The sequence below is a fragment of the Podarcis raffonei genome, chromosome 2 (assembly GCF_027172205.1).
Source record: "Podarcis raffonei isolate rPodRaf1 chromosome 2, rPodRaf1.pri, whole genome shotgun sequence".
NCBI lineage: Eukaryota > Metazoa > Chordata > Lepidosauria > Squamata > Lacertidae > Podarcis > Podarcis raffonei.
The window spans coordinates 4,100,111-4,388,468 of NC_070603.1; the positions used below are offsets into that span (position 1 = coordinate 4,100,111).

The following is a 288,358-nucleotide window of genomic DNA, read 5'->3' on the forward strand; positions in this document are numbered from 1 at the left end:
CCCACCAGGCCATCTACTACTGCCAGCACCACCTGCTGGTTAGTTACCCTATATTCGTTGTTGTTCACGGTAGAGGAACAGGAGCCTGAGTGGGGGGCGAAATGGCCACCCTAGCCATATTGCTAGTGTCAGTCCTGATTTGATGAGCTACATTATAAGCCTGTGGTGAGCAATTATGAAAGGACCATTTTGAAGAGCAGACAGAATGAGGTGGGCCTGGGCTTCACCTATGTTTCCCAATATACTGCCTCTGAATTCCTTTCCTGCATCGTACATATTAGTAGAGCAGATTTGCACTTGGGGCCTCCAGTTCCTTATTTCTATTGTAAAATGTTGACAATTAGATTTACTCACAGTCACTTTGAGGAGGATATACATGCCCATGCCCACATCTCCTTTTCTTTCTTTCTTTCTTTCTGAATCTAAAAAGCATATTTATGACAAGGGCAGGGAGGGGAAACTTCAACTTGGTTTTGCAATTGATTACTCAGATGGCATGCCCAGGGGGCTCAAAGTGACCTGGGGTTTCCAGTTGCCAATCTTGGCAATGAGAGGGAACTCACTGGTGCTTTCTGAGCTTGGGAAGAAGCCAGCTGGACCACACTAAAAATAAAAATTTCAGAGAACCTGATTCTTGTTTTGCTTTCTGTTACAGAAACACATTTTTCTTCAACTTGACAGAGGAAGCCAGACAACACCGCTGCCTGCAAGGTCTTCGCAGCTCTGAATTGTTGGCCAGCAAAGGTCATCTGTTGCTGTTGCTGAATGGCACATCTTTTGCATCACAGTTCTTTCCTGGTCCAGGCTCTTTTGTCAGATATGACAGCAGCTGTCAAATAGGTAGTACAATGTCTCATTGTGGAAACGGACCAAAAAAAAAAATATCCACCCAGTGATGATTATATGAATTTGCATAGAAGAGGGGAGGGTCTTTTTCTCCCTCCCTTCTAGGCAAACATTTGTTTTCATCTGGAAGATTCTAAAATGGGATTTAATAGGCTTTTGTTTTCTTTTCAATCTCCTCTACCAGCAATGGAAGCTATCAACATTTCCAAAGTTTTGCACTAGTTGCAAAACTTTGCACAGGGTGACACGAAGAATTGGGTTGAGCAGCCTTCCCCAATTTCTGGCCCTCCAGACATCATTGGACTTGCTCCTATCGGCTCTGGTCCACATGGCCAATGATCAGTGATGATGGGAGTCACAGTCCAACATCATCTGAAGGGCACCTGCTTGATAGGGTTGCCATATTTCCAAAAGTGAAAAATCTGGAAAAGCCATGCAATGGCGTGAGGCTGGGGTGGGGGCCAGGGAATGCAGCAGCAGCAGCAGCAGCAGCAGAGAAAGGGAGGGCGAGTGTCGCAAACAGAGGAAGACCCATGGGGGGGTGGGAGTCAGGAAGCCCAGTGAGATGCAGGTAAAGGAGGGGGGAGAATCAATAAGGTTGAATGTAAAAGTTTAAGTTTTATTTAATTTTGTTTTGTTTGTGAAAATCAATAAAAAAGTATTTCCCCCCCCCCAGTTGGAGGAAGGGAGGGTCTCCCTGAACCAAATATATCATCATTTTTCTGGAAGGAGCCCCCCCAAAGGGGGGAGGAGGGTGGTTGTGGGGGGGGGAGGGATCATTAGATGGAAAATGAGAGGGGATGCGGAAGAGGCCCATAGAGGGGGGGGAGGAAGGGGAGGGACAGAGCGATAGGCTGCTACTGATTTTGTCCTGGGGGGTTGGATTGGGCAGGGATGACAGTGGGGTGCTGAGAGGTGGCTGCCTGTCTCTTGGTCCCCTCCCTCCTACTCTGTCCCTCTGCTACACTCGCACACTTACATACACAGCACACAAGCACACAGGCTGGCACGCACAGCGCGCTCCCTTGGCTGGATCCTGCACAACCAGGGGATCCGCTTGCCTAGGAGCTGAGGGGCGCAGGGAGAATTCACAGAGTTTCCAGCCAGACCAAAGCTCCCTCTCATACCCCCCCTCCTGCCTTGGCTTTCAGTGTGGCTCGGCTTAGCACTTCTTCCAGGTTAGGGAGGGAGGGAAATAGCAAATCCGCCAACAGTTCTCTGAGAGAGCGGGAAAAGGCTGCCAAGATGGAGGTGTCACCGGCTGCTTCTCCTCTTTAAAAAAGGCCACAAAAACCCCCACACTTTCAAGAGGGGTTGCCATACGTTCAGGTTTTCCCGGACATTACAAAGGGAATTGAAAATTCCACCCGGACGCCATTTTTGGATGCCAAATCCCGGTGATGTCTGGGATTTTCCGGATGTATGGCAGCCCTACATTATGGGGAAGGCTGCAGTAGAGACCTGGGTTCAAATCCCACTCAGCTGAGAACTGTGGATTGGTAACTTCCCTCCTCAGTTTATCTACTCATGGGGTTGTCATCAGGATAACATTTTAAGGGGAGCACTTGGAATTAAATTTAGTTCTGCTCTAGTGGTGATCCTACTGCAGTGTAAAATAAAACCCTCAAGAAGAAGCAAGAAAAAATCTGCCTTCTCTCTTCTTGCCCGGGAAATTGAAAGCACATAGTCTTGTTTCTCCCAAGCTTCCCCCACACGCACCCACAACGCCTTCTGCAGGAAGCCCCATCTCTGAGAGTAAGTGGCTGTAACAAGCCCTCCTCTCTCCCCAGGGGCATTTAATCTGAGAAGAGAAGACAGCTTTTGGGTAAATATCATGAATATGCAGATTACATTTATGCTGATTTATCTGGAAATCAGTTCGCAGGCTTCTGGTTATTCTCTCCTTCACTGCAGCGTATTTCCAGCATTTTGATATTTCCTCTGTTGGATGGGCACTCTCCTTTTTCCAGATAACCCACCGTGGAAGCCTTGGCACTCATTTCTATACTGAAGTACGTGCTTGGCTATTTCCACAGGAAATCAAGAACTGATTATAAGTAATTACTAAAACTTATGGTAGGTGTGTGGGTAGGTGTTTAAAGTTCTCAAAGTCTTTGATCTAAACAAAAAAGAGAAGCTTTTTTAAGTGGGTAAATTGTATGCATTATTTTTTTAAAAATCTGTAGATATATAAATAACTCAAAAGTGGGGATCACTCTGCTTACAAAGGGGCAGCTGTGAACTGAAGGAATTGTTTGTCTGCTTGTTTATAACCTGCTTTCCTACCACATGGACCCAGAATGGCTCACAATAAGGCAAATGATTCAGTTTTAAAATACAAGCCACCCCAGAGCAACCCTCTGCCCCACTTTTTTACAGGAGCATCTCAGAACTCCTCTAAGCTTTGCAGTTCATGTAGCTTCACAGCATAGGAAGTTGCTTCATACCAAGGGAGGCCACTTGGTCCACCTGGTTCAGTACCATCTACACTGTCTGGCAGGCAGGGGTCTTTCCCAGCCCTACCTAGAAATGCCGGGGGTTGGACCTGGGAACATCTGCATGCAAAGAAGATACACCACCACTGAGCCACGACCTTTCCATCAATGAGCAAGAATTGTGGAAAGCAAATGGTGAGACAGTCATATCCAAGCATCTCCACTGGCCCCTCTAGTGATGGTCATTCTCTACCCACCATCACTACCTTTAACCACTTTGAACAGGGATGGGGCACCTGTGGTCCTCCAGTTACTCTTGGAATTCAGGCTCCATCAGCCCCAGCTGGCACAGCCCATAGTCAGGCATGATCATTATGGCAGCCCAGCAACATCTGGAGAGCCACAGGTTCACTGTCCCTTGAGTGCTTCCCACAGGACTAACCTCTGAACCATTCAGGTAACGGCTGCACATTTTGGGTTGTGCTAAAGTAGCTGTCCACCCACACTTCAGGCTCCAGCTGTATCAGTGGGAAAGCTCAGATGGCCAGACCTAATTAAATCAAGAGTTTTGTCATCAGTCTGTTACATCATGGTGCCAATCAGCTAATCACACCAATTAATCAATTAATTCTCCCCAGAATTTATATGAAATCAGGTTACTGGCCATGGGAAGTGGGGCAAGCACCTAGCTAAATTTCATGTGCAACTATGAAATGGTCCATTTGCCTTAACTCTGGGGTCTGACTTATGTATGATTTACCCCCAACTCCCAAAAAGGGGAAGGGGGAATATATGGCATTGTGCTTATTTTCCTGTTCTCCACCCCCATCCTGCCATCTTTCCCTTGCTACAATCCTTTTGCAAAGTGCAGGTGCTAATTGCGGCCCTTAATGATGTATAGATCGGCCTCCAGTGTGGTATTTTCAATTACCTGCAATGTCTCCTGACCTTTTGCGGAGGTGTCAAGAGAAATAGGGGTGATTAATCAAGTGGGTTCAGGCTTAGAGATGGGGAGATGGCCTAGGAGGAATGTGTAAGCCTCCCCCCCCCCCCATTTTTAATGTGTGGCTTGCTGGGTGGGGAGAGAACAGCACATTAGTTGGGGATTTCCACATGGCCACAAAATCTGGCCTGATTAAGCTGGTCTTTGCACATGGGTGTAGGTAGTCAGGATTTATTTTAAGAGGGGCAGAACCAAGTTATCTGTGATGCAATTGGTCAGTTAGTTAAGTTTGTTTGTTTGATGCGGGGCAGCCACCCACCCACACCCCGGCTATGCCCATGTCTTTGCAACATGCTAAGAGGCAAGGGTGGCAAAATGTTTTTTTCTAGTCCATGGACATGCTTGTTAAATTATTCCATCTGAACAAAACACAATGTGTTTAGAATTCAATGGGGGAAAGAAAGAGAAAGAAAAAGCACTGTAAGCCTTACCTTTGTCACCGGTTCCTGAAAAATCCCCATGGATTTCCAATAATTGTGCAACCTTGACATATGGGGCTGCTCAAAGGATTTATAGGCCCTGGAGTGATTTGGGGCCTCCATTCCGGTTTCGGACCTGACCAACACCAGATCTACACAGCACACATCTTGGCTCTAGTATATTAACATTTTAAAAGTTTCCTAGGAGGAAATGGTGCTGCTGCTGCTGCTGCTGCTGCTGCTTCCTTCCACTGGGAAGCTGTAACAAGGAAGTCTTCTCTTCAGGGTCAGGTGTTCTTTGAGAGTGGAACAAATTACTCAAACTAATCAATTTGCAAATAATTTTAATGGGCTGGGGGGATGTACAATACTTTGATGACCAACCCTCTCTAATCTTTGGGATTTCTGCTGAGCTCTCTGGCTCCTGAAATTTCACCATATATTTTTCAAGCTTACCTTTTCACCATATGGACTAGGAACTTTATATTAAAAAAAAGGAAAGGAAAAAAGAGGAGGAGAGAGATATTTGAACTCCTGTTTAACTTTTCATAGCATGGAATTGTTGAACATTTTCACCTGGTTAATATCTACTGTCAAGGTACAGGAACAAGGGGGAAGTAAAAAAGAAAAGATTCCTGCATTGCAGAGGGTGGGAACTAGATTACGCTTCCAACTCTACAATCCTATGATTCTACGAAAAGCGGGCAAGCAGAAAATGGCAGCACAAGATACATACAACCCCAGGACACGACTTCCCGAGGCTCCTGCCATAACCACCTCCCCAACAGGGCTGCTCTGAAGCTTTAGCGCTTAATTTCCTATTAACTGCTGATAAATCCAATTAGGCCCTGCCTATAATGAGGGACATCTGCTCTGTTCCTTCGCAGGGAAAGGCAAACAGCCTGCAGACTGCGAAGGGAGAACAGACAGGGCTTGGTGGACCCCAGTGGCTCATTCACTCTTCCCAGCCCGGCCTGGCCTTGCCGCTTGCATCCCTCGGAAGCAGCCTGACGTGACTGTTATTTTCCAGATGAGTCTAATTAAGTTGTTCTTTTCAGTTTGTTAAATTAAAGAGGGGGAGGCGCTGGCTTCCTCCCCGCTCCTCCTGAACACACACATTCTGCCCTTCCTCGTTACATACACACACACACTCCAGCTGCAGCGAATTGGATGCTGTGACACCTCTCTCGCTCTCCCTCCCTCCCCATCCAGAGCGGCGCAAGTAAATAAATAGACAAGGCTGGTAAAAATTAACTGTAGACGAGATGGGAAATGAGGTGGAAAATTGTACCGGTTTGCCGTTTAAAAGCTGCCTGGCATATCTTGGAGAATGAGAGCGACGAGTTATCTTAGCCTGTAGGTAAACGAACACCCATCCAGAATTTACTGAGGGCAGCGAATGTGTAATTGAGTAATTTGGGTCCAAAAGTTGTTAAATTAGGGGAGGGAAGGAAAGAGACCTCGATTCCCAGACACTTTGGAACGGTGCCACCCCCAAGCGGCAGCACAATCACCCCCTTGTTTTGATGCCACCATCGATTCACTGGGTTTGCTGTGTGCCAGGATTTGACCAGTCTGACCAATGTACGTAAAATTGTGACCTCCTGACTTCTGTCAAGTAACCAGAACTGTGATCTGCCAAATTAGCAACCAATATATTTAATTTGTAACCTGCCCTGTGATTTCATGATGAAGTCTAATCTAATTAATCTAATTGCATTTATATCTAATTCATTTGTAACTGAAAATCAATAAAATACAGATTAATAATAATAACAATTGTTGTTATTGCTATCATCATCATCTAGCTACTTGTCTTGCTGCCAGTATCTATTGCCCTGATGGTACTGAAGAAGCACTTCCTACCTGTACCTGCTGATGGAGTTGTGAACTGCTGCAAGATCTTATGATGAAAGGTGATATATAAGTCAAATAAATAAATTAAACACCGGAGGAAAGCAGCACAACTGCTGTGATTGACTGGCAGAAGAAAATCGTGTCTGCTTGGAGAAGCAGAGTTTGCAACTAGAGTAAACTGCTTAGCTCATTTGGCCCCAACACCAATATGGACATTCCTGGAGCTTCTTATCTATTCTTTGTTGTGGAATACGCCAACAAATGAGCACTTGGCAATGTGGACTTCCAAGTGTGCTGCTGTGACCTTGTGCATTATCTTATGAGCATGTAAGATGCTTACAGGATGGCTGGTGCCCAATGCTACTTTGCCCCAAAACAAATAACTCCTTGACACAATGTGTGCGATGATTGCCTTCTAGGGCACCCTGTAATGTTATCAAGAGATTACTAGGTTACTGGGTGCTCAAGCCAGAATTGATAAGTAAATGGCCCTTTGCTACTACTGATATGAGCAGAAGGGTTACATTTGAAAAAGATTATCTGCAACATGGCTGAGTGGGCAGGAAAGTAGAGGAAATAAAGCAGAGATATTTAAGCGAAGATAGGAAGTCAGCTACTGCAACCTCTCTCCTAATGGTACAGGGCCATACATCATACCTCTCTGAGCCATTTGGAGACATTAGTCTGCTGATACCTTCTTTGCAGTGCACCTGCTCTCCGTTTCAGATTTATCTCTTCTGAGTTGAAAGCAGGGAAGGATTCCGCAATGTCCAAATGCCAGGCCTATGCTTTGATTGCTCGAGCTTTCATTGCAAAATGCAGCATATTGAAAACACCTTTATTATTATTATTTGCTCTTGTACCTTGTGACATCACTAATGCTAATAACACAGGTGGTGGCTGTTTTCTTTCATTGCAAAGGGATTTCTGCCTTTTGCATGCATATTGAATACACATAAAAAATTAAATAATATATTTCATCTATCCACACAGGTCAGAGCCTTTTCTGCAGTGGAATCCCCTGCATATAGAGATGTACCATTAACCCTTCAGTGGATGGGCTTCCAGAACCAAGTCTAAACACACTCTTTCACCCTGGCTTTTAGTGATACATTGACACCAGAAGGTTTCAGAATTTGAGGAGTCTTTAGGTAGCCTGCTGTATTTTTATCTGTATTCGCTGCTACATTTCCTGCCTAATGTTTTAAATTATTCTTTTATTTAGAGTTTATATCTGTATTTATATTTTTAGTTGTATTTTATTGATTGGTTTGTAAACTGCCCTGAGATTTGTTTGCATGAAGGGGATGAACTGCAGCTATTTGTTTAAAGCATTAATTGTTCAAAACAGCAATATAGCGGATAGGGAAACAACAGCCTCCTGCTCCAGCTCTCCATCAGCTGAATTAGATTGCACCTGACGAAGTGAATTTCAACTCACAGAAGCTTCTGCCACAATAAAATTGTGCCACAGGACTCCTTGCTGTTTTTGTTGCAGCAGACTAACATGGCTGCCTCTCTGTAATTTTCAACTATTACGGAGGGCGGGGGGAAAGGGGGGGTGTCAAGTAGAGTTAAGAATATTCTAGGGTAGCCGTATTTCAGAAAGTGAAAATCTGGACACAAAAGTTGTTGAGCTTTTTGGCCACTTCCTGCATGTTTCCTGGTATGTCCAGGAAATGGCAACCCTAGAATATACTATTCTATACTATTCTGTAAAGTTGTGTTAAATATTGCTCTGATAAGTTTGCAAAAACAAAAAGGGGTCCTGTGGCACTTTAAGTACTAAATGGATTTATTGTGGCGAACATTTATGCCCCAATAAATCTGTTAGTCTTTATGGTGCCATAAGATTCTGTCTCTGTGTGTATTTGTTTGCTGTGGCAGAGTATTACAATGACCCCAATAGTTTATGTGTCTATTGAGCAGAGGGCCCCCATTGCTCAGGAACTGGGTGACACACAACTATTGTTCTTTCCAAAGCATGAACTTCTTATAACTCCAGACAATGGCAGGCTGTCCTGAATGTTAGGACAGAGCTGAACATGCCTTACTTTGGACTCTATGTGGAGTGAAGAGATGTTCTCTTTTAAAACCTGTCTATTTCAAATTCAGCAGTTATATTCCTATTGCTATAAGGCTCGTCCACAGTGGAGTTTAATGTGGATTGGAAGCTGCTTGTGTTTTATTATTCTTTTATGATTACTTTTTTAGTATCCACATGACAGCTTCCTCATCCAAGTGACAGCCTGCACTTCCCACCCTGGCAAATTCAGATTTTCCCAATCTGATAAGGGAAGAAACATCAACATAAAACCACATGTTTCCCTGCTGTGGACACACTGAAGTGCATTGGGGGGGTGTCTTTTTACATGTGTGGTGGGATTTCACTGGCCATTTCTATCACCACACACCCCGACTTCCATTTTGTTTCTGATGGGAAGTTTTGCTCTCTGGCAAACCGCTCTAAGCTGAAGCATTCCTTCCTCATCCACCCTAGAATGTTTAGTTCACATTGAGTTCATGAAACATCGTACCCTGACCTGTTCTTAATGCATGGTTGACCACATTTACGGAATGTGATAGTTATGTTCTTTTAAGTTTTGCTATATCAATCACTAGTAATAGTTTAATAAGGAGGTTATCAATCACTAGTAATAGTTTAATAAGGAGGTTTTCATGCCTGTCCAGTTCTGTGTTCCCTTTCCCAACCTTTAATCTACTGGTGATTAATGCCTATATGCAACCCTTGCATTGTATTTGTGTTAACCAATCAGCAACAAGCACATATGTGGCAATGCTGTAATATTCAATAAAAGGGACTCCCCGAGACATGCTCGAGAGATGCCTCCCATATGACACTTGTCATTCGTCTGTCGTTTATTTCAACCCAACATGTTTCTATCAGCTCAAAGGAAAAGATGCTGCCTGTCCCTTTTCACCAATTGTGAAGGCCTGTGTGTGGTACTTAAACAAAAAACACCACCCACCTCATTTGCACAGAAGTGCTCTTGCATAAAACAACTGTATTAAAAATTACAGTAAAGATAAAATTTGCTCTCATTGGTACAGGAAGTGGGAAAGGGAAGTAAAGGAAGTGGCAGCCGCAGCCTTTCATGTGAGAGACACCAAATACTTGTCTGACTTGGAGCAATGCACTTTTTAAAAAAGGCTCTTTTGTACAAATTTAGTAAATCAGAAAATTTGCATTCCAAAACTAATAATGCATATTTTAACACTGTGCTGCACAGGTAAACAAATACCTGTGTTCATGTCCATAGCTTCCTGGCTTGAAGCAACACAAATATATTTTAATATTATTTTTTACAATTATTATATTTACTATTATATTATTATGTTCTGCTCTTTTGTGCAAATCTGGTATATTAGATGACTTGTATGTCTTTCATTCACACACATACACACAGGTACACCCAGGCAGATGAACTAATACCCAAACATATGCCCATAATCAACCTTGGGTTTCTAGAACTGATATGAATCAGTTGGAGGGGGCAATAACACAGAGAGCAAGCATATCCCATCAAACACCACCCACTACAGTGGACAGGAAACATTGGAAGCATAAAATTGAAAGTGCTCATGTATGGACAAACACACACAGAAAGAAACAATGATCCATGTGCACAGGAGTGCCCTAGTGTGGACCCAGATATAGTAACCTCATAGGGAACAGTGGCAAGAAACCTGTGGCTCTGCAAAGGTTGGGTACAACTCCCATCATCTCTAACTGTGGATTATGGGAGTTGGCTTGGACTCAACATTACTGGGTCAAATAGTTCGTCTGCTATAAGGCAGCTTCTTATATGTCAATGAATGAATGAATGAATGAAATGGGTCACTTGGTTAATTAATTTGGTTTTTAAAATTGTATTTTAATCAGCTTGTTTTTATTATTGGTTGTTAGCCGCCCTGAGCCCGGTCTTGGCTGGGGAGGGCAGGGTATAAATAAAAATTTTATTATTGTTATTATTATTATTATTATTATTATTATTATTATTATCAGGCGTGATACAATCTAGGATGATTCTAATAGTCGAATGTTGTCTTACTTTAATGCTTTTGCACTTTTGGTGAAATTACTGAGAAATCGTACAGTAACCCCCTTAGAAGAAGGGGGTCATTAGAGACTAGAAGCTAAAAGATCTTTAATTCTGCAACCCCAAGTAGTTTTTTTAAAAGGAGCTAAAAGCAAAAGAGCTACCTGCCTCTTGTAACTATTGAGGGTTCCTGTTGCTCACCCAGTAGATGGGACGGGGCTCCTTTTAGGGTGTACTTATCCCAGCAGTGAAACTAAACTATAAACCCCCAACTCACCCATTTTACTAGCGCCTTCAGAGGTTCCGGGGGGAAGAGTTGTAGACAGGGGTGCCAACTTGAATAAAATATTGGCGGGGGGCGGGCAGGTAAGCCCTGCACCACATAATCGATCACATGATGCTGTGCACGCACGCCATTTGAATGGCAATGTCTGTCAACATATTTTATTGGGGGGCTGAAGACCCCCTGGGCCACTAGAGGTTGGTTCCTCTAACAGAACTATCATGAGGTTCTATCCATGCATGATTTCTCTCTCCCATACTATTTTATATATCTTTGTTAGTCTTAAGTTGTGGGCGAACATATCAGATGACACAGCGATTCTTCCAAAGCAGCTCTTTATTTGTAAGCTGGAACAGAACTAACTGAGGAGCTCAGTCAGCCTGCTTATATAGAGCTCCAGAACAATTGTAACTGTTGCAGCTTTCTAAAACTATCCAATCACAGAATGTCACTTTTCGATCCTTCATTTGCATACACACTATCCAATCACAGAACGTTACTTTCGATCCTTCATTTGCATAACTATCTACAGTATCCCCCTGCTGGCCCAGGGTGGGAACATCAGTACATAACAGTTAGCTTTCAAAATGCAGAGCAAACACTGCATGTTGCTACATGGGGACCATAGGGAAAAGAAGGCATGGCTGTTGCTGCTGGAGATGGTGGATGAAGCATGAGATCTGGAACCAACAGAGAACCATGGCCATTGTAGCAAAATAACAACTCTAAAAAAAACAAAAACGAAGATCATGGCCACTGGTCCCATCACCTCCTGGCAAATAGAAGGGGAAGAAATGGAGGCAGTGAGAGATTTTACTTTCTTGGGCTCCATGATCACTGCAGATGGTGACAGCAGTCACAAAATTAAAAGACGCCTGCTTCTTGGGAGGAAAGCAATGACAAACCTAGACAGCATCTTAAAAAGGAGAGACATCACCTTGCCGACAAAGGTCCATATAGTTAAAGCTATGGTTTTCCCAGTAGCGATGTATGGAAGTGAGAGCTGGACCATAAAGAAGGAAGATCGCCGAAGAATTGATGCTTTTGAATTATGGTGTTGGAGGAGACTCTTGAGAGTCCCATGGACTGCAAGAAGATCAAACCTCTCCATTCTGAAGGAAATTAGCCCTGAGTGCTCACTGGAAGGACAGATTGTGAAGCTGAGGCTCCAATACTTTGGCCACCTCATGAGAAGAGAAGACTCACTGGAAAAGACCCTGATGTTGGGAAAGATGGAGGGCACAAGGGGAAGGGGACAACAGAGGACGAGATGGTTGGATAGTGTTCTCGAAGCTACCAGCATGGGTTTGACCAAACTGCGGGAGGCAGTGGAAGACAGGAGTGCCTGGTGTGCTCTGGTCCATGGGGCCACGAAGAGTTGGACACGACTAAAGACCAGGGTGGGTCCTATATGCAGAACACTCACATTGGGGTTAGGCCAAGAACAATACATGTGTCAGGGGCTCAGGAGCAGAAGCACAGGGGAGAGAGGAAATGGAGAGCGAAGGGGAAGAATCCGAGGGCAGCGTGGGGGAGTATGACAGTGACCCGAGAGATTCCATGAGCTTCTCCAGCGAATCAGAAGATTCCCAGAAGGGGGTGCCGATGGTCAGGGCAAGGGGGGTCCCAGGGGGGACGCACCAGAAACAGGGGGCCAGCGGGGACTCCCAAAGCAGCAGCGGGGGATCAGGACCAGCTTCCCCACCAGAGCGTAGTGGGGGGGAAGAGTCACATGTGTCAGGACCAGCGTCTCCTCCAGCGGGGAGAGAAGATGAGTCAGGGCTGACCACGCCTCCATCGGAGAGTGGGGGAACAGAGGGGAGGTCAGTTCCAGCTAGCCTCCCCGAAGGGGGAAGCAGTGACAACAGCAGTGCAACGGTCAGGAGGAAGGTTGCCGGCTGGGCGCGCGCGCCAAGTTCAAATGTACAGGCGTGCGGGACAGCAGGAAACCCGGATTGGGAACCAGGTCCTAAAGCCCACCGGAGGGAGGGGGAAGACTCAGGGGACTCAGCGTCAGAAGAGTCTAGGAAGGGCGAGACCCCGACAGACAGGCGGAACCAGAGGAGGAGAGAGCAAAGGAAGAGGTGGAGCAAGGCTAGAGTCTTAAACTGGTGTCTGGGGGGAGGAGATTCAGACGGAGCTTCAGCGGTCTAGAGTTTGAGACGTAGAGCTGCACGCTGCGGCTGTGAAAGTGAAACTGAACTTCAATAAAGACTTTCGTACTTAACAACGAAGCGGCGTTGGTCCTTTGTGAGCTGGGACCTCGGGCAGCTCTGACAACATGCATCTTTGCTTACAGAGGTTTTTAGAAACATTTAGACCAGTATTTATATGCTTACTTTTACTAATTTTTGGCTAAGCAGATGCAACAGCTGTATTTGAGATCAGAATTTCTGTACAATATGTTTGTAAAATAATTTTCTAGATTCTAAGTTTAGGAATCTCTGTCTCCAGCCACATGACACAATACATGCAAACAATAAATATCATTGCTATAAAACTGCCTAGTCTTTTAATATAATCTCTTCATTGGCCAAATCCAGATAAAACACTAAGCACTTGTGGTTTGTCTCTCTCCAAACAAACTAAAATGCATATTAGGGGGACATGCTTCCAGAAATGCGTATATTAGCAAAAATGCATATAAAAATCTGTGTCATAGAAAAAATATGCATTAAAATGCTTTTGAATTTGTATGAGGACTTAAATACAATTATGCTTATTAACACAAGAAATATTCTTGGACCAGTGCAAGACGAACCAGAGCAAAAGCATTTGCCAATAATGTTTTCATTAATCAAGAACGAAAGTTGGAGGTTCGAAGAAGATCAGATACCATCATAGTTCCGACCATAAACGATGCTGACTAGCGATCCAGCGGCATTATTAATAATAATAATTTTAAAAACCCACAAGAAATATTAATCAAGTAACAGAAATTCTCAATATTTGACTCTCCTCCTTAATATAACCCTCCCTCCCTCTGATCTAAGTCTCTTCCTTCATACATAAAAATATAAAGCTGCTATCAGGCTCTGCCGTTCACAGCTGCCAATAGGTGCTCCTGCAAAATATAGCCTAACAATGGCCATAGAAATATTGGCCAAGGGGAAACATTTTGAAAATGTTTGCAAGTTTCAAGTCACTGGCCATGTGGCCCCATGAAGACTGAAGAGCAATGTCTTCTAAGAGGTACTAGGGATGCTTCTGCTAGCTAGCTAGCAAAAATAAAATAAAATAAAACCACATATATTTATGTGTGGTCCTCTATGCCTTATTCTACAAGGCATGTGGTCCCCAAAACCGTGTTTAAGGGCAGTATCCCAAAATAGCCTTTTTGGAGGAAATCCAAAAGTGGTTCTAAAAGGAGGTGGGACTTACAGTGAAAGGGGAATGGGGTACCTGTCCCCCCCTTTTTTTAAAATAATAGATTGTTCGTCCTATATTCTTCTCTCCTGAATAGTGCTGCTGAGCATCCCAGCCACCTGCTATCTTAATTTCCCAGCACTATCTATCCAAATACAGTGGTACATCGGGTTAAGAACTTAATTCGTTCTGGAGGTCCATTTTTAACCTGAAACTGCTCTTAACCTGAAGCACCACTTTAGCTAATGGGGCCTCCCGCCGCCGCCACGCAATTTCTGTTCTCATCCTGAAGCAAAGTTCTTAACCCGAGGTACTATTTCTGGGTTGGCGGAGTCTGTAACCTGAGGCACCACTGTACAGTAATCTGGCATATGTAAATAGGTGTGTGCGCCAATCCTTTGCCTAGCAATGCCTCTGTTGCACTTTTTATTCCTTTGACTGCAACTTCATGTTCTGCTGCCATGTGAGCCTTTTTGTGGCAAACCACAACTGAGAGTCTTTAGAAACAAACATATTAATTGTGGCAGATGCCTTTGTGGACTGGAACCTGCTCCATCAGATGTATAGAGTCTTATCTTCTAGTTACCTTCTGTGTGGGGTGTTAAATAATAATCCTGATCTGATCTGAGGAGACTCTTAATTGGATTATTTTATAGCAAGTTAATGCCTGTGGCCTTCAGGACAAATTACAGGCGGGGGGCGGGGGGCAGGTGGGTGTTTCAAGACTTCTCTGTAATTCGCTGAAATCTCTAAACTACTACCCATAGGCTGCTCAAGGCTATTAACAGTTTTGATTGCGTACTTGATAGCTGGTGACAGCTTCACCAATTCGTGTGTGTGTGTGAGAGAGAGTTTAGGTTTAACCTCAGAAGTAAAGTTAGAGTACTTAAACCCATATCTAAGCCTGTGGTGAGGGCAGGCACAGAATACTCTCCAGAGAGCCCTCAAGGACTTACAGCCCTTCTGAAATCTGAAGGGAGGTGGGCTGACTGAATAGCCACCATATTCTATAACAGAAGAGTCCTTCCTCTTCTTATCTACGGAAGCTTTACTTCCGTGGAAGACATTTGTTTCACTGAGGTGTGAGCATAATAATAATAATAATAATAAATTTTATTTATATCCCGCCCTCCCCCGCCGAAGCCGGGCTCAGGGCAGCTAACAACAATAAAACAGTACAACAGTACAACACAACATAACACTCTAAAATCATTCCTTATAAAATTAATTCAAATTAAACCACCGGCAACCATTGGGCCAGAGCTCCGCGAAGATTGCCGAAGGAGGGAGTCAGGCTGTGCCCTGGCCAAAGGCCTGGTGGAACAGCTCTGTCTTGCAGGCCCTGCGGAAAGATGTCAAGTCCCGCAGGGCCCTAGTCCCTTGTGACAGAGCGTTCCACCAGATCGGGGCCATGACCGAAAAAGCCCTGGCTCTGGTTGAGGCCAGCCTAACCTCTCTGTGGCCTGGGATCTTCAGGATGTTTTTATTTGAAGACCGTAAGTTCTTCTGTGGGACATACCAGGAGAGGCGGTCCCGTAGGTGCGAGGGTCCTAGGCCATATAGGGCTTTGAAGGTTAAAACCAGCACCTTAAACCTGATCCTGTACTCCACCGGGAGCCAGTGCAGCTGGTATAGCACCGGATGAATATGATCTCGCAGCGAAGACCCCATAAGGAGTCTCGCCGCGGCATTCTGCACCCGCTGGAGTTTCTGGGTCAGTCTCAAGGGCAGCCCCACGTAGAGCGAGTTACAATAATCCAGTCTGGAGGTGACCGTCGCGTGGATCACAGTGGCTAGGTCAGGGCGAGAGAGGTAAGGAGCATGTCATTTACGCCTTTATATACAGTGCTGCTGTTTTTTATCCTTCCCCTTTCCCCAATTCTTACAATAAATTCAACCTAAAACCTCCACCCAGGAAAAAAACCACACGTGTGTATGGAGGTTGCCTGTCATGTTCTTTGCTGACTGTGTGTTTAATAAAGCAGAACCAAGTTATATAAAATGTGTCTCTAGAGCACAGATTTCAAAGCACTGTTAAAAGAATTCCAAGGTATCAAACATAGAATAAATATCCATAAATGCACACATATCTAAATATATAAACCATGTGTCTGAAATAGTACAGGAGAGCAATCCCGAAGCAGTTTCTGACTCTCCCAATGAACTCAAATATTCCTCTGCAGGAAGGGAGGCAAATAAGCAAAGCTTTCCCATTGTCTTTTTGCATTCAAATTCTTCAAATCCCGTCTTAAGGGCGTATTTGTGTATAATAGGGTGAGCCTGTGACCTGGATTCAGGAACTAAAGTATTAACCAACACAACAGAAAGGCTTCCCAGGTAATGCAAACAGCCCTTTATCAGGTATCCTGACAGATAGGATTTCTGCTGTAGACCACCTCCTATGGTGTATGTATGGTGATTTTGGGGTGGTCTTTGGTGAAGGGGGTTGGCCAATGTCAAAAGTCTTTAAAGGTTTCTGTACACTTTTGTTCAGGGTATCTCGCTCCTCGGAAGGAGGGGAGGGAACTCTGTTGCAACAGAAAAAATAATATATGCCTTGCTTTCCACTAGATCCAGTCGCCATCCATTTTTCTCTGACCAATCATGGACTTAGGGGACTCAGAGTTCCATGGGGAGTTGGACAGCAAAAGCCAAACCCCAATTTTTACATCAGCGCCCTGATTTGTTTTGATAGTTTCTCTGTTAGAGCTTCCCCCATCCTTGTTGGTACCAAAAGTCCATCACGTTAGCATCAAATACTTTCCAATGCATTGATATTAGATCTACTAAAAATTGCTTTGCTGTTTCTGGTGCTTGATTTTATTGTTTTTGTAGCACGGGTTTTATTCTGCTTTCCTCTTGCACACCACTTTGATGGCTTTATGCTGTGAAGCAGTCTATAAATTTAAACAACAGCAACTTGGCCTCCAAAGACATAGGCCAGCCTTTCCAGGTGTTTTGCACTACAACCCTGACCACTGACCATGCAGGCTGGGGTTGATGGGAGTTGTAGTCCAACAACCTCTGAATTGGACCAGGTTGGAGGAGGCTGGCACAGGCAGGCTCTAGTTGAAGGTCCCCTGCTTTTAAAAACAATATATCTTGAGCTTTTGTTAATAGAGCTTGGGGTTCTAATAAAAAAAGCAAGCAAACCCAAACTAGATTTGATGAGGTATATCAACTTTACATTATAAATCAATATTTGAGAGGGATCTGATGCTCAAGAAGCTCATTTGCAATCTCTGTTCAGGCTCTCATGGGTAGCAGGAAAGAAGAGAACCCTCCTTGTGGGAGTATAAGCAGGGCTGGGTGAGATGAACCAATGTATGAGGCAGACACATATATTCATATAGCATATCCCACTCACTTATCTACTGAATTCACATAAAGTCCCAGTAAAAGATTGATTCAACATAAAATAAGATCCAACATTATGTCACTACAATAACATGGGTTACGTTCAACAAATATGAGCAGTCAGAGACTATCACACTTACCCAAAATGAAATCAAAGTGTACTCATTTTCCTGGTAACAAGTTGTGGAGGATATGTGAATAAGCTTATTCACATCATATACGAATACGCATCATCACACGCTTACTGGCTCTCCAAGCCATCACAGCAATAAAGTACTCAATTAAACCAGTACGGAACTGAGCAATTTAAGAGGGGGATTAAGAAAGAATTCCAGAATATAGAGCTCATGCATGGCAGACCTTCAACTACACTAAATGTAGCAGCTATGGCTGCATCAAAAGTTTGTGCAAATGTGTGATTTTGAAGGGGCAACAATATTAATGGAAAACATCCTTCTTGACACAGGTGCAGTTGTTTCCTACATCTGTAACAAGCTGTTGTTTTCCTGATCTGCTGTTAAAGTTTCAGCATCGTTTTTTAAAAAGGACAACTCAGGTGGGATTTTTCTTTGTCACTGTTTAATCTCCACCAGTCAGGGAGAGGGCAGTGATCCTAGCCCTAAGCCCTCCATTTTCCCTAAGCCAAGAGTCACGTGTCTCCTGCCAACTTTACTCAGATTCACAAAGGCAGTTAAGACACCTACCTGGGAGGTGTGAAATGGGCTTTCGTACCTGACAAACACGACTGTGCATCTTCTTTTTCGCAAAGAGCCAGGGTCCACTCCCTCCAAGGACAGCGGAGAGAGCCTTTAAAACCTGCCCTTTGAGTTTTATCCAGGCTGAATCTTCCTGTATACTGCCCAGATGGGGCTCATCCACCTGGGAAGGTAGCCCATCTCAGAGAAGGAAACTGATCCTAAATCTCCTCTGCCTTGTGTTATATCTTAGGGATAACAAAAGGCTCCAGAGTAAACCCTACACAAATCCGGAGTGGAGTCTCCTGCAGCCAGGCTGGTGTTAGATGTATTGCTCTGCTTTCCTTTGGACTACATCAGTAAGGCCGAGAGGTGAGTCTTGCTGTTTGACTCCATACACACCGCCCAGGTGTGCACCCCGGGAAGGTTGACTTCACCCCTGGAGATGAGCTCCATTGTCTCTCGAGACAGCTGGATGCCAAGAACTGCTCAGAGAAGCTGACCATCCTTGCTGCTTTTGAGTAAGTAGACTGTGATCATAGTGTTGTTAATAAGTAAGATAGACACAGTTAGGTTTTGGAGTCATTGGGCTCCTTTGTGTTCAATATTTTTGTTTAACCTGTTTCAAAACTGGGCAAGTGGAGTCTATATGCATTTTAAAGTTACAGCATTTGGGAATCCCCGAGTGCCTAGATCACTTTGAGTGTCACTCTATTGGAGGTCTGAGACCAGAGCTAGGAAAGCTAGGAATTGGCTCTTCTTGCAAGGAGAAGCAGAAGGCTGGAGAATTGGCTTTATGCTCTGTGCAAATTCCAAGGGGTTGGCTGGAGGTGCAAAACATGCTGATCTGAGATCCAGGATCTAACCATTAATTGGACATTCCCAGCTGTCCCCTTTCTTCTGGTGCTGTAAGGGACCCCAAGAGGGGCTGGTGGTAGCACTGTTGGGAACTTGGAGAACTAGAAGAGGTGTAAAGAGACTGTCCAAAGGCTGCCCTTGTAATACAGCACCTACATGTGGTTTTCTCCATTTCTGGAATGGGGAGCAGTTTTCTGTCCGAAGGCCATGTCCCCTGCTGGGCAGCCTTCCACAGAGTGTAAGCCAATGGTGGTAGAGGCAATAGTGGGTGGGGCCAGGTGCAAAAGTGGGTGGATCAATGCATACAATAAAGGAACTGGAGGCCCCTCGACTGTCCTCGGGTCCAGTATTGGACCACTTTGACCGGATATCCCCAGCCGATGTGGACAGACTCCTCCGAGCTGGAAAGCCCACCACCTGTCCTCTCGACCCGTGCCCGTCTTGGCTGATTAGAGCGTGTCCAGACGAGGTGCGGGCCCTCCTGGGGGATATCATCAATTTGTCCCTTGGCACGGGGACATTCCCAGGGGAACTGAAGGAGGCAGTGGTGCGCCCGCTCTTAAAGAAAACATCATTAGATCCTTTAGATCTATCCAATTACCGCCCGGTTTCGAATCTTCCGTTCCTGGGTAAGGTGATTGAGAGAGCGGTTGCTGAACAGCTTGGTGGGTTTCTGGATGAAACATCGGCTCTGGATCCATTCCAGTCTGGCTTCCGCGCTGGTCATGGGACCGAGACAGCTCTGGTTGCCCTAACAGATGATCTTCGTAGACAGCTGGATCGAGGCGGGTCGGGGCTGCTGATTATTCTAGATCTGTCAGCAGCTTTCGACATGGTCGATCATGAACTTCTGGACCACCGCCTTGCCGACGTGGGGATCCAGGGCACAGTCCTTCAATGGCTGCGCTCGTTTCTCTCTGGTCGGGGACAGAGGGTGGCGCTTGGGGGGGAATTGTCATCGCGCCACTCCTTGGTGTGTGGAGTACCTCAGGGTGCGATACTCTCCCCAATGCTTTTCAACATCTTTATGCGCCCCCTCGCCCAGCTTGTCCGGAGTTTTGGGCTGGGTTGCCATCAGTATGCCGATGACACCCAACTCTATCTGTTGATGGATGGCCATCCTGACTTGGCCCCAGACACACTGACCAGATGTCTGGAAGCTGTGGCTGGATGGTTACGTGGGAGCCGGTTGAAGCTAAATCCTTCGAAGACAGAGGTCCTGTGGCTGGGACGGGACGATATGGGATTGGGGGGGCAACTCCCATCTCTTGCGGGGGCGCAGTTAGTGCCAGCACCGTCCGTTAAGAGTTTGGGTGTAATCTTCGACACCTCCCTTTCCATGGAGGCGCAGATTGCAGCTATAACAAAGGCGGCATTTTTCCATCTCTGCCAAGCTAAGCAGTTGGCTCCTTACCTCTCTCGCCCTGACCTAGCCACTGTGATCCACGCGACGGTCACCTCCAGACTGGATTATTGTAACTCGCTCTACGTGGGGCTGCCCTTAAGACTGACCCAGAAACTCCAGCGGGTGCAGAATGCTGCAGCGAGACTCCTTACGGGGTCTTCGCTGCGAGATCACATTCATCCGGTGCTATATCAACTGCACTGGCTCCCGGTGGAGTACAGGATCAGGTTTAAGGTGCTGGTTTTAACCTTTAAAGCCCTATACGGCCTTGGACCCTCGTACCTACGGGACCGCCTCTCCTGGTATGCCCCACAGAGAAACTTACGGTCTTCAAATAAAAATATCTTGAAGGTCCCAGGCCACAGAGAAGTTAGGCTGGCCTCAATCAGAGCCAGGGCTTTTTTGGCTGTGGCTCCGACCTGGTGGAACACTGTCACAAGAGACTAGGGCCCTGCGGGACTTGACATCTTTCCGCAGGGCCTGCAAGACAGAGCTGTTCCGCCAGGCCTTTGGTCAGGGCACAGCCTGACTCCCTCCCTCGGCAATCTTCGCGGAGCTCTGGCCCAATAGTGGCCAGTGGCTTGAATTTAATTAATTTTATAATGAATGATTTTAGAGTGTTGTTTGTGTTGTACTTTTGTATTGTTTTATTGTTGTTAGCCGCCCTGAGCCCGGCTTCGGCTGGGGAGGGCGGGATATAAATAAAATTTATTATTATTATTATTATTATAATATAATAGGCTGTGTTCCAACGACTGACAAACCGGAGGTTTACATACACACACCAGCAATAGGCATCACTGGAGTTCCATTCAGGCCAAATTGCCCAAGCAGTGTGTAGCACAGGGCTTCTGAACAGTGTAGTCTGGGGTTTTCCTAAACCCCCCCTGCTCTATTTTTTCCTCACAACAGCCCTATACGGCCATGTCATGAAAAGATTACTGGCCAGAGACCACCCAGGAAGCTTCATGAGTGAGTATGAATTTACACCTAGGTCTCCTGGGTTTAAGCTTGGAATTCTGTCCACACAGCCAGCACAGCCACATCTGAGAACCAGTCTGAAGGAGGAGGGGAGCAGAGCAGCCACTAGTCAGCACCTACCCTGCACTGAGGGGTTGCTTCCTGGCAATGGGACCTGACAGCCTGGCAAGGGCTGGGCTGGTGCCTGGTTGCTGCATCACTGTCAGCTTGTTTTATTACAAGGCCAGGCAGGGTTGCCGTGCGATGCTGTGATAGCGGTGCTGTGTCCTTAGATCAAGAGCAAGTTGTTTAATAACCCTTTGACCGTTTCATTACAGTAATCAAGAAGAATCAGTAGAGGTGGCAGGATGACTTAGGAGCCCAGGCCTGGCTCATTAACTCTGAACCGAAGCAGATAGCTGCTGGACAGGTTGCAATTGCTTTTCCCTGAGACTGCGGTGTGTGCGGCAAGGCCACTTTATTAGCGGTGGATTCATGAAGTTGGGGTTGTGGTGCCGCTCCCACCACTAGCCTGCCTTTGGCACCCGGCTATGGATCTTTGGGGAAGAGGAGAGAAGAGACAAGGTGAGCATCCCCGTTAGTTCCCCATTCTTCACTGAAGACAGGACTCAATTACTTTTTCTGCAAATGGAGAGATCCTATGGCTCCTGGGAGACTGGAAGCCATACCTTGAATAAAACACAGCCTGTGTACACGCTATGCGTTGAAAGCATGCACACACACCCTTGAAGAATCCAGGGATTTGTAGTTTTTTGAGAGTGCTGGGAATTATAGCTCTGTGAAGGGTAAACTACAGTCACCAGGATTCTTTGGGGGAAATAATATGCTTTGAATATATGGTATTTATGAAGCAAGAGACAGCAGCCTAAGGGGCTTTGCTGACTAGGCTGCATGTAGAAGACATATGCTTGCCAGTGCTTAAGAAGGGCACTGACTTCCAGCCCGTCTCCAAGTACTGTGTCAGTGTTTATCCTAATAAAACCTTTGGCCACTTGGGACCTGACACAATGTCAGCTTGCCCACAGGTTGAGGTCATCAGGGGAGACTGTCCTCCAGGTGTCCCCATCAACTGAGACAAATGGGAAGGACTTATTAGTGATGGCACCCCATTTATGGAAGTCCCTGCATAGGGAAGCTTATGTGGTGTCCAATCTGCTTAATATTTGCTGCTAGGCAACCCTACCATAGCAACATTTTGAAAGACGTTGTAATGGGTAGGGGGGGAGAAAATCCACCCTCTCTGCCGGGGGTAGACCAAACATGTCCAAGAAAAAATTTCCTGGTCAAAGACTATGGAAGCAGGGGCAAGGAGGGCGCCTTCAGACCTTTTGTTGTGAGCTTGCTTTTCCCTTCAATAAAACACTAACACCTGATCAACCTGGTAGTGTGGGAAGCCTTCTTTGGGAACCTGACTATCCGGAACCCTGTGAGCCCCCCTCTGGGCCACAAACTGCGCTCTGGGTTTAGCTAGTTGTGGAAGGAAAGCTCCTCCTCAGGCCTCCCTAGTTTACAACTGGATCCTTTTTTAACAAAACACTTGTTATAAGTGCTCTTATGTTTCTTGGTTTTTAAATAAAATGCTATCAGCTGCATAAAAGAAAAGAAAAGGGCTGCAGAAACATGCAGAAGAGGCAAATGGCACCTTTCACAACATGGAGAAACGGATATATTGGAAACCAAAGAGGCCACTTTTGGTGATAGCATGGTTGAAGGGGCTCTGTACCACTGGCGGAGGAAGGGGAGCGGGGGAGTGCACCGCCCCTGGCACCATCGAGGAGGGAGGTACCATCGTGGCCGCCCCCCGGACATGTACTGGGCACCCCCCCCCCCACTGTGCCAAGCGCCAGACCCCGGGACACACGCCAGCCACGCCTCCGCCTGCTCTTACCCCCGGTGTCGGAGCATGCAGCTTCACCGCTGCTCTGTACACAGCTGAAATGCATATATTGTGCAATATGACGTAATAGAGGAGGGTTAATTGTGATAAATTGTTAAATAGTTGAGCTCCTTTTGCTCTGCACTGGAGTACTTATGCTGCTCATCTTTCTTTTGGGGTGTATATCTTTTGAAGTGATCAATATATCAGTATATCCTAACTAGATGGGGTTCAGAATTCAGCTCAATTCACTTTTAAAGGTAAACTTCCTGAATCTGCCCTTTCTAAAACACTACGTGAACTGAAACATTCTTCAAAATCTGCATTTCTCCAAACCTTCATCCAAGTAAAATGCAAATATGAGTGTAGTGTCTGTAAAAATGCATATATTAGTAAAAAGAACAAATGTTCAAAACTGTGTTATATATGGGGTAAATTCTTTGCAAAAATATGCATATATGGAATAACTGCATTCACACTAAAATACTGGTGAATTTCGGGATGAAAAAGTTCTCCTAACTCGAATACAAACATTTATAGTTATGTTCTTTTTTCCTTTTAAAAAGATTCCCACCAGTTACGGGGGCTGTTGGATTGGGAAGTTTTAGAAAAACTTACAAGTTGAATTTGTAAGAGAACTTTGTCTCGGAATGTATCTACAACGGTTTAAGTTTTAGGGTTCTTTTTTTAAAAGCAGGGATTTCCAAAGAAAGTTTGTGAGATGGTACAAAAATTTAGACTAATTGCCGATTTGTAACTTCAGTTCCACCTTCCCCCCATCTCCCTAAGTCAGTTCTTGCAATAAAAACACTAAGTTCAATTTGGGGCAGAATTTTGAACAATTTCTAGGTCATCTTCAAGTGCATTCTCTTACATATTTTTTATATTATTTAGACTCAAGGCCTTTAATAATTGTTGAGGGAAATAAATGAAACTATTCACATTCTGCATGTGTTTTATACTTCAGAACAGCTGCTTGAAGAAAGAACTCAGGAGAGAGGTTTGGGTCAGGGGGACCATAGCCCTGGGCACATGATTTTTAGGGGGCACAAGCCAGGTGCCCCCCTGCAGGGATCCCCCTCCTGCCCTTCCCCTCAGAGCCCAGCCTGGCCTCACCACCACGTCCCTGACCCCCTTGCCTGGCCAGGGTCGGGGAGGGAGATTTGCCCTCCAAGGGCCGAGAGCGGGGCTGTTCCCTGTATGGGCAGGCAGGGGTGCAGCATTGTACCTCTTCGCTCCAGGTGCCAGGGCTGAGCTGGCACACGGGCACTAGGATCCCTGTGTGAATGCGCCCAGCTGGCATGGCCTGGTGGGTTCTGTTGACCACACACACACCCCGGCGCGCGTATGCATGCTCTGGATCACAAAAAAGGAAGCAACATCGCTGGTTTGGGTGGTCTTAAATTGAGCTGTGAGCTGAGCTGGTTCTTCTTGTAAAAGGGTGAATGTGAACTGGGATTAGTTCCTTCTTGGACATGTTGAGCTGGAACTAGTTCCTTTTCAAGATGAACATTCTAAGCTCTAATCACAACACTATATAGCCAGCTAGATTTGCCTACAAAATGACATCATAGAGCTAATTGAGAGCGAGAGCAATTGACCTCACTTGTTCCCTCTGTCAGAGAGGTAACACAAAACCTGTGTGTATTTGTACTTTGCTGCTGCCATTTTGTATGTGAAAAGTGCACCCCTTTCAGTTCAGATCTAGTTGACACACGGCTAGCAGAGGAGACAGGTTTTTGCTGCTGAGCGGGAAGCATGACCTTGCTCTCCTCATTGCACAACACACATGTTGTGCAAAGAGAGGGACATCCAGACCTTTCCCAATGCTCTCATTACACAAGGGAAAATAGACCAAAGAACCGGAGCCAAACAACTGCCTCTTTCTGTGGTGTTGCATCCATTTTGCTGGCATGGAGCCAAAAGAAATCAGACTGCCAAAAAAAATTAAAGCTGAGAGGAAGAGGAAGGCAGCTGTGTGGGAAGAAGGAGTGGGGGATCTCAGAGAATCTAGTAATTTAGGTGAAGTTCAGAGGAAAAAAGGGGGCTGGATGCAGGGCATCGGAAGGGCTAGCAGGTAGTGTGGAGGTGAGGGCAGGGCATTTTGGTGAGGGCTGTGGGAAATCAGAAGTAGTTAAGTGAGGCTCTAATTCTGGAGCTCCCCCCCCTTTCCTTCCTCCCCCCTCCATTACTTTGATGGGCCCAGCTTCTCGGGGTCTTTAATATTCATATAGCAGGGATGCCAGCTCCAATGTTGTTTGGGGCCTTGTGGTTCTGCCTGCCCTGATCCTAATTGGCTGTGACAAGGACAGGCACATAGATGGTGCCAGCTGCATCTTAAGCAGTGCCAGCCAAGGCAGGAGCCAGTCCCGGGTGAACCGGCACCTCCGCCCCGCTCTTTGCATGCATTGCGCACTCGCGGAGATCTGTCTCACCTTCCTTCTCAGCCCTTGCTGCACCTCTGATGGCCACTCTGGTCCCACCCAGCTATTTCATTCCCAGCCATCTCCCAGAAAAAAAGCAGAACTAGAGGCTGGCTGGATCAGACCAAGTTCTGATCTGGTGCAGCATCATGTATCTAAAGGTGGATCAGCTGGATGCCTCTGGGAAGCTAAGTACCAAAACTAGACAGTGGGGGCTATGAAATGCTTTTTTAAAAAATGCATATTTCCAGGAATGTTAAAGGGATCAGAGCAGGCGTGGAAGATGGGATTTAACCCTTTCCTCACCCTCATGCAGTGCTGAAGAAATCCCTCCTCTAAAGCTAGCATTTGCCTTGGGATGAACTCCCCCTTTCGCTGCTGCCACCATCAGTGCAAATGTGTAAGCACTCCATCCTGCCGCTTCCCATGGAAATCTTACTCAACACTGCCCACCCCTCCACCTTTTAGACGAGAGATGAGTGATGGGAAGGAAACTCAATATGCAGACAAGGTTCAGGCGCTGTCTGTCAGAGAGGAAGCCACTTTCTCTTCCTGGGGGTTTGCAACTGGTCTGGGCAGTGGTGCCAACTACAAGGGGCCCAGGCACCCACATTTTTTTGTCGTTTTGGGTGGTCAGCCCCCAAACCCCACTGCCCCTCTGCCATGCACTGCCACCGCTGCTACCCCCCACTGCTGACCCCCACTACCCACACCACCGAAGCTACCACGTTGCCTTACCATGAAACTGCATCCACAGGCCGCAGAGAGGCCCAGGCCCAGGCCCCTGTCGAGCCTTCTGGAGGCCATGACGGGCCCCAATGGGCCTCCTCCTGCCACAAGGTGATGCCACAAGCCTGCACTGGTCACCCACAAAGTGGGGCAGAACCTCGCGCCCCTGGGTCTTGGGTTAGTCTGGTTAGCAGGAAGCGAGTATAGATTTTTCCGATGATTGATAATAAACTGATATTACGATAGTTTCCTGGGTCCTCTGGTGGTCCTTTTTTATATATAGGAATTATGATGGACTCCTTCCATGATCTAGGTATCTGGCCCGTGGCATTAATTGCATCAAAGATTTTTGCAAGAATTTTGGCCCACCATGCTGGGTGTTGTTTAATAGCTTCCGCCGGGATCAGATCGGGCCCTGGGGCTTTATCAGTTTTCAGTTTAGCAATTAAATCAGCTATTTCCTCCGGGTCAGTATCTGGCCATATGGGCAAGTGACATGAAAGAGTATCAGAATGAATTCTGGGTCTTGGAGTGCCTGCTCAACCCTCCACCTTCCTCCAGTGGGCTGAGCACATCTAGAGCCTTCCTTGTGACCAGGGAGCCCCGACAGCATAGAGCTCCTGATCACAGGGAGATTTCTAAGCACAATCGGCCTGAAGATATCCCCCACCAGACCTTTCTGCTCAAAGTGTAGGACCATTGGGAAGGTGTGCCTGCCCCTCCCTAGTTGAAGTCCTCACACTTCCTTTTTGAACTCCTGCTCTGGCCTGGCATTATCCGTGGAAGTCCAGGTTGCCGTGGTGGCCTGGAGTGCCTTTTACCAGGTGATGCTGGTACGCCAACTGCAACCCAATCTGGAAAGGATGTTATCCATCTACCAATGACATTCAGGCTGGACTACTGTAATGTGTTGTACACAGGGCTGCCTTTTAATGCTGCTCAGAAACTTCAGTGGGTTCAAAAGCGGTGTGGGGGCAGTTGCACTGGTTTCTGGTGCATTTCAAAGTGCTGGTGTCCACCTTTTAAAAGCAGTGGTGGAAAACCTATGGCCCTTCAGATGCTGATGGGCTCCAACTACCATCAGTCTCAGTCAGTGGGGGATGATGGGAGCCTTAGTCCAACAATGTATGGAGGTCCACGGATTCCCTATTCCTGCTTAAATGGTTTGGGGCCAGATTATTTGAAAGGCTACCTTCCTTTATAGGGACGCGGGTAGCGCTGTTGGTAAAACCTCAGTGCCTAGGACCTGCCGATTGTCAGGTTGGCGGTTCGAATCCCCGGGGCGGGGTGCGTTCCCGTTGCTCGGTCCCAGCCCCTGCCAACCTAGCAGTTTGAAAGCACCCCCGGGTGCAAGCAGATAAATAGGGACTGCTTACTAGCGGGAAGGTAAACAGCGTTTCCGTGTGCTGCGCTGGCTCGCCAGATGCAGCTTGTCACGCTGGCCACGTGACCCGGAAGTGTCTCCGGACAGCGCTGGCCCCCGGCCTCTTGAGTGAGATGGGCGCACAACCCCAGAGTCTGTCAAGCCTGGCCCGTACGGGCAGGGGTACCTTCACCTTTACCTTACCTTCCTTTATATCACCCTGCCTGCCATTTGAGGGCAGTTTTGGAGATTCTGTTCAAGTGCCCACTGGTGAGACCTTTGGTAGGTAAAGGAACAGGGCCTCCTCAGGAGTGACCCCATCCCTGTGGAGCTCTATGCCAATTGAAGTAAATGTAGCCCCCATGAAGGTCAGACTCTGTTGTTTATAGCTGCTGCCTCTTAAAACCCTTTCAGCATAATATCAAAAAGCAGCAATATAAAATATTTTTAACTATCCTACCCGGATTTATTCTTCTTGACTGGAAAGCATTCAGAGCGCACTTTTCCATTGTCTCCTGAGGCACATGGATGCCAACAGCATATTGTTTAATCCCTCTTGCTACTTCATGGCAACAGAATGACATTTGGGTTTGTTTGCATATTGTGTTTTTGTTTAAGGAAGCATCCTTGAGGGTAAGGTAAAGGTAAAGGGACCCCTGACCATTAGGTCCAGTCGTGGACGACTCTGGGGTTGCAGCGCTCATCTCGCTTTATTGGCCGAGGGAGGCAGCGTACAGCTTCCAGGTCATGTGGCCAGCATGACTAAGCCACTTCTGGAGAACCAGAGCAGTGCACAGAAACGCCGTTTACCTTCCCGCTGGAGCGGTACCTATTTATCTACTTGCACTTTGACGTGCTTTCGAACTGCTAGGTGGGCAGGAGCAGGGACCGAGCAATGGGAGCTCACCCCGTTGCGGGGATTTGAACTGCCGACCTTCTGATCAGCAAGCCCTAGGCTCTGTGGTTTAACTCACAGTGCCACCCGTGTCCCTTGACCCCAAAAGGCAGGCAAAAAAAAATATTTAATTGAAATAGGTATGATACAAACTTAGAAGGCAACTGCAAGGGATAAGCTGCAGCCTTTGCCAGACCGGGAAAGCTAAATGTTGGGAGCATAAGAAGAGCAGAGAGCAAGAGATGAGTTCGCTATGGTCTTACTATGTTTTTGGACTCCAGCTCCCATCAGTTCCAGCCAACATGGCCATTGTTCAGGGTGATGGGAGTTGTAGTCCAGCGGCAACTGGAGGGCTTCAGATTTCCCACCCCTGAACAGCAGAAGGTTGCCAGAGTGGAGGTTAAAGGCCAGTCGCCATTCCCAGAGGACTATGAGCAGGTTCCTGCCAATTTAAAAGAAATTGAGCTATTTACCGCTGCTCCTATACCTGGGGATCGGACTGCCGGAGAAAAGGAACCGGCTAAGGACTGTTGTTACAAGAAGGTAAAAAAGTATCTTTAACTGACTTTGGCTACTCTCAACTTGAAACATTTACTTTGTTGCATAGTAAAGTTACTTGCAGGACATCATTGATTTGGATCCTTTAGAAAGAGAAAAGAACAATTGAAAAGGACTAGGAGGACTTTTGTTTATTTTCTGGAGAGTGTGGGATCAACTGGAAGGTAAAGAATTGACTTTACGCCCTCTAGAGGACTTATAAATTGTTTCAGCAACAAGTGGAGTTTAAAATTTGAGAATTTTTGTCTGACAGCTCAAGAGTGTGGGAATGACCTTGAGTAAAAGACTTTGTTATGGCAGATGGTAAAGAGAAAATTCACAAGAAAGAGGATTTACAAGAAACAACCTTGAGGTCTGGCAGACAATACAAAGTTGATTTTTCCATGCAAAGAAGGGCTTCTGTATCAGGAGCCCCTGGAACCACAGTTGTCCCAAAAGCAAAAGTGAAAATAATGTCTTCAGAAGAATCCTTTGCTAAGGTATTGGAGAAGATAAATGACTCTTTAGAGGAACTAAAAAAGCAAGGCGCAGAAACTAAAGTACAAGTTGCTGAAACAAATAAGAAAATTGAAGAAATCTCTGGGAAAATTGATTCAAACACAAAAAGTATAACTGACCTTGGGAACAAAGTGAACTCAAATGCAGAAGCAATTGGGAAATTATTGGAAGAATCATCTACAACAAGAAAGATAGCTGAGGAAGCTAAAGAAATTGCAACTGCTGCTGAGGGAAAGTTTCCACCAGTGTTCAAGAAACTAGATGAGTATGAACTGGCACTTTCTATGCAGGACATGCAGCGCAAGGAGAGGAACCTAAGGATCAGACTTGTGCCGGAAAAGGAAGGAGACAACCTGGTGGACTACCTGACAAAAGAATTTTCTGACTTTTGGAAGCAGGAGCTGGACAAAGAAGAATTTAAGATAGAAAGTGCATTTAGACTGGGAGCAAGGCAGAGGAAGAACAGACCCAGAGACTGTTTAATAACTCTAAGATCAAAGGAGGAACGGGACAAAATATTGAACCTGCATTACCAAACAACCCTTCGAATTGAAGATTTTTGTGTTGAGATCTTTAAAGACATTCCCAAAAGTATTTTGGACGCAAGAGGACACTACAAGGACCTGGTGATATTGCTGAAAAGGAACTACATACAATTCAGGTGGGAGTTTCCCCAAGGCTTGTCTTTTAAATACAAGGGGAAGAAAAGAAGAATAAAGACAGTGAGTGATAAAGACAAGTTCTTAGGAGAACACGAAGAAGACCTACAGAAAGAGACGTTTCCAGGGCAAGGGCATCCTTCACTGGATACGGATACGGAACCACCGACAAACGAGGAACAAAAATTGGGAGCTGTAGGAGGAAAGAGTAAATAACCCCATCATGGCTCTGCAACTTCTAACCTGGAATTGTAACGGTTTGAACATTCCCAGAAAAAGGAAAAATATATTTCATGCTTTAAAGAAAGACCAATTGGACTTGATTTGTTTACAAGAGACCCATGTGACAAGAGCACATAGAAAATTATTAATAAATAAAAGATTGGGACAAGAATTTATATCTTCAGACAGAGTAAAAAAGAGAGGAGTAGTGATTTATGCAAAGGAAAAGTTGCAACCGAAACAAATCTTTAAAGATGACCAAGGAAGATATTTGGCAATTGAAATCCAATTTCAAGGAGAAAAGTATCTGATAGTGGGAATCTATGCACCAAATGAAGGGAAAGCTGAATTTTTTAAGAAGTTGCATGAGACTTTGATGGACTATATGGATTATAATCTAATCATGATGGGAGACATGAATGGAGTAGTTTCAACAAATATGGATAAAGCACAAAGACAGGTAGTAACAAAAGATGGAAGACTACCAAAGACTTTTTTTGAAATGACTGACAATATGGACTTGATTGACATTTGGAGAACAAAACACCCATTAGAAAGAGAGGGAACCTTCTTTTCTGAAGCCAAAATGACATGGACACGGATTGACCAAATCTGGGTGACTAGCAGTATGGCGTCGAACATAAAGAAAGTGGAAATCTGCCCAAAAACCTTCTCCGACCATAACGCAGTAAAGATGGTGATGAAGCAAACAACAACTGGCTCCTTCAGATGGAGAATGAATGACACCTTATTTAGAGACGAGGAGATTTGCAAGAAGGCCCAAAAAACTTTGAAAGATTATTTTGAAATCAATTTAAGGACTAAAGTAGAAAAAAGAATAGTATGGGACGCAAGTAAAGCCGTGATGAGAGGGTTTCTGATACAACAAAATACATTAAAGAAAAGAAAACAAAATGAGAGGAAGGAAAAAATTCTGGAAAAGATAAAAGAAGGGGAAAAGAAACTAAGATTGAAGCCAAAATCACAAGAGATTTTAAGAGAAATCAAACTTTATCAAACACAATATATGGAACTGACGAATCAAGAATTAGAGTGGAAAATTAAGCAAATGAGACAAAAGACTTTTGAATCTGCTGACAAATGTGGCAAGTTATTGGCTTGGCAAATAAAGAAGAGACAAAAACTCAACACGGTAACAAATATAGAAGTGGAAGGAAAGAACATAAGTAACCCAGCGGAAATTAGGAACTGTTTTCAGAACTACTTTAGACAACTTTACACACAAGGGCCGCAGAAGGAAATGGATATACAACAATTCCTCGAGGAAAATGGGCTGAAAAAGGTCTCGCAGGAAAGCAAGACGATTTTGAACCAGGAGATATCAGCACAAGAAATAGAAGATGCCATTCAAGGTATGACGCTGGGCAAATCCCCAGGACCGGATGGACTGACTTCCAAATACTACAAAGTTCTGAAGGAAGGGCTGATACAACCTTTGAAGGAAGTCTGTAATGAGATTATGGAGGGGAAAAGGGCACCCGACACGTGGAGAGAGGCCTACATTACACTTATACCAAAGACAGAGACTGAAAAGACCCAACTTAAAAACTACCGACCCATCTCGTTATTGAACGTGGATTACAAAATCTTTGCTGACATTTTAGCAAAGAGACTGAAAAGAGTTTTGATGGAGGAGATTCATGGGGACCAAGCAGGCTTTCTCCCGAAAAGGCATTTGGCGGATAATGTAAGGAATATAATTGACATTTTGGAAAAGTTGGAAGTGAATATAAACACTAAGGCTGTTTTGATATTTGTGGACGCCGAGAAAGCCTTTGACAACATTTCTTGGAGCTTTATGTTGAAGAACCTCCGGGGGATGGGGGTAGGCCAAGGGTTTGAGAATGGTATAGGTGCAATATATTCTGAACAGAAAGCAAAATTAATTGTAAATAATGTGGTTACAGAAGAGTTCAAGATTGAAAAAGGGACACGACAGGGGTGCCCTATCTCCCCACTACTCTTTATATCGGTCCTGGAGGTTTTGCTTAATATGATTAGGAGGGACCAGTTGGTTAAAGGGATTCAGGTCGGAGCTAAACAATACAAACTGAGAGCATTTGCAGATGACCTAGTACTTACATTGCAAGAGCCAGAAGCTAGTACGAAAAGAGTTTTGGAAATAATTCAAGAGTTTGGTCAATTGGCAGGATTCAAATTGAATAAGTTAAAGACAAAGGTATTGGAGAAAAACTTAACACAGGTTGAAAAAGAAAGGTTTCAGAATGAGACAGGGTTGACTGTGGTTAAAAAAGTGAAATATTTGGGTATAAATATGACAGCTAAGAATGTGAATCTATTTAAAGATAATTATGAAAAAACTTGGACAGAAGTGAAAAAAGATTTGGAGATTTGGTCAAACTTAAAGCTTTCCTTGTTAGGTCGAATTGCAGTTATAAAAATGAATGTATTGCCAAGAATGTTGTTTTTGTTTCAAGCATTGCAAATAATGGATAAAATGGACTGTTTCAAGAAGTGGCAAAAAGATATATCTAAATTTGTCTGGCAGGGCAAAAAGCCCAGAATTAAATTCAAGATACTAACGGATTCAAAGGAAAGAGGGGGGTTTGCCCTGCCAGACTTTAAACTGTATTATGAAGCGGCAGCTTTCTGCTGGCTGAAAGAATGGCTGCTTCTTGAAAACACAGACATTTTGGATTTGGAAGGCTTTAATAACATTTTTGGGTGGCATGCATATTTGTGGTATGACAAGGTTAAAGCACATAAAAGTTTCAAAAACCATATTGTCAGAAAAGCATTATTAAATGTCTGGATTAGATATAAAGACTTGCTGGAAAATAAAACTCGAAGGTGGCTATCGCCTATGGAAGCAAAGGCAGTTAAAAAGTCTAACATGGAGTCGAAGTGGCCAAGATACTGGGAAATTCTGGAAAAGGAAGGGGACAAACTGAGATTGCAGAGTTTTGAGAAATTAAAAGGGAAGGTGAGAGATTGGTTACACTACCACCAAATAAATGAAGTGTTTAAAATGGACAGTAAAATTGGCTTCCAGGTGGAAAAATCAAAATTGGAGACAGAATTGTTAGAACCCAGTACTAAGAATTTGTCAAAAATGTATAATCTGCTGCTGAAATGGAATACACAAGATGAAACGGTTAAATCAGCTATGATTAAATGGGCTCAGGACATTGGTCATAATATCTTGTTTGCTGATTGGGAAAAGTTGTGGACCACCGGGATGAAATTTACGGCATGTAATGCCTTAAGAGAAAATATTATGAAAATGATATACAGGTGGTACATAACCCCAGTCAAGCTTGCAAAGATTTACCATTTGCCTGATAATAAATGTTGGAAATGTAAAGAAAAGGAAGGTACATTTTTTCACCTTTGGTGGACGTGCCCGAAGATTAAGGCATTCTGGGAAATGATCTATAATGAACTGAAAAAGGTATTTAAATATACTTTTCCCAAGAAACCAGAGGCCTTTCTCTTGGGTATTGTCGGCCAGGGGGTGTTAAAGACAGATATAACTTTCTTTATGTATGCTACAACAGCAGCTAGAATACTCATTGCAAAGTACTGGAAGACGCAAGATTTACCCACACTGGAAGAATGGCAGATGAAGGTGATAGACTACATGGGCTTGGCAGAAATGACGAGCAGAATCCGAAACCAGGGAAGAGAAGCAGCGCAAGAAGAATGGAAAAAGTTCAAGGACTATTTAAAGAAATATTACAAAATTAATGAAAGTTAGAATGATGTTGGACTGGAAAGTAAATGGTTACTATTAGTAATGGTTAAGACAAGGAGAATAAGGAAGATTAGCTTAAATTACAATTAAAATAAGGGAAGATTTGCTGAGTAATTGATAAGAACTTGGAATACAGAAAAGGGAGGCATGAGGAAGTCAGGGAAGAAAGGTATAAGAAACTAAGATATGAAATGGTACATGTTTTTTGTTTTTGTTTTTTGTTTGTTTATGTATTTGTTATATGTTTGTGTTGTTATAAAATCTGTAATAAAAAATCATTATAAAAAAAAATAAAAATAAAATATGAGCAGGAACTGGCGGTCGTCGGAAGGCAGTGATATTTTCTGCTATGTGATGAATTGACCTCGCTTCCTCCCATCTCAAATCTCACAGTCAGGATTCATGTAATCTTTGCGTGTTTGCAGTCCTCTCCGCACCCCACCCCCAACCCACCGTTGTTGTGCTGTGTTAAACACAAATGGACGGGATTAAGCCCCATAGTTTGTTTTTTTCCTTTCAGACTGCACAGGAAGATCCTGCAAACTCCTGAAGGGCACTCAGGGAGCAGTAGCGAGACTGGCAGGCATCAGCACCACTTAGCCATTGTGCCACTCAGGGCCAACGAGGCAGCTCCTCGCTGGGGCTGGGAGTGAAGCACCCAGCAGACTTCATGTCCACCTGTCCATTGCTGTCCATCAGGGAGGCAAGGCTATGATTGATGCCCTAAGAGAGCTGTCACCACTGGGAGCCTTTCCTGAAGATCTGTGTGAAATTGAGCTAAGCGTAGGAGTCAGATGTCCTGATCTCAGCGCTCTTCCAGTCATCCAGGGGGGAGATGCTTCAGAGGCAATTGGCACCAGTGGCAGAACTAGCTCTAGGTTTGAGGGGTCCCCGACAAAGTGCCCCCAAGTGAACCACCCCCTGAAAGCAGTGTTGCCCCGCCGCAAGCAGGCTTACCTGCTGGCAGCCCGCAATCTGGGTTACAGTGCCCCAAACCAGTACATTGGAGCCATTATGAGTAATCAACATGGTACATGGACACAGTTGGTATTACCTGTGAGCCCCGCAGGGCCCCAGCAGTTGCATAGGGATGCTGGGTGGTGCATGTAAAGAAGCCCAAATCCCTGTTATGAAGATGCGATCTTCCAGCAGCTGTTCTGGGTGCCAGCAGGGTCAGTTCACAGCAGCCATGTCTGCTTCTCTGGTTGGCTAGATTGGGGTTAACCACACTGCCTTTTCCACAGGGTTTGCACCTTCCAATTGTGGCACACAGGTTGTGGCTGGTGGGTGAATGAATGTGTTTTGGCAGGGCTGTGAGGCTTCCTTCACTGACAGAGTTGATCCACACAGCACCGTTAAACCATGTTAAACAGTCCTAGCTCCCTTTCACCAAGGAATCACCAGAACGGTAGTTTGCTAGGGGACTGAGAGTCCTTAGCAGATCCCTATTTCCCTTACAGAGCTACAATTCCCCAGGTGGTTTAACAACCGATCTCTCTTTCCAGGGAACTATGGGAATTTTACAAAGCAGTATAATAGTTTTTTAAATGTATATTGTGGATGTGCTATAATCTTTTAGCCTAGAGGATAAGCATGGAATGAATCGCTCTGTTTGGCTGAAATAAGCCATTTGGGACTACTGTAGAGAAAGCTGAGGATTGCCTCCCTCATTTTATTAATTACTCATTCATTTGCTGCCTTATTTCAACTGAATGAATTATAGAAAGCTATATTGTGAGGGGAAGCATTACGCTTTTCTAATCCATTGTGGCGGGTGTGGCATATAATTATGCAAAACTCAATGCCAAAACTAGACATCCAGAACTTTATACAAGTCAATGAACGTTTTGCATTGACTGGGCATCGTTTCCACGACTCATAATCTATTTATTTGCATGTAATCCATCCTAATAATCATTAGGACCCCCTTCTCTCCACACACCCCTCCCTCATCAAAAGCTTGAATACATTCCGGGTATTCAGACATAGAATCCACCCCAGCAGTCCAGATGCCTGTTCACAACAGAACACATTAAAGTCATTTGCTGTTTTCTGTGAGTAAAGACAGTTTGCTCCCTAGTATGGATCTCTCACTCAAGTTGATGGAAGGTTTATTTTGAATTGCAAGGTCAGGATTCATTATGCACTGAGAATCTGTGTGGACACAAACCGAAAGATTTCAAATTTCGCAGGTGCAAAAACAGAGCAATAATTGGGTTAGGGAGGAAATCCCCCCAACAACTCCCACTTACAGGGATTTGTTGTTATTATTATTAGTAATAATATTATTATTGCTTTTGGGTAGGATTATCACCTCACAAGTCAGCCACCAGCCACATACCTTGAATTCTCCCTGTGCCGTGGGAGAAAGGGCAGGTTTGGCGCCTTCTGCTGGCCAGTGGTGAAGCTGCATGCTCCGCTACTGGGGGCGGAGAGTAGGTGGGGGTGTGGCCCGAGGCCCGCAGGGGTGTGGTGCGCGTTCTGGGGGCGTGACGCACTGCCTGTGGGGGCGTGGTGCCTGGCGCACGGGGGGTGCACAGCGTGTGTCTGGGGGGGGGGCGCCGCGATGGCACCCTACCAGAATAGTGGTGTCAGGGGCGGTCCGCTCCCTCCGCACTCCTGTTCCTCTGCCAGTGCTGCCGGCTCCATAGTTGCCCCTGCCATTCGGACTGGGAAAATATGCCAATTTTGTCTTCTCTCCATTTCTCATTTCTCCAATCTCACATTCAGCGCACCACAGTTCCTTATCTATATCTATCTCTATCTATATCTACACACTCACGTTTCAGATTGAATGAGGGATCACATGTTGAGATTCCTGCATTGAGGGATGACCCTCGAGATCCCTTCCAACTCTATGATACCAGCCTACTAAAAATTCGTGTTTTCTCTTAAAGTACATATTTTTGTATGCTAGAGCTTTCCAGAACTTTTCATATCGGTGACACATGTTTTAGACCTGCATCATTTCGTGACACAGTAATTTGGTTTTACCAGCAAACTAGAGGTTAAACTAACCCCTTTCCAGCCCTGTGAGGAACATCGTGTGACGTGTGGAAAGCTCTGTTGCATGCAATCTCCCCTAATATAATGCATTTTTGTATGTTATTTTCACTAATATATGCATCTATATGCACACTTTGCCCTAGTTGATGTCCCAAAGCTATGTGGAAATGTGGGGAACTAAACAAAGAAACTGGAACAATGCATTTGTCCTTTTTATTGGAGATTGAGCCTGGAGTCTTGACATCAAGGATAGGGGATTCTGGTCTTCCAGGAGTTGCTGGGCTCCATCTCCCGCCGCCCCTCCTCCCTGGCCAGGCTTGCAAGGGCTGATGGGCGCTGGAGTCCAACAGCAGCTAGAGGTGCCACAGCTTCCCCCCATCTGCTCCACATCTGCAAAGCATGCATGTGCTCTTTCCCCACCACCACCATCATGCAGGTCACTGCAGCACCGTTTGTTTTCAGCCTCCATTTGACACACTGATCTGAAGGGTTCTGTATGTACACTTCCACTACCCTATTTTAAAGAAGGATAATTATCTTCCGGGGTGGCGCCATCGGAAAATGGCTGATTCCCTCTAACTTGGAGGGGACTGGCTCCACAGAAACTGGGTCTTTACCGCTACGGCGCAGCGGGGACCCTTTAAAAATCACAGGCGGGTGAAGCCTGTGACCGTGGGACTCGGCGGGCACCTTTTGCGCCCCCCCAATCGGCGAAGGAGTCCAGTTCTGGGCTCCGGAGCGGAGCGGGGAAGTGGCGCTGTGCTGTGAGTTGTCTGCTTCTTCTGTGGAGTGAAGCCGCGAAGCCGTTGCCGGAGAGCGCTGCCTTCTTCCCAAAAATTTGGCACTAAAATCAACGATCCGTGAGTAGGTCAATTTTGGAATTAAAGGAACTGTATAAAAGATTTGGCACCGAATGTGGAGAGGTATAAACAGGAAGTCTGCCTCCCGTTCTTGTAAATGAAGTAAAGCAATGAACTTGTAAGCGGAAACCTCAAAGGACGTTCTTAAGGATTACAATCCGAACATCAAACAAGCGCTTTCCCCCCTTGGATACAGGGGAGGAGGGGGGAAAGGATTTGAACAGTATTTCCCCGTAAAAGAGAGAGCAAGAGCAGCTAAAATCCATTGCTCAAATCCCTGAGACCGGCTTCCAGCAAATAGTAAAAATGCCGTATTGGGAAACGTGCTGCTGCTGAAAGTACTTTCTTTTTTAACAGCTAACTCTGCGCCTGAAGATACAATTAAGATACAATATTACTGAGTGGTTTCTCCTGATTTTAAAGTATCAGGCAATAAATTGAAATAGAAATAGAAACTGTTGTCCTTTTGAGACTGGGGGATGAAAGGGGAAAGTAAGTTACTTTAAAATATTATTGACTGTTGTTGCTATTGTGTCCCCCTAGAGGAACTTTGAAATTGCTGCAACTGCAGCTGGATTAAGGGAATTTTCCACTTCAAAACAAACGCTGAGTGTGTGACTGGCCTTGACAGACTCTGACTCTGACTTTGAGTGTGTGACTGACCTTGACTTTTATCTGGAGGGTTATGGCAGATGGGAAAGACAAGTTAGAGTCCCTACAAGCAACCAGGTCTGGCAGAGTACTTCGTACAGACGGTGGGCTGCAAAGGAGAGCTTCGACATCCGGCCCTGCTGGCTTGCCAATAACAACCCCATCGGCACAATCTAAGCCTAAAGGTATGGCTGCTGACGATGCCCTGGCCCAGGCACTTAGTAAAATAAATGAATCTTTGGATAAAATAAGCAAACAAGTAGCCGAGGCATCAAGTAAAATTGACCCAAACACCACAAGCATTAATCAAAACACTACAAGCATTAATAATTTGGGTCAGAAGGTGAACACTAATACTGAGACTATTCAGAAATTACTACAGGAATCAACTTTAATACGAAAGACAGCTGATGAGGCAAAAGAAATTGCAACCTATACAGCCACCGTTGTAGAAGAGAAGATACCACCGATACACAAACAACCACAAGACCATAGAGCAATATTGTCTATGATTGAGTTGAGGGAGAAACAAGCAAATTTAAGGGTCAGGGCGGTTCCTGAATTGGAGAAAGATAATTTGATTGAATTTCTTACACAGGAATTTGCAGACTTTTGGAATCCAGATTTGGAGAAGGACAGTTTCAAGATAGTGAGTGCTTTTAGACTCAGAAAAGGAGGGAGAAAGAACAGAGCAAGAGACTGTTTGATCACCCTCCGGACAAAAGAGGAGAGAGACAAAATCTTGAGTCTGCACTTCCAGAAGACTTTGGTAATACATCAGTCAAGAGTGGAGATATTTAAGGATATTCCGAAACATCTTTTGGACCTTAGGTCCAATTACAGAGACTTGACTGCACTGCTGAGAAGCAACGGAATCTTTTTTAGGTGGGAATTCCCCCAAGGCCTGTCTTTTAGTTACAAAGGCAAGAAGATAAAAATAAGATCAGAGGACGACAAGGCTAAATTTTGGAGAGACCACGGAGAAGACTTGCAGAAGAAAGCTGAAGGAGAGTTAAAAACACTTGTAAGTGAAACTCTGGATATACCAGATCTACCTCCTGAATTAAAAGACCGCTTGAAGAAGGTGATACCACCAACAGAACAGGAACAGGCACTGGGTGCAGTTGGAGGAGAAGCATAGTAACTACATCATGGCTCTGCAACTACTAAGTTGGAATTGTAACGGTTTGAACTCCCCTCAGAAAAGGAGATCTGTGTTTCACTTATTGAAAAAGGAACAATTGGATTTGATTTGTTTACAAAAAACCCATATAACAAGGCTACACAGGAAACTATTGATTAATAAAAGACTTGGTCAGGAGTTTATTTCATCGGACAAGGTAAAAAAAAGAGGAGTTGTGATTTACGCAAAAGAGAGATTACAACCAAAATTTATATTTAAAGATGACCAAGGAAGATTTGTGGCAGTTGAAATTCAAATACAGGGAGAAAAATTTTTGATAGTAGTTGTTTATGCACCAAATGAGGGGAAGTCTGATTTCTTTAAAAAGTTGCATGTGATCCTGATGGACTATTCGGATTACAATGTAATTTTGCTGGGAGATATGAATGGAGTGGTATCTACACATATGGACAAGGCACAAAGACAGGTAGTCACCAAGGATGGTAGACTACCGAAAACTTTTTTTGAGATGACAGACAACTTGGATTTAGTTGATATTTGGAGAATAAAGAACCCCTTGGCTAAGGAGGGAACCTTCTTTTCTGAAGCCAAAATGACATGGACTAGAATTGACCAAATATGGGTAACTAGAGGAATGGCACCAAAGACTAGAAAAGTGGAAATCTGCCCAAAAACCTGCTCCGACCATAACGCTGTCAAGATGGAGATGAAACTAATATCAACTGGTTCCTTCAGATGGAGGATGAATGACACCTTATTTAGAGATGAAGAAGTATTAAAGAAGGCCCAAAAAACCTTGAGAGACTACTTTGAGATAAATATGAACACCAATGTGGAAAAAAGAGTAATCTGGGACGCCAGCAAGGCAGTTATGAGAGGGTTCTTGATACAACAGAACGCACTAAAAAAGAGAATCCAGAATGAGAAGAAGGAAAATTTTTTGGAGAAAATAAAGGAAGGTGAAAAAAAATTGAGAGTAAAACCCAAGTCGCAGGAGATTTTGAGAGAAATAAAGTTATATCAAGTGCAACTTATGAAAATGATGAACCAAGAGATTGAATGGAAAATTAAACAAATGAGACAAAAGACATTTGAGTCGCCTAATAAATGTGGGAAACTGTTGGCTTGGCAAATGAAAAAAAGACAAAAACTAAATACAATCACAAATTTTGAAGTGGAAGGAAGGAACATACAGAACCCAGCTGAGGTCAGAAACTGTTTCCAGAGGTACTTCAAACAATTATACACACAAGGGCCACAGAGAGAAATCGATGTAGACCGATTTTTGAAGAAAAATGGATTACAAAAAATCTCTCAAGAAAATAAACTAATGTTGAGCTATAAAATAACTGAACAGGAGATAGAAGGTGCCATTCAGAATATGCAATTGGGTAAATCTCCAGGACCGGATGGACTGATTTCTAGATACTACAGATCCTTAAAGGAATGGTTAGTACAACCTTTGAAAGAAGTCTGTAATGAAATAATGGAGGGGGGAAAGGCACCAGAGTCGTGGAAAGAAGCATTTATCACACTTGTACCGAAAATAGAGACTGAAAAGACGCAGCTCAAAAACTACCGTCCCATATCACTGCTTAATGTGGATTACAAAATTTTTGCAGATATTTTGGCTAAAAGACTAAAAAGAGTGTTAGTGGAAGAGATACATAAAGACCAAACAGGTTTTCTCCCAGGAAGACACCTTTCTGACAATGTGAGAAACATAATTAATATTATAGAGAAACTGCAAGTGAATATAAATACTAAGACAGTTTTAATATTTGTGGATGCGGAGAAAGCCTTTGACAACATTTCTTGGACCTTTATGAAAAAGAACTTACAGGGTATGGGGGTAGGCCAAGGTTTTGAAAACGGTATAAGTGCAATATATTCAGAACAAAAGGCTAAATTAATTGTAAATAATGTGGTGACAGAAGAATTTAAAATAGAAAAAGGGACACGACAAGGTTGCCCAATTTCCCCATTGCTTTTTATATCGGTTCTGGAGGTTTTGCTGAACATGATTAGAAGGGACCAGTTGGTTAAAGGTATACAGGTCGGAGCCAAACAGTACAAACTGAGAGCATTTGCAGATGATTTAGTACTGACGTTACAGGAGCCAGAATCTAGTACTAAAAGGGTTTTAGAACTGATTCAAGAATTTGGTCAGGTCGCAGGGTTTAAACTGAACAAGTCAAAAACCAAGGTTTTAGAGAAAAATTTAACACAAATTGAGAGAGAGAGGTTTCAGAACATGACAGGTTTAACAGTGGTTAAGAAAGTTAAATACTTGGGGATCAATATGACAGCAAAAAATGGGAATTTATTTAAAGATAACTATGAAAAATGCTGGAGTGAAGTGAAAAAAGATTTAGAAATATGGTCAAATTTGAAACTTTCATTGCTGGGCCGTATCGCTGCTATAAAAATGAATGTATTGCCTAGAATGTTGTTTTTGTTTCAGGCATTGCAAATTGTGGACAAGATGGACTGTTTCAAGAAGTGGCAGAGAGATATTTCAAGATTTGTCTGGCAGGGCAAGAAGCCTAGAATAAAATTTAAAATATTAACGGATGCAAAGGAAAGAGGTGGATTTGCCCTGCCAGATTTTAAACTTTATTATGAATCAGCAGCTTTCTGCTGGTTGAAAGATTGGCTACTTCTTGAAAACACAGACATTTTGGATTTGGAAGGTTTTAACAATGTATTTGGATGGCATGCATATCTGTGGTATGATAAGGTCAAAGCGCATAAAGCATTTAAAAACCATATTGTTAGGAAAGCATTGTTTAATGTTTGGATAAGATACAAGGATCTATTGGAAAATAAAACCCCAAGGTGGCTGTCACCAATGGAAGCGAAAGCTCAGAAAAAGCTCAATATGGAGGCAAAATGGCCGAAATATTGGGAAATTTTGGAACAAGATGGAGATAGACTAAAACTGCAGAGTTTTGAGAAACTAAAGAACAAAGTGCAAGACTGGCTTCATTATTATCAGATAATGGAGGCATATAATTTGGACAAGAAAATTGGCTTCCAGGTGGAAAAATCAAAATTAGAAACAGAACTGTTAGAACCTAAAACCAAGAATTTGTCAAGAATGTATAACTTGCTGTTGAAATGGAATACTCAGGATGAAACGGTGAAGTCTGTTATGATTAAATGGGCACAAGATGTTGGACACAATATTATGTTTGCTGACTGGGAACAGTTATGGACCACAGGTATGAAGTTTACGGCATGTAATGCCTTAAGAGAGAATATTATGAAAATGATATACAGGTGGCACATGACCCCAGTCAAGCTAGCAAAAATCTACCATTTGCCCGATAATAAATGTTGGAAATGCAAAGAAATTGAAGGTACATTCTTTCACCTTTGGTGGACGTGCCCAAGGATTAAGGCTTTCTGGGAGACGATATATAATGAATTGAAAAAGGTATTTAAATATACCTTCTTGAAGAAACCAGAGGCCTTTCTCCTGGGCATAGTTGACCAATCGGTGTTAAAGAAGGATAGAACTTTTTTTATGTACGCTACAACAGCAGCAAGAATACTTATTGCAAAATATTGGAAGATACAAGATTTACCCACCCTGGAAGAATGGCAGATGAAGGTGATGGATTACATGGAGTTGGCGGAAATGACTGGCAGGATCCGAGATCAGGGAGAAGAGTCAGTGGAAGAAGATTGGAAGAAATTTAAAGACTATTTACAGAGACATTGTAAAATTAACGAATTTTAGAATGATGCTGGATTGAAATTAAGTGGTTTTTAGCTGTAATGGTTTAAAAGAATATGAAAAAATGGTTTTTTATAAGTAAAAATTCAAGGTTATAATGATTTAAGATTAAAGATCTGGGTAGAATAAAGAGGGAAAGAAACTGCTGAGCTAATAAATTGAATTGGAATACAAAAAAGGGAGGTATGAGGAGGTCCGAGAAACAAGTAAATGAAAAATAATGTGATGAAAAGATTGTTTGTTTTTAACAACTTTTATTTTGTATTTCTTTTCTTCTTCTTTTTCTTTTTCTATTTTGTAAGGCAAAAATCTTAATAAAAATTTTATTAAAAAAAATAAAAAAAAGGATAATTATCTAGCAGCATTGACTTCTGCATATAATAAATTCAATGTTCATAAACAGAAATGGAGTACAGTGGTACCTTGGGTTACATATGCTTCAGGTTACAGACGCTTCAGGTTACAGACTCTGCTAACCCAGAAATAGTACCTTGGGTTAAGAACTTTGCTTCAGGATGAGAACAGAAATTGCGTGGCGGTGGCGGGAGGCCCCATTAGCTAAAGTGGTGCTTCAGGTTAAGAACAGTTTCAGGTTAAGAATGGACCTCCAGAACAAATCAAATTCTTAACCCGAGGTACCACTGTACAGCTTCAATTGTCTGACCGGCCTGGGCAATGTCCATACAATTAGATTATCAGAGGAAATACTGTGACAGAATATGTGGAGGGGACATCTTTCTCTACTGTTACTATTTCCCCCTCTCTTAAAGATTCCCCTAAAAAGAATTGTGATAGACTGCCACCCCAGACTGAACCTAGACTAGCTGGTGGGGAGTGGGGGAGGGAACCAATTGGGCTTTGTGGGGGCTGAGATTTTAAGCCCAACTGACAATAAAATTTCCATCCAGCCCTCATCTAGAAATAAGGAACAGAAGGAGCTTTTAATTTACTTTCCTAAATCCCAAAGGACACAAAATTTAACAAAATACCTTTAGATTGCAAGGGTAGCTTAACCTCCTTGTGGTCTAGTACATGGGGGAGATTTTAGCAAGAAATTCCAGAGGAGTGCCCCTTTTAAACCAATAAAGCTCAGTGTCAATATATGTTAAGAAAGTTTATTTGGAAATGGATTTGGACACAGAAGAAAAAAGGGCAAAGAAGGCTTGGCACAAAAAACACACACAGATTTTCAAAGAAAAAACAAAATGTCACTCTAACAGCTAGATTATATCTACAAGAATCATAGAACTGTAGAGTTGGAAGGGACCCAAGGGTCATCTAGTCCAACCCCCTGCAATGCAGGAATCTTAACTAAAGCATCCATGATAGATGGCCATCCAACCTCTGCTTAAGAACCTCCAGTGATGGAGAGTCCACAACCTTCCAAGGGAGAGAGTACCACTGTCAAACAGCTCTTACGGTCAGAAAGTTTTTCCATAAGTTTAGTCTGAATCTCCTTTCTTGTAACTTGAAGCCGTTGGTTCAAGCCCTACCCTCTTCCATGCGACAGCCCTTGAGATATTTGAAGATGGCTATCATATCACCTCTCAGTCTCCTCTTGTCCAGGCTAAACATACCCAGCTCCTTCAACTATTCCTCATAAGGCTTGATTTCTAGACCCTTGATCATCTTCGTTGCTCTTCTCTGCATGCATTCCAGCTTCTCAACATCATGGGCAACATTCTGGACACAGTATTTCAGGCGTGGTCTGACCAAAGCCTACTAGAGTGGGACTATGACTTCCCTTGATCTGGACACTATACTTCTGTTGATGCAGCCTAGAATAGTGTTAACCTTTTTTTTGCTGCTACATCACACTGTTGACTCATGTTAAGCTTGTGGTCCACCAAAACCCCTAGATGCTTTTCACAGCCAGGTGTCCCCCATCTTATATTTGTGCCTAAGTGCAGAACCTTAAGTTTGTCCCTATTGAAAATCAATTTGTTAGCTATGCTCCAATCTGTTAAGGTCATTTTTAATTCTGATTCTGTCTTTTACAGCATTAGTTACCCTTCCAAGTTTGGTGAAATCTGCAAACCCACATTTTACCAGCTTCCTCATGAGAATATCATGGGAGACTTTGTCAAAAGCCTTACTGAAGTCAAGATACACTATGTCCACAGTTTTCCCATGATTCACCAAGTTTGTAATTCCATCAAACGCTTGTTCTTCCTCTTACTTTGTACATAGCCCTTTATTATTATTATTTCTAATGTCTCTTGCAAGCCTAAGCTCATTCTGAGCTTTAGCCAGCCTGACTTTCTCCCTGCAACTGTTGGCTACTCATGTCTACTCCTTCTTTGTGATTTCCCCTTTCTTCCATTTCTTATACATGTCCTTCTTAACTCTCAGCTCATCTGTAAGCTCCTTATGCAAGCATACTGGTTTCTTTAGATGACTCCCACTTTTCTTTCTTGTTGGAAGTGTCTCCATTTGGGCCTTCAATAGTCCTCCTTTTAGAAACTCCCATCCATCTTGGACTCCCTTCTCTTTGAGTATTTCTGACCATGGGATCACACCCAGTATCTCCCTCGGCTTTTAAAAATTGACCAGAGTGCATATCCGGCTATACTCAGCTTTCCCTTTCCTCTGTATTGTGAAACCCAATAGGGCATGATCATTTCCTCCCAAGTTTCCCAGTACTTCTACTTCCTCAATCAGTTCCTCCCTGTTGGTTAGGACCAAGCCCAAGACAGATAATCCCCTTGTTGCTTCTTTCACCTTCTCTCAAAATTCTCTCACTGCAGCCCTTGGGGTTATGTCTAGGACATTCTCCTCACCAGTCTTGTGCTGCATCTTCCTTAAGCACGTTTGTATAGCTGGAATCTGTCCTCTGACCAGCAGTGTTGTGTGGCGCCTGGGCAAGCTCCAGGGGGTGGGTGCATGCTGGGGTGGGGAGTAGAGGGGCACAATGCAGCACCCCAGCAGTCCTGTCCATTCAGTGTGCCGAGGGAGAAACGAGCTCCCTTGGCGACAGCACATCTCTGATGCCTCTGCCCCCTATTGATTTAGTACTCACACTTGGGGCAGTAAAAATATAGATCTTCCAATTATTCCAATGTACTACATGTAAATTGTGCTTTTTAGTGGCATCTGTGCTCTTCAGGAGCAGCAGACAATAGCGATTCCAAATTAATTGATCCAGATTCATTGTGTGCCTGCACTAACCAAATTATCCCAAGGACACCCCTCCCAACCAATGTACACGCATATATGCCGTTTCCAATCAAAAAGCAAATATAGCTCTTGAGAAAACCGGAGAAAGCGAATGGGTGTAGAACTTAACCCAGAGAGCTGTCATTGCAAGACTCCCAGGAGCCCCCAAGCCCACAGGTAGGTTAATGAGAACTGCGTGAGTGAAGAGCCAGACTCAAGTCAGCTACCAAATTGCCTCAGAGACCCAGGGAGGAGCCTATGTTCCATAGCAGCTGCACAAGCCTTGTCACCTCCAGAACTGAGTCTCATTCTTTGGAAGGGTGTGGTTCCCTGAACGTCACAGTCCTGGGCCTAGTTGTTGACCTTAAGAGCAGGTAAAGGAGCTATGCCTAGGCAGTACCACTTCAGACCGTGGCAGGGGTGGACATCTACTATGGTGATGACGCTCTTTCGGCTTTTGCATTAGCAACTGGCGCTGGGTGGAGTAGCTCTCTCTCCCTGGAACACCAAGTGCAAAGCTTGGGGATGTTCCTGAACTGAGTTCAGATTGGGAAATCCCAGTAGCACTGGTGGTCAGGAATGAATTTTATCAACTTTGATAACTGACGGTGGTTCTTTTTAGAGAGGGCAGACTCAACAACAGTGATTTGTGCTCATGTCACCTCCAGACTAGACTACTTATAATGAGCTGTACTTGGGGCTGCCTTTAAAGATGCTCCAGAAACGTCAGCTGGTTCAAAACACAGCCGCTAGAGTACAGATTGGGTTCCAGTAACACCTGCATTATACTGCTCTACTGGCTTCCAGTGTGTTTCTGGGTCCAATTTAAAGTGTGGGCTTCAACCTGAACAATTTGTGTGGGATTCAACTAAGTTTTACCTAGAGCAGGCCTACTGAAATTAATGGACCTGAAATTCATTACTTTCAGTAGGCCTACTTTGAGTAACACTTAGTTGAATATCAACCATTGAGCCTGAATCATCTGAGCTTTGGAGCAGCAGAGTATACATCTTTTCAATAAGTAAATAAGTCTTTAAAGGAAAAACGTGACTGCGTATTTTAGCTTGCCAATACAGTGGTACCTCGGGTTAAGAATTTAATTCGTTCTGGAGGTCCATTCTTAACCTGAGGTACCACTTTAGCTAATGGGGCCTCCTTCTGCCGCCGTACAATTTCTGTTCTCATCCTGCAGTAAAGTTCTTAACCCATGCACTGGCGGAGGAAAAGGGGGGCGGGGAGCGCACCGCCCCTGGAAGCATGATCTCAGTGGGGTTCCATCGCAGCTGCCCACCCCGCCTGCACTGCCCCCCCACCTGCAGGCGGTGCGCCATGCCCCCAGAACGTGCACCATGCCCCTTTGGACGGCGCGCCACACCCCCGGGATGCACACCAGCCCCACCCACACCTGCTCTCTGCCCCCGGTGCCGGAGCATGAAGTTCTGCCACTGAACCCGAGGTACTATTTCTGGGTTAGCGGAGTCTGTAGCCTGAAGCGTCTGTAACCCGAGGTACCACTGTACTTTAATGAGAGGCTGGGAGATGGGAAGAGCCAAGACTTCCACTTTTTGAAACTAAGAGAGGAGAATTAGAAATAAAAGGTGGGGGTGAAACTCTACTGGAGAAGCAAAATAGCGTGCAAAACCCAATTAAAGGTGGACCCAGCTTAATGAATTGACAAGCAAGCGATAACCTCTCAGCTGGCTTCCTCCCCACTGGACTCAAGCAGAAAGTTGTGGGAGGGAGCCCCCCCCCTTCTCCCACTCTGCTCTTGCCTGGCACTGTTTCTCCAGGCTCCTGTGATGAATTATTGAAGCTGCAAAGAACAGGCAGTGACAGGGCAGCGCTAAGCACATACCCGCGTGTCAACCTTTGATCAAGCTGGAGAGTGTACAGATCAATTCTTCAAGACGAAGCACAGTTAAAAGGGATGCAAGGCCATGCCAAGAATGCAGCAAGGGGGGGGGAGCTGCTCTCTGCGGTGCTATCAGAATGGAGGGCAAAGGTGGGAGGGGAGAACCGCCTGCGCTTCTACCTGGAGCCTGAAGATCCAGCCCCTCCCCTATCAATACAGGTGTTTCTGCATTGGAATTGCTATTTTTAAATTTAATGTTTTGGGGGGGGGGGCATATGTCCCAAATGACCAATCAATACAAGGGTTCGGGACAAGGAAATTTTCTTGGGGAATTTCCAGCCACTCACAAAACAACACAAGGACGCTCTTCTCTGTCTCTCCATCTAAGTCAGGTGGGGTGATCATTGGCCTGAACTCAGCAATGGGCAACAGGTAAGAGGAACCACGGGCCTAATGCCTGAGTGCAGCCTTCAGAGAGTGCAGGCCACACCTCTTCTCCCCAGGCCACACCTCTTCTCCCCAGGCCACACCTCTTCTCCCCAGGCCACACCCCTCAGCAGCCCTGCTTTGCACACTCCTTGAGTGCTTTTGCCTGATTTGAATGTGTCCTTATTAGGTGGCACTGAAAGATCAGGTTTGCTGCTTTCCAGTACTTCTTGATGTCCCTTTGCCACTTGAGGCACAGTTTATTCTCTGTGGCATGGGATGTTTTTGGTCTTTGTTTTTTAAATTAAAGATTTATTGGTTTACAAAAGTATGTGCAATGTCTTTTTTTTCAAGTTACATTTTCCATAGGTCAGTTTCATTTGTTGAGACATTAGGTTTACATTAGGAAGAAAAAAGGGGGAAGAGGTGGAGGGGGTGGGGTGGGGTGGCATGGGATGTTCAACTCGGACTTGAATGTCAGCTGAAGCCTCTCCTGGCAACTGTGATTCATGATAAGGTAATATTCCATTTGGACTATTATAATGCATTGTATGTAAAGCAGCCCTTGAAGATGGTTCTGAAGCTGCAGTTAGTTTGAAACACAGCAGTCCAAGATGGCACACTGGGAACATACCTTGGCAGTTTGGAGAGCTCTGCACTGGTTACTGGTTCACTTAAGGACCTCTGTCCGAACACGAAGGTCTTCCACTAAGGCCCTCTTATATTGCCACCCTCCAGAGATCATCATCTTCTTCTCCTTCTCCTTCTCCTTCTCCTTCTCCTTCTCCTTCTCCTTCTCCTTCTCCTTCTCCTTCTCCTTCTCCTTCTCCTTCTCCTTCTTCTTCTTCTTCTTCTTCTGTCCCAATGAATTCTACCATTGAAAGTTTGTCTCTTGCTCTCTCTCTCTTACCTTTTCGGGATCAGGCTAAGATACTTCACAGGTATTTTGATGGTTGGTATTTTCAGAATTAGGAGAATGCTGTATTTTGAACAATGGAAATGTACTTCACACTCTGCTGTTTTGGTTCTTTTATTCATTTTAGTTGTCTAATTTGTTTTTTATTTCAATTGCTTTATTATAATAGTTTTTCTTTTAATATACATTGTAAACCATGTGGGAATCAGTATTATGAAAGGCAGCAACCAGAAATACCTAAATTGTTTTTGCATTCATTAGGGAATCTGCCGTTGCTTCAACATCAATCCATTTTCTTAGCTTTTTCTCCTCCTCCTTTCGGATTCTAGCCAATCAGGAATCACGCAGGAATGACAAGTGGACAAGGCAGATTCAGGTGATTCAACCAAGTGGACCTTCCTGGACACAATGGGAAGAATTCAACACAGCTCTGAGCAGGTTGCTCTGTCAGCTGAAGCATTCCTGCTTGCCTGAGGGAACAATGTGCCCTCTCTTTACCACTCGTGCTGTTCCGGGGGTTGTCTGACACCCCCCCCCAAGCCAATGCGGTGGGCATGTAAGGAGGAGGTGTGGGGAAAGCCTTGCATAAGCTTCTGCTGTTGGGACTACTAAATTGAATCTGGCCCTTCAGTAGAAACAAGTTATTCTAGATCAGTGTTTCACAACTGGTGGCACCTCCCCCCCCCCCCCGGGATATTCTACGGGGTCCACAGGTGAAAATTGCATAAATGGGGGGGGGCACAGCATGAGACTAGGAGGCCACAGAGGGAAGCAAGAAGTGACTCTGCAAGGCGCAGGGTGCAATCCACCCCAACGCTGAGTGGAGTGGCGCTGTCTGAAGTGGTTGAGGGGCGCATGGCCTTTGGCAGCATCAGGCAGCTGGGCCTGACTCTGCAAGGCACGGGGTGAAATCCACCCCAGGACAACTTGCATCAAGTGCCTACTCTGAAGAAAGCCACGCTGAGTTCAGTGGGCCTTACTTCTGGATAAGGGGGAGGGGGCTATAGTGTTTTATCTAGGCAGCCAGGGCTCCTTCAGATGACAATATCTTTTGTACCAGGTCAGTGAGGACCACTTGCTTTTTAAAATTCTCCCTGTGCACCTTTTGGACTGTATCTGTAGGTTTCCTCCTCTGTGTCAAATAACTGGGGTCAAATAAGTGTTGTTTACTTCTTATAATACATAGAAGATGCATCTCCCTCAGGAGGTTCTGGACTCTCCATCCTTAGAGGTTTCTAAGCAGAGCTTGGATGGCCATCAGTCATGCATGCTTTAGCTGAGTTTCCACCATTGCAGGGGGTTGCACTAGGAAGATGGCCCTCGGGGTCCCTTCCAGCTCTTGTGATTCTATGTTTTTCTGCTTCAACAATATTTCATTATGGTCCTATCATTTTATAGAAGTCATGTTTCACCTTTAATGCTATTTTTGACTCAACTTATAATTTAGCTACCAGGACAGTAAAATAGTCCACCGCCCCCCTTCAGATGATTTGAACCCATGTGCTTTTGGGTTTGATTCAGATGTAGCAGACACAGTCCATTGTGGGAGAATATGAATGAATGTGAGCGCAGTCTACTGTGTTTTGCACAGCACCTGACACAGAATTGATGCTAAAGATGCTAGTGAGTAGTGGAAGCAGATGCTGCTACACATCGAGGCAAGAAGAAAATCTCCTTCACTGTGTTGCACAAGCTGGTCTACTCAATACAAAATAAATCTCCAGTTGTGGCCAGTTCTAACATTTTAAAATAGAAAATGAGATTTAGGGCGGGGAGAGGTGGAATCTGCAAAATCCCAGGAGGGAATTAAGTCTTGATCTCCAGCAGGGCTCTGCCAAAGCATCAGATTAAAAGTCATCAGATACAAAACCCTCATAAATTTAGCCAGATCTCTTGTAAATCAAATGCTGTTCTTTGCTCCCACACCTGGCTCTAGGGAGCAAATTTGCCCTCGTCTATCCAAACACATGCCGACCTCCCCTCTATTATTCAACCCTCAGTAGGCCCCCTACATGCCTTGTTCACTCAGAATCACTCCCTCCAGGCTAACCTGCTGGTGCTGCTGATGTTATCCCAGGGGGATTCTCCAGGGGGTTCAAAGGATGGTTCATGGAAGCCCTACCAGGTTCTGCCAAAAGCGATTGAAGTGTTATATAGCCACAGAGGAAAAGCCCTGGGTAAGAGTGATCTGACTTTTACTATATTCCCTGGGCAAAAAGCTGAATTTAGGCAGAACTGCACACTTCCTTTTGAACTTACATGATGTTTATATGCAAAATGCAGAGGACTCAGATTCACCACCTGAAAGTTCATACCCATGACCTCAAAAAGCTATGCGGCAACATTGTGGTACAAATCATAGAGCCACAGAATTGTAGAGCTGGACGGCACCTTGCTGGTCACCTAGTCCAACCCCCTGCAGTGCAGGAATATGCATGGATACAAAGCCCTGGTTTGCATGGAGGCACCTTCCCTATTTCAAAAGGAACCTCCCCTAACACACACAAATCGTCTTATCTGAGTGCTCAGCATCCTTGGCAAGTGATTGCCCTGCAAACAGCATGGATCCAGCCATTTGTGGCACCACCAGAGCACAAAAATGCAGATACATGTGAATCCTCAGGATTTTTACAAGCAGACTACAGAACCCCAATGTCTTATCACGTATGCACACAATGCATGTGTCAGGGAACTGCCATCTGAGACGCAGGAGGTGAAAGGGCTCACGGAGGGTGAGAGAGACCATTCAGCTGAGGAGGGGACCAGCAGGGGGAGAAGTGGAGTTCCAAGGGAAAGTGAGTCGGAGGGAGGGCTCAGAGACACTTCAAGCGAGAACAGTGGGGAGGTTTCAGGACCTCCTGTAGGGACACCCACTCCTCGCCGGAAACTGTCACGCCGAGAGTCCAGAAGACGCGTTTCCGTTAAGGAGCTTTTATGCTGGAAGAAGTTCCGTAAACGCCCACTGTCCGATTCAACGAGCGACTGATGGAGCCATGCTTAAGGAGCTCCGTCGCAGACAGAGGTTTGTGGACTTAGCCAAACTCTGAGGGACTAGGATTTTACGCACAAGCAGCTCACCATCCCATCACAGCAATCGGACAGTCCCTGAAAGCAGCTTGTGCAGAGAGGCATCATGAGCAACCCAGCCGGAGCCGGGGGAGCAGGAGGAGCTGGAGAGGGTCCAAGCCTGGAAGAAAGGTACAGGGTGTTGGAAGTCCAGCTAGCACTGCAAACGGCGAGGCTAGAAGAAAGGAGGGCGCAGGATGCAGAAAAGGCAAAAGGCGCTACACTAGCAAGAAAGATGCCAGGATTGGTGCAGAAGTTTGGGGGGGACCCCAGGAACTACCAAGCCTTTAGGACAGAGATGCAGTATGCTCTCGAACTGCAGTTTAACGACTTCACCGACGAGGCATCGCGAGTGGCGTTTGTGATTGGCCATCTCGAAGGGGGGGCGAGAGACTGGGTTAGACCCCTGATGGCAGGGAATAGTGAAATGCTGAAGGACACGAGGAAGTTTTTTCGCGCCATGGATTTGATGTTTTCCAGCGAGATTGAACAGGGACTGGTGCGCAGACAATTGATGGCTTGCAAACAGGGGAGCCGATCGGTTCGTGAGTACTGGACTGAGTTTACAATGTTGATACATAAATTGGGATGGGACCTATCGGCGGAACCCATTCAAATGCTCTTTGAAGAGGGGCTTTCTTCGGCGGTGAAAGACGAACTTTCCCGGGCGCCCAGGGCGGAGTCTATGGACCAGCTGACCAAATCAGCGCTGACCATTGGAGCGCGCCAGGAGGCAAGAGCCTTGGAGAAGCGGGAGGGGAAAGGAGAGCGTTGGAGGGATTTCCGCATTCCAGAGATTCCAGAGCCAAGTTTCCCGCCAGGAGAGCCGATGGAAGTTGGAACAGCGCGCGCGCGCGCAGTTTCAAATCCCAGTGAAGGGAGGAAGAAGGAGGGAAAGAGCGCCAAGAAATGTTATCTCTGCCAGCAGCCAGGTCACTTTGCCAGAGTCTGCCCGCAAAGAAAGGAATGGCAAGGGATGGCGGGAGCTGTTGGGGGGAAGGAGGAGGGAGTCCAGGAGCCAGTAAAAGCCAACGCCTGGCTGCCACCGTCAGGGCACTGCAGCCAGGCCAAGGAGCAGTAAAAGTGCCCACTCCGGAACCTCCAAGACCAGCCCTAGTAATAGAGGTGTTGCTAGAGCTGGCAAACGGATACCCACTAAAGACAAAGGCGCTGTTGGACTCAGGCAGCTCCTGTAATTTTATGAGTAAGGAGTTTGCAGCTGAACACCAGATACAGACACTCCCTTTAAGCAACCCCCTGCAGGTGACCACGATCGATGGGAGGGAGCTGTTGGGAGGAGAAGTTAGCCTACAGACCGTCCCAATGGTTATGAGGGTGGCCAGGCACACCGAAAGGATAGCGTTCAATGTGGCCACCCTGGGAGGGGCTCCCGTCATTTTGGGAATGAGCTGGCTAGCGTTGCATGACCCGCTAGTGGGCTGGCATCAGAGAGTGGTCTCCTTTGGGTCAGCACATTGCCTGGAACACTGCAGAGAGGGAAAGGTGCCAGAAGGGGCAAAAGCCTTTCTAGCAGGGACGGAAGTGGCGGACAAAGGGAAGGTGCCCAAACAATACGCTGACCTGAGCAAGGTCTTCAGCGAAAGGGAAGCAGATAAACTACCACCGCATAGAGCCTTTGACTGCCAAATTAACCTGGTCCCTGGGGCCCAGCTCCCCGTGGGCAAGCTATACGCCATGTCAGACAGGGAAATGCAGGAGTTAAGGGAGTTTATTGATAAAAACCTGAAGAGGGGCTTCATCAGAGAGTCCAGAGCGGTGGGGGGAGCCCAGTGTTTTTTGTGGACAAAAAAAACACGGATAAACCCAGGCTTGTAGTGGACTACCGGCGGCTAAATGCCGTGTCAGAACCAGTGACTTTCCCCATGCCCAGGATTGATGACATTTTGACCAGGGTGAGGAAGGGAAAGATATTCACGAAACTGGACCTGAGAGGGGCATACAACCTGATACGAATAAAGAAAGGGGATGAATGGAAAACCACCATGTTCACCCCTTTGGGGGCTTTTGAATATCCCGTTATGCCATTTGGATTGCAATCAGGCTCCGCCTGTTTTCAATCGCTCATGAACCATGTCCTGGGACCTTTGCTCTACAAGAATTGCGTGGCCTTCCTTGATGACGTGCTGATATATTCAGAGAATGAGGAGCAGCATGTAAAGGATGTCAGGGAAGTGCTGAGCCAGCTGCAAGCAAACCAGCTGTGGGTGAAATTGGAGAAGTGTCAGTTTCACACCAAGGAGGTGGAATTCCTGGGGTACCGCTTATCAGACAAGGGATTAGCCATGGATCCAGGCAAGGTCCAGGCGGTGCTGGAATGGAAGACACCGAAAACGAAAAAGGATGTGCAAAGGTTCTTAGGGTTTGGGAACTTTTACCGTAAATTCATCAAGAACTTTGCCCACTTAACGGCTCCCATCACGGACTGTCTAAGCAGCAAGAAGAAATTCGTTTGGACGGCGGAGGCGGAGCAAGCATTTGAGGAATTGAAAAGGGCATTCGCTTCGGAAGAACAGCTCCTGCATGTGGATTTACAAAAACCCATGAGAGTGGAAACTGATGCCTCAGACCGGGCGGTGGGGGGGTGCTGCTTCAGCCAGGGAGCAATAAGTCGGAATGGAGACCGTGTGCCTTCTTTTCGCGTAAGCTGAACAAATCCGAGAGGAACTACACCGTATATGACCGAGAACTACTCGCCATTCACGAAGCGTTCCGGAGATGGAGACACTTACTAATTGGCGCACAGCATAAGGTGCAAGTGTGTACGGACCACAAGAATTTGGAGTATTGGAGAACGGCACGAGTGCTCAACCAACGACAAGTGAGATGGGCCCAGGAGTTCTCCAAATTCCATTTTGAAATCTGCTATGTGCCAGGTCCAGAAAACATCAGAGCGGATGCTCTCTCTTGCAAACCTGAATATTTGGAGGGGGAGGGAGCGCCTGAAGAGAGACATATTATCCCAGAGGACCACTGGGTGTGTGGGGCGGCCTGGGTGGGGCAAAGAGAACTGGTAGAGGGAACGGTAAATGATGAATACGCCCAGGATAAGCTCAGAGGTTTAAGGAGAGAGGGAGAAGACCCCGGAGGTTTTGAAGAAAGAAACGGGGCATTGTATTACAAAGGGGCACTATATATACCCGAAGGGGAATTGAGGGGGAGAGTACTCAAACAGCTGCACGACAATCCCACAGCGGGGCATTTTGGGCAACACAAGACCATGTGGTTGGTGACCAGGGAGTTTTGGTGGCCCAAGGTGAGGGAGGATGTACGGGAGTATGTGAGAAGGTGTGACCAATGCCAGAGAGCCAAAGGAGAAAGGCGGGCGCCGGCGGGGTTATTAGAACCGTTACCCACACCAGAACGACCGTGGGAGGCGGTATCGATAGATTTTATGACTGATCTGCCTAAATCCCAGGAGAAAACCGCCATACTAGTCGTAGTAGACCTGTTAACTAAGATGGGTCACTTTGTAGCTTGCTCACATGCAGTCACGGCGGAAGAGACAGCGAAATTGTTTGTAGAACATATTTTTAGGCTGCATGGCGCCCCCTTGAGGGTGGTCTCCAACAGAGGGAAACAGTTCACGTCCAGATTCTGGAGGAAACTTATGAGCTTGTTGCACGTAGAGGTCAACTTTTCGACTGCCAGGCACCCTGAGACCAATGGGCAGGCGGAGAGGGCAAACGGTATCCTCCAACAATACCTGAGGTGTTATGTCAATGACAGAGAGAACGATTGGGTCGAAAAGTTGGCGCTAGCGGAATTTGCTTACAATAATGCAGAGAATGTGTCCACCGGGATGAGCCCCTTTTTGGCTAATTATGGGTACCACCCCAGGGCGTTTCCAGGGGGAGGAGGGGAGAGATGGAGTGTCCCGGCCGCTGAACATTTTGTAGAAGAAATGGAAGCGATCCATCGTCAACTCCAACTCAACTTAGAAAGGGCCAAAGAAGAATATAAGAGGCAGGCAGACAAGAGCAGAAGGGAAGGTGAAACCATTAGGGTGGGGAGTCAGGTCTGGCTATCAACCCAAGGGTTGCCGTTCAAGGGGAGTTGCAAGAAATTGAGACCCAAAAGATTGGGACCATTTGAGGTCATCCAACAGGTCAACCCAGTGGCTTTCAGACTCCAGTTACTGAACCACATGAAACTGCACCCAGTATTCCACAGGTCATTACTGTCACCATATAGGGGGGAAGGTGAAGGGGTATCCACACGGGGGCCAGCCATAGAAGAAAGGGAAAGCAGCAACCATGTGGCGGAAATCATCGACTCCAGGTGGAAGGGTAATCAGGTGGAGTATTTGGTCGCGTGGGAAGGGGAACCGGAGTCGGAAAACACCTGGGTGACGGCAGAGGAGGTCCGTGACGAGATCTTGATCGAAACGTTCCACCAAAGGTTCCCCAGGAAACCTCAGCCAGTAGCGAGGTTCCGGAGGGAGTACTTTGGCACCACCGACGATGAGGAGGAACTGGAAGGATTCAGGGAATCGGAGTTGGAAGGAGGAACAGACTCCGATGAGGAGGAGTACTTGGAAACTGGAAACAGCAAGAGGTGGAGGGAAGTGTTCGAAACTTCGGAAGATGAGGGAGGTTCCTTCAGGGGTTTTGCTCCCTCGCCTCCCGCAGAGGAGGGGAGGGAAGGGGGTGAAGGGGGCCCTGGAGGGGAGGTGGATGTCAGGGAACTGCCATCTGAGACGCAGGAGGTGAAAGGGCTCACGGAGGGTGAGAGAGAGACCATTCAGCTGAGGAGGGGACCAGCAGGGGGAGAAGTGGAGTTCCAAGGGAAAGTGAGTCGGAGGGAGGGCTCAGAGACACTTCAAGCGAGAACAGTGGGGAGGTTTCAGGACCTCCTGTAGGGACACCCACTCCTCGCCGGAAACTGTCACGCCGAGAGTCCAGAAGACGTGTTTCCGTTAAGGAGCTTTTATGCTGGAAGAAGTTCCGTAAACGCCCACTGTCCGATTCAACGAGCGACTGATGGAGCCATGCTTAAGGAGCTCCGTCGCAGACAGAGGTTTGTGGACTTAGCCAAACTCTGAGGGACTAGGATTTTACGCACAAGCAGCTCACCATCCCATCACAGCATGTCTCACAGGAAGCTGCCTTATCAGCCAGCTCTATCTATCAAGCTCAGTATTATCTCTACCAACCAGCAGCAGGTCTCAGGGGTTTCAGGCAGGAGTCTTTCCCAGCCCTGCAGATTGAACTTGGACCTTCTGCATGCAAAGCAGATGCTCTGCCACTGAGCTGAAGCCCTTCCCTCTGCATGGTCATGGCTCATGGTTCTTGCACTTTGTAGTTTCATTGTAGATTGAATATAAAGCTCCAAAGCCCAGGTCTTCATGGTGCTTTCTATGATAACTCTCAAAATCCACCATATGCTTGTAAACTCACATTCAAAGTCATGGAGTGCATCATAAAAACCTCAACTCAACTTCTTCATGGCACCAATATAGTAGAAATATATCTGAGATGTAGATATTCATAGTTTTCACAGGCAGACACCTAATCCATCCTGTGTAGGAACAAGAATGTAAGAAAAGCCCTGCTGGATCCAGTCCAAGCCCATCTAGTCCTGCATCCTGTGTTCACAGTGGCCAACCTGCCTGCTTGACAGAATGATCTGCCTTCTCCTCCTTCCAGGTGCCATTCAAGGGGTTCTCCTGACAACCCCACCAAGCCAATAGGGGGGGGGGACTGCAGTGGCAGAAAACCTTGCATGGCTTTCCACTGGCAGGGCTCGTTAACTGAATATGTAGTATGGATGGATGTGTGGATGGATAGCTAGACAGACAGACAAATTCTCCTCTATCTTCCAGGAATGCTATTCACCTTGCTATAGGTGATGAAGCTGCTGGTTGAAAAACTAAGGTGCTGGAGGTCATCACAGCCTTTGGCAGTCTGGCTGGCTTCTATATCAATAAAGAGAAGACCAAAATGATAATCCAAAATAAAACAGGCAAAGAAAACCTTGAGAAGAGGTCTGGTATCCAAGCAGAAAAGATAGTTAAATACTTGTGAATCTGGTTAGCACCTAGAAATCTGAACTTATTCCAAGATAACTACACCAAGACCAGGGTAGAAATTAAGAAAGACCTCGAGAAATGGAATCGAATGACGTTCTCATTTCTTGGAAGAATATCTGCAATAACCGAAGATGATATTTTTATTTCAAGTCCTAACAGTGATAAACGGCACCAACTGTTTTAAGCAATGGGAAAAGGACACCACTAATTTCATTTGGCAGGGTAAAAAGCCCTGGATCAAATACAAAATTCTAATCACTGCAAAGAACCAGGGGAGTGGATTTGGACTCCCAGACCTGAAAATGTACTACGAGGCAGTCTGCCTTTGTTGGATGAAAGCCTGGGTGGAGCTGAAAAATCCAAACACTCTGGACCTAGAAAGATTCAATCTGGTGTATGGATGGCATGCCTACCTATATTATGACAAAGCTAAGATGCATAAGGGATTTCATAATCATGTGATTAGAAAGAACATCTACAGCACATGGGCAATATATAAAGATTTTCTAGAAAGAAAGATGGTGGATATCCCCCATCAAGGCAGTGGCAGTAAAAAACCCAAGCATGAATAAGACCCTGTGGCACAAAAAAAGGACCTCCTTCAGCAAAGAGAGGGTATTGTGGTATTAAAGAGAAGAGAAGAAGTACAAAATTGGGTATTGGATTGGTTCCAAATACTTTCCATTACACGAGGTCTTTAGGAAAGACAAAGAAAAAGGTTTTTTGGAAGGGGGATTAGAATTTAGGCAAAGGATTTGCATGTGTGTCTCGCTTTCTCTATTGGGAACCACAGTTGTAAATCAGATGCTCACCCACATGAAGGTGTTATCCACCGGCATCCTTTCCATGTGAGTGGCTGGGGAAACCCTGCCAGATGGGTGGTGTATAAATAACAAATTATTATTATTATACCCATCTGAATGCATATTCCAATTCTGTTGCAACGTGTCACATGGCAAATACTATTTTGCGTATGACTCGAGCTGCATCAGGGTCCTAATGCCCAAAGATTGCAGGTCACATTCCTTGGTTGCATAAAGGCTGTTTCATTGCAGACCAATATGCTTTAAGGTTATAGCAACTAATTAGCACACATGCTGCTCCAAGAGGTACAGTGGAACCTCAGGTTGCGAACGTGATCCCTGCGGGAGGCACGCTTGCAACCCGCAGCGCCACATCTGCACACACGTGGGTCGCGATTCTGCGTTTCTGCACATGCACAAAGTGCGATTTAGCGCTTCTGGCACATGCGCGAGCACCGAAACCCAGAAGTAACCCGTTCCAGGACTTCCGGGTTCGGCACGGTGCGCACCCCGAAAGCACATAACCTGAAGCGTCTGTAACCCGAGGTACCACTGTATATCAAATGCACAACGGACAAATGGATTCAAATCGATTTAAACAGTCCCTTTTCTCTTGGTGATTTAAATCACTTTAGATTGCCTGGACTTAAATCCAGCTGCCATGATGCAAAGGACAAGAGGCACCTTTAATAAGCCCTGTCCTCATTTGCATTCAGTTATCTGATTGGTGGCTGAGGGACCACAGAAGTCTTAGGGAATGTGCTAATTGATTGGAGAATTCTGCTTTCTTCCATGTAAAATATAATGGCAGGTTCATCAATCCCTCTCTCCCCACCCTCCCGCCACCACAGAGCCCCCACCTGCGTCACCTTCCCTTGCTAGCCTGTTTCTCTCTCTTTCCCTCTCCAGCTGGGTGTTCAGGTGCTGTGAAATTGCCATAATTACTTGAACTTAGAGATAGTTTTATCGGCACTTCAGGATTTCTTACGTTCAACCCTTTTCTTTTCATTAAAGAACGCTGATGTTGGAAAAGGAAAGAGAATGAAAGCTAGACGGGAGGTGGGGGGGGCAGCACTGGAGTTCAAAAGCACCCAGCACTAACGAGCTCCAGGGAATTGTTGGCTGGGCCCTTAACAGGCTTGGAAGCCAGACACAGAGAGAAGGAACCTTTTGTTCAGGGACAATGAGACTCAGGTGGGAGACGTCTGTGTGGGAGAAAGAAGGACCCAGGTCCCCAAGCCCACGGATGTCTCCATGCTACCCCCTGCTGGCCAAGATCTGTTTGATTCCAGCTGCTACTTCACATCTGGTGTGTGTGTGTGAATGAGCAAACCTCTGTTGAATACACTGAATGTGGGATGCAGGGACTTCCAGAGAGCAGCTCCAAAGCTTAGCCATGCAATCTGTATTCCATGCCACTGCTCCACCCTGGAATATGCAGATAGATATGCAGATAGTTCACAATCATGTCTCTGCCTATAATTCTGGACCTTCGCACACTTTTTCCTTGCGCCACCACTACTTGAACATTAAATAAGAGCACTGATTCCATTGCAGTCAAATGCTAATATGCTACCCACCTATTCAGAGTTCACTCTCCCCTCCCACCCAATCCTATTAAAATGTATTACTGTATTTGACAAAATAATCTGGGCACATGTATGCCAGCAGAATTCTTCCAGCACTTGCCTTATCTCACAACAGTGAGCTGCATCTGCTCAATAGCAACTGCTGGGCTTCAACTTGACCCTGGGCAGAAGCTACCTGCCAGATGGGTTGATGATGTCATTGATGATGCCCAAGCAAGGGCTAGCTTGGGCATCATCAATGACATCATCAACCCTAGCAACCCATCAACATCATCAACCTAGCAAAGCCAGAACTGAGAAGTGACTTGCCTGAGCTCGGAGCAGATTCTCTAAAGCTCTCCAAAATGCAGTCTTAATTGCATGAGGTTATTGCACACACACAATCAACCTCAAAGTTTGGGTATAAGCAGTATTGGGTAGCAACTCTGTAGCAGCTATGCTTCTTGATTATCCTACCTCACTTGAATCCAGTTATGATGGCCACATAAATTTTCTTATGCTTCAGGATATTGACAAGTTGGAACATGTACAGAAGAGGGAAACCAAAATGATAAAGGGTGTGGAAACCAAGCCTTATGAGGTATGGTCGAGGGAGTCGGGTAAGTTTAGCCAGGAGAAGAGAAGAGTGAGAGAGGATAGATTAGCCACCTTCAAATATCTCAAGGGCTCTCACATGGAAGAGGGAACAAGCTTGTTTTCTCCTGCTCCAGAGGGTAGGACCCAAAACAATGGCTTCAAGTTACAAGAAAGGAGATTCTGACTAAACATACGGAAGAACTTTCTGGCAGTAAGAGCTGTTCAGCAGTGGAACAGTCTCCCACGAGAGGTGGTGGACTCTCCTTCCTTGGAGGTTCTTAAGCAGAATTTGAAGGACCATCTGTCATGCACTCTTTAGCTGTGATTCCTGCATTGTAGGGGGTTGGACTAGATGACCCTTGAGATCCCTTCCAGCTCTACAATTCTATGATTTTGTTTCAGCCTCACGGGAAAAAGTATTCTGTGTTTGCACAATTCCCATCATCTCTGACTGTTGTGCTGTTTGAAACTGATGGGAGGTGAATTTCAGCGGTATCTGGAGAACCACTAGTTAGCAGTCCCTGTCCTCTAATCTTGCTAAAACCCATTGTATCATTTCAAATAATGATCTCATAAATGTATGTTATCTGATTTTATGTTCTTGTCACAACACTGCACAGTCACATTTTCATGGAAAAAACAAGCAGCAAAGCAGGCAGCCACGTCAATGATGGAACTGTTTGTGCAGTTTTAAAGCTATGAACTCCATTACACAGTGTAAGCTTGAATGGAACATCTGTGAGAGAGATCGTTTTTGTGAAGTCCCAGGTCTGCAGGACTCCCAAGGCAACGTGACTGAGCGCTGAACCATCCAAAGCCTTCACTGGAGGCAAGTCAGAGCAGCAAAGGAACCAGACTGCAAATCAAGCCAGACAGGACAGAAACATTCAAGACTTTGGCAACCTGTTGCCCTAAACCAGGAAATATACCGGATGGCAAAATTCTTCTGGACATTTTACAACATCTCTGCATATTCCAGTCATTTGCCTAATCAGCAATATAGCTCCAGGTTTGCTTGCTGGTGTCATATAGCCTTTCCATATTGCACTCATTCTATGGGAAAGAACAACTGTCATGACAGTTCCTAATTGCCAACATCCTGTCACACTCCAGGGTGACCAAGGAACCAAACACAGAATAGGACCTATACCAACTAAGGGGTGGGGCTCTGAAGTGTAGAAAAATTGGTGCTTGGTTCTTGCTGCCCAGTTCCCCAAGGGACTGGGCCCATGATCAGTCAGAGATGGAAGGATGGAAGCAGGATCCAGAGAAAGCAAGACAGATCTTTATTTTTCTGTTGCAACAGAGTTCCCTTCTCTCCTTGCAAGGAGGGAGAGACCCCAAACAAAAGTGTCAAGGAACCTTTAAAGCCTTTTGAAATTGTCCAACCCCTTAGCCAGAGACCATCCAAAAAACGTCAAACATACATCACAGAAGGAGGTAGTCTCCCACAGAAATTTGAAAGTGTTGCTTCTCTTCTGTCTGCCAGGATACTCAGATACTGGTCACTGATTGTGTTACCTGGACAGGTTTGCCGTTCTTTTTGATGGTAAATACTTAAGTTCCTGAATCTCTTATTTACAAACTTACACCTATTGTCAGTTTGCTCAGCTTAACAGAAACTTTCCAGACTGGATTTACAGTGTGGGGGGGGGGGAATAAGCCCCCTACATTCAAGACGGTTTTATTAACTGGATTTGCAAGTGAAAAGACAATTGGAAAACCTTCCCCATTTCCTTCTGCCTACTGCAGAAGAATATTTGTGCTCATTTTGGGAGAGTCAAAATGACTTTTTGAGATTGTTCTGTTTGTGTGTCTGTTGTGTGAGGGCACCCTAAGTTTTTACAACAGCAGAGAGGGACAAGCGTCATTCTTGTTTGCTCATAGAGTTCTGTTGGGGGTAATCAGGGGCCTTTTATTTTTTTGTGGTTCAGGGGACCTGCCCCAGTCAGCAGGGGCAAAAAGCAGGTTGACCAAAACCAATCCAGCTGTTGTCTACAGCTGAAGCTCTTTCCTTACTTTCCATACATCCAAATGGCTATCCTTCTCTGTTGGGGATTGGGGAGTTCAAGCCTGTCCTTGAGGGCAAACCCTACCCAACATTGCTGCCATGAACAGGCAGTGGAGATTCAAAACATCTCCTGTGTAGAACTCTGCAGACATTGGCTGCACACAAACCATGCATTTAAAGCACATCACTTTCCTCAAAGAATCCTGGGAACTGTAGTTTACCCTCCAAAGAGCTAGAATGCCCAGCACCCTTAACAAACTATAGTTCCCAGGATGCTTTGCATGAAGCTATGTGCTTTAAAGGCAAAGGACCTTCTCGGTAGTGGCACCCTCCCTGTAGAACACCCTTCAGATGTCAAGGAAATAAACAACTGACTTTTAGAAGACATCTGATGGCAGCCCTGTTTAAGGAAGTTTTTAATGTTTGATGTTTTATCATGTTTTTACTATTCTGCTCCGAAAATTTTTACACATCACTTGCGAAAATAGGCGAACTACCGTAATATCAGTGTATTGGAAAAAGCAAAGATCACCAGTGTTGAAGCAAAGTAAATGATTCTTCAACATCAACTTCGTTGGACTGGTCATGTGCGGATGCCTGATGATTGTCTTCCAAAGCAACTACTCTATTCCAAACTTAAAAATGGAAAGCGTAATGCTGGTGGTCAACAAAAGAGGTTTAAAGACTGTCTCAAGGCAAATCTTAAAAAATGTAGTATAAACACTGACAACTGGGAAACACTGGCCTGCGAGCGCTCCAGTTGGAGAACAACCTTTACCAAAGGTGTCATGGGCTTTGAAGACACTCAAACTCAGGATGCAAGGGAGAAATGTGCTAAGAGGAAGGCACGCTTGGCAAATCCACACCGTGATCAACTCCCGCCCAGAAACCAATGTCCCCACTGTGGAAGGACGTGTGGGTCCAGAATTGGCCTCCACAGTCACTTACAGACTCATTGTTAAAACCATGTTTATGGAAGACAATATTAACAATCTTACTCGGGTACGAGTGATGACCAAAGAGAAGAAGAGGAGTGACAGGGGAAACCTAACACATGGGCAGGGTATTTTATTATTATTATTATTATTATTATTATTATTATTATTATTATTATTATTGTTATTATTATTATTACTGTTGTTGTTGTTGTTGTTGTTGTTGTTGTTGTTGTTGTTATATGCCTGGTGTGTATGCAGATTTTCTCCATGCCTGCCTTTCACAACACACACACGAAGAATAGCATGCTGTATATTGTGCTGGTCCAGAGACCATAGCAGAATTAAGTAACAATAAAGACTTCAAAGAAGTTGCAGGAATTGCAGTTAAAATTCGGACGTGAAAACTATATACATGTCCTTGAAGTAAACAGAGCTTTGCATGCACAGTGTGTGAGAGAGAGGGGGGGCACGTTTATTACTTTCCTTTACACTTAGAGAGCGAGAGCAGCCGCCCTCACCCTTTCCTGATTTATCCAGCAGCAGCAGCCGCGGCCCGGGGGCTGGAGAAAGCGCCGCCCCCTCGCGTCCCCGCCGGCCCCCAGCCCCGGCCAGGCAATCCGGGGTGGGCTGCAACAAACAGGCCCCTCGGGGAGCCGCTCGGGGATTGTGTGAAGGCTGCAATTTGCCGGCAATAAGATTACAAGAAGGTATAACAAAGCTGGCTAATTTAATTAGGCTCCTGATCGCAGAAAGATTAAAGATGTGACAGACTGGCTGAGCGTGGAGAGAGAGAGCGCGCGGGGATGGAGGAGGGAGAAAGAGAGAATTCTGTTCCCAGGCCGACGAGCAAGAGGCGCCGAGAGGCGCGTGACTCCGGGCAAAGCCGGGGAAAAGCAGGAGAGCCGGGCTGGTGCGAACAAGGGGCAGGAGAAGGCTCCCAGCAGCCGGGAAGTGGGAGCAGGCCTCCATTTAAGCCTCCCCACACATCGGGCAGACTTCAGTCCCAGCTCTTGCTCAGAGGAGCCTCCCGGGGGGGGGGGGACGGGACACAGGAAACCATGCACTGGGGGGGGGACCAGTAAGGGGGTGATTAATGCAGTTCCCATGGGCACCAGTGCACCCATCAATATTTGCTTGGGTGCCCATGCAAGGTTGCCAGGAGCCCGCCGGATTTTCCTGTTCACTTTGGATGGCAGCCTCTGCTTGCCTCCATTCTGGGCAGGAGGAGAGAAAAGGCATCCTCACAGGCTGAGGGGCAGCACTGCCAAGCACAGGGCCTATCCTTTTGCTTTATCTACAAAACTAGGTGCTGAGCCTAGGGCTTGCCGATCAGAAGGTCGGCGATTCGAATCCCCGTGACGGGGTGAGCTCCCGTTGCTCGGTCCCTGCTCCTGCCAACCTAGCAGTTCGAAAGCACGTCAAAGTGCAAGTAGATAAATAGGAACCACTCCGGCAGGAAGGTAAACGGCGTTTCTGTGCACTGCTCTGGTTCGCCAGAAGCGGCTTAGTCATGCTGGCCACATGACCCGGAAGCTGTACGCCGGCTCCCTCAGCCAATAAAGCTAGATGAGCGGCGCAACCCCAGAGTCGGCCACGACTGGACTTAATGGTCAGGGGTCCCTTTACCTTTAAAAAGGTAAAGGCACCCCTGACCATAAGGTCCAGTCATGACCAACTCTAGGGTTGCGCGCTCATCTCACTCAAGAGGCTGGGAGCCGGCGCTGTCCGAAGACACTTCCGGATCACGTGGCCAGCGTGACGAAGCTGCATCTGGCGAGCCAGCACACGGAAACGCCGTTACCTTCCTGCTATAAAGCGGTCCCTATTTATCTACTTGCACTTAGGGGTGCTTTCGAACTGCTAGGTTGACAGGAGCTGGGACCAAACGATGGGAGCTCACCCTGCCGCGGGGATTCGAACCGCCGACCTTACGATCAGCAAGTCCTAGGCACTGAGGTTTTACCCACAGCGCCACCCGCGTCCCAGTTCCCTTTACCTTTACCTTTATATTATTTTATCATGATATTGTGGTTCCAAGAGCAGCAACGCTGGCAGTTTTCAAAGGTGTATGCAACAGCTCTGGTCTACCTTGGCCTGGGTTTAAGGAGGTCCCCTGTGGGTGGGTCTCCTTCATGAACCAACCTCAGACTCACAAAGGGTGGCCTACACAGTGGTGTGTGGAGTTTGGCTCAAAAGAAATGGGTTTTTGATGCCATCTAGTGGCTGGAAGGTAGAATACCTGATATTGGTTTCAAAATAAGAGCTGTTCAGTACAGTTCACCTCTCACTTCCTCTGGAGGATCAGGCCCCCCAAAGGATCCCATCTCACTTTGCACAACAGGAGGTGGCAATGAGATGCCTGGCCAGATCCAGAGGAGAGCGAGGTAGGAAGATGCTGGAAAGGGCGCCATGGAAGCTGGACAAAACCTTCAAACATTACATAGTCTTTTCTCTCACACTTCTCTCCCCCCCCCCTTTACTCTTAACTCACACTGCATAAGTAAAGGACACCATGCAGCCTAGAGAATGATGAAGCTGCCCTTTCATTGCACCAGCAAGAGCTGAAAGGGGGATGTTCCTTTCAATGAGAGTTAAGCTTGGCTTCTTGGCATTAGCCACCTGCTCTTTGCTATACTCTCAGTTTGGGTGCCTTCTGGCCCCTAATGGTCTCTTGCTGGGTCTCCCTGCCAGAACCCAGAGAAGCAGGCAACACCACTTGAATGTCCCTTAACACTCACCCACACCCCAAAAAAGACTGTTGATTGTTTGTCAGTGGCAGGTACGTGTTTCTTCAAAAGGAGCTAATGACTAGGAAATAATTGGGACATTCTTAAGTATTCTGAATGGGAGAGGTGGTGACACACCCCTTCTCCAGCCAAGGGGAGGGGGCTGACGTGGAGAGGCTGGAAACAGCTGTTCTGGAAGAGAGTGAGATTTAGCTGAAGGTTGAATGCATCTTGAGAGTACAAGATGCCACTTTCTGGAGGTCTGATGTGACCAGTGTCAGTCAGAGGGGCTCAGGAAGGCTCTTTGGCTTAGGCCTCAAGCTCAAGGGGCAGGGACTCAAACTTGTTACCTTTTCTTTGCATTTGATAAGTTTTGCCATTTGTTTTACACATATTAAATGAAAATGTGATATACTCTCTCTGTACCTGTCAGGGAGAGCCTGGCTCAGGCATAGGCAAACTCTGCCCTCCAGATGTTTTGAGACTACAACTCCCATCATCCCTGACCACTGGTCCTGTTAGCTAGGGATGATGGGAGTTGTAGTCCCAAAACATCTGGAGGGCAGAGTTTGCCTATGCCTGGCCTGGATGTTAGTGAGCTGGTGTGAATCTGCTGCCTGGCAGGAGCATACATGCCACTCGCCTCCACTTATGCCCTTCCTGCAGTTTTTTTTTTGGGGGGGGGGGTTAAGCCAAGTAGTGCAAGCAGACCCATCAAAGCCTCCATTGCTCCCTCCTCCGAAGAAAGCCCAACCTTGGCAGCTCTGCCCCTTCAGCATCTCATCACTGCCAGGGGTGTGGGAGAAATCTGGTTTGGTTCCCGTTTCCTGAAACAATGAGCAAACCAAAATGCTGTTATCCACTGACATTTACAGCTCTATGAATTTTACAATGCAGCCTCCCCCCCACATATACAAGGTGAACACAAAAATGCACATATTAGCAAAAGTAACACGCAACAATACATTATATTAGAGAAAAGTGCTTGCAAAAAATGTGTTAGGAAAAATGTGTGCTAAGATAATGATGAATATTTTCAAAGGCTTTTTTCCATCACAAATGCAGAAATGTGACGAAGAAATTTAGGGTTGTAAAAATGAGACACCGAAATCTGACAATTCGTCTATCCCTAACCACTGCTTAGGGAAGTCCAAATGTGTAACAATATGAATCCAAAGGGACTGTGAAAAGGTCTGGGGCATCTGTTTTTCCAAACACATACTCCAGGTAATAAAAGCCCCTACAGCCCAGTGCTGGCATTAGGACCAATTTTATCAAAATCCTTATTCTACAACAGATGAAGGAACCTAGGAAGCTACCGAGTCAGACTACTGATCTGTCTGCTTCAGTGCAATCAACAATGTGCCCTCTAGATGTTAGTGGACCACAACTCCCATCATCCCTGACCACTGGCTACACTGGTGGGGGCTGATGGGACTTGTAGTCCAACATCTGGAAGGCGCCCAGGGTTTTAGGCAGGAGCCTTTCACAGCAGATGCCAGTGACTGAAGCCAGGACCATTTGCAGGCAACACATGCTATCTAGCACCAAGCCCTGTAGCTCAGTGGATGGCCATACAACACCTTGGTAGCAGGGCCAGGGTGGGAGAGTACCAGAGTTCTGTCTAGTCAAGTTGTACGGGATCACTTTCAACTTCTTACCACTGAGGATGTGGATAGGCTGCTTGGACAAGTGAAACCAGCCGCCTGTCTCCTTGATCCTTGCCCATCTTGGCTCATAAAAGCAAGCGAGGCAGGGCTGGGCAATGGGCTCCATGGGGGTGGGAATGCATCCCCCTTAAAGAAGTTATCTTCAAACCCGGCTGCTATGGCCAGTTATCCTCCAGTCTCAAATGTTCCATTCCTGGGTAAGGTGATGGAGCAGGTGGTTGTGGAGCAACTCCAGACATGCCTGGAGGATGCAGACTATTTGTACCTCTTCCAATTGGGTTTCAGGTCTTGTCATGGGACTGAAACTGCCTTGGTTGTGTGGTCGATGATCTCCGGCGGGCTAGGGATGGAGATGGAATCTGTTTCCGGGTCCTGTTGGATCTCTCAGCAGCTTTTGATACCGTCGACCTCAGTATCCTCCAGAACCATCTAGGAGGGCTGGGAGTTAGGAGCACTAACAGTGGTTTCTGCTCCTTCCTCCTGGGTCTTGCCCAGGAAGTGGTGTTTGGGGATGAGTGTTTGGACCCCTGGACACTCACTAGACACTCTCCTCCATGCTTTTAAACATCAATATAAAACTGCAGGGAGAGATCATCAGGGGGTTGGGGCTGGGTGTTCACCAATATGCGGATGATGTCCAGTGATGCTGGTGACCATCCTGTGTGGGTGTCTGGAGGTGGTTGAGAGGTGGATGGTGGTTAATGGATTGAGGTTGAATCCCAACAGCAGAGAAGTACTGTTTCTGGGAGACAGGGGCGGGCAGGTGTGGGAGATTCCGTGGTCCTGAATGGGGTAACTGTGCCCCTAGAGGACCAGGTGGGCAGCCTTTGGACTCACAGCTGTCCATGGAGGTCAGTTCTGTGTCCAGGGCAGCTGTCTACCATCTGGTACAGCAGCTGAGACCCTACCTGCCTATGTACTGTCTCGCCAAAGTGGTGCATGCACTGCTTATCTCTTGCTTGGACTACTGCAATGCACTCTATGTGGTGCTACCTTTGAAGGTGACTAGGATACTGCAACTAATCCAGAATGCAGCTGCCAGACTAGTGACTGGGAGCAACTGGTGGGACCATATAACACCAGTCCTAAAGGCTCTATGTTGGCTCCCAGTACGTTTCCAAGCACAATTCAAAGTGTTGGTGCTGACCTTTAAAGCCCTAAACAGCTTTGGCCCTGCATACCTGAAGGAGCATCTCCACTCCCGTCGTTCAGCTCCGAGGGCCTTCTTGGCAGTGGCACCCTCCTTTCAGATGTCAAGGAGACAAATTATTATATAACCTTTAGAAGACACCTAAGGGCAGCCCTGTTTAGGGAAGTTTTTAATGTTTGATGTTGTATTGTGTTTTAATTTGTTGGGCGCATATAAATTATTAAATATATAATATAACATAACAGTAGTTATTACTAAGCAGGGCACTTGCACTCATGGGGGACTCCTGTTGAAGGTCAGTGACTGGGCTTTCCTCAGTTACCTGCTTTGTTTAACCTCCATGGACCTGCTAAAGGAGAGGCAACCTCGTCTGGAGGCTCAACATTTATTCCTGAACTGCACAGTTCAAGGAGGCTGCTGCTAACAGAAGGGGAAAGGAGTTCCAAAGATGGTAAAGGAAGGCAATACACTGACAGCACTTAAACATTTCCCAGACATAAAAGGAGGAAGAGAGGGAGCAATTACTTACCACATCTAGTACTGTACAAGAGCAAAGCACAGTTTGAAGGACAGGGCAGGGCAGGGCAGGGCAGGGCAGGGCAGGGGACGTAGGTTCAATAGTTGGGGGAAATTGCTAACTATCAGCATAGCTCAGTAATGGACTCCACCTGGACTATGGAAGGAAATAATTTGTTGGGTGACAGATATCGTGCCCAAGGTGCATGGGTTGTTGGGCTGTTTGAACCACTGGTTCCCCCCTCAATATCATTCCATTAGCCCCCATCCCTCAGCAGCTCACATGTTCACCAGTGTGGCCATTACTTTAGCATGTTCTGCAACGGATGTGGGCAAGCATTTGCCACCCCAAAGGTTGCACTCATCATACCTCACCATTGGCTTATGCTTGTCAAGGCTGATGGGAGCTGTAGTGCAGCAACCTTTGGAGGGTCCCAAATCCTCCATCCCTGTTCTACAAGCTGGCTTTAGAAAAGGGCCACCTGGATTTGGTGGTGCAGTAAAGGATCTTTATGCCAACTGTGCCAGATGTCATTTGACTCCCTCTTCCATCAACCAAACCCATAGGGTCATGCCAACTGGGGCTGATGGGAGCTGGAGCCCAAAAACATTTGGAAGGCATTGTGCTGGCCATTCCCTAGAGCAGACATGTCCATCTCCCAAGAGACTGTGATCTACTCCCAGTATAAAAAAACTGGAGGGAGGAGGAGCATGCATGGATGTGTGGAAGGGGAGGATTGCCCTTGGTTGTTGAGCTTTTTCTAGGAGGGGGGAGGCCTGAGTTGTTGAGCATTTTTAAGGGGGGATACCATAAATTGCTCACAGAAAACTCTGATGCTAACAAATGCATTCAGCGCTAAAGCCAATTAGCAACTCAATAACCGTCATCAAAATAGTGCACAATTAACACGAAGGAAAGATAAAGCGAGGGGGTGGGGGCAGAAACATTATTGCAGCAGTTTTTTCAATGAGGAGATCTAAAAGCATCCCATGATTGACCACAATCTCCAGGGGATCTACCTGTTGATCACGGTCCACCGGTTGGACCCCATGATTTCATCCACACCCTTTCTGTTCTCTCCCAGCCTCAAAAAGCCAGCTTGTCTGTACACCAGGATGAAGTAGCTGCCCAGTGCTTAGGTTTAGTGGATGAACAGGGTTGGGACCAGGAATGAAAGGGGAGTGGGAAGTCAGAACTTCCTATTAAAATTATATTTAAGATGCTTTTGCATTAATCCGTAAGACTCTCAATGCAGAACAATGGGATACACACAAAATATTTGTGCATGCTCACCCCAGTGATCAGACACTTCACACCAGGTTGGGAGTTATCAGGGCTGAAAGCAGAGTATATTTAGAAGGCAGGAGAGGGAGAGAGGATCCAAAAGGTTTGAGAAGCATCATTCTAAACCTGAGATGCCAAATCCTGAAGGGCACTAGTGCCCCCTTGAGGTATAAAAATCATATGACTTTTTGTTGCCAAACTTTTCTTCCTGACTCTTCTGTTTGACCCTAGCAGCAATTCAGACACCGCAAGTGGACAGGCAGCACCTGTTCGCTTAGGATCAAGCAGCAGAAACCCCCTATTCCACCCTCCCGCCTCCCCAAATGTTTGCTCCATCCATGAATTTTCCAATGACTTAACTGTGAATCAACAAATTCAGCTGCACCTGTCTCATGGCCCCATATATGGTAGCCACCAGGGCAATGCTCCAGTTCCCAGCGATGCTCTCAGGTTTCACATTCCAGTCAGGGACATGGCTTCTGGCTTGACTGTTTCCACTAGGCAAGAAGAAGCATGGTACATTTTCTGCTGAAAATAGATCCAATTTAGAGAGAGGAGGAGGGAGTCCAGATTTCATGCAACTCCACTCCCAACATGATAAAATGCTAGAGCTGTTTTCCAGAACATGTCACAACTGTCTTCCCAAATAGCTTTTTGCCACATAGAACCTTATTAACTCAAAGGCCTCAGGGTGCCAGCTTCATGGTGTCTGCATTTGCAGGAAGATTGCACTGTGGTGCACAAAATGCTGTGCCTGGGTGGTTCACAGAATGTGCCAAAGTCAAATTCTGCAGCCCGAATCAATTATGCAAATCACTCTGTTTGTTTACACTTTTCACAGGTTTTATTCTACTTCTATGAATAAAGCATACTTTGTGCCATGACAACTGGAACTCCTGTTCAGCCCCATCCCAGTTTGAGATTCCACTAGACTTTTGACCAGCCATTTTCAATTTTGTCTCCAGTGGCTTGTGGATTAGAAAGCTGCTTAAAAAACACAGAATGCTGAGATTCTCAGGATACTAAATTCTGCATCAGATACCAAATTCCCCATTTGTGCTGTGCAATGACACACAGGGAGACTTGTATGATAGCCTTGTACCTGCCACTAACAGACACAAATCCCTGGGCAGATGTTTCAAATATGTCCAAAACAATGGCTTCTCATCGCCTGCCCTCATCTTATCATTTGAGATCAAATGAGACAAGAGACGGGTAAGGTGGTGTAGACACTGAGTTATGCTTGTATTAGGGACCAAAAAAACATGTTTGATTTCATGTTGCCTTATCTAACCCAACTCCATCATTCCCACTTTGAATCGCTCCTCACAGATACAACCCTGAAAGGTTCTGGGACAGGCAGCTGGAGGTGTATATTCAAAAGCACTTAGCACCCACAATATACATTTATTTTTCATTGCTCTAGCCATCTTGATCAGAGGACTATGCCAACACTTCCTGCACACATATTCTGACAAGTGCATATTAACCCTATTTGCTAACTTCTCTTCCTTGCCCACACAGGACTCAACTTGAGTTCTGAGTGAAGCTGAAATGTAGCTGGTAACACAAATCCTTTGGCGCAAAAATCACTTGGAGTTCATAAAGCTGTAAAGAAGGTAAAATGAACAAGAGACAAAGGCTGCTATCCTAATCCCACTTACCTGGGGGTAAACTGCATTGAATTCAGTGGATTTACTTCTTGGTAGACATGGTCAGGATTGTGCTGCAAGTACCTAGCCCTGCTTTGTTCTCCTTTTCACTCCCCCCACCCCCACCTGACGCTTATCTGAAACTGCAAAGTGCCCATTTTGGGGACACAGGAAGTAGACGACTTCCTATGCTTTAAACACAGTATTGGGGAACCTGTGACTCTCCTGCTGGATCAGGCCAAAGGCCCATCTGGTCCAGCATTCCTGTTGTCACAGTGGCCAACCAGATGCCTAAGGAAGGGCCACAAGCAGCACATGAGCGCAACAGCCCTCCATTCCAAGAGCAGAGGCAGAACATAGCCATTATGGCTAATAGCCATTGATTGCCTTATCCTCCCTCCCTTGTCTAATCCTCATTTAAAGCTCTCCGTTAGTGGCTGCCACTGCTTACTGGGGGAGCGTATTCCACAGTTTGGCTGTGTGAAGAAGTATTTTCTTTTGTCTGTCCTGAACCTTCCAGCATTCAGCTTCACTGGATATCCGTGAGTTCTAGAGTTAAGAGAGAGGGAGAAAAACTTCTCTCTTTCAGGCTATCAGGATAATGGACATCAACAGATGCTATGAAGGGCACCAAAATGTATGTGTGTTGTATGTAAATGTGGGTGTCAGCTAAGCATGCTTTGGAGCCTGTTGATTCCTTAGCGTGCTTTGGCACATGTGATCAACTGTGAGTAAATGAGACTGAGGAAGTGGGCTATCTGCAAGCTTGCATGGTCTCTCATGAAAGCAAATGTTGAGTGCCTCCTCAGTGTGCAGGTGTGAAAGTAAGCCCCGGACACCATAACTGCACATGAGAATGTGTGCACAAATAAACTTTGTCTGTGTTCCATGTGAGCAGGCAACAGGCTTTCGTGAAATGAGTGCAATTGCACCAAGAGTATCAGCAGATTGCATACTACACATGAGCTGACCCCACATTACAAGCCTAGTCATCAAATACTATCTGTAACTTTCTCAGCAACCCTAAATCCTGGCAATATCTCAGAGCAGGACAGGCTCAATTTCTGTAGTACCCTCACTACCCTTGTGTCATTGTTCTCCAGTAATCTTGAATATTAGAAGGAGAAAACAGTCTTCTCTGTCATGCAAGGAATTGGACTTTCACTAAGGCAGATTCAGATGTACAAATAAGAGCTCCCAGACTATCTTCTGGGGCCTCTCTCCCAGCAAGTGATTCAGGAATTCCAGATGAGCATGTGAGTGCATACCTCTGTGGAGAAGGTGCACATGTGGCCAGTTCAGATATTATAATGCAAGCATGGAAAAAGAAGAATGGGAGCATTACTTGTGGGCCCTTTGTTGCTTTATTCTCATAGCATCCAAAGGGCTTGATTCAGCATGGACTCTTAGCCTTTCTGAGCCACCTCAAAGTGCACAAGGATCATAGAAACAGGCAATGCTCTTTTTCCATAACATGCAGCTTTCCCACTTTGCTGTGGCCAAGTTATTAGTCACCTTGCATGCCCCCTCCCCCAGAAAGAAAGTCATAGCACTGACTGTGTACAGAGAAATGCATGTATATACATGTTGTATAGAAATTCAGTTGTCTAGAACATCTAGCCTCCCTCATAAGCGAGACCAGAAGGTGCCTAAAAGGGAACAATCTAAAAAGATTCAGTTTCACAACAGCAGGAAAATGGAAGAAAAGGATAATGGGAGAGGTATATCATTTCAACATAACTGGAGCTGATTAGCCCAACCGAGAAAACCAGGTCACTTCATTGGACGCTGACCCCAAGTCCTGCAGCTTTATGCTAAAGTAGGTAAGCAGGCTACTGAGGGGTAGGGAAAGATAACATATATAGGCAAAACATAACAAAATCTAAGCAATCCAATAATGCTGGGAGTTGCACCACCACCAGCAAAGGGACAGCCATTTGCCTCCAAGTAAACACACACACACAAGCTTTGTGCCACCTGCAGGAGACAGCAGCAAATGCCACTTGTCTAGTCTGGCAGTCAATATGAACAATCAGTATCCACTTCCTTTGCAGACAGGAAGCAGAACAGCTTTGTCTGCATCCCAGCACCTCTGTGGCTTACATCATCAGTGGATTAACGGCTAAACACATTCTGGAATCTGCCACCACCACCAGAGTCCAAGAGGAGAGCCAAGGGCCCCCCTGCCCAAAGGTGACAAAATTATGTGCTCCTCGCCTTGTTTCCTAGCTCAGAGATACAGGTCCTGGTGGAATATCTTCACTGGGAGCCACACAGGCACTCGCAGAACCCAGCTCCATCGCAGGGAGTCCTTGGTAGCTGGGAATCTCTTTCCAAAGAAACAACCTGGCCTTCGGCTCTGGCCATGAAACCCATAAATGCCAGGGCTGGGTCTCAGATCTCCTGCAGGAAGTCGACAGGGAAGAGCCCCACCTTGCGGCCAGTGTAGACTTTCACGTACCCATTCAGCTCCTCACCTTTCTGCACCACAATCTATTGCAGGATGAAGGAGGAAAGGGGAACAGGTAAGAATCAGAGCCAGATTGCTATGTCACATGCTATTATACAGTTGCCACCTCTCCCAGAGAGAGAGTGAAAACAGCCATTGCTCATTTCTGTAAGTCTGAGTACCTTTAAAAGCAGCCATAGAGCAGCATGTAAGGCTTTGCTCTAAGCCAGGGGTGTCAAACTCAAATTCATCGGGGGCCGCATCAGCAGTTTGGTCACCCTCAAAGGGCCGGTTGTATCTGTAGGACTATGTGTCCACTCTTTATTATCATAAATTATTGTAACTGCATTCAATTATTACTGTTTTTTGTAATAATGTAAGTAATAACTAGCTCTGAAAGCAGAAACATAGGCAGAATAATGGCAAGTAGATATTCAAATGTACACGGCTGGCTATTGTGGATTCCCACAGGTTCCTCTCCTTCTCCCTGGGAGCTAAACTCCAGAAACAATAAGTGAACTAGGCAAGAATTTGCTTCCTCTTCTTGCCCTCCCCCCACCCCCAAACCAGTCACCTCAAAATCTCTCCTCTTCACTCTGCCTAACAGTAGGTTCGGCCCCAAACGCATCCTCGCCAGGCCCCTTTTCGCTCTTGTTTTTATTGCAAGGCTTCTGCACCTCGGGGCTTCCGAGGGAAGCAGCAGACACACAGCCTGCCCTTCTTCCTGCCTGCTGCGGAACAGCTCGGCCTCTCGGACCAAAGCAGGAACACGGAAGCCGTCTAAGCCGTGAGCAGCACCTGCTGCAACCCCTGGCAGGCACTCCGAAGCCAATGCGCCGGCTGCTGCTGCTGCTGCCCGCCGTCCTCCTCGCCGCCTGCCAGCTGGGCTGGCGGCTGGGAGGGAGCGGGGGAGGGGCCGGGGCGCGTGTGGGGAGGGGAGGGGGCAGGGCTGCCTGCTGCAGTCACTCTGCTGCCACATGCCCCAGTCCCGGGAGGGAGAGGGAAAAAGAAGGCGCTGCTCCGGCGGAGGGATACAGCGTGCCGTATAAAAAGCGCGCCGCGCAGCCTCACACCTACAGCATTTTTGGTGAAGCCTAACCGGAGCCCGGCTTCTTCTCCCCCTGCCGCTCCCGTGCATTTGCTAGCTTCGGCGGCTGCGCCGGGGACTCGGTCAGGCCCGCGTCCCGGAGCTCAGCTGGCGAGCTTGTGTGGCTGATCTTCGCGTTGGAGGGGGGTGGGCGGGCGGGCTGCAGCTGGATCGCCGGCCCTCTTTGGGCGCAGCTGGCCCGGATCGGTGGTCTCTCTCGCCTGCCTTCCCCCACCCGCATTCACGGCTGCCTGCGCTGCGGGGTCTGGTCGGATGTCCTAAGAGGGGGTGGGGGTGGCGAGGGAGCCCTGGCTTGCGCTTTCGCTCCCGACCCTTGATCCTTCTTGCCCAACCCAAATCTTCACCCTCCAACTCACCCACCCACGCGCCCTCTTCCCAGCTCCGGGGTTCTCACTTCCTCTCCGCAGCAAAAGGAAGGGAGGGGAATAAAAACCCGGGGCTGCCTGTCTTTCAGAGAAGCCGCTTGTCCAGAACTAGAATATAAGTAGATATTCAAATGTACACGGGCCACATGACGAGCTCTGGCGGGCCGGATTCGGCCCGAGGGCCTTGTGTTTGACACCCGTGCTCTAAGCTAATACAATACACAAAGAAACAAACAGGTGTTGTCGTGGGACTTAGAACCACCTGGATAAAGGCTTAAGACCCTGGATCTGGAGCATCCAGCTGGTGTCAAGTTCTGTGCCTGGACTGTTGAGGCCACATCACTCCAGTGCTGGAAATCTTGCACTGGCTGTTCATACATTACCAGACCAGGTTCAAGATTTGTGTGTTCTTGTACAGGTCCAGGATACCTTAAGAAATGCCTGACTCCTTAGCTCCGTCAGATCTCCAGAAAAGTCACTGTTAGTGGGTCCCTATGGCTCGGATGCACAGCTTGTAAATACCAGGGTCCATGTGTTCAGTCTTGTGGACCCAATTTTGTGGATGAGATTAGATAGGCAATAAAGCTTAATAAATACAATACAGGTAACATGAAGTTGAAAACTACCTGTTGAACTTCCAGTGCCTCATGAGGACCTTTTGATTTCAGTAGGCATCTTAAACAACTTCTGATTGTACGGTTGGTTTTAAATTTCATGTTACCTCTATTGCATTTGTTAAGCTTTCTTGTACAGTGTTTAGAGACTATTGTAATTAAGTGGTATATAAATTGACAAAACAAACAATAAAAATCAAAGTCATGTTCAGTTTGGCCCTAGGAGACACTTGGGCTGGATCTACAAAAGCGTTATTAACAATAATGTTATATAACTCACAATGCAGTTTTCCATCGTTGAAGGCTCACTGCTCTACAGCGCCCTCTAGTGTCACATTTTTATAATGCATTTCTAACGTCATAACTGATTAGTGTAGTGTTAAGTGCCTATATAGTGTCTTCTTAGTGCCTAAGAAATTGGATCTCATGGAAGAGAATATTCAACACTGGGAAAGGTGTCACAAGAGACACTTAAGGACTCATTTCAGTCTATTTGTCATGTCTGAATGATTCTAACATAGGTCACGGGGGCGAGGATGTGGAGAGACAGAAACGGGCAGAGAAGAGATTTGTTTTTTCCGTTCAGTGTACAGAGCTGGAAAATGCAAAACTGTTTTGAGCATCTGGTGTGAAATGGCCTAGGAATTCTGGAAACAAAAGTGTGTAAGGGCTGGTAGGGTTACTTCCTGTTTCTGGATCTGGTTTACGGGGCTAATAATGAGAAAGAGAAACAAGGATGGAAGATCCTCTTTCAGATGGAGAGAAGGGTAAGATAAGCTACTGACTGTTAGCAGTGTTTTTGCTATTACCGTATTTTCCGCTCTATTGGACGCACCGGACCAAAGGACACACCGGACCATTTTGTTTTCTTGTTCTCCCCCTCTAAAACAAGGTGCGTTCTGTGCATTCAAGGTGCCTCCAAACCAGGTTGGGGAACAGTGGGAAGGCGGCGCTCCGACTCCCCACTGTCCCCCAAGCTTGTGGGGCTGGTGGTGGGAGAAGTGCTGCTTTCCCCACCGCCAGCCTCCAAACCAGGTCGGGTTTGGAGGCTGCTATCCGCAAGCCTTGGGAGCCTTAGGAGCCCGGCTTGCGGATATCTGCCTGAAGCCTGGGGCACGCTGCGCAGCGCTCCCGGGGCTTTGGGATGCAGGCTGCTATCCGCAAGCCTTGGAAGGCTCCAAAGGCTTGCGGATAGCTTCCTGAAGCCTGCATTCGTTCCATAGGACGCACACACATTTCCCCTTCATTTTTGGAGGGGGAAAGTGCATCCTATAGAGCGAAAAATACGGTAAGTGGCTGCCAGGGCGAAGGTTCTGATACCAGTGGTCAAAAGACCCCAAAAACCTATTCTGTAGCCATGCATGGGTTTTAATATTTGTTTTTGGGTGGATGGGTCATGAAACTTCAGAACGGCCACTACAGGTCAGATGATTGAGCCACTATTTTCCTGCCTGCTCCACAACATTTAATCCAAAATTATGCCACAGTCAGTTAAGAACACTCAAGAATTTCATTTGGTCTGCATTTTTTAAAGGTAACCATCCCTGATTTGCAATTCCCAGATGGATATGCAGATTGGAGCCCAATTATCCTTTGGTTGTCAACACTTCTCTGAATTTTGCAGTAAGGTTCTTGACTCAGGAAATGTACAAAATGAATATAAAAATGCGTATTTGACATTAAATAATGTAAATTCCCATGTATTTGTTCTTGTTTTTAATGTAGAAATGCATAGAATGAACTTATGAATGACCATATGTGAAACTGACTCAGATTGATTCATCCATTCCTACTGTAAGAGTGGCAGGCAGCAGGGAGATAGGGTGTTAATTGTGAAAGGATAAGAGTTGCCTCCAAGTTACTTACCTGATCCTTTTTTAGTGTGATCTGCCCAATCTCTTTGTTGCCCACAAAGGACCGCATCACTTTGTGTACCTGTTCTCCTGCACGTACCCGGATAATAAAGTTTGGTGGGAAGTATCCAATTTTATCACCAATCTCTCCAATCTTCTTGCCCTAGAAGATTGCCGCACATGGGGTTAAGGTGTAAAGAAGTCAAACCACCAGAAAGCCACATTCTTCTGCTTGCCACTAATTAGGACAGTTCAAATGTATTTAAACATTTAAAGCAGCAGTGGTGAAAGGGGCAGGAGGTACAGGGCCCAGCACAAAAGTTCCAGGGTTTGGGAGCCCCTGGCAACATCCATAGTTAAACCAGTTTACGTTTACCATGTGAACATGCCCTGACTAGCACTGAAGTGGTAGATAGAAGCCCATAACTCAGATATCAAGGGAGCCTGCAAGCCAACATCAAGGGGGATAGTTCTGAAACCACAACTGAGACAAGCCCCAAATAATGTTTGTGGCCCCACCACATCTTAAAGTTCTTTTTTCTTTTTTTCTTTTTTACATCCATTCTAAGAGATCAAACACTTTCTCCTCAAATGACCAGATTTGACCCTGAAGTAGAAACACAAGTTCTGTTCTGCTTGTTATGTATCTTCCCTGCCCCCCCCCCCCATGGCACACCTCCTCAAGGCAGTGAGCTCCCTTTTCTTACCCGCCACCATTCTTCATTGGAGTCGTCAACAATGGCAATTTTGTCCCCCGGGCTGAAAGAGAATGAGTCTGGAGTTAAAATATCGCCACAAATGATGGTAAACCATACGTTCCAATTTGCCCACAGAAATTCTGGAGTCTTGGACAGGTTTATCTGTCCCCCACCTAGGTACTTGACTAAGACCGGCCCAAACAAACCTCCCCTTTTATTGCTACCACCACTCAGCAAAGCAAGGAAGTCATCAGTGAGCATTGGTAGTTGTCTAGCACTGCCATATTTATTCTTCTGCACCACACATCACAACAAGACCCAGTAGGTGGCCTTAGTGTGAAGGCATCAGCTGGGATATGTTTTGGGTGGGGCTCTGCTCTCCTCCCTATTTTTGCCCAAATCTGCACATGCGATGCCGTATTTTCATAGCACCCTGTTATGTACTGAGTTGAATAGGATCCAAAATGCAGCAGTCTGATTGGTCCTAAAAGAATAGGATTTAGAATGCAGTAGTCTGATTGGTCCTAGAACAATGCAGCAGTATGATTGGTCCACAGGAGCCACCCAATCCAGCTCCAGGTGGAAGTGAATCCACAATCTGATTGGCCTACAGGAGAATCCCGGAATTAGCCAATCACGTGCAGCCCACTGTGTAAATAATGCATATAAAGCAGATATTGTGGGGGAAATACTATAGGATAAATTGGACGAATTTTTTATTTTTATTTTTTTTGAGTAATAATGATATGCATTTGGAAAGGAAAATTAAGGAATCGGGGGGGGTGGAGGGAAGTCACGGGATTGGGGGAATCCTTAATTTTAGATTTGAAATTGGTTTTACATACAATTGTGGGTGTGTGGGTGTTTGATAATATGGTTTTTGATATGGTTTTTAAAATTTTTGTATAGTTTGTTAAATTTCAACATTTATAAGCCACCAATGCCACCCAAGTCAGTGAACAAACTACAAATATTTTATTTGTTCGTTTGTTTTATTAAATTTCTACTATGTCCTTCCTCCCAAAAGAACCTAGGGTGGCAGAAACATAATAATATTATAATTAACCTTTCAACCTTTTAAAAAATACATTAAAATATAATTCTGCCAGTATAAAAAACATTTCAAGAGCCAAAGCAATTAAACATCAATGCAACGGCAGCATGGCCAAAAATCCCATCAGTTAAAAGACATTGTAGAAGAGGTGCACTTTCAAAGTCTTTTTAAATACTGAAACCGAGGAGGACCAAGGTTACAGCCCTTGAGAGGAACTTTCACAAGGGAAGGAGCCACCACAGGGAAAGCCCTGTGCATAGTAGCTGCCAGTCTGACTGAATTTAAAGGGAGTTTCAGTGAGTGTGGCCTCCAACACCAGTCTTGAAGCACTGGGTTCAAACCCCCACTCAGCCATGAAGCTCACTGTGTGACCTTGGGCCAATCCCTACTTCTCAGGCCTAACCTGTGTCACATGGCTGTTGTGAAGGTAACATGTGGTCTCCTTGGAAGAAAGGCAGGATATAAAGGTAAACAAATATGTCTAGAGGCAGGTCCTTCAAATAACCTGGCTCCTCCAAGCCATTTAAGTTAGGGCTTTTAAAGTCAAACCCAATATTATGAATTGGGTCTGGAATTGCCCAACTGGTACAGAATAAGCATAGCATGTTTTGACCGTCTAGCTTCCATGAGCAAGCAAGCAGTCACATCCTGTGCCAAGTGAAATGGTTTATAGGTGACACTCAATATCTGCGCCAAGTGAAATGGTTTATAGGTGACAGCCAGGAGTAACCTATAAGATCTAGATTCTGTTGGCATCAGGTTGGCTAAGGATATGAGAAATACAACCCTAACATTTCCATGCTGGGACCTCTGCAAGACAGTGAATTCAAGATCAGCTGAGCTTGGTAAACTCTGACCAACACATACAAATTCCAAACCACTTACTGAAAATCCAGGTCATCCTTCTCCAAAGCTTTGAAGCGATAGAGTGCAATGAAGTAGTGAGACTGCTGGAACCCAGGTTGCTGCTTCTTATTCTGTCCAAGGGAAGAAAGGAGCCCATCAAGTGGAGTTTAGGAGATCATCGAGGAAACCCAAGGTCTCTTCAAGGTTCAAAAGGAATGGCCTATATAAACACTTCCCAAAATCCACCCTGGCCACAGAAGCTGGACAGTTGTGCATTGCAAAAAGAGTGATTTTTGCACCACCTAAAACAATGACTCCAATGTGCATAAATGCAAATTTAGAAATAATGACTATAAAGAGCAATACAATACAGTACATCTCATTGTAGTGGGGAAGACCAAAAGTGATTTGTGCGCCTGCTCAGTCTGCTCACCAGGTGCTGCAAATGGTTGATGGGCAACTTCAGTGCTTCTATTCTTTAGTTTTATGGTTCTTTATCTGGAAATGAGACTTGGACAGCCCTCCAACAGAGGACACCTTCCAAGAGAAGACTCTCCACAGGCAGTCATTCAAAATAAAGGAATGTGTCCTGTGAAGTAGGACACAGAGCCACCTCCCCAACTGCCAGATCTTCAGTGGTGCACAAGAACTGCCCCAGAGAGTTCAAGCAGCTCCTTGCAAGCAGGAAGAACAAGCCACGGGCAGCCATGTAAACTGGCCTCCTCACAGTGCTATATACTCTGTCCCTGTCCATTTTTTAAAAGTATTTCCATAGCAGCCTTCAGTTAAAAAGACTCCAGGACAGTTTGCAGTAATAAATAAAAACCACAGGAAAATCAGGAAAAGGCAATGCAGTAACAGCAGATATCAGAAGGTGGGGGAAGATAAAGATTTCTGGCTGTGGAGGAGGAGGCTTGTGGGTTGGTGTGAAAGTGCATCATCTCAGTGCTGCTGGCATCTCACTTCAGGGAGAGCACACATTACACCCCCAGCTCCCAAAGGGGGAAAAGGGGCAGGCAGAGTCAGGTACCTTATCATCAGGGGCATTCTTCTCAGCCTTCTGTGCTTCTGGATTTCCTGGACACAAAAAGAGAAAACCCAGCATTCAGATAGGGGCATAAGTAGGGAGAGAGGGAGATAAAAGAAGAGTGAAACTCAAATTTGTCCACTCCCCAGGCATCACTACACTCTCTCCTGGTTGAGTTTTCAGGGCCTAAAAATGAGGAATCTATTTAGTTAATCTCTCCAAATCACCATTGCTGCTTTTACTATGTTTATTACCCTTACGTACAAGATTGCAGCGGTTCCCAGTTTAGTTCTCTGTGCATTTTATTCACCCCTGCCAGCCTTTTCATGTTCTATCTCTCTCTCTCTCTCCCACCCCCTCTCTCCTAGAGACCAGTACAAGGAAGACAGCAACTCTCACTAGTATTACGGGTGCCAAGGTTGGCGCCTCCATGAGAAGAGGTGAAGCAATTTGCCTCAGGTGGCAGAGCCGCCCCACTCCAGTATGGCCACAGCCAGGAGCAAGGATGCTGCTGCAGTGGCAGGGCCAGTGGCAGCGCAGGCGTGGTGGCAGGCGTGGTCATCAGGGAGACAGCAGCAGGGCGCATTGCGCACAGTGTCAAAACATCCCACACACTCCCCTTGACAGGTGCAGCCGACTGCCATAACTGCAACAGCCATTCAGTCAAAGGAGAAGAAGCAGAACATTAGGTCCTGCTTCTTCTTCTTTACTTTCCTGTTCTTCCTTCAGTGCCGCAAGGCAGCAGCACCAGTCTATCCACTCCTGGGCTAGTAAGGAGAGGGAAATGGTGGCCCTCTATTAGGGGTGGGCCAATGGGTCAATTCTGGTTTCTCTCACTTTGTCATTTTTCCAGTCTTCAGTTTTCCATATTTCTAGGTTAATTGCAATTTATTTATTCTGAAAAGTAATTCATCAGATTTTAGTGTGAATTCCTTCTAACAGACATAATATAATGCATTTTGAATGTTATCTTCTCTAATACAGTGGTACCTCAGGTTACATACACTTCAGGTTACAGACTCCGCTAACCCAGAAATAGTACCTCGGGTTAAGAACTTTGCTTCAGGATCAGAACAGAAATCATGCTCCAGCAGCACAGCGGTAGCGGGAGGCCCCATTAGCTTAAGTGGTACCTCAGGTTAAGAACGGACCTACGGAACGAATTAAGTACGTAACCCAAGGTACCACTATATATGCATTTTTTGCACTTTCCCCAAATATATGATTATTTTTTTAACTCATTACTTGGTTAGAGAACTGCATTGTAAATTTGAAGGACTGTAGATAAGTTTGGCTGTATTTTGGTTCACAAATTATCTTGGAGTTTGCATTTACATGTGAACTGATTTAATTTTTTTGCCCCATCCTTAAGGGACGGAGCGAGGGAAAGAGAGAGAGAGAGAGAGAGAGAGAGAGAGAGAGAGAGAGAGAGAGAGCGCACTGTCCCTGCAGGACACATGTTCCTGTAAACATTGCCTCACGGAAGGCATAGACAGCAGCCACTTTCTCTGGAGCCTCATGCAAACATACACCCACTGGCGGAGGAAGAGGAGTACAGGGGGGAGTGCACCGCCCCCGGCAGCGCGATCCCAGTGGGGTGCCATCGCGGCTGTCCCCCTGCCAGCGCTGAGCACCCCACCTGCTCTCCGCGACTCGACTGCATACACCCACCTACCCACCCATGTGCCCAGTCTTCCAATTCATCAGAACAACAAATAAACAAACTGTCCATTTATAGTCTTGTTTGAAATGTTATGCATTCTACCCCTAAAGATGTCTGCCAGTGTTTTCCTACTCCAAGATTGCCCTTGGCTGACCTGCAAAGAGAATCCAGCTTATCCCAGTGTTTATGGCAGTGTCAGAAAGCCCAGGAAATAAAACCTGGCACAAGTTCCAAAAGGGTTTGGAAGAATGCCACCCTCCATAATAATCACTAGGCAATATTGTCCCAAATACTCAATATGTCACTCCCTTGGAACCTAAGACTTGTTAAAGATGAGTTCACCAACATTTGAATTGAACATATATTAGGTAAACAACAGCAAGGGCTAACTAAAATGATTAAACTTATGCAGGAAGTTAACCCAACTTCTGCACCAAGACGAGCTGGATATCTCCATCTACAAAAATTATGTAAAGCAAACTGGCACACATTTGTTAATTTTGCATCATTCATTCTACAGGTAAAGTGGCACTAAAGGAAGGCACTGAAGTCCAGCTCTTCAGAAATCCCAATAAGACTCCTTCTGGTATGGTGAAGGGGAGGATGCAAAAAGTCCCCAACATATCCATATGGAACTGGGAATGTATACTGTCTGAAATTCTGTAAAGTTCCAGACTTTCTAAAGCTTTAGACTTTCCAGGGCCCAGTAAATGCAGACAATACTAAATTAGATGGCGCAATGGACCAGCTCGATATAAGGCAGCTTCCTATGTTGTTCCTATATCTCAGACCATATATTTTCAAGCTTCTTTTTGCACACATAGAGGCTTGGAAACTTGAGTGTGGGATGCTGCTCTTAAAATCAAATCCAAGATTCTCAATATGCCAAACTATTTAATCTATAATATAATATTATAGATTATGGCTGAATCTAGACACATCAAAAAAGCGTTTCAGGAATCCCCTCTCTACACGCAGCACCCCGCCAGGGGTACTGCATACCAAATTTCCAAACAAATGTGGCATCATCAATAGCATCCCCACCAGATCTCGTTCAGGCACATATACCGTATTTTTCCATGTATAAGACTATGTTTTTTTCCTAAAAATTAATGTCAAAAATTAGGGGGTGTCTTACACAAAGATATATCTCTCCCCCCCATTTTCTTAAATCTGAGTTCCCCAAAATAGGGGACATCTTATACATGAGGGCATCTTATAGACAGAAAAATATGGTATATTATCATTAATCTTTATTACGGCCCAACGACCCATAATATAGATACAGAATAAAATACAGACTCATATAGACAACCCCTCAGAGAAGGGAGACCGAAGCGTTATTTGTTTAGTCATGGGTATGTTGATCTTTGATTCGTATGACTACTGAAAGAAACTTTGCCACGGCCACTGTGATATTGTTGGACGTCGTCCAGAAGATATTTGATATAGTAGGCTTCAGATTGACCCGGCCGCTTTGCCAATAGTGGTTTAATCAATAGTTCCCTTGCTTGATCATATTGTCTGCAATGCAATAAAATATGCCTCGTGCAGTTGAGTATATACGGTACAGTGGTACCTCGGGTTAAGTACTTAATTCGTTCCGGAGGTCCGTTCTTAACCTGAAACTGTTCTTAACCTGAAGTGCCACTTTAGCTAATGGGGCCTCCCGCTGCCGCCATGCAATTTCTGTTCTGATCCTGAAGCAAAGTTCTTAACCCGAGGTACTATTTCTGGGTTAGCGGAGTCTGTAACCTGAAGCGTCTGTAACCTGAAGTACCACTGTATATGGAAGAAGGTGTTTCATTAGACACCTAGGCCCTGGAGTCCTCTATGGCTCTGTATGTCCACATTTGTATGTACTATATGGTACAGTGTGGCTAGGTTTCATTCATGGTGATAAATTTCCACAACCCCTTTTTGTTCATCTGGTCTCTTCTAGAATTGGTCTACCTGAGTTCTAGATCTAACAAATAAGCCTTTGGACTGCAGAGTCTTTGAAGAGAGGGTTTTTCCAAGGTTTGGCACTTACCTGCCTCAGGTTGGCCACCCTCGTTTTTAGGGGCCTCTGTTTCCTCCTCCATCATAGCAGCCAATGGCTAGAAAGCAGGATGGGAAATGTATCAGAAGGCATCAGCTTTGTTGCAGTTGACTGGAATGAATCATCCTCACTCACTAAGGCTACATAAGACTCAGGGTTGGGGCACACAACGGGGAATTCTGGGTTATGTGAAACTAGGCAAGGCCTCAGGAGTTTCTGGCAGATAGACAATGTGCATAGGAGCATGAAGAGGATAAGGAAAGAACCTCAATTTGTGGGTGGTTTATATAGGTCTCCAGAGAAGGATCTGGGGAGACAGGGTTGCCAACTCGCAGCCAACCTCAAGCTGCTATACAGTATCCTTAAGTCTTCCAAGGCTGGGAAAAATGGTTAAGTATCATCTTCCCTGCTAAAGAGCTGAAGAAGCCAGATTTACCTACCCCGTCTATTGTCCAAGAACAGAGCTATACTTTACATTAATTAATGCAGTAGGAATGATGTACCGGTAATTTGTATTTGCACATGCATAATTAAATGTTGACATGCCTGCTGCATTTTGTACTATGTTTTTAATGTAAACGAAATCATGTAATTAAATATTATATTTAAGATTTTTATTGTGTATTATGTGTTCGATGTTAGCATTATAAGGTATTATGTATATTTCATAAATTTACTTGTAAAACATATTACTATTACTATTGGCTGCTACTGGCAACAGCAGTTTATGGGCACAACTCCTCTTCCTCATATTGTAGCTCCCTTACCCATGGTCTCACTTCACAATATTGCACATTTATCTGCCCCACAGAAGCAGCAGCAGCAGATGTGGGCAAGAAAATGTCTACACCGTGGGATCTGATAAACTGTTCCTCAAGGTTATAGTTGGAAAGGGGGAGATGAGCTGCACAGCTGATATTTTTAGCAGACTCCTGGCAGAATGCTTGAGAAAGAGGGTTGCAGCCTTCCAGCGGAGTGGATAAATTAAATGTATAGCAACAAGGAAGGGGAGTGGGGTGAGGAAGAGGTCTGAAATACTGCAAGCCACATTAACCCTTTAATTATTTTATTGTAAAGGCATTAATGCTTTAATTAAGAGCTAATTTAGTCCCGATTCCATCACTCCTATCTGGAGGGCACTTGCCACGGCTCTCCCTGGGAGAGGCTGCTATGGTTCGAGACGATGATATGATACCCTTCTGGGTCATGATTGTTTCCCCACACCATCTCCCTTACGTTCTTTTTGTCATCCTGCCCTTTCTTGCGCTCCTTGTTTGCCATGACAACACCTGTCCGCAGCGTCTCAAACACAGGGTCACTTCGGTTTGCTGTGGAGTGAAAAGCAACAGCAACAAAATTAGGCTGCTGTTTGTGGCAATGGAAGCCCACCTTCGGAAGGGATAGAGGATTGCAGCAGGTTACTTACCACCAGAAAGTTGTTCGGCACCGTATAATGGAGAGCTGTAAGCACGACGGAAACCCGGGGGCTGCAGGGCAAAAGAAGAGTGTGTCGCACAAGTGAAAGGGAGAACCCAGCCTCATCCAAAACTAAGGAAGAAGGGAAACTCTTTCCTAAATACGCTGCCAGTAGACCAGCTTATCCTTGGAGAGGCAGGAACATCAATTTTTGGAAATATTTTCACGGGTTGCAGAAAAAGCCTCTGGAGATTCTTTGGGGACTACTGTGGAAGGGGCAAAACAGTTGGCCCAACCTGGGGCCTCCAGATATTGTTGGACTACATCCCTGAAGTAAATATTATGAACAGCTTGATTCAATGCAGTTTTCTTTTTCTTAACTTTTTAAAATTGCTTTTCAGATATATACCAACAGAAGAACGAAATACAACTCCCACCCTAGAGGAACAAGAATCTATCTCATGGATTAAAAAAATACACTTCTATAATACCGTTAAGATGCTGATGGTTCCACATCAATATAAAATGGTTTTTCTACATTTTCAAAAGCAATTATTGCAATATTCTCTGTCCTTGTAATTGTTTCCCCCCCCCCCCCATCAAACTCAACACTATACCAGATCCATGCTTCTAACGACAGCACGCAGACACAAATTCTTCCTGTTTTAGCTCGATTTACTCAAGCTGCAAGCACTAAACTGCCAAGGAACACAAAAGTATTTTGAGCATACAAATTCTGTTATGCTCCCTATTAAAGCAATCAGAGAAATTTCTCAGTTCTCAGATTAGCATGTCTCTTTGGGGAAGATTTTATCTCCATGCCAAAACATTTCCCACCCTCCACCTTATGGTGGCCAAAGCAACCTCGGAACTTGGCGGCCCAAGCCTAAGGCACATGGCATAATATCATGTTAAGTGGCAGGAAGCTGGAACTTGGGCAATGGGGCCAGGCAGGGAATACTTACAATCTTGCCAAAGCAGCGCTGGAACTCCACATAGTGTTGGCAGCTGTGGTGGATGTGGGTTTTGCAGTTCTTGCAACGCAGGCCGTATTTGTTATTGACTACAATAGAAAAAAAACCAATCTGTTGCAGGCAATTTGGGCTGTAAGAGCCAACCCCCTGCCAACCGTGCCCCCCACCCCTGCAACTCCAGCAGACTAAATCATGAATTGGGAACCTGAGGTCCTCCCAGTGTCACTGGACTATAACTGCCATTGTCCCTGGCCACACTTTGGCCACGTTGCCTGGGGCTGATGGGAGGTGGAGTCCAGCAACATCTGAAGGGCAAAATGTTTTCCCCATCCCTGGAGTAAACTCGAGGTGTCTGCAGCACGCTCATGTCCTCTAACATGGGCCTGTCCAATCACATGTAATGCCAAGATAGAAGGTGCCATTTGAAGACCACTAACTGGATCATTTCCCCCCAACTGGTCTCACTTCAGTATAGAGCCCAGCTTGTGTGTACCCTTTTGGCACTTTGAATCACACTGCGTCAAGAGCTGTCAGGGCAGAAATCTTCAGTTCTGTGTGCAACTGCCCCATGTGGTGAGAACTGCAGCTTGGACCATTTTCTTGCCAGTGAAGTAGCCTCAGGCTGGGCCTGCCCCCCCCCCCGAGCTGGCTATTGGGCTCTTCCAGGCAGGCCGGCCTATAAAAAGGGCTCCTGATTGGTCTGAGACCTTGCCTAAGCAGCAATTCCTTTCTGGCTCTGGTACCCGTGGATCATTTCTTGCAGCTTAGCTTTGACACATTCCCTCCTTATCTGTCTTACACATCTGGGTACATGATATTTTTGGATGGAGGGGGAGAGGCTGCATTTAAAACCAGTGTTTTCTTCAGCACTTGCATTGGTCTCAAGATTGCCAGTGTCTGCTTTCAAAATACTGGAAATTATCAGCAGGTGCAGAGTGGCTTTCCTTTCTAAAGGAAGCCAGCTAGATACCACTTTTGAAAGGACCAGAAAAGTCCAGAAAGGAAGGACATATCAGTGAAACATCAATTGCATTTGTGGGTGGGGGCTGACTTTAAATCCTTTTTCTGGCAACTGGCCAAGAGGCTGATTGGTGTCATATGGGACACCAATTGTGCTGGAAGAAATTATCAATGAGCAAACCCTTTCGCATCTCATGTGAATATCACAAGTCCTCACCTCATAAGAGAGAGCTGCATTATTCATTCCCTTTCCAGTCATAGGTATGCATGTCATGATATGAAGGGAGAAGATGACAGATGGATCATGTTGCAAATTCCCCAACCCCCAGTTCTTTCAAAATTGGGAAGGAGCTATGGCTATTAACTTCATTCCCTCCCTCCCTGTTACATTACAGTTCTCTTGAAGCGGCTCCAGTCACCATGTACTCACTACAGCATAATAGGAAAGAGAGATGTGGGCTTTACCTTCTCAACTTTAAAATGGCCACCTTGGATGATGAAAACTCATCTCTGACTCAGTGACATTTTTTGAGGGGGGAAAATGCTTGTGTATGTATCAACTTTATAATTTGGAAAGTTGTTAATCCATTCACTATGCACTGCTTAAGATAAAGGTAAAGGACCCCTGACAGTTAAGTCCAGTCGTGAACGACTCTGGGGTTGCGGCGCTCATCTCGCTTTACTGGCTGAGGGAGCCAACGTTTGTCCACAGACAGTTTTTCCAGGTCATGTGGCCAGCATGACTAAGCCGCTTCTGGCAAACCAGAGCAGTGCACGGAAAAGCTGTTTACCTTCCCACCGGAGTGGTACCTATTTATTTACTTGCACTGTGACGTGCTTTCGAACTGCTAGGTTGGCAGGAGCTGGGACCGAGCAATGGGAGCTCACCCCGTCACGGGGATTCGAACCGCCAACCTTCCGATCGGCAAGCCCTAGGCTCTGTGGTTTGGACCACAGCGCCACCCGCGTCCCAACTGCTTAAGATAAGGTAGCCAAATTGGACACCATTTTGAATCAAGTCGGTCGACTGAAACTTTCACAATGGCACTATTTTAACACTGCTTTCAAAACTGTACTGGTTTGGGGGTTTCTTAGAATTCCCAAGCAATGTTGGGTATAAGGCTGCTAGTTATATATATGTGGGCCACCATCACATCCAGCATTTAGTCCAGGCTTCCTCAAACTTAGCCCTCCAGATGTTTTTGGCCTACAGCTCCCATTATCTCTAGCTAGCAGGACCAGTGGTCAGGGATGATGGGAATTGTAGTCTCAAAACATCTGGAGGGCTGAGTTTGAGGAAGCCTGATTTAGCCACACAATCCATACCTTCTCCCATCTGTACCTTCTCTTCATCTTCATGACTCACCATCTCCCTGAAGCCTTCCCCATCCCCCTTCACTCCCTCTCCTTTACCCATTATGCTTGCTACCATTTTACAGACAGGACTCGTGTGCCTAGGGTGGCCAGCTTGGACTGACAAGCTGAAGCCTTGAAGTCGCCCGTCAAGAGTTTGCAGTGCTCACCACTAGGACAAGGTGCATTGCATTTCTATTTATAGTAAATCTTTCCAAACTTGCATCTATGCATATTTATCAAATATGCAAATTAGTGTTCTTTTTGTGTGGTGCACAATGTTTGGCAATGCATAACTGCCCATCGTATGTTTGTCTTTAACATGACAGACGGACATTCAGCAGTGAAACTTCCTCCCCCCACAACCACAGAGGTGCGGAGAGAGAAAAAGCCACGCTTGTCAGACTTCTACCTGTTATGCCATTGCCAAAGGCCCAAGCACCCTGCCAAGAGAGGGACGAGGCAACCTTCTGAGCACCACCATTCCCCCTGCAGTTCAACCCCCTCAGGTAGGACTCACGGACAATCATGCGGGCACAGACGTCGCAAAACTTGGGTTTTTTGAAGTAATGATCCTTGAATTTGTGAGGTCTGTCGTTAACTGGTTTCTCTGGCTCAGGTGGTGGTTCAGGCTCCTCCTCCTCTTCATCCTCTTCCTCCTCCTCATAGATGTAGTAGATGGGTCCTCCAGAGGGGCTGACCAGCTCCCCATTGGCCTGTGGTTCCTCTGGGGCAGGCTCCTCATTGGGCTTGCGTTGGAAAAGCTGCTTTAGCCGCTGCAGCTGAAGGTCCAGGATGGGGTGGGAGGGCAGGGTGGGGTGGGGTGGGGGGTGGTGGACAATCAGCACTTGATAGATGCCAACAGGGAACCTTGGCAACCAGCGCCATTGGCATGCACGCTCCAAACTTGTCCATGAGTAGCTCAAAAATGAGGCAAAAATGAGGCGGGGGGAGACCCCTTGGGCCTTTGGCAAACACAGGGGAAGAGAACCCTGGATTGCAGGCAATGCAAACAAATGTCCAGTGAACATATAGAAGCAGCATGGTGGCAGCCATACAACTGCATGGAGACTGGACCACAGAGCTCACCCATTTGCACATAGTGGCTTTTCCTTGCACCACCCACAAACTGATGGTCTGCAGTGGCAGAAAACATCCAGTGGCCACATCTCAGGGGGTGGAAGCCACGTCACAGAAACAATTTGCATTGTAGAACTCTCTCCATGCAATGGCCTTCTAAGCATGACTAGCAACTAATTAAAGATATTTTCTGTTTTAGTGGATTAATCATCTGCTTTTTAGCGATTAACTGGTTAATAATAATTATTCTAAAAGCAGGTATGTAGTTTCAAGTGCTTCACATATACTCATTGCAGCAAACCTTTTCTACAACCTTCTAGGGCAGAGCAGTACCACATTGCATATTTTTTGGGGTGGGGTGAAGCTTAGAGGCAGCAGTCTGCTTTCTAGGTCTGTGGGCAAAAGGTAGATTTCAAGTTGAACAGGGGGTGGGAGTGCTTGTTGACTCAGTCTGATTTTCTAAACAAACAACACAACAAGAGTAACTTCAGAGTAAATATGCACAGGATTACACTATAAGACATGTGCTTTATTTGGGGGGATATGCTTTAAACATAGTTTAAATGACTTGTGTGTATGCAGCCCAAGTTATTGTAGGTGTGCTCTTTTTAACTTGCTAATAATGCAAATTAAATTTTAAGTCCATGTGCCTATGACAAAAAACTCAAAAGGTGTCACTGGGCGAAAGATCTCTGCCCTGCAGAGACAAGATGACCCTCATGGTCCCTTCTGTGATTCTAAACCTGCTCTTGGGTGGGTGGGGGGAATAGATATCAAAAGATTTGCTAACTTACAATTTAACAACAAGGAAAAGAAACAACCATCCAATCTTTTAATTATCATCTTCTGTTGCAAAAACATAGCAGAAGCAAAACAGCCTCAAAAAAGTAAAGGGCCCTACCTTTGCAGCCTTGCTTATTTAAAACGGGCCCATACCAATTAGTCAACTAATTTTTGGGGTCATTAATGTACTGCTTAACACTTGCATTCCTAACTTTAAACAGCCAAACCCATCACTGATGCTTTGTGTGCCTTTCACTTAAGGTGCATTCCCCCCCCCCCCCCAGTATATATTATTTCAGCCATCAAGCTGGTACGGTAAGTGCACTTGCCACCCTTTTGTGGCATATAGAATTTTAACGCAGAATCAAAAACTTACAGGAAGCTGCCTCTGCCTGTTTTATCTTTACTCGTATTAGGAATGTAGGTCCCATCTCCTGAAGTTCCCAGCATTGGTCGTGGAAGCCAGCACAGCACCACATGGATTGGCTGGAACAGTGGCGATGTCATCAACCCACTGCACAATCTCCTCCCACTGACGCTGCTTTTATTTTAAAAGGGAGAGATGACACATGCACATTTAATTGAATAAATGTACATAATAACATTCCAAAATAGTAATGGCAGAAAGTCTGCTGGAAAAATATGGGGAGGGGAGACACAGGCTAAAGAGCCATCGTTCAATTCACTAGCCCAGCAGTTGGCAACTTTTTCCTACAGACCTTACGAATCATAAATTGTCTTGTTGGACAATTTAATAATTTTTTTGTACAAGAATATGCATCTCATATTTTAATAATCACAGCATATAGTAGCTTTTCTACTGCAATGGATGTGTGTGTGTGATATTTTAAAAAACATGTTTTCCTTTACCACTGGCATCATCAAAACCAGCACCAAATTATGAAAATCATGGGCCCTGGACCAACCTCTTGTTAGCCGACTCCAGCCCTGGTCAAAAGAGTCTGAAGCGCCGCCATCCGGTAAAAAACAACAACTCAAGAGGAAGGTCAAGTACAGGCATTTCCAACTGTTCCACAACTTTTCTGTGGAGCTGCTGGACAGATTGTGAGAAGAGTAGTCCTGTGTTAGTCCCTTGCAGCAAAAACAATAAAGGAGTCTTTCGTCCCCTTAAAGACTAACAAAGCATAAACTTTCATGGACACAGGTCAATTTCATCAGACACCTTATGTAAAATTTTAAAGAGAAAATTGTAATCTGAGAGCTGAATGGCAATGAGATGCAAAAGTTAAAGTTAATGATTATTAGAGCTTTAGGACTTCCGGTTGAGCCCGACACCAGAGCGGACGGGGATTCTCTCCGCTGAGAGAATCCCGGGTTTTCCGAAGGAAAAGGGGGTGCTACAGGGCGCAGTAGCCCCCGAAAATACTCTCTGGAGGAGGTCCAGGAGTTCAGGTTCCCGCTGAAGCCGAAACGCTAACCGCCCGGCCGTCAGGTAACTCCTAGCGGAGCGAAGAGAACGGCGAGCAGGGGAGCGGGCTGAAGGGAAGCCATTGCTGCCTTCGGAAAGCGAAGCCCCGAGTCCGCAGGGGGAGTGCTCAATTCTCAAATTATAAGAAATTCGGACCTAATTAAAACAAAAAAGAACTGATTCGGCAGAAGGAAGGATCCGGAATTGAAAGCTAAAACAACGGAGGTCGGTTTTCTCTGAAATCAGTATAGACGCAGGACTGCAAGCGGAGCTGGAAATCGAAAGTGAGTTGCCGCTAGCGGCTCCGTCTCCCTGCCCCTTTGAAACTTTGAAAACGGTTACTTTTTTAAAGTAACTGTTGCAGTGATAGTGAGAATATAAGTGGGGAAAAAAGAGGAGGGAGGTAGAAACCTTAAGCCCTCGAGGAAATTAGTACGGAGTCAGGAGGAGTACGTGATAATTGGAATCTGTGACTGCTTAAATATCTGCGCAACAGAGCTTAAGACTCCATTGTTACTATTTATAGAACAATGCTTCTTGTTTGGAATACAGAGAAGAAGGAATGATTTGAACGCCATTACACAATTTTTGTTAGTTTTTGGTAGTCTCTTGTTGCTGTATCTTCGTTTTGTTATTTTTTGTTGTTGGTAGAAGGAGAATAATTTTGCTTTTGCCTCTCCTCTGGTTTCTTTTTATAAGCTTTGGGGAGAATAAGTAAAAATCGGCCATAGACTGTGGTTTAAAACCCTGTGGGCAAACAGGGAATTACAACATGTTTTTTTCGGAACTGGCTACTTTTGACGGTTGTTCCCTGTATATTAATCTTTGATCCCCAAGCTTAGAATTGGTTAAACTTTTTCTTTTTTATTATTTGAAATTTGGAATTATCTGAACTTGGAAACCAATTAGAATTGGATCAAGACTATTTCGGTTGAGAGACTCTCTCCCTGGACTTTGCTGCTGTTTTGGCAAACTTTAAATTTTTTCTTTTTGCTCTCTCTTTTTTTTTTGGCAAAATTGAGCTTTTCTTTGCTTCTACCTCCAATTTGGGAAGAATTTTCGAAGGGATTTGGATATAATTTTTGGGACAATCTTAAAAAAAAAAAAAAGAAAAAGAAAAGAAAAGAAAAGAAAAATTTGGACTTTTGGATTATAACTGACCAACTCCTTTATATATTTATCGACGCCTTTGTTTGGATTATTGCGGATTGGTTATTTTGATTCTGATTGCCCTTATTTAATTGGAGATAGCCTAATTGGTGGCAGAAGAAGGATTAGCCTAAGTGGTGGCGAGAAGAGAAGGGTCGTACCATCTGACCATTGTACTATCCTACCATCCTACCTCTATTAATAACATTTGGATTTATTGACTTTACCCTTTCTGACTCCCAGGGGGAAATGACTAATTGTTAATTGTTGTGATACTGTTTGATATTGTTTGATGTGATATTGGCTGATAGTAACAAACCGAATATTACCTTATTTGGTGTATAAAATTGAGAGTGGGGGAGGATGAAGAAATCCGGGGAAGGAACCCCAGGGGACAGGAAAGGGTCAAAACAAGAGTCAGATTTTAGAGCAGAAATATTGAAGATGTTTGCAGAAACTAAAGAAAGTGAAAAAAATTTGGAAACTAAATTGGAACAGGTGGATAATAGAATTGGTAAAATGGACAAAAAAATTGATGAAACGGTGAATGAGCTTAAAGGACAAATAAAAGAGGTTACTAAAAGAACGCAGAAACTAGAAGAAGGATGGAAAAGAACAAAATTAGAAATGAAGGATATGAAAAAAGAGGAAGAGAAGATGAGAACAGATATGTCAGAAATGAATAAGACTCAGGAGGAGGTTCTGGACTCGATTGCAATGAATGAATTAAGACAGAGAGAAGGCAACTTGAGGTTGAGAGCAATACCGGAAACACAGGGAGAGAATATCAAGGAGAAACTAATAAAGGAATTGGCACAATGGTTGGAGATGGAGCAGGAAGATTTTGCAAAGACAGTTCAAAGCGCATTCAGATTGAGAGTAAAATCAGTTAAAACACGGAAAGTACCAGGAGATTGTCTAATTACGTTCAAAGACAGAGATATGAGGAATCAGATATTACAAAAAAATAGAGAAAAAAGGCTAAACATCGATGGGAATTACATCATTATTTTTAAAGATATTCCAATAAGATTGTTGAAACGAAGAGAGCCATACAAAGCATTTGTACAAATCCTCAAGAGAAATAAAATTGAATTCAGATGGGAATTTCCTGAAGGAATTTCATTCTTCTACAAAAGTAAGAAACATAGACTGACCAGTCCAGAAGAGACAAGTAAGTTCCAGAGAAAATATAAAGAACTAAGAACAGAAGAAGAAGAAGAAAAAGGAGCTGTAGGAGGAATAGCATTAGGAGGACTGGTCACAAGAGCAGGTGAAGAAAAAGAGGAGAGAAGAAAGAAAACAGACGAGGAAGAGGAAGAAGGAGAAGACGAGGAAGAAGAAGAGGAAGAAGAGGAAGTAGAGGAACAATAAAATTAGAGAGAAAAAAAAGATTATATTTAATTTAAGAAGTAAAAATGGCTTTAAAAATTTGGAATTGGAATATTAATGGAATGAATGACAGGAAAAAAAGGAATAAAATTGAACAGCATTTAAAAAAGGAAAATTTGGACATAATCTGTTTACAAGAAACGCATGTGGCAAAAAAACACAGAAAAGTCTTGATTAATAGAAGATTAGGGAATGAATTCATTTCTTCTGATAAAAGTAAGAAGAGAGGAGTGGTAATTTACGTGAGGAGTAAAATTGATGCCCAGCAAATCTTCAAAGATGAAGAAGGAAGAATTATCGCGGTACAGATCAAATGGCAAGGCGAAAAAATAATAATTGTCGGGATCTACGCACCAAATGGAAATAAGGTAGATTTCTTCAGAAATTTGGAAGAAAAGCTGTTCGAATATGTAGACCAAAAGATAATTGTACTGGGTGACATGAATGGAGTGGTGTCATTGGAAATGGATAGATTAAGAGCAGCAGGAACTAGTAAAGAAGGAAAACTTCCAAAAACATTTTTTTCACTGGTAAAATGCTGCAACTTAATAGACATATGGAGATTGAGACACCCGCTGGAAAAGCAATTTACATTTTATTCGGATCCGAACCAGTCAATGTCAAGAATTGATCAAATTTGGGTTTCAAATGAGTTAACTCCAAGAATCAAGCAAATAGAAATTCAACCAAGAGTAATATCAGATCACAGTCCAATAAAACTAGAATTACAAGGATACGAAGAAAGAACATTCAGATGGAGAATGAATGATTGCCTTCTAGATGATCAAAAAATTGTGGAGAAAGCTCAAAAATCTTTGACGGACTATTTTGTTAATAACTACAACAAAGGCACGAAAATCAATACAGTATGGGACGCTAGTAAGGCGGTTATGAGAGGATTCTTTATCCAGCAGAATTCCATCAAAAACAAAAATAGAGAGAAAGGTAAGAAAGAAATCCTAAGACAAATAATGGACAATGAACAAAAATTGGTCAAAAAACCGAATAATGAGAAAATAAAACAGAACATAAAGGTGTTACAAACACAATTTGCGATGATAATCAACAAAGAGGTGGAATGGAATATAAAAAAAATGAGACAAAGGAATTTCGAATCGGCGAATAAATCAGGAAAATGGCTAGCTTGGCAAATCAAAAAAAGAAAAGAACAAAGCACAGTTAATAAAATCATCGTGGAGGGAGAAGAAATTGACAGCCCAAAAGGCATTAGAAAAGGATTCTTGGACTTTTACAGACATCTATATAAAAGAACAGAAAAAAATAATTTGAGGAAAATAGAGAGGTATTTAAAAGAAAAAATGGTGCAGAAGATCCCGACAGAAAAAAGAGAAAGGCTGAATACCCCAATTGAATTAGATGAAATAAAAGAGGCTATAAAAGAACTTAAGAAAGGGAAAGCTCCAGGCCCGGATGGATTTACAGCAAGATATTATAAAGAGATGAAACACATCCTGTCGTTGCCCCTAAAAGAAGTTATGGATAATATTCTTAAAGAAAAAGAAATCCCGGAAACATGGAAGGAAGCATTTATCACATTTATCCCCAAACAAGATTCTGATCTAACACAAGTAAAAAACTATAGGCCTATTTCGTTACTCAACACAGACTACAAAATATTTGCGAGTATTTTGGCGAAAAGGATGAAAAGAGAATTAAAGGATATTATACATAAGGACCAAGCGGGTTTCTTACCTGGCAGACAGATGCGAGATAATGTTAGGAATATAATCAATATTTTGGAATATCTGACTGCCAGAAATGAGAAACAAGCGATGTTAATATTTGTTGATGCGGAAAAGGCCTTTGACAACATATCTTGGGATTTTATGCTGAAAAGTTTAGAATATATGGAAGTAGGGGCGGAATTTCTCAACGGAATTAAAGCAATATATACGGAGCAGAAAGCTAAATTAATTGTAAATAATGTGATTACTGAGGAAATTGGGATATCTAAAGGCACACGACAAGGGTGTCCACTTTCACCATTGTTATTCATCATGGTACTGGAGTTCTTTCTAAAATCTTTAAGGGAAAATGAGGCAATAAAAGGGGTTGAAGTAGGCCGGAATGAGTATAAAGTGAAAGCCTTTGCCGATGATCTGGTTATAACGGTAGAAGACCCTTTAGAAAGCATGAGAAACATACTTATAGAGATAGAGAGATTTGGTCAAGTGGCAGGATTTATATTGAATAAGAAAAAAACCAAAATAATTGTTAAGAATATGGACTCTGAAAAAATTGAAGAGATACAGCAGCAAGCAGGTATAGAAGTGGTGAAAAAAGTGAAATATTTAGGTATATGGATAACCCCCAAGAATATAGATTTATATCAGAATAATTATATACCAGTGTGGAATGGGATAAAAAAAGATTTGGATACGTGGGGACGAATGAAATTATCATTCTGGGGAAGGATTTCAACGATAAAGATGAGCGTGCTACCAAAACTACTGTTTCTATATCAAACAATTCCGATAATCAAGGGGACTGGGGTCTTTAAAGATTGGCAAAGAACAATTTCAAGATATATCTGGCAGGGAAAGAAGCCAAGAATTCAATTTAAGTTATTAACGGATGCAAAAGAAAGAGGAGGCTTTGCCTTGCCAGACTTGAAATTATATTATGAAGCCTCAGGTCTCTGTTGGTTAAAGGAATGGATAAAATTAGAAAATACAGAACTGTTGGACTTAGAAGGTTTTGACAACAGATTTGGATGGCACGCGTACCTATGGGCTGGAAAGAAGAAAATCCATAGAGGTTTTGGAAATCACATCTTCAGAGGATCATTAATAGAAATATGGGAGCGGTATAAAAACCTACTGGAAGCAAAAACTCCACACTGGCTGTCGCCATTAGAGGTTATGGCTGTTAAAAAAACTAATATGAGAAAGAATTGGATTACATATGGAAATCTGATCATTAAAGAAGGGGGGAAATGGAAAATGAAACCATATGAAGAAGTGAAAGAATTTATGTATGATTGGTTACATTATTTCCAAACAAATGAAATGTTTAAGAAAGACCTTAAAGAATATGGATATATAGAAAAAGATTCTAGATTTCAAATAGAAATAATAAATAATGAACATAAAAACTTATCCAAAATGTATAAAATATTGTTGGAATGGCATACAAAAGATGAAGAAGTAAAATCAGTTATGATAAAATGGGCCAGGGATATTGGACATAATATACAATTTGATGATTGGATAAAACTTTGGAAGGATGGTATTAAATTTACTGCATGCACTGCATTAAAGGAAAATGTTATGAAAATGATATACAGATGGTACATTACACCAGTAAAATTAGCAAAAATGTACAAAACATGTAAGAAATGTTGGAAATGTAAAGAAAAGGACGGTACATTTTTTCATATGTGGTGGGAATGTAAGAAGGTGAAAAGCTTCTGGGAGATGATATATAATGAGTTGAAAAAAATGTTGAAATATACATTTGTTAAAAAACCAGAGGCTTTTCTTTTAGGAATAATAGGGAATGAAATAAATAGAAAGGACTACAAAATTTTCCAGTATGCAGTGACAGCGGCAAGAATACTATTGGCCCAGAATTGGAAACAAGAACAAATACCAACGTTGGAGGAATGGAGAACAAAGCTGATGGACTATGCAGAACTTGATAAGCTGACAGGGAAGATTAGATATCAGCGAGATCAAAGTTTCATCGAGGACTGGAAAAAATTAACAGATTATTGGGAAAGTATAAGTGATAACGAAATAACGTTAGTGGCATTAAAAGAAGCTCTGTAACAGATTAAGAAATATTGCAAAAAAGCAGAATATAAGATGGGGGTAAGCACAAAGGTAATATGAAATTGGGAAATGTGTACTAAAAAATTAGAATTCGAATGATTATCAGAGAAGCTGAAGGAAGTCAAAAAAATTGGCAATGTATTACAATTTGTTAATGTGAAATGATTGTATGGAAAAATTAATAAAATATATTTAAAAAAAAAAAAAGATTATTAGAGCTTTAATATATGTTAGCCACAGCTTTAATCTTTTACAGGGGCAGTTTGGTGAAAATTGCTGGGACACTTGTATTAACACCTACAGTGGGGCAGGAAACTATTTTGCAAGAAACCATTGTAGAGACATAAATACTGGCATTATTCAGCCAATTAACACAATGCTGCAATAAAAACAGAGCTCCTCCAGAGTAGGGCTCGTGGTGGACCACATTCCTTTGCACAGACCAGCACATCCATCTCCTTGATTGGCACCTGGGTGTGTGCCACTACCTCTCAATTCCAGTTTTTACACCACCAGTAACCTCACCCCACAGATGTGATAAAGTTCATTTTGACCCTGAGCAGTGCAGTTTGTGAAAGGCAGAGGCGGCGAGGGGGGCAAGGGGAAGTGTCACTGACCCAGATGTTGCTTCTGCTGCCAGGGAGGGCAGCCAAGTCAGCTCACAGAGGACTCCTGGGGCATCAGTAAACTGGAAAGCATGCAGTCAGCGCTGCTTGAAATGCAACCCCACTCCTATGGTTACAGACGCTAACATGTCCCAGGGGAGGAGAACCAGCCAATACTCATCTCTCGTGCATTCATTCACATACACCTATTTGTGCGCACACAGGGTCTCCTGGGATCTTAGCATTTGGCAGTGGAATCAAATGTGGAAATTCTTGCAGAGCTTGGGTTACTGCCGCCAGTTTCAGCCACCACAGAAAGCTAAACACGATAACTAAACCGACGACTCTTGAGATGTGGCTCAGGATCTTTCAAAACATTGTGTCAGAACACAAATTCTCTGTTGAGAGACTTGACTGTTATCAGCTAAAGAACGGGAAAGTTGCTAGAGGTAGGGGAACAGCCTTGTCTTCTCCTGAAAAGGAATTTGACCTGAATATTCCATGTGAGCGATCAAAAACTCTTAAGGAGTGTGTGTATTAGAGATATGCTCCAAGAGTGAGTTTCCCTCTGCTGTTGCTATCGTGTCTCTATCCCATAGGAATTAAAAAGAAAAGACACATTAGTGGTTCCTTCAAAGAGGGAGGAGATCTGCTCAAAGTTGGTGGTGTGTCTGCCTCAGTTCTAATTGCAAGAATTCAATTATTGCCCCTAGAAGTTGCATATTTCCCTGCCAGCTAATTTTCACACACTACCTGGTGCTGGAGAAGTCCGCTCCAGGGAAGCCATGCAGCCTCCCCCTTCACAGAAAACCCAAAGCATTCCTGCATATTCACCATTGCTGGATAGTGCCAGAACAGATAACGCCAGATGCAGCACAGCACAGTGAGTGGCAAAAAAGACTAAGCTGAGAATCTGGAAGCTTCTTGTTCAGATCTCTGCCATCTCTGAGTCACTAGCAGGGACTGAGGCAAGCCCCCCTTTCAGCCTCAGCCCCCTCATCTGCAACTGCCCTTGTTCTATAGAACAGCTTTCCTGTTGAGATACAACCAACATCCATTACCTGAACTTTCCAGAAACAACTGAAGGTATTTTTGTTCTGATGGGCCTCCGCAGCTGGATAAAGTCTTTGCCATGTGGTTCTACTTGACTGGGTTTTAGTTTTGTTTTAAATGCATCAGATGTGGGTGTTTTTTGTGGGGATCTAACTTTTTTTGCTGTTTTTTAAATGTGCATTGCCTGAAAACTATTGTATAGAAGGTGGTCATATTTAAGGTGATTGATAAATTAACAATTATAAAAAATAATACTGGTCTGCCTTAAAGGGCTACTATGAGAAATACAGAGAATGTACATGAAACGCTTTGAACACTTAAGAAAAGGTGAATCTATGCAAAGTTTTGTGTGCACATGTTAAATGCATGCTAAAGAACAGGAAAGACAGGATTATCAGGGATATTTCTAATTTGAGCACACATTTTTAAGGCCACCTCATTCCACTCCACTTTACCCTTGCAATGCCTCTGATTTTCCATGTGTTCCTGTTCTTGCAATTCAGAACAATCTTATATGCATTTAAAAAATAATAATCTTTGGCATATAAATCACATGACAACTCTATAAAGTAGGCTATGCTTCCCATTTTACAGATATGGAATGGCTGGAAAATAGTGATGTGTCCAACACACCGCATGACAAGAGTATGAGCATGGTGTGATCTGAAGCCAGGACCTACTACAGTGTTGAAGTTAAACGCTTTTATCTACTGTCGTGCACTGCCTGCAGACATGCATAACAGCCGCAAGAGACAACCAGCACTGCCAAGCTGGCTGTCTTGATTACCGTAAATGGGCCTAGCAGCAAGAAAACTAGTAAGCAATCAGAGATGTAATAAACAGTGTTGGATCCTTAGGGCTGCCATACATCACGTGGATTTCAAAGGCGGAATTGGCGTCTGAGGGGAATTTCCGAAAAGTGGCTGCTTTGTCCTGGATCGAGAAATAGCTCAACAATTTGGGGTCTTTTTTAAAAAAAAGGTCAACAACCAGGGTGTCTTGGTTTTTACTTTTTGAAATATGGCAACCCTAAGATTTTGCTTTCCCCACCTTTGGAATGAGGCACCACTCAAAATATGGGCAGCAAAAAGCAGAGGCAACTTTGAATTTGGAGAAAGGCAGAGAGCTGAAAGTTTAGAGCTGTGAGTTTACTGATTGGTGCTTTGAGAATCTGATGCAGGATCAATGCTTTTGCAGATTGCTTTTATTTGCTTACACTAGGCACTGTTTTTATGTGTGTAAACAAAAATGGATATGAGAACGATTTATGTTTCCAGTACCCTCGTCCAAGGGAAACTAGAATATCATGACCTCCCCTGAATGGTGAGTTTAACATTAGTTCTGCAGACGTACATTATTGATTGTTGAATAAATTCCTGCCCCTTAAAAGAAACATATTTAATTCTTTTGAGACCCAAGAAAGACATGCTACTAATTTCAATGATCTCCATGTTTTTCCACAGGCAAGCTTCATTGCTCACAAAGACCCACACATAGCCATAAAGTATTGGTAGTAGTGGTTTGTTTAAAGTAAAAGTGATGCCACAGAGCTGGAATAGCCAACATGGTGCCCTCCAGATGTTGTTAGCTCTTAGCTCCCATCATTCTCACCACTGGCCATGCTGGCTGGGGCTGATGGGAGTTGGAGTTCGGGAAGATTTGAAGGACACCATGTGGCTATCCCTACCGTATAGGAATTTAATCTTTGGCACAGATGTGTTTTACAGGGTTTGTGTACCTCATTTCAGCAGTGTGAAGATGAGAGTATAAATTGGTCATTTGCTAAAAGGATATCAAAGTATGACTCTGGATAAGCCAGCATGGCCTACTGCTTTCTAATAGTGGCTTCATAGAGTAAAACTTCACAGATGTGTCTGTCTATGCTTTTGCACAGCTCCACCAATCTGGGAGCCCCAATCAGGCTGACCCACCGTGGGCCAACATGGGGATCACCTACCCTGCACCTGGTTCTGAATTAGTTCTGCAGCGGGGCTAATATTTCAGGGTAGATGTTGTTGTTTAAAAAAATTCTTATTAAATATACAAATAGAAGGGAAGAAACTGACAGAGAGCTGGAGGGGTGGGGTCTAGGGGATGGTCCTTCACAAATGACCTCTCTTGCAACTCTGCGTAATTGTTTCCTCCACTCAGAGGCATTTATCCTGCAGAGTACTACTTCAGGGATGAGGCCTGACAGCTCTGGATAGCTCTGGACCATCCAACCCAACTTACAGTGATCCGTGGCTGTCTCAACTCAACTTGCTGATGCTCAAATCCCTCTGAATAGGGCTGGTTTGGTTTGGTACTTGGCTGAATCCAGTACACAGCTTGTGTGTGTGTGTGTGTGCATGCGCACATGTGTGTATGTGTCTACAAGGAGCTCTGTTTGCACTTCCATCCTAATGTGTCCAAAGGGAAACTCAAATGGGAAGATGTGCAGGTTACCTAAAGCCAGCACAGCTTCCCCCTATGAGATTCCTTTTAGACACAATACATTTGTTTACTGGCATTTTGTGCAATGCCTAAACTTATCTAGTCTCTGCCAACTCTTCCAAATTTCAGCAAACTGTTCAAAATTCTAGACTTCCACAGAATTACACAGCTTGAATACATTTGTATGCTTCACTGGAACAATACATTCCCTTCAAGGCAGAACTTTGACCTCTGTGCTGCAAAATTCCCAGCATGCCTTGCAGATTTAGACCAGGATCCAAAACAAAAGCACACCAGAAAAGCAATTTTCCCCACCAAAAGGCAGGTTGGGGCTTGAGTTTCTTGAACAGCAACCTTCCATACAGCAGGACAAACCATTATGGATTTCCTAGCTCAAGCAGAACATTGGACTAGATATTGTTCTATCCCATTTGAAATGGTTCTGCTTGTCTTAGAATTGTGATGCTTTTATCTGAAGGGGGCAAACGGCTGACAATATGTGACATCATTGTCACATCTACCAACAGGACGGGTTCAAGATCCTTGTATTAATTTACAAACCCTGGAACAATTTAGGTCCAGGGTCCCATAGGGACCATCCCAACCTGTATATCCATCTCAGTCACTGAACTCATCCATAGCTGGTTGCCCTCCAAATTGGTGAGGCTCATTTGACATTAACACAAAACTGAGGTTTTAGTGCCACCAGCCTAGCCCTGTGGAATGCTCTTCCAATAGAAATTCATCAGGTGTTTTCTGTATTGACCATTAAACATTCCTGAAAATTTCTTTGTCAGCAGGCAATTAAGTTAATAACTTTCTATAATGCTTAGTTGGTGATCTGTGTCCCCCCCCCCTCCATGGATGGTTTTTATTATGTGTAAATAATGGTAAACCACTTTGATATTTTTAGTGAAACTGCAGTCTATAAATTTTTTTACAAACAAACAAATAAACCTGTTTTTCTAATTTTATATTCCATTGTTGTAACCTGACCTAGGGCTTATGGCGAAGGCCCAGCAATAAATTTAAGAAATAAATAAATAAATGGCCTACACGGCCCCCTCCAGATTTATGAAGATGAAGAGGAGTTTGGATTTGATATCCCGCTTTATCACTACCCTAAGGAGTCTCAAAGCAGCTAACATTCTCCTTTCCCTTCCTCCCCCACAACAAACACTCTGTGAGGAGAGTGAGGCTGAGACTTCAGGGAAGTGTGACTGGCCCAAGGTCACCCAGCAGCTGCATGTGGAGGAGCAGGGAAGCGAACTCGGTTCACCAGATTATGAGTCTACTGCTCTTAACCACTACACCAATCTGATTCTGATGCAAGTAGATAAATAGGTACCGTTGCAGCGGGAAGGTAAAAGCTGTCTCCGTGTGCTCTGGTTTCCGTCACGGTGTTCCGTTACGCCAGAAGCGATTTAGTCATGTTGGCACATGACCCGGAAAGCTGTTGGCGGACAAATGCCAGCTCCCTCGGCCTCAAACAGAGAAGAGCGCTGCAACCCCATAGTCGCCTTTGACTGGACTTAACCGTCCAGGGGTCCTTTACTTTTACCTTTTACTAAAAAAAAGGCAGTCAACTTGTTGAAAACATCATGCCAATTGCCCTGGTGTATGAAGAGTGTTTTGTTTTGTTTTTCTGAATGATCACCCAACCTAGACAGGCTGGCTTTTATTTTGTTATATGTTTTAAAATTCTGGTTTGTTAGCAACCCATGGGTTATAGATTGATGGCTTTCTGTTCAAGAAAACATGTTGTTCTTAAATCCATGTTAAATACCCATTCTTTAGTAGCTTTTTTGGATCATGGCAAAAAGATAACTGCTTATATTTAAAGTTGGACAAGCTGGCCCAATGGCAACCATAACCTTCAGGGAAACCATGAGAAGAAAGTGTGCCATACTCTGTGCTCATAGAAATAAGGCAACATCAATGGCTCTTCCCAAGACTTACATCTCAGGTTTCCAGACAGGTATATTGGTGGTTTGTTGGAATGGGATGTCCTCAGCCTAAACTGCAAAGGGCAGGATATTCCCATCTGATTGGTTGCAGCCACTGTGGCCAAAACAGGCCAAAGTCAGAAGGTTCTGGCATCGTAGGACATTCTTAAGGAGGACTTCCAAGAAAGATCCCATGGCTGATTGTGGAGGAATTGGGACACAGAAATGGGAGTCACCCCACCCTTGTCCTCCCAGAGTACAGCCCACAACAGAACTTACCCCTTCAGTCGATTTCCCCCCTTCAGATGTGGGTGATGCAGGTGGCTCAAGAATTTCTTTTTCTGTCATACTGCATGGGGAAGAAAGCAGGTGCAACAATAAAGACGCAAAGACATAACCCAGGCACCTCCACTGTTTGTAGGAGGTGGGAGCCAGAAACCCGTGGGATGGGTGGTGCTCACAGCATCAATTTCAGGTGAGTGTGCATGCGCGCACACACTCATTATTCGCAATGTCCCCAAACTCAAACCACACTTAATCAACAATCCTCCATCAAAGTGGCCCGGGGGAGGGGGATTTCCATAACAGGAAACCACAAATACCTAGGTTAAGCTTCCAATCTGGTGCCCTTCCAATGGTTTGGACAATTTCTCCCAAAGCACCTGGAGGGTAACAAGCTGGTGAAGGCTGACCTGGATGTTTTCCAGCATCAGGCGTCTAGCAAATAGGAGCCTTGGGATGGAAAGGGTGAAATTACACCACAGGCATCTTTGCGGGTGAATGGCAGGTGAAGGTAATACAGGTTCTCAGGTTGGCTGGGCTTGAAGCTAACCAGGAAAAGAACACATGCAGAGTGCCTCCCCCCACACTAGTATTGCCACTTTTTAACTGGTAGGCTAGGGATAGTACAGCATTCTCTACCATCAGTGGGATATGACAGGTGGAATCTGAAGGAGCTTGATGAGACTATGGATTTATCTAGTTGCATTTTTAAAACTATGAAATAAGAGTTGGCAATCAAATGGGGACTAGGGCATTATTACCTACACAGGAATTTCTATTTTCAAAAGTGAAACAAAACATTCCATGTGGTATATTTCTGTAGAATAACTCGCAAGAAAAAGGAACAGTTTGAAAAATCTTGATGCCCTTTTCTGACATTTATGAAATTGAATAATTTGATGCCTTCTCTGCTGAAATGAAATAAGGCTGTAATATTTTAGGAGGTGGTATGTGGACACTGAAGTTTAACGACTGCATAAATAAATGAAATCATGTATTACTGTTTATTATATAAAAGTATGCAATTTAATATTTATTAAGAAAAAATGGGGGGGGGGGAACCCTCACCTTTAAAGTTCTTTCATCACAGCGCAACACATATTCTTTAACCAGAAGCAGAGCTGACTGGGAAGATGCATGCAGTTCTGAGGAACAGCTGAGAGTGATTAAAAAGGGGTTTGGATTTTTGAAAAAGGGTATTTGGAGGAAGGGTGGAATATAAATTTAATATACTTTCTGCTGCTTGACTGATCAGTAGGAAGGTATGTTGTGGTTTATACAAGATTAGGCACTGGGCCAGAAGCAGGCAGTATAAGCACATTCCCCAAGGCCTCTTGGAGATTATGCATAATGGCTAGGGAATATAATAAATTCAACCAAGAAATTCACATTTCCCCAAGATGTGCAGAGCCTCTTATACTGCCTTAGGGCAGGGATGGGGGAACCTGGGGCCTCCAAATGGTGTTGAACATTTAGCTCCCATCAGCTCCAGCAAGAACCATCAATGGTGAGAGATGTTGGAAACTATAGTGTAGCAACACCTGGAGGGCTAAAGGCTTCCCATACTAGGAGTAGGGTATGTAGACCCACAACTACCAATACTCCTGGGGCTCCTGATAAATCCTCTAGTTTTCTTCCTTTTCTTTCTTTACCAACTAAGGCTGGTAAAAGGGTAGGCCATTTCCAATCCCGGGAAATGTGGTTGGGTCAAGATACTGAGAGCATCTTCAAGATGCTGAGAGCTAACTCTTCTCCCACACTTAACAAAAGAACTACAGTTCTCGCGGTTTCTTGAGAGTGAATGATTATTAAACCAGTCAAAATTTATAATAAAATCTCCTCAGAGGGAAACATTAGGGAAACAGTTTCACAATTTTCCACATAGGGATTTATTTGATCTAGTGAGGCAGAAGAGAAATTCACAAAGAGATCACCCCCTTGGCTTCTACTGCTCACTACTTTCCCCAAGAGGTTATGGGGCTAGCTAACCAGAGTTTAACATAGTTAGAACAAAATCAGGATTTCTAGGAGAAATTCATTCAGAAACCAACTTATACTTTAAAAAGACCCCCAGAAATGCATTATTACCTGGTTAATGTTTGAAGAGAGCAGATGGATTGCAGCACTGGAAAAGGTATAAACAAAATACTTCATTTCTATAAACAGGCGCTGGGAAGCCCTGCTTCTTAATCCTGGCTGTATATGGACAGGCTGGGATTACTCAGCGGTGAGGGAAAAACACTCTGAGGTGTTTTTCTTTTATTATTATTACTTTTTCAAATGTTTAAGCCCTGGTGTTGTAAAAGAGGTGCTGGCACTGAGCCCTGACACACATTAAGTGCTGACCAAAAGTACACATACTTCCTCACCTGCCTAAGCTGTCTAAAAACCTGAAAATTTCTGAAGGAGCTCCTCTTCCTCAGCAGAATAACTGAGCCCCATAAATATCAAACTGGGAAGGAATTATTTGTTGATATGGGCCATTTCCCCCACTCAGCAAACCACCTCTCAAACCTTTATGAGAACCAGGAGTGGCCAACGGCAAGCATGGCCCATGCCTGTCATTAATAGCCACGTCACACTATCAGGACATCAGCAGAAAAGCATTTGGGCTGTCCAGTGCGTAGCTGCTCCCAAGTGCCTGTGCCCACAAACGGACTCAAAGGTTCTGCAGCAGTCATAGCACCCCTCTGCCTCGCATTCCTAGAGGTTTCCTCATGGCTGCCTGGCTGTCTGCTTGGAAACTCACGTAAGCTGCACATTTGCTGGGTGGTGCAGACAGGCAGAAGAACACACTGTTGTACAACTCTCAATGTGTAAAGCAGATATAACTCCCCAAGGGCAAAAAGTTATTTGCATTTAAAGCCTACATTTAATCACATCAAGGCAGCTATGAGGGCCACAAATAGTCTTCACCTCCCCCCCTTTAGTATCAATTTTAATTAAGATATTTTTAGAAAACAGCAGAAAAACTTTTTTTTTAAAAAAAGCATAATGTGCTAATCCCGTTTTCTTTCTCAGAATTGCTTTATAGCAGGTGCCTTAATATTCTTTGCTTTAGACTTTTAGTGGGAATCAACCCCCTGTGAAAGCCAGGCGACCGTGCTGCAAAAATGGAAAAGTACTTTAGGAAGTCTTGATCTTTCATTTCTAAAAGCACAAACTTACAACTTGTAGATCCCAACACATACCCTCTTGCCTGTGGATTACCACAAAGCACAATTATTTCCGCAGAAACGGTCATCTCCCCACCCTCTTCCAGAAAAGGCAATTCGGCCATTTTAAACCTTCACAGATTGAAACATGCATATTCCTCTACCTCTGAAAGCAAGTGGCTTAAAGTGGGTAAAATGAACTGCCTTGTTTGCTTTTTGAGGCATGGGTGGCATCTTTCATGGTTCTAAGTTCTGGGACTGAGACGTTTATGCCTCTGTGAGCCAAGAGCAGATGACAGTGGTGGAGGCTGGAGAGAGAACAGGCACACTTACCTTCAGGAATAAAGGACACACACTTCCTGCAGGTTAAATCCTTCCAGAAGTATCAGGCAGTCCCCACAAACGCAGCTCCCCCTTCGTCCTGCCCAACATCTCACTTTAGAGATCCATGGGGATAAAGATTTTCCCCTTCCTGAGTCTTAGCATGTAAAAGTTTGCCGTCCCAGCACCACAAAGAACTTGAGTGACAGGAGAGGGGGAAAGACAGCTGCCATCTATTGGGAGGGCTGACATGGAGAAATTGGACACTGAATAGCAGCTTGAACATGGCTTGTGGGCCAAACTGCCTGAGACAGCAACACAAAAGCTCAGTTGGGAACTGAGGAGGGGAGGGAACTGTTCAGATACTGGCAGATCCATTGGCCTAGGAGCTTTTGAACAGAAATCACTGCCTGGGATACAGCCTCCAACTGACCTCAATGCTGCAAATAGTGCACCTTGACAGAGTATCTCAGGCCATAACATAGCATCACAGACAGATAGCCGGGAACACACAATCCCACTGGGCTTCCTAATTTTTCATAGATGCCTTTCTGTACAAACCTATCTTCCTTATGCAAGAGTGCAGCCTATCAGTAACACGTAATGAACACGTTTGCTTTCTGTTCTCCATTGCCTTTAACACCTGACAGATTCTGCAGCCATCCTAACTTGACCATTTTTTCTCAATTTTGTAAGGCACCTGACATCAGTGTTGATTCAAGAAAAAGGAAAGCAATGTTCAGAGCAGGATTTCCCTCTCACCCCCCCCCCCCCAATCTAGCTCTGTAAAGGGCAAGCCATTCTTATTTCATACCAGCCACAAATATTTACTTGCTTTTCGCCAACCAACCCAATAAAGGAAATCAGAGGATCAACATGCTTCATAACTGATGCGGTTTAACTTCTCAAGCCGCAGGCTAGCTCTAACAGACTGCCCTTTCCCTTGAGTTTCACCCATGAAGTCTGGATAGAGATTACAGAGTACACAGTGCACAGGAAGAACACAGGAAGCTGCTTTAAACCCTGTCAAAGATTTGTCCCTCTAGTCTGGTACTGTCTAATCTGGCTGCAAGCGGCAGTCTCAGGGAGAAGTCTTTCCCAGCACCTGTTAGCCAAGATCCTTTCCTTAAACTGGAAGTGCCAGGGATTAAACCTGGGATCTTCTGCATGCTATGGTGAACAACAAACTGACCACATCTGGCTATGGAGCAGATTAATCATATGCACCTAGAACTTCAGAATTGAATTGTATTTCTATGTAAAGTGCCATATACACTGTATGTCTACGGTCCAAGACTGGATAGGTTTGTCTTTTTAAAAGGCCCTTGCCCAATGAAAAGAACCCACATGTTTTAACTTACATATTTTAGATAATAATTAATTGGGGATGAGGATGATGATGATGATGTGTGTGTGTGTGTGTGTGTGTGTGTGTGTGAAGGCTGAGAAATAGGAGTTTGCTTAGGCATCCCACTGAGATGATGGCAGAGGAAATAGATTCAAATCAATGAACATCTAGATCACAGCTCAGGATCTTAGTCAGTTGGAGAACTGTAAACTGCAGCAGCAATGGGGAGGCAGTGACTGGGAGTTCCAATGGTCAAGGGTTGGGGAAGTGGCACCCCACATAGATCTGTGTCCTTCCACAAGGCTAGAAGAATGAATTGTGAAAAATGAACAGACATGTCATTTCATTACTTTGCATTATTTATATAGGGCTAGATTCAACTGAATAGTTGTACTAGCCCGCTGAAAAGCCCCCACAGCACAGCGGGGCTTTCCCTCTTCCCTCTCCACCCCCCAAAAAACCCTGATGTGAAATGGTTAAGCTAAGGAATATTGCACTGGGAATTGGCATCTTGCAAAGAGCATCACAAATAGAAATAATGTGTGAATAGAACCAGCATGTCTCTGGTTATAAGGGTGGGTGGGGATTCAATTCACCTGGCCAACTAAGTAGCAATAACCCCTGCCAGGAATAAAGATGGATCTGCCCCAGGTCTCTGTGTGCTACATTTTCACATGGATGAAGGTTATGATTCTAACATCCCAGACTTCATGTCTCTTGCTTATGTATTTTGTCTAGTTTTAATTTCTAAACTTAAAAGATGTGGAAGATGAATGTTGCCTCGATGATACAGTCTCCAAATCTGGAAACTCTTACCTCTAAATCCTAGATGTGTGGTTGCTGCTATGGTGAGCCGCAGACGTTCAAAGGTATTCTGGTTTAGCATTCCACCACATGTTCCTGGGCTGAACCTGGACACTGAGAAAATACACTGGGGTCCAAGCTAAGCCTCGATCTCCTCAACCAAAGTCACCAAAGTTTTGGCTCCATATCTTGAGTAGGTTTCCCCCTGCATGATTCCTATTGTAGCACATAAGTAGCAACTTGCTTTTCAACTTCTCTTTTGCTAGCTGCAGAAGAGGAAATCTTTTGAGGCTGTTTTCCCGTTTGCAAAAAAACACACAAGATTTTGGACTTTAGGCTTGCTAAGAGTCTTGAAATGTCTTTTTTTCTGAAAGCCACATAATTCAAAGATCATACTATTGGTTGAAGGTGGAACTAGTTGTTACACTCAATGAAAGGTTGCTACCAAAATCACCCCAGCCTTGTGTTGAGCTCTCCCTGTAAAGTTTAGCCATCCTTAGTCAAGATTTTCCTCCACCCCTATTAGGCAGGCAAAAGTTATAGTTGTACAGATGTCATGGTGGGGTGCTTCTTCAGCAGCAGACTCATGTGCAGTGAACACCTAGCTCCCTTCTCCAAATGGGTGGCATTATTTTTATTTAAAAGGACTGTAGAAAGTTGTCTTCATTTTTAGCAGTATTCTTTGCTAAAAATTGGAAGCAAGCCTAAGCATACAGTCAATTCATATTTGGCCATTAAAATATCTACAACCTAGACAATGTAATGGAATAGTCACATGTGCTTTGACTTAGGGGAACACACCTGAAGTTAAGGGTGGTTTGGAAGCTTGAGATAATGAGGGAAAGGTGAGAATCTCTTATGGTAAATGCTGGATGCATTCGGATGTTAACCTTAAATCAGAGATGAAGTACTAAGTGGACAAGCATTGGGCTCATACACTCTCACTTCCCTCTCTTCCTCCAGCGAGGGAGAACACTGGAAGCACCTGTTTCCATTTTCAGCTAACTGCAATTGGTCACTGTGCCAAACCGGGACTTCATACATTACACTTTTCTTACCTGATGTGTCTTTGTAACAGATGTCATTTTGTACATTTTTTAAAATGAAAAATAAAAGCGCAGTAGCCAGGACCAAAGGGATGAGCTTCACACAGCATTTCACCTGGTTCTTGCGTAGGGATAAAACTGCAGGTGCTTCGCTGCCCTGCTATTCAGGTACCCAAGTGTCAAATACCAGCCATCTGTCCCTTCCTAGATAATTTCCCAACAGCTCTCCACCAGCTCCGGTCCAAGCAACATGCCTGGGTTAACTCTGGTGAAAGACAATGTTGCCGAGCCACGAGGGTCTGACCGCTGTGCCATCCAAAAGAGAAAGAGAGGCAGGGAGGAAGCAGCTTTAAAGTGACAGACGATTTTTTTTTATATTTAAAAACCAAATAATAATATTATTAATAATAAACCCAGATTAAATAAAATGTACAGTGAACATACCCAGCCAACATCTGTATGTGCAATTAAATACGGCTCCGTACCGCGGCACAACGCTGAACGAAAACAATATACACGTGTTCCGGAGAGGGGTTGAGGGGTGGGACATGTTCTTTCACGCAAAAAAAATAAAAATAAAATAATAAAAAACAGAAACCCCCAAAACAAAGCAAAAAAAATCAATGTCTCTCTCTTCATTCTGTCCATATAAATATCTCCAGAAAGATTCCCCCCTCCCCCACCAAAAATAAAAAGGGGAGGAGGTGCATGTGGGATAAAAGGAGGAGGGTGGTGGGGGAGGGCAGAAGAGGGCAGCCAAGGAGGCCTGAGAGGCCAGTCCAGTGTGCTTGTTGCCCCCTCCCCGCCCCCCCTCCGCCTGCCCCTATTGGGAGCTGGCACGCTCCAGCACACGCAGGTCGTAGTTCTTTTTGGCCATACGCAACTTGAAGCAGCTAAGTGAGTTGTTGAGACGCAGGGAGGCATTCTGCGCTGCCAAAGGGCTGGGGAAGACGGCCACAATGGTGTATAAGGCAGCAAGGTCAGAATGCCTGCCGTTCTCTGTAGTTCCATGGTTGTTGTCGCCTCCGCCTCTGGGACGCCCCTGAGTCTCTTTGAGCCACTGGATTTTGGCACCAGACATGGCAAGTTGAGTGAAGAGCTTGTCGGCCTCTGTGCGCGTGATGCCCTCAGGTAGATCAGTCACTTCCAGTATGCGGCCCAACACTGTAGGGGTGGCCATGAGGGAGCAAGGAATAAGAAAGAGAAAGGAACACTTTCAGTACCCTTGGCGGCAACAAAAATTGCGGGCAGAAAAGTGAGCGACAGGACCTAGAAGTCTTGGGTCCGGCTGTCATTTTGGCCAGGTCTTATGGGTTGGAGTCACAGCTCATTTCGTCAGCCATACAAAACTGGGGTTAGACCCTAATCTCAGTTTTGTATGGGCTCTTGAAGTACATGTTTGTCTGTTGAAATGAAACAGTAATAAAACCTGTTGCTGACTCCTCTAGGATAATAATAATAATAATAATAATAATAATAATAATAATAATAATAATAATATATTATTTATACCCCGCCCATCTGGCTGGGTTTCCCCAGCCACTCTGGGCGGCTTCCAGCAGAATATTAAAATACAAAGATCAATCGAATATTAAAAGCTTCCCTAAATGATAAACAAATGAGCATGAGGCAATTGAACAGTTTGTTCCCCTTGTCCAGCAGGGGTACCAACTTGAATAAAATATTGGGGGAGGGGGCAGGCAAACCCTGCCCCACATAATCGATCACAAGATGCAGCAACATATTCCATTTATACCACACACATTCACCACATGCCTGAGGTGTAGTCAAACTGCACTTACCAGATGTATTGCAACCACAGCTTAGATCAAACAAAAGAAAACTGGCAATGATTTTCACAGGTGGCAATACTGTAAGCCAACATTAGAAATCATCTGTACAAAACAGATTGGTGCCAATGTTTCTGGCATTCAAATACGTTGTTGTTGGCATATCTGATATCTCCATGCATACTCCACTTGATTACTACGTACCAGAGTATGTTAATACAACAGATCTGTTCAAAGCCCAGCCCGATATAATAAGCACGCTATCCTGGATTGTCCACAATGCTTCTCAAGTGCACCAGGCCATTCTCAGAATTTTTGAGAGTGGATCTGGAGGGGTGCAGTGGCTGACCAAAGTTCAAACTGCTGCTCAGCCATGAAGCTCAGTAGTTGAATCTAGGGAAGTCACTCCCTTTCAGTCTACCTCTCAACTATTATTGAAATAGTAATAGTTTCAGATCAGTGGTACCTAAACTTGGCTTTTATCACTTTAGTTGTGGGGTCAACCTCCAAAGAATCCTGGGAGCCTCCGCTTGGTGAGGTGCTAGGAATTATCCACAGCGGTTGTGAGAAGAGCTCAGGGAGGCATTCTCTCCAGCACACCAAGGTGCTGGTGGTCTGAATGGCAGGTAAGCAAGCCAGATTGGAAGTGACGTTGCGAGGACAGAGCACTGAGGATGCAGAATCCTGGTCCTCTTCAAACATGGCTTACACCAGCTGGCACCCTGAAGCAGCCACCTTGCTGAAGCAGTAGTAGCCTTTTCTGTCCTTAGTTCTGGGGGTTCCTGGTCCATAAAAAGAACCACAGGCCACAATCACAATCAATTGTTGCTGCTTTGAGTCTTTGACAGACGGCACTGTCAGTTTCCACAGAACCTTATAAAAGCCAGGGCACATGCTCTTCTACATGCTCATCCCCTCACATACTCTTAATACACCCCAGACTCATTTGTCTCCTTTCTGCGTCCCTGCCCCAGTCCATTTCATATCACTAACTAGTTTCAACATTTTCCTAAGCAATTTTTAATTCAGCCTTTTCTCCTCCTGCCCCTGCTCCTACACAAATCCCATACTACATCTCCAAACTCAGGTATATTGGCTGGGAGCAATCAGGGCCTTGTGGTCCACCTTTTCCCTTTCAACAATCCTGGTAGGGATATAATCAAAACTTTGAAGACCCTTGACTGTTTACAGACTAATTGCCAATCAAGCAAGGAAAACATCTGCCTCTTCCCCCATGGGCTCCCCCACATGGTCTGGGAAACATTGCTCTAAGCAGAAAAGAATTTTCCTCTCCAGTCAGTGCCAAGTTTGCTGCCAGTCATTTTCACAGACTCCTGTGCTAGAGGAACTGGGCACTAGAACCAGCGGTTGTGTCTTGGCAGCAGCTCCAAATCTGCACCCCAAATAAATAACTGCATGACAGTTCCAGTTTCCAGTTAGTAGCAGCAGTGCTGGGTCTTGGCAGGCAGGATTCTTTGCTAATATTAAACAGGCAGAGTAGCAAATATAGCAGACCCACCCCAGGCTATTTTCCACTGGGGGGTGGGGGATGCAGGTGGAGAAGTTTCATGCTCTAAAGAGACTCTTAAAGGAACAGCAGGACATCACCGTGTAGTTTGTTTACAGAGGGGCATTTTCAACACTCCTCCTCATTTACTGGCAAGTGGGTTTTACTTGCCGGCTTAGCTCACCCTGTCCAAATCTAATTGGCAAGCTTTAGCTAAGCTCATATTACCTCTACCTCTCCTTCAAATCAGAACCAGTGACGGCGGTGAAGATCCTGTGGAGGCGGTTGGTGGATGGATGGCGGCGAACAGATTGAGGTTGAACCCTGACAAGACGGAAGTATTGTCCTTTGGGGACAGGAGGCGGGTGGGTGTGGGGGCCTCCCTGGTTCTGAACAGGGTAACCCTGCCCCTGAAAAACCAGGTGCATGGCCTGGGAGTCATTTTGGACTCACAGCTGTCCACGGAGGCACAGGTCAATTCTGTGTCCAGGGTAGCTGTCTACCAGCTCCATCTGGTATGCAGGGTGAGACCCTACCTGCCCGCGGAGGTGTCTTACAAGAGCAGTGCATGCTCTGGTTATCTCCCACTTGGGCTACTGCAATGCACTCTACGTGGGGCTACCTCTGTAAGAATTGAATAGCACCTTAAATATATAAACTGATTCCCTTCCTTTAAAGACCTGAGATTTTTTCAATAAATACTGAAGTTGGCTTCTGTATAAAGAGTTTGATGTTCAGGACCAAGCAGCTAGAGGCCTATGTTAAACTAATCCCTAGAAAGTATTTAGGCTGCAATCCTGTACATGCTTTTACCTGGGACTAGATCCCTTTTACTTAAGTGGGCTTCCTTCTGAGTAGGCATGTAGGGGGTTGTGCAATTAGCAGCAAGTGGGGGCTGGCCCTGCCTCATGTTCCCGGGCTGTATCTTCGACTGGGGGGCATGGCTGGCAGAGGTGACAGGTTTGCCTTGGAGTGGAGCATTTTTTATCAGAGCTGTGAAGTTCAGCCACACACCCTCCCCCTTGATTTATTATTTTTGGAGTGTGGGGTCAATGCTGTTGCCCTTGTTCAGACACCATGGGAATTTGTAAGGGAGGGTGAAGTAGCCACATTTGTGGATGGCACTCAGCATGTTCGTCTGCTGAATCCTTCCAGGCTGCTGCAAAGAGCTCTGAAAGGGCCTCTCCAGCTCCCAGCTAGGCAAATGTTTGTGTTTTGTAGGAGTGAGACATGGCAGGACAGGAGAAGCCATTTTCTGGTTCACCTCAGGCAGCAAATGCATTGGGATGGCCCTAGCTGCTCTCTTGGCACCCATGGCCAGCCTTGAAAGAAGTTCTGGCAAAGGTAAGACATGAGTCTTTCTTGCAACTGGAGAAGACTCTCAGTTGGTCTGCTAGAACCCTATCCCTTTAACCAACTAGAGACTAGTGGATGTGAACACCCTGCTAGGAGGAAATAATAAATGCTTGAGTTTCCCCATATTCCTTGGCTGGATGTGGGTTGGACAGATGGGTAATTCCCATTCAACTGCTTTCCCCAGTTTAGCATTTGCTCCATTACTCTGGCACTGAGCATAAAGACAAATCTAGAGATCTGCTGTGGGCAACACTGATGAGGCCAGTGGAGCATGAATTTTGTCACTTGCCTACATCACTTGTTCCGAGGTCCGTGGATGCAGACTTGAGAGCCTGTTTCTTGCTTCGATTGCCATGCTTCATCCCTGTTTGTCCCTGCAATAGAAGAACAATAGAACTGATAGCATGGGACACTTTCACGCTTGATCATGTGCCACCCTTAGTATTTCAATCTGGCCATTTCTGTGAAAGACCCCAGTCTGAACTTTAGTTCTCCCATAACAGTAAATAACTTTTAGTTCAGGCTTAGTTTACACAAGTTATACTGCATATTCATACAATGCACTTAAGTGTGTAAAGCCATTCACATGTGTTATCTTGGCCATCCTTGTAATTCTGTACAATGAGCCTATTATTCCCACATGGCCAAGACCACCTAGGGCATTTATGTGATGAGACCTAAGACTTCTATCTCCTAGCCCACCATGCTGCACCTATATCACATCCACACTATGTTTCTCACAGGACTGACTGATCAAGATCAGGTCTGGGGTTAGCATCTTATGAGGCTTTGTGGATGGAGCTAAACAAAATTCTAAGGATGAGAACCTGGTTGGTTATTCCATCTGCAATCCTAAATAGGGAAGGAGGTGGAGATTTTTACAACAGGAATGGGGGTTGTGTATATGGCGTAAGGGGCTCTGAAAGCAGCTGTCCTAATGCAGCAACACACATACAGGACTACAAATAGCAGAAAGACACCATACATACTCCTGCCTTTCTTCTACATTCCCAACTTTACTATTATCCACCAGTGACTCAACCCATGTCCATTCTCACCTGGTGTGCTGTATAGCTGGACTGGTTGTGCAACAGAGGTGGGGGGCAGATGGAGAGATTGTATTGCAGTGGCTGGCCCAGCAAGGAATAGCGGCCATCACCTGGGAAGAAAGAGAGCCAAAGAGAGGTTGAAGAGGGCAGTTGCACCTAATGTTCAAGAAGAAGCATCTTGAGCAATCATTTGTTTTCTTTGCTGTTGGGGGATCCTCACTTTCCCACACATACAGGAACACAGGGTCGAATCATTTCCAGCTTAACAGCACGACAAAGACATTCCAAAACCTGTAAATTGCCAGTGTTCCTGGTGTGGTAATAGAGGTGGAAGGCTTCCCTCTGGACAAAGATTTGACATGGAAGCGTTTGAATTGCATCCAACTCAAGTCTCCAGAGATTGAAAGGTTGTGGTGGTTATTCTGCAGCATGGACTTTAATAAGGAACTGCTCATTTTATAGCTCCTTAGGTGTCTCCTGTGAAGGTTGGTGTTTATGCCCTGCAGTGAAGCAGGCAGAAATTAGAAATGCAAAGGAACTGTAACTACCCACAAAGCATCTTGCTGGCCATTATGACATCAAACAAGAAGTTCCTTCCTTTGTGAGTCTTGAAAGCGAAGGTTCAAGCACACACTACTAATATTTATTGATGCAAAGGTTGCTGCAGCTTAATCATGGAGTTTTTCTCTATTGTAACTAAAATTATTTAAGTTCTTTAGCTATAACAAAAACTCCCCAGAGTTGTCCTTACCTTGTGCTGGGCCCACAGGCCGGGGGAACTGTGTAAGGACTGGGAGGGGGCTGAGTCCGGTGCAAACGCTGTTGAGACTAGTGACAGGTGAAGGTGTAGGTGACTGTGTGGGGGATGTGATGGGACTGTTCAGCTGGGTGCTGTTGGCCTGGAGGAAAGAAAAAAATAGAAAGCAAGGTGGGGTGGGTGCCATCAACTGCATTCAACCTAACCATTTCCCCCTCTTCCATCAGATCCATCCCCATCCTCTACCTGAGCGCTGGTGTCTGGGTTGTAGATGTCTCCAGGCTTCTGCCCTCGCTGGTCCAAACTGTAGTACTTGCAGTGGTTCCATTGCACCATTGAAGGATTCTGGGGAGGCTGAGGGGCATTGGGCACATTGAGCTGCATAACCACAACACCAGGTCCTGCGGGAGACACCCCTACAGAGGAAGCCAGGAGTGGGGAAACCATCATCATATGCATGCATGATTAGCAATAGTTAAGAAGAGCCTGCAGCAGCCATAAGCACAACTCGTCTCCCTTTACAGAAGAGGCAAATGACTGATCTCAGGATACAGGATGGAGAAACAGAGCCATAAAACAAGATGTCCATTATACCTGGGCCAACTCAACAGATTCTAAGGTCACTGTGGTTGCTCCAAGTGGGAAAGAATTCCTTGAGAAGCAAGGCATGTGGGCATTGGTGACCCTCCCAACTCCAGTTTTTCCAATTCAGCCCCTTTCCCCAGGCTCCACTAGGCTGACTGATCAGTTTCCAGACCAAGATTAAAACTTTATAATCCTACAAGTGCCTGAACTGGAGGCAGGGCTCAAGGGAATTCCCATGTCAAATTTTACTCTGGTGATGAGCTGGCATTCCCACTGCTCCCATGGGCAGCAGTCTAGCTTAGCAGGTGGAGGGCTGGCCACATGGCACACAAAACTCTCTTTCTTCCAACACTTTGCTGCCACTTCCTGCTTCCTAGCCACCTGTCACCTGAGATGGCTCACTCTGCCCAACAGCAGAGCTAGCTCGGAATACAACTAAAAAAAAAATTAAGGACTTCTTCATTTCCAGGTTTGGAATAGACAGCTGGGCACCCAAGCAAAAGATGCTGTTTGTGGTAGCCATTATTCTTATCATAGCTATGAACAAATGTATATGTATACTGTACACTGCTAAGTCATAAGCGGTGGAGGATGAAGGCTCTTAGGAAGCTTCATGTCATTTCACATGAATGCACTTACTACAGAAAAGCTCTAAATAAACGAATAGGAGTTTGGGGTGTTAATTAGGCAGCCCCAATTTTTTTCACAGGCATTTCACTCTTTTCTTGGGCTGCCCTGTTGAACATTTCCATTTGATCTGCCTCGCTCCTTCCCTTGCTTCCCACAATATCAGGGGGAAACGAAAACATTTTACCAGCTGAAAAATTTAGGAAAGGTCTGAACTTTTACCACATTTTCAACTAAAGAAATGAGGTCCAAGATATATTTATGTACATCTTCCTTATATTTTCCAGTGGGTGCAGAGCAGGTGACACCATATCTAAATTTGAGCCCCATGGTCTGTGAAGGATGTTTGACAGAGGCAGGGGGAGCCTGAATAGGACCGGCAGGAGATACATGACAGACCGGCTTTGAAAAATGATGGGCGTTTTTCACAGTGACCACTAGATCAATACTGTACCAAACACTGGAAGTTGGGAGTTTGAAATCAAGTGTTCTCTTGATCTCATGATGCTCGAGTTCAGTCTTTTAACAATCTTTAACCAGATCACTGAGATCTGGTGATGGTTGGTAAACTCACAGCATTCTGGTTTCAGTGTTTTCTGCAACTTTGCACATAGTGTGTGTGTGTGTGTGTGTATGTGGGGATTTTTTTTTGGGGGGGGTCACATTCTGCTAGGCTAATAGAGTAAACCGCCTTACCTGAATACTGCTGCTGCATCTGTGGTGGGCTGCAGGGCGAAGGAGATTGCGGCATCTGATACTGCTCTGCCCCATGAGGCTGCAGGAAACCAACCGAAGGGCTGGGAAGGAAATAGCAAGATCTGATGAAGTAGCAGAAGCAACAGGACGGAGACAACAGCTGTGCTTCCCTTGAGAGACAACCAAGCCCAACTGCACTGAGTAATTTCCCGCATCATTCATCAGTTTAATGCTAATTGCTGTGATTCCTACTCCGATCATCTTTCAATTAAGGGGAATGCTTATTCAGTACTTCAGGGGGTAGGGATGCCACACGCATTCTCATCCTCTTATTCTCGCTCATACACAAGGAAGCTTCCCCACCCCCACTCCCCTTCTCTAGCTAGTTGTTTCTCCATCTTGAATCAAAGAATCAGAGTTGGAAGAGACCCTGAGGATCATGTGGCCCATCCCTGGGACTACTCCAACCCAAAGGGATGCAGGTGGGGCTGTGGTCTGAACAGCTGAGTCTCTTGGGCTTGCTTTCGTGCAGGAAAGCACTGCCTGCACCAGTGCCAATAACCTCCACCATTTGCCAAGACCACATCTCTAACCCCCACAGCAGGGGAGATGGAGCAGAGTTGCATAGAAACCAGCTGGGCTTGCAAAAGAGGGACAGAGGACTCAGCTTTGCTAGCCTGGAGAAGCAGAGCACTCTGTCCCCAATCTGCCAGGCCAACTGGCTTCCACACTCTCCATGTAGGAAGTGGCTTCATTCCACCTTTGGTTGGCATGGAAGCCAAATCAGGTTGATCAAAGCAGAGTGCTCTTTCCCTGCTTCACTGGTTCCATCGCTCGCCTTTATGGAATTCCTGGTCATCAATGGCAACCAGGAGAGTGATTAAATAGTAGACTGATTTTTGTCCTCTCTGAGAGAGGTATACTTATATAAAATTAGAAAGGGCAGCCAGAGAGGCCTGTAGACCATACATGAAAAGGGTATTGGCTCGTGGACAAAATGGATTGTTTCAAGAAGTGGCAGAAAGATATTTCTAGATTTGTCTGGCAGGGCAAGAAGCCCAGAATAAAATTTAAGATATTAACTGATGCAAAGGAAAGAGGCGGATTTGCCCTGCCAGACTTTAAACTTTACTATGAATCAGCAGCATTCTGCTGGCTAAAAGATTGGCTGCTTCTTGAGAACACAGACATTTTGGACTTAGAAGGTTTTAACAACGTTTTTGGTTGGCATGCATATTTGTGGTACGACAAGGTTAAAGCACATAAAGCATTTAAAAACCATATTGTCAGGAAAGCATTGTTTAATGTTTGGATAAGATACAAAGATTTACTGGAAAATAAAACCCCAAGGTGGTTGTCACCAATGGAAGCGAAGGCTCAGAAAAAGCTCAATATGGAGGCCAAATGGCCAAAATATTGGGAAATTTTGGAACAGGAGGGAGATAGACTAAAACTGCAGAGCTTTGAGAAACTAAAAAACAAAGTGCGAGATTGGCTACATTATTATCAGATAATGGAGGCATATAATTTGGACAAGAAAATCGGCTTCCAGGTGGAAAAATCAAAATTAGAAACAGAACTGTTAGAACCCAAAACTAAGATTTTGTCAAAGATGTATAACTTGCTGTTGAAATGGAATACTCAGGATGAAACGGTGAAATCTGCTATGATTAAATGGGCACAAGATGTTGGACATAACATTATGTTTGCTGACTGGGAACAGTTGTGGACCACAGGTATGAAATTCACGGCATGCAATGCCTTAAGAGAGAATATTATGAAAATGATATACAGGTGGTACATGACCCCAGTCAAGCTTGCAAAAATATATCATTTGCCCGACAATAAATGTTGGAAATGTAAAGAAACTGAAGGTACATTCTTTCACCTTTGGTGGACGTGCCCAAGAATTAAGGCTTTCTGGGAAATGATCTACAATGAAATGAAAAAGGTATTTAAATATACTTTTCTGAAGAAACCAGAGGCCTTCCTTCTGGGCATTGTCGGCCAATTGGTGCCAAAGAAGGACAGAACGTTTTTTATGTATGCTACAACAGCAGCAAGAATACTTATTGCAAAGTATTGGAAGACACAAGAACTACCCACTTTGGAAGAATGGCAGATGAAGGTGGTGGATTATATGGGATTGGCAGAAATGAGTGGCAGAATCCGAGACCAGGGAGAAGAGTCGGTGGAAGAAGATTGGAAGAAATTTAAAGATTATCTACAGAAATATTGTAAAATTAATGAGTGTTAGAATGATGTTGGATTGAAATTAAGTGGTTTCCAGCTGTAATGCTTTAAGAGATATGAAAAAAAGGATTATAAATAGGTAATAATATAATGGTAAGGATTTGCTGAACTAACAATTTGGGGTGGAATACAAAAAAGGGAGGTATGAGGAGGTCCGGGAAACAAGTTAAAAGAAAATAAGTAATTGAAAATGTATGTGTGTGGTTTTTTTCTTAAAAAGTTTCTTTATTCTGTATTTTTGTTATTCTGTTTTTTTCTTTTTTTCTTTTATTGTAATATTATAAAAAATCTTAATAAATATCTTATAAAAAAAGAAAAGAAAAGGGTATTGGCTCTTACAACTCCCTTCAATCATCATCTAACTTCGTGCAAGTAGGCAAATCTTTCCTTAAGAATGATTGTCAGCTTGAGAGAACATCACATATTGTTCTTTCAGCAGGGACAAAAATGCCAGTAACTCCTATTTATCATTTCTGTTTCCTAGGGCAGAAACTGGGAAAGCCAAACTGTGACCCCTATTAGCAATTCATTGGGGTTGTCATGGCTTTGAGATGGTGATGGGGAAGCCAGTTATGGATCTGGAGAGCAACCCTGTTGATCTCTTCATAGAATCATAGAGTTGGAAGAGACCACAAGGGCCATCGAGTCCAACCCCCTGCCAAGCAGGAATCTCTTGGAAGAGGTTCTTTCACACTGGACGCCCAACTTCGCAGACTGCTTTTGTTGCTGTACATTTTTATTGTGCTTTTATTGTTGCTTTGTGCTGCATTTTAAACTACTGTGATTATTATAATCTTAACAGAAAGGTGATATACACACCCACACCCACCCACCCACCCACCCACCCCAGACCTATTCTGGTTCCCTTTTATCTATTTTCTTAAATTGCCTACCAACTTTGCCAATGAACCCTCAAGGCAGCGTAAAATAAAAAGCAAACCGTAAACTAGTCAGCTCCTCAGTTTTGGTTAAACAAATCCATAAAACCGATTTCTGCAAACACAATTTCAAAACCAGACTCAAGAAACATACAAAGGGCAGAATGCAATGTAGTGCTAAGGAGATGTCCCATCAGTGCAAGCATTTCTGCTTTCCTGACAAAATGGTGTCACCTTTTCTCCCCATGTGCACTGCTCTGGGGATTCTCCCAGCCCTCCATAATTGGGGGGGGGAGTGCTGGGGGGCATGGGAAAAAGAGATGGGGAAGTCCTACTGCACTGGCAGGAGTCCTTGCTCTGGCTTCCACTAGCAGAACAGGTTAGTTGCATGCGGTCCAAGGAACTAAATAATTCCTCCTTCCTTCCACCAAAAGCCTGGGATGACCAAGATAAGTTTTGGTTCTGAAAACCCATCAAGGAAGGAACCCTGCAGACCTATTGAAAAGGGGAGTTCCAAAGAGAACTATGAAGGCTCTGCTCCTAGTAGTCACACCTGCCAAAGAAGGGACACTATACAGGGCTTTGGCTCAAGCTCTTACCTGGTGCCATTCTGCTGGGCTGGCGGGATAACACTGTAATAAACTGGCATCCCCCCTGCTTGTAGTCCTCCTTGTACAGACTGGTTTGCTGGCATCAGCACAGGCTGCTGAAAGGGCTGTTGGACCACGCCCTGAGACTCATTAGCCACTGGAACCTGCTGGCGGGGGCAGAGGGAGAGTAAAGGGAGAGAACCTATTAAACAGGGGGAAAGACAACAACATACAGTAGTTTAAGGGGCACTGAACGCAGAAAACAACAGTGGAGGAACAATGAGACACTTCCTCCAAGATCTGGTCTTTAGATGAAAAGTAAGTGCCTAGGTCTCCTGCTCTTTGCTTCCAACACTTCGTGAACTCCAGGGCTTTGCTTTCACTTCACTTCACTTCTATTTCACTTCATTTATTTTATTTTACCAGACTTTATCTTAGTCCAGGACAAAAGCCGGAATACAAGGTGCATATGGTAGTAACTGAAAAATGAAAACTAAACATATGTCTCTGACTTGTTGTCCTTGTTGCATAGTAAGATACAAATGAATTCCAGCAATTGTTATATCTTGCCAAGGTACACCTAATACAGGAATGGCAGTGAAAAGTTGATGTAATTTGAACTGCTGAAACACACTCACTAGATAGCTACTTACTTTAAAATAGGCTGTTGTGCTAAAACACTTTTGTACTGCATGGAACACATGATCAAATAAGGCAGGAGTGGTGAGCCTGTGGCCGTCCAGATGTTGTCTCACTCAACTCCCATCAGGGACAGTGGAATCTGGAGCCCAGCAACACCTGGAGGCTGACCTCCGAGAGAAAGCTTCTTTTGCATCTTTTATGTGGTTCAAACAAACAAATGAATTGAACCATCGCTGCATTTAGAATTTCTGGTCATGTAATAAGGATTTTTAGAATTCCCATTCTACTGTAGATTTTAGATAAGCCTTTAGCACTTTTGCAGATAAAAGGCAGAGTTCCTAGGGACATTGATGAAATTTGCACAATTCTTCCCTCACAGCAAGTGGACTCAAAAAAAGGCATTCCAAGTTGAAAAGTGTGTGGTTGTTTTCCAGGTACACCCCAGCTGGGCGCTTCATCCACAACCCAGAAAACTGCACAACTGACGTCAAGGAGCCCTTAGGGCTTTATACATCTCAAGCCCTCTCCCCTGCCCAATAAAATTAGGCAAGGTCAATTGCTGAGGTGTTTGTAATATGGTGGTTTGTAATGTGGGTTAAAAGTACAGACCTTTCAATGTACAGGAATGAGCCCTGTAAGTTTTCCCACATTCGGTGCAACTCCTACCATACTGTTACTACTAATCACCTTGTGGCTTTGAAAAGGCTTCCCAGAACAGGCATGGCACTGGGGCTTCCAGGGGGAAAAGGGTGTGATGGAATACAAAACACTCATTTATGCAGGCCTTTGAAAATGGACTTAGGGAGTTCAACTGTCTCAATTAGGTTTTCACAGTTTACTTTCAACATCAGCAGCAACCTCGGGTTGCTATCTGCCGTTTTTGGATCTGTAAAACAGTTCCGATCTGTTTCTAGGTTGCTGTTGACCTGTTATGATTAACAGAGGCTGTTGCCAAAACAGCAATCCTGCATCAAGTCTCCCCCTATTTAATGTGCAGCAAAACATGCCCATCCCCTGATGTCATTAAGTTACACATTTCTTCATTCCATCTCACATTATGGGCCTACAATGGCAGCGGATGCACAACACAGAGATGAACCCAGAAACATAGCAAGCTGCCTTATGCTGAGTCCGACCATCTATCCACCTGGCTCAACAATGTTGACATTGACTGGCAGCAGCTCTCTGGGCTCTTGACAGTGGCATTTGCAGCCCTTACAGGAGATACTGGGGATTGAACCTGAGACTTACGGTAGGCAGAACCACGGCTCTACAATAAAAGAGGGGGAAATGCAAAAACTAGAGATGGTGCTGCTGTTTTAGTGCAACGACCAGTCCTTCCGTAAGTCACATACCTTGAGTTGCACCTATGCCTTTGAAGAGCATGGGACAGCTTTCTAAACCATCACAGGGATCAAAAGATTGCATGAATTCACTTCTGACTTACCAAATTGCCACTTCCAAGGTCCCTCACCCTCACCATATTTCTTCTTTCTTTTATTGCCACTCACTTGATATGAAGGCAGTGAAGTGTACTGGGTCATCAGGCCTTGCATCTGACTGCCCATATTTCCTCGCTGGTTGCTAAGGAGGCTCTGGCTCTGAGACTGCTGCACACCCATCATGCTTTGCATCTGGCCACCCATGTTGCTGCGCTGGTTGCTGAGGAGGCTCTGGCCCTGTGATTGTTGCATTCCTATCATACCTTGGTACGTCTGCTGCTGGCTGGACATGATTGGCTGTAAACCTGCATCGGAGCAAGAGGCTGAAGGTTAATACTTTATACCAGTGGGATCTGCCTGTCTCCTCCAGCATTACGTGGTCACTAAAGCATGCTCAGTCCTCATTGGCCTGTTTTTTGTTTTTTAAGGAAGGGAGCTGTCCCCTCGATTTCCCCCCTAAATATTTTTCCTACTTCTTCAAACCTGGCAATCGCCTCCTCCTTTGCATCTCAGTGGTCTCACTTTGGTTAAACAGCCATCATATTTAAGCACTTTAGGTGGCCAACAGTATATATGACTGGTGTCCCAGGAGGACCCCTTCATTACCCTTCATATGCATCTCTTGTGTATGCGCACGCATGCAGGTGGTGCTGTGGTCTAAACCACCAAGCTTGCCGCTCAGAAGGTCGGCAATTCAAATCCATGCGACGGGGTGAGCTCCCGTTGCTCTATCCCAGCTTCTGCCCACCTATCAGTTTGAAAGCATACCAGTGCAAGCAGATAAATAGATACTGCTGTGGCGGTAAGGTAAACAGTGTTTCCATGTGCTCTGGCACTTGTCATGGTCCTCCGTGTGCCAGTAGCAGTTTAGACATGCTGGCCACATGGCCTGGAATCTGTCTGTGACAAACCTCATAGTCACATTTGACTGAACTTAACCATCCAGGGGTCATTTACTTCTACATTATTATTATTATTATTATTATTATTATTATTATTATTATTATGCTACCCTTCATTCGAAGATCACAGACGTATGTCATTCACATCTTCCTTGTAGACCAGAGATTCAAATCTCAGAAATCTTTAAATGAACGCTTCCTGACAATCAACTCAAGCGTTAGTTGATTAATTCACCAAGGTTTACAACCCTTCTGTGCACATATGTTTTAGATCAATTATCAGACCCAAACAATCAAATGTATGTAAAATCGAAGGACAGTAATAGCCTCAACTACCTATAACCCAAGGGGACATAGGCCTTACAGCCAGCTACATTCACGCTTGCAAAGATTTTTAATATGCAATGACCTGAGCTCTATAAATAGGCTAACTCCCCTTGGCTCCAAGAAAGGGCAAGCTGGCCTGGATCTCCCTCACAGCACTAGAGCACTGATCTCCCGCCGCTGCCGCCCCCACTTGTTCCTTCTTGGATGCTGCACGTGCCGCCCCCTTACCAGGTTGCTGCGACTGCTGAGGCAGCTGTTGGCTGCGCTGGGGGCTGTAGGCCACCGGGTGAGAGAGAGGTCGGTATTGCTGGCTAGAGTTTGGGTACTGCCCGGGTGGGTAGTAAGAAACCTGAATCTGTCAGGAGGGGAAAAAAGCAGTCAGTAAATAAGACAAAGGACATAACTGTAGCAGATCTCTGGGCTTCTGACTGACAAGCCGCTCAAGAGGACACCAGTTGCAGCAAAAGGCTAGCCTCAAGGGGACATCAGCAGGAGACACACTGTCACAAGCACGTGGAGTTCAGACAGACACACAGGAGGAGCCACAAGGAACCAAGGATCCTTGGAGAACCCTCAAAAGAGAAAGCATACAAGCATTTGCAGAATGACAGCCTCTTGCTACACCCCTCAAAACAACAACAGCAGCAACAACAACAAAAAACCAACCCTCTCACACTTTCCGGGCTTTTCTAACTCAACTGAATACACAGACAGGGAAAAGAAAAACATGGCTTTGACCAACAGAACAAGCAGTCTCTGGAAATTCAATTATTTCATAGTTAGGCAGCATCCAACTTCCATCTTTCATAGTTGGGTAACACCTGTGCAGCTTTGTAGGTGGAGATGGAGTGGAGAGAGTAGGTTCTGCAAGAGCACCACAGGCAATATTTGCAAATGAGGCTGAAAACTCTGCCCAATATTCTGTCCATTTGCATTTCTTACAGCAGAAAGTATTGATCTGATGTTTCCTATTCTAATCCTATTTTCCTCTTCTGATCTGTCCTATTCTAATTAATTCTAGAGGGTTCTGGAGGCTTCTCTGTGTGAAAGAAACAAGCAGAAGGTTCATGATGTTTGGGTTATTACTTCAGAAAAGCTGAGTACAGCTGACTTAAACTGGTTCTGTTATCTCTTCTGTCAAGGTCATGCTGACTATAATAATAGGCCAGAAGGAGCCTGGGTTTCACTTTCACTTTCTATCTCTCTTCCTTCTGGTGTGGTATTCTGTATATAGTGTTAAAAGTTTAGTCTTATTATAACTTACTGTAAGTTTAAGTTAAGTCTGCTACAACTGGATTTCTTATGGACAGTGCCAATCCTGAATGTATTGGATTTGTGACCATTTTGCTCATTTGCCTTCAGTAGCAATAAAGCTCTGCTGGATGAAATACAATTGCCTCTGGTCTATTTTTGGGGAATCCTGCAACGTGTTTCAGTTTTTACTCTGCTAACTATACACTGGAGTTCTGCTCTGGATCATTATTGAGCAGAATTCCATGACATATACCCCGCAAAGTCTAAGCTAGCTAACTTGACCCAATGCTTAGATACCCTTAATGCTCTGCCCAGCTCAGGTCTACTTGAAATGGTTTTCTGTACCCCTTTTAGCAACTTCTCATCATCATCATTTGATGTTTCCTAAGAATCTCTTTCACACATGCACACACTGTCACTTACTTGCTGCGGGGGCTGCATATAGCTCTGGGGCTGCAGAACCTGCTGGGCTGGGGCTGTGTGTCCCGAGGCAGAGTAGGTGGAGGCTGTGATTGGCTGCCCAGGAGAAGCCATGATGAATCCCGTCTGCTGAGGATGCTGAGACATGATTGGCGGCTGGAACATGGATGAGGACGGATCTGGTGCTTCTGTGGAACCCTGGCGGCTGAGGCTGATCTGCCCAAAATGGTTGCTGAGCTCATCAGCCTGTAGCCAGAGGACAAGAGAAGGAAGCACTGAGTAACTGTGACCTCAAGTTGTTCGCATCAGCAGGTACATGGAACCACAACAGCCCTCCCTCTCCTGAATGAAAAAAGGATCAAGCAATCAGCACAGTGCCCAGGAAAAGTGTTCTTAGACAGTGTGAATATCAAGAAAAACAACAATGAAAGTGACCATTTGACTTAAAGGCAGATCCTTCCTACCACTTTACTGCCTCAATGCTTTGTCCCTTCACGATATAGGCCAATGCAAGTGACATAACATTCTGGATAGGTCACTCTACATAGGCAAGTCCCCTTCTCTTTGACTTCTCATACTCGGACACAATCAAGAACTGCAACCTAACATCTTGTGTAAAATAAACAGGCCAAAATTTGCCTAATTCCTGTATCAGTGGGAATGGAGAAGGGGGCTAAGGCAGGGCTGGATTAACCAAAGATGCCAACAAGTAATTTCCCTATACTAAGGTTGCCATATCTCTGGGTTTTCCTGGGCACGTCCTCTTTTTCAGCATTATAATCTCCATCCAGGAGATCATCATTTCTCTCTCTCTCTCTCTCTCTCTCTCTCTCTCTCTCTGTGTGTGTGTGTGTGTGTGTGTGAGAGAGAGAGAGAGAGAGAGAGAGAGAGAGAGAGAGAGTGTTTCCCTCCTCTCCTTTCTTGGTGGGACTCCCGCCAACCTTTGCCCACCTGGCTGCTCCCCATAGTGGAAGGGAAGGAGGATGCCACAGCTCCAAGGGGGAAAGGTGGCAAGTCAGGTGCCGCTAGGGGACTTTCAGCTGCAGGAGGTGGGCAAGGGGCGGCTGAAGTGGACCCAGAAGTGGTTGCATCCATTGAAGCAATGGGATCACACCACACGGGTTGGTGATAGGGGGAAGGTGAGGAAGAGGAGGGGGTGGTGAGAGGCTGGACAAATCTGCAGGATGGCACGCAAGCTGGGAGGCACGTTCTGGGCACTGGGCCAGGCAAGAGCGCAGTGCGGCGAAGTTGCCCGGCTCAGGATGCATTTGGACTGCCAGCTGCTGTGCCAGAGACGTGGGGTCTGGTGAGCAACCCAGAGCTCCCTCTCTGTCGTCCTGCCGCTGCTGCTCAGATGGGACCCAGTGGGGAAGAAAGGTGCGTGTGGGACCCCCAGCAGGAAGGGAGGCTTCTTTGCTTTTATTTTTGGGTGGGTGAGTGCAGAGGAGACCGAAAATGGCACTGCCCACAGGGGAGGCCTAAGCCAACAAGGGCCTCCCGTTGAGGACGCTGCCCTAGCCCTCAGGAATGACTCTGACCTCCAGACGTAGCAATAATCATCCTCATCCTTATTTTTAAAAATAAAAGTTAATTTTAAAAAATCCTCCCCCCTTTTTTTGGTTTGTTTAGTCATTTTTCTTTTCTTCCTTTTCTGTGGGGGAGGGAAGAAAATCCCTTTCTTCTTTTAACTATATCTCCCCTTCTATTTCTACTTTACTTTCACTGACATCTCTTAATCATCCCCCCCCCATTTTTATTTTTAACTTTCATTTTGATTTTTTATCGACATTATTAAACATTTCAATACACCTTTTATCCTTTACTGCACGCACACACACTAGTACTACTATTTTTCTTCCTCCTCCCCCCCTTCCCCTCCCGGCCCACCTACAAATGTGTCCTGGTAAATGTGCCCTCTTTTTTGCTCTTTGAAATATGGCAAGCCTACTAAGATCTCACTTCTGTGTATGAGACGATGGATTCCTTTGAGTGTGCTGCCACAGGTGATGAGTCCCCACTTATTACTATGCTACCATGATGCAGGAATCAGCTGCCAATGGCAATTTCCACCTCAAATACATGTAGGCTTGCCACATGACTGTATAAATGCAATGGATGTGCAATTTCCTCCATGTTATTGCTACTGGAATGGAAACAAGCATTATGTGAAATAAACATACTATTATGCAATAAACCCTAAACAAGTTGTAGTATGGCATCTCTGTTATAAGATCATCATCTAGAACAGGGGCAGGCAATGTGGTGCCCTCCAGATGTTGCTTGAATGCAACGTCCACAATCCCTGACCACTGGGCAATGTAGGCTGGACCCGATGGGGTGTTGCAAACTAATGTCATCTGGGGGGCCAAAGGCTCCCCATTCCTGATCTAGAATATCTCCACTGCTAGACACAGCATGACTCTTCCACTCCACAGACAAAGTAATCATTTTGACCATCTTGTGACAGAACAACTAGGTTCTCTATCTTGCCACAGTTGGCTCATGACACTTTGCCACGGTAAAATACAGATGGCATCCCTCTTGCTGCCCACACCCATCCGGAAGCTAACAGGGTATTAGGTGGCATGGTCTGTCCCAGCTTCTGCTAACCTAGCAGTTCAAAATCATACCAGTTCAAGTAGATAAATAGGTACCGCAATGGTGGGAAAGTAAATGGAGTTTCCATGTGCTCTTACACTTGTCACGGTCCTCCGTGTGCCAGTAGCGGTTTATTCATGCTGGCCACATGACGCTGAAAGCCGTCTGTGGACAAACGCCAGCTCCCTCGGCCTGAAAAGCATGAGCACCACACCCCATAGTTGCCTTTGACTGGACTTAACTGTCCGGGGTCCTTTACCCTTTTACCTTTCAAATAACTAACATAGTCTGGTTCTCTCAGTTTTAAGGCCTGTGTTTTAACTTGGGGATTAGGGTGAACTTAAGTTTCCTTGCATATTTATTTTGATTTTGATTTCAGGGTTTGTTTTTTATTTCTATATGAATTGTTTTTATATATCTTTCATGTGAGCTGCCCAGAAAACTTTGGGTTATGGGGCAGCATACAAATGTTAATTTAAAAACTCACTGGAAAATTCTCCTGTGCAAATTGGGTTGAAATGACCAGGAGTTGTGGAAGCGCTCTTCTGCAGCTCTTGTTCATTTCAACGAGGCTCAATATGTCAGTGTACTGTGACCAGATCTCCTTCCTGCTGTCCTCAATGGTACCTGAAGTCTGCCTGCCTCTCATAGAAAACTGACTGAACTTTGGCAGAGGTGTATAGCTGTCAAATGTCCCTTATTTGGTGGGAAACTCCCTTATCCCAGCACCATGTCCCGCTGCTGTCCCGGATTGATGATGTCCCTTAAATTTCCTGGGTTTCAAAGGACGCAGCTCCTCTCCCTCCCTCCCTGCCGGCCAGGGAGGAGGGAGGCTCCAACTGTGTTGCTTGGCTGCCCGGCCAGGCCCCCTCCGGCCTCCTCTCACCAGCCTCGGCCCCCGGGAGCCCCTCCCCGCTGGGACTGGCAGGAGCCTCGGGCCCTTCCGCCGCCATCCTCCTCGCGGCCGCTGAACTGAGCGTCTCTGCCTGGGGCCTCCCCTCTGCCCGTCGCTGCCGCTCCCGCTACCGCTAGGCCATGCTGTGGCTGCGCCGCCGAAGGACCCGGATGAGATGGGCAGCCTGGCGTGGCCTATGAATTGCTGAGGAGCCTTGAGAGGAGAGTGAGGGCAACCATAGAGAAAGCAGTTCAGAGAGAGGAGGCGGAGGCGCGGGCAGGTGTTCCAAGGGCTAACCATAGAGGGGGAAAGCGGAGGAAGGACCGCAAGCACTTCTCCCATAGATTTGTAGTGGTAGACTAGCATAGATGGTCTGATCTGCAGGTTTACTTCGGGCGCTATTCCCCCCCCCCCCGCTTCCTCCCGCTCCGCCTGATGGAACTGAGAGCTGCAGATGGAGCACGAGAGAAAAGATACAGAACTGCAGCAGCATCTTCGTAGCTTGGACTTCGTTTTGCGTGAAAAGTGGTTGCTACTTGTAGCTATTTAATTGCAGTGTTTCATCAGCTGGTGTCTTGAGCAGCAACCTCTGGAAATGAAGGGCTAAAAACCGGTGCTGCTCTCCCAAATTATCTGGTCCCTTTAACTTCGTATTTCAGCTGGTTGCCTAAAATCCCTTATTTTGGCTGCTGGTCCCTTATTTTCAAATCTGTAAGTTGACAGCTATGCAGAGGTGCATAGAACATAAACCAACCAACCCTTCATTATGTACTTTAAATGCTGAATATTTAAATGGTTAACTCAAGATCAAGAGGCAGAACTGCCGGAGCATCAGTTCCCCAAAGGCAGTCCAGATCATCAATGTGCTGTGGGAAAGAAACAGGAGGGAACAAGGTACACCATAGAAAGACAACTCAAGCGCCACGCAATCTGGATAGCAGACTTCTCTTCCTCCACCTCAACTACCACTCTACTGATTGCAGGCTAATCTGGAAATCTTGCCAAACTCATTTCCCCTACATAATATTCATGCATGCAGGGAAAGTAAGATGGGATGCAGCCTAAGACTCACAGAGCTCAACACCGTTTGCATCAGCTAAATCAGAGGTTTTACAGCTCCCAACTACATTCTTGCTGTGGGGCTCAGGAGCCCAGTTATGTCCCCCCTTGCCTGCAGAGCTGGCAGCCTCTCATGCTTTTCGAGCACCCTCCCTTGTGGAGTATTCCCTCAGTCTCCTCTTCTCTCCCCTCTCCTTGGGAGTCCTTTGGGCAGCTGCTGATGCTGCCCATGGTCTCCGAGCTGCCCCCCCAACCCCAAAGAGAGGTGTCTCCTCACACTGCCCCACAGGGGCCTGGGACTTGTCTGTCCATTCCCAACAGCAAGGGCTGGTGGACTGGCTGGCTGGGCTCCCTCGCCCACTTGCTAGCTTACTCCAAGGCCGCCTCAGCTCCTGGCAACCAGCATACCCTGGCCAGCCACAGAAGCACCAATCGCTAGTCAGGGCTGCAACAAACAGCTGTGCAAGACTTTGGGAGGCAGAGACGAGACAGGGCATCAGAGGAGGGAGGGAAGGAAAGAGGGACAGAGGCCAGTGCTGCCAGCGGCACCCCTGACCACCATTCAAGGCACCCAGGGAGCCACGGCACACTGATTGAAAACCACTGACCTAAATGTTCTAACCCCACATTTGCCAACTGCTTTATCAGTCAGATTTGATGACCTGTATGCAGGAATATCATCAGAAAAAGCACTGTGCAAATTGAGGAATCATATAGCAGTGGGCAAAACCAAGTTTATCCAACTGTAACACATTACAGCCATGCCCTCTGGTGGCTGTTACGGCCACATCTCATACAAAACCAGGAAAATGTCCTTTGGTACACATGCCCTGTTAGTTCAATGTGTTTCACCTTCAGCTGGTCTCTCACAAAAGTAATTTGGGTGGCAAAAATTAATTAGTGAACACTTTCATGTAACTGCATTCCAGACAAGTGGAACAGGCCTGCTGACTGAGGAAGACACTTCATTTCCCCATCCACAATAATATTGCTCTTTGAGCAACAGGAAACTGTAACAGGAGCTTTCTTTTAGGAAAGACACCTGGGAGCCATATAAAAACTGAGCAACAATTGTGCATTTGTTGCATTATAAATAAAAAGCCATGAACACACTTGAGAGATGGAAATTCTGTCCTGTTGAAGCAGAGCCCATCATCATCCTATGTAGTAGTATTTGTGTGTGTGTGTGTGTGTGTGTGATGTTTTTATTATGTACCCAAAGCGAACAAGCAGCTAACAAAATCAGCACTGGAATGCAGCACATTCTTTATTATGCCAAAGAGAGAGAGAAAGAGAGAGAGCGAGAAAGAGAAAGAGAGAGAGAGAGAGAGAGAGAGAGAGGGAAAGAAAGAAAGAAAGAAAGAAAGAAAGAAAGAAAGAAAGAAAGAAAATCTAAGAAGTTGGGTTTTTAATACCATATTGTACTGCTGGGGTGGAGAGACTGGCAGGAGGACTTGGGGGCAGGAGCTTGGAGAGTACTGAACAGGCTGTGGAGAGGGCTGCAGAGCTGGGACTGGCTAAGAGTAGAAAAGGAAAGGAAAGGAAGAAACAGGCATAAGGAAGCAGGGGTGGGGGGAGAGGAAAGGAGAGGGCAAGGGCAGAGGGAGAAAAGGCAGAACAAGGTTAGTCATTATACATAAAGACATAAGAGGTCTGAAAAGATGGCTTTCCATCTGCTTTAGAGAAAAAGAAAAACCAAGAAATAGAAGCTCTGGAAGACTTCAGCCAAGGGGGAAAGGCAATAGGAATAGCAAGATGTCGAATACCAATTTCTGAGAACTCTGACATCAACATGCATTCTAATTCAGGTGCCTAGTGGCCCTTGCAGCCTTAAAAGAAACCTGCCCTGCAACTGGCAGGGCTGTAAAGATTAGGAAACAGGACTCTGCTTTTAGCTGCCTCCTAAGTTTTACAAATCCTGCCAACCTAGCAGTTCGAAAGCACATCAAAGTGCAAATAGATAAATAGGTACCACTCCAGTGGGTAGGTAAACGGCATTTCCGTGCACTGCTCTGGTTTGCCAGAAGTGGCTTAGTCATGCTGGCCACATGACCCAGAAGCTGTATGCCGGCTCCCTCGGCCTATAGAGCGAGATGAGCGTGCAACCCCAGAGTCGGTCACGACTGGACCCAATGGTCAGGGGTCCCTTTACCCTTTACCTTTAAGTTTTACAAAAATAGCATATGATTTAAAAAAGATGAAAATCTTTGTCCTGATCACATAAATAATGTAAAGTAAGTATTTTATCCTTCTAGGTGGCAAATTCTGGAAAATACACAATTCATCAAGGTGGAGCACACTGGACATATTTGCACATCATGGTAAACCACAATTTAGAGTGACATAAATGAGCCTTGTGCACATAGTCTCCACATGCCCTATTCTCCTCCTGAACAGCTGGAAGGAGTATGGACCACTTTTGCTTAACAACAGTTTGTTGTTTCGCCTGAAGTGACAGATTGTGCATAATATAGGTAGCCATGTTGGTCTGATGCAGAGACCAACTAAGTTTGTTCTTGGTATAAGCTATCGTTTGCATGCACACTTCTTCAGATAACTGTGGTTAATTAAATTTTGTTTAGAGCAAAAAAAATTGAACCCATGCTACACTGGAGGAGACAGGAGTGAGCCCAAGGCCTGAATAGGCTTGTTCACATCATACAAAACTATGGATACTGTAACATGCAAACATAGCCATTCACTGGTCTTAAGCCAAAATTGGATAAACCAATTTATCTAAATTGCTAGTTTCGGTTTTCCAGTAATCAGACATCCCCCTTCAGACATTGATTCTGATTATTGTCAAGTATATATTATTTACGGGGATGCAGTAGGACATAAAATCTAACCAACAAATAAGGATGTCTAATTTGACAGTTGCTAGGTATGAGGATGAAATAATATCAACTACCTCAACAACTTTGTAAAATATAGCAGAATATCTTCATTTATCACTACCCCTTATGTTATGGAGGTGTTATTTTTCTGAGCTTTCCCTGTGAATGCATGTTTCTTCTTTTTCTGCGTAACAATGCTGAGGTCTACATACTGTTTCTTGGCCCAGATGATTCTATTTTAAATAGGTCTATTCAAAAGTAAGTTACAATCAATTCAGCCTTACTCCCAAGTAGGAGTGCACAGACTGTAGCCAAAGCAGCAGAAAAAATCCCCCATACAAAATTTCACATCTCTTCATGGCCCTGCTAAGGTGAGTCTAACCAACAATTCTTCTGCTTCAAATTACTACCCTTCCTGTAAAATTACTAAATAAAACTATACCTTATGCTCCATTTGAGCTAAATTAAAAGGTCTGTCACGTCAAGCAGCAAACAAAAAAGAACGATCTGCAAATATTTCAATCCTGCTGCTCTCTGTGGCGACTGAAGGAACTGAGTAGGAAGATGTCCACATTCCTAAGGACTGAGCAGTTTGGTGCAAACCTACCGCTGAAGAGGACAGCCAGAGCCTCGTGTGTCTGTCTCAAATTGTTCTGCTGAGGCAGGGGCAGACCTGTTGTGGAACATGCAGAACTGCAAAGCCCCCACAAACACACATTCCAGGCTTTCCAGATGCAAATCACCTTAACACGCATCTGTGAGCATTTTGTTAGGATGAACCTCTGTCCAGTTTTCTTTGGTTTCTTCCAAAGAAGAGAGGCAAGTACCAGACGTTTTAGGGCATCTCCCCACAAGACGCTCTTTGTTTTTGATTTAAAAAATAATAATTTTAATTAAATATTTTCTTGGTTTACAAAAGTATGCTCATCGTCTCTTTTTTTAGGTTGTAGAGTCTTTTCTACAGATCAGTTACATTTGATGTGAGACATTAGTGTTGTATACAATATAAGGCTGGGGAAGAACTGAGGGGGGGAGACACTCTTTGTGGTTGGGAATAACACATCAGCTGCTTCAAATGATTATATCTCAATGGAATAAGCCAAGATATGAATTGACATTTTGCCCGAGTGTGTAGCCCCTTTGCTCCTTCACAGAACACTTGAATGCAATACGGATGTCTTCACTTAACCAGTGTCCTGCCTCATCTGAACTGGAAAACTATGGTAACCAGCTTTGGAACAAGCCAGGATTCCAAGGCAAGTTCAAATTATAATTTAGGCTTTGTTTTGAAGCTAGGAAACATTGTAGCCCAAATAAATATGGCTGATTAGATCCCTTCAAGCCGAAGACATCCTGAGCTGATTCTCACTGATCACCTCGTCCCTTTTCACAGCAGGAAAAGGCCAACAATGTCAGCCCAATGCAAGAGGTCAGGACAGAGCTTGCCCCTGCTGTATGATGTAACCTTCACACCTAGGCATGTGTGCGTGCATGCACACACATAACGGTTTAAGAAATTCCTAATTTCTAATTAGGAATGTGTCCTAATGATATAATTCTATTCCACACATTGTGTCTGGTATTCTTCTTTTTTTTTCAACTTTCCTTGGAATGAGGAATTTGCAGTGATTGCAAAATTACACATAAATATGGGCAATGGCTGGTGAGATCCAGGAAACCAGAGTGAATTCTAGTGCACAGGGTGGAGGACAGCAAGGATTCATTATCCCTCCCTTTCCCTTCCTCATTGCTAGCAGAACCAGCTTGAATTATTCATCTTGTTATGTACTGAAGTTCTCACCCTGGGCCAGCAGGGGGATACTGTAGATAGTTATGCAAATAAGGGATCGAAAGTGATTGGATAGTTTTAGAAAGTTGTTACAATTATGTGTACTGGAGCTCTATATAAGCAGGCTGACTGAACCCTTCAGTTCAGTTCTGTTCTGGCCTCTGAATAAACAAGAGCTGTTTGAAGAATCACTGTGCCGTCTGATATGTTCACCCACAACTTAAAACGTCTATTTCACTGTTCTTAGAGCAGAAATCAGGGTCTTTTTTTCTTTGCAAGTGCAGAATATAAGCAGTTCTGCCTTACAGTCACCCTTTTTGCAGTTGATGCTACTGCATCCCTGCAATGCCACATTAGGACCTATGCCAGTGGTGGGGAGCAGGTGGTTCTCCAAGTCTGATCAGCCCCAGCCAGCAGGACCAATTGTCAGATATGGTTGGAGCTGCAGTCCAACATATGTATCAAGGGCTACAGTTTCCCCATTCCTGATTTAGGCCTACTGAAACAATGTTGCCCCAAACTGCATGTTGTGGGAAGCCAGGTTTTGCTACCATGACAGAATCAGTTTGATGGGACTGGATGGGAAGGGAGAGATAAAGAAGAACAATTTGTGTAGATAATTAAAACAACAACAACCCTTTTCTAGCAGCAGTAAGAATGCTCAGGCACATTCTTCTGTTTCTGCTTCCTGGCTAAGGAACCACAAGAAAACATTCCCTAGAACCTGGTGACATTGAACAGTGACTCACCTGTGATATGATGTGATTACTCATTGATGGCTGTTGCTGGGGTGTGGGTGGAAGTGGTTGCTGTTGCTGCTGAGCAGCGCATGGCAAGAGTCCTTGGCCAGGCTGAGCAGAGGAGACTTGGCTGCAGGCTTCTGGGGTACTTAGTGACAGACCTTCACAAGGAAACAAAATGCACACAACAGATGTTAACAAAAAATGTGCATTACTTCTGAAAGGAGAGGTGTGAGGGTTCAAGCCTGGCTAGAAGAAACACCGTAAGGACGGAAAATCATTGATGTATACAAAAATGACTCCGCACATGGTCAGGGGCACCTTTGTCATTGGCCTGGCTAGGCATTTCTACAACAGATTCAGTACAGAGCCATGGCTCAGTTGAAGCCTTGGTGCACAACACCCTACTTCTCTTAGCCTATTTCACTTTGGTGCACTGATGTCTGGGTTCTGCTGTTCTTGTGAGCTGCTCTGTGCATTTCTGTTATGAATAAATGCATATAAAATTCCAAGGTAACCAGATTTTCATAAGTTAATATGCTAGGCAAATGGAGCCTGAACTTCCCTGCACTTACAGGCAGACTTTCAAAATATATCCGCCTTCTCTGTAGCAGCTGGACAATCATCACAGCTGCATCTGAGCAATTTCGGGCATTAGCTGGTGTTTACTCCCACAGACCCTCTGTGAGGTAAAGGATTTACTTGTTAGTTCCATCTTCCAGGTGGATACAAAGGGTTCTGGTCATATTTTTACAGACCCAGCCATGAAAATAACTGAATGAACTAATCTCTCCTAGGTCCCAATACAGTGCCCTTTGGACCACCCCCCTGAAGAATATTTGTGGCACAAAAGGAAACTAGAAGTATAAAGAACACTGGTTAATTGCTCTGCTTTGTGGCAAACTTGGAAACGGTAGCTGCGTTAAGTGTCAATCTGTACACGCTTTAACTCCTGGAGAATGCCAAGAACAGTTGATGCAATTGCCATCTGGTTCAGGTCCTCAATAAAGACCTCACTTCTGGGTTTTGTCTCAGGAAGTTGTTATATAGCTAGAAGCTAATTCACATAATAGATTGGGGAAATGTATCCATGTTTTCCTACATGGATACAAATTGCAGGGCATCATGGCTAGCTGGGGATTTCTTGTGGCATGTATGCTCAATACGTGTCTGTTCTGTATTCTGCACATGTACATTGTTTTGTACAATAGAGATATTCTAAAACCATTATGTCTGAAGCAGCCTTAGCCTTCCCATATACATCCCAAGTAGAATCACAAAAGTAGAGTTGGAAGGGACCTCGAGAGTCCAGCCCCCTGCAATGCAGGAATCTCAACCAAAGCATCCCTGGCAGGTGGCCATCCAACATCTGCTTAAAAACTTCCAAGGAAGGAGAGTCCACAGCCTCCCGAGGGAGACTGTTCCATTTTCAAACAGCTCTTACTGTCAGGAAATCCTTCCTGATGGTTAGTCAGAATCTCCTTTCTTATAACTTGAAGCCATTTGTCTGAGTCCTACCTTCTGGAGCAGGAGAAAACAAGCTTGCTCCACCTTCCATGTGGCAGCCCTTCAGATATTTGAAGATGGCTATCATATTTTCTCTCCTCTATTTGGATTCACCACCAAGAAAGACAAACCAATGCTCTTACCTATGAGCAATCTTACGGCAACATACTGCATGTTTTATTCATCTGCTCCTGCTCTTTGTAAATATGTACTGCAGGTGTGCAGGGGAGGGGAAAGTGCAAGAGTAATGACAAGAATAAAATAAAAATGAAGTGACCTGAAAATGGCACTATTCAGATGCGACTTGACCCCCCCCCGTCTGCTTCTCTCCCAAGGCCAGATACCTAGCACTTTGACCTCAAGAGATATCCTTTGTAGTCATCATCATCATCACCATCATCATTTTATCTGTATGCTGCCTTTCCGTAGTTGAAGCCATGCTCAAGGCAGCTTACAATATGAATAGATTTACATAAGCAATAAATAAAACACATCAAAAAGTACACAAGAAAACTAAAACAAATTCCACATAAAACATAAGATATAAATATACAAAAAATTCCTATCAATAACAGCAACAACAAAAACCAACAAAACCACCTAAACAATACCCCTGAATAACCAGATCTTTGTCCAGTTTCACTTATACCAAAATACACTGTCATAGCAAAGGAGGGGCAAGAATTGTGACTGTGAGCAGGCAACAATGGATAGAGGCAGGAGAAATAAATACGGGCATTTCAGTGCCTGTCCCTGAAGTTCAACTGGAAGATACTTGTAAACAGGGTGAGTACATGGATGGTTGGATATGAATCATTCCGAACAGTGAGAGAGGAGACACAACGCTGCTGTGTTCCACACCCACCCCTTTATTGATATTATTCCAATTTCTGAGCCAAAGAAGAATAATTAGTACATCTGTAAAGCCATCATCCACCCTCTGTGCAGAGGAAGATGACTTGGTGATGCTGCGGAGTAACAGAAGGGAGCCTGGAGACTGCAATTCCTTCCATGCCGACTTGACTGGGAAAATAGAACAATATGTTTTTCATATAATTAAGATGTATAAGCAGAGAGCTGTATTTTTTGGCTAACTGCAAGGTTGTCACCTGAGCGCAAAGGTTGGTAGCTGGTGATCAATTCAGCATCCTAAGAATTTCTGCCTGCTTTCTCCCTCTCCTTTAGTCACTGGATTATACAGCTAATAAAAAATAATAATCCGTATTATCTGATGACATCTCAGAAGTCAGAGAGATGGAGCAACATTTACAGTAGCTGGGGAAGTGGGACTGCAGTGTCCATGGCAGGGGGAAGGGAGGCTGTAGTGGAAAAGGCTCAGGGCCCCCTCCATATCCTTCCCTCTTTTTATTCCCTGGACAAAACTCACACACAAAATGAAAGTTAGTTGGAAACTCAGATCTTGACAACTTAACAAATTAACTTAGGAAATTATCCTCCCAGCACAGAATTCTGAGGGAATGGGGTGGGGTGGGTTAAAGTAATCACATGTTATATGGAATGGTGGGAAAACAAAAGTAGAACCAAGTAATTTTGAAGAGTTTGGGAGGGAATAAATTCCACCAATCGAAAAAAACAACAACACTTGGATAATGTCAGTGGTGCAATACAGGAAGTTCAATACAACACAGTTCAACTGATGGTACATTCAGATCTGGGCATGAATGAGAATTCAATAGTGGAGACTTCTGGGTTAGCGCCATCGTCTAATGGCGGGTTCCCTCCGAGCTCCGGAGGGAATCGGCTCAACAGGGGTCGGGTTCTGCGCCATTTGCGCCCCCCCCCGACCCACAAAGGAGCCTTTTTAAAGGCTCTGGAACGGGGGACGGAGAGCGGTGTGGTGCTGTGAGTCGACTGCTTCCCCTGCTGAGTGAAGCCGCATGCCATGGACGGAGAGCGCTAACTTCTTTCTCTGAATATTTGGATTAAAAGCAACAACCCGTGAGTAACACGGAAATTGGACTTAAAAGGGAAATTTTCTTTGGGAATTAGGCACGACCGGGTAAGGTGTTAAGAGGAAGTCCGCCTACCCGTCTTGTAAACATCGTAAAGCAAGGATTTTATTACTAAGGTTGTGAGAATACCTTTCTTCTTTGTGGAGAAAAGCAATTAACTCTACGTTGGGGCAATTTAAGTGATTGTGCTGGAGGATAAGAGCTAACATTGAGAACGGAATTCACCCCTCCCCCAAGACAGCTGTCAAACTAGCTGTCAAAGTTGGGGGGGGAAAGGGAAACTTTGTTTTTGCTGTCTTTGCTGGTTATATTCGCTACAATTTGGTAACAAATTGTTAAAATAAAGAAGAAAAGGCTAACTTGGCTTTTGGGTTGGAACTGGAAGACATTAAGAAACTAGAATCCCTCTAGAGGGGGTTTAGGACATTACAAAAATGGCTGTAAGTGGAAAAATACTGGCTGAACTGGAGAAGACCTCCTCTCTCCTGGGAAAATTGCAGGAACAGACTGATGTTTTGACTATAAACGTTACAATACTGAAGGGAACAGTAAATAAAGTTGCTGAGCCTGGAAGGGACTTGACTCAAGTTCTTGCAGATGAACAGGAAAGCTTTGTAGTTGACCTAAAAATCTTTACAGCCGAACAAGAAAAGAAATTTGAGAAATCTGAGAATGTGATTAAAGAGGAACATGATGATCTGAAGGAAAAAGAAGGAGGAGCTATAATGCCACAGATGGTTGAGGAGAACCAGAGGCCGATTAAGATGGATATAAAAGAAAACAAGATCAGGATGATGGAAATTTGGTTTGAATTGAAGAATGGAAAATGGAGAGATCTCCCTATATGGAGATCTGAAGACATATGGAATACAAACCTGGCTAATGTGGAAATTGGAGCCTTTGGGACATTTGGACTTAAGAGAAGTAAGAAATAAGATCTTGGCTCCATTTTTAAATATGGAGGCCTGGCTGGAAGAAACATGGACTTCATTGGAACAGAGCTCCTTCGAGATTCGGAATTTAAAATAAAGGACTATCAAAAAAACCAGCAGAGAGGAATTGAGAGAGAGTTGAGAGCCTCAGACGTGAGGTCGCCAGGCTGACTGCAGATGGACTGATGGACTTTGGTTGGGGTTCAAAACCGGGAAAGGGGGTGGTGGGGCTTTGGGAATCCAAAGGGTGTATAACTATATTTTGTTTTAATTAATTTGGTCTTGCCACTAACATAAAAATGGGGATTTCGGGGAAGGGAATTGGGGCCGACCTTAGAAAAAGATTTTTAAGAATAAGTGTTGACGTATAAAGATTGAGGCTTTTAAGTTAAAATTGGTTAATTAAATTGATGGGGCGAATTTAGAAAAAGTTTTCTAAGAATAAGTATTGAGTATTAAGTATTAATAAGTATTAAGTAAAACTGGTTAATTAAAATGAATTAGAGAAAATAAGGTAAAGTGTGGGGACAAGAATTTGCTGAGCTAAAAATTGGAATTGGAATACAAGAAGGGGAGGTGTGGGGAAGTCAAGGAAATTGGTTATGGAAAGCAAGAAATGTAAACTTTATGAGTTTTTAATTGTTCTTTTTTTCCTGTTTTTTCTTTTTTGTTTTTTTTCTTTACTTTTTGAAAATCCCAATAAATATATATTTTTTTAAAAAGAGAATTCAATAGTGATATGTTTAGCCACTCCTGTCAAGCCTTAAATCAGCTGATATTTTTCATGAATGACACAAAAACTTTGACGTTAAATACAACATTTTGGACAGGCAACTCTCACCATTTTGTGGCATTTTCTCTTGGGAATTATAGAATCAAAACTGAAATTCATGTATGCAGCTACAGCTGCAGGAATGTTATTTTCCCCCAAATGGAAAGAAGTAGTAGTCCTGAAGAGAGAAGAATGGCTACAGAATGGATTATGCAGAAATGGCGAAACTTACCAGAAGAATAAAAAATCGGGACAACAAACTTTTTATAAGGGAATGGAAATGGTTTATTGATTATTTACAAACAAACTATAAACAGATTAAAACATTGGCAGGATTATTGTTATAACTTGCAGCTTCAAAAACATATATGAGAAGAGATGAATAAAAGAATAAGTCAAGATAATTTGGAATATGCAGGGAATGATGAAAATAAATTTAAGGAACCACAGAAAGAGGAGGAAGGAAGTTGAAGTTTGAAATGTTAGAATTATTGTTGAACTATTGTTGAAACGTAAATAAATGAAAATTATAAATAAAATTATATATAAAAAAGAGAATTCAAGAGTGCTATGTTTAGCCATGTCTGTCAAGCCTTCAATAAGCTAATATGTTTCATGAATGACACAAAAACTTAGAAGGGAAATACAACATTTTGTTGCATTTTTTCAAGACAGAAAAGTCATGAAACTCAATTTTCCAGAAAACCCAGCTGTTAGTCACTAGGAAGAGTGAAACCAGTTTATATCATTGATTCATCTAGCTCTGCTTTATCTGTAATGAGTGGAAATAGTTCTCCAGGGCTTCACACAGGAATCTATCCTGGGTCTACTCTGACTTGTTGGGGATTGAACCTGGGACCTTCTGCATGCAAAGCTGATGGAAACCTTCTACTAGAGTTTTCTTCTTGTTCTTGTATTGCCTCATCCTGACCACTATCCATCAAAACACCAGTCTTCAATATAAATGGTAAATCTTACTCTTTCATTTCCAGCAGGTGCACTCCATCTCCCCTTGCTTAGTTTTCCCCATTATGATGGTGTGGAAATGCTAGTTTCAAAATCACTTTTCCCCCACCCAATTTATAGTATTAAGGGACTAACATCTCATTTCGTCAATAATTTTCTTTTCCAAAGTCCACATAACTTTTCATTTCTCTTGATTTATTGGCCTGTGAGCTGCCTCAAGATGGGAACAATCTATAGTTATTATTGAATTGTGCACTAACTAAAAGAACAGGAGAACCTCAGAATTGAGGGTGCAGACTGAATTCCTCACCAATCCAGGAGAATTATGCAGGGCCACAGTTACCAATACAGCCTTGGCCGTCTTTCTTGTTGAGTGCAACTGCCACTGATAGAAAAAGAACCAGGACTATTCACATGAGTTGCTTATGGAAAGCATAGCTCCTTGACAGACTCATCCAAAACACATGTGTCCAGTTAGCACTCACCAGCACTGAGGAGACTTGTAGCATGGCTCAATGTCATCACTTGAGAGGTACTACAATAGTACTCTCTAAAGCTACTGCCTTTCTGCGCACACACACACACGCACACCCTGTGACTGTCACATACAAAGCAGCTGTGTAAAAAAGGAGTCTACACTGTGACCTGTTTTCAAATGTGAGAATTGTTCTATGTAGAAAAGCATCACTGCAAGGAAAAATTCTGCAACTCATCTGCATATCAACATGTGTGCATCTGTCTCATTGAGTGTACAGAATTTGAAAATCCATTAGTTACAGCATCCCAATACTGATGAATGGCAAAGGAGAGATATACTTGCCATAGTGACAACCTAACCTGACTTGTAGGTGTGTGTGTGTCGTCCCCCCCCCCCCGCACAGAAGTGCTTTCCCTAAAACAAACTGGTTGCAGTGCCATCAAGCCTTGAACGGTGGTACCAGACCTCCCAAATCTCAAAGGCAACAGAAGGCTCCTTGATAGTAAGTGTCCATTTACAGAGGTGACCTAGACATCCTAGACAAGATCAAGCCAAGGGGTACACAACAGCAATTGGTGGGGCATCACAGAGCATCGCTGCTGCTTACTGAGAGCGGGAGGGGGCAAGGAGCGGACAGTGACAGGAGCATCAGATTGGCTCTGCTGCCACACTTGCACCACACTAAGCTCCCAGCACATTGATCCTTCACCTTTTGGTAAGGGGCAGCAATGTTCAGCAATGGAAAGCCAGGCAAACAATGCCGCCCTCCCTGTGGCACCCTGCTGACTGCTGCTGGGGTGCACATTCATTCTACACTCCATTAAAATCAAAGGGCTTTTCCTCTTTCTCATTTTTGTGGATTGGCTTTGCAGCCAATATACAAAACAGAACGGTTTATGGGCAATTCAAGAACTCAGGGTGAAGAGGGATAGAGGCCGCAACAGCAGTGCCAACTCTTTAGAGACAGAAAACTGCTGCTTTGACTGTCACTTTGGTTAAGAGAGAATGCAGCATAGAAATCAATAAAATGAAATTTTAAAAGCACATGTGGGGAACTATGAGGAAATTACTACTAGCAACAAACTTAGATGGGATGGTGATGAATGGCTGGAAGAGGAAAGCAAATGGTCTTGAAGCTTTGAATTTTATCATTCTGGCCCATATCAAAATTATTACATTTCTCTGTCTTCTTAAGTTCTGAAAATAGGAAAGAATGCAAGAGGCAGGGTCAATAAGGTGCAATTATCATTTAATTAAAACTCCAAAGTGTTTTGGCTGCCTTCATAAAAAGGAGAGTCATTTCTGCAGTTAGTTAGATAAAAAATACATCATTATGCAGAGGAACAATCAAGTTAGGAAACATGAGAACTAAAACTAGAATTGCACTTCATTGGCCTTTCCTTTGCAACTTTGCCTATAGGATCTTTTTACATATTGCTTTTCACCAAAGCCACAAAGCAGCTTACAAAACAAAAGCATACAACATTAAAACCATAAATTAACTTTTGAGTCTGTCAGCATGTGGCATTAGTTCTTCCTCCCGTATATATTGCTGACAGACTCAAAAGTTAATTTATGGTCAATCCCTGGGATGGTGGCTAGAAGGGAGGAATCATGAAACAATCATACATGGATCACAAGCAATTTGTTGTCAAATCCAGGTGTAATTCTAACCTGGTTGAAATCAATGGTTTTGTCACTGAGCCCAATGACATGAAGATGACTGAACTCACTAGGTAGGATTAGCATGCACCCAGGGCTTAGAAATCTGCAGAGTCATCTGGGTTTATTTCTGGAATGGGACAATCTTCGCTACCAATCTGTTTCCTCTCGTTTCCTCCCCAGTTTTCACTGCTAGCACATTTGCTACCCCACTCCAAGCTCACCACATACCTCACTGAGCTCTATCCTCCTCTCTCGCAGGATGTTTTTCAGGTCTTCTGTCTATATAGTTGCAGAGTAGCACAGGTGCAGCAAAGAATGAGCTGAAGGCCCCTGTCCATCTCTCCAGTGACAACAAGAAAGCAACCTCCAGTTCTTTATTGGGCGACAACTAGTTTTAATCCTGGATTGCCCAAAATGGACTCACCACAAGCCACAAGGTTTTCTCTCATTCTAACGGAATGGGGGCAGTAAAGAGGGAAGTGATACCTGGCCTGATAGTCCTGCTGGCACTGCTTCCTTTGCCGATGCCACCGATGCTGTCTCCTCGTGTCAAAATGGAAATGCCGCTAAAGCTGCTAGCTTTGGTGACAGGAGGACGTAGATTGCGGGTAGAGCCATCTGAGTCTGTGCTGCTCCAAGGCCTGGGCTCAAGTGACTTCAGATCGCTCTCGGTGCTGCTCTGGCGGCTGCCCGAGGCCCGGCTGAGCCCATCCCGGTTACCCCTGCAGCAGAGATTACAGCGGTTAACGCCACTGAGAGCTAGAAAGGTACAGCATGTCTGGACATTCAAGGCATCAATGTGTTGTTTGTGTTAGAAGAACAGACAAGACAAGCACAAGTAGCTACACTGAGAAGGACCAGCTCAGCGAATACCATCCATCACATGAATTAGCATGGAGGCTGGTGAGTTTTACAGGCAGCTCCTGGCAATGTGGGCTGCCATATGTATAGAATGGTCTGTATCGTAGCTGCTCAAAGCCTACCCAGAAACAGAGATCTAAAAGGCACATTGACCTCCTAAGATACAGATCAGGCAGGGAAAATAATCTGAATGGACTTGGTATCTCTTTCTGATCAGACAGCAGACGAACTGGATCTCTCAAACAGCAGGCCTGGACCAGATTAGCCATTGAGCAAGCAGCCTATGTGGGATCTTCCCTTCCAAGATACATTTATTTGGAAGCTCCCCAATGTAGCACACCTATCCTGCTCCTGGCACACATCATTTTCAAAAATGCCTCAAAACAAAAATGGGACCTGTCTCTCATTATGAGACAAGGAGAAAATAGAAGCCACTGTGAATCCAGTAGAAAGAAGAAAACATCAATGTCTGGCTGTCTGGCATGAGAAGATAAAGGAAATTGTAGAACATTTCAGAAGAACAGGATAGATAATAGAGAAGGAATCTACTTCACTGCAGAGTTACAGAGCGGTATATGTAAGCAGAGCAGAAAGGGATGCCTGTGATCAGAGATGTCTAGTCCTCTGAGAATACAGCTCAACCAGAAGGACCCCCATGCTAAGCACTTCAAAAATAAATGATGTATTTGGCTTTGAGGCTATATATGTTTATTCTGTGACTAAATTTATATCCCTCCCTTCTTTCCTGAAAAGACGGCATGGGCAGCTAACAACATTAAATCAACAAACAAACAAACAAATATTTGAACATCTATGGTATTTGGATGTCCGTACTCCCTTCCAAAGGACTGCACAAATAAAAATGCCTTTAAATTCTGCCTGAACATGGCCAGGAAAGGGGACTGCCTAATCTCCCCAGGAGGGAGTCCCAGAGATGAGGTGCTGCCACGGAGAAAGCCCTGTCTTTGCCAGTCACAACAGAGCCCTTCTCCCTCTAATTTTAAACTGTGTGTTGAGGCAGGGAGGGAGGTGATTCTTCAAGTGTTGGCTCCCAAGTAATTTTGTACTTTGTATATGAGCACCAACATGTTAAATTGATCCCAGAAGCTCACCAGAAGCCAGCACAGTCCTCTCAGGATTGGAATGTTGAGCTCTCCTCCAGGCACGATCATGTGCTCTAACTTGGCCCTATTTGTCCCTAGTTTTGCACCACCTCCGTTCTAGCAATCTACCAGTCCTTTTCATAGCCCAGAGCTCCGCAGAAAATCAAGGGGCTTTCCAGCTCCCATGGACCTAAAGAGGACACAATCATGTTGACGGCTCTCTACATCTCACCATGCCACAAGCAGAGCAAGGGCTTCAACAACAGCAGCAGCAATGCCAGCTGGAAAATTCCCCGGAGCATTCAAGAATATTTCATTTTCCATAGGTCTGCAGGGGCAGACCATGCTCAAATCCCCCCCCAACCCTGCAGGGAACCAGTCGCTTAAACTTCACAAGGGAGTGATCTATCCATAACAAGGTGATAAGACACCCTCTGCTCTCCACTGAATCACTCCCAACCCATTCCATAACCAAAACAACAACAACAACCACCAGACTAAATATATGGCCCACGCTCTGTGTTGGACTACTGATGACTTAAGACAACCCCCTGATTGTCATGGCAGCCATGAAGTCCTAAACTGATTTCCAACAGGACAGCTTCCATATGGACACTGAAGTCCTTCATAACCAGCATACTAGGGTTCTACAAAACCACACCAGAATCTGCATCTGCCAGTTCAGGGAGGCTACTAGGCAGCAGGATGGATGATACACCAACAGCATCCGTATTCTGTATTTTTGGCTAAGTATCAGTCTGCATCTGTATGAGAACTATTTTAATTCTTTTAACATGTGGAATAGTTTTAAATGTTGGTAATGGTTTTTATATATGGAAACAGTGCTTTTTTCCTCAGGGGGTACTCAAGGGTACGCAGTACTGCCCCCCTTGTTGCTAAAAAGTGTAGCACTTACGGGAACAACTTCATGGTGAGTAGCAGCACCTATTTTTCTAGAAAAAAAGAACTGTATGGAATGGAACTGTTTTTAAACTTTTCTTGTTTTGTGGTTGTGATTGTTTTATAATTGTAATATTTCATTACTGTTACACACCTGAGGCCTTATGGTAAAGGGCAGCTAAAAAAATCTAATAATGTAAATGAATATCAGGTACACCAGCCTATATCTGTCTCCCAGCTTGACTGGCTTCCTGCTAACACAGATGGAATCGTGGTTAACTACTGTGACATTCCTCTAGACACATACACACGGTTTTGCCCAGTGCTGTATTGAGTACTTGGGCAGAAGGGCTCAGTCAGATCAGGAAAAGTTGAATGAACAAGTTAACAGGAAGTTTAGTTTATTTGCACACTTAACATGATTCCTATAATGAGTTAGATAGAAAGTTAGTTCAGGCACAGAGACCTGTCCTACATCTTCCACTGTGAAGACAGGTGCAAGAATTCATTCAGTTACTTTAGCACTCTCTTACTCCCTTGTTGTCCAAAAATCCAACCACCTCCCTGGCCAAGTTCCCACTTCTAATTGCATTTGTTGTCATTTAGTGATTTGCTCCTCAAATTCTTTTTTTGCATTCTGTACTGTCGGCTTGCATTTCTCAGTTATTTTCTTGGTCTGGTCTCCTCATTTGGACAAGGCTTTCATTTTCTAAAGTCTTCTTCCTTGATGCTGCTTGTTAAGCAAGCCAGAATCCTCCTGACCCTGGTGGTACTTTTCTTAAATTGGGATATACATTCTAGCTGAATTTCTATTATTTCTGCTTTGAACAATTTTATTATGTTTTTAGATATGTTGTAAGCCACCCACAGCGGCTCGGGAAACCCAGCCAGAGGGGTGGGGTATAATGATGATTAATAAATTATTATTATTAATTCTCAAGCATTCCAAAGAGATCTGACTCTTTACTTTTCCTCTCAACTTCTTTTTTACCAGTCACCTGCTTTTGGGGAAGTTTCCTCTTTTGAAGTAAAATGTAACTGTGTTGGATTTCTTTGGCAATGTTGAACATGACAGTAATTTAGGCACTGTCTCCAATCAATTTAACAATATTTACATCATGGACCAGGTCCTGAATTATTTTATTAATAATAAAATTTAAGTCCAGAGTCACACACACACGCCTGCCTAGTTGGTTTCATCTCCAACCATTGTATGGTACAGTGTTTTAAGATATTTGGAAATTTAGTGGCACGACAGTGCATCAGGGAGAACATATGATGCGAGTATGAGGTTTTGTTTCTTAGATGTAAAAATGGCTAGGTTGGACTCCAGGTGGCTGAAAAGGTATGAGGTGAAGAAATGTCTGTCCCTACAATGGCCAATTGCATACAAGCCACTGTAGACCAGAACTGGAAATGAAGGAGAGGGGAGAAGCTCTAAAAATTTCAACACTAAGCTGTCTGCTGAGCAACATCCCCTGGAGCATGTTCTTAACTGCATCCTTCCACTTGAAGGGGAGCTGCTATGCCTGTATATGAACTCCTCATCTGTGCTGAGCTCTTGCTTTAGTTAGATTTGCACATACATTAAGGGCAGCAAAGTAGGAAGTCTGATCCATGGGGCACAGTCTGAGTGATGCTACATAAGGATAGTTCGACCTCTAGGGATCATTAAGATTTTTAAAATATTGCATTGAATTGCCTCTTGTTCTGTGGCCAGAAAAGTAGGAGCTCTGTTGATACTGATCAAGAAATGTGCCCTGACATTCCTTTACCTAGGAGCATTTTAAATTACTTTCATGTTAAGCTAGCCCCTGATAACATATTGTTGTACTGAAGGGTGAATGGAGAATTAAGTAACTTTCACATCTTTTTAATATCTACCCCACCGAAAAGCCATTTTTATCAGTTTGCAGCATTAGGAGAGGACAAGAGGTAGATCTTGAGCTCTTTTCTGTCTAAGCAGATGCAGTTTAGGGAAAACTCTGATTACCGCCCCCCCCCCCCAAATAAAAGATTGCTCATTCAGACGCTCTGCTAACATAGAATGTCTTGCTGCCTTTATTTAAGGGGTACAGAGGACCCCTGACCGTTAAGTCCAGTACTTGCACTTTTGGCGTGCTTTCAAACGGCTAGGTTGGCAGGAGCAGAGACCGAGCAATGGGAGCTCAAACCGTCACGGGGATTCAAACCACCAACCTTCTGATGGGCAAGCCCTAGGCTCTGTGGTTTAGACCACAGCGCCACCCGCATCCCTGCCTTTATTTACCCACAAGTAATTCAAAGAGAAAATGAATCTCACAACGAGGTTAAAAAAAGGATGGAGAACTTGTGGCTCATGAGTTAGGGATGATGGGAATTGCGGTCTAACAGCATCTGGGAAGACCACAGGTTCCCCATCCTTGGATTAAAGACAGCCAAATGTTCCATGAGACTATGCAAGACTCTATTCTCATAAAGGTTCAATGCATGGTGAAGATGGCTGGATCCAGATTGAAATATTCCCAATTCTTGCATCCAGTCCCCGTGCCTAGCCTCCATAAAACTGCAGTTCTAAGCTCACTTACTTGAAAGTGAGCTAGAATGAAATAAGTGGAACTTACTTCTTAAGTATATGCGCTTGGACACCAGCAATCTTTTGAATACACCAGTGTTTTAGTTTTATCTGTGTTTGCATGTGTGTGGGAGAGGTTGGACACAAAGTGATGTTACAAAAGATGAGACAATTTGAAGGACTCCACAAGCAGCCATGCATGGTGCGAATTTGCTCTGCAAGACAAATGTATGCAAGAAATCACACAGAGGTACCTAAAGATCTGCCGCCTTTTGTGAGAGCTAGAAGAAAAGCCTTCTTTGGAGAGTCTGTTGGTTAACATCAAAGAAAAGCATTGTTATGGAGTTTAAGATCCTCTGTCCCTTAAGAAAGCCTGAAGATGGAAGGAAGCATGCATGCATGAGTTGTACTAACCTGCTGTCGTTCAGGAATCCGTTCTGGCCAGACTACCAGCAGACAGAGCCACACAATTTGAAATGGAAACAAAAAGAACAGCTCTCATAAGATATTTGTCCTGGCAAGCTGAAATCAAGGGGCATCTAGGCACTCAAAAAGAAAGGAGTTCAAGATCCCCTGCTAAAATATTCCTATAATTGCAACTAAGTGCAATAAGAGAGGGAAACCCCATGCAAAGGGGGAGGGGAGCAGGAAGCAAAAGCAAAGGGGTAGAATAAATTATTTTATATCCAATAATTTATAATCCAGTATGTTTTGGATCTATCAGGTCCTTCATCAGAAAAAAAATTTAAACCTTTTTCTGTTACAAAATTGTACAGACGTAAATCATGAAGTATGACGTTGCTGAAAAAATGGGTCACTATGTATATTGTTTTACAGTGATTACAGTAAATCAGTTCAATTAATTCTTCAACCAATCAGCTTGGAAAACACAGAATAATAGGAGTGAGCTAATGAGTAGTGCCAGCTTACACTATATTGTAATATATGTTGCAGGTATTTCTCATCCATGTGTTGTTTCATTTACATATTTAATAAAATCATAGAATCATACCACACAGTGTAAAAATTGTCTCCTTTTTTTTCTATATCCTTGCCATCTTCAATTTTTGCAACAACATTTCTATTTTGGCTTTTTGCCAACATTCATTAATTGCAAGGTTTTCCAAGTTCTGTCTGTTACTGTTCTAGCAACTGTTCATAAATGTGTAATTAATTCCTTACTTCTTGATTGGTTTTTATCTGAAGTATGTAAGTTAAGTAAGGCTAAAAACGAAGTTAATGGGATTGTCTGAGCTGTAATCTGAGGTATCTCTTTAAAAACTTCCTTCCAAAATAGTTCTATTTGTGGACATTTGTGGATATTTCCACCACAGTTTTCTAGTTCTGCTGAATCTTTCAGCAGCTTTTGATACTATTGACCATGGTATCCTTCTGAACCATCTAGAGTAGTTTGGAGCTGGGGGCACTGTTAAGCAGTGGTTCCACCCCTTCCTCCTGGGCTGTGTACAGAAAATGGTTTTGGGGGATGAGTGTTCAGACCCCTGGGCTCTCACTTGTGGGGTGCTTCAGGGCTCTGTCCTCTCCCTCATGCTTTTCAACATCTATATCAGGGACGTCAAACTCCCAAGAGACTGCGATCTACTCCCAGAAAAAAAAAACTAGCAGTGATCTACCCATGGGGGGGGGGCAAAGTTGTTGAGCTTTTTTAAGGGGAGAAAGCAATGGTTCTGCCGGTTTTGGGGGCGGACGAGCAAAAAAATCCCTAACCAGGTAGTAAGCCCAGCAGCTATAGCTCTGTCTTCAGTTTTTGCAATCATGAACAAATGAAGGACAGAGCGAGGGGGCGAAGCCGGATGCTCCCCACCCCACTTTCACCTGGGGATCAACCTGTCAACCACGGTTGACCGGATGGACATCCCTGATCCATATGAAGCTTCTGGGAGAGATCATCAAGGGTTTGGGCTGGGTGTTCACCAGTATGCGGATAATACCCAACTCTACCTCTCTTTTAAATCAGAACCAGTGAAGGCAGCGAATGTCTTGTGTGAGTGTCTAGAGGCAGTTGGAGGATGGATGGCGGCTAATAGACTGAAGTTGAATCTTGACAAGGCAGAAGTACTGTTTTGGGGGACAGGGGGTGGGTGGAGGTAGAGGACTCCCTGGTCCTGAATGGGGTAACTGTGTCCTTGAAAGACCAGATGTGCAGCCTGGGAGTCATTTTGGATTCACAGCTGTCCATGGAGACACAGGTCAATTGTGTCCAGGTTAGCTGTCGACCAACTCCATCTGGTACGGCAGCTGAGACCCTACTTGCCTACAGACTGTCTCACCAGAGTGGTGCATGCTCTGGTTATCTCCCGCTTGGACTACTGCAATGCGCTCTACATGCGCTCTTTGAAGGTGACTCAGAAACAATAACTAATACAGAATGTGGCAGATAGACGGGCGACTGGGAGCAGCCGCCTGGACCATGTAACACCGGTCCTAAAGGATCTTCACTGGATCCCAGTATGTTTCTGAGTACAATTCAAAGTGTTGGTGCTGACCTATAAAGCCCTAAACAGCCGCACCCCAGTCACTCCAGGGGTCTTCTGGCGAAAAGTGAAGTTACAGGGAACCAGGCAGAGAGCCTTCTCGGTAGTGGCGCCTCCCTGTGGAACACTCTCCCATTAGATGTTAAGAAGATAAAGAACTACACAACTTTTAGAAGACATCTGAATGCAGCCCTGTATTGGGAAGTTTTTAATGTTTTAAACATTTTACTATGTTTTCATATGTGCTGTAAGCTGCCCAGAGTGGCTGGGGAAACCTAGCCAGATGGGCAGGATATAAATAATACAGTAGTAGTAGTAGTAGTTGTTGTTGTTGTTGTTAAGTATGTACCTATAACTTGGCATCCTCTTCAGCATAATTTAACACCTCAGTGTTAAATACCATTCATGCACAATTTTGAGTGAAAGTGCCATAGTAGTTGCTGACACTGTTTTATATGGTGTTTTTGTCTATAAATTGTTCCACTTATCCTCAATGTATATCCCAATTTAGTTCCCACCAACTTTTTAGATTTTGCTGAAGGCAAAATTGGTTCTCAATAAGGGTTCTGTATAAAAGGGAAATTAATCTCTTAGTCATTATACTATCTCTTATTACTATCTATTTATATTCTGTTTGCTTGTGGCATCATTTTTATTTGTTTATTTTTAATAAATTATCTTAAACAATATCCTAACATCCATGAAATTTTATTATTTTCTAAACCTATTTGCATCTCTCCTACTGTAAGAGGTTGTCCCTTACTATAATAATCTTTAAAGTAATATAAATGGTTTTCTTTCCATTATATGATCTGTTTTTATTTTGAAATAAAGGATTATGTTGTATCAGAATTATAGGTGGATCCTGGGGATAAAACATTTGACCAAATTTTCCCATATTCAAAATGATGTGAGTGTATAGGGGTTGGTAAACCAACTCATTGATCAAAGTTTATTTTTCATTAATTCTAATGCCCTTATAGGAGCATTATCAATAGCTATATCCCATGTTGACAACTGGATTCTCTTATTGGATGACATCAATTCCACCATAGGACTAAGCTGGCTTGCTTCATAATAATTCAGGGAATTTCAAAATGCAGAAGCTCAGTCTTTTGTTATGCTGTCGCTACTTTCTAGTAAAAGGGGAGACAGCAAAACAAAAGATTAAGCTTCTGCGTTTTGGAATTCCCTGGGGGATCCAAAACGTGTTGGGATATAAACTACTGGACATAAAAATATTGGGTATTTCCCCTACCTCTTTGCTTCCTGCTCCCCACCCCACCCCCACCCCAATAACTAGTCTCCAACTGAAATGTAAGTATGCTCACTGACCTAGGGAGGGAGATCTGTAATTTGATTTATACATGCAGCTCAAGACACACATTTTTACGTAGAACTTATATAGTTAAAAACACCCAATTACTATTAAATAGGAGATACTTTTTTCTCCCTAAAAATAAGGAACAAGCAGTTTACAACCGAAAGGTTAACCATCTTGACAGTTCAGCCCCCTTCATTTTTGCTCTCCCTGCTTGTCCTCACTTCCCTGATGCTATTGATTTTTTTGGTCTGATGGTGTTAGCAGAAGACTGGGGGCCCCTTTGGCTCCCAATGGCCCAGTTACTGTGGAGTTACATTGGAGTTTGCCTGCTTTGGTTGAACATCTGAGGTCTAAGGGTGTAGCAAAACAATAGACTTTATACAAGAGTGGGGGGGAATAGTGGATTATTATTTTTTTAAGCTAGAGCAACTAACTTGTATTTCTGAGGTTTAAATTATCATTGTAAAACAGCTTCGTTTGATTATGTACATTCATTTTGGATCCATGTTGGTCATCCAGCAGAGGGTGCATCCAAATCCCACCCACTTTTGTTAATCATTTAGTTAAGTAATGTTAATTCAGTATGGACCATTCAAAATGAATTTCAACCTCCTTGCCCAACATGGTTGGTATGCCTAACTGCTCAGCATTTAAAAGCACCAAATTCCTTTAAATCCATTAAGTACTGATAGTAAATCAACACAAGATGATTTTAAAATGAATAAACAGAATGTTTAACTTCTGCATACAGCAGCAATGATATCCACAGCCCTGATTGAAGGCAAATGTTGACAGTGCTGGACTGTAGAACCTTTTCTTGGTGACTGGATAGGAAAAGGATAAACTGTTTAAAATCAGATTAGAACTCATGGTAATGCATGAGAGAAACCTAATGAAAAGGACAGCTTCATTAAGTATATATTTCTATGAGCCCGCGAATTGTTTGTGGATACTCAATGCTACAACACTGCTGAAGCTAAATAGGCATGAACCTAGACAACTAGAATAGAAGATCATGTAGGAGTAGGATTTTTTAAAAATGGTATTCATGCTCACCTCTCGTGCAAATATGCGTTCTCTAACCCTTTGATACTCCTCCTCTCGCTCCTCTATGGATTTACTCCTCCGTCCATCTTGCAGTGGGATTCTGATCTAGATTGACAAACAGAATTTACCTTAGTTAAGACCTTAGTATACATTCACCACAGCAGCAAGGAAAAGTATGCAGTGAAGAATTGATTTATGAACACTATAAGCATGTGGGGGGATCACATTGACACAATGCTATGGTGCACAAATTTGCAACCTAAATTGTGCATTCCAGAAGCACATTTCATTTGGCACAACTCTTCCTTTTGAACTAAGAGCATCACTTCCGGTGAGCTGAGTGAGTTAACTTAGAAAATTCTGTGTAAGATGTCACTGCTGTTGAAAAGTACAAATGGGAATTATTTTGCTTCCGAGTATCACAATCAGCCAACATCAATCAATTCCCACTGTTCTGAAACATGCAGTCCACACCACAGGTAGGCACACCTACACAAAAAGGTGATAATGCAAACTGCACTGCTTCCATTGTGACATCTGTCGCCTCCCCATTTACAATAAAAGTTACCCCCTTTGTTAGGAGGAAAGGCCAACGTTAAAATATTATTTACTTCTCCATTCACTATTCGGATAGCATACCTGAACAAAAATAAACCTTGAAAAACAAAAGTTGCTCTTAACTCTTAGCCCCAGCAGTAAAGATTGGTCCTTACCAATGACTTAATCAAGTGAAGTTTTGGTTAATTCAGTTAAACCAGCTAAAGCCTGTAGACCTATTCATTTGTTGGGTTTCTGTTAAGGGTACTTTACATGGATAAAGGCCTGCACAAGGCCAATTGTTGAGGATGAATTTGAAACAACACTGGAAAACTCCCAGTTTCAATTCTGTGTGCTGACCATCACACCTTGTTGATTTGTTATGTGTCTTCCCTCATACTTGCCTATGGTTTTACCATGGTGATGACTTTAAAATGTGGCAAAACAGCAAGGCAGCTATCAGGCTCTCTTGCATGTCTGTAGAAAAACTCAGTGGCAGAGTATGTGCTTTGTATGCAAAAGGTCCCAGTGTCAGTCTTGTCATCTCTAGTTAAAAGGACCAAGTAACAAGTGGTAAGGAAGAGTGCTGCTGCCAGTCAGAGCAGAACAAATCAGATTAAATGGATCATACTGGACTAGATGGTGTAAGGTATTTTCCTATACTGTACAATGAAAATTTTACTTACTACATCGTTTTTCTACAGTGCCCTTCCTCAGCAAATCAGCAACAGGCTACCCACATCAAATCCAACTTCTTCTAAGTCCCCAAGGACTTAGAAAGCAGTTTTTTACACAGCTCTGTAAGCTGTTGAATTTCCCATAGTTCCCGTATGGTGCACTGATCTGTATTCAACGATAGGACACCTCAGCAAATTTGTTTTCCCCCTTTGTTTGAGGGCTCTATAGAGAGAACTGGACACCTAGTGCAGAACAACTGCTATGTTTGTGCACATAAGCCCCAAGAGAGCCCTTGGCATTCACATCACACAAAGACTTAAGGAGTGTGAGATGCACCTCTCTCACCTGATTATCATCTCGATCAATGCTGGCGTCATCTCGTTTGAGGATAAACCTCTGCGGAAACTCAGAGCTCTTCTCATCTTTGATGTGGTCAGAGAACCTTTGTTCAGGGCTGTAATGAAGAGCCAAAGGAGCTTTCATGAGGAAGGGTGGAGAAAAACTAAGGTGACTGAATGCTGCATCAGCACAGCTGGCAACACTTCCCTTTTTTTAAGGGAAATTCCCTTATTCCGAATAGGATTCCTTGCAAGAAAAGGGAAACGTTGACAGCTATGGGTATCAGAGGAATGCATTCATCATCCCTATCAACCAGGACAGGAAATGAAAGGACTAAAAAAGGCATACAGTTGCAATCGAAATTATTCAACACCCATTGCAAATTGGGTTCATTATCAAAATTTACAGACTTTCATCTGTTTGCAATGAGCAAAACAAACAAAAGCAATTGAAATACTTCAAAACAACGCATGCTTCAAGTGGTTTCCCCAAATTCAGCTGAAATTACGACTTATACAGGCTTCTCCAGTCTCACTAATCACAAGAGCACAAATACACCAGGTGTTGTCTCAAGCATACCTGATGCAATTAATCAAGGGCTTCATTAGTTGCACCAGGTGTGCTTGAGCTGGAACACATGAAATACCTGGACTGGCTAGGGCTTTGCTGAGTATCAAATTTAGCTGCGTGTTAGAAATTATGCCTAAGTCAAGAGAATGGTCCAAAAAGGTAAGAGAAGAGATCATTGCCCTTCACAAGCAAGGAGCAGGATACAAAAAAATAGCAAAGGAAAGTGCAGTAGAGACTAAGCTGCAACCAGGAAGCCGCCAATTCAAATCTCACATCTGCCAGGAACTCAACAGGAAACCTTGAGCAAGTGATTTTTTTCACATACTAATCCTAACGGAGGAAATATGGAAATAATAATACTATCCTGACATACACAAATGCTATAAACATTACTGAGAGCATACGGGAAGAGCTCTGAACACCCAAAAGAGATATATAAATTATAAATATTAATTTTACTAATTTTATCTCCCTCCCTCCCATCCACTAACTGGCTTAAACCCATTCTTGCCTTACATTCTTGTGTTACTGGTCTTGTTGATAATGACGGCTTTCCCAGTTTGGTCTACGTTGTGGTCCATGCCAAAATAGGCAGCAACCCGGTGTAGAAGCATTCTGTGGTATGAGGTCATTTGGGGAAACTTCTTGAATTGATTGCTGACAGCAGCCAAGTTCAAATGGGGATGGAGAGGGGGGGAAGAAGAGAAGAGAAAATAAGACACACTCTTAAATTTAAGCAAGCATTATCTTAAACTAGAGCCTAGGGCAAGGTGACCTAATCTCACTGAAATGAAAGCAAGGGAACATGAAAGCCCACAGACTCTCGGGTTATCTGCAACTGAGCATGACTTGTAATTTTTAAAAAAGAGTACTTCACTGCTGGCACTGCTATGTAAGGGGCACAGTAAAAAAACAGAAGCACCTAAGGAACCTCTTTATTGGAGTACTGTCTTCCGCAACAAAGCCAGGGGCTGAATTCAACATAGTGCGAAGTGGGGCGCTCAATTGGACTTTTCCACATTTCCGTTAACTTGTTCTGGGTCCTCCCCCATCCTATAAAGCAGATTTAGGAGATGCAGGGAGGGACCCAGGAGTCGGGGAGGAATGGCCAAGCGTGTGGGCGGACCCCACTCTGCACACCCAACAATCCAGTTGAATCCCACCCGACACATGTTTTCATTGGAACATTTAATTATTGCAATTCAGAACCTAAGATTCAACCACTAGGAGACCCTAGAACTGTGCAAGTTCACTGTGACCAGAGTATAACAATAAGAATTTAACAGATCACAAACTGGTTTTTTCATAGACTGCTAACTGGCACTCCTAAATCTTTTTCTGGACAATCTTGAACATCTGCAACAGGAGTGGGCAGACCTCAGACTTGTGGGATCTATTTTGTTTTCTACTAGAACCCTGGGATCTACCAACCAGAGCCAAATGCAAAGCAATGACTAGGTCAAGCAGACATATGCTAAGAGTTAAGAAACAGGATGCCACTGAACACAGGCTCAGTCTAGGAGTTTGTAATCAGTTCCCTAATCTAGCTGACAAGAGCTTTCGCTCAAAAATCCACACCAAAAATCAGTCCATCCTCCTATCCAAGAATTCTTTTTCAGCAACCTAATGTAGGTGGGGGAACTTTTCATTGTTGCTACAGGTAACTCACATCCTATGCTTATTTTATGCACATGATTGCAGCTTTGTGCAGGAAAAATAAAGAGATAAATGGGGAGAGAAGGAAACCCACTCTCCATTTATTTATTTATTCCCCGTGCAAAGCTTCCCTGGCTTTCGAAAGGCATTGAGGTCTGGCAGCGTCAGAGCGAGGTGCCGGGCTTTGGGACGGAACCCTTCTGCCTCTTTCCCAAAGCCTGGCAAGCACTTACCAGGCTTTGGGAAGGTGGCAAGGGGGCTCTGGGACTCCTTAAGTTAGAAGAATCCATAGGCTCAAATGGAGCCAATTAACCCTGTTAGGACCCAATTAAGATCCCATGTAGGAAATCTATGAACTATCCTGGGAGCCAACAGTGCAACCCCTTTCATGAAAGGTTTAGCCAAAATGTGAGCAGATAGAGGATAGCCCCCTAAATTGGACAGAATGCTGCTAAGAGCAGAAAACTACTTCTTAAGGCACTAAGTCCTTTATCCAGATCTGACTGTAAGAAACCAAGGAAGTCTGAAACCTCCATTGACAGAGGATTAACTCCCATATCTGGACCCTACAAAAGAAAAACTGTCCACATAGTAGAATACACTACTATGACGCCCAAAACTAGAAAAGTAAGCAGGACCTTGCCAGAAAAAGGCAGGTCCAGCAGCCGGAGCTGAACAGCTTCCAATCTGTCAGACATAACAGCTCTGGTCAAATATGAAATAAAGGGCCTTGTTTCAGAAGGTCCCTCTGTAGAGTGAGGCACCATGGGTCCTGGACCACCCTGTTTACCAGGATCAGAAACCAGGGCCTCCTGTTGAATACGCAACCACCAATATGACCTACACTTTCAGAAGAGGAATCCTCTGCAAGGTGCACTGGAGCAAGAAGAAAGAAGGGAAGGCATATAACAGATCATGTGGCCATGTCGTCTGGAAGGTCCCAAAGCTCTTGGGGCAAGGAAACCTTGAGACAAACTATGGGAGATGAACACTGTTCCAGGTTGCGAGGAGAACCACTATTAGTACTCCCAGCACCTTGTCCAGTTCTAGAAATGGACAGATGCCACTGACATTCTGTCTCTTTCAGGGATGTGCGACTCAGCCAATTCAATTCCTGAATTCAATGCTCCTGCTAGATGTCCTGTACTTAGGGAGGGGAAAGTATGTTTGTTTCTGCAATCAGGTCATGGGATCACATATGCTTTGGCCAAAGAATTGCCTGTGTGCACTTTTAAGTGAGCCCCTTGAATTTCCATGATGAAGACCTGCAACCTTAGCCGAATGGCTCTGAGCTCCAGCACACTGATGCTGAACTGGGCCTCCTGACCGGACACACTGAGCCTCTTGGGACCCTAATGTGTCCCCCATCCAAATAGGCTTGCATTGGATGTCATAATCACTACTTGGGTCACTTCCAGACTGTCCCTTTCCAAAAGAAGATTGAGATGAAGCCTCCAAAGTAGTTTCTGTTTGATTTGCTGAGGAACCTGAACAGAAAGGGTTTTCTTCTGGAGGAAATGATCCTGGAAGGGAAGGAAGAGTTGCTTGGAGTGATCTGGAGTGAAACCTGGCCCAGAGAAAAAGGTCAAATGCCAAGATCATCATGCCCTGCAGGCTCATAGGAACCATCAGGGGGGATTTGTGGCAAGAGAACACCTGAGATAACAGGGAAGTTAGGGATGAGCTCCCCATCTGAGAAAGACATCCTGAAAGACTGCATGTCGAGTATCATCCTGAGGCGAGTGGTGGACAGGGAGGCAATCAGCAGCTTTCTTCCCTGTTTACAACCAGAGCCAGTCTAGCCAGAAGACAGTAAGATCCATGGCCTGATGACAGAGATCCTGAGAGGGAGCCCTCACCAAGGTATCGTCAGATTAAGGTGGATACGGATTCCCTTTGCTCTTAAGAATGTCACAAGAGCCACCAGTACCTTGGTACCTACCTGCAGGAAGAGGTGGTGAGCCTTCCTGATTGCTATATAAAGATAAGCCTAAGAGAGGTCAAGGGAGGTCATCCAATCTCTCTTCTTGAGAGCAGAGACAATGGCTAGGGTTCCATTCAAAGTTTTTTCTTCTTCTTCCAGGAGCCATTTGTTTAACCCCTTGAGGTCCAGAATGGCTCTGGACTCACCGTTCCTTTTTGGGCACTAGAAAGAAAACTGAATAAACCCCTGACATGTTCTGTGAGTGACCCACTGGTTCAATTGGCCCTATTCTCAGCAAATGGCCTATCACCAGGAGGAAGAAAAGAGGATTAAGATGTCTCGTGGACAAGAAACAAACTCAAGAGCATAACCCACTTGTTCATGGTCACCTCCCTCCACTGGTAAACAAAGGCTGGCAGTCTTGTACCCACTGGGGAAGCAGATGGACTGGAGGCCAAGCCAGGCAGAAAATCCCCCCCCCCTTTTGGGAGGCCCTTGGGGGTACAGAGGAAGACTCCTGATCTGGAGGAGGAGGGGCAAGCAGCACCCCTATCCTGCCTACCACCTGTTCCAAATGGAAGAGAAGAGTCAAGACTTGGAGAATTGCTGGGTAGTATGAAAAAAGTGAGTCTGGGGCCACTTTTTCTCAGATTTCTTGGTGGAACGTAGGGCCTTCTTCTTATCCCTTGCCTCTACCAGGTGAGGTTCCAGAGATTGCCCAAAGAGTCTGGAACCCCCCCCCCCAAAAGGTAATGAGATCACACAGGATTATGACACAGTGTCAACACCCCACTGTCAGAACCAGATAGTCCTATAGGCTACTGTGGAAGTAGCTAAGGACCATGCATTAATTGCAGAGCGTCCATGGAAGTGACTGCAGCCAATGCTGAAGCATAGGCCATCTTTTTCAAGGTAGCCTTAATAAACTTGGGAATGTCTGCATGTGATTCCATCTCCACAGTTCACATAAACACTGAGAAGGTAGCAGAAGCCTAAAAGGTGATGGCATCAGCCTTGACGCATGCCTCAGGGCTATTTCCACCCATTTCTCACATATATACCTGGGACCCCTTCTCCTTTTGAAGGGAGTTCCAAGGAGGAAGCCATGGCTGCCATAGCGGATCAAGAACTAGACCTTTGAGGCGATTCATAAACTTATCTGGAAGCATACAATATAATGTTTCTTTCCCGATTTGCAAGGAAACTCAGCTCTATTTGGGGTTCCTCATTCCACATCCCAAGGTTCCTCAAAAGCCTTAGGAATGGAAACAGAGGCAGGCTTAGCCATTGCAGCAGAAGAGTTTTGGTTGTTTCCAATGGCTCTGTAGGGGATTCGGGGGGGGGGGCATCTCTTCCTCTGGCAATTGAGCACCCAACAAGCCTTTTAATGAAGGCATAAAAACCTCAGCAGAGAACACCCTAGGTTGGCTCTTAACCTCAAACACTTCCTTTTCTGAGAGCTCCCTATTTCATGTCTGGGTTGGACTGGGAGGCCCCCAATTCAGCCAGTTCCCCAGAGGCCCAGTGGCAGCCTGAGACCTGGAGGGATTAGGAGTGGGAGTGACCTCCTGTTGAACTTCCACCTGAGTGGGAGGAACAGACATCTTAGCCCGTTTTGGTGATAAGGGAAGTCCATCCAGAAATGGCTCCTGGGAGCGGAGTTAGGGGGAGGTGGGGGAGCATCCAGCTTTGTCTGGTGAATAGCCCCTTTTTCACCTATGCCTGCATGTATACTGCTTGTGCTTGCGTTTACTCTTATGGCGGTGAAGCAAGCTGGTCCATGTGTAAAAAAAACCCTGAGGTGATAAACCCCATCGTCCATGAAGGCAATCTTGGGATGATTATGACGATGATGGTGGTGGAAGGCCTCAGAAACAGGAAGTTTACATACTCACTCTCACCTGTTTTTGCGAAGAACCTGGAGAATCACCAAAGCTAACCTGCCTGGGATCTCCAAATGTATAGGCCTCCTCCGTTGTGCCATCACAAGGAGAGAGGCTGCCCTGCTGAGGCGAAGTCATCCTGCATGCAGATGCAGTGCAAAAGGAGGAACAAATGAGACTGAGCACACGGCAGCCGCTGCTCAAACTCCCAGTTAGCACTGGGACCTGAAGGTGCAGCGATAATTCAGCCAGTCAAGGCAGGGAGAGAGCACAGTGATTGTGAAAGCCACTAGACCAGGTGCAGCGATCACGTCTCTAAGTGCTGTTGGGGCCTCCTGGATAAATGCTGAATTGTGGAAACAAAATGGTGTTCCCACCCTTTTTTCAGAAAACCCAGGCTCCTGGCGCTGTCACCTGTGGACTCCTTCTGTGCCTGCCCAGCAATTTAGGCGGAATCTAGCTGCCCCCTGCACTCTTTCCTTCCCCAGATAACTGGGGGCAGGCGGAGGAACATGAATAGAATGAAGGAAAATGGAAAAGGGGGGGGGGTCAACAGGAAAACACAATGAAAAAAACTCACTCAGAAATGTGATCTACTGTAGCAAACAGGATGCAGGAGAGGACTAAGCAAAGGGAAAATCCACACAAAACAAGCACTCAAGCAAGAGTTTATTTCTCACCCAGAGATATACACAAAGACCCACAGTGTCAGTCTGGAGAGGAAGGATGACTCCTCCCCTCTAGAGAGGATGCTGCAAGTTGAAGACCCTATCTGTCTCCAGAAGGGGGAGTCATCCCTATCAGGAATGTAGCCCCCATCCATCTGGTAAATGTGAGATATGTTTACCGCTGGAATCCTGATTTATCAGCTGAGCAGGTAAGAATCCAAGCCACACCAAGTGCATTTTTCACCAAGTGGTGCCATTTAATGTCACATGTAGATAACTGCAAGTAGGGCAACCACCATCAATGTATATCTATAAACTGTGATTACATCAAGTGTTTATTTTATTAAAAAAATAAGCATGATCAAAACTAATTTCTTTTAAAACATATGGATATAAAATAGTAATATAAATGAAAGAATTAGCCAGTTAAAGATTAGCATCATGGGAGAATGGGACTGCCATTTTTTTTGTCACCTGTGCCTCCTTCCTTGCGCTGCTTTCTTCCAATCTAACTATCAAGAATATGTTCACCTGTCTTCATCCACTCAACTGTCTACTAAGGGTATATTAAGTGTAGCCAAGAATAGGGCAGATTTTTTAAAAGGTAAAGGTAGTGGCAATGGCCTGGAGTTTTAGGAATGTGGCTTGAAACTTGTGCTCCGCCATAACAGCTCCATGTGCAGATAGAACCTCCTTCAGGAGACATTTGCCTCATCTTCTGATCGGCTAAACTGAACATTCCAAGATTTTGTCTTCACTGCCCTAAAACTCCCTCAACATATATTTCAACTGCCAAATCCTGCATCTCTCTGCTATATCTTATTTTAGTTACTATAGATACATTTCCCTGGATACTGAGAGGTCATATGACCATTTCATAACAATATAAACCATCAGCCCCAGGACTAATGAGAAAGTAGGACTTCCAAAACATGAGCTAGAGATTTTGTTTGGAATGTGGTGTGTTCCACCCACGACAAATGAGTTGCTAACATGTACTCAACATTACGAACTATCATTCAGAAAAACACTACTGCAAAATGATTCCTTCACCTTAAAATTTATTTTGGTTTTCCTAGCAATGTTAGTTATAGGATATTCAAGGCCTTTGGGTCACCTAGGCTCCAAAGTTCAACAGCATTACAGATGTTGGCCTCCTGCACATGATATGCAATTGGAACCCCATAACATAAAGGCACTGGAAACTGCCAAATTGGCTTAGAGCACTGGTGACCATCTTTTCCAATAATTGTCTACTTAGACAAGCAGCAACTCTCCAAAGTTTCAGGCAGGCAGAAGTCTACCTCAGTATCCCTTCCCTTTCCAAGATCCTTTTTCGTGGAGAAGCTTGGGACTGAACCTGAGATCTTCTGCTCTTCCAGTGAGCTATAGGCCCCAGTCCCATGAGTAACCTGATGCTCATGCACTGAATAATATCTAAGTGTATGGGTTCAACATATATTTGCCTATATTTCTGATCCAAGGCTTCAAATGTTTCTGCAAATATGAAGTGGGTGTTATTAAGCATGATGCTGATCTCCCACTGTGTATAGCAGCATAGAAATAAGCGGCAGGATAGGGAAGCCTTGTCCACTTCTGGGTGCCACAATTTAAGATGGATGTTGAAAAGCTGGAACATGTACAGAGGAGGGCAACCAAGATGATCAAGTGTCTGGAAACCAAGCCTTATGAGAAGCACTTGAAGGAGCTGGGTATGTTTTGCCTGGGAAAGAGGAGACTCAGGGGAGCTAGGATAGCCATCTTCAAATATAATAAGGGCTGCCATATGGAAGATGGAGCAAGTTTCTTTTCTCCTGCTCTGCAGAGCAGGGCACAAACCAATGGATTCAAGTTACAAGAAAGGAGATTCCGACTAAACATCAGGAAGAACTTTCTGTCATTAAGAGCTGTTTGACAGTGGAACGGTCTCTGCCAGGAGGTGATGGACTTTCCTTCCTTGGAGGTTTGTAAGCAGAGGTTGGATGGCCATTTGTCATGCTTTGCTAAGATTCCTGTATTGCAGGGGGTTGGAGTAGATGGCCCTTGGGCTCCCTTCCAACTCTACAACTCTATGCAACCCTACACCAGCAATCCTGCATTTCTTCCTCACTGAACATGAGCAAGCTTGTTATAGGTAGAGAAGCATGACTCAGAGATGTCTCTATTTGTGACTGAAGCTCATGTTCATCTGGGAAAAGCTCACTGGCAAAAAATGTGCTTTTGGTAGACATGGAGAGTGTTTCAAACCCTGGAATTCCCATTTAGAGAATACTAGAGAAGGACTTCTAACTGAAGGCAGAACAAGATGATACAGATAACACCTGAGTCCTGGTTCAGGCATTCATAGAATGCATGAAGACATATGCATCCATGTACTGGCCTCACCCCCAATGTTCCAACCCACTCAATGCCTCAATGTGCTTACAAGCCCCATTCATACCCTCCCATTCACTGAAGAAAAGTGAAGAATACAACAGGTTGAGCACATGCACCCACAACACACTTTATCATCGTCATCATCATGTCTATGGTTGTTAAAGTTGCAGCCCAGCACTTCCTCCTTCTCTCATCTCCAGAAATGTTCTGTGAATTTCAATGCATGACATTATGAGACACATCTCACAAGTGAGAGAGAGCAAGGAAACTCCATGTGATATCACCATTCAATCAAACTTAATAACAGTAACTGGGAAAGAGGTGAAGAAAGGGAAACATAGGGTAGCTGCACATTCTTCATATTGTACAGTTCTAATCCAATGCCCCAGAGCAGGGGTGACTAACCTGTGGCACATTAGCTGCTGTGGGGCTACAATTCCCACCACCCATGGCCACTGTCCAAAATGACTGAGGCGCTGTAGTTTAGCAACATCTCAAGGAACACAGATTAGCCACCCCCGCCTTAGAGCAGAGATAGCCAACAAGGTATGCTTCAGAAATTGTTGCAATATGATTCCCATCAGCCTCAGACAGTATAGGATGGGAGGGATGATAGGATTTCAATCAGGGAAGGTGTGAGTTGGAGTCCACAATGTCTGGAGGGTGCCACATTGATTACCCCTGCTCTGGGGGTAGTCACAGTCATTTAAGGAAGAATGCACAGGGCTAGACAGACTCTATATAAAGGCAGCCTTCATGTGTCAGATAAATACTGTATACATTTCTAAGGATTGTTTGAAATCAGCAGCTTAATTAGTGAACATTCTCAAACAAATCAGTCTTTAGGTCACTCTGTCTTACAGACCAGTACATTACTTACTTGTTATCGTTAATAAATTCCAGAATCTCCTGTTCCAATTTTAGCAGCATCATTCTGTCCCTTGAAGGATGGGAGAGAGAGCAGGGAGAAAAGGAGAGGAAAAATCATTCAGAGCACAAATGGCTATACAATTGTCTCTGAAAAATCTGAAGATTAATATCCTCCTCCACTCCAATATTAATCAAAAAGTTCAATGTAATTCAGCATTGAAGATATCCCTACCCAACCTGCATTGGCAGATGCAGAACAGATGTAGCAAGTTAAAAGTAGACCAATCCTGTTCAGGTGGATTCACTTTGGTGCAGTGATTACGCTTCTAGAAGCACAATATCCCATGGGCTCTCATTGTGCTTGTATTAGTGAACAGAAACAGTACATCAGAACATAGGCAATGACTGGCATTCCGTTTTGACATTGTTTATTAGTGAGATGGCAGGAGGCACTTTACAGAGAAGTATTTGGAAGCTATTTATAGGTGGTTTTTAGAGCTGTTAAGATTCCTTCCTGACTAACTCATTCCACATTTTTTTCTCTTTCTGTTCTTATGCACAGTATATGAATGCATCTGTTTTGTTAGTCTGCAATGCTAGAATTATTCTAATCTTGCTAGGATACTCCAAGAGGTCCAGTGAATACTGCATAGTTATTGAAGCAAAGTGGATATTGGATGGGAGACCACTATAGTCTCCATATAACAACAGGGCTAAGTATTAAATATTTGTTTAAGAATAATTCCACAGGGGTTTGAGCCAGTGTGGTGTAATGGTTAAGAGTGTTGGACTAGCACTGGGAGAGCAGGATTCACATCCTAACTTAGCCATGAAGCTCACTGAGCCAGTCTCCATCTCTTAGCCTAACCTACTTCACAAGGTTGTTGTGAGGATGAAATGCGGAGGAGAACAATGGACACCACTTTGAGATCCTCAGCAGATAAAGGTGATGTAATAAATAAGTAGTAATAGGAAGAAGAAGAATACGACGGAGACTAGACCAGGGATGAGGAACCTGTGGCCTTCTAGTTGGACTCCAACACACCTCAGCCCTTGCAACAGTATAGCCAATAGTCAGGGGTGACAGGAGTTGAAGTTCAGAGATGTCGGGGCAAGGGGACTAAGGTTCCCCATCTCCAGCCCAGAGAGCCCACTGGATACTTTCTCACTCTCTGAGCTTGGACCCTCTTTCATCTCTTACTCATGGCTAGAACAAGTGGTCAGGCAGGTCAGAGCACTGAGAGAAAAATAATTTTAAAGGAAATCCCAGGGAAGGCATCCTTAGTGGACCCTAATGAGGTGCTGTCTAAGAATGTCACATGCTGAGACAGGGTCTGGACCCCAAAACCACTGAACAGCCCACTTATTCCAAGGCCTCACCATGGCCACTTTATGCTCAAGATGCTGGAAAGTAAGATACTAACATCCTATCACATGTGCCTTTGTGGCTAGCAAGGCTGGACAGAGTGCATTCTAGAGGATTCTCAATTAGTGCTCTTAAACTTTCCACATCTCATGAGTTAAAGAGCCCATTGATAGGTGCTTGCCTACTTCCACTATGCAGCTGCCGCCACCACCACCACCATAGATTCCAACAGTTGCTGATACTTTCTGTTTCCTCTCCCATCCTTTCTCCTTAACCATGCAAGCTTGCAGGAACACCTCCTTATTCCCACTTGCAAATCTGCCACATAACTACAGAGGAACCTACCTTGGGTTTTTCTTCAGTGTACTCACTAAAAATTCATGCAAATCTATTCCAGTGGAGTCTGTGTATTCCTGGCTGGAATCTATAACAAAGACAACAGCAACATACTCAAGAAATGCCATGCTCACAGGGAGAATATCCATGGAGTCAAAACAAGCCAGAATATAAAAGGGGTTCTGACAGTGTTGGAAGGACCAAGTTAACGGCTGCCTCTGCCATCACCACAGCCATGGCTTCCTTTGGAGTCAACGGTGGAAAGACCATTTGCAGGACATAACGCTAGCACTTTGAAAGAGCAACAGGCCATATTTGAGGGCAAAGTTACCACCCCAGAACCTTCAAATATATTGATTTCTTGCCCACCCTTTAGCTGCTTGTTCTACCACCAACTGCCTAAACAATCATATGCTAAATTATTGTACCTGACAAGATTACTGGCTTTGCACAAATCTCGGAAGGAGAACTTCTTAATTTTACAACAAGCACTGCTTTGTGGAACAGAATGTGGACCAGAAAGGAAAAGGTAATTAATTAAAGGCTTGTCTGAGCAGTTAAAGTATGTAATGACTGTTTTCTCAAGATTTCATTAGTGGTCTACCTGTGTCCATGTCAGCAAAAAATTTCAGAGTGCTAAGGAGACCAAGGACATTTGATCTTTGCAAATTCTAATATGAATTGATGTGGACTGAGTCAACCATTGCCTGTAACGCATGTATGTACAGTGGTACCTTGGGTTAAGAACTGAACTCGTTCCAGAGGTCCGTTCTTAACCTGAAACTGTTCTTAACCTGAGACACCACTTTAGCTAATGGGGCCTCCCGCTGCTGCCGCACCGCTGCAACTCTATTTCTGTTCTCATCCTGAAGCAAAGTTCTTAACCTGAGGTACTATTTCTGGGTTAGTAGAGTCTGTAACCTGAAGCATCTGTAACCTGAAGCGTCTGTAACCCAAGGTACCACTGTATAAAGATGTGTACTTTCAAAGATATGTTTAAAATAATTGTTGAAATATACACTTAAATGCAATTTTCTGCAGTTTTTTTATTGTAGATTAACATGAAAATGGAATGGAATGGAATAAACTTACAGGTGGACACATGCAAATGTGAATCAGTGGGGATGGGAAAACTTTGGCTCTCCAGGTATTCCTAGACTTCTGCTATCATCATCCCTCTCTATTTGCCCTGCAGGCTGAGGCTGATAGGAATGGGAGTCCAAGAACAGCTGGAGTGCCACAGGTTCCTCATCTTTGTGATATAGACTGGAAATCCATTCCTGGAAAGTTGTGGCAGATGCCCTTATTAGACAGACAGACAGAGGTTGACATATAATGTTGTAATACTCCTTTCCCCTTGTCACGTGGTCAGCTTGAATGCACAAACTGAAAAGAAAGTCCCAGGCCTCTGGTAAATAGGGAAACAGAAACTACTGCTCATCTTTGCCCGCAGAAACCAAGTTCATTCCATAACTGAGACTGCCTTACCTCTAGATAGCATTTTCTTGGGTGCCTTCTCCTTATTTTTCTCTTTTTCTTCTTTTTCAGGGCCATCTTTTGCAGACTTGTCATCTTCCTTGTCAGAGGGACAGCTGACGTGCAACTGTATGATATCCTAGCAACAGGACAAAATCCACACTTTGAAGGCCTCAGAGCTGATGTTTCGCAACCAACAAAAGCTGGAAATATGGTATAATGACCAATTTGATTCCAGTAAGAAATTTTACTTCTGGGTTGAATGGCTAAGAATATAAGAAGAGCTTGCTGGATTAGGCCAGTGGCCCTTCTAGTCCAGCATCCTGTTCTCACAGTGGCTGAATATTTGCCTGTGGGAAATCAGCAAGCAGGATCTGAGTACAAGAGCACTCTCCCTTCTTGTGGTTTCCAGCAACCAGCTAGTCACCCTGGGTCATTTTTGCCTCCCTGTGCAACATGTGGCTACATGCTTGCTCGTGTGATTTATGTGGAGTTATGATTTTTATGCTAGGAACCTGTTCTTAATTTAAAAGGTTGACTACAGTGGATAAGATGTCCTTTTAGTCCATCTGCATCCCCTCTCCTCTCCAAACATGACATTACCCCCCAAAATAGAATGCATTAGATTGTAGGTAACTGATGAGTAATTGTATATTCAGGAAGTGGGGGATTTTCGGCAGGTCAGTAAGGAACCCTGTGGATTTTTGCCTACCTGCCTACAATGTGGCATGGCTCACTTAACTAATCTGTACTAATCTTGCAAGCCCTTGTGGCAGGTATATTTTTGTTGCTCATTTATTGCATTTATACCCCACTTTTTTCTCCAAGGAACACAGACAGGGCGGTGTAAATGGCTCTCCCCCTCCCCATTTAATCCCCTGTGAGGTAGGTTGGGCTGAGAGGCAGCAACTGGCCCAAGCTTAACCAGTGAGCTTCATGGCTGGGGGTGGGGTTGGAACACTGGTCTCCCAATCACTAGTCTGAGATTCTAACCACAGCTGTCTCTGGCACCTTGTTTGCTCCTGTTCTTAGATTGCAGCACACTATATACAATCTAGGTGTGGCTCTGCCATATAAGTGCATGCTATGGGTGCGGTTTGCTGCTATCTTATGGCTTTGAGGTTAAAATCCCCTACAGCGATCTGATCATAGGTATAGTTTGGTATCACTAGAAGATGAAAAGCTTCTTTAATACACCCTGAAAACCTTCTCTGAAATTGACTTTTTACGGTTTTAATCTGATGGCTCGAATATGCTATGTTTCAATATAGGAAGGTATAGGAGCTCATATAGGAAGGTATGCTTTTTAGACGTGGGAGACAGTAAATCAGAACAGAGGTTTGCTATGAAAGCACACACACTAGCATACAGTAAGCCTGGAACTTATGCTGGGTTTGCGTTCCGGGGACTGCGCCTAAAGTCAAAATTGAGTGTAGTCAAAAGCCATTGGGGGGATTGCCAAAGTCATTTTCCCCAGAACCCTGCTCCCTTTTTATTTTTATTTATTTATTATTTGTCATGCACATAAAGCTGAATGTGCACAAGTTAAACATGCACAAGTTGTGGGCTTACTGCATCCAGATAACAAATATACAATTTAACCAGGACTGTCATTTTTCTTTTAAAGGCTTCAAACTTTCCTACAGGTAAGCTTTCAACCTTGATCAGAACTATTAAGAAAAATCATCACTGAAAGCAGTGTCTCCCGTGGCTGGAAAAGTGATGTGACTACAACTAGGCTTACCTGGGTATCCAATGTCCCATCCACAAAGGGGCTAGAAGACTCTTCACATACAGCCAGGCTCCTGACTAGCTTCAGCTTTGAATTTGACTGCAAAAGGAGGGGGGAGTCTGTAGTAAGACACAGGCAGCTAGAATTCCCTTTCAATATATGAATGAGCTGCTGTTCAACTAATGCTAATTAAGTTAGCTCTATACTAATGAGAAATGCAATTATGTTTTGTCCAGTAGTAACACATGGCAAAGCAGTCAAGCATAAGATACCAAGTGCATAGTGATTTTCTCTCCCTTAACATGCTTGATAGAGATTCAAGTCTGGCACCTGTGGAGGTACTTAGCCTCTGCTAACACAGTGACGTGAAGGTCATATACATTGATAGGGCTTCTCTGCAGCTAACCAACCCATTAAATAATCTGCAGACTGTTAAACCACTGATGGTAAGTGACAAAAAGGAATGACTAACTTCTTCCTGCCTTAATTGAAAGCCTGTCATTAAACTGCTGCCTTCTTGACAAACGTAGTTATTCTGGGTGATCTACTATAGTAGCATTTAAAGAAAATGCTTAAAATAAATGTCTGCCTCAGACTGTTTGGTGAATGGACCTGCAAGTAAGAGAGTGTGAATGTAGCAACACAAAAGTATTTTACTTGAACAGAAGCAGTCATGGTGAAATATGGTCTAGGAACCATAGTTAAGATATTATCTCCAATATAATAAAGGAAAGTTAAAGGTGCATATGACAAGGGCATAAGAGAATCAAATGGAAGAAAAAGAACAGTGCCATAGCAGTTTAATCTCAAAAGATTTGGGGCAGATACAAATTACAAATACTATAAACACAAATTCTGAAATAATACTAGGTCTTAAAGGTAAAGGGACCCCTGACCATTAGGTCCAGTCATGGCCGACTCTGGGGTTGCGGCGCACATCTCGCTTTATTGGCCGAGGGAGCCAGTGTACAGCTTCCGGGTCATGTGGCCAGCATGACTAAGCCGCTTCTGGTGAACCAGAGCAGCGCACGGAAACGCCGTTTACCTTCCCGCTGGAGCGGTACCTATTTATCTACTTGCACTTTGACGTGCTTTCGAACTGCTAGGTTGGCAGGAGCAGGGACCGAGCAACGGGAGCTCACCCCGTCGCGGGGATTCGAACCGCCGACCTTCTGATCGGCAAGTCCTAGGCTCTGTGGTTTAACCCACAGCGCAACCCGCGTCCCTCCATACTAGGTCTTAGTAAAGCAATAAACCACCACCTGGGCTTTGCTGGTTTTGGTCTGCATTTGTGAGCAAATAATAATAATAATAATAATAATAATAATAATAATAATAATAATTAATAATTTTTTATTTATACCCCGCCCTCCTCAGCCAAGGCCGGGCTCAGAGCGGCTTACAAGCAATAATAAAAACAAGATGAATGATTACAACTTAAAAACAAAAATAAAAAACAACATTAAAATAATGGAACATTAAAATATTAAAATGTAGCCTCATCGCAGGAGGAGAAGGAAAAGAAAAAAGAAAGAGAGGGAGGGAGGGAATCAAATTGGCTCCAAGCCAAAGGCCAGGCGGAACAACTCTGTCTTACAGGCCCTGCGGAAAGAAATCAGATCCTGCAGGGCCCTGGTCTCATGAGGCAGAGCGTTCCACCAGGCTGGAGCCAGTGTTGAAAAGGCCCTGGCTCTGGTTGAGGCCAATCTAACTTCCTTAGGGCCTGGGACCACAAGCGTGTTGTTCCATAGAAAATAAAGGATTCTAGTACCTCCCTTCTCCTTAACATTTTACCTCTCAATGTCCAGGGAAATGTTTTGTACAGAGGGAAAATTAAGCATGTGAACTCTCACCTGTAGTGTAGAAGTTGTACAAGTCAAAACACAGGTTTATCACCTCAATGAGATGACCAGGTCTAGACACTTAAAGCCAGACCAGAGGCAAGAGTTTTCCATAGAACTGCAGAGCTCAGATGGACCCCAAGGGTCATCTAGCCCAACCCCCTGAAATGCGGGAATTTCAACTAAAGCGTCCATGACTGATGGCCACCCAACCTCTGCTTTAAAACCTCTAATGAAGGAGAGTCCACCACCTTCCAAGGGAGACCATTGCACAGCCTAACTCCTCTTACTGTTAGAAAGTTCTCCCTGGTGTTTAATTGGAATCTCCTTTCTTGTAACTTGAAAACACTGCCCTGAGTCCTACCCTCCTGAGCAGGAGAAAACAAGCTTATGCCATCTTCCATGTGACAGCCCTTTATATATTTGAAGGCGGCTATCATATCTCTGTCTCCTCTTTTCTAGGCTAAATATTGTGCATGGCTTCCACAAGATACACAGGTTTCACTGAGTTTCCAAGAGAAGGCAGTTTCATAGCTGTGAGGCAGTCAATGAGCGCAGTGCCTGTAGCCCCTTGCCCCCTGCAGCATGTATTGTCATTCATGCTTAGCTGATATTAAAAATCACAATGAAACCTAGGAGTAAAGGGCAACCTCTTTGCCATGCTGAGGCCTCAACTGGTTAACCATTAAGCACAAGCAATGAACAGTGAAAAGCAAGAAGATTTGGGATAAAGGAGCAAGAAGAGTCATATCTGGAGCACTGATAGGAATGAGAGATTCTGGGACTCAATGCCGTGGATCAGACCGCCTATCAAAAGGTGGAGGTAACCAAACTGGCTATACTTTGATTCTTTTATACAAGGGGAGGCCATTATGTTCCATCAGCCATTAAGGTATTTAATGCAAAACTTGTATCTCAACTCCTCTACGCCTGGTTCAATGGCTCATTCTCCAGGTTCAAAGGCTTCCAGGCAAAGTTTCTCCGGTCCCTCCTACAAGTTCCAAATTGTGTTCCAAATGCAATACTATTTTTAGAAACAGGTGAATGTCCTTTATCAACTAAAGCATGGTGGGCTGCCCTGAGATACTGGCTCAAGATCTCAGTCGTTGGCCTAGGGAAGGGGTAACTTCCATGCCTAAACAACGAGGAGTTTACCAGCTCATGGATGAATATTATGGTTAGAAAAGCCACTTTGATTGGTATGCCACCTTCTCTCCTGTACCATCTGGGCTATGATACTGCCCTTGAATCTCTGAGGCAAAGGCTCTGGGACATATCACATAGTGATCTCCGATCTCAATCTCATGTTATCTGTGGTCCATTAGCAGTAGGAATTCACTATGGGTTCAATTTTCAGACACCCGCGTCTCTTAGAAATTTGTCTGTATCAACATATCGGTGTCTTTTCACCAAAGCCAGATTAAATGTATTCCCATCAGAAGTGCTAAATGGCAGACTGAGAGGCATCCCTTATCAAAATAGGATCTGTGTATGCTCTCAGGACATCGACTGTATGAGGCATATTTTATTGCATTGCGGACAATATGATCAAGCTAGGGAAATATTGATTAAACCACTACTGGCAAACTGGCCGAGTCAATCTGAAGCCTACTATACCAAATATCTTCTGGACGACAAGTCCAATGATATCACAGCAGCCATGGCAAAGTTTCTTTCAGTAGTCATACAAATCAAAGATCAATAAACCCATGACTAAACAAATAACACTTCGGTCTCCCTTCCCTGGGGCGGTTGTCTGTATGAATCTGTATTTTATTCTGAATCCATGTTATGGGTTGTTGGACCACAATAAAGATTTTATTTATATATATATATATATATATATATATATATACACACACACACACACACACACACACACACACAATGTGAAGAATGACTGCAGAAAGATCAGAGTCATGTAAGTTCTTGCTGCAGCATCACCTGGTAAAAAGAAATCAACAGTATCTTACCTTGGCTCTTTTTCTAGCATGCCCATGATTGGAGGTCCGCCTCTGCAACAACAACAAAAAAGGAGAGGAGGAACAATGGTGGAAAAATCACTCCCGTTGCGCATTCTATGAGATGTAAGATTAGGGAGGAGGGAATCACAACACATTGGGAGGAATTAAATGTAACAGTATAGGAATTGTTCCATCAACACCAGCATTTCAGCTTGCTGGAAACAATGTTCTCTCCTCTCCCCACACATTTTTCTGGGGGTTCTCCTGATACACACTCCTAGGCAATCTGGGCAGGCACAGGGGTGAGGGGGAGTCCCACTGTGCTAGCAGAAGTCCATGCCATATATTATCTTGCAAGAATCTAATGCAAACAGGTTAATTCTGCATACGTTTTGCAAAGGACCAAAACCAGCTATGGCAGGAAACTGCCATAACCATGTAAAGATAAAATAAGGAAATAAAATGCAAGAGAAACATTGTGTGGTCAAGTCCAGTTTAACCATCCAATTTCATGGATTTAAAAGGACGCCTACAACTGAGGTCTGTTAAAATCATGGTGTTCTTTCTCTCTCCTACAAGGGATGCGGGTGGCGCTGTGGTCTAAGCCACTGAGTCTCTTGGGCATGGGGCCTACAAATACATCTCAAAGTTCATCTTTTTCTGTGAAATTTTTGCCAAATTTCACACTTCTCTCCAAAGTGATGTCTAGGTGTATAAAATTGCATTTGTCCATATCTCTCTTACTCATCCCCTCAGTTCTCTCTTTTCACTGCTTAACTTTAGACTGCCACAATCCTTGGAGCAGGTATTTGCCTGTTAATTGCTATGCCTTCTGTGTTTCTTTGGAGCAGGATTTGTGTGTCTGCAATATAAAGTGGCTTGAACATCTTCCTGGGTCCATGTCCCACTCTTTTTTTTAATACTGAAGAGATGAAGCCATCGTGGCCACACTAAATCAGCAATTCTACACACACTTATCTGGGAGTAAGTCTCACTGAACTCAAAGACTTACTTCTGGGTGGATTGTACTGTAAGAAGTCCATAGGACTCATTTATGTGATGGGGTAGAAAAAAAGAAACAAGAATCACCTCTCCTCATACGAACTGACCCAGACCGTGCAATTATCATCTGAGGTCTTTCCTCATGTGCCTCCTCCACAATAAGTTTGGAGGGCACCAACATGAGAAGGGGCCTTTTCTGTGGTGGTTCCCCATTGGTGGAATGCTCTCCTCAGGGCGGCTCGCCTGGCACTTCCATTACATATCTTCAGGTGCTAGATAATAATAATTCTCTCAAAGCAGGCCTTGGACTGATTAACATTCTGTGTCCTTTTACATGTGTTTGTGTGAGTGGGGTTAATGTTTCGTTCTGGTTTTTATTATGTCTTTTGTGTTCTCATTTTGTATTTTTATGTTGTGAACCGCCCTGTGATCTTTGGATGGAGGGCAGTATACAAAACTAATAATAACAGCAGCAGCAGCAGCAGCAGCAGCAGCAGCAGCAGCAGCAGCAGCAGCAACACTGGCCTGGAAAAGATTTCCTAAAATGATCCAGCAAAGTACAGTGGTACCTCTAGTTATGAACTTAATTCATTCTGGAGGTCCGTTCTTAACCTGAAACTGTTCTTAACTAGAGGCATGCTTTCGCTAATGGGGCCTCTTGCTGCCGCTGCGCCGCCGGCACACAATTTCCATTCTCATCCTGGGGCAAAGTTCTCAACTCAAGGTAACTCTTCCAGGTTAGCAGAGTTTGTAATCTGAGGCATTTGTAACTCGAGGTACCACCGTATATGGCAGCATGACAAGAACCTCACCACTGATTACCATGGCTCTTTCTCTAACAGTACCAGGTTCGCACCATGCTGAGATTAATGAGTAATTTGGTGGTAGAATACGGTACTGCGGACGTCCAGAACTGCTGGAACCCCTAATTAAGTGAACTTAACAAAAGGGCCAAAAAGGACCTCTGCCTGATATACTGCAATAGGGAGTCCAAGATCTACTGCCAGTTAGCATTGGGCTTTGATGGGTCTGTTGGTATACATGAAAGATCTTCCTCCAATTACCTGTGATTCTTGCCGTGTACTACTCTCCTCCCCATCCTTCTCAACTTCCTCTTTGCTTGGTGACCTGGATACAAATTTGTTTTTGTTCACAGATTCCTCAACCACTTTCTTTTCCAATTCTTTCATTATCTCCAGTGTCTCCTGTGTTGTGTTGCTGTTAGACATCTTCAGCACAGTATAGTGTTAGTGATGGACACCTGCAGGTAGGGACAGAAGGGATGGAGGTCAGTGCATCCAAGAATAAAGGCTTCTCTTTTTTTGTTTTGTTTTCCCATTCCCTCTTTCCCTTTTCATTTTTAAACAGAACTCCCTGTTTCCTTGCTCTTTGTCACATACTGAAGCTATACTTGCTCAGGATCTTGTCTCTAGAGTCCTTCTTCATGTTATTGAAGATCTGACACTACACTTTTCATATCTCTTTATGTAATCTGCTGGAAGGGGGTGCAGATGCATTCCTGACAACACAATACAATCTAAATCAAATCCCTAATGAATACACAGTGGAAGTGAAGAACAGGTTTAAGGATTTCGATTTGGTGGACAGAGTGCCTGAAGAACTATGGATGGAGGCTCATAACATTATACAGGAGGCAGCAATGAAAAGGAAATGCAAGAAAGCAAAGTGGCTGTCCAATGAGGCCTTACAAATAGCAGGGGAGAGAAGGCAAGCAAAATGTGAGGGAGATAGGGGCAGTTACCCCATTCAGGACCAGGGAGTCCCCCACACCTGCCCACCATCCCCCAGAAACAGTACTTCTGTCTTGTCAGGATTCAACCTCAATCTGTTTGCCCCCAACCACCTCTGGACACCCACACAGGACGTTCACTGCCTTCGAGAGGTAGAGCTGGGTATCATCCACATATTGGTGTACACCCAGCCCAACTCCCCTGATGATCTCTCATACAGCATGGAGGAGAGTACAGAGCCCTGAGGCACCCCACAAGTGGGTGCCCAGGGGTCCAAGCTGCTAACTGCAACATTGCCAGTGAGAGCTTCCATCACAATGCAAATAGCAGTGGACTGGAGGAGGCCATCTTCATCAAGATTACGGTGGCAGTGGGGGGAAGCCAAGCTCAACTTCTCCACTCACTGCAGTTCCAGCTGAGCACCACCATGGCAGCCATTTTTGTTTTAAAAACCAGTCATATTAAACACAAAAACTCATTTATGCCTGGCCCTCAATGGCTTTGCTTACCAGGGGAATAGGTAGGTTTTGCCTCCCTCTGCCACTGTGTGTGAAGGCACCTCTGAACTATATATCACCAGTAAGTGAATGCTTACTTCCCCACATAGAAATGCCTAACAAAGTGTTGTATTTGTTTTTTTTATAAAATATTTATTAAGCTTTTTTCAAAGAAAGACATAAATTTGCAAAATAGAAAAAAATAAAAACAAAGAATTACAATGTTAAAGAAAAAACAGAGAATATAAAAGAGCTGAAAAAAATACAAATAGAAAATATATACAAAATACAAAAAAGACAAAGTAGCTGAAAAGAAAAAAGAATTTAAAAAGCAAATCCGATTTTCAATATTTATAGACTCATTTGCTTATTTTCTTGACTTCCTCACACCTCCCCTTTTTGTATTCCCATTTATATAATCGATTCAGCAAATCCTTACCTTCTTTCATTTATCTTAACTTTGATCTTAACCTATTATAACAATATATTTTCATCCATTATCAATCCGTATTTACATATTCTTATTACTCTTATTGCCAATACCACTTATTTTCAATCCAACATCATTTTAACATTCATTAATTTTACAGTATTTCTGCAGATAGTCTTTAAATTTCTTCCAGTCTTCTTCCACCGACTCTTCTCCCAGGTCTCGGATTCTGCCAGTCATTTCTGCCAATTCCATGTAGTCTATCACCTTGGTCTGCCACTCTTCCAGTGTGGGTAATTCTTGTGTCTTCCAAGCAAAGTGTTGTATTTGGTGACACTCCTCTCGTGAAAACAAAACCTACTTCTCCCGCCTGGTCTCTTGCATTAAAATGGATCTTTGTAGTTCTACTTGTGTATCTATCCACTAGCCTTTGCCTTTCTGTATCTGCTCACTTAACTGAAGTAAAGCCATGATAACCTGCAGATGAACCCTTCAAGAATGTGTTAGACCGGAATGCCTATACAGTCGTACCTTGGATTCCGAACACCTTGGAACTCAGATGTTTTGGCTCCCGAACGCCGCAAACCCCGAAGTGATTGTTTCTGTTTGCGAACATTCTTTTGGAACCTGAACGTCCGACAAGGTTTCAGCGGCTTCTGATTGGCTGCAGGAGCTTCCTGCAACCAATCAGAAGCCACAATTTGGTTTTGAAAGTCGAACGGACGTCCGGAACGGATTCCATTCGACTTCCAAGGTACGACTATATATGGTATAGCAATACAATCTCTCTTTTTTTTACCTTGAACATCATAGAACTGGCCAAAACCTGTTTAAACTGCTTATACCTACCTAATGTGCCAGACCACTTCTAACTGCTTTTTGTCAATACGTAGTTTTCTGCACCTGTGTCAGGTCTTTGAGTAGTCTTCTGTAAAAGAGAAGAGCACCACCCAAAGCCCTGGGTCAGTCCTCTTGGAGCGATAGCCCAGGGAATTGACCACTCAGCACTGTTTTAGAAATAAAGTCTGGTTGTGCCTACTTTCATGTTTCCCGACTCCGTCTCTTGATAGGGAATTTGGGCTCTACCTACCCATGGAACGAACAAAGGGCATATTTTTGCCACAGCTCCCCTACCCAACACACTAGACACTGGGTAGCCTGGTTCACTGAGAGGGATCCCACAGGTGTGTGCCATAGAAATGCACTCTGCCAACCCAAAGTACAGCTGTTCTTGCAACAACAAGGTACACATGTAACTCATCATAATTATGGGCAATTTCTCAGTGCTCTAGAACAGAAGGTCTGCCATGTAACAGAAATGAACTTTCTATAAAAAATAAGTTGTAATTATGCCACTCTCCTGCTAATTACACTGCATTCAATGTGGATCGTTATTTTGCTATTTTGCCATGTTCTGTTTCATTATTTAAGACCTGTAAATCACTTAAAGATTCCTTTTGAAATATGACATGGTTCAGAAATGATTTTAAATAAATAATAAATTAAGAAATAAATAAGGGGATGGTGAAGAAAACAATCTTCCCTATGAGGAACAAAGACAAAGCCAAGCTATGCATTTCAGGAACTGGAACTCAATTTTTATTTCAGTCTGGGAAAGGCCCACTGAAAGAGAAGCATGCAAGATTTAAGTATTTAATTTAAAGTCAGCCATTAAATGAGCAAACATCTGTATAGGGATGTGAACCATAGTCTCCCACAGTTCTGTTACACCCTTCCCTGCATTTAATTTGATTATGACAATCCCTTCTTTAAGAAATTTGTTCTTAACACTACTGCTTTCACCTATTTGTGTTTAAGAAAGCCGTTTTCCAGATCAAGTGCCATAATATCAACTTGGTATGTTTATATAAAGACATACCAGTTTACAGCATGAGATCACAAGGAACACAAAGGAACATTAGTAATTTTGAAAGATGTTTATTCAGCAGCATAACATGCACCAAGAACAAGGTGAGATGCTCTTCAGGCATGAGGCATCTAACAGAGGCACCTAAGACCATTTATGCAAAGGCTGAGTCCCCACCACCAATTTCAAAGCTGAGTCCCTACCATGACCACATATTTTCACCAGCCTCCCTCAAAACTCCTTTTTTGAATCACCTGAGTAGAAACTGCCATGTGCAGATCAAAATTTTACTTTAATGTGTTGTCAATTTTGCACATAGGTCTCTTGAAAAAAGGCCATTATACTTACCGTAAAAGGTATTTCTGGATCCCATAAAAAGCTGCCACTAGATTGGGCTTAGGTTTGGTGCCGCCTGGCAGTCAATAGGCAACATTGCAAGCTTGCAATAATAAACAAACAATTCAAACCGGAAGCTTGTATCTTAGCTCCTCGCTCCTTCCTCCCTCAGTTTTTTAGATTACAAGCCAGGAAGTGATGAGATTTGGTATTCGTATAGCGTGGGAGACAGCATTCAACAAGAAAATGTTGCCTAAAAGATTCACTGAGACTCCCTGGTACAGTAGAATGATGGAAGAAAATCAGCTGCTGACGGCCTAGGTGGGCTCTGGAATCAGCTTTGCAGGACCCAGAAATACCTCTCACGATAAGTATAACAGCCTTTTTTCAAGAGAACTATGTGCAAAATTGGCAACACATTAAAGTAAAAATTTAGGTGTTATGAAATACCTTTCATGCTAAGCATACAGGCCTTTTCTGGAGACCCCGTAAAAGCTGTGGACAGATTGGGATGTACAAAAGCCTACAGACCCATGAAGGGTGGGACAAATAGAAAACTGCTGTTTAGATGGCTGGAAGGACATACTATAATGCCCTCCTGCCAAAGGCAGCCTCAGCTGAGGCAAAAATGTCTCAATTATGTAATGATAAAGGATTGCAGGATGTGGCAATCATATGGGTGTTCTGACAATCTCTTGTAGAGGGGCATTTAGGGAGAAGGCTGCAGGCCTGGTCAAATGAGCCTTCATTCGTGTAGGTGGAGGGAGACATAAGCCAACAAGATGGATCCTTTTAGCCATCTAGCTTGGGCAGTAGATGAGACTCCCCATCAAGGGAGGAAGAAAGGAGGTAAAGAGCAAGCTGGTCCAACATATGGATGGTGTACGATGAATGTGGACCTTCCATGTTGACTAAGCATCAAGGGACTGTCATGTCTACTGATTGATGCACCGGAAAAAACCCAAATGACAGAAGGATGAGTTTCTGTTGGCAATGGAATTGTGAAAGTACCTTTGGAAGGAATGATGAGTTGGTTAGCAGGATTCATCTATTCCTGTAGAGAAATCCAATGATGTCTCTGGGGCAGCCAGTGAAGATGCATGTCCACTGTGGCAGCTGCTCCTTTCCTGCTGACAGAAAAGCTGCTCCACCTCATTGCCAGGTGAGGGCAATCAGCTGCCCTGTTCTCCATCAGCCTGAGGGGAAGGCAGCGCCTCGCAACTGGCTGCCTGGTTTTCCCTCAGCATGAGGGAAGGCAGCTCAGATCAGCAGTGTTATCGGCTGAAATCATCATGCAATATCGGTGGTGCCTTGAAATCAGCTGCCCTGCTCTCCCTCACAAGAGGAGCGATATATTGCTGCGTATTGCTAGGTCAAAATTGTTATCAACCAATATATTGAAAAATTGCAAAGTGCTGAAACAGACCATAAAATTTGTGATATTACCATGCAAAAATGACAAAAGTTTGAGGGGGAGGCAAGTGATGGTGCCTCAGACCCCCTGGGTGCGTTTCATGGACACCCACTGGTCTCCGGACCCCTAATTGGGAACCACTGGTCTACAGTGGTGAAGCGATCAACTTCTGCTTCCCCAAAGCAACCGGTTATGAGATGGAAGTTCTCTGGGTGGAGTTTCTATTCCCCATGGTTGAAAAGTTCTCTGCTCAGCCAAATCTGCAGTATCTTGTCCACTGAGGTTTCTACTCTTATGGAAACTTACCTAGAGGACGAGTTTGGAGGTCTCCTGCTGCAAGGTGCAGGTTTTGTTACCTCCTTATCTCTCTCTCTCTCTCTCTCTCTCTCTCTCTCTCTCTCTGTGTGTGTGTGTGTGTGCGCGCGCGCTTTTACAATGAAGACTGATCATGTGAATCAGGACTGCTCAAATGCACCTGTGAACTGCAAGTGTTGTACTGTGAGTGCGATCACTCGAAGTTCCATGATGTTGGTTGATAGGAGGGCTCTTCCCTGGACCAGTGGTCCTGGCCTGGATGTTCTTCACAATTGTTCCTCACCCTGTTGGACTGACATCTGTGGTTATTAGTATTAGAGGTGGAACATTGTCTAGGGAACCTCTCTGCAAGTTCAATGAATTCAGTCACCAGTTCAGAGAATCCTCAGCTGACCTGGGCAATTGGAATGGGAATTCTGCACTTGCGAGTGCTGGATCTCTGATGGGGGAAGAGGAGTCACTGAATGAGTTGTATGGTATTTCTGAACTCTCTTGGAGAGATTTGATGAGACTGGAGAGAGTACAGTTTGTGTGGAGACTAGGTTTAATTCCAGGCAAAGACCATTGCGGATAGTGCCCAGCACCCATTTGTCTGACGTGATCTGCTGCCAACTGTGGGAGTATCGCATGAGCCATGAGTGTAGGAACACTGCTGAGAGTGATAGGATTGTTCTGTTGTAGGAGTTGATTTCCTTTTAATCCTCTGCCCTGCCTGTTCTGGGGAGTGGGGAGGGCCAAAAAACCCCTTCCCTCTATAGGATCTTGAGACTTGACAAGAGTAGTTTAGTGTCCTGATCCCCTTGCCTACCTGGCAGCCAGTGTGCCAAGACCAAGTCCAAAACCCAAGCGTCGATCAGCATCTGCAAAGCCCACAGTCCGAGATCTAAAGTAGAAGGCTGACAGTCAGGAAATGAGGTTCAGGGTCAATCCAAGTCCGAAGTCAGGATGCAGTCCAGCGTCAAGCCTTAAGTAGAAACCCATGGATGTCCAGCAGTATCCAAGACAAGGTCCCTCAACATGGGCAGCCGAGCAGTCACAGCACCTCAGCTCTGCTGCCTTCTTACACTGTGCCTGCTGATTGCAGTATCTGGGCTGGATGAGGCATGTGACTCTCACCAACTCTCAGCTTACCCCAGCTAAGGGAATCACATGCCTTCTTCTCCACCTGGCCAGCAAGTGAACCGGGCTGCAGGCCCTGGCCTGCCTCTGCTTCCTGGAGTGCCCCACTTGCTGTTCCCTACACCTCAGGATCCACTATGTTTGTGGGTACAGGGGCGCCTCTGGCGAAGGGTCCCGCTGCTTGGCTTCCTGCACACTGAATCCCATCCCCGTGCCATCCTCTGTCACTCCGTGAGTGCTACCTACACAAACCTCTCCTTCCCCATCCCCAGCATGCCCCTCTGAGTCCCAGCCACACCCCTCACCGGCATCCTCTTGTTCCACCCAGAAGTCCTGCCAGTTCATGACATTTGGCTTATAGGGATGGAAAGGACAGCATGTGAAAGACCTGTCATATCTCCTTTCTTCGGCACGGGTGTCAACTGGGACGTCCTTTAATGCTTTTTCTTGAAGTGTTTAACCCATACAAAAAGGTTCAGAGACCCAACTCTGGTGTGAGAGCACATTGGCCTTCTGGTGCACTGGAAATCTTTGCCAAGGACTTTTAATTTGTACTGCTGCTGAGCACTGAACACACATTATTGCTTGTTTTGCAAGCAATAGGAATTAACAATATAGAATTACCAGTTACTAACCAAAGTCTGATTTCCAGACAATTACCATAGGGAGGCATGTCTAGATTAGCCATTAATGAGCTAAGAGAATAGGACTTCAAGACAAACAGAGACCCTGTCAGTGACTGGCTGGACGAGGAAGAGTGGTGGCAGCCAGTGGGCCAGGAGACACCTGAGAGGGAAGGGAGCTTTGAACCAGGTTCAGACTGGTGGGACAGAGAGGAGTCATCAGCAGAGAGTGATGGTGAAGGGGAGAGGCTTGAGGTAGCCACAGACGCTGATAGAGAAGGAGAAAGAGCAGGGGCTGTGTCTCCTGCTCTGCAATAGACTACTGAATTGGCTCCTTCCTCCAGCCCCATTCTGTAAGGTTCTGAACTTAGGCAGGTGCACAAATATAAGATAGGGGACACCTGGCTTACTAGCAGTGCATGTGAAAAGAATCTATGGGTCTTGGTAGACCACAAGCTGAACATGAGTCAACAGTGTGATGCAGCAGCAAAAAAACCTAATGCTATTCTAGGCTACATCAACAGTAGTGTCCAGATCTGAGGAAGTAATAGTACCACTCTATTCTTAGTCAGACCACACTTGGAATACAGTGGTATCTTGGTTCTCAAACTTAATCCGTTATGGAAGTCCATTCCAAAACCAAAGTGTTCCAAAACCAAGGCACACTTTCTCATAGAAAGTAATGCAAAATGGATAAATTCGTTCCAGACTTTTAGAAACAACCCCTAAAACAGCAGTTTAACCATTTACCTCTACTGTTAATGGTTCTCTTGACTGCAGCTTTTATCCATTTCCGCTGTCGCACAATCAATCAATCAATCAATCAGTAGCTGAACTGGGTTCCACACAGTCACAAAAATAAAACAAAAAGCCACAAAAACACAAAATGAATAGCAAAAACAGACAGATCTCAGCGTAGCACTCAGAATGGAAGTGTGGCCCTCGAAACGTAAGTTTGGCACTCAGAACAGAAGCGTTGCACTCGAAATGGAAGTGTGGCACTCAAATCAGAAGCATAACACTTTTGCCTTCTTAAAAAAGTTCGCAAACCGGAGCACTTACTTCCGAGTTTGCAGCGTTCGGATTCCAAGTTCCAAATTTTTCAAGAACTAAGCTGTTCCACTGTACTGTGTCCAATTCTGGACACCACAATTTAAGAAGGATGTTGACAAGCTGGAACGTGTACAGAGGAGGGCAACCAAGGGCCTGGAAACCAAGTCTTATGAGAAGCGCTTGAAGGAGCTGGGTATGTTTAGCCTGGAAAAGAGGAAACTGAGAGGAGATATGATCCAAGATGTAACTGAACGACTGCAAGGAATCATAAAACCCACTGACAAATACCCCTTCCTCTTGGTTCATGTGGGAACCAATGACACTGCAAGCAATAGCCTCCAGAAGATCAAAAGAGATTACGAGGCTCTGGGCAGGAAATTGAAGCAATTAAATGCACAAATTGTCATCTCATTTGTCCTCCCAGTTGAACGACGTGGCCCAGGGAGAGAGGGAAAAATAGTGGAAGTGAACAACTGGCTTCGCAAATGGTGTAAACAGGAACGGTTTGGATTCTTAGATCACGGAATGCAGTTTCTTGAAGATGGACTTCTGGCAAGCGATGGGCTGCACCTCACAATGGTTGGGAGGAATGTTTTTGCAAAAAATCTCAGAAACCTCATCAGGAGGGCTTTAAACTGACTAATGTGGGGGAGGGAGACAGTGCTCCTGAAGGTAGGAGTCTATCAATTGATGAAGATGATCATCCAAATGTCATAGACCGAATGGAGCAAACAGCACGCAGACCTAGGGGTGAGAGGAAAAAATCCTTAAATAAGAGACATGGGGGAATGATTAATGGACTTCAATGTCTGTACACTAATGCGCAAAGCATGGGAAATAAACAAGATGAGCTTGAGCTCTTGGTACAGCAAACTAAATATGACATAATAGGCATCACTGAAACCTGGTGGGATAAGTCCCACGATTGGAATGTAATAATGGAGGGATACAATCTATTTCAGAGAAACAGACCAGACAAGAAAGGAGGAGGAGTGGCGTTATATGTCAGGGATGTGTATACCTGTGAAGAGATCCAAGATTTAGAACCTCAAAGCCAAAGTGAGAGCATTTGGGTCAAAATTAAGGGAGAGAAGAATAACAGGGACCTCATTGTGGGAGTTTACTATAGATCCCCAAGCCAAACGGAGGACATAGATGATGCCTTCCTGGAACAGATGGCCAAGCATGCAAAAGGAAGGGAGATAGTAGTAATGGGGGACTTCAATTACCCGGATATTTGTTGGATGTCAAACTCAGCCAAGAGCATAAGGTCAAACAGATTCCTCACTGGCCTTGCAGACAACTTCATTGTCCAGAAAGTGGGAGAAGCAACAAGAGGAACAGCCATTTTAGATCTGGTCCTAACCAATGTTGATGACCTGGTTAGTGGGGTAGAAGTGGAAGGATCATTAGGCGCAAGTGATCATGCTCTTCTGAAGTTTACTATACAGCGGAAAGGAGCAGCCAAGCATACTAAGACTCAATTTCTCGACTTTAAGAAAGCCGACTTCATAAAACTTAGGGAAGTGCTGGGTGAGATCCCATGGACAGTAATACTAAAAGGAAAGGGAGTTCATGATGGCTGGGAGTTTGTTAAGAGGGAGATAGTAAAAGCACAACTTCAGGCAATACCAATGAGACGGAAACATGGAAGGTGCCTAAAGAAGCCAGGGTGGCTATCTAAAGAACTTTTAACTGAGTTAAGATTTAAAAAGGATGTGTACAAAAAATGGAAAAGGGGGGAAACCACCAAAGAGGAATTCAAACAAATAGCCAGCACGTGTAGACACAAAGTCAGAAAAGCTAAAGCACAGAATGAACTCAGGCTTGCTAGAGAGGTTAAAAGCAACAAAAAAGGCTTTTATGGGTATGTCCGTAGCAAAAGGAATAAACAAAGAAACAGTGGGGTCACTCAGAGGAGAAGATGGTGAAATGCAAACAGGGGACACAGAAAGGGCTGAACTCCTCAATGCCTTCTTTGCCTCAGTCTTCTCCGATAAAGAAAACAATGCCCGACCTGAAGAATTTGGAGCAAATGATTCAGCAGAGGAAACACAGCCCAGAATAACTAAGGAGATAGTACAAGAATACTTGGCTAGTCTAGATGTATTCAAGTCTCCAGGGCCAGATGAACTGCATCCAAGAGTATTAAAAGAACTGGCAGATGTGATTTCAGAACCACTGGCAGTCATCTTTGAGAATTCCTGGAAAACAGGCGAAGTCCCGGCAGACTGGAGGAGGGCAAATGTTGTCCCTATTTTCAAAAAGGGGAAAAGAGAGGACCCAAATAATTACCGCCCAGTCAGTCTGACATCAATACCAGGGAAGATTCTGGAGCAGATCATTAAGCAAACAGTCTGTGAGCACCTAGAAAGGAATGCTGTGATCACCAATAGTCAGCATGGATTTCTGAAAAATAAGTCATGTCAGACTAACCTGATCTCATTTTTTGACAGAATTACAAGCCTGGTAGATGAAGGGAACGCAGTGGATGTAGCCTACCTTGATTTCAGCAAGGCATTTGACAAGGTGCCCCATGATATTCTTGAAAAGAAGCTGGTAAAATGCGGTCTTGACTATGCTACCACTCAGTGGATTTGTAACTGGCTGACTGACCGAACCCAAAGGGTGCTCATCAATGGTTCCTCTTCATCCTGGAGAAGAGTGACTAGTGGGGTGCCACAGGGTTCTGTCTTGGGCCCGGTCTTACTCAACATCTTTATCAACGACTTGGATGATGGACTCAAGGGCATCCTGATCAAATTTGCAGATGACACCAAACTGGGAGGGGTGGCTAACACCCCAGAGGACAGGATCACACTTCAAAACGACCTTGACAGATTAGAGAACTGGGCCAAAACAAACAAGATGAACTTTAACAGGGAGAAATGTAAAGTATTGCACTTGGGCAAAAAAAATGAGAGGCACAAATACAAGATGGGGGACACCTGGCTTGAGAGCAGTACATGTGAAAAGGATCTAGGAGTCTTGGTTGACCACAAACTTGACATGAGCCAACAGTGTGACGCAGCAGCTAAAAAAGCCAATGCAATTCTGGGCTGCATCAATAGGAGTATAGCATCTAGATCAAGGGAAGTAATAGTGCCACTGTATTCTGCTCTGGTCAGACCTCACCTGGAGTACTGTGTCCAGTTCTGGGCACCACAGTTCAAGAAGGACACTGACAAACTGGAACGTGTCCAGAGGAGGGCAACCAAAATGGCCAAAGGCCTGGAAACGATGCCTTATGAGGAACGGCTAAGGGAGCTGGGCATGTTTAGCCTGGAGAAGAGGAGGTTAAGGGGTGATATGATAGCCATGTTCAAATATATAAAAGGATGTCACATAGAGGAGGGAGAAAGGTTGTTTTCTGCTGCTCCAGAGAAGCGGACACGGAGCAATGGATCCAAACTACAAGAAAGAAGATTCCACCTAAACATTAGGAAGAACTTCCTGACAGTAAGAGCTGTTCGACAGTGGAATTTGCTGCCAAGGAGTGTGGTGGAGTCTCCTTCTTTGGAGGTCTTTAAGCAGAGGCTTGACAACCATATGTCAGGAGTGCTCTGCTTGGCAGGGGGTTGGACTCGATGGCCCTTGTGGTCTCTTCCAACTCTATGATTCTATGATTCTATGATAGCCATCTTCAAATATCTTAAGGGTTGTCACATGGAGGAGGGGGCATGCTTGTTTTCTCCTGCTCTGGAGGGTAGAACTTGAACCAATGGCTTCAAGTTGCAAGAAAGGAGAATCTGACTAAACACCAGGGGAAACTTTCTGACAGTAAGAGCTGTTCAGCAGTGGAACAGACTCCCACGAGAGGTGGTAGTCTCTTCTTCCTTGGAGGTTTTAAAGCAGAGGTTGGATGGTCATCTGTCATGGATGCTTTAGCTGAGATTCCTGAATTGCAGGGGGTGGAATAGATGATCCTTGGGGTCCCATACAACTCTAATATTCTATGATTCTCAGCGAAGGAACAAAGCGTCTAGAAAAGGCTGGAACAATTAAGAAAAGCTGAGTCACAGCAAAAAAATGCAATAAATAAATAAATTGGGGGGAAAGGGGGCAGGAACTTTAGCTTCTGCAGCTGACTTGCTTAGCTGAGGGATCTGCTTTATGCTATCTCCTTGGTTACTGAGCAATAAAGTTAATTACTGCCAAGCCATGCCCGTTTCTGCTTACAGTGTTGGACCATGGACAGAAGGGCTTTTCTGGCAGACTGACAGGCCCATGTAGTGCTACCCAAAGGAGGAGAGGCACACAAGGCCATTTACTACATGTTAAGGAGTGACTAATATCCCTTAAATATGTTGCAGCAATCAGGGCACTTAAAAGGAAAGACTAATGGACAATAATGTGTGAAGTGGGGATTCTAATCCACGTTACTGTCTTGAGCACAGAATCAGTGAGCATTACTTGTTCCAGAGCCCCGTTTGCAAACGTAAGACGCAACTGCGCGTGCCATGTTTCGCCGCTTCCGCGCATGCCATCATTTTGACCGTCTGCGCATGCACGGAGAAACCCGGAAGTAACGTGCTCCATTACTTCCGGGTCACCGCAGAGCACAACCCGAAAATACCTATCCTGAAGTGTATTTATCCCAACGTATGACTGTATTTTACTTTCCCACTCTTGATGGTCCCTTACGACTTTTGAGCTTATGTATCTTTTAGGAGTGATTCCTGTGTGTCAAGGATCAGGTCTGGGGCTATTTTAGCAAAATGGTCTGTGTTTTGATTCTTCCAACGGAATGGCATGTGGGTATCTGTATGAAAATGGAGGATCCAAAGCAACCATGGGACTTCCGGGTTAGCGCCATCGCCTAATGGCGGATTCCCTCCGAGCTCCGGAGGGAATCGGCTTAGTAGGGGTCGCGGCGGACCCTTAGAAACCACAGGCGCTGAAGCCTGTGGACCTGGTGACTCGGCGGGCACCATTTGCGCCCCCCCAACCCGCGAAGGAGCCTTTTTAAAGGCTCCGGAACGGGGGACGGAGAGCGGTGCGGTGCTGTGAGTCGACTGCTTCCCCTACTGAGTGAAGCCGCATGCCATGGACGGAGAGCGCTGACTTCTTTCTCTGAACATTTGGACTAAAAGTAACAACCCGTGAGTAATACGGAAATTGGACTTAAAAAGAGAAATTTTCTTCTGGGAATTAGGTACGACCGGGTAAGGTGCAAAGAGGAAGTCCACCTACCCGCCTTGTAAACATCTTAAAGCAAGGATTTTATAACTAAGGTTGAGAGAACACCTTTCTCTTTTGTGGATAAAAGCAATTAATTCCACGTTTTGGCAATATAAGTGATTGTGCTGGAGGATAAGAGCTAATATTGAGAGCGGAATTGTCACCCCTCCCCCCAGACCCGGGAGCGATCGGTGAGAGAGCCTGTGGAAGAGATATAGAAGACTTTGACAGCTGTCAAACTAGCTGTCAAAGTTGGGAAAAAAGGAGAACTTTGTTCCTGTTGTCTTTGCTGGTTATATTTGTTACAATTTGGTAACAAATTGTTAAAAATAAAGAAGAAAAGGCTAACTTGACTTTTGGGTTGGAACTGGAAGATACTAAGAAACCAGAATCCCTCTAGAGGGGGTTCAGGACATTACAAAAATGGCTGTAAGTGGAAAAACACTGGCTGAACTGGAGAGGACTTTTTTTCTCTTGGGAAAGTTGCAGGAACAGAGCGATGTTTTGGCTACAAATGTTACAATATTGAATGGAACAGTAAATAAAGTTACTGAGCCTGGGAGGGACTTGACTCAAGTCTTTGCAGCTCAAAAAAGTTTTGCAGTTGAACTAAAAATTTCTGCAGCTGAACAAGAAAAGAAATCTGAGAAATTTGAGAATGTGATGAAAGAGAAATATGATGATTTGAAGGAAAAGGAAGGAGGAGCGATAATGCCACAGATGATTGAGGAGAGCCAGAGGCCGGCTAAGATGGATACAAAGGAAAATAAGATCAGGATGATGAAAATCCGGTTTGAATTGAAGAATGGAGAATGGAGAGATCTCCTTATGTGGAGATCTGAAGACCTATGGATTACAAACCTGGCTAAAGTGGAAACTGGAGCTATTTGGACTTAAGAGAAGCAAGAAACAAGATTTTGGCTCCACTTTTAAATATGGAGGCCTGGCTGGAAGAAACATGGACCTTATTGGGACAGAGCTCCTTCGAGATTTGGTGTTTAATATAAAGGACTATCAATAAAACCGGCAGAGAGGAATTGAGAGAGAATTAAGAGCCTCGGACGTGAGGTCGCCAGGCTGACAGCAGATGGACTGATGGACTTTTGTTGGGGTTCGAAACCGGGAAAGGGGGGGTGGGGCTCTGGGAATCCAAAGGGTGTACAATTTTATTCTGTTTCATTTAATTTTGTTTTGCTACTAACATAAAAATGGGGAATTCGTGGAAGGGAATTGGTGTTGACCTTAGAAAAAGATTTTTAAGAATAAGTACTGATGTATAAAGATTGAGGTTTATAAGTTAAAATTGGTTAATTAAAATGAATTAAAGAAAATAAGGTAAAGTTTGGGGACAAGAACTTGCTGAGCTAAAAATTGGAACTGGAATACAAGAAGGGGAGGTGTGGGGAAGTCAAGGAAATTGGTTATTGACAGTAAGAAATGTAAATTTTATGTGTTTTTAATTGGTTTTTTTCTTTTTCTTTTTTTTTTTTGAAAATTTCAATAAATATTTATAAAAAAGAAAAAAAAGAAAATGGAGGATCCAAGGTATGACTTGTGACTAGGAGCAGCTGCCGAAATCATGTAGCATCCATCAGTCCTGAAAGACCTACATTTGCTCCCAGTATGTTTCCAAGCACAATTCAAAGTGTTGGTGCTGACTTTGAAAGCCCAGACACTGAGGGCCTTCTGGAGGTTCCCATCCTGCGAGAAGTGAAGCTACAGGGAACCAGGCAGAGGGCCTTCTTGGTAGTGGTGTCCACCCTGTAGCATGCCCTCCCTTCAGATGTTAAGGAGATAAGTAATTATATAACATTCAGGAAACACCTGAAGGCAGCTCTGTATAGGGAGGTTTTTTAAGGTTTAATGTTTTACTATATTTTTATATATTCTGGAAGCCGCCCAGAGTAGCTGGGGCAACCAAGTCAGATGGGCGGGTTTACAAATGTGTTGTTGTTGTTATGATGTTCACTGGCATACAACAAAACCAAGTTTCCATTTTTTTCTAACCTTAACCTCTCTACTTCTCCATTTACCACTGCTATATATGCTACCACCTCTAGAATATCAAATCTGTACACCTTGAAGTTATATTTAGGCAATTTCACAAAGTATTTTTGTTCAAGCAAGCAAACCCAATAATTCTTAAACACATGTTCAACATGAATGAACAGTGTGTCAAATTGGCAATTATGGACATGTCTGGCAGTAGTTCCCATTGTCATGGCAATATATTATCCATCTGTCTGGACAATAAATTTGACCCAGCATTTGAGTTCTGACTTTGCCAATTCCACAGCAGACCAGTGCTTAGATCCCACTCTTCTCCCTACCTCCCTACACCTTGTCAAATCTGAGGTTAGACTGAGTATTGACATAGGGCTTTGATAGCAGGTATATTTATTGAGTTGAATCCAATGCTATCCAACTCAGAGTATACTCTTTGAAATTAATCTGAGTTAGTTATATCTGTTAATTGCAAGAGGTCTATACCAAGTCAGACGAGTACTGGATACCATTCATGAAGTGTGCAGCTTGGTTTTCTTACTTCAATCACCTGGCACTGTTAAAGAGGAAGCCCCAGTGCAGCGTGCTTGTCCTATGCTTGTGGAATACTAAAGTTTGGACTGCCTAGCTTGATCTCTAAGAACCAAATTAGATGGGCCTTGCTGAGATCCAGCAAGAGAGTTGTTTTGGTTCTGTCCTGCACCATGTCAGATCAGGCGGCCATTTTATTCCCTATTCTGTGGTTCTCTACTCAAAAGATTCCTAGACACATAAGTGACTTCACTTAAAGTGGATTGGTTATAAATTATTTCAATAGTCCTTTCACACATGCAGTAGCTAGTGAGGAGTAATAGCACAATGCAATTTTGGAGAGTGGCAATTCCAACCTATTAACAAGTTCAAATAGAAAGCTAAGAGATGGTAGCTCTTTATTAATTTGATCCAAATACAGACAGCCTGGATAGCCTGTAGTGTCCCTACCTCAAGCATCTATAAAATGGCAAGGTGCAAAGTTACTTTTACAAAATGCCTTACCAGGTTTGGCTACTGCATATTCCCTGCCCCGGTGGGGGTACCATTCCACCAGTAATGAGAGAGCGGCTCTGTGGTGACTCACTAAAGCCATGACAGCGCCCTCTCCTTTGGCCACTCTCACGGGGCAGCCATAGAGAGAGGAAAAGGGTAGGCTCAGAACAAGGCCTTTCTCTAGGGATCTCACATGGCTCTTCCATGCAGGTGGGTAAGCCAAGCTGCCTCCTTCCCTCTTGACTCTGTGTGACCCAAGCCTGGCTTTACCTCACCTAGCCTCTCCAGCTACCTCCACTCGGGACTAAGCCAATGAGGTCCCGGACTCTGGCCCTCACTGCCTCTGGAGCCCCCTGTGCCGACCTGCAGCTCAGTTCAGAATTACCCCTGTGACTATTATGCAGGGAATGCTCTGGGACCAATTTTGGGGTCAAAAAAAGGGGGATGTGACTATTACATGGTGGTGATCAGTATGCAGTGATATACAGTAGGTAGAAATAGATAAATAAAAGAATGCACCTTGTTCCTGCATCTTCTGTTAGTTCGCTTAAAGAAGGTAATTTCCAGGGGGGAACTGAGTATTTTTTAATGAAAAGGGGGTGGCAGGCCAAAAAAGTTTGGGAACCTCTGTTCTAAGAATTTGCTTTGAATGTGGTGTTTTATTAAGAAATCAATGCAGCAGTTTACCTTTTGGTTTAACCATAAGGCAGGCACATGACTTGCAAAAGTTATCCACTACAGCAAGCATGACCAATGGCCAGTGATGACAGGAGATGTAGTCCAACATCTAAAGGGTAAGAATGCCAGGAATGGGGGTAGCTAGATTAGCTATGCCTGCCATAAAAGGTGAGAACATAATCTTTGGTGATCACTCATAGCCAAATAAGATTGTCTTCCATGAACATGGTCTTAACAGTGATTCCGTAAGTGACTGTGGAGGCCAATTCTGGATCCCCATGAACTTCCACAGTGGGGACATAGGTTTCCGGGTGGGAGTTGATCATGGTGAGGATTTCCAAAATGTGCCTTCCTCTTAGTTCATTTCTCCCTTTCATCCTGAGTTCATCCATGACACCTTTGGTAAAGGCTGTTCTCCAACTGGAGCGCTCACAGGCAGGCCAGTGTTTCCCAGTTATCAGTGCTTATACTCCATTTTTTTGGATTTGTCTTGAGAGCATCTTTAAAAATTTTTGATGTTCACCAGTATTTCAATTTCCATTCTTATGTTGCAAATGGAGTAGATGCTCTGGAAGATGATAATCAGGCATCTGAACAACATGACCAGTCCAACAAAGTTGATGTTGAAGAATCATTGCTTCGGCACTGGTGATCTTTGCTTCTTTCAGAACATAATGCACAGGTTGACTTGCTAATTCCATCTCTATCCCCACTACCTAAAGTGGCCTCACTGCTGCCAGACATCAGGGGCAGCATGTACTGTTTTTGCCACTTGAGACAAAATGGGAAGTGCCACCTCACTGTCAGGATGCCTCCCCTGCCAATGAAAAAGCACCAATTCAGCACCAATTTCCAGCAAATCTCACCAAAATCTTGCAAGTTCTCTCACACTCCATTAGATCTCACCAGAAATCAGCACCGATGCCAGTGCCACTTCAGTGCCAGTGGTACAGACATCATGGCGGGTGAGGCGCCCATGAGGGAGCAATCTTGGGGCCTTCAGCCGCCCGAGGCAACTACTTCACCCCACAAAATTCCCCTCCCTTTGTGAAAGAGAATAACAGAGGATAATAGCTTCCTATTGGCTTTTAATTTTTGCTAAATTAGCCAGCAGTTGCAGGGATTCTTTATTTTTTTGGGTGCCACAAACTACGACGAGGGATTCTTCTAAGCAAACAAGTGCTTAAACACACAAACACAGTCTTCATACTTTCTAGGTAAATACACAACCACAAATTCACAAATGGTGCAGTTCTGAAAGTAAAGAGCTTTTTCATATGTTGATTATTTTGCACAAGGGAGGGGAAATGGCCAACATTTGTCACCTTCCATGGCCTGTAAATGCAATAAGCACACACACACACACACACACACACACACACAGACAGACAGACCCCACTCAATGCTTTGAAACTGAAGTGACTGTACTAGGGGTGGTACCTTTGCTTGCTTTTAGTGACGCAAAGACAGCTACTTCCTGCCCGCCCCTGGTGGGAGAGAGCTGAAGGAGCTAACTAAATACGTTCCCCATTCACAAGAGGCTGGTCAGTATGTTTACAGCTATCAAACATACAATGAACTCCCTCTGGATTATTTCCCCCCAGCATTCAAACTAAAAGCAGCAGCATTCTGTGCTCCGCTGAAGTTTCTCATTAAAGAGAACAGAAAAGGCTCCTTCTCAGAAGATTTTCCTTTCTGTGTGAATGAATCAGCCGCGCTCCCTCAGGACAAGCGTGGGAGTAAGCAAGGAGGCGGCTGACATGATCCACTGTGGCAAGCAGGACTTGCGGAAAAGTAGAAGTTCACAGGGCTCAGGAAGGAAGAAAAGGAGGTGGGCGACGAGGACAGGCAGGCTATGCCAATCACTTTCCGCCAGGCAGATAAAACAAATTATATAGCTACATCATCAGGAAAGCTACGCGTTAAAAATCTGGGTCAGGGAAGGAGAACACACACAGAAACACACACACACAGAGCAGCAGAGGAGAGATGTCGAGTCTTCTATTAAGTCTGAAGAGCTAAGCCAGGTGGAAGAAGCCAGACACAGCATCTTGAAGCACCAAACAATAATGGGTTTCTTCCGCTTGACCCACTGAAGCCAATGCTCGAATTACAGGTCCCCTTACTTACTGTGATGCCCTCCTAGCTGCTGCTTTATTATAATAATTTTTGTTAAGTTTCTTAAGTTTACAAAAATACGTGAATTGTCTCTTTTTCAAGTTGCTTTTTCTACAGATCAGTTTCATTTTCGAAGGCTATTGGGGAGGCGGAGCATGATTTGGCAAAAATTGGGAAGAGTCAGAGGTTGAGATTTATGGGTTTATTTATGGGGGACCCTACTTTCCCTGCCCCGGCAACAAATCAAGCATTGACTAAAGTGAAGGCAAGCTGGCATTGTTCCATCATTTTACCCGTCCCCACGGAAACTGATTAATGAAAGGAAATAAAGCTTTCTCCTTGAGATTCACTACAACTAACAGCAGCCTGCTCCTTATCTGAATCAGATTTCAAAAACCAAGCTGAGCACACTAACAAACATAATCCAGTCAACATCAAGGACTTCCTTCCTGAGGATAGCTAATTCTCTCAAAGGTTGCCATATGAAAACTTCAAATAAACAAATAAAGATGCCGAGGAAGTTTTCCTCTAACTTTTCTCTGTCATGTGGTCATAAAAAGGCTCCGTTTGGGGTCAAAAGTAATTATATCAAGTTCAATCTTACTATTATTATTTTTTTATCTGAGAATTCAAAAGGAATCCTCCTATCCATTTCTAGAAACCAGATTCCTACACACATAGCTGTCCTTGGAATATTAAGAGCATCAGCTTATTTTCAGCTTCCAGAGCCATTCTTAGGCAAAGTAGATGTCCATGGTAGACAAAGAGTGGAATTTAACATCACATTCTTCCAGTTGTTCCATCTGCAAAAGCATTTCAGCTTGCCCTTGGTCACCCTGGTTCATGACATTTGCCAGGAAAACAGCAGTGAGAGTGCAGCCTTCTTGGTTCTCCTCGACTTCTCAGCAGCTTTTGATACTGTTGACCAGTCTTCACTTACCCCACTGTCCTGATCACAATTGTGAAGAATATTCTTACATCATGGGTGTTCTGTGTCACCATCAAGAAAAAGAGGTAGGAATAGGCCAATATATATGTGGACTGTCCCTGGATCAAGTGACCTTTCTTCTTTAAGTTCTCAAAGCTCTTAAGCTACCTCAGGTTTGTCATCTGAACTAGCCAGGTGTTTAACTGAGGATCAATCACAGTCAGTCCTTCATTTGAAAAGTAAGACTTTAGAGCCATCTTGCCCAAAAATGGCATGTAGACATACCATTTTTGCAACTGCAACCTGGGTTTAAGGAACCATTTTGCGCTTAGCATGTGTAGCTGCGTTTGTAACACTGATTTGGAGTGAAGTGATATTAGTGGTGATGACACCCACTTCTGTCCCTCCAATTCATCTGAATCAGGAGTGGCAGTTCAGGTGTTTGTCTGTTGCCTGGAAGTGGCAATGAGCTGTATGGGGACCAATAAATTGAAACTGAATCCAGATAAGACAGAGGTACTATGTGTTGCAAGTTCTCAAGTTCAGGAAACATGGGGACTGCCAGTTCCGGATGGGTTTGCACTCCCCTGGAAGGAACAGATGTGGGTACTCCTTGATCCATCTAGGTCTCCTGAGATCCAGGTGATCTTGGTGGTTAAGAGTGCCCATTTCCAGTTATGGCTGGTTCTTCAACTATGACCCTTCCTGGATAGGATATTGTGGTCACAATAATTCATGCTCTGGTAATTTCACTTCGGACTATTGCAATCAGGTCTATGTGGGGCTGCCCTTGAAAACAGTTTGAAGCTGCTACTAGTGCAGAGTGCAACAGCAAGGCTGCTGCTGCTGATCATCTCTGACCAGACACATATTACGCTGGTTGAAAGATTTGTACTGGTTGCCAATTCACTGCCAAACTGAATTTGAGGTGTTAACATTGATACATAAAGCCCTATATAACTTGGGCCCAAAACATCTGAAGGAGTACCTCCTCCCATATCAACTTTGCCTGGGAGTTAGGGTCAGCAAGGGAGGGCCTGCTTGTAGTGCTACCACTACAGCACATGAAAGGGCATTTTTTCAAGTGACCTCCCCTCTGAGGTGTGTCTTGATCTATCACTGTACACTTCCAACAACTGGTCAGGACACATTTCTTTACACTGCAGTTCTGTGTTTTGATATTCTGATGTTGGCAGCATGTATGTGTGTGTATGTGTGTTAATGGTTTTTATTATTCTAATGTATATTATATATATTTTTAACTGTGGTGTTTAGGTAACACACTTGGGCCATTTGGAAACAAGCAGGATGTAAGCACAAATAATAAACGAAACAAGTCTGGTTTTCCACAATATCCAAACTGAGGATTATGGCTTCATCTTGGCAGTTTGTTCAGAGCAAAGCAGACAGAGGTACTGGTTTGCACGTAATGCTAAGCCAGCACACTTCCCAGCTTTGGAAAGGGGGGGGGGGGCTGACACAAACTTAAGAGTTAGCATGCATACTCAGTAAGCCATGGTTTGGCTTATCACAGCATGTGTACTGGGCCTCTACTCAGACCTCAACAGTGTCTGTTCAGACAAACCAGAGGCAGCAGAAAACACGGCTTTTGTCTCAGTTCTTTCCAAAACAAAAATTCACAGTAGTAGGAGCAAACGCTAGTACCTCAGTTCTACAACTCTGCACAAGGTTTTGGCATTAACGTCACATCTCACTAAATTAGACCATTCTGCAAGGTTAAATGACGATGTTCTTGTTCTCTATTTGCACACTGGCCTCTGGGTCAACCAATCTGAATCATGCCTCCATGGCAACAGGCTCCATCGCTACGAGCAACAAGACAAGTTTATTACAGTGGTACCTTGGTTTATGAACTTAATCCGTTCCGGAAGTCCGTTCTTAAACCAAAGCCATTCTTAAACCGAGACACGCCTTCCCTAATGAGGCCTCCCGCCGCCACTGCCCTTCCACCGTTCAGATTCCGTTCTTAGATGGAGGTAAAGTTCACAAACCGGGGCACTACTTCTGGTTTTGCGGAGTTCGTATACTGAATAGTTCATAAACAGGGCTGTTCTTAAACCGAGGTACCACTGTATTATTATTATTATTATTATTATTATTATTATTATTATATTTGAAGGTTTCTTTTTTAAAAACCAAAACCTGCTCCATATGTCTATCATGCAACACAATTTCAAAACAAGCAGGGTGCTTCACTTCTCAGAAAACAACAGATTTAGCATCCCAATGCAAAGCAAAATCATGCTATCTACTAACCCAATGTAGAGAAGCCTGTACAGATCGTGGTGGGAGCAAAGAAGAGAGGAAACCAATTCTCAGAACAAACATAGCTGACCCAAAAGAAAATAACACGTGCTTGACCCATTTTGTCCTAATGGTGAAGGGCATTTGATTGCATTAGAAGTCAAGTGTTTTGGACCCACAATGCAATTTTCCAGGAACCTACAGTAAGTAACTAAATGCCACTGATTGGAACAACCTGCTCATCTTTCCTCCCATACAGCCGCCTACATGCTCACCCCAACCACAAGTGCGCTGTCGCGGGTGCTGAGGAATGCCACAGCTGTTTAAACTGGCAGGCATGAGCCATTACAGCACACTGCTCACAGCTCTGTCTTCAGTCCTCAGGTGCCAGTAGTGTTGTTGTTTTAATAATAAAAAGAAAAACACACCTACAAACAAACAAACAAACAAACAAACAAACCCTATGTGTAATAGCTGCTATTGGTGCTTTCCTTTTCTGGAGTTCTCTTGCGCGTGCCGGAACTCAAGCTTGTTGGGGCGACAAAAAAAAATTTACTGGCTATTACCACCATAAAATAAATTACAAAGACAAACAAGTCAATATAAACCAAAATATACAGTATACACAAATATGGATAATATTTAATAACAAAAATATACAGTGTGTACAAACATTCCAAGATCACAATGCAGCAACAAACATTGAGTTCCAAACAGCAATTAAATTGTATACAATTCACGTTCTATAAACGGAGAGCTCACGCAACTCCCAGGGAATGTTACATTATGGGACAGCTTTTAAATATAATAAATCCTGTCAACGGCCTGAAAGGAAAGTCCACAGTATATAAAGGTAAAGGTACCCCTGCCTGTACGGGCCAGTCTTGACAGACTCTAGGGTTGTGTGCCCATCTCACTTAAGAGGCCGGGGGCCAGCGCTGTCCGCAGACACTTCCGGGTCACGTGGCCAGTGTGACGAAGCTGCATCTGGCGACCCAGCGCAGCACACGAAACGCCGTTTACCTTCCCGCTAGTAAGCGGTCCCTATTTATCTACTTGCACCCGAGGGTGCTTTCGAACTGCTAGGTTAGCAGGCGCTGGGACCGAGCAGCGGGAGCGCACCCCGCCGCGGGGATTCGAACCGCGACCATTCGATCAGCAAGCCCCTAGGCGTTGAGGCTTTTGCCCACAGCGCCACCCGCGTCCCTCCACAGTATATAAGTATATACTATGTATGAATATGGGGGTTGGGAATGTGGCTTGACACATTTCAGGAACTTTTCATCACATTGAGAGCCAATCTACATTTCAAAAATGCACTTAGAAGGTGGGAGACCTGCAGCTTTCAAATGATGACCAAGCATCACTCTCCTCAGAATTACACAAAACATATTCTGTGATTTTAAAGTGTTTTAAAACCTCAGAGCCTGCAATGGAAAGCTTCCTTATTGGGCAATCTTCACATATGCTAATATGTATTGATTTCAGTGGTTCAAGCATCTTACTGAGCTTTGAGAACCACTGGGCTCAGCTTCCTCAAGAAACCAACACTCCAGCGGGCAGTGACTCCAATCAGCCAGAGGCTGATTTTAACCCAATCAAGGCTAGCTAATATTTGTAGACCCATACAAGTGGGGGTATTTCAAAATAAACTTAAAAGACATTCAGGGTAGCTGACTCCCCCCCACACACACTTTTTAGGGAAGTCTGTCTCACACTTTTAAATCAACTTATTTTCTGAGATGAGCCCTTTCTATTCTTTTCCTGCTCCCTACTCCAAGTTCTTCCTAATAAATGAATTCTTTAAAATGCTAGGGGTTCATTCTGCACTAGAAAAACTGCAGGATCCCCTCAGGGCACATGAAATTGAATCCAAAACAAAGACTGAGTAAAGGAACAAGAATCCATTCATTCTCAACCCTACAAGAATATTACCTCTGCTCCATTCTCGTTAAGTGGAGCATGGCTTCCTTTTATCTAGATAATGCTGGAATATCTTGTATCCATCTTTGTGCCGAGTACATAACTGAGGAAGAAGAGATTTTCTCAGACATTACAGTGGCTAGACGGTCACTTCACACTCTGTTCTCAGAGCAGCTGTTAGAATGCTAATAGCTTGGATAGCTTGAGAGAGAGAAAGCAGCCCATGAGTATTCCGACATACAGGTGCAATCAGCACCTCTAATTAGTACAGCAGCCAGTGACAAAACAAATCCACCAAAGGGATTAAAATTATTGCCACCAAGGATTTCACTTGGCTGGCTGGATTTTCATGACATAACTCACACTGAACAGTCGTGCCAAGTGAGCGGAGTTTGCAAGCTTGACAAATCAAGACAGATGTCACCTCGTTGCTCATAATATCCCCACATCATTGGAACTGCTTGCCTAAATCTCTCTCTTGTGACACAGCATCACCAATGGTATCAGAAAGGCAGAGCGTAAGTAGAGAAAAAGGACAGAGAGGAAAGTTGCTGACTAGGGACGCAGCTAGATTGGTAAAGAAAAAGTGTTTTATATGCGTTTTATATGCAATATAACACTGTGACACCAGATGGTGCTGTGGAGTTGTATTTTTGCCAACATGATTTCTCATTACAGTGGTACCTCTGGATACGAACGGGATCCATTCCGGATCCCCATTCACATCCTGAAGCAAACGCAACCCGCGGGTCGCGATTCGCTGCTTCCGTGCATGTGTGTGACGTCATTTTGACGGTCTGCGCATGCATGAGCGGCAAAACCCAGAAGTAACACGTTCCGTTACTTCCGGGTCGCCGTGGAGCGCAACCCGAAAGCGCTCAACCTGAAGCATATTTAACCCGAGGTATGACTATATAAAGGTTACAATGCACTTTTCTGAAGCACTTCTTTGATGTGTCTAGATCCAGCCTATATAAACGCAGGCAACTATTAGTTAACAACCAGCCAACAATCTCATGCTGACAACCAATAGTGGTGAATCTGCAATAATGTCCAGGGATTTAAGCACCTCCATAAACATAGTGAGAGACATACAAAGATGCTCATTCACCACACAATTATATACATGTAGCATGGGTGCAGTTTCATACGACAAAGCAAGAGCTGTATATTGGAAGCAGTTTCCAATGGCCAGTACAGAGGGCTATGGGTTAACTCCTGCAGGGGGGAATTCAAGTCCAGCTTTATGCTGTTAAATCCACTGAGTCAAGCTGCCAGCTCACCCACTCCAGTGGTATAGCTGCAGAAGTTGGCCTAGCCTAGCATCTCAAGGTGTTACCCCATGTTTCTATTGTTGTCCTGACATCTTCACCTCTGGTTGTCATGGCAACAGGTCCCCAGCAAGTGGCCTTCAGAGCTGCCTCTGAACATGGAAGCTCCAGATGGCCATCACCTTGAATTTGTCTGGTCTCTTCTTGAAGCCACCTAAGCCAGTGGCCCCCACTGGATCTTGTGGCAGTGAGTTTCATAGTATGCTTGAACTTGCTGCCCATCAATTTAACTGGACGGTCCTCAATTTTAATATTATAAGGCAGGAGAGGAACACACACTCTCTCACTCACTCACACACGTATAAATCCCAATTGTGTCCCTCATGATCTTAGGAACTTTTTTTCTGAACCCCATGGCGCTCTCTGCCCCCATTTTATCCTCAGAAACACCTGTGAGGTAAGTTAGGCTGAGAGAAAGTGATCAGACCCACATCACCCTGTGAGCTTCATGACAGAGCAGGGATCAGAATCCAGGTCTCCCAGGCCCTATTCCCTCACACTAACCACTACATCAAACTGGTTCTCATACAGTATATCCATTTTGTTCCTTAGAAGAGGATGGCAACAGTCAAGTTTTATACTACTTTATTGCACACAGCTTTTTTGGCAGAGGGGCTTCACACTTATTGAGAAAAGCAAGGAGGAGGAGGAGAATGAGTGCCACATCAGTAAGGTATTAGCAGCTATCTCATCAAGGTTTAACTAAAGAAAGGCTAAAACAGAAAAAAATGCAAGGGCTGAATGTTGCCATGGAATCCAGTGTAAGACTTAGCCTGAGAAAACTGTTTTTAGATATTACACAATATTTGGAAGAGCCACTGACAGAAGCACTCATGAGCCACTGCTGCACAACCTTATCCAACTCAGCACTAGGCCCAAGCACCTGTCTCAAGCAATCTTATTGGACTGCAACTCCTGTTATTCTAGCGAAAATACCTGTAACGGAAATTACATTGTCTGTAGTCCTTTGGAGGAAAACAAGGAGAGAAACTTCCACTGTCAGAGGGAATTGCTTGTGAAATACAAAAGTGGATGCCCATGTTTATTTTAACTACCAGGATGAGATGTGGCATTCACAGACATTTGGGGATGATGCCACAGTAGATTTTTTTTTTGGGGGGGGAGCGTCCTCAAAAGTTTATCATCAGGAAGGCTGCTTCAGATAGTATGTCACATCCTCGGTGGTCATTAGATGGCAATTTGTCAATGTCACATTTGAAGGGTTAGCTGCTTTCGTTCTAGACACATACAGTCAGGATGCCAGCCAAGTCACTGCCCATATGGCTACACTGAAAACATTATATAACTTATGGATTTCTTTAGGACAATATGTTGTGAGGGGCTACACACAGGAATCATTTTAGGTGTAGTTTTAAGAAGTAGCTATGAACACCTTCCACCAGTTATCAGGCACCACTGCTAGAAAAATCAATATGAAAATAAACAGGATACTAAGGCTGGATCTAGACACAACAAAGAAGCGATTCAGTTAAACGTGTTGTAAACTTCATACAGGGAAATCCTGTAGGCAAAAGACGGGACTCCACAGTGCCATCTGGTGTCACAGTGTAATAACGTGTATAAAGCGCTTTATCTTTACGAATGTCACTGAGTCCCACTACTACATGTATGTATGTACTGACTGTGTATGTATACCACCATTCAAAGATCTCCGGCCTGTTCACAACAGAAAAATACAAAATGAATATACAAAATACATAATAAAATAATGTTGATCATGCTCCGCTTGTGCATTTATTTGAGTCATCTAACTGGCCATTATTTTTTAAAAGGTGGAGGGAGTGCCAGGATAGACATATCTTTGGTTGATCCAACACGGCAATTCTTATCTCCCAATAGGAAACTGACAAAACTGTAGTTGTTCAGATGTGATGTCTGACAAGGCAAATCTTAAGATCTAATTGTAATTAAGACATATCAGCTGGCACAGCTCTAATATCTTTTCCAAGGACAGAATTGCAAATCCACAGGAAAAAGAGGAGTGCATGGCCACATATTCTGCATTATTTTTTAAAGGGTCTTGCTACTATTCATGTTCTGAAATAAGTCAGGAATACAGAATGACATGGAAGAATTTAGCGACTTATTCTGCAGCCTGCTTTATTGCATCTTGTTTCTCTCCCCTTCTCCCTGCAAACCCACCTGGAGGTTAAAAAAAGAGGGGAACAATCAGGATACCTTTTTTCTATGCATTCTCCATTTATTCTCAAGGTTTGATGAACGGTTATACAAGGGCTCACTGTTTTTCCCTCCCCCATTTTCATACTCCTCCCATTTAAGGGATGCACCAAAAGAAAGCAAGGGCTTTCCCTTTTGATGACGCAAAAGCCTGGAGAGAATCCTTTTCTGTCTAGCCATTAGGAACAGGCAGGCATCCACATTAAAAATCGTGCAGCAAGGTTGGAGATTTTGCTATGAGCATGAATTCTGCAAGCTTCACAGCCGCAGTCAAAGTCATTAAGAAGAAATGAGCTGGTCTTGGGGCCGGATTATCTTTTTCGAAGCACATATTTACCAGTTTCACATCAGCTACTGTTTCTCTGTTGAAGGATGTTCACTGCACCCACATGCAGACAGGAACTGCCATCAGTGACGTCAAAATGGTCTCCTGGCAACAGTTAAGGGGGCTGTCCACCATGGGGATTTCCTGAATATCTAGCATGAAAATTATCCACCTCCTCTGTAATGTCAAGATGTGTGACACTGTGTTGGAATTCCTTTTAACCCTTTATTGTGGGGCACTGCTGCTCCTTGCCACAGTTCTATATGCCCAATGGCAGTATTCCTTCAGAAAACAGTGATTGGAGGGGGAGAGTTTGTTAGTTTCTGGGGGCTCTCAGCCACTTGCAAATACAGGGCCAGCTGCTTGTTTCCGGAATGGCGGGGGGGGGGGGCAGGGGGCGGACATGCTCAACCATAAAAATAGATCTTAACTCTTTCCTATTCAAAGTCTGATGAAGTGTCTGTGCTACACAAAATAAAATGTGAACGAAGGAAATCAGGTTGCACTGCATCTCTTTCAAAGGCAAATCACCTTAAATTTCACGAACAGATTAAGTCCAACTTTTCATTAACTTCTGCTGTCCACTGAACAAATGGGGCAGTAAAATGACAATGAATGGAAAACCAAAATGATTTTAAGGAAACCTAACTTTACCTTCACTGAACAGCAAATAAAGGTTCTAATGTTATATGAGTATATGCTAATGATTAGGAAAACTGGTTGAAGGAGGTTCTGCTCATACCCACATCCTCTACTTTCTTTCCTATCTGACCATTAAAAAAAAGAAGCCTACAAGTAAACATACTGCAAATGACAGCCGTTATTGCAGCGTACTTTGATGTCACGTATACCACATACAGCAATAAAGCAGACATTAAAGTCTTGCATTTGGAAGCTGACAAGCAAAAAGAAACCCCCTCTTAGCTGAGCTACCAGATGCATTCAAAGATGCCATCTACTAGGAGTGGGGCTTGAAAAGGAGAGGCACAAAGGGGAGGCAACAGCAGTTCCATCACCCGCCCACCCCCCCTCTTGCTGAACATTGGTTTCATAAGCAGAAGGACAAAAACAGAAGAGAACACCCACTTGCTGAAGCAATTGCACAAGCAACAAAATACCTATGGCAAAGCCACCTAAAAGAGGCAGCTCTCATATTTTTGTCTGCTTCATCAATCTGAGCCCCTCAAAATAGCCCAATTTGGATTTTGAAAGCTAGGGATGCATCTGCAGTGTTTATCATTCATACATACATACATACATACATACACATACATATTTATATATATATACACAAACACTTATTTCAGCCAAAGACAGTATGAAGATTTATCCAGGAATATGAAAGATGAAAGAGAAGAGGATAGACGGAGCACGAGATCAGGTTCAGGGGAATTCCTCCTGGGGAGCCAGTCCAACACAAAACCCAGCTGGACCATCAAGGCAAACAAGAAAGAAAACCAATAGGCATCAGTTTACTCCAATTGTGTTGAATGGAATATACATGGTCAAGTGGTTGCTCAAATATAACAGCCAACATCCTTCCCTCAGATCTAAACAAATCCTTAAAGGGGGGAAATGTGCAGGATTTGTGAATGAGGATAGTGATGGGTGCTTGGCTTCCCGTCATAAAAACAAAGCATGAGTTAAAAAAAACAACGGAATCCCAGCACAAGTCCAGCAGGGAGACCTCCTTAATGACACAAAAGAGCTGTGTATGTTTATAGGGGATTCCCTTCTTCCCTCTAGGTGGATGCATAGCATGTCACAAAAAACTGATGACACAGGAGCCACGGAGACCCTGCAAGCCTGGAGGAGGAGGAGGAAGCATGGGGAGAAGAGATGAAATCAGACTCCTGTACCATTCAGAAAAAAAACCATTCTGAAAAACCTTATAAAGGCAGATGCCCCTCTCACTGACGTACCAAAACAGTCAAACAGCTACACAATTAAATTACAAGGATAGTTAGTTCCACTGCAATCAACAAGACATTTATCTTGCTTTCTCTCTCCCCACCATACCAAAATCATCAGAGACTTCAGTCTAAAAATAAACTCACCCCAGTGGAAGCTGCACACTGAGTAGGTCATCTATTTCCCCTTCTCAACAAGGACCTCATTGCCAGAGGAATTTTGCCAGGAGACCTTGGTTCTTGGAATCCTCTGTTTCTTTTCGGCCCCCACCCCACCCCCGGCTTCAAATGCAATGTGAATGCTCCTCTCCACTGCTACAGCAAGCTAATTGCTCTGACAAGCTGCTCAGAAGGAACGAGACCCCAGCTGCTTGAAGAGATGGCATAGAGAGCTCTGCCAATGGCTACTTCCACACCCCCTCTCTCCCTCATTCAGAGACTTGAGTGTAACTGCCTCCTCAAGGCTGAGGAAAGGAAAGGCGTTTAAAGACACAGCATCCCCATTTCCACCAGCAAGCACAACAATAAGGAGAGAATGCCCAAATTAAAACGAGAGCATGTTTTTTTTTCTACTGAAGCTATGCTCACTGGGAAAGAGAGAGCCTTAGCTGCAATGATCCAGCTTAAAAGGGATTCCCATCCAGATGATTCAGTTGTTTACATCCACCTGATATTCAAATTCAAACTCATTTACTACTTGCAAATATTTTCTTCTGTTGTCCTGATCTCAAAGGGTAGGAGATAGTCTGGATCCAACTCATTATACCTGCTTCCTAAAACCTGTTCATTTAAGTAGAACGTAAGTCATGACTACCTCATCACATTAATATCAAAATCAACATAAGCAGAACTTCTAGATTCTACTCCAAATTTGTTTAGAGCAGGGGTCAGCAACCTTTTTCAGCAGTGGACGGTCCACCGTCCCTCAGACCGTGTGGGGGGGCAGACTATATTTGGGGGGGGGGGATGAACGAATTCCTCTGCCCCACAAATAACCCAAAGATGCATTTTAAGTAAAAGGACACATTCTACTCATGTAAAAACACCAGGCAGGCCCCACAAATAACCCAGAGATGCATTTTAAATAAAAGGACACATTCTACTCATGTAAAAACAAGCTGATTCCCAGACCGTCTGTGGGATGGATTGAGAAGGCGATAGGCCCATTTAGGGCCCCGGGCCTTAGGTTGCCTACCCTGGTGTAGAGTTTACTCCTTACTCTTTTTGAACATTGACCTTTTTGCCTTCTTGACCATTGGACCCACTATTGGTCTTGTCTACTCAATCTGCCAGAGCCTGTCTTTGCATGCAGGGAAAGGGTTTGAGACACATCAGCTATCCTCACCTGGTTAGGCCAGCCAGTTGAAGCCATTCCCTGGGTGTGGCTGCTGTCACATGCCAACTGCTTCTAGGAGCCACAGGTGACAGCTGAGTGCATGGTGGGGCCCAAAGGTGGGCAAACTACCCCAGAAGGAACATGATGTGGGAGTTTGAGTCCAGCCACCCCCCTCACCACCACCATCTTTGCTTATCAAAAATGGGCACATATGCATACATTTTATCTTATTTTGATAATTCGTTTAAGTACAAATGTTGTGGTTTGTTTCCATTGTAAAGAATTCTGACATAGAACCATTGTTTTTGGCACAGTGGACAGAATATAACCCAGGAATCAAGTGTGGAGTAAACTATATTCACCTGGTCATCATTGCAGAAATCTTACTATCTCAAACAACTGAAAATGCCACGTTCTGCCATTATGTTCCCCACGTTCAAAACCAAACTATCAGGCACCTTTAAACACGGCAATTTGGCCAATATCTCACCAGAATCCTGTGCTGAAAGCCAATCATGTTTTATTAGCAGGTATTAACTCTGAACAATAGCTGGTTTTAGTTTATTTCTGAGTTAACAAAATTTGATTGACTGTTTTTCATGAACAAAGGCAAAAAATGACAAGTATGTCTGCAGTGATTACCTGGCGTTACCTTTTCACCATAGCAGGGATTTTAAGACTGTTCTAGGGAGCCCTAGGCTATTCTCATGGAGAAGCAATTCATGGGAGACAAAGCTTCCTGAAAAAGAAAAGCTTGCCCAGAACTTCCCATCTTTCCCTGCAATGTGCAGCCATGGGTAAGTGCTTGCTGTACATTCTTAACAGGGTGGATTGATTTAAATCAGGGTTGGACACAACTAAGGCGGAATCTAGACACATATTTAAAAAACACTGTGAAAATGCCTTTTTTATAGTTTTGAAAAAATATATTGAATTTGCCATAACTCACCATCACCATCTAGTGTTGTATTTGTATAATGCACTTTACAACACACTTAAAATGTTTTATTTGTACAGCTAAAGTTCCACTCAGGATAGCACATTTAATAGTATAATCATGCTCATTAATTCAAATAGGTCTGCTCTGCGGAGGATGAACACTGGGTAAAACCCTAATTTAAATCACCAAGAAAAAAGTCATTTATTTAAATCCAGGACTCATTTTGAAATTGGAGTATTTCCTGAGCAAGCATGCATTTTAACTGAAAAATAAGAAGAAAAAGCATGTAAATTGAGGCTCAATATCTAAAAGTGTAATTCAAAGTCTCTGGCCATGCAGTTCAGATTGTCTTCTGTACTATAGAACTATGAGTGGAATTCAACATCACACTATAACTATCATTCCATTAGTGCAAACATTACTGCGTTCCAGACAAAACAATCTCTTCCCTCCTTCCCCCATATATTGTTCCAGGGGTTCTCTGGACCCCATCTAAGCAGATTTGGAAGGGCGGGGGGAGCGCACCCCAGCTGTGCTAGTAGGACTTGATGCACTGGCCCCCGTTAGCACAACTGTTTAGCTGAAGCCAGCCCAATATCTGTTTATAGACAAGCCATGTACACATGTAAGAACACTAAGCAAATAATTTACTTGAAGGTTAAGGTCTCAATCCTACGTACTGTTATTTGGAAATATGTCTCAGTTAACAAAGAAGAACTTATTTCTGCATACATATGAGTAAAATTGGGTTGCAATCAAGTTTCCAAAAACAAGAAATTGTAGTTACTGAAATGGAAAGTGACTTGTTCAGGTAGTTTGGTCATCAGTATTAATAATTTTAGAACTGAGTGCACTGCAGGGCTCGGCTGCATGGGTATAAAATACTACAAGATCATGCATATAATGGATGTTCCTGGTGAGATACAAGAGGGCATCACCTGGATTCTTGTGCCTTTGCTTGCATGTTACTCCCTGTATTTGGTCACTATACAAACAGATTAACTATTGTGATATGAAGAAGTTTTCCATACTGTTTTCGCTTTACAAAGAAAAGTAGCACAATGAGATCAGAAATTCAGCTTTAGGGATTTTTTAAAAATCATTAAGTTCATATTTATTTTTAAATCAGCTTAATTTTAAGTGAGATAATTGCATCTGAAACTTTAAAAAAATCATATTTTAATTTTATTTTATTTTTTATTAAATTTTTATTAAGATTTTACAAAAACAAAGAATTCATCATTTCAAAATATATCCTTTCCATACATAAAATTCACATAAAAAAAACAAATACAACAAAAAAACAAAATTATATAGTAAAAAAAAAGAAGAAAAAAGAAAAATAGAGGGAAAAAAACCCTTATTCTTAAAATTATGAAGTTCCATACCCCTCTATCTTGACCTCCTCACATCCCCCTTTTTTGTGTTCCTCTTTATTCTAATCCAATTCAGCAAATTCAAACCCTTATTAAACCATACTTAATTTACATTCTTCTAATTATTATGTCCCGATTTTCCATTTATTTTAATCCATATCTCCTCTTATATACTCATGACATAATAATGTTCTGTTCATAACCCCTTCTCCTTTTTAAGATTCTTCCTTTAATTTACCTTTAACATATTTTAATTTTAAAATCTGGTTTAAATTTTATTTCTCCCTGTCTTTTATCCATTCTAATTCATGGCCCATGTAGGGCAATGCCAAGGTGCAACAGGGCTGGCCCACTTGAACTCTGCATGTACCCTTGAATATTCACTTGTCCCCAGTATTTTCAGGTAGAGAAAGAGGTTCCTCAGTAAACTAATGTGGGATTAGAAGAACGGGTCACCCACAGGTTTGAAAGTTTGAAGGCTCTGTAATATTTGCATACACAGGAGTACACATTTCCATAAAAAGATAGCCCTTCATCTCTCAGCTACTGGCATCTATTTCTGAATCACAGAGACACAAATCCAAGCAAGCCTATGATAAAAACTAAAATGGACAAAAGAGGAACCAACAACATTTTGGTGCACGCATGTTATATATTAACTTATTATTCTGCTGTTAATTTGGTTTGAATTTTCTTAAGAAAAGCAAGCAATAACATAAAACACAAGGAAAGAGAGATAAAATACAATTTGCAGGATGTGAAAAATATACCCTGCACAGGAGATAAATGCCAAATTATATATCAATTTATTTCTTTAATAGTTCTGTTTGGAACAACCTGACAGTCTCCAGACTGCAGAAGAACAAAGAATTCAACATGTACTTTTCCTTAAATCTCATTATTTCAGAGGGGGAACTTGAGCAACATATCAGAAAAGCAAGCTTGATTTGCTCTACACTACAGCCTGACTCAGTAGTTTTGAAAACACAAGGTTTACAGCCCTCCTGCCACCACCCAGACACTGTGGATGGAAAGCTCAGCAGTTCTCTAAATGGAAATGCTCACTGGGAATGAGCAATGCTGCGGTGCTAGACCTCTGCAGAAGCTTATTTAAGGCCAAGAACCAATAATAGTAATAAAAATAATTTTATTATTTATACCCCACCCATCCGGCTGGGTTTCCCCAGCCACTCTGGGTGGCTCCCAACAGAATATAAAAAACACGATAAAACATCCAACATTAAAAACTTCCCTAAACAGGGTTGCCTTCGATGTCTTTTAAAAGTCTGATAGTTGTTTATTTCCTTGACATCTGATGGGAGGGCATTCCACAGAGAGAGCGCCACTACCAAGAAGGCCCTCTGCCTGGTTCCCTGGAACTTCATTTCTCACAGTGAGCGAACCACCAGGAGGCCCTCAGAGCTGGACTTCAGTGTCCGGGCTGAATGATGGGGATGGAGATGCTCCTTCAGGTATAATGGGCAAAGGCCGTTTAGGGCTTTCAAGGTCAGCACCAACAGGTAATGAGATAAATGTGATGGAATATTATGTGCATGAACTTGCGTAAATTTTCTTCATACAAGAAATAGAAGCCTGCAGATATAACATGAAGACTGTCAGATGCAGCCAATTGAGTCCCAGTTCTTAGACCCTGTACTATTCAAGAAAGCTCCTTGTCAGGGAACTGCCATCCGAGGCAGGAGTGGAGGTAAGGCTCCCCAGCGATGCCAGAGAAGGGCCCAGCAGGGAGAGAGGGAACTCATCCACTGGGGAAGGAAATCAGCGTGACACCAGGAAGAAGGGGGAGCAGGGGAGGGCTTCGGAGAGATGGCTCCAGGACTCTTCGACAGAGACCAGCGGGGGGGGCACAGGTCCTCCGCTGGCCACGCCCACCCTGCGCAGAAGACTTCCGCGCAGGAAGGCTAGGCGGAGACTTGGCGTCAAAGAACTTTTATGCTGGAAGAAGTTCAGGAAACGCCCACTGACGGATTCTGCCAGTGACTGATACAGCCACGGAGTCAGGGCTGTGCAGCCAGGGAAAGATTAAACCAGGGAACCTTGGCAAGAGTAGCGGCAACTTACACACGAGCAAACCCAATTCCCATTACACTCCTGTTCCAAAATTGCTCCTCAGTAGGAAACAATGTCATAGGGAGTGCCAAATCTATACTGCACCTTTCAGCAAAAAAAAAAATTAAAAAAATTCCAGAACACACTCTCTCTCTCTTTCTCTAACACCTAAACAGTTATATATAGGTTGGCAGACACCTTGCGTTTTCAACCTGCAGTGTCTGGGAAACTTGATTTTATTTTAGAACACATTTGTGCTCATAAGGATTTCTTTAATGGTAAATCTTTTAGAGACAGCGACTCCAGGGTGGAAGAACTGCAAGTCAGCTCTCCTGACAAGCCCAAATGACAATGCGGGATTGGGCCACACCTCACATACCAACAGCCTGTTCTTTGTCTTTCACACCTCAGTGCCACTTATTTAAGCATAGCAGGTACATACAAAGAAAACTAGGTCAGAGACACAGAAGAGATGCTGATGCATTTGTGCTTTAGACTTGCAGTAGCAGAGAAAGGCCTCTGTTTTTCAAAGGAAAAAAGAGTCACAGCAATGGGAAAGGTTTAGATAAGCAAACACTTGCAGGGCTGGGCCATAGACATGGATTGACCTGAATGAAACACCCACCTATTCTCTCCACTATGGCCTGCTCCCATCCCATCAGGTCAACTGAAGACCTCACTTGCCCTGGAAACACTCCAAGCAACAAGCGGATATGAAAATGCCAAAATCATACCATCTGTACTGCCTATTCTCTGACAATCAGCAGCTCTCTAAAGTCTCAGGCAGAGAAACCATTCCCCTCTCCAGTCATGCTACTCATTTGAACTGCACATACCAGCCTGGAACTCTCTCACTGCAAAGCATGCACTCCATCTCTGAGCTATGATCCTCTCTATCTCCACCAGGGCCTTCCAGCACCTACTGTAGCAAGTGGGGTTTTCAAAAGGAATTGGGAGGGGAGCAGCCACAACAGCTTCTCTAAGCGTCTTAGGGCAGTTCACAAGGAAAGGTAGAAGAAAAATACATCAGCAAAGGAAATGCTTTCTCTCTGCAGCTCTACATTTCCCTTCCCATCTGTTGTGCATTATAACTTCACACGTAAATCAGGATCAGTCAGCCGAAAGCAAGACAACCTTTTTTGCTAACCTAAACAAGACAGGAGTGTGCTCCCATGGTATCACAAAGAACTCCAGATCACCCTTTCAAAGTTTGGTCCAAGGAGTTGAAACAGCACACTTCTTTTCTGCCCTCAAACTGTTTCAAGAAGTTCAAACTGGGAGCTGATAAAGAAAGTGCGGATGAGGGAGATGGGGAGGAGCAATGGCAGCTTTGGAAAGTCTTAGAAAGCTTGTAACTAGTTGTCTCTTATCCTAAAAACCAACTTCTTCAAAACTTAAGGTATTAATTTGAGAATAAAGACTGAAAATAGAGAATATTTATACAATATAAGTTGCCACATAAGCTGCTACATATGGGATATGCAACATATTTTATTTAATATAAATATGCTAAATTTAAATTTTTTATTGGCAAATCAATAAGTTTTGAAGAAGCTTCTTTTTAGGATTGTTGTTTGGCGATTGGGGTATGGGTGATTGACAGGCAGGCATATGAAACACGCAAGAAAAACAGACACAAACAATGGAAATTTTTGCATGTATTCTCAGTAAGTTCTTGGATCACCTCCATAACCATGATGCCTAGAAAGTTCTGAAAGAACTAGAGGAAAGTTGGAAGCAACAGACCACAATAGATTCTGCCTATCAATTTGCAAAATTGCAAAATTGACGCTGAGGTCCAGCGCCGAGGGCCTTCTGGCAGTTCCCTCATTGCGAGAAGCAAAGCTACAGGGAACCAGGCAGAGGGCCTTCTCGGTAGTGGCGCCCGCCCTGTGGAACGCCCTCCCATCAGATGTCAAAGCGATAAATAACTACCTGACATTCAGAAGACATCTTAAGGCAGCCCTGTTCAGGGAAGTTTTTAATGTGTGATATTTTAGTGTATTTTTGGTTTCTATGGAAGCCCGCCAGAGTGCCTGGGGAAAGCCAGCCAGATGGGCGGGGTACAAATAATAAATTATTATTATTATTATTATTATTATTATTATTATTATTATTATTATTAAAAACCACTACTGTCTCTGGAAGCATTGGATTGATATGAATGCGAAATATATCCATACACATATACAGAGCTCCTCAAAACAACTGGACCCATTGCCTTGTATCCATGTTGGCAACTCCAAACCATTCCACTAAAATTTTAAATTTGATTCACGGAGGCCCTGAGCTTCATTCTAACTTGGTGTGGTGGGAAGGAAAAGAATATCACACTGTTGTAAGTCCCCACACAACTAAAAGAAAGTCTCCCTTTTGCTCCAACAGTTACATGTAAAAATTATGTGTTCCAGATATGCCATTGCTAGTTTTTATTGCCACTTTGCAGCCCCATTTACTTTTTCAAAAAAAATGAATTTTATTTCAAGTGTGCAAAACAAAAAACACCAACATGTGAAGGGCAAATTACAAAAAGAATTTGGTTCAGTTGCTCCTAATACACACTGTACAAATGTTCATTGCCAATGGAGTGCAGCAGCAAAAAAAAGCTAATGCTATTGTAGGCTGCATCAAGAGAAATATAGTGTCCAGATCAAGGGAAGTAGTAGCACACTCTATTCTGCCTTGGTCAGGCCACAAATGGAATACTGTGTCCAATTCTGAGCACTACAATTTAAGAAGGATGTTGACAAGCTGGAGTGTGTGCAGAGGAGGGCAACCAAAATGATCAAGGGCAGGGGTCCTCAAACTACGGTCCACCGGCCACATCCGGCCCACCAGGGTCCTGAACCCAACTTGCCCAGGCAGAGCCAGCGCCACCGCCTTATTCCTGATGGAAAGAGGCGCAGGATCACCGCTGCCCAAGTTCCCCATTACAAGCTCTGAAACGTGCTTGCAACCAGGGTAACCTCTGAGGGGCTTGCTCATGAACAAACGAGGTGGGCGTTCATCTGATCCGGCTGTATCGCAGTGCCCCTACCTTGGCAGCCGCCTCCGCCACTTGTGAGTCTTCTCGGAGGAGGCGGCGCCACGCCGAAAGCCACACAGAGCAGTGTCTGGCGCTGGCCACCCTTGCTCCCCAGCCTGCCTTGGCTCGGGGAATGCGGCGGGTGCTGCTCCTCTTCCTTCTGTCCTGGGCCCCAATCCTCCCCAGGGGTTCAACCTGGCAGCAGCAGCAACATAAGTGGCGGTCTTTATTATAATTATTTTCAAAAACATTTTCTTTTCCCAGATTTCTGTTGAGTCAAGTTCTTTTGCGCCACCTCCCCTTCGGCTGCTTTTGCTTTTCCGGGTTGGGAGCGTTTGGGAAAAGTGAGAGCAGGGGATCCCAGGTGACCGCAGGGGTGGGTCGCCTTTCTTCTTCCCCCCTCGAGCTTTAACTCTCTCTCCCTCTCCCCTTCAGCCCGCAATCCCACTCGCTCTCCAGCACCGCTTCCAAGCCCCCTCCCATGCTTCCTCCAGGGGAAACTCAGCTCCTTTTCCAGGCCTCTGGCAGCAAGTGAGGGGTCCCTGGCTGGATCTCTCTCCCCTTGGAGCCAGTCAGGGCAGAGCTGCCATTTCCCGACCCCCTTTCCCTGTGCCTTTTCTTCCTGAGGTAGCAGCAACAACAGCGTCAGCAGTGGAGGAGGAGCCTGTGGGGTGAACTGGCTTACTCCCTTTTGCGGAGAGGCGCAATGTACCTGTGGCACCTCCTCTTCGGCCCCCTGCCCGACCGGGCTCCCAGCTGCGGCTCCCGTGCGGCCTCTCATTTTGGGCTCCCCGCAAGCAAGTATTGAGTATCATAGAGACCCCCGGGTAAAGATGGCCCTGACAGCAACAGCAAAGGTGGACTCAGCCCGGGCGCAATCCAGCCTCCCTCCCTCCACTGGCTTGTTCCATGGGAGGGGGGAGACAAAGGCGAGCCCGGCCCACCCTCCTTCTCGCTTCCCTTCCTTTGGGAATCGGGAAATAGGAGGAGAGAGCAGATCATGCATGTCCCCACTTTGAGTGCTCCAGGCTAAGTGGCTGGATCCAGCGGCAGCACTTTCCAGATGTCCTCAGACTCCTACCCTTTTGCCCTAAGCAAGTTTCCAACCATTTTTCCACCTAGCTCAGTTCTGCCTACACTGACTGGCAGCAGTTTCAGATAGGGATCTTTTTGTGTGCTACAAATAAAGTATGTGCAGTCTGCATAGGAATTTGTTCATATCTTTTCCAAACTATAGTCCGGCCCCAACAGTGTCTGAGGGACAGTGAACTGGCCCCATTTAAAAAGTTTGAGGACCCCTGATCAAGGGTCTGGAAACCAAGCTTTATGAGCATCACTTGAAGGAACAGGCTGTGATTAGCCTGGAAAAGAGGAAACTGAGAGGAGATAGGATAGCCATCTTCAAAAATCATATAGGCTGTCACATGGAAGAAGGAACAAGCTTGTTTTCTCCTGCTCTGGAGGGTAGGACTCGAACCAATGGCTTCAAGTTATATAACAAAGGAGATTTTGAGTAAACATCAGGAAAAACTTTCTGACAGTAAGAGCTGTTTTGACAGTGAGACAGTCTCCCTCAGGAGTTGTGGACACTCCTTCCTTGGAAGTTTTTAAGCAGAGGTTGGATGGCCATATGTCATGGATGCTTCAGCAGAGATTCCTGCATTGCAGGAGGTTGGATTTGAAGACCCTTGGGGTCCCTTCCAACTCTACAATTCTATGATTCTAACATTACTTTTTTACTTTTGTTATGGACAATTCCAATTAATAGAGGGGAAAGGATTAAATTAACACAGGACATTTACTTTCGTTTTTCTCTCTCTCAGGGTTTTAAATGACTCACAAATCAGATGCTTCAACCAAAAAGATTTTGCAAAGAAAAGGCTTTCTCCCAAAAACTCGCAACAAAACTGTATTACGGCACTTTTTAGCTCATGCAGTTGCAAATCTCAAAGCCCAGCCTAAACAATGCAGCAAACAGCCTTCTGGGCCCATGACCTGCCAGCTTCAATGAACTGATAGCAGAATAAAAATGCTAAAAACACCATGAGTGGTTCCAAAAATGACATAGATGCAGCATTCATTCAGCAGAGTTTACTGAGGCTTAACTGTTTCAAAAAATCCAGATCCCTCGAAAGCACAGTCTCTTAAGAATCCAGTTGCTGCAAAACTTAACTTAATAGTAAAATCCTAAACTTAGCATTAAACATATTATGTACAAATCACCACTTAACTGAGAGAGAAAACAAAGCAGATACGGAGTAGAGAGAATGTAGCTAGAGGAAGAGAGAACCAAGAGCCCCAGTGAATGACAAATACATCCTCTTCACTCAGTGGCCTTGAGAGAACAATAGCAGGGTCAGCTCATAATTGCTTAATTCAGCTGCGCCCAGTTTTTCTGAAGGAATAACCCAAACATCAAGAACCTTCTGCTTGTTTCCCCAGCAGAATAGAAACTTACTTGTCAGCTAGAATATTCCAGCTTTCACCAGCTTCCAGCTTGTATCATACAGAGAAAATACCAGAAAACTTCTACCTGTACCCATAGACTAGAAATGATCTCTACAGTTTTTAGACAAACAGTTTGTGCACTGATCAACTGAAGAGTGTCCAGAGAAGGGCAACTGAGAAGGGTCTTGAAATAAAATCCAGTGAGGAACAGTTGAAAGAGTAGGTTTAGCCTAAAGACAAAGGGATTAGGAGTTGTGGGCAGGATGGCTGTATTCAAACTATCTGATAGGTTGTCTTGCAGAAGACAGACAAGGCTTACTCTTTTGTAGAGGGCAGGACTGGAACCAATGGACAGAGGCGGAGCTAGCTGCTCCAGCACCCAGAGTGGCGCACATGGTGTGCACCCAGGGGGAAAGAGATTTCAGCTGACATTGTAAGAAACTTCTAATAGTAAGAACTCTTCTGCAGTGAGACAGTCTGCCTCAAGAAAGAGCAGGCTCTTCTTTCCTTGAGGTTTTTAAGAAAAGGCTCCGCACCCACATGGCAAAGATGCTGTGGTTTCATCCTGCACTGAGCAGGGGTTGGACTGAATGATAATCAAGGTACCTTCAAACTCTTTTTATTCCATCTCTGGTCAAACTTCATAGGGCTCAATATTCAAGCTTTACCTAATACTTCATTTCAGATGGCCCTTATGTGGAGGCTTAAAAAATTACCATCAGTGAAACCAATGGGACAAATCTGAAAGCTTTCGAAGGCATTAGAATTGTAGAGTTGTAAGGGATCGTGAGGGTCATCTAGTCCAACCCCCTGCAATGCAGAGATCTTTTGCTCAACGTGGAGAAATGATAGCAATGTGGTAATTGAACAGGTTAGCTCTCCTAGATTACTAACCAGGCAGCCCTGCCATGCCACATTCAGGCAGCCTTCAAAGCATTACCCACTAGAGCAGCCTTTCTCAACCTGTGGGTTCCCATAAGTTGTTGAACTACAACTCCCATCACCCCTAGCTAGCAAGGCCAGAGCTCAGGGATGGTGGGAGTTATAGTCCAACAACATCTGGGGACCCACAGGTTGAGAACCGCTGCACTAGAGACTGGTTTTGCCCTCAGATCCCCCCAATGTGAGGATCACTTGTGCCCCAGAGAGCACTGCATGCCAGCCACTTGTTACTTCTACAGCACTTAAAAATGGCCCACAAGAACCTTGGGACAGCGTTTATAGAGCAGGCTGGGAATAACATTTGGAGTCAGCTCAGGGGAGTTACAGCTGGCCTCGGCAAATGTTTGAAACCAGATTTCTGAAATTAGGTCACAAGCAAAAAAATTAGCATTTTGCTAGTTAAGAACTGACAAGAAACTGCTTCTGCCCTAGATTTGAGATATCTAGCGGAGGATGAATTACAGAGGCATCATAAAGCACTGGAAGGCATTGTGCTGGTCTGCTGCTCAGGACTAAGCATTGATGGCAGACACTGCATTTTGGAGATTCAAAGTTGTATGCTGCCCATCATGGTGCTCAGTTTACTAAGAGGCAAGTCTTGGCTCTCCTACTCTCTTCCCTCCCCTCAAGACTTTCTGGTGCACAGCAGTAACAAAGAGCGATCCAGGGTGCTGGAAGTAATGCACCTGTTCTGTGCCAATGAGACTTTGTTCCAGTCACAGGAGGGGACAGCCTGCTTTTGTTACGTTTGCTGCCTGGCCCTGGCCCTGGAATAATTCATAGTGCTAGAAGAGGGACACAATCAAACTCTCCATTCTGAAAGATTTGGGAAGGTACTGTCCTAGCTATTACAAGTCACTGTCTACCTAAAGCAGAGACCTTTGCAGCACACTAAGTCCATGAACCAAAAAGCCCCAAAAGTAAATTCTGCAAATTCAGTGCAAAGGAATCAGATTTTAATTGATGTCCAAAAGGGAATTAGTACTGGAGCGCATTGGTAGATAAAAGGAAGCTGTCTCACACATAATGCCAAACTACATGCATTAGCTAGAACAGGGGTCTGCAACCCACGGCTCCGGAGCCGCAATGTGGCTCTTTTACACCTTTGCCGCGGCTCCGGGGCGGATACTAGCGAGGGGAGGAGGCGCACTGTGCGCCCCGACACTCCCCACTGTGGCGGGCGCTGTACTGGCTGTGACGTCGCATGGGGGCGGTGCGTGCGTTAGTCACGCACCGTCCCGACATCACCTTCCCGCCCGCTGTCAGATCGGAGGGCAGCGGCGCGCATGCAGGTCTATGACTGCGAGGAGGAAGATGACGTCCCTGTTTTGGACCCCCGGTAGGCCAGCCATGGATAAAGGCAAGAAAAGAAAAATTTCTGAAGAAAACAGAGTGTTTAATGATACATGGACAGAATCATTTGCATTCTCTACTGACAAGACTGGTTTAACAGTATGCTTAATATATGTTATATTTGTTTTAAATGTCGCAATGGTTTTGCGGCTCCCAGTTTTTTTTTCTTCGGAAACGGGTACAAGTGGCTCTTTTTGTCTTAAAGGTTGCAGACCCCTGAGCTAGAACAAGCCTAAGAGAGACCTTGGACTGGCATTCTCTCTGTCCCCAAACAGCCATGAGAAGGACTTCTGCTGCTCTTCCTTTCACTTTCAAATAATCGTGGATTAATGTTACAAAACTCGATATTGTTGTCAGTTTCTCTAGGCGGATTCTAAACAAGATGTTTCATTACCCCTAGTTTTAAGACATTTGGGATGGAAATAGACCAGAACAAATAATAATAGAAGCAACAGGTTGTAGTCAGTGCTAGTCCTATTCCAAGTAGACCCACTGACTAACAGGATCGTTCATTTCAATGGGTCTACTCTGAGTAGAATTAGCATTGGCTGCAACTCATTGTTTCTATTATGATTGGTATTTTGTGTTTCTCACTTTGCATTCTGAACTGAAGATCTGCATTTTGCTGTATAATGAAAGGAAGTTGCATGGCAGGAGCAAATATAAGAGCAAGTGATGGATGAATATGACAGGGAACACTAGAGCAGTGTATGCACAAAAGCATTTTTTCCTTTCTATGTGATTAGGTACAAAGCACACTGAGACAAGTGTGTGAATCAGGGTAGGAGATAAGGGTACATAAAGACAGTCATACCATAGCAGCTGGAACTAGTGATGTCATTTAAAGATCTCTAATTCCCCCCCCCAACACACACACACAAAATTCAAACTAAAATTTTGCCACACAAATTGCTTGAGTACTCACACCCATGACATATATAGGCTACAGAAGCAATTCCCCAAAAAACATATATACCAATGAAATGAGATTACAGCAGCTTTGAATGCACCACATTCAAATTTCTGTCAGGAATTCTGCACGCACAGAATCTGACTAGGTCTTGTCTTCCCATCTTATCTTCTTTAACAGACTTGTGACACAAGTTAAATTGAGAGGTAGTGGCCATAGATCACTTAGTGAATTTCATGACTTGGAATTTGAATCCAGTCTCTCCAATCGAACACTCAACCTACGAGACAAAACACAGCAATGCCAATCCCCATGGTGTACCCTCAATTGCACAATGAAAATCAGGGATTCCTATGCCTGAGTGGATGGAGTAAAGTACAGTCTCCTGGTGTGCTCTGATGTACAACAAACAGCAGGGTCAACACAATCCAGACACAAGTGTGCTACAAGAAAGTGGGAATTTGAAGTACATGCAAGCAGATGGCTCCAGATAACTAGAGCAGTATGACAGGCTACAGTGTAATTCAAAGACACATATATGCTTAGATAAAGGTACATCAGGGTCATTCCATATCAAGTGATCCAATTTTTTTACCTCATGTCATCCAATTTTCTTGATATTTTGCACACTTGTTGACTGATCAAAACTAAATTTAAAATTTTAATTTTTTTATCTCATCCTGTTTTTGAGTTATGAGGGTTTGAAATTTCAAAAAAAAAAGAAAAAAAAATAAGGATTTTGGCCTTGCCAGGCAACACAAAAACCATAAAAGCTCAGCCCAGAATTGAGTTATTTCAAAACTTAAAAAGCCAATCTCTTCAGAATTTCATGGGCTTTAATATGGTATGTCACATGACGGACTTACTTTAAATTTCAAAGTTACAAAATTTAAATTTTTAAAAAATGGTTTTAAAAATTAATATGATTTAAAATTTCCAAAAATGTATTGATTATTTAATATTTCTAAGAGCCACCTGCAAAATTTCATCTTGGGATCTGAATGGGATCCGTTTTTTAAAAATATTTTGTACATACATGTCTGCCTTACTGAGTTTTATTTAGGATAAATGGGTCTTCTTGGGAGTAAAATATAACAGAATAAACAAGACTTCAAACTATAATATCAGTTACTTCAGACATTTCTTTAGAAAGTTATTCAGTTAAAAGGTATCTGAAAAGCTAGTCAGGCTTTTCTTTTAAAAATGTGTTCCAAAGCTGAGTGACAGCTTGCTATTGCATGATAGGATTAATGCTTGTTAGTAATGTACTTCATTTCATGAGCATTACAACAAAGTCCCCATTGAGACAAGTTTTACTTATTCACACATACTGTACATTCACCCATGTGCATGACACATCATAAAAAAGAAAGAAAAAGTCCATGCCCTGCTGGATTCACAATCAAGCAAAAAGCAATACAAGGGAGACACGGGGCAGACATGGGAAATGGAAGCAGGAGTACATGGAAAAAACCTATGCAATCAGTGCAGCTATATGTACTAGGCTTTGCTGAAGCAGCCGGTGGGGATTGGGGTTTGCGCCAAGAGCTTCATGGAGAAGATCAGTAATTACTGTCCAACTTTCTTGGAAGAAAAATAAAGATCACCACTACAGATCCGATTCTGCAACATGCAGATATAAAGGTGCATTATCAATTTGTATTGAGCAATATTGAGGCCAGATAGGAAGGCCTGCCAAAGCCACACACACACACCCCCCGAGGTGAATGTAGATCTTTCGTTGGGGCATTCCCCACAGTCATCTGCAACACCCAAGAGTTGTATGATATGAGGGGTTACTTAGCAGATATAGGAAGTGCTCCCTATGCTGCAAAACGTTAAGTACATTTTGGAGATTCTTGCTTTTCTCTGCTCTAGAAAAACAAAACTAGCACACACATCCAAGCACTCAGAAGCTCCACACATTTAATGAGGGCCTCTACCTATTATATTCTGATTCACAATCCAATAATATTCTTGTCCTCCCACTGCTTCTGTACTCCATGCCTTATGCAACATGCAAAGCCAAGAGCAACTGGCCAGCAATTTGACAACACTAAACAATATCTGTCCTCAACAAAGCCACGGTAGGGAACACAGGACTGTGGCAGCAATCTATCCTTCCTGCCTAGGCAGTAAAAAGATTAACCGCATATTTTAATGATCTTGCATTATCACAGGCTACGGCCATCCTCTTCTTATCCTTTCCCAAGCTGGACCCAGCAGAATTTGACATGAACCAAATCTGTCAAAGAACTCAAGACAGACAGGTGGGTCCTAATGTGCAAAAGGGAGGGGAGGGGAAAGGGGGGGAGAAGAACCATGCCACTCCATTCAGTTCCAAACAATGATAAATAATTCAGGACGAGAAATGCCGCAATACAGAACACACAGAAGGGTTTAAAAATAGAACACGCTGAAGCCAAAGGAGGAGACAGAGAGCATGAAAGTACCATACAGGAACAGGGATCTGTGTCAACAAATCAGAAACCACCAGATGCTGTGATCATGACAGAGCTGACTGCTGCCAGATTGCAGTGATCACGACATCCTGTTGTCACCCAACACACTGTGCATTTTTTTTTTCCTTCTAAGCTGGTTCTTCCTACTGGAATTCTCCAAGTAATTATGAAACAAGTATCAATGCAGGAAGATAAAAAAAAAAGATTGGCTCTTCTTGCTCACCATTTGAAATTGTCTAATTGTCAGATGCCAAATGCTAGAGAAAGGTATTACGAACAGGAGCAATCTCAGGCCCAAGGGCAATCCAGGCCCCCTCCCTGCCAGATTATGTCCCTTAACACCAGCCCTGCTCCATGCCCTCCTTGGGTGAGGCTTGAATGCACCCTACAACTGTAATAACACCTTTTCCTTGGTATGTTATAGAAAGCTCTGCGACTTTTGTGTATGTGGCTGGAGTGCATAGCTCACGGCTCAATACAAATTGATAATGCACATTTGTGGCTCAGCCCAGATTTGCCTTTGACCCATTCAATACTGGCATGAAATCCCCAGAGGACTGCCTAAGAGGGAAATGGTTCAGGCTCAGAAAGGTTTCCCACCTCTGCATTAGAAGACTAACACTTTGCCCCTGCCATTCATACTCTAGCTAAATGCTCATAATTTGTACATCCATTATCTTTTGCAAAATGTTATATGCATAAAAGCAGGCACTCGGAAAACAGAGGAGAGTTCTGAGTGGAAGCAATTAGGGCTCTGGCTTTGCCTTTTCTGCTGTATGATGACAACAATTTTTGAATGATTCTTCCTCAAGCAATTATGTATTTCTTTAGAACATATGTATGTGTCTCAAAATTGGGGACAAGGAAGGTAACTATTCAAGGTCTAATGTGACAAAGCAACAAACAATTAAATGAACCAGCATAATTGTTTAGGTATGTGGACAATCATACAGCTAGAACCATTCCTGCATTTTTGTTCTTTATTCATATACCGTATTTTTCGCTCTATAGGGTGCACTGGACCATAGGGCGCACCTGGTTTTTGTTTTTTTTGGGGGGGGGAATAAAGAAAAAATATATATTTCCCCCCCGCCGCCCCAAAGAGCAAAGAAGCCAAGTCTTGGCTTCCTCTTTAGCCACGCAAAACCTCTCCAGCCGGGAGAGGCTGCACGCGGCTTTGGCAGAAGCCAAGACAGCGAGCGGGATGGATCCCGCTCACTGTCTTGGTTTCCTTTTTAGCCGCGGGGCTGGGGCGGGGGAAGCCCAAGCTTCCCCCGACCCCAGAACGGGTCTGGGAGCGGCAGCGAGGTTGCGTGCAACCTCGCCTTCGCTCCCGGAGCTTGCTGGGCTGGGGGCGGGGGAAGCCCGAGCTTCCCCTGACCCCAGCCCCCAGAACGGGTCCGGGAGCGGGGGCGAGGTTGTGTGCAACCTCGCCTTTGCTCCCAGAGCTTGCTGCTATCCGCAAGCCTTCAGAGCCCGGCGGGAACTCCCGCCAGGCTCCGAAGGCTTGCGGATAGCTGCCCAAAGCCCGGGGTGCGCAGCACTGTGCTCCCCAGGATTCGGGCTGCAGGCTGCTATCCGCAAGCCTTCGGAGCCCAGCGGGGATTCCCACCGCACTCCGAAGGCTTGCGGATAGCTTCCTGAAGCCTGGAGAGCGAGAGGGGTTGGTGCGCACTGACCCCTCTCGCTCTCCAGGCTTCAGCGAAAGCCTGCATTCGCTCCATAGGATGCACACACATTTCCCCTTCATTTTTGGAGGGGAAAAAGTGTGTCCCATAGAGCGAAAAATACGGTACTTATCCTTATTTACCCATAACACCTTTATGTTATGTTTAACTTAGTCCAAGTGATTCTTGTTCTTTCACATCCAGCATGCTATCGAACCAATACTGAGTCAGCTAATTACATGACCAAGGGGACAGGGTCCCAACCCTAAACTTTGGCTCACTCTCCTGCTTTGATATATCCCCTCTTTGTCAAACACGAAATTAGGCCATATCTGACCTGAAAGAATCCCAGGAATCTACTGGAAGGGGGGTCATACAACTGATCATGCAACACTGAAAACAAACATGGGCAAATCCTAAGTCCTCCTCCTGCAACTGCACCTTGCAGGAATCTGTTTCTGCATGGGGAGATGAGGAGTCTGTTACTTGGTACACTGCAAATCAGAGAGGCCAGTTGTACATCAGCAAGTATCAAGCACAATCAGAGATAGCTTGCATTCTGGCAGATGCAGGCTTACTTTGCCTGTGGCTTGGCTCCTAAATCAGCAATAGGAAACTGGAAGTTATTTCTGACTTCACCAAAAAAGACATTCCCTGGCGAAGAAAATGCAGTGTTCTTGTACAAGGAGATGACTGTGCTAAGAGGTTAAAGTTCTCCTTTCCCCGGCAAACATGAATTTTAAAAATTTTAACAGTACTATTAATGTGTATCTCATATTGAAGTGAGAATCCTAGGGAATGGGGGGGGGGAGCATGCCATGCCCTAGATTTGAGCTGAAAGTGAACAAAACTGTTTCTCAGTCTTAATCACCAAAGAAGAAGACATAAAGCACTGCAAGGCATCACTGGTCCACTTCTCCAGTATTGAGTATTCAGTATTCATGAAAGCCTCAGCTGTAATCAAGTCAAGTCACTGTTCCAGTTTTAATGGAGTGCTCTCTTGTTATCTTGCCTAGCTATGATGACAATATAAAGCTGTCACATTTTTACCTCTAAAACATGGGACACTAATGTCTAATATAGTGTAGTGTGCCTTAAAATAAAGTCAAAGCTGAATAGTGTTGCATCTGAGAAGTGTAGAAGTTATATCAGTATTTTGATTTTTAGTTAGAGCCAGCGTGGTGTAGTGGTTAAGAGCGGTAGTCTTGTAATCTGGGGAACTGGGTTTGCGTCTCCGCTCCTCCACATGCAGCTGCTGGGTGACCTTGGGCCAGTCACACTTCTCTGAAGTCTCTCAGCCCCACTCACCTCACAGAGTGTTTGTTGTGGGGGAGGAAGGGAAAGGAGAAAGAGAAATCTCCTTTCCAACAAATGGCAGAATGTGGGAATTTTTTCAAGCAGGGAAACTATGAGAGCCTCTCCCACAACCTAAAGAAAGGTAGTTCACCTGTTGGCTTCTGCCTTCTTCTAGAAGCGGGCTGGTTAAAAGGGAGGAGGGAATCCACAAGAGACTTTTAGATTCTCAGGGAAAATATAAATGAAAGTATGAAGTCTGAGGAATTAGGAACATCCTACTAGCTCCCAACATCAAGCATGCTATAAAGTATGCTTCTAGATTACAATTTTTTTGTTTTATGTTGCATTTTTGTTCTAATTATATTGTTTTAATATTGTGCACAGCTTAGAGGTTTTTAAAATATTAAGTGGTTTACAAATGCTTTTAAGTAAAACAAATAAAATGAAGTCATGTGTTAGAGAGAGAATTTAATTGCCATCTCCTGGTCCAACCAATTCACAATACTGGAGATAGCTCACTCAGTTGGTTAGACTTGCGGTGCTGATAATCCCAAGGCCACAGGTTTGATCGTCATATCATATTCCTTCATTGAAGTGGGTTAGACAAGATGGTCCTCAGGGTCCCTTCCAACGCTACAGTTCTATGATTTTATGATTAACTCTGGGTCCCCAGATGTTGTTGGACTACAACTCCCATTATCACTGACCATTAGCTAAGCTGACTGGGAAGGAGAAAATTTGAAGTCAGAGAGTAGATTTTATTGTTTATAGCCAATGGCCATCACAATACAGTATGAGCACAAATCAAACAACTACAAAACAAAATGTATGACATGCACCAGACCAGGACAAATCTACAATGCCCAGAAATTAAAAACATTCCTTCTAGTCAGCATCCCTAGGGGTTGGCACTTGCACTGAATTTGCTGACAAGCAACATCTGAAGACCTCTGAAATATTGCCCAAGGGATGACAAACCAGTCTTGAATTCATGAACATGTTGAAAACTATGATATTATGCAGGGAACAGGACTGGAGGTGGAGGGGGGAAGTGTCACATCAGAAAGAAAAGGAGATTAGTCTGAAAAAAACAGAGAGGAAGAAGTTGTCCCAGACAGAGTGTATGATTATTTCATGTGTTTCTATACCACATTTAGTCACCAAGTCACCTCAGATCATTTCACATAAGATGAGTTTGTGTACAGCAGATAGTGCAAAGGCAATGATGAGGAAGTGAAAGATATGGGTCTCATACAAATCCCACTTCTTGTCTTCAGAAGAGAAAGTTCACTAATGAATCAAACATCTAAGCAGAGAGGAAAACTTTATAGAGATGAAGGTCTCCAGCAGGTGCCTCCATCATCTGAGGTGAGACAGTTTGCTACCAACTTCTCAGTAGTGGCAACCCAGTTACAGAACACTCTCCTCAGAGAGGTCTGGCTAGCACCTACCTTTTTGTTCTTAATGTGCCAAGCAAAATTTTATTTTCCCCAACTTTGATACAATCTTAATTTTGTTGTTTTTATACAATTTTTAGAATTTTGTGGCTTTTAGTGTACTATGCTTTTTTGTAATTACAGTTTTAATTATTTTATTATTCTTTGTAAATCTAGGGATATGATTAAAGGGGATACCGACAACAGAACAAACAAACAGCTGCAATATTATGCACAATTATTAGGAAAAAAGCACAACTGAATTCAGTGGGTCACTTCTACACAAACATGCACAGACTCTGTCTAGATGAATCCAAAAGTGCTCTCTGGACCACTAGAGGTACCCATGTGTTGCATGTAGGAAACATTAAGTTTTCACCATGTAAATTTCTGTTCAAAAATCTCTTGGTTCCCAATGTAATGTTGCACAGAAGCTCATGCATTTTAATTCAATCCAAGCTCTTTTTTACCTTCACTGAAACGTGGTGAAATCCCCAGAGACTGGTCACTCTCACGGTTTTTTAAGCAACAAATTCATTGGAAGCCCAGCACTTGCCAAAAGCAACTTGTACTCCTTAAACTGTTTGCTTGCTTCAAAAAAGACTGCAGTTACAACAAATGGCCAGTAGGAAGTATATTTATTATGCTTTAAAAAAAATAAAAGCTCTCTTTGCCAAGCACCTGGCAGTTTGTGCACAATGGGGTTCCCCTGACTATAGTTCCCTATGAATGACAATTATGGCCTCTTGCGCTGCCTGCCCTCCCACTTGGGTGACTGAAAGTGAAACAGGATTTCTGTCTTTACAACAGAAAAGGAACATTCTGAACGTTTCAAACACTAGAGCAGGAGGACTGGGCAGAACAATGTTGCATTTCATCTTTACAATCACAAACTGTTGCCTCTTAAGTAAATTCTTACACACTTTTACAACTTGGAATCAAACTGGAGGCTTTCATGGTACTTGCTTACAAAATCAGAGATCATGTGCAGAATCTTTTTGACACTATATTACAAATACAAACAGATGTGAACTTTATAGCAATCTGAATTACACAGTTATGTTGTCACTTTATTCCACTAATATTACAGGGCTGAAAGTACCTTTTCTCTCTCTCTCTCTTTATTGCATTAAATGATAAGTAAATGCCCTCAGAAGTGCAGCAGAAAACAAAAAATGATTTACTTCTGAAGTATTAATAGGATTTGAAAGCAAACTATAAAAGTAGCTTACAAAATCATTCAAATGGCAATCCAAATTTAATTTTAAATTAGCTCTTGAAGTAGTTCAGGCACCTAGGAGTATGGGAGATTATTATTAAAATTAGCAGCAGTCAATGATGACCTATTCTCCAACCGCCCCTTCTCTGAAAAAAAATATATTTGGTCACATACCCTCTTGGTAGATCATACACATCTTTTGTCCATGCTTCTTCACAGCATGCCTTTTTCCAATGTTCCTTTTGTAAGTATAAACCTCTTATGTATTTTGTATTCTCATTTTGTATTTTTCTGTTTTGAACAGCCCTCGGATCCTCAAATGAAGGATATCATACAAATTTCATTAATCTTAATACAGTGGACGCTCGGGTTGCGAATGTGATCCATGCGGGATGCACGTTTGCAACCCGTGTCTGCACATGCACGGGTTGCGATTCGGCGCTTCTGCGCATGCACGACTGCTGAAACCTAGAAGTAACCCGGTCCGGTACTTCCGGGTTTCGGCAGTCTGCAACCTGAAAAAACGGAACCTGAAGCAGATGCAACATGAGGTATGACTGTGATAATAATAATAAATTTTTATTTGTATCCTGCCCTCCCCGGCCAAGGATCATCATCATCATCATCATCACCTGCTGTTACTGCTGCTGCCTCCCCAATAACGGTAATAAGGCTTTCCTAAATGTTCCTCAAATCTGTGAACACATTACTAGAGCCACCAGCCTGTGAAACTGTGGACACCAAGGACTCCACCATCACAGCACCAAGCCTGTAGTCTGACAAAGCCAGTCATGGAGATCTTATAAATTAAAAGAGAGGACTGGAATATTGCTGCCTGAAGTGCACACATGCAACTCAGGTTGTGTGTGCTCAACTGGAATAGACATAAATAGGTATTTTAAACTAAATCTTCCACAATACCAATGGGGAACTGAGATTCTACATTTCTAAAGCCGTAAGCACTCTGGTTATTACTCAATAATCTTCAATAATCCACATTCACAATTGTGGTCTTCCACTTCTAAAACTGTGATGACTTCCTCCACCCCATTAAACTGAAGAGAGACATCTCATTTAATGGGTGATTTCCTCCACTCATATTTAAGTTATTGTAACATATATTGTATTTTAATATAATCAGTTAAAAGTGAGATTCTTTGCTTCTCCACACATTTATCTCTATGCTTGTAGTCAAGGTCAGGGTAGGTGTAATGCTTCTGCCAGCTTGTTAATATCAATAGGAACAAAATGATAGGCACACAATACTCTCAGTGTTTTTGGATCTGGAATACACGTGGTTTGTTGTTGTAGAAATAATAGGTTCTGAAAGCATTGGTTTCAAGAAAATAATGAGAACTCATTCTCAAGCCCTGTCTGTTTTCAGAGTTCAAACAACTTTTTGCTATGGTCCCGGTCTATCCCCTCCCCAGGAAAAGGCTTCCTTTAAATCCATAGTGGAGAGTTTGATAACAATCAAGTGTCTTACCAAGTTTATTTACATTTGAACAATAGCTTCATTCTTAACAAAGGAAAGTTTATAGAGTTTTCAAGTATACAGAGAGAAACTTTAACAAGAAAACTCCTGGACTCCAGTTAAATCAATTGGAGACTGAAAGCAGGGAGGACTATAAAAATTAATAATGAATAGCAAATAAACATAGATTTTGGAAATTGTGTCAGGCTTCAAATAACGTTTCTCAAAGTTGGCTTAAGAATAACTGGAATTTGTTAAAGCAGAGCCCGGTGTAGCATTTTAAAGGCTAACATACATACTGCAGCACAAGCTTTTGTGAAAGAAAAACCACTTCCAGCTGATGCATGAAGTGTTATTCTTAGTTGGCAGGGGTGTGTGAGAGTTGGGGTGTTTGGGGGAAAACCACACAGGAACAAATAGAATAGTGGGGGAGAGAATGCTATTACCTAGATAGACATGTGACATTACTAAATGGAGCACTAAGGAAAAAGAAATCAGTTCAACAGAGGGAAATCAGAGTGGACATGACCCTCACACAACTGATGAAACAAGATGAATGGTGTGTGTGAAAATATAAAGGAGAATTACTTTCAGTTATTAGGTAGACACTCCCAGGCTCTACTGAGCTCAAGTTCCAGAGAGTTCCGAATCTGCAAATGAATGTCAACTGGCAGCTCCTATTCTGGAGACTCCCTTTCAAATCTTGCTTAAGTATGGCAACTTTCTAGTTTGATTCAGGGAGAATGACACTCCTCCATTGTTTTCTGAGTGTTACAGTTCTTAATGTCTAATTTGTGCCCACTTAACCCTCTTGACTGGAGTCAGTACATTTTAGTCAATGCAAATGGCAAGAGTGTATTGCTGGCAAATGATGACAACTCTTGCATTAGGAAATGTGCAGGTGAAAAAGCTCTTGATGGTATGACTGCTGTTGAGTCACATTATAGAGTCCCTTGACTAGATATGGGGTAGACGGTAGACACATGCATTTGTACAGCTGTGCAGAAGGCCAACTGTTGCTCAGAAGCTAAAGCTTCAGCTTGGAGTGGCCTATGTGTATTGATAGATGCTAAAGAAAAATGAGATTTCTCCCTGCCAGATTTGAGATTATATTACGAGGCATTCTGCCTATGCTGGTTGGAGGAGTGGTTGTTATTAAAGAATTCACATATTTTAGACTTAGAAGGACGTTAAATCTTGCTCTGCGTAGGTGGGGGTTGTAAAGGAGGCCATCACTTTAAAATTACTGAAGCAAAGGGAAGTTGGACTTCAAAGAGTACCTTCCTCCGTATGAACTAACCAAATCAGCTGAGACTAACTTCTTCATTGGCCATATACAATCCAGGAAGGCATTTTTGGTGGCAACTCCTAGAAATTTTGGTTTAAGGAGAAGACAGTCACACTTTGTTAACAACCAAACCACTCCTGAAATAAAGCTACCGAAAGTTTGCATCATGAGCTTTGTCAATGACACAGAAATGTGGCTTATGGCATTTGGATGCAAGTTTAATTTGGATGAAAGACACAAAAGCTATCTTTCTTCCCCAGTGCTTGCAGAGACTGGATATTATCTGTCTTGACTCTTGCTAAAATTCCAGGAGATCTCAATTCCAAAGCTGTACTAGTGTCTAAATTTAGCAAGGTAATGGAAACATTTGGAAGGAAAGTAATTCATTTTAATATCTGCACTTTTATGTTGCCAGGCAGCTAATTTCTGGGTGATCTTAAAGCACTGAGCCAGAAAGAGAAGAAACCAACTGGGACATAAGCACACAGTAGATTATAAACTAGTATCACTGCTAATTATTCTAATTATGATACAGTGGTACCTCAGGTTACATATGCTTCAGGTTACATACGCTTCAGGTTACAGACTCCGCTAACCCAGAAATAGTGCTTCAGGTTAAGAACTTTGCTTCAGGATAAGAACAGAAATCGTGCTCCGGCGGCGCGGCGGCAGCAGGAGGTCCCATTAGCTAAAGTGGTGCTTCAGATTAAGAACAGTTTCAGGTTAAGAACGGACATCTGGAATGAATTAACTACTTAATCCAAGGTACCACTGTACTCCTATCTCGAACGGGGCTATGGTTAAAAGAGTTTGGGATCAAGATTTAGAAGTTATGTGCCACCATTGCAAAAGAAAATCAAAACAATGAAAGCACAGGCACTGCCTGGGAAAAATAATAATACTGCATCCTCAGAATCCCAACTCTTTTTATACTTGTTAACAACAACACTTAACATTTTTATAGCACTTTCAGATACATTGGGGAAGGGTTGACCTAACAAGCCCCATCAGCACAAGTCCTTCAAAAGTACTTCCACTTGTACAACAAAGCTTTCCCCCCTCTCCCATCCGGTATGCCCCCCCCCCGGTTAAGTTATTTGCCCTGGCAGCCATCAGTCAACAGATATAATGAGGTGTATTTCCAACCAAAAAAGGGGGGGGCGTGCGAAAGGCTAATGCTCTGCCTTTTGACTTGCCTGACACGTCTAGCAGGGATAGTCAATGTGATGCTCTCCAGACGTTGTTGGACTGTAACTCCCTTAATCCCTGACCACTGGCCATGTTGGATGGGCTGATGGGAGCTGCAATCCTCAATGTCAAGAAAGCACCACATTCTCTTTCCACATAGACAAAGAATAGTGTGGTGGCATTAGAACAGAATGTGAGCAAGAAGCAGCACGTGAAGAAAGACAACAGGCATGCAGTTTGACACTTATTGTACTGTTTGGGGACAATTGTGACTTCTTCCATGTAAGAGGTAAATTCCTTTTGTATTGTGTCTATTGGGCCGTGAACTATGAGCAGTACTTTGGAAACTTTGGCTGCTTTATAAGTGAGAAATGATAACAACAACATGAACTCCACATGGTTTATGCATAGCCCCAATCACAAAGTCAAGAACTCTTGTTGATATACCAGCTTTATTTCTTTTTCTCCCTTTGTTCATACAATCAAGTATAAATGAAGCTCAAATGAAATGTATACAGTGGTACCTCGGGTTAAGTACTTAATTCGTTCCGGAGGTCCGTACTTAAACTGAAACTGTTCTTAACCTGAAGCACCACTTTAGCTAATGGGCCCCCTGCTGCTGCCATGCCGCCGGAGCGTGATTTCTGTTCTCATCCTGAAGCAAAGTTCTTAACCCAAGGTAATATTTCTGGGTTAGCGGAGTCTGTAACCCAAAGCATCTGTAAGCTGAAGCGTATGTAACCCGAGGTATCACTGTATACTTGAGTATAAGCCGACTTTTCCAGCACATTTTTTATGCTGAAAAAGCACCCCTCGGCTTATACTCGAGTGAGGGTCCCACTTACTCAGGGGTCAGCAAACTTTTCCAAACTTTCCAAAGGGGCTTGGCCAGCGACGGCACCTTTTTGGGATACCCTAGGCTTATACTCAAGTATAAGCCGACCCGAATATAAGCCGAGGCACCTAATTTTACCACAAAAAACTGGGAAAACTTATTGACTCGAGTATAAGCCTAGGGTGGAAAATGCCCACCTCTGCCACTCGTACGAGCATATACGGTAAGCTGCTGCTTTCCCCCCAAATCCTAGTAAAGGTAAAGGGACCCCTGACCATTAGGTCCAGTCATGGCCGACTCTGGGGTTGCCGCGCTCATCTCGCTTTATTGGCCGAGGAAGCCGGCATACAGCCTCCGGGTCATGTGGCCAACATGACTAAGCCGCTTCTGGCGAACCAGAGCAGCGCATGGAAACGCCGTTTACCTTCCCACCGCAGTGGCACCTATTTCTCTACTTGCACTTTGACGTGCTTTCGAACTGCTAGGTTGGCAGGAGTCGCCAAATCCTACTTAACCTTAAAACTGCAACCTATAGCGGAGACTTACTGTGGCTACAATCCCTTTTGGGTTTGAATCTTCATGCTGATCTTATGCCTGTAGCATCCTACCTGCTCATTAGACACCTTTGTTGTTTTTTCTTCCCCACCTGTGCTTTTGGAAGCAAGTACATTGGTGATAGGCTCCGTGCAGTACATCCGTGAACAAGTAGCTGCTCTTGTGTCAACTCAACCTCTTCTCCAACAGCACTGTATAGCCTGGCAACATTTACTCTGCAAGCAACAGACCACACGGGGCATAACCGTGTGTGTGTGTGTGTGTGTGTGTGTGTGTGTGTTTTAAGGAGAGCCAAACTACAGATGTGCAGTCGTGTTATTGGAGGCGCAAGACGGGCCTCGGCTGCCTGATGCCACCCCCCGGTTGGCACTCGCAGGACTTTCTCTTTCCGCCTGATGGGGGCGGCTACCCATCCGTCCGCAGTCACGGCGCCCCGCCACAGCACCCTCTGCCGAAGCCCTCGCCTCTTCTCCCCCTGCCTGGTCATCTTGGCTCCTCCTCTCGCCTCCAACCAGCCATGACCACTGCGTGTCTCATTCATCCAGCAGTGCCAGAGAGCGCTGTTCACCACGCAGCTTGTTTGCGGAAACTGCTTGAATATGTCGAGCTGAACTACAACACAGAGGAGGAGGGAAGGGGCTCCCGCTGGTGGCTGCGCCATGTCCCTGCCTCCTATCGCGCCACCACCTGCTGCCACCCCCCGACTCCAGCTCCGGAATGCGCAGCAGCCAACCCTGGGGTCTCCCAAAAAGGCACCGTGCCTCCCCTCGCGCCAGCCAAGCCCCCTCGGAAAGGTTGGAAAAGTTTGCTGACCCCTGGATAAGTGGGACCCTCACATGAGTATAAGCCAAGGGGAGCTTTTTCAGCATAAAAATGTGCTGAAAGAGTTGGCTTATACTTGAGAATATACGGTATATATGGTATGTTTTTAAATAAGAACTAATTAATTTTCCCCCATGGCTAAATTCTTCTCATTTGGGTGTTAACCATTGTAGAAAAAAAGATAAGCATATTGCACTCAACTTGCATTATCAGTTGCAGCATGTAATTGGCTGTGTTCATGAAAACAACATGAATAATATGTTAACTTATGAATGAAAAATATATTTCAAATTAATTGCAGACCTTCAGTGCTCAAGTCAGATTTTCAATGTGATCATGGTATCTTTACAACAAATGCAACTAAAAATGAATCAAGGAGGATTTGGTATTCCAAATCTGGAGTTATATCACCATGCTTTCTTATTGTCAAGTATAAAATACTGGAAGCCCACAATTGGTGTTAATTTTCTGTTCAGGGGAACTTTAGAATATACATATATAGCATATTTGGCTTGATGGACTCTGGAAGCAATTAGAATCTTTCAGTTAGAAAGATATGCAATATAATGTTTAATAAAAATAGATTTGACTCCTTTTCCCATGCTAAATTGACCTTGACATTTGGAATGCATTTATACAAAATATAGTGGGTTAAAAATAAACATATATGTATTTGGAAAACAATAATACGTTAGGTAAGTATATATGGAATGAAATTGTTAACTTTTATAATGATATAGTAAAACTTCTATTTTATGTTGTTCAATTAAACGGTTCTCTTTTTTAAGACAGATTTCCACTGAAGCCCTTGGTACTGAACCAATTCATTCACCTCTCCACAGGTGCTGATGAAAAGAACCAGTTAGATGTGTCCTGCCATTGCTACAAATAGCTGCAACTCTTTGAGAACTAGTTTTCTGTGTGCTGCTGCTGCTCTCTCTGTGCGTGCCTCTCTGTGTGTTTAACTCTTTCCCGTCCAAGTTACTTGCTTCCTTGCTCCCGTGATCAAGCGCTCGTGTGTGTACGAGTGTGTGCGTGATGCTTGGAGTCCCTTGTTTGCTGTCTGTGGCACTATGCTGCTGCAAGTGGGAGGAAATTCCCTGCCCCCCAACCCACAACACAAGCAGTGGCGGCCTACGAGACCTTGCGGTGGTGACGGGAGCTGGTGGAGTAGCAGCGGCCGCCTGTGGGGCCTTGTGGCGGCGATGGGGAGGTGGTGGCAGTAGCGGCAGCAGCCTTCAAGGCCTCAAGGTGGCAACAGCAGCCTGTGAGGCCTCGCAGCAGCAACAGAAGCTGTCAGTGGTGGTCACCTGCAAGGCCTTGCAGTGGCACAAGCAGCAGCAGCCTGTGAGGCCTTGTAGGTGGTGGCAGTAGTGGTGGCACCCTGTGAAGCCTGGCGGCGGTGGCACAACAGGAGATGAACTTGGCTAAGCTAGGTGAACCACAGCTCCAATCAGATCTAGCAGCTTATGTCTATAGTTCAAATTTCAATTTGCATCCCTTTAATTTTTAAACCAATTAGAGGCACCTTGCAAATTCCAATCTATTCCCATCACTTTTAATAGGCAGCAATAGGCCTTTCCATTTACAAATGGACAGCCCAAACTACTCTTTCACAGCTGCAAGTACCAATAAAAATCGCTAAACCTACACATAATGATTTGCCTCAAGGCTATAGCCTAGCCTCAAATTAAAAATAGCCTTCCCTTATGAAGTTTCAGCATGTCAACTACTAGCAAAGTGAGGAGTTATGATTTGGACAAGTTATCCAAAGTTTTGCTTCACATCCTTCTTCAAGCTGGATAAAAAGCAGGCACAGCCAGGGAGAAATTCTTCATCCTAGTCTTCTCCACCACCAGTAAAATAACTAGTATCATAATTCCTTTATACAAATCTGCAGTCTGGCCATATCTGCAATGTTATGTATAATCCCAGTCACTCAAAAAGGTATTAAAGGTAAAGGGACCCCTGACCATTAGGTCCAGTCGTGACCAACTCTGGGGTTGTGGTGCTCATCTCGCTTTATTGGCCGAGGGAGCCGGCGTACAGCTTCCGGGTCATGTGGCCAGCATGACTAAGTCGCTTCTGGCGAACCAGAGCAGTGCACGGAAACGCCGTTTACCTTCCCGCCGGAGTGGTACCTATTTATCTACTTGCACTTTGACGTGCTTTCGAACTGCTAGGGTATTATGAAGCTGTAAAAGGTAGAGAACAGTGCGATCAGAGCTTTGGAGCACCTTCCCTACAAGGAAAGGCTAAAGTGTTTGGATTTGGAGGGGGGGAGGAGTCAAGTATGGGGTGAAGATAAGACAGAGGTTTACAGAATTATGCATTGACTGGAGAAAGTGGATGGGGAGATTTCCTCCCCTCATAATAGTCAAACTCTGGGTCAGCTAATGACAGGCAGTAAATTCAGGACAGACACACACAAAAGCACTTCATGCAATAAGAATGTCCTGTCACATAACTTCTTTTACTTTAAACCATATTTTTTTTAAAATGAAAAGAAAAACAGTTCCACATTTCCACAAAAGGTAACATAAATTAAGCATTTCTTAAATTACACTTCTGCTCTATGGTTCTCAAATACCTGTCATTTTAAGGATTTGGGGTTGTTTTTTAAATTGGAGTACTTATGTTTTAAGGGGGGGGAGTGATTTCAAATATTTATGTTGTTACATCATGATCTTTAGTTTAGAGCAGTCACGTCCAATTGGTAGATCACTGGACGCCTGTGGTAGATGACTGGCTCCCCCCAAAGAAGCTCAAGATGTTTGGCTCCCCTAAAAAAAGCTCAGCAACTTTGACGTGAACCCCAAGGAAACAAGCCCCTTTCTCCTCCTCAAAAAAGCTCAACAACTTTGATCTGAACCCCTAAAAAGGGGGATAGATCACTGCCAGTCTTCAACTCTGAGTAGATCGCAGTCTCTTGGAAGCTGGCCACCCCTGGTTTAGAGAAACCAATTCTAGTTCTGAAATTCATTGTGCTGCTAAAATTACCCCCAAAAAAGCATAGAACAGGATATTAATTAATATCAAAGCTATAAGTCTCTGGAAATTTAAGATTTTTTTTATTTCTAATTACCGGTAAGATATAGCCATTCCATCCTGCCAACCGCATACGCATTCATATTGTGGCACATCCAAAATGGAAACAGGAAGCACATTAGACATCAAGTCTTCCTTGCTTCTCTGCAGCCCTTGCCACCAACAATATTCAGCTCCTCTGACCTTTGAGCTAAGCAGGCAATCAGAGTTGGTCCTAAGCATGGTAAGCAAAGAGGAAATACAGAGGAAAACTCAATAATTTAACTTCGTTCCGACCTCCCGGCTTCCAGGGCACCTTGACAATGCCAAGGTTGCAGGTTTGATCCCCATAAGTGACAGCTGCATGTTCCTGCACTGCAGGCGGTTGGACTAGATGGTCCTCAGGGTCCCTTCCAACTCTGATTCTATGAGACATCTAGGAGTTTTTGACCACATGTACCCTAAAAAGGCATCTACATCTTTCCCAATAGAGACTCTTACCTATTCAGAACTCCCATTCTCTCAGTTTAAGCAGTTTGGATGACCGCATGTTTTACTTTACAAATACTGTAAACAGAAATGCCCAAATGCCCCTACACTAAATCAAGTTATCGCTGGTTTTCACCCCATTTGAATTGCTAAAAGCAGTAGAATACAAGCCAAACCCTCTTAACACCTCCAACAAAACAACATCTTCTGAAGGGGCAGATGTCCAGCACAGAAGTTGCCTTGTCATAACTAGTAGTATCCAACAAATGAGCAATTGAATAAGCCCGAGACAGTCTCATCCTTGCTTCTACAGAGCCTTTGGCCTAATAAGGGGAGGAATTTCTATTTCCATAGAAATATGCCAAGCTAACTGGGGGATAAATGGCTTTAACAAAATAAAGCTTCAAGTCCAGCAGCTGATAAGCTACTGATTCTGTAAAAAGAGACTTCATGGAAAAATTTCGCTAATTGAAGAACTACCAATTTGAGCTTTAAAAGTAGGGTGAAGGTCAGCAGCTGCCAATGTTATGCAGAGCACAAAGGTAAAAGGAGATATCTTCATTATTCTAATGAATTCCACAATGGTTTCTACCCTACAAGAACTGATCAACTGTCAAAGGTCAAAAGACTCCATTGGTATTTGTCACTGGTGGAATTCCTTTCCACAAAGCAGTGGATATAGACGAAGTCTAAAATTAACTCTGCTGCCAGCTGTGTTTTCTTTTGTAGGCATGCACATGTGTTCATCTGTTCCATTTTAGCAAGCAGGATAACTGTAAACCGACGGACGTGGGAAATTCTTGTGCATATATTGTACACCCAAGATTAGAGAAGGCAAGCAACACCACAGAATCATGATCAACGTTGCAGTATATCAAGGTGTTGTTGCTTTTATCTAAGGGGAAACAATTCTATTCAGTTATTGTCTCTGCTGTCCATGATAGTAGCGAGCAATCGTAAAAACTGTCTGAATATTTTCAGTTCATCTGATCTAATACGTAAGGCAGCTTCCAGAACTCAATGAAAATTTGTGCTCAATGCAAAGTCCAAGAAATGGAACAAAACTAGACACCTTTTTAAAAAAGGAGGATATACATCTTCTCACAAACTGGAAGTCTTGACTTTTACTGACTTTCCAAACAGGCATGGGAGAAAATGTTGGAATTCCTCGTCACCAACACCATGGGAAGATATCCAACTAAGTCATACTCTAAGTAGACCCATACTCAGAGTATGACTAGTGTTTTTAGGAGCCAGCCCTGCCAAAATATGAAATACTGCAACTGATAACACATACTGGAAGGAAAAGATGTGGGCATGTCCTGTCAAAGACTCTTTCTGGCGAGAAATTATTGCTTGTATTAACTTTGCTTTGGAAAAATCATTGATATTTGCAGATGTTCATATCTTAAATCTTAAATCATATTCCTGGAATGTAGGACCCAACAGATGGACAAGGGAAGTGGACCCTACAAGCCCTTAAAGTGTTAGAAACTCAGATATACAAGCTGATCATCAAATGGCAATGTAAACCTAGGTCACAGTTGCCACAACAGGCTGTCTAGGCACCATCCCTCCCCCCCCCCCCATAGAGTTTATTGTTCCTATTTATTTTTCATTGTTTATTGGCGGACCACAAGCTTAATGTGATCCAGCAGCTAAAGCTATTCTAGGTTGGATCAACAGAAGTATAGTGTCCAGATCAAGGGAAGTAATAGTACTACTCTATTCTGCCTTAGTCAGACCACACCTGGAATACTGTGTCCACTTCTGGGTGCCACAATTTAAGAATGATGTTGACAAGCTGGAATGTGTGCAGAGGAGGGCAACAAAGATGATCAAGGGTTTGGAAACAAAGCCTTACAAGGAGCGCTTGAAGGAGCCAATGATGTTTAGCCTGAAAAAAGGAGACTGAGAGGAGAGATAATAGCCATCTTCAAATATCTAAAGGGCTATCACATGGAATATGGAGCAGGTTTGTTTTCTCCTGCTTTGGAGAGTAGGACTTGAACCAATGGCTTCAAGTTACAAGAAAGGAGATTCCAACTAAATATCAGGAAAAACTTTCTGACATTAAGAGCCGTTTAACAGTGGAACAGTCTCCCTTGGGAGGTGGTGGACTCTCCTTCCTTGGGTACTTTAGCTGAGATTCCTGCATTGCAGGGGGTTGGACTAGATGACCTTTGGGTCCCTTCCAGATCTACGATTCTACAATTATTATTATTAATTTCATTTCTATACCACTTTATATTTTAAAGAAAAAACCTCAAAGCCATTTACAACACATTAAAACATCAAATAAACCAATCCAGATTAAAACACAATCAAGCTTCCGAAATTAATGGATTACGCAGAATTGGATAAGTTAACCGGGAGGATTCGGAACCGACGAGACCAGAGATTCACTGAGGACTGGAATAAATTTACAGAATATATTAAAAATATATGTGATAAGCAAACAACGTTTGTAAGTTTTCAAGAAGCTTTGTGAAATGTTTGGCAGAAATATTGCTTAAATAATGTGGTAAGATAAAGAATGATATAGTGCAATATTAAATTGAGAAATGTGGAAAAAAGTGAAAATGCGGAGAATTGTCAGACAGGTTGATGGAAGTCCAAAAAGAAGTTGTTGGTGAAAATTGGATGTTTAATTTTGTACAAATTTATATTGGAAATTTAATAAAAATTATTTTAAAAAAAACCACAATCAAGCTTCGCGTGGCATGAACTATGGAATGTAAATCTGAAATTTACGGCCTGTACGGCATTGAAGGAGAATATATGGAAAATGATATATAGGTGGCATCTTACGCCAGTAAAACTGGCAAAGATGTACAAAATGAAAAACAAGAAATGTTGGAAATGTGGAGAGCCGGAGGGAGACCTCTACCACATGTGGTGGACCTATGGTAAAGTGAAGGGTTGCTGGGAATTAATTTATAATGAACTTAAAAAAGTTTTTAAGCACACTTTTCCAAAAAACCCCGAAGCCTTTCTATTGGGACTAACAGGGAAGAAAATTAAAAAGAAAGATAAATGCCACGACGGCAGCAAGAACTATGCTGGCCCAGAATTGGAAAACAGATGTGATACCTACTACATGGAATGGCAGGTTAAAATGATGAATTATGCAAAACTGGCCAGATTAGCAGTAAAAATACAAGACCAGGATGAACAGAAGTTTTATGAAAGTTGGAGTAAATATTTGGTGTATATAAGAGACAATTGTAAAACCTTAAAGACACTGGCAGGGTCAGCATAGGGTAAAGCAGATAAACAAACAGAATACGCAATGTAAGAAAATATATGATACTTACCGAAGGGGTGGAGGGAAGTATGAAGCTCGGCAGAATCAAAGATATATGTGGGATTTATTTGTATAATGAATGTATGTTTAATGAAAATCAATAAAAAATTATTGGTAAAAAAATAAATAAAACACAATCAAGCTTCAAGGGAAGTATTTCAGATCCTTCTCTAAGTGACATTTTGCTTTCCCCTTATTTATTTGCCTACTAAATTTATATAGCTGTTCCATTGCAGAAGTACTCTAGGAAGCCAGGGTGCTGTAGTGGTTAAGAGTGTTGGACTATGACCTGGAAGGCCAGGGTTCAAATCCCCACTCAGTCATGAAGCTCACTGGGTGACCTTGGGCCAGTCACAGTCTCTGAACCTACCTCACATGGTCGTTGTAGGGATTAACTGAAGAGGGGGGTGAACCATGTACTCCTTGGAGGAAAAGGTGGGATATAAACGCAATAAATAAGCTCTTCTCCTTACCTGCTGAAGAAAACTGAAGGGGCCAGCCAGATGGAGATGCCATTCACCAAGCTGGCATCCAGATATCTCCATGTGGTCACAATTGGACCTGTGCAAAATGCACCTGGCTAATTTATAACACTGTCCTATGGTTGCAAAGAGACTTACACCACAAGGCTGGAAGAATAAACACCAATCATCTCAGTGCTCTGAAAATTTCACCACCTTTTCTACATTTGAGTGTACAGTTTATAATCATCAATCTCATTTTGATACATATTTGGGCATATAGGTTGCCTACATTAATTTATGACTCTAAGTCAAGATGGATGGAGTATTTTAACTATTAATGTCAGCGAACTGAGTTGCTTCTTGTTATACTGTATCTGCAAATGAAAAAACAAAACAAAAACCTAGATGCAAGCCCTAAACCTTACTGAATTTTTCTATCAACTTCTTAGATGTTAGCTACTTGTTTCTAGATGCTTGGACTTTTTTCAAAGTTGCTCCACAACCCAGGCTGTTCCCACAAATGCCCCCTATCTGGAGTATGAATGGGCAAGGAGCTTAATGTACAGAAAAGGGTAAGTAAAATGATCTCAAGTTTAAGGGAGAGGAGAGACAACTAAATCTGAAGACATGGACAAGTATAGGCTCCTGCTCTCCAGAGTTCTAGTCTGGGACACACATGCACCTACCTTCTGTTAACAGGTGAAGATTTTGTGTGTGAGAGAGAGAGATGCCTTTCCAGGGTACTGACTGAATTCAACAACCCTAGCAGAGACAAAGGACTGCCATCACATTGTACCAACCCAAGGAGAAGGGCTCAGAGGGGGAACATGTCAAAGGTCCCAGCTTCGAGCCCTCCAGGTAGGGCTGGGAATGCCCCCTGTCTGAAACACCGGAGGGCTACTTTTAGTCAGGGCAAACAGTATTAAGCTAGAAGGACCAATGGTATGTCACAGTAAAAGCAGCTTTCAGCACAATGAGAACACAATGTTGGGAACCTCTCTTGAAGTACAATCCTATATCCATCTATTCGGAAATAAGTCCCATTTTCATTAGGTCCACTCTCAGGCAAGGGGCTTGGAATGAAACATAAATGGCCAGTCTGCTTTGAATTTATCTCTTTCTGGGATAAAAGTCTAGGCAATGAGAATCAATCCCATGCCACTGTAAAACATGGAAACAAGCCTTCATGACTAACTGCCCTCTCCCTTGGTAAGATGGCAAGGTCAGAAATAGAACCCAGTGTCATCAGAAATTCTTAGAGAGGTCACTGTATTTTCACTCCTACAGATTTTGCTCAGTTCCCTCCCCTGAAGAGCTCACAGTTTCTATCTTTAGATGCTTACATGGCCCCAATACATCTGTATCCTAGTACATAGTCTTAAACGTATCCGTCCCCAGAAATATCCTGCCCAGGCAAGGAAACAATATGGATGGAAGCCTAAAGTTTTCCAAGGCTAGCAGACCAGATTCTGACATGCAGCACAAACTCGGGCACATTTATTCAACATATCCCACTGAATTCAATTGTACTTATTAGAGAATAAGTGTGTCTAGAATTGTAGCCTTAAGTACATTTACTTAGAAGCACTGTTGCCTTTAAGAGAATTTACTTCCAAGGAGGTACTTTTGGGTTCACAGCAGGAGTGGTCTTCCCCAAGGAGTATACATCAAAGCCAGATAACAAATTAGACCTTCTACGTACAAAAGTTGAGCAACTGAACAGGTTTCCCTTTTCAGAGAAAATAAACACTTTATTTCAAATATACCACAATTGTTTCTGCCAAAAAGTAATGTTGCTGCATAATCCACCGACTGCAGCAAAAGTTGCTTACTTGGAGTACCTAGGACCGGTGAATGGGTGCTATCTATCTTTAAAGGAAACTGACAGAGGCCATCTTGTCTCTTGACATAAGGCTGCCACAGCCCCAATGAACCACAATATTACTTATCTGGAGCATCAGAGGGGTCACTGATATTGGTGCATCAGAATACTTTGTTCAGTAATGTTTTCTTTTAAAATGTTTGAAATTCTTTTTGTTTTTTTGTTAAGTTTGCTGCATTAACTGAGATCTGTAGCTAACCTCCTTGGTAATATTTTATTTTGAAATCTTTAAGATAATATTTTAGTTTCCTGTAAATTACGGTATGTTCCTTTAAATGTATACTTTATATTTCCCTTTCTTTAGTATTGTTTTATTTTGATTGTTTTATTTGATGTTTAGGTTGTAAACTGCTTTGGATTCCCCCACCTTAAAAATATAAAGTGGTATAGAAATGAAATGAATAATAATAGGCCTCACCCTTCTGCCTCCTTGAGAGCTCTACCTTCCAGTCCCTCTCTGAACAAAAGCAGTGGCAACCAAAGAGAGAGAGAAACCAGGGGACTGATGAGGGAGGCAAGCAAGCATGAAGGCTCAAACATGGAGTGTGGAGACTAGAGTAGCCTAGCTTCCTCCAGAAAGTCATTCTAACCTCTGTACTTCAAGGTCAAGCTTCCAAGCTCATACATGGGGCATCAGCTTTCTAGTTTTGTAGTAGGGTTCAAGGAAGCAATCTCTGTGGCATGGAATTTACAAGGTGGCATTCACTGGCTCCATTTGAGTGCAAGGACCTGTGGCAAAGTATCAACTGAGAGTCAGGTTTCTACAATGAGCTTAAATTTGCAAAGGCTGCTGGGCATTCTTAGCAGTTATCTTAGTTTAAGTTGGATTTGCTGGAACTGCAGTTCAGTAACTTGGCATGGCCTTTACTAGGTAGGATATACAAAAGTTGATGACAGAAAAGTAGTCAGGAGAAAGAGAGGAAGAGCAAGCAAAGAGGGGTGCCTAGTCCACCTTTGACATTATGTCCACCTGCTGACAGTCCCTGACCATCTGACAGAATGAGGCCCTCAGCACTAACAACAACAGGTCCCCTCTGTTGCTGTGGATCAAAAGTCTCTCTTCCTTAAAGAACGAAGATGGTCCTTGGAGTGACTTCACAAGAACAAAAAAATTAAGAAGATGCTGAATAAGTTGTAGCAGAAGAGACATGTTGTAGAACATCACACCCAAACAACAGGGGCCACTACTTAAACTTGCAAAGCAAAATAAATAAATAAAGAGGCACATCATGCATACTTAACTGGGAGAACCTACTGCATGAGAGTACTCAACAGCTTGACAAGACCAAGTAAAGGACTATCTGTTAATCCCTCGAAGGAGTGATAGTGATATGAACCCATTTCCAGATAGCATCACACACCAGGAACTTTTCTTGCATTTCTCAAGCCCTCTGTGTAAAACTGTTACTGAAACTGGGAAGGATTTTTGGTCGGGGGGGGGGGTAGATTTTAAGAAGACAAACAGTCTTGCAAAAGTGTTTCACCACATTTTTGTTGCTGTTTTATTTCAGGAAGATATGGGCTGCAAGTTAAAGCTGCTGGCTACCCTGAATGTTCCTCAGAGAGAAAGATAATGCAGAAAGATATGGGCTGCAAGTTAATGAAAGGATCCCCTCCCCCCCCCCCCCAGAATCCCCTGAATGTTCCTCAAGTCACCCCAGGGTGCCATAGAACACCGGTTGAAAACCAATGCTTTAACTCATTTACAGGTAGACTTGTTTCCAAAAGCTGCTCAGACTTGGATTTTGGCAAAATCACAGTGGGAGGAGTTCCAGAATTGAGAGGCTGTCACTGAGAACATCTCCCTGTCCTTTCTTATTGAACCCAACACACAGCTGGTATCATTAGCATTCTCCATATTTCTCAGAACTTTACAACATCATGCTGCTACCAAATCTCCTAACATTAGCAGCAGATGAAAATGCTTTTTACACCTCAGCTGCTGGATATTTAGGAGCCACAGGCAACCAAGAGATAAGGTGATCCAGCCTGCAAATGTGCAAAAAGCAGAGCCTCTGTAAAACCACCAAATCTACCAGTGTGAGAATCTCAGAGCATGGCTGGGATAAAGGAATATGCCTCAGCTCTTGCAACTGCCATGGCCACAGCTTGATCTGCCCCACTTGACCGAGAAATGAAGATCTGAAGCGCCACACTGAAGAAGGGCACAAGAGTCTCTGCTAAGATTCTCTCGACAGCTGCGTTCTCTGAACACGAGGCGGGAGCGAAGAGGGAGACCAACCGGAGAAAATAGTTTCCGACGGCATACACCACTGTCCATCATTCTCTGCTTCAACACAGACTCCAAATACTCTTAACCCCATTCATTGTTCGGATTCGGACCTGTTGCACAGGTGGAGCAGGAAATATAACCTCCAGTATCTCCTACATCCGGGACAACGAAGTCTTCCCCTACGCAGAGCACTAACCGTGGAAGGGGCTTTAAACAAAACAAACAAGGAACATCTAAAGCAGCAGCACCTCCACCCGCCTTTGCCACCCCCAAAATCGCCCGAACCCCGAAGCTACAACTCGCAATGCCAAAAGCGGAAAGACAAATGGGGGCATTCCAATCCCAGCCCCACTTTGGACGAGATCGCGCTTACCTTGGGGGAGAAGGGGGGGGAGAGGAGGGGAACCTGTGCCCCCCTCCCCTCGCTGCCGTGTCCGGGCGGTGCTGCTGTTGTCGCCGCCTGCCTTCCTCCTCCTCTCCTCCTCCTCCTCGGGGCGGGAGCCCAAGGACCGGCTGTGCTCCCCGCTTCCTCTGACGTGAGAGACGGAGCGGAGGTAGCGGAGGCAAAGAGAAAGTGGAGTGGGGGGGGGAGAGGCAGCGGGAGGAGGCCCTTCGGAGCAACAAGTGCAGGGGAGGGAAAGACTGCGGGGGGGGGCTGGGGCTTGGGATGGAGGGGGGCGCTGGGGGTCGGAGGGAAGAGGGAAATGGCCTCAGCCGCCCGGCGGGCCCGTCCAAAGCTTGGCCCAGAGGCGGGGGTCAAGGCCCGGCAGGCCCAGCGAGCGAGCAAGGCAGGCGGGCGGGGGGGGGGGCCTGGCGCGGCGGCTGTGGTGGTACCTGGCCGAGGGGGCTCGTGAGGACAGGTAAGGCCGCCGCCGGTGTGGAGAGGGGAGAAAAGAGGGGCAAAAGAAGAAGAGGGAGGGAGGGAGGGAGGAACAACAGCACCTTTCTCCAAAAACAATATTTAAAAAAGGAGGAAGAGGAGGAGGAGGAGGAGAAAGGGGGGGGAGAAAAAAAAAGAAACAGAAAAAGGGAAAGAAGCGCCGGCCCCTCCCCCTGGCCGCGCGCGCGCGTGTGTATGTGCATGTGCGTGCGCCCGCCGCTTGCGTCACTCGCCTCGGTACGTGAGGCCGTAACCCTGCGCGCGTCACGACGCTGACGCCGACGCGCCTAGGTCACGGTTGCCTTGGCAACCGCGACGCGCCCGCCCGCGCGCGAGACCCTCGGCCGCTTGGCTGGCCTTGGAGAGGGAGGGGCGCTGCCGGGTCCCCCGCGGGGCTGCAGGAATAGCGGCCCGGAAAAGTGGCCGGTGCGGAGGCTGTCGATGTGGGAGGGAGCAGCCAGACCCAACAAATGCCAGTTAGCGTGAGAAAGCATGAAGTCCGCCGAGCTGTATTGCTGACAGGCAGGTAGAGAGGGCTCTGCGCGGCGTCATTTTCCTTCCTCCCCTGGAAAGCAAGGAGCATATAGTACTAACTACACTATAGTACCGTTGGCTAGTTATTACTTTTTACAAATGTTAATATCTATTAATTTTATGTACAGATTTTGAGAAAATCTACCCTGTATGGTTTTTTACTACAGTGGTACCTCGGGTTACATACGCTTCAGGTTACAGCCTCCGCTAACCCAGAAATAGGACCTCGGGTTAAGAACTTTGCTTCAGGATGAGAACAAAAATCGTGCTCCAGCGGCGTGGCAGCAGCAGGAGGCCCCATTAGCTAAAGTGGTGCTTCAGGTGAAGAACAGTTTCAGGTTAAGAACGGATCTCCAGAACAAATTAAGTACTTAACCTGAGGTACCACTGTAATGCCACTGTTCTGTCCCGCAGAGCAAGAGGAGGGCTCCCAGGGTTCGGGATGCTCAGGTTCCCAAAGAAAACTGTCCACACTACCAGGTTGATCAGGGCATAGTAGTTTATTTAAAGGAAAAGCAAACTCACAACAAAAGGTCTGAAGGCTCCCTTCTTGCCCCTGCTTCCAGCACATTGTGGGACAGACTCCACAGCAAGGAAATGGCTTGTCTGCAAGCAGGCGCTGGAGCAAATGCTTTTTATACAGTAGAGCAGCCCACAGGTAGCCATGATCTCCACCGCACCCAAGGTTCCCTACAGGCAGCTGATATTGCTCCAATTAGGCCTGGAACATAGTATCGCACACCCATGGATGGTGGTAACTGCCTTCCTTGAGCAGGTCAATTAGCCTGCTTCCCAAGTGTGTTGCACGAAAGCTTAGCACTACAGCTGCCACTAGTTGTGAGGTTATCTTGAGTATTTAGCTAGTGCTAGCAAAGCTCATGGAACAACTTACCTATGGTTTAACACAGCCATTGCTGTGAACCAAAGTATGTTTATGAAGTAAGTAAACCTTGTTTTCAACTTACTTAACAAGTTGTTACCTGATTCCTTCTTAATGGGGGTGAGAAGGAGGAAGCCAGTTTACTTCATAACTGGACTTGCTCAAAACAAGGTTTTACATCCTACTTCCTATGCTTTTAATTCTGCTGCCCTTTAGGCTGGCAAATCCTCTGCATGATTACTTGGGAGAAAGTCCTCATTACACACAGAGAGAATATCCCATTAGTTGGATAGATATACATAAGGCGCTTTTCATTTCAAGGTGAACAGGTGTGCAGAATGGTGGAAATGTGGTCGGAGTTACACTAGGTCATTCCCCACCCCGCCTGCATATTTAGGGTTTTCAACACAAAGCCTCTTCAGAAATATCTTTATTTATGTTGAAATAATTTGTTTCAGAATATGCCCAAATGCCTCACCTTCTGCTGTAGATGTTACCACACCAGAGAATTTATTATGGCAGAAGCTTTTATGAACAAGCGTCTGCTTTGTCAGATGCATGAAGTGTTATCCGAAGTTACCTGAGTGAGGTAAAAGGAAAAGCAGAAAGTTCTGCAAAAGTCTAAACTTATGCAAAGGTGTAACAGCAGCCACTAACAATGTAGCATTGCATCCTGGCATTGGTAAGCTAAGTAATGCATGTAGTGGAATTGTAAAAATAGACATACACCCATTTTCTCAATTCAAGCCACAAGTGATAAAAGAGAGATTATAGTTAAGCGACCCAAGTGCTGTCAGTCAGCCATTATCAATGGTGAGTGCTGGAAGGAAAAGGAACGCTGGGGTTGAGGTGGGAGAAGGGACTTGGATGGGCACTCCCAGTGGTTAAGAGATGAGTCTACATGGAATCTACACCAAGCCAGGGTTCCTTTGTCAAGGGTGTCACCCAGACAATTCACATAGTCCCTGAAACTAGCTCCACCCATCTATTGGTCACACTGCAGCATGCGCAAGGAAGATTGGGCTTTTAGGTATTAGACCACATTTATTTAGACGTGTGCTTCCTGCTAGGCACCATGTTGCATATCCATCAAAACTGCTTCAAAGCAGTTTGATCTTCCAAGCTTCAAGCATAAAAAAGTGTGCCAAACAGTGCCATAGTCCAAAACGTGGCACATCACCAGTACACAAGTTTTGACCTTCAATACACTGCCAATATCAACACATTACGCACCTTTCATTGCTAATGCTAATTTGTATTGCATTATTTCACACTTTCCAAACACCAAAAAGCAGGATGTTCCAGGTCATTTTGCATTATCATTCTCCTTGGGAGGGCAAAGACTAACATCATTTTTGAAATATCAGTTTGTTTACAAATACACAAATCAAGCTGCAGCAAACTCATTGGCCACATCTGAGTTACCCTTAACCTGCAGGCAGACTTTCCATGTGAGTCACAAGCCCCCTCCCCATTGTTCAGCTGATTGGTGGTGGAAACAGCTGAACAACATACTGATAGCCAAGCCATAGCTGTCAACTTACAGATTTGAAAATAAGGGACCAGCAGCCAAAATAAGGGACCTGCAGCCTCACCTGTTCCAGGCACTCCAGTCTTCCTGTCCTCCTGCAGTCTGGTCAAACTCATGCTGGTAGCTTTGAGAACACTGTCCAACCAACTTTGTAACCAGAGGTTCAACTGAATAGAATCTGAATCACATGCACCACAAGGCCTATGCAGCCTCAACTTAAGATGGCTCCCCGGCCTGGCTTTGCACTGCAAAGTTTGCAGCAGCATGTGCAACAAATGGCGTCCAGCATTCAAAAAACCCCTCAGCTTGCATTAACTAGCCACACACAAGGCATGCAAGCTCCACCCCCCAGTCGTTCTTAGACTTCTTATTGGGTGAGCAACACAGCCAAGCAACACAGTTGGAGCCTCCCTCCTCCCTGGCCGGCAGGGAGGGAGGGAGAGGAGCTGCTTCCTTTGAAATTTAAGGGACATCATTTAAGGGACATCCATCAATAAGGGACAGCAGCGAGACATGGCGCTGGAATAAGGGACTGTCCCTTCAAATAAGGGACACTTGACAGCTATGAGCCAAGCCCCTCAACAGTTTCCAGCAGAAATCAGCTCTGCAATGAAGGGAGGTGCATGATAGGATTGTTGTTTCATAGGCAGTGGTTAGTGCTAAAGCAGCATCAAATCCAAAAGAGAGTCAGCCCTGAAGCACCAAGCTCCAAAAATATAGCATTTATTTCTCTCACTGTGTGTGTGGCCAAATTTAAAATGGCTCTATTTATATATGTGTATATATAGCCCTTCCATAGCTCGAGCCCAAACTTTTCTAAAACCACCAAACAGTATGAAAAACCCCACACCAAACTCATTCAAAGGGCAAATTACACAGTAGTTAAGTCAATGGAATGAAAACTACTCAGAGCAATAATGCAGTTATATCCATCCAAGACTGAAAAAAATGCCTGGGCAAAAAGAACCTGGTGGCACTGAACTATGTCTAAGTATGAGGCCAATCCAAGTTCCCTAAGAATGAAGCTCAAAATAGCAGGTGCCACCACTGAGCAGATGCTGCTGCACACCCCTTGAGATTCTGCTTGTGAAGGATAGGAGCATTTAGGGGCATGGTGAGGTACACATGGGAGAAAGCCCTCCCTCCTGTCTTTTGGCCCATATCTCACACTCAGGGTGAGCAAAGCAAGTTCACAGCCTCCACCTTGCCTGTGTGTGACCTGACCATCCAAAGGACCAAGATGATATTGATTATTAGTGGCCCAGCCATACCAAAAGTGAAAGGACGCATTGAACAATAAGAAAGCATCACTCATATTAATCATTTTTAAAAGGATTGGTCTTTCCCCCACCCCACCTCAAATAGGGTCCTAACAAACAAAAGGGCAAACATAAGACTTGCTAAGTGTGGGTACCTTATGATGAGAAGAGTCCTGGACTTTCTTCTGGAGCAATAAGGGACTTGCAAAAACCCCCTCAGTGAATGCTATATGGTTCGGCAGGTTCTGAGTGTATGTTGAACCTAAAAGTCCTATGGAAATGCAGTGAGTCATCTCACACTGGGTTCCTAGTTAACCAGACTCTGTCCAAAGTATTCTTGTCAGCACCCTCAGAAACAAGAATGCCTACATCACTGAGGGCTCTACAAAAATCGTATTGCCCCCCCTCCCCGCCCACCTCTGGTATCTTCAGCAATAAAATGTCATCTGTACTGTTATATTTATTCAGAAGAACACATAACAAATATAAACAAACAAGGGTTGTCGGCTACAAGATACAAAACTGAGCTTAGTTAGAACACACAAAAGGATCATCACAAGAAAAGTCATGGGCAGTAATGCAGGAAAACACAAATCTAATTTAGTCTGATAAAAGCCCAGTGTGTACATCCCTTCAGATCTGCAAGGAGAATTGTGAGCCACAGGAAATCCAAATTCTTCCAGATGAGAATGAATAATGCCTCTTGTGGTTTCATCTCAAGCCACCCTACAGTGCTGTGTAAGTTTGTCAGAGCCAGATACCCCATATTGTCATACCATCTACCAAGAGAGCAGTCTTCTGTTCTTTCCCAGTTAAGTGCTACTTCCATACACATGGCCACATGTTCGGAGATCATATGGGATATCATTATTGCACCTGCTAAAGAGGGAAAACAGGACTAGCCCTGACTCCACGGTGCAACACTTCAGAGATAATTTTAAAGACAGCTTACCCTAACCTTGGACACTCCCACCAGAGTGGCTTGACACCCCCTCCAGCATAGAGATGACACACAATGATTAATATAACTACCTGTAAGTTTCACTAGGCTCCAGTGCTACATGTGAATAATGTTCAACATTGACTCTTTGATCCTAGCAGAGATAGTTCTGGAAGGAGGTGCACACCACATTGTCATCCATTCCCCTTCAGTGACAGCCTCACTTCCCATAATTGCTTATGCCCACCTCCATCTCTAAATTAATAGTCCAGAATTATGTTGTATATATCTGCTGCTAGGCCCTTCACTCATCTGGTACTGAACAGAGTAAGAGATCATGGTGCTCCCTGAGTGCAACCTCACAGTAATGCATATGATGACACCTGCAACTTTGAAGCCAATTGAGGGCTTATCCACATTTCCTCTTGTCCCGCTGCTTTCCCTTAGGGGAAACTGCTCTTTAACACTCAGTCAGAGCAAACAGCCATCTGGGTTTTCCTTGGACTGCCATTTGTTCAAGTGTGGGTTTTACCTGGAAAAGGAGCAGGTCAAGGGGAAAACCGCTCAGCCCATGCTTTCTAAGCACAACACAAGCAGAAGTGTGGATAAGTCTTAAGTCCCAGCTCCTCCAGCTAAGCTTCCAGCTGTTGCACTGCCAGCAGTTTACACCTCCTGAACAAGTCTTGAATTCTGTGCAATCCCTTCCTTTCTCACCACCCCCCCGGCAATGTTGCTTGTATTGAAATGGTTCTGGAAATAAGGGGTGGCCCACAAAGAGAGTCAAATTGGGCAGTGCAGGAGCCAAACACTGCACATATTTTGCCCACACTTTAAAAGCGGCCTGCAAAACCATGTTCTGTATACGTATTTATTTACATAGTTCTTTTTGTCTGTATAATTCTAAGCACCATATCATGGGTTCCCTGGTGGTCTCCCATCTGGGCATCTCAGCTGACCCACCAAGTGTCCCTATTTCCAAGGGACAGTCCCAGATTTACAGAAGCCATCCCAGTTTCTGATTGACCCCGGAATAACCCACTTTTCCTTAGGATATTCCTATTTTCGTTGGAGAAATGTTGGAGCATATGGAGTTACGTGATCCCCAAGCCAAGGAAATAAGTAACTATACAACCTTTAGAAGACATCTGAAGGGAAGGGGGTTTTTTGGTAATGTTTAATGATGTTTTTGTATAAGTTGGAAACTGCCCAGAATGGCTGGGGCAGCCCAGTCAGAATCATCATCATAATAATAGAATAGGACATTCCTATTTTCATGGGAGAAATGTTGGAGGGCATGAGACAGATATAGGAGATAGCTAGTGCTCAGTAGATGCAGAAACAACTGCAGCTGGAATACAAAGGAATAGGCACATTTCGCATATTATAAAAAGTGGAACATGGAGAAAACTTAGCAGCGTCACTTAAGAGGAGCAGTGCTTGCGGCTGCTGGTTTTCTCAGGGCCCAGGGTTGTTGGGTCGTGAGGTTCATTGTGACACCTCCCCTCTGCTGGCTCATTGGTCACCAGAGTGCTAAAAGGCCTAAAGGTAAAGGACCCCTGACAGTCAAGTCCAGTCGTGGACGACTCTGGGGTTGCAGCGCTCATCTTGATTTACTGGCCAAGGGAGCTGACGTTTGTCCGTAGACAGTTTTTTTCCAGGTCATGTGGCCAGCATGACCAAGCTGCTTCTGGCGAAACCAGAGCAGCGCATGGATATCATTTCATCTGTGTGAGAGAAAGGAGATAGACATGTAAGTAGGATTTCTCTCAGCATCTGCATTCTGTGATGATAGTGAATTCCTCTTGAGCTTAGATGCGTGAATGCCAAAACCAGTTTAGGAACGCAGATCAGGAGAATACTATCTGTGGGCCCCATTTCTCACATTTTTCTCTTTCTTTCCTAGGCTTTCGAGGTTGAGCAAAGTTTTGTCCCACTTGGGGAGAAGGAATAAGGTCTCACCTCTCCTGGAGAACATGGGGAAAAAGACATGAGAAAACTTAGTCATGTCACTTAAGAGGAGCAGGGTTTGTGGTTGCTAGTTTTCTCAGGGCCCAGGGTTGCTGGGTCGCGAGGTTCATTGTGACATCTCCCTCTGCTAGCTCATTGGTCGCCAGAGCTCTAGAAGGCCTGGGGATCTCCTATGCTTGGATCATTCCGAGAGAGAGAGAGAAAGGAGAAGACATGTAAGTAGGATATCTCTCAGTATCTGAATTCTGTGATGATAGAGAATTCATCTTGAGCATCGAGGTATTAGAGATTGCTGTGAGCCCCGTTTTTCTTTTCTAGGCTTTCCAGACTGAGAAGTCCTTTCCCACTTGGGAAAAAAGAATAAAAAAAATTCCTCTCCCAGAGACCTCCCCCTCGCCCACCGCCTCCCCCTCCCCCACTGGACCCCTCTTTGAGAGGACACAGAAGGTAAGACCCTTCAGCATATAGATATTGCTTCCAGAGTAATGTTAGTCCCTAAAGTTTTTTAGGAAAGGTCTCTCTTTAACTGTCTGAGGCCAATTTCAGGTTCAGAAAAATAAAAATATCCCATGTGGCTCTTTGTTTCCCTGTAGGCTCTGCAGACCTCCTGCCATCCTGGTCTGGAAGAAGATGGCAGGAGGAAGAAATGCCAAGGAAAACATGAAGGTAATGTCTGTTTCCAAGGATATGTTCAGAGTAAATAGGAAACTCCCTAGAAATCAGTTATACTTGCTTGCCTTCTCTTCTTTGCCATTGAGATGATATAATAGTTGAAGACCTGGAGGGAGAGCAGGGGCTTTGAAGTTCTCCATCATCTGTGCAGCAGACCGAGAAGACAAACAGGTCACCTAGTCACAGTCATCCCTGCTATGGGCACAGGACTTTGGTTATAACATCAATATGGAACAGTGGGAAAGGTTATGGCAGCAAGATATCAAATTTACATCGTGTTATAATTTGAGGGAAAATACCATGAAGGTGCTCTACCGATGGCATCATACCCCAGCTAAACTCACCAAAATGTATAAAGGAAGCTCACCAATATGTTGGCGTTGCAAAAAGGAGATAGGATCATATTACCATATGTGGTGGACTTGTATGGTGATAAGCGAGTTTTGGAATAACATTTATGATGAATTAAAAAAACTATTTAAACTTAAAGAAAAGACCGGAGATTTTCCTTCTAGGAATATTACCAACAGAAATAAAGCAAAACAAAAGACCACTGTTTATGTACTCAATTACAGCTGCAAGAATACTCGTAGCCAGAAGTTGGAAATGTGAAACAATACCAACAATAATAGACTGGCAAACACGCATGGTAGAGTATTTTCACTTAGCAAAGCTGACTAGAAAAGTTAGGGGAGCCCTAAATCAAAAAGTATAGAGAGAATGGATATTATTCAAGGAGTATATAAGATCACACTGTAAAAATGAAATTATCCTGGCAGAATTGAATGATACTTGTGTATAATAAATAATTGGAAAAATATATTAGAAAAATATGCAGAAAAAGCTATAAAATAAACTGTGATAAAATTAAGATACTAGAAAAAGTACAACGAGAATGATTGGAAGTTTTTGTTCTAGAAGAACAAAACTTTATTGGTCAAGATATGATAATACAACCGATATTCTTTTATTTTAATGTTAATTCTTCTTTGTTTTTTATTTATATTCTTGTTACTCCTTTTTCATTTTTGTGTGAAATTCTGTTGTAATTATTTGTAATGTATTTGTATGATAGTATTTTAAATCAATAAAATAAAAACAAAAAAACAAAGTCATCCCTGCTAGGATGAGAGACATCCCTGCTATCTCTTCCAACAGAAACAATTAGCCAGAGCCAAAGAATGGCAGTAGGGATGATAATTTAGGTAAACCAATTTCCTCTCATGTTCTCCTTCATAGTAAAGTTTCGGGGTGAGGAGCCATGGAACTCCTTGGAACTTGCGGAAGGGCTGTACCTTGGTGGTAGGCAGTCTGATTGACATACAGAAAGCAGACTGATGGAAAGGGACGGAGCACCTGCCCCTTCTCAAGTGGGCTGCAAGAGGAAGGATGCTCCCTCCTTTCCAACCAGCATAGAAACACTGCTCTCCACCTTTCCACTGCCAGCCCCTGACAGGCTAGTAAGACTTTTTGCAGGCTTGTAACTTTTGTGGGTTATTCACAGTGCTGTGTTCATATTTGGTTCAATTGTCATTTGTGTTGGTGACTAACTTTCCCCATTGCTGGATGCTATGCAGGCTTGAGGCCATCTTTTGGCAGATCTGCCCTCATGCTGCCGTTTTCCAGCACTACTCTAATAATAATAATAATAATAATAATAATAATAATAATAATAATAATAATATTATTTATACCCTGCCCATCTGGCTGAGTTTCTCCAGCCACTCTGGGCGGCTCCCAATCAAGTGTTAAAAACAGTACAGCATTAAATATTAAAAACTTCCCTAAACAGGGCTGCCTTCAGATGTCTTTTAAAGATAGGATAGCTGCTTATTTCCTTCACATCTGAAGGGAGGGCGTTCCACAGGGTGGGCTCCACTACCGAGAAGGCCCTCTGTCTGGTTCCCTGTAACTTCACTTCTCGCAATGAGGGAACCGCCAGAAGGCCCACAGTGCTGGATCTCAGTGTCCTTCTCAGTGTCACTCTCCTTCTGTCGCTTGGTTCCTCAAATATCGGGGGACGCAAGCACAACCATGAACCACAGAAACTGAACACAGGAGTTTTCCCTCACTCTCTACCAATGCTGGGCAAAGCTCAACCACAGAACCAACCAGAGCTGTGTTTCCCATACGGCTTAGTGGTGCGTTGCACCAGGGCGCCGGCCTCTCAGGGGCTCCCCAGCAAGTGGGGGAGCTGCACAGCTTTGCCGGCAGCCTCCCCTTTCCCTGCACACCCATCAGCTGTGCCCCGTCAACCATATGGCTGGCGGGCATGCAGCTTGCCTTCCAAGCCTCTGCGGGAGGAGAACAATCCCTGCAGAGGCTTCGGATGGAAGCTGCGCCCCGCCAACTATATGGCTGGTGGGCACGCAGCTTCCCTCCCAAGCCTCTGAGGGGATTGCTCTCCTGCAGCGACATGGGGGAGAGTTGCGCGCACCCCCCCATGGCTGGCAGTGCACAGCTTTGCTGCCACCCCCCACTATGCCACCCCCCAAAATATCCACTGAGTGGATATTTGCACCCTGGCGCCGCATCTGATAAAGACGACCCTGGAACCAACCTCACCATTTCCCAGTGAGCGTGTCTCTTCTTTGGGGCTTCTGAAGGAGGACAATGGCCCAACTGCAGCATGCTCTGAGAAACAGCTTTTCAGTGAACATGGCATGCTGTCGTGAATGTCACCTTGCAGCTTGATCTGCCCTTCCTGTGAGACAGCCGCCCTCCTGGGGCACCAGGGCCACCCGGGTCACAGTGAGTTCTGGAGAGGAGCGGGGACGAGGGAAGAAGTGCCAGTGCCACTATGGGGGACCAAGGGGCAGAGAGAGCCAAGCCCAAGTCCCCCCGGAGCCGGCCCTGCCCCCCTACAAAATGTTGAGAATGGTATTAGTAGTTAGCTGTAAAGAAGGGAAGAAACTACTGTTTCCATTATCCCTAACCATTCTAATTGGGGTTGATGGGAATTAGAATTCAAGAATATCTGGTGAACTATATATTCCCAACCCCACTGTTAATCCTGGAATAAGTCCCAATGAATGCAGTTGCGCTTACAACTGCATGGATAGGATTGCACTGCCTATTTCGCAAATAAAACTAGCCAGATAAACAAACATGCTGGAGGTAGCATTGTATTCTCCTTCTCTGTTTATTGGGCAAGTTTGTACATCAGTTATTGTACTATATAAAATAATTGCTTCTGCAAGATGATACTGTGACTTTTAACTTTTCCTGTTTTGGTTGCTTCTGTTTTATAATTCTTTATAATTCTTTATTTTATTTTTCTTGTACTCTTCATATAATTGAAAATCAAATAAATTTGGGTGGGGGTGGCATCTAGCATGAGGAGCACAAGGCCCTCTTAATGTTATCAGACTCCCATCAGCCTCAGCTGACATGGCCAAGGGTCTTGGGTCATGGCCAAAGGTCAGGGAGGATGGGAGTTGTAGTCAAGCAGCATCTAAAAGACCATAAGTTCCCTGTACATAACTGAAGTGAACTCTAAGGGCTTTAGGGGTTGCTTGTGCGTAAATAGCCGCCGCCCTGGGCTAGGTTGGCTGGTTAAACCATTTCTCGCTGGACAGCCATCCACTCCGTGGCTGTTCAGTCACTGGCAGAATCCGTCAGTGGGCGTTTCTTAAACCTTTTCCAACATAAAAGTTGTTTGACGCCCAGTCTCCTCCTACTCTCCCTGCGCGGAAGTCTTCTGCGCAGGGAAGGCGTGGGTAGCGGAGGACCTGTGCTCTCCCCGCTGGTGTCCAGTGAAGAGTCCCGGAGCCTGCTCTCTGCTTCCCCCATTGGCCCCCCTCTATCCCTGGCGTAGCGCTGATTTTCTTCCCCAACAGGAGACTTGCCTCTCTCCCTGCTTGGCCCCTCTCCAGCATCGTTGTGGGGCCTCGCCTCCTCCTCTAGTTCCGATGGCAGTTCCCTGACATGAACATAACATCCAAACTGCTAATATAACATCAGATATATATCATCAATACCTCTCCTACAAATGAAAAACAAAACAAAACAAATCTCCTGGATTTCCATGAGTTATAGTTTTCATATATGTATTATTATTAATAAAATACACATCAGTAGTTAATTAATCTATATATCACTGGACCATCATGAAGTCTCTCTAGGATCATGAGGAACCTGTGGCCCTCCTTTTGTAGCCAGACTACAATTCCCCCCATCCCTGAACATTGGCCATGCATGCTGGCTTGGGCTGCTGGGAGTTGGAGCTGGAAGTTGGATTGTTCCAAAGTTTCAGGCAGAGATAAGGCTTCGCCAATCCTGCTTCTTGAAGTCCTTTTAACTGGAGATGTCAGACTGAGACTGCAATTCCAAGCATGTTTACTGGAAAGACCCAATCCATTCAGTGTGACTTACTTTCAGATAAACATGTATACAAGTTGCAACCTGAATTTAGGGTCTTCTGCTCCCAGAGCAATCAATATGTGCTCCGCCTTTGTGCTACTGCCCCTCCCTGACATCACACAAGAGTCCTGGTGGGCAGTCAGTAGGTATTGGCTCCAGTGACAAATCAAGAACAAGGCTTCCCAGGAGGGATCAGATCCAGCAACAGTCTCGTGTTGCTGGCAAAAGTACATATCCAGCATGACTGATTAGGCAATTCCTGCATCATACAGGAATAGGCTCCAAGCTCTCGTCAGCAAGGGGCCGAAGGTGATCAGCTGTGCAGCAAGGGAGATGGCAACACATCAAGGTTCAGGACCCAGATTTCATTCCTTATCTTATTGGACTAGCTGCACTGGGTGTTGCTATGGGACAAGATCCATGTTTGTGTACAGTGCAACTCTCCAGGGTCAAGTTCCAGCTTCAGTCTTGCCAGTGACGCTGGTCCACTTCACTGTCACGTAATGCTGTGGGACCAGTTCCTTCTCATCATGAGCCTTCTGAGTTCCACTGCCACTGCTAGTTAAATGTGCCAGCCACCTGCTCAAGAGCCCTGCAGATCACTGAAATTATGCACTCCTTACCCAAAGACCTGTAAAGGTACACTAAAGTCAAGGCAAATGAGGTTGGAGGGAATCTGAGAGGTTGACCTGCCCATGCACTTTTATGGTTCATAAAAGGAGAAAGAGGGTGAACTCTTTTGAAATGGCTGTTCCTTCTTCCCCTTCTCACCTAAGCTCCTGTTTTGCTGTAGCACATTTCCTATTCACACACAAAGAGAAGCACAGGAGGATGGCTTATGGCTGCATCCAAGGCAACCTGTTCTCCTTCCTCAGAAGTGGACAGGAGCTGGGGAGGAAAGACTTTTGTGCCTCTCAGCTCCAGGTTCTGGAGAGCCTTTGGGCAAGACACCCTCCATGGACCCTCCCTCAGGGCTCATCCATACTTCCATTTGGTCCATGACTTCTAGGCATGGATCCAACAGGTTTTTCTTTTATCCTGCCATTTTCCCCAGGATAACCCGTGGTTTACTGCTGAATCAGAGCAAATGTCAATCAGGTTTTCTGTGGATTGACACTTGTTCTGATTCAGCAATAAACAGCAATTTAAAGGTTCAGGAACCCTGCCTTCTTTTTTGCATCTGGCCATCCTACTGACCTCAGGCATACCATTCCAAATTTCAGATGAGGGGAGAGATTTCATGGAGAGGGCTAGACCCACAGCAACCATCCGGTCCAGTGTCAGTGTCTGGCACCCAGAGGAAGCTGCTATGGTTTCAGTGCCACACCATTGCCCATTGGCACTGAAGCCTGGTCTTGCTCCCTGGAGGGGTCTGCTGACTGTGTTATGCAAGGGGCATTGTGGGAACCTCAAAAAACAGCAGCTTGTAGCTGCTTTCTGTTGCTGCCTTCAAATAAGCTAAGGACTGAATGTAAAAAGAGTTCCACCAGATGGCACTTTGAGAGCCCCTTCAAACCTGGAGCCAACCCAGATAGCAAAAGCAATTCAGTTTGTAGAACCAGCAGACAGGTAAAAAATGGAACAGTGGACTTGGAGAGGTGCAATGGAGGAGAACTGCCCCTCCGAATGGTGCCCCCACTGATGCTTTTTGTGCTGAGGGGAGGGGTATCTGCTTTTTCCAAGGACAGTTCTCAATGCACCCGGTTGAGCACTAGAGGGTGGGTGTGTGATGTGGGAAGCTAATGTATGGACAAGCTTTTCAGTGTCTGCCTGGAAGCAAGCACTGGCACCCTTGGGACACCTGGAACAAGAATGGAATCAATACCATCCAACACATGAAGATCAATGCTGTCTGGGAAACCAACCAGGCTATGCTTGCGCAATGATAAAGTGTGTTGGTTTCCCCACCTGGCTCCCTGATGCCTCTTCCTTGCCAGATTTCACAAACTTATTTGCTCAGCAAACATTTGGAGAACCCTTCATTGAGCTCCCCAAATCATTGTCCACTTAGTTAAAAAAAACCAAGATAATTTGTTACCATTATTGTGGTAGGATTTATAATAATGTTGGTCAGAGGGCAGGTCTCTGTTGCATCTGGTGCTAAAACAAGAACAGGGGACGGGGAGCAGGTGCTGTAAGTCCCCAGGATTCTTCTACCCCCCCCCCATTTTTTCCTCTCATTGGAAGAAACTTAAAATCATGCTCTTTTAATGGTTCTGTCAGCGCAAGCATTTCAGCTTTTCAGACTGATCACCCCTCTTCTCCCCATATGCGCTATTCTGAGGGTTCTCTTGACGCACACATGGGAAGGCATGGGGGGAGGATAGGAAAGCCCCACTGCGATACCAAAAGGTCTTGCATGGGCTTCCACTAGCAGAACTCATTAGTTGAATCCCACCCTAAGGGTCCTTTATGCACATAGGTGATGCCAATGAGATTTTCAAGAATTTGCACAGGATTAATATTCAACGCAGCAGCCCAAAGAGGAGCACCACTGCAAGGCCAAGAGACGTGCATAAACGTACACAGTTCATAAAGAAAGAGTGCAAAAAGTATTGTAGAGTCTCAGAAAGTTTTGTGAGCACTTCATATACTGCACAGCTGAGCCCTAACTTAGGACTTAGTCAGGGTCTTTTCCAGGGAGTCTTCTCTTCTCATGAGGTGACCAAAGTACTGGAGTCTCAGCTTCAGGATCTGTCCTTCCAGTGAGCACTCAGGGCTGATTTCCTTAAGAATGAATAGGTTTGATCTTCTTGCAGTCCATGGGACTCTCAAGAGTCTCCTCCAGCACCATAATTCAAAAGCATCAATTCTTCGGCAATCAGCCTTCTTTATGGTCCAGCTCTCATGAGAAGAGAAGACTCCCTGGAAAAGACCCTGATGTTGGGAAAGATTGAGGACACAAGGAGAAGGGGACGACAGAGGACGAGATGGTGGGACAGTGTTCTCGAAGCTACCAACATTAATTTGACCAAACTGCGGGAGGCAGTAGAAGACAGGAGTGCCTGGCGTGTTCTGGTCCATGGGGTCATGAAGAGTCGGACACGACTAAATGACTAAACAACAACCAACACTTTGAATTGTGCTCAGAAATGTACTGGGAGCCAATGCAGTTCTTACAGGTCTGGTGTTATATGGTGTCGGTGGCTGCTTCAAATCACCAGTTTAGCTGCCACATTCTGGATTAGTAGTAGTTTCCAAAGTCACCTTGGAAACAACTAAACAACAACAACAACTCTCAGATACGATCCTGAACAGAACGTAAGACGCGACTGCGTGTCTGTGCGTGCGTGGGTTGCGTTTCACCGCTTCCACGTATGCGCGTGACATCATTTTGGCCGTCTGCGCATGCGCGAGCAGCAAAACACGGAAGTAACGCACTCCGTTACTTCCGGCTCGCCGCGGAGCGCAACCCAAAAATACTTTTCCTGAAACGTATTTATCCCCGGGTTTGACTGTATATCGGTTTAGAATTGCACCCTAAATGTGACCTTGCATTTGAGTCTCTGTGTGTGTGTGTTCCTAGAAATTGCAGGTGTGCAGGCCGTGATCCTAAATTGTGGGTGGAGGGGGGTTCAATCCTTTTCTTCTATGATGCTGTTGAAAACCGGAGGTAAACTGCTATTTCATCTGAGAAGGTATCCCTGGATTCACTTTGGGTTAGATTCAACTAAAGAGATGCACTACTGGGAGCCAATGCATTTAGTCCCGATAGCACAATGGGGCTTTTCCCCTCCTCTTCTCCCAGCATGCTAGCATGCCCCCCCAAAAAAACTCAAGTGGTGGGGGAATCAGGAGACAACCCGCCAGAGCACTGCACTGGGGGAGGATCATTCCATCAGACAAGCAAAAATGCTGGCATTGACAGAGCCATCTCCTTAGTGCTACTTTGAATTCCACCCTTCTTTAAATTCTGCAACCTGGGAGCAGAACTAGATGTGACACTACTCCCCCACCCCTTTGGACACCCATGGCTGCCATTGCTCGTTCTTCCATCCCCACCTCACCTAATGGCCAGTGTGGGGAGGGGTAACCTAGAGAGCACTGAACCCTGGTGTCCCATAATGTGCCCTCTTCTACTGCATGTTGCCAGGATGAGGCGAGAAACAGGGAGTGAGGGCAGCTCAGCGTCTCTCATTAACATCTTGCTCCGCCTGAACCCTCCTCAAAAACCCTCCCAGGTTTTTCTTTTGTCTTTCCTCCAAATCCTTTGGGAGTTTTGCCTGGAGGGGAAACTTCAATTTTGCATCAGATTTCACTTTGCAAAATAAAATGTCAGTTATTTTCGTTTTCGTTAAGTGAATGCTGAACCTGCATGAGGAGCAGCAAACGAGGTCTTTTTTTCTCTTTGTACGGAGCAGCAACTGAGAGGAGGAAACAGGTGGCTCGCAGGGCCACAGGCTCTGGCTGGAAAGGCATCTGGCTGAGGTATTTATAACTGCAAGGAGCCTCACATGAAAAGTGACTAAGAATCAAAGGGCTGTATTTTTAAACAAGCTTTGACGCAAGTGCGAACAAAGAGCTATAAATTAACCACCTACACCCCCCACGCTCTGTGCCTTCCCAGCCTAACAGGATGCAGGGCTGTTGAGGAACTAGGACTGCCTTGTCATCAACACCAAAATAAGACAATTTTTCACCTACTTTTCTGGAGGCCCACTGAAGCTGGAACTCTATATTTAAACAAATGTGTAAAAATTATTTATTTATTCAATTTCTGTCCCACCTTTCCCTCCCAAAGGAGCGCAGGGCTGAGTGGCAAGCACATTGTTAAAAGCAGTATCATTAAAAACCTTCTAAAAATAGTTTCTATAGCATTCTAAAAGCAGTTTTAAAAATTCTCTCAGCCAAGGATTTCAGGGTTGCCAAGAACAGTATCTCTCAGCCATCAAATACCTTTGTAAATCAGGATTATTAATTTTTTAAAAAATCCCTTCAAAGTCTCCAATAAGGAAGACAGACATATCTCACCAAAAGAGGCCGTTCCACAAGCAAGGAAGAGCCACTGAGAAGGCCCCATCACGGGTCAACACAAACCAGGCAGCCCTCAGGAGTGGCACCACAAGCAAGGCATCACCTGCTGGTCACATTGCTCTCTCTTGAACTCAAGCTCTGTCAGGAAGGCTACTGAGGGCACAGGTACAGGGTAACTTTCAATGCTATAGAGGGCCTCTCCCGACATCCTCTTTATAGAGCAATTACCCTGATTTACCTGAATACAGCTTCTGCAGAGGTTAGGTTATATCCGTTCTTTATTGAGTTTTCATTCTGATTTGTTTGTGAGGTGGTTATAACAGGCATTCGTCCTGCATTCATCTTGAATTGCTTGCATGGTGTTTATACAGCCTCTGGATGGTCAGTTGTTCCCACACTTTCCAAACAGTGAAGAGTCTGTTTCTTTTTAAAGTGGATTTGTTGTGCCAGGGCAGGGGCATCCAATGTGGCTTTGGACTCCAACTGCCAGTCAGGGATGATGGGAAGTGTAGTCCAAGGGCACCTGAAGGGCACCACATTGACTACCCCTGTGCTAGGGCGACACGGCACTTTAATCCCCTTTAACTGCACAAGTTCAGTATGCCCTTGAATCCCTCCTGCAAAACAGTGACAGTGAATATGAAGCATAAGTGAAACGTAAATAAATTCTGCAGCAGTTAATGTAGATAAGAAAATCCGCATAAGAGTGCTATCCTCTTCAGACAAACTGAACTCAGTGAGATTTACATACCTCACACATCAATTTATTTCTATGCCACCTTTCCATAGTTAAAATCATGTTCAAGACGGCTTACAACATGAAAAAAATTACGTAATTACATAACAAAAATAGTCATAAACTAGGGTTGCCTGGGGAAAACCTGGACATGTCATGGGGGGGGGGCAACATGCCCACCTGAGAGGAGTCCGGTTTTGGGGAGTTTATTTTTAATTTTTAAAATAAAGACGAAAATAAAGATACAAAGGATTCATATAAATAACAGCAACAACCCCCCTCCAACAACCCCCCCTGGCCCAAGAGCCTGTTCAGCAGCTTCAGTTTTTGTAGCTGGAGTCAGTCAGCCCACACTCTCCCAGGTCAAGTGGGAAAGCCCTGCAAGGCAGGGAGCAGGTCTTCCAGGAGTCACATCCAAGACTTGCTCCCAAATAAGAGTATAAGATACTACTTTTCTCAGTTATCAGAGTTACATAACTAAGTCTGCTTTTGCTTGTCACGGGAAATAGCAAAGCTGGATATATGTGCAGCATGTATACTCTGGTCCCTAAAAGTTGCACCTCATTCCAGCTTCCAAAATTGCATGAAATATTTTTGTTGTCATAAGGACTAGAAATGTTTGAGTGAAAGATGGGATCTCAGGTTGATTAATTCAGCCCCTCAAAACCTGTTTTCTATATATCACTTACAGCTTTGTCTTTCCCTGTTCCTTGTTTACTGTCTAGCAAGGAAAAAAAAGATTACCGGTATCTTCCATTGCAATTTCTTTGCATCCATAAACCTATTAAAAACAAATATTAATAAAATCACCATCATGAAATTCAAATATAAAATCAATAAAACTTTTAGAAGAAATATTGGTAGCTAAAATCATGCTTGCTGCAACAGAGAAAGTTTTCAGCAGGCAAGTAAAACACTGTGATGAAGCTGCTGACTAAAAAGCGCAGGTGCTGCCGCCACACTAAAGAACCAGCTCCTCAGAAATGGGGAACAGACATTCTGAGGCACTTGTAAAAGTGCAGGTTCCACAGATTGAAGGATCAGATAAATGCAAATATGGGGCAAGCTGAACACCTTTATTTTAACTGCAAGATAGACCCAAAAGAGAAAATAACAGAACACCACTAGTAATCACATACAGCTCTCAATCAGAGATTTGCAACATCTCTTAGATAATGACAGCTCTCTTTCCCAAGCTCTGGGAGGAAGACCTTTCATTGCCTACAGAAAGCCACCCAATCTTAAACCGCTCCTCACACACAATAGTACAACAACCAGACTTAACGAGGACACTGGCACAAGAGCCTGCAAAAAATCTAGATGCCAACTTTGCTGCCACATCATTATTGGCCCCAATAACTTCAAACATACCATCTCAGGCCTATTTAATTGTTCATCTTCCAACATTATATATGCTATCAAATGCCAACAGTGCCCTTCAGCTCTCTATACTGGACAAACTTTATGCCAAAGAATAAATGGGCATAAATCATAAAACAGAGAAAACAGAGAAACCAATAGGAAAACACTTCAGTCTCCCAGGACATTCTATACAAGATCTTAAAGTAGCTGTCTTATTGCAAAAGAATTTTATACACTTAAAAGAGAAGTTGCTGAATTACAACTCATTACTAAATTAAAAACTATGGAGAGACCTAGTCTGAATAGAGATACTGGGTTCATATCCCATTATACATACTAAAGCTAATTTTGGTCATCTATCCCTTTAAAAATCCCTTGCCCTTTCCTGTGGAACCAACTGCCATAACAGTAATCAACAGTTATAAGGTTGAAGCAACCTCTGCTTCAGAGTATCTGACAAAGTGTGTATTACACATGGAAGCTCATACCTTGAAAGCTTATATTTAGTTGATCTTAAAGGTGCCACTGGAATTATTAAAAAAAGATTTTTTTCATCTTTCACCTTGTTATTTATTATGGTCCCAAGCTCTTAGTGGTACCATTTCGCACTGTGCATTTTCACAAGCAGGTTTGTCAAGCCTCAACCTGAAGGTGTCTTTTGAAAGCTCCATGGCACCAATGCAGTTACGCAGCCACTTTCCACCCACTGCCAGCTTCTCCAACACCAGCCCCTTCTGCCTGCTGTGGCAAGCAGGATTTGAATTCTGTCCCAAAAGCCGTGGGAAAGAAGTGATGAAATGGCAGGCCAGGAGGCATAACAGCTGGTGGTCAGCATTTGAAGAGACAAGCAGCTCTAGATTCACACTTGGCAATGTTTCAAATCTAAGCCTTGTAGCCAGCACTAAGCAGTCCCTATGCCAAAATCAAGACTGTAATAGTTGCTTTTGAATATTTTCCTGCCAAAGTCAATAACTGCAAGGTCCAAGCCACTTGGCTGAATTTTCCCAAGGTCTTCATGTTTGTTGCATGAAAGGCTAATTTTTAATTTTACTATCAAGAGTGTTATTCGGCTCCACCATCAAGGTTATCTTCATCCCCCTCCCAGGTTCACTGTGGAAAGGAAGCTGTACAGCAATGCATATAGCCTGGTGGAACAGCAGGTGCTTTCAATGCAGAAGGAATCCGGTTGAGTCCCTGGCATCTCCAGTTAACAAAATCTGGCACCAGCACTGAGAAAGACCCTTCTTTGCCTATGACCTTAGGATGCTTCTGCCAGCCAGAGTAGACAAAACTGAGCTAGATGGAGCAAAGGTCTGAATCCAACTCTGCATAAGGCATTTTCATATAAAAGCCAGTTCACAGGAACAATCTGTTTCCCACTCAGCTTACATGGTAAAGAGTGGCAGAAAACTAACCAAATATATAAATACAAGTCTATGACGAGATTTTTTTGTTAATATTACAAAGCCAATATAAATTACAGTGTTAAAAAGCCCACCCTGAAAAATCACACTGGTTAGAAAGGCAGTATCTGCCAGCTAATAAAGCAGAGCATGAAGACATTAAACTTTAACAATGCAATCAACAAATGTCATTATAATGATAAAATTACTGTATATTATAGAGCTCAATGGGAGATGGTTCAACCCGCCCACTTCACTGCAGGCTAATCATTTGTAAACTGCTTAAAAGTATTTTGTTTAAGTGGCTAAATAAAGCATGAGTACCTGAGCACATCCTGGAATCAATACTGAATAGTGAAGAGGATGACTGTCACACCTGTGTGCTCTCCATAGGTCTTGGACCAGCATTGCCAACGGTGAGGGATGGTGGGAACTGGAGTCCTAAGCATCTGAAGGGTCATAGGTTGGGGAAAGGTGGCGAAGAAGGTGAGTTCTCTGAGTTTTTGCTTTAAGATGCTAACCATTTCAAGTTCTGCAATTGCCCCAAGTTTTGCTGGTCTCAAGCAACTAGATATAATATTATTTCTTGGCTGCAGGTGCATCTGTAAATAAGAACTCATTGAACTCAAGTTATTTTAGGCAGCTGAAATAGATGCTGTCATTGCAGGCATATTTTGTGATACACATTATACAAATGTTAATTACAAACATTATATAACATTCACATTTTATACAAACATATAACTGCTGAATCTCTATAATGTCAGCAACAGGACAAAAATACCTTCCAAAATAAAAGGGCTAATTTCATCAAAAATAACAGCCTATGAAAAACACTGTAATATAAGTTTACAATCACTATGTGGTTTAAAATTCAGGTGGTAGCCATGTTGGTCTGACGCAGTTGAAATAAATAAAAAAAATGTCCAGTAGCACCTTAGAGACCAACTAAGTTTGTTCTGGGTATAAGCTTTCGTGTGCATACTTCTTCAGCTTATACCCAGAACAAACTTAGTTGGTCCCTAAGGTGCTACTGGACAATTTTTTTATTTATGTGGTTTTAATCAAAGATACCCAAAAGGAATGACAGAAAAACAGAAAACAAAGAGCCATTCCAGCCACTTCTCAAAGCAAAAAAAAAAAAAAAGACACTGAAGTAACAACATGTATCTGCCACTTGATTGTACAAAAACTTCCAAGCAGTTCACAAAAATATAAACCAAAGCATTAAAATTATCAATAAAAACAGTTAAAAACAGGTATTTGAAGATATTCAATAGACTTCAATAGCAGCTAAAAAAACACAAACAACGTGTAACATCCAATTGTCCAGATAGGCTTGCCTAAGCAAAAAAATGTTTTAAGCAGTCACTAAAAAGAGAGCAATGAATGAGCCTGACAGATGTCAACAGGAAGGAAGCTCCAAAGTGTGGGGACTGCCATACAAAAGACAGGTGTCTTACAAATGTGGCACCTATAACAGTGCCAGTTCCTCAGACTGAAGCAGTTGAAAGAGCATATACTGCAATTTCTGGAAGCCCCACACAGAGTGCATGGCGGCAGTCCCATCTTGAAGTCAACAACGCCTGGACCACTGTGGCCAAGCTCTCTTGATCCAAGAATGGTAATGGGTTATTCCATGCCAAATCACCTGATTTTAATACTCGGCCATGCTCTCACGACTCATATTTTCTTCCAAAAAAAATTATGTGTAGATACTGTTATGTACTGAAGTTCTCACCCTGGGCCAGCAGGGGGATACTGTAGATAGTTATGCAAATGAAGGATCGAAAGTGACGTTCAGTGATTGGATAGTTTGTATGCAAATGAAGGATCGAAAGTGACGTTCAGTGATTGGATAGTTTTAGAAAGTTGCAACAGTTACGTTGTTCTGGAGCCCTATATAAGCAGGCTGACTGAGCTCCTCAGTTCAGTTCTGTTCTGGCCTTTGAATAAACAAGAGCTGTTTGAAGAATCGCTGTGTCGTTTGATATGTTCACCCACAACTTAACAGATACCTATGAGATAAGCTCAAAATAATATTTTAAGATATTTTTGGTCCAAAATTGGGTGCAGGAGAATTTGTTGAAAATTTCGATTTTTGTGAGATTTAGCCTAATGCAATTTCTGCATCAGTGTAGAAAAAACGTCCTGTTTCACTTATTTTTCAACCGATTAGGTTTATTTTGGTATCAAAATAAAGCTAATTGTGGTCTCTTTCAACATAAGGTACAAAAATGGTCTTAAGTGCCACAGAAAAGGGTCACCGACCATTCAAAGTGAATTTTTGTTCTTCCTGGTAGGTTCGATAAGCCATAGCATGCAAACCACAACTAACACATGTTTCATACTTTTGTTGTAGAATGAGCTAACCATGTACTTGTTATGTTTTAAAAATAAGGAGGGTGTTTTTTTGCGGTTATAAAATAAATTGATTTTGAAGTAAATTTTTTACCAAAAGTTTTTTACTTTTTTTGGACAGGTTTAAGGTCTCTTTGAGCCTGAAATAACTCACACATTCGTGAGAATAGTTAAAATTGTACCCTCTTATGTTACAATGTCATCTGAAGTTATTTTTAAAAGTTTTTTTGATTATTTAATAAAAACAAAATACATCTCAGAGCCCTTGTTCATTTTATGGTGTAAAACACTTCTGCAATGATTTGGTCATTTTCGGTGTTGTTTTTGTTTGTTTTGTTTCTCAAAGGCCATAGCTCTCATTTATTGCCTCGGTCATCAAACTGACGATTTTGCCAACAAGAGACCCTCCTTTTCTGTGGCACTTAAGACCATTTTAATAACTTATTTTGAAAGAGACCACGATTAGCTTTATTTTGATACCAAAATAAACCCAATCGGTTGAAAAATAAGTGAAACAGGACGTTTTTTCTACACTGATGCAGAAATTACATTAGGCTAAATTTTCAAAACATTCTCTTGCACCCAATTTTGGACCAAAAAATCTTAAAATATTATTTTGAGCTTATCTCATAGGTATCTACACATCTACACAAGAAAATCTGAGTTGTGAGAGCACATGGGACCAGGTGATTTGGCGTGGAATGGCCCTAATACCTCTTGTACCAGACACAGCAGAGAAAAGGCACTTCAGCTGAGCCTACCTGGGCCTCCAGAGACAAAGCTGGATCCAGAAGTCATGCCTTTATCAAAGGCAGATCTGGGGGGGGGGGGATGACCAGTGTGTTCACACCAGGCATGGAGCTTCTGGGCACCACAACTATGAGATCCAATGGAAGGCGAGAGGCAGGTGGCACAGGGTGCTACGAAAATTTGAGACACCAAGGTCCACCTCTGCTTTTATAGAATATGAGCAGCTGAGGGCCCAGTCAAGACTGTGAATCAAGATGGCTTCATATAGAAGTAACACAATACAGAGCATTTTTGTGAACCACAAAATGCCGCCTCCGTGCCACCGCCAGGGAAGATCTACATCTGGAATGAGGGGGTGAGTGAAGATCTACATTGGAAATGGGGGGGGGGTCAAACAGTTGGAATCAAAGACTATTGCAGGGTGTGGGGAAGGGGCTTGCTCTGAATCACCCTGGGCAGGTGCAGAGAGCAGGAGACCCTAAAGGGCAGCCCCCGCCATTTCTTCCTTAGGGGTGGAAGGAGACTGGCAGCACCTCAAGAGACTGCTGTAGAAGTGACATTGGCGGATGAGTTGCCAAGGAGGTGGCACATCTGGCCTCCAAGGAGCGCACCACAGCCGTCGCTGCCATCAAAGCAGCAGCAGTGGGTGACGCATTTCTTGGAGGCCAGATCGGCCGCCCCTGTGGATCCTGCCACTCAAGGCAGTTGCCTCACTTTGCCTCATGGGTGGGCCGGCCCTGACACAATATTCAAATCAAACCAATTACATTCATAATCAAAAACATGTTTTTTTTTAATTTCTTTTTATTAAGTTTCATGTAAATAACCAAAAAGAAAAACAACTTCACAGTTACAAAGAAAAAAAAGAGAAAAATACAAAACAAATATCTAAACATAACATAAGTATTATCTATTTCCGTTACCATTCTTTGTCTTCACATTTATCTCTTTATATCTTAAGAACTTAAATCATTCTTCTACGCTCTATTGACCTCCATCCCTCCCGCTTTCAGGCTTCTTAATATACATAATTTATTTTCCCCGCAGCTAATAATTGTTAATAGTTTACACGTCGTAGGATTTATATCAAATCTGCTATAGTTTTTAGGCTTCTGTAATTCCCTTCAATGTATATCATAAATTTGTTCCAGTCATTAATAAACTTTGTATTTTTTTGGTTTCTGATTTTTTGAGTCATTTTTGCAAGTTCAACAAATTCAAATAATTTTGTTTGCCACTCTCTAATTGTTGGGATATCTTGATTTTTCCAATTTTGGGCAATTAATAATCTGGCGGCGGCTGTGGCATACTGAAATAATGTCTTATCTTCATTTTTGACTTCATCCCCAATTATCCCTAGTAGAAATGCTTCCGGTCTTTTAGGGAATGTATATTTAAATATTTTTTTTAACTCATTATAAATATGTTCCCAATATTTCTTCATTTCTTCGCATGTCCACCACATGTGGAAAAAGTTACCTTCTTTAACCTTACACTTCCAGCAGTTCTTATTCCCAGTTTTGTACATTTTCCCCAACTTTGCTGGGGTAATGTACCACCTGTACATCATCTTTTCTAAATTTTCCCTGAGTGTTACACATGCTGTAAATTTCATTCCACTAGTCCATAATTTCAGCCATTTGTCATACTCTATATTATACCCCAGATCCATTGCCCATCTCGTCATTACCCCCTTTATTTCCTCGTCTTTGGTATCCCACTCTAGTAATATGTTATACATTTTGGATAATAATTTAGATTTGCCTTCGATTATCTCTATCTGAAACTTAGATTTCTTTTCATTCATTCCTACTTTTTTATCATCTCTCCATACTGCATTTATTTGATGGAATTGTAACCAACCCGTTAATTTGTCTTTCAACTCCTCGTAAGGTCTCATCTTCCATCCATTTTCTGATCTTATCAGTAGGTCCTCATAAGTCAGCCTTTCTCCCTCCATATTTGCCTTTTTTGTTATTAGAATATCAATTGGTGATAACCACCAGGGCGTCTTCCATTCTAGGAGTTTTTTATTTCTTTCCCACACTTCAAGTAGGGGTCCTCTAATAATATGATTTGAGAATCCTTTATGTATCTTCTCTTTATTCTGCCATAAATAGGCATGCCAGCCGAACCTATTGTCGAACCCCTCTAGGTCCAACAGGTCGGTGTTTTCCAGATTAATCCAGTCTTTAATCCAACAAAGGCTGGCAGCCTCAAAATATAACTTCAGGTTAGGTACTGAGAAGCCCCCTCTTTCTTTCCGATCTGTAAGGATTTTGAATCTAATTCTTGGTCTTTTGCCCTGCCATATGAATTTCGACAGGGTTCTTTGCCAATCTGTAAATATTTTAGATCCTCTAATCACTGGGATGTTTTGAAACAGGAAAAGCATTCTTGGGAGTAGATTCATTTTTATCGCCGCCATTCTTCCCCTCCACGAAAGCTTCACTCCATTCCACATATCTATTTCTTTCTTAATCTCCTTCCATGTTGTAAAATAATTATCTTGAATTAAATTTATATTTTTTGTGATTAACCAGATTCCCAAGTATTTTTTTTTTTTTACCACCTTAATTCCGTGCTGTTCCTCCAGTTTTTCACTTTCTTTTTTTTCCAAATTTTTGATCAGCATTTTTGTCTTTAATTTATTTAATTTAAACCCAGATACTTTACCGAAATCTTCTAACATCTCCAAGGCCCTGCCTACACTTTTTTGCGGGTTTTCCAAAGATAACATTACGTCGTCCGCGTATGCTTTTAATTTGAATTCCTTTGTTCCTATTTTGATCCCTCTGATCTCAGATGTTGCTCTCATTTTATTTAAAATTATCTCTAATGCCATGATGAATAAAAGGGGGGATAGAGGGCACCCCTGTCTTGTTCCTTTTTCAATTTTAAAGGAGTTTGTTAAGTTGTTATTTATAATTAATTTTGCAGATTGATTCGAGTATATTGCCTTTATTCCATTCATAAACTCGCCCTCTAACCCTGCTCTTTCCATACTCTTCAGTAGGAACTTCCAAGAGACATTATCAAATGCCTTTTCTGCATCTATAAAAATTAGTGCCGCGGGTATTTCGTTCTTACAGTCCAGATATTCTATAATGTTTATGGTGTGCCTTACGTTATCCTTGAGGAACCTATTTGGAAGGAATCCTGCTTGATCCTTATGTATTATATTTACTAGACATTTTTTAAGTCTACTTGCCATCACTTCCGCAAAGATTTTGTAATCGTTATTTAAAAGTGATATGGGTCTATAATTTTTAATGTTCAATTTGTCCGTATCTGGTTTAGGGATCATCGTGATATGAGCCTCCCTCCATGGCTCTGGTATTCTTCCTCCTCTCAATATATTGTTCATGATGTTACATAGCACTGGTGTTAATTGATTTTCCAATACTTTGTAATATTTAGCTGACAATCCATCTGGTCCTGGGGCTTTCCCTATTTTCATTTTCTTTATCGCATTTTGGATCTCTTCTGCTTTTATAGGGTTATTAAGTTGGGTTCTTTCTTCCTCTGTTATGGTTCAAAAACATGTTTTAACTGGTAGAAAAATGGGCAGATTTGATCAGAATGCCGAAACTCTATACAACATTACTTGTCCTGTTTTTGTGCATGGAGATCCCTGTTCTCAGGATCTAGTTTAACCTTTTGGGGGCCAAATGCTGCATTGGTATATGGCTAATCCTATGGGGGCCAAAGTGCAAAAATGGGCATGAACATTTAAAAAAGAAATTTAATGACACCTTTGGGGGTCTTGGCATCACAGCAGGGGATTTGTGGCAGCCAGTGTAGGAGGGGATCATGGCAAGAGAGGATCATCATGCACAGAGGAGCTGAGGAACCTGTGGCACTTGTTGAACTCCAGCCCCCACCAGCATGGGTTTTCTGCAAGAAAGCGGCGGGAAATGTAGAAGTGTGGAGAGCTGGGAGACTAATTGTTATTCCCAACACTGCCACTGGGTGGCAATAGAGTTGCAGTACATTGCTTCTTTATAGTTGTGCAAATTATCAATCAGTATCAAAACAGCAGAAAATCAGAAGGGTCTAGATTATATTTTTAAAAGTAGAAGCACTATAGCAGGGGAACTGCCAATGCCCAAACTGCTATGAATCTCATATAGACACTAGCAGGCAGTTATGCCAGAGACTAGAAAAGTCTGTCTGCCATATAGGGATGAGCACTAGAACAGGGTTTGTTTTTGTTAAACTGCTAAGCAAATTTTAATTGGTGTCTAAAACTAAAGGGATTGATCTGCAGTCATAAAGAAGTACAGGCTATTGGCTCCTTGTGAATTTGCCAGTGGAAACACAGTCTAATTCATAGCTGTACATAGGGTGTGTTTCTGTGACCTCATCACACAAGTGATGCTGCAATGGGCACACAATTCATCATTCTGAGAATCTCAGCTTGGTGTTCGAAAGCTTGAAACCTTCCTCAAGAAGAACAGAGGAAGAATCTACAAGGGCAGACACATTTATGAAGAAATCAGAATTCTGCTTTTCTTGATGTAGAATTTGAGTTACCTGGGTGTAGAATGTTGATTATTTGCTTAGGGGAACAAAGTATATGAATTTCTCCATGTTGACAGGAGCTAACCATTTGCCGTCTCACACAGAGCCCCTTTCCTTTGTTCCTCTTAATGTCTCGTCACCCAGGCTATCACCTCACCAGGAAGTTAGCCTGGCTATTCTAAGAATTAGAAGTCTTGGTTAAATTTTAACACTTGCTGGATCCAGGGATTAGAAGAGTCTTGGCATACAATTTAACACCCCAAACTCATAACAATATATAAATAAATTTAAAACATAATCAGGATAAAACCATTCAATCATTGGTGCTGTTCAAGTGTCTGGGAAAACATAAATGGTTTTGGTGCCAAAAAGATGGCAAAATTGCCATCAGGCAGGCCTCCCTGGGGAGAGCATCCCATAGATGGAGAGCTACCACAGAAAAGGCCCTTTCTCTCGTTGCCACTTTGCAGACCTCCCTTGGAGATGGCACCTGAAGAAAAAACTCAGATGGTGATCTCAGAGTCCAAAGACGCTCATATGGGAAAATGTGGTCCTTTAGACATAATCTGGTTCAATCAAATTTGTTAAAAGCCTACTCTTGCATTTCCATGTCTTTTCCAGTTTGGCTATCTCAGTTTTCAGTTTTAAAAACATACACAACAAAACCATTTCTCACCTTTAAGACTGCAAAGATAGCATTGAGACTATGAAGGGCAATTCCTAAAGGGCATTTGCAGACTCGTAGGCTTATCCAGAATACAGTGGTACCTCAGGTTAAGAACTTAATTTGTTCTGGAGGTCCGTTCTTAACCTAAAACTGTTCTTAACCTGAGGTACCACTTTAGCTAATGGGGCCTCTCACCGCCGCCGCACCGCCGCTGTGCAATTTCTGTTCTCATCCTGAAGCAAAGTTCTTAACCCGAGGTACTATTTCTGGGTTAGCGGAGTCTGTAACCTGAAGCATCTGTAACCCGAGGTACCACTGTATACATATGTATTCATGCACAAATGCTATGATTGATGTTGCACAGGTAAAGCCAGTCACGCCTTTCTGCTTCTCATTAGTGTGTGAGTTGGACTGGGTGCAAAGTTTGTTTTCTGGGAAATGCTCCATTGATCAACAGCTTATGCAATGTGTACCATGACTCTCAAAATACTGTACTGACCTCTGGCCTAGATTCCCTTAGATGCTTTTTGGAATAGGGGATGGAGCTTTGGGAAGCCCTGCACAAAACACAACACGGTTTGGGGACACCAAACGCTGTTTGTCTGGGGTTGTAGATTCCACTATGCTCCCTCAAAGCCAGAGACATGTGTTTACTTCGTGACTGCAAACATACCATACACCCAGAAGGCTTGCTTTGAGTGATATCCAGACATTGCATGCATCACTCTGATTTCTGAGAATCCCCAAACTGTTGTGCGCGTTTTAAACCCACCAAACAAGTTCCTAGGCCCCACAGTTCCAGGGGAAAGGTTGAAAGGGTGAAGATAGTGGGCACTTTCTGAAAACATAGGTGCTGAAGCTCGTTGGCAAAAAAATAATAATCATGCTCTCCAACCTAGAAGCTCATTCTTTGAGTTCCTGTTATGTGGAGGCTGGCTGTGGCTACTTACTGGTGAACAAAGACAAGGCAAAACTAGGCTTCATTTCACCCAGGTCAAATATTCAGTTTCGCATACGTATATACGGGCTTGCACATTTGTTTTTAAAGGGCGTAAAAAGTAGGGAATATATTATTTGAATACAGAGTTGTATTTTTTATTTAATGTTTTAATTGATTCCTTGCCTTTTCTTTCAGCCCCTTCCTCTGCGGAAGACAGGCAGGGTAATATGTACTGAGCGGTCACCCATAGAAAAGCAGTAAAGAGCAACTTGCCAACTTGCCAAGTTCCTCTGAGCCCCTGAAGTGACTTTTATGGTTGAGCTGGAGAGCAAGTGGCCTGACGCAGGATCAGGCAGTTTCATGGGTGGGTGGGTGTTTTCCCCCTTCACATATTGCTAAGCAAAGGCAGCCCCACTTCTCCCCACAGCTAAGAGGTCCACATGTCAAGCAGTTCCCACAGGAAAGGCTCTCCTTGGAGCCAAGATACAAATATAATAATAATTATGGAAACTGTGAGAATGATCAGGCATATATCAGAGTGTAAGTCCTATTGAATGCAGTGGGACTTACTTCTGAGTAAAAATGCTTATATGGTAATTGCAGTATAAGACTGCACAGTCTTTACCCAGTTAAAGAGGTCTGATCTCTCCACCATTTTAAATTGTTTTCTGAGATGTGGAGGGGAGGAAAAAGGAAGAGAAGAAGATAAAGGATATTCTATTATTCCCTTCCTTCGATTTAACAGCAAAGCAACCAACTAGCAGCAACAAAACATGTACGTTTTCAGCTTTGCTTGGACATCCGCCTTCTCCCCTCTCCAGAATTTCCCTCTCCCTGCAAATGAGACCGGGACCTGATGGCCGCCTGCAGCACCAGTAACTTACATAGTTGCAAAACCCAACAGGGGACCCCACCATCAGCTTCATTGGGGAAAGAGGAAGGAGGAGGATCACTCACTTTTAGGAACAGGGAAGGCTGGGTATGCAAGCAAACTCCCTTCTTTTTTTCTCTTCATGCCACACCCACTCACACACAAAATCACAGGATCTCAAACTTGTAGGGTTGGAAGGATCCACGAGGGTCATCTAGTCCAATGCAGAATTTTTTCACCTAACGTGGGGCTTTAACTCGTGACCCTGAGATTAAGAGTCTTATGCTCTACTGACTGGTCTGTAAAAGGATTAGACAAATTCATGGAACGTTATCCATGGCTGGTAGCCACCATGGCAATGTTCTTCCACAACAGTTGGAAGCAATATTCCTCTGACTAACAGCTGCTGGGATTTGCGTTCACATCCTGCTTGCAGCCTTCTCGTGAGCATCTGGTTAGTCACTGAGCCTAGGATGCTGGATTAGATAGGACTCATCCAGCAAGGAGGGCTCTTTTACGTTTTTAAGACGTTAAAAATTGCAACAGGACTTAGAGGAGATGGTTTCTAAAACCTGCTTAAAACTACTCTTTCTACCCAGGCATTTTCAGAACATTGATATCAGCTGTGTGCAAACATGCCTCTGTTCCTTGCGTAATTTTGCTGGATTCATTTTGATTTTATGCAACACTGCTCAGTGAATTATTTTAATATGAAAGTCTCTATAAACATCCTAAATAAGTAATTAAATGTTGGATCCAAGCCATTTGATAGTTTCAACTAGTAAGCAGCATTCATCCTTACAAAAATAATGGACTCATCCACTTCTATTACTGGAGCAGTACAGAAAACTCTAATACCAAATTGAGAATGGGCATACAGTTCAACATTTAGTTGAAAACATAAATTTTATTCCTAAAATTTGCCACACTGAAGTTCCAGAAGAAAGTAACCACTGTTAACATTGTACTTGTAAAGGATAGCATGTTTGTAGTACATGTTTATCTACATGAAAGTAGAGTTGCCACCTTTGGTCAGGCAAAATATGGGTCATGGTGGGGGGGCTAAAAATTACTTTACCTGGTGCAGAATGAAATTACTTCAAAGCAATCCATTACAATGGGTTGTTTCCGATGCTGGTCATACTCATAGAATCATAGAGTTGGAAGAGACCACAAGGGCCATCGAGTCCAACCCCCTGCCAAGCAGGAAACACCATCAGAGCACTCCTGACATATGGTTGTCAAGCCTCTGCTTAAAGACCTCCAAGGAAGGAGACTCCACCACACTCCTTGGCAGCAAATTCCACTGTCAAACAGCTCTTACTGTCAGGAAGTTCTTCCTAATGTTTAGGTGGAATCTTCTTTCTTGTAGTTTGGATCCATTGCTCCGTGTCCGCTTCTCTGGAGCAGCAGAAAACAACCAGAGTAGGAGACACTGGCGGAGGAAGAGGAGTGCGGGGGGAGCGCACCGCCCCCCAGCAGCATGCCATCACGGCTGCCCCCCACCCACGCTGGGCACCCCGCCCCTGCAGGCAGCACACCCCACCCCCAGGATGGGCACCAGCCCCCGACCCAGCCTGCTCTCCGCCCCCCCCCCCCGGTGCCGGAGCATGAAGCTCCGCCACTGGTAGGAGACCCAATGAAATTTATGGATCTAAGTTAGCAATGCACATTAATTTCAGTGACTCACATACTCCCGATCTTCTGCCTGTCAGAATGGTAAATGTAGAAACAGCCAAAGAGGTTGTCACAGTCCAGTCTATGGGCGATCGAAGTCCCGGCTGAGGTTGTCAGGACCGGGGGCAAGATGGCAGGGTGGGAGCAGGAACCGGAGTCCAGAAGCCAGGAGTCAGGAAGCCAAGAGTCTGAGGATCAGAGAGCCGGGAATCAAGAAGTCAGGGGTCCAAGAAGCAAGGAGCCAAAGGCAGGAAGCCTGTTGCTGTGGCAAAGAGCCGAAGGGAAATGCTGACCTTATATCCCTTCCCGGCTGTTGCCACCAGGTGCAGTGAGTTACCAAGCGGCCTCACCTGTGCAGCCGTGCCTTGCCTCTCCAGAACAAACTTAGGAAGGCCCCAGTCTTGCTAAGCCCTACTGGTCACAGGGCCTGGCTCCTGCACGCACTCCTGACAGAGGTGGAGATAGCAACAAATTCTGTTTCTCTTCCTGATGCCTCCAACATCCCTTTCCATATAGCTGCTAATGCCAATTCTGTCACTCACACACCCCATAGTCAGACAAGTTCACCAACCACTGTTACATCTGATCTTGTCACATATTTAAGGTGTTTTAAAAAGAATTCATATGTTATCCATAGGCATTCATGGAATCATAGAATTGTAGAGTTGGAAGGGTCCCTGAGGGTCATTTAGTCCAGCCCCCTGTAATGTAGGAATTTTAACTAAAGCGTCATTTAAAGCACTCTTTAACAGTCCCCCAAAGAATCCTAGTTTGTTTGGATACCCCCTATTCCTCTCCCAGAGATATGATCTCCAGAGTCCTCTGGAAAGGATTGGTTGCTATGCCACTGTTCTCAGGTCAACCCATTCCTGCCTATTTAAACAGACAGGAACGGCTTCCCTGAGCAGGTCACCATTTGGAGTTTTAGCATTTGCCTAGAAGTCACTAAGTTCTGGCGATTCTGCCAGGCTCTGCTTCCTCTCCCTGCATTTGTAATATAAAGGGTAGCAAGGTTGGTCTGCAATACAAGAGTATAAGAAGTGCTGGAAAAATGCTGATTTGTTTTTTTTAGCCCAACCAGTTCTAACAGTTGTAGGTGACATGTGGCATCTTAAAATATGCATTTAGTTCTGTGTGTGAGAAGGGGGAAAGAGCATCTTCAAAAACAACTAATTGGCAAGATTAATAGAGGACAACTGGTCAGTGATCACACCACAGTGGGTGCTTCTGGGACAAAACGCTAATAATAAAAAGGTCAAGGTAAAGGGACCCCTGACCATTAGGTCCAGTCGCGGATGACTCTGGGATTGCGGCGCTTATCTTGCTCTATAGGACGAGGGAGCCAGCATTTGTCCGCAGACAGCTTCTGGGTCATGTAGCCAGCATGACTAAGCCGCTTCTGGTGAACCAGAGCAGCGCACGGAAACGCCGTTTACCTTCCCGCCAGAGTGGTTCCTATTTATCTACTTGCACTTTGACGTGCTTTTGAACTGCTAGGTGGGCAGGAGCAGGGACTGAGCAACGGGAGCTCACCCCGTCGCGGGGATTCGAACCACTGACCTTCTGATCGGCAAGCCCTAGGCTTTGTGGTTT

At 44.1% G+C, this 288,358-nt stretch overlaps 2 protein-coding genes, 2 long non-coding RNA genes and 1 pseudogene across 21 annotated transcripts; 2 read left to right on the forward strand and 3 right to left on the reverse strand.

Moving 5' to 3' along the window:
- Positions 1-75,654: 75,654 nt before the first annotated feature.
- STAC3 (SH3 and cysteine rich domain 3) lies at positions 75,655-112,490 on the reverse strand. 4 transcript variants are annotated; one of them, XM_053370514.1, is made up of 13 exons: positions 112,165-112,490; positions 110,765-110,801; positions 108,674-108,743; positions 93,251-93,479; positions 90,409-90,506; positions 89,454-89,514; positions 89,264-89,355; positions 88,019-88,085; positions 84,327-84,373; positions 83,336-83,427; positions 81,406-81,457; positions 80,712-80,861; positions 75,655-76,802 (listed from the first exon to the last, which is right to left on the reverse strand). In XM_053370514.1, the coding sequence occupies exons 3-13, from the start codon at positions 108,740-108,742 to the stop codon at positions 76,704-76,706; spliced, it is 1,056 nt and encodes a 351-aa protein (XP_053226489.1). In that variant the 5' UTR covers position 108,743; positions 110,765-110,801; positions 112,165-112,490; the 3' UTR covers positions 75,655-76,703. The 4 variants fall into 4 exon arrangements, with proteins under 4 accessions (XP_053226489.1, XP_053226471.1, XP_053226461.1 ...); XM_053370496.1 differs by having other exon boundaries at positions 93,251-93,512; XM_053370486.1 differs by lacking the exon at positions 110,765-110,801 and having other exon boundaries at positions 93,251-93,512; positions 112,165-112,489.
- A 3,208-nt stretch (positions 112,491-115,698) lies between these two features.
- Positions 115,699-213,642, reverse strand: R3HDM2 (R3H domain containing 2). Of its 8 annotated transcripts, none has more exons than XM_053370538.1 (25): positions 213,578-213,642; positions 183,202-183,398; positions 181,145-181,186; positions 177,343-177,429; positions 175,611-175,737; positions 174,132-174,210; positions 172,431-172,490; positions 163,560-163,700; positions 162,480-162,588; positions 160,929-161,024; positions 156,468-156,499; positions 156,308-156,361; positions 151,122-151,357; positions 142,353-142,504; positions 138,393-138,494; positions 132,429-132,671; positions 130,980-131,106; positions 129,592-129,827; positions 127,448-127,602; positions 123,718-123,818; positions 122,056-122,225; positions 121,804-121,951; positions 121,062-121,162; positions 120,293-120,377; positions 115,699-116,514 (listed from the first exon to the last, which is right to left on the reverse strand). In XM_053370538.1, the coding sequence occupies exons 2-25, from the start codon at positions 183,364-183,366 to the stop codon at positions 116,174-116,176; spliced, it is 3,189 nt and encodes a 1,062-aa protein (XP_053226513.1). In that variant the 5' UTR covers positions 183,367-183,398; positions 213,578-213,642; the 3' UTR covers positions 115,699-116,173. The 8 variants fall into 8 exon arrangements, with proteins under 8 accessions (XP_053226513.1, XP_053226503.1, XP_053226548.1 ...); XM_053370528.1 differs by having other exon boundaries at positions 127,448-127,605; XM_053370573.1 differs by lacking the exon at positions 156,308-156,361.
- A 40,239-nt stretch (positions 213,643-253,881) lies between these two features.
- Positions 253,882-263,757, forward strand: LOC128404736 (uncharacterized). Of its 8 annotated transcripts, none has more exons than XR_008328166.1 (6): positions 253,882-254,028; positions 256,227-256,357; positions 260,548-260,665; positions 261,402-261,681; positions 261,794-261,913; positions 262,060-263,757. It is a non-coding gene; the product is annotated as an uncharacterized LOC128404736 (long non-coding RNA). The 8 variants fall into 8 exon arrangements; XR_008328168.1 differs by lacking the exon at positions 253,882-254,028 and adding an exon at positions 254,289-254,334; XR_008328167.1 differs by lacking the exon at positions 253,882-254,028 and adding an exon at positions 254,794-254,880.
- A 7,914-nt stretch (positions 263,758-271,671) lies between these two features.
- On the reverse strand, positions 271,672-273,694 carry LOC128409576 (uncharacterized). Its single transcript, XR_008329254.1, has 3 exons — positions 273,582-273,694; positions 272,900-272,991; positions 271,672-272,091 (listed from the first exon to the last, which is right to left on the reverse strand). It is a non-coding gene; the product is annotated as an uncharacterized LOC128409576 (long non-coding RNA).
- A 4,697-nt stretch (positions 273,695-278,391) lies between these two features.
- LOC128409633 (60S ribosomal protein L21-like) overlaps positions 278,392-288,358 on the forward strand; it is a 13,046-nt pseudogene continuing 3,079 nt past the window's right edge.

Coding starts and splice junctions, on each gene's coding strand:
- R3HDM2 (XM_053370528.1), bottom strand. CDS start 183,366: ATGTCTAACAGCAACACAACACAGGAGACACTGGAGATAATGAAAGAA. Junction 156,362..156,467: donor GGATTCCTGAACGACAGCAG/GTTAGTACAACT, acceptor GTTAACCAACAG/ACTCTCCAAAGAAGGCTTTT. Junction 132,672..138,392: donor CACCCCAGCAGTACAATATG/GTATTAAAAACC, acceptor CTCTGGCTACAG/GCTGATGAGCTCAGCAACCA.
- STAC3 (XM_053370496.1), bottom strand. CDS start 108,742: ATGACAGAAAAAGAAATTCTTGAGCCACCTGCATCACCCACATCTGAA. Junction 89,515..90,408: donor AGCGCTGCTTTGGCAAGATT/GTAAGTATTCCC, acceptor TTTGCCCTGCAG/CCCCCGGGTTTCCGTCGTGC. Junction 83,428..84,326: donor AGAATGCCCCTGATGATAAG/GTACCTGACTCT, acceptor TCCCTTGGACAG/AATAAGAAGCAGCAACCTGG.